This window comes from Perca fluviatilis, chromosome 9 (assembly GCF_010015445.1).
Source record: "Perca fluviatilis chromosome 9, GENO_Pfluv_1.0, whole genome shotgun sequence".
In the NCBI taxonomy this organism is placed as follows: domain Eukaryota; kingdom Metazoa; phylum Chordata; class Actinopteri; order Perciformes; family Percidae; genus Perca; species Perca fluviatilis.
In genome coordinates this window covers 31,069,550-31,357,907 of record NC_053120.1, presented here as the reverse complement: position 1 = coordinate 31,357,907, position 288,358 = coordinate 31,069,550, and the positions used below count along the sequence as shown (strand labels likewise).

The window sequence follows — 288,358 nt, the reverse complement described above, 5'->3', positions numbered from 1 at the left end:
CGCCAATGTGAGACCTAAAGCATTATTTGGGGGGGGCAAACACTGGTGAATATCAAGAGGTTTGATCCACACGGTCTGCGGTACTCTGCCATTGAAAATGTAGTGGTTAAAAGTTAATCTCCATGCATATACAGACTACCTTTAACAATTCTCTACAATAAACAAACTTCTTAACCCCCCTGACCACAGTGGACAGCAGAGAGAAATGAGAGAGTGACTGAGAGGGTGGAGGGAGGTAGGCAGGTGTGGTGATTGAAAGAGCAGGGGAGGTGGTCAGGTTGTTGTAAATGGTGTCATAGGCGCCGATTTATTTTTTCGTCCGTGGGTGCTCACAGGCGCAATCGTTAATTGTTGCATTTCAGAACCTTAGGAAATGGACAGCGACTGACACGAACACACACGCCTATTAACTCGATAATTTAGCCGTAAAGTAGGCTTTCAACTCAGGACAGCGCCACTTTTCACAAATACAGATAGGATTGGAGATGAAAAGATTAACTGGCACGTGACCGCGATCAGCTTAGTGGGAAATTAAGAATCAATGACACCAACATAACCAATCACACTATGACAGACTCTCCACTTAGCACCAACTGCAATGTTTAATTGCACGGTATCAGCACCTATGAATGGTGTTGATTTTGGATTGAAAAAGTGGGAGAAAAGAGTTACATTTGTCCACTCTAAAGGTTGTGGAAACTTTGTCTGGTGGGTTAAGAAGTTTGTTTATTGTAGAAAACCAGGGGAGCATGGACCAGGAGTGTGAGCTGCAAGGTCTGTGATACATTCTCATTGCAAATATTCCATTAACATCAACATAAATGGATTGTATTTATATAACAGGCTAGGACGAGTTCGAAAAAGTTGGTTTTGCGCATTGCGCGATATTGCAAAAAAACTTTTAAGCAGAAATAGGCGTGGCCTATATCAATTAATTCAGGTTGATTCAAGGAACGCGACCATGTAAGAATTTCTAATGTGCAATGTGTATTGTGGGAGTTAATGACAAAAAACATTATAGCGCCACCTAGTGGTCCAAATGTGTAATTTTTGGTAGGTGTGGTCCATGGCCCATTGTCCATCTACCCTGTGAATGTAAAGTTGTTCACATTAGTGTAAGTGGTATATCTAGACTTGGGTCCCATAGGCCACGCCCACTTTGACCCCGCAGTACCCAACTCTAGGGTTGGCCTCAGGATTGGACCTAGATGGTACCCATCAAATTTTGTATAAATCGGATGAGCCGTTCATGAGATATAAACTTTTTGTAATTGTAACGCCCCCTAGTGACCAATTTTCATAAAACACGTGGGGGCCCGCCAGAGGGTCATGTTAAAGAAGAATCTAAAGTTTGGCGTTAATAGCTTTTATTTTGGCCGAGATATGGCAAAGTTGGTGTTTTCATAGTTAGCTACACAAATTAGTTTGTGCTTTATATGTGCAGTTTTTATCATATAAAAATTATTTTTACAACTCTTTGTCATGTCAATCTGGAGATGCTACAGTCCAAGTTTCGTGCATATCAGTTGCACGGTCTAGGAGGAGTTCGAAAAATTTGTATTGATTTTTGATAAATCATGATTTTTCACACATAAAAGTCTAAGCGGAAATGGGCGTGTCCTATATCACGTGATTCAGTTGGATCCAGGGAACACGTAGATGTATGGTTTTTGAATGTTGTGTGTATGGGGTAGGAGTTATAGGGCCAAACGCGTTTTTTCTGCTATAGCGCCACCTAGTGGTTGAAGTGGGTCAATGTTTGCGCCTGAGGTCTTTGCGGAGTTTTGGACCAGTCCTGAAAATGGCAACTCCCCACCATGTACGGTTTAAGCTGTAGTCTTGAGTTTTAGGCGGAGAAGAATAATAATAATCCTTAGAAAAACAATAGGGTTACACAGCTCCACTGGAGATGTGAACTGCGTTGCCTTGCATTACGCGGTTCCCATGCCCCCTCGGGCTTGGACCCCTAAAAAATAAAAACTCTTAGAAAAACAATAGGGTTCCACAGCCCTGCTGTGCGAACGGCGTAGCCTTGCTACCGCCGGTTCTTCCAGACTTGGACCCCTAAATATACTCTAGTTATGCCGAAAGTGTAGCTAACTAGACGCGATCTGTACACATAGGATTGAATGGACACTAGCAGCTAACACAATCCCTCATGTTCACAAAAATGCATTAAATTGAAATCGGGCACAATTGTTAGCTTTATATGACCTTGGGATAGTTGTAATATAAGTGGCATGACAAAATTCTAACTGTAAATATACTCTAGTTATGCCGGCAACTGGCAGCCGGCCAGCTCCACCGAGCTCTGCGGAGCCCCGGTTGTAAGTAACCGAGAAACGGTGACTTTCACTGGGTATCGAGGTTATCGCTTGCTCGTCAGACTGTGTGGAGCTCCTAAAGTCCGACATGTCTTAACAAATTTGCAATTAGCCATACATTTTCGTAAAACGGCCCATATTTGAGCTTTACATGATAATGATGATTTCTCGCATAAAAAGTCTCAAATATAAATAGTAGATACGAAATAGTAGACAAACAATGTATAACTTTGCAGTGTCTGAAATATGAGACCTGCTGTCTCGTCTCCAATGTGTTTCTATGTGGTTTGCTCAAACCAATCAGCGCACAGCTTATCTAAATATTCATGAGCATACCATATTTGGAAGAAAAGCTCTTGTTACAAATAGGGCCATATTCACAGGGTAGTTAAAGATGCAGTAGGTAAGTCTTATAAAACTAACTTTCTGTCATATTTGCTGAAACTGACCCTATGTTCCAGTAGAACTACATTAATTATGTAAAAAAAAAAAAAAAAAAGACAGCTCCTCTGGCACCTCCTACAGCCTGTAGTGCCATTGGCAAAATTCCACCGCTCCCGGTTGATTTTCTCCAATCAGGGCCACAGGGGTGGTCTATCTGCCTGTCAATCACTGCTCAGGCACACGCATATAATAACGTTCTCCCCTCCCCCCTCCCCGCACACGAGCTGCAGAAAGGTTTTCCAAAACTCCGTGAATAATGGAGAGGCTTTTCAGAGGTGGCGTGAGCTGCAGGATTTTAAAGATCTGAAGAACGATGCAGATGTAGCCACATTTCCTCTCAACAGGTAACATAATTACCATGAATGATTTATCTTTCACTTGGTTATTAGTAGTCAAAAGTCCACAAAGCTACGTTGGTAAGGATGATAGTAACGTTTGCACAGTGGTCGGTCTGATATGATGCTGAAATGGCTAACGGTAGCCTGCTAGTTAGCATCGTTTTACTGTTGGTGAGTAAAGTTAACGTTGTGTTGGTGTTTAGTTATTGAACATGTTGTCTGACATGCTGGCAGTTCTGTCAAACTCCCTTGTGTGGGAGGGGCTTAGGAGACGGTTTGGGCTGCAGCAGAAAGGGAGGAGGGACTGAGAAGTTGTCGATGTTCAAATTTGTTGGCAAAGTCCTGGCTCTTCACAATCTTACCTACAGCAGCTTTAAGGGCCCAACCAGTGTTACATACCCTATTAGGAGACCTTAAGGAACAGTGTGAAATACCCTATATAATCATTCTATCACCCCTTTAAAATATATTTTTTAATAAGACATGAGGTGTGAAAGCAAGAAAATAAAACAGACAATAACAAATACATATTTTGTTGAAGCATATTTTGACTACCCATGGTGATGAATCACCGCAAAACTTTTCGGGATGAACATCTTAAGTGAACTATGCTGATGCATCATAATGGTAGCAGATGTTCACACACTGGGCCTAATCGGAGGTGGGCTTGTTGCAGAAGAGGCCTAATCCAGAAACACGTGGGACATTAGATCATATCCTGTCGCCCCTTTTTGGCAGACTACTTTTCCACTTTTTGATTTATTACTGGGATATTTAGGACAACTCATCTGTCATCTCATCATCATTCCCCAAATTAAAATTAGAACATGTCAACAAAAAGAGGCACATATTTTTTTCAGCTCATCATCAATAATCTCCTTTTTGTACATTGGAGAACAAGACTGTTTTAAACTGTTTAATCCAAGATAGGTACGCACCAGATCTATTTGAAGTGATCAGGCCTCCAATCCCAATTTTATGATTATAATCTCACTTCAACTATGTGAGATTGAAAAGTTTTTGTTGAATCTAGAGAAAATGTTTCACAACACAAATGTTTTGCACTAAAACTGTAACTACAACATTGAGAGGAAGAAAATGAATTCTCAGAGAAGAAAAATGAGAAAATAAATTGTTTTTGGCTCCCATTTAGGTCAGAGCTGGTGTTCACTCCCTTCCTTTTACCCTCGCCTGTTCCCCTTCCTTTCTTTCTCTTAACTTTCCCTCTACCACTCCTACTCTCTCTCTCTCTCTCTCTCTCTCTCTCTCACATCTGGATGATATCTGGTGTGGCTGTGTGACTCCTTGCCTGCTATGGGACAGCCTGTGTTTGGACGTCAGACTGCACTGCGTTTCAGCAAATGGTGGTCAGACAGGGTAAAGTAGTAGACCAGAACACTGTTTTTGCAGACATTACTATTGCATATTTTATGGGTGGCTGTTATGTTATGTGGACCTTAGACCGAGCTGTAAGTGTCATCGTCATTCATCCATGCATGACTATATGGCATGTTTATTTTAGACGATCCAGACTAAACAGTGCAGTAAAACCATGTTACGACTCTGCTCAGCTGAGAAAGAGCATGAAAACAAGATGATGACTTTTAAAAAATCTGCATCTCTGCTAATAAATACTATTCTCCATTCAAGCCTCCTAATTATAATGTAACCTGAGAGTGCGGTTGACTTAGTGGAGGCTTTTTTTAACTCCTCTCTGACACCTGGATGCTATGCTGTTTTTATTTACCACATTGTGTGTGAAAGTGCACAGGCTTTTATTTTTAATTTGAGTGGTTGTACAGTATCCATGCTGCTTTGTGTATTTTCTGTGTGTGTGTGTGTCACAGTCGGCAAACAGAAAAAGGTTTGTCTGATGGATGGCTTTTAGACGTTTGCCTTGAGAGCTGCATTGAGTGCCCTATGAACGTTGTCTTATATTGTTGGCCTGGTGCATAAACAATGCAAACCTTCTATCCATTAAATACATTATTTAGAAGTAATGATACTGTTTTTTTTCTGTACACCAGTTGATTGCCCGGCAGGGGTACACCAGTGTTGGAGAATTAAAAAGATTTGAAATGAAATGATGCAGTACATAGTCATACTGTACATAAAATTGTGTTAAGCAGATACATGTGTGTTTTGCTTGTTTTAAAGAGGTACTCCAGTGATTTACTATTTGGTTGGGGCAAATAGAGAGAATGCACAGAGGGAATGATGAAAGAGAGGTAATATATCAAAAATGTTACTCTCTATTATGGGTCAAGTTCCAAAAACCCTGGATCCTAAAGTAGATCCGCCATATGTTGTTCACAATCTACGTTGAGCTGTTGCAGGTGCTGTATAGTAGGAAGTAATCTGGTGCATGCGTGTTACTTTGTAGGCTGGCTGGAAGTGTAGCTCCAGTTGTGAGTAACTGCTGTTCTGTCATGTTGCATCCTCAATGGTCATTAAACCGAGTTTGAAGTAAGACAACTTGGTTTAATTCATTCAAACTTCCAACACCTAAACCTCCCAAAATACCACTTAAAAGTGTCCATCATCACATCCTGCCTGCCCACATCTTTTAAACTCCAACCCTCTAGTTTATAACACAAGCTTTCTGTTATGTGTAAACATTTGTAGGTTTCAATCCCAACCTGAGATTACTCCACTGATGTCATCTGAGTAATTTTACTCAGCTTCTCCTACAGACCCGGGTGATCCATATTATAGAAAAAAATATTGATGTGATAAAGTGTGCGAGCAAATTGCTAATCTGGGGGATCAATAAATTGAGAGCAGGGGTTGATAAATTGTATCTTCAAAAAATATTTGGAGAAGCAGTCATTTAGGTTGCTTTGATAAGAAGGATAAGACTTCTGATATGGATCTGATCTCTGATCTTCAAAATAACAAGAGCCACAATGACGCTATACAAAATGCTAACATGTTGATGTTAAGCAGGTATAATGTTTACCATTTTCACCATGTTTGTTTAGCATGTTAGCATTCTAACATTTGCTAATTAGCAGTAAACAAAAAGTACAGCTGAGGAATGTCATTAGTTTTGCAGGTAGCCTATTTGATAGTAAACCAAAGTTTGGAAAAACTGAAATGTTAACCTGATGATGGCGCTAGAGTAAATGTTAGATGGTCACTAAACTTATTTGGAGGGGAACATGAATGTCTGCACCAAATTTCATAACAATCCATCCAATAATTGAGACATTTCAAGAATCGTCCATTATTTTGTTATTTAAATTCTATCATTTTGAAGCTGCAAAATCAGGAAATGTTCTTTATCAGCAGTAACTTAACATGACTCAAGCAAACATGAATTGTAAAATAAAGCAGAAACCAAACTTCAAACCCCAGAGATTCAGTTAGAAGCTACAAACATACTGAGAGCTGAACACACAACAAGCAGTTTTCCCTAAACAGTTATTTCACCTAGGTCCTAAATTTGCCGCCTTTGTCTTGGTCAAATATTAGCACTAAAACACACAACACAGACTACAGTCGATGGCCAAGTACCACGTATGTTCTGCGCCTGAGTGAGAGGAAATAAGTCTCCATACCAGCAGATGGCGGTAATCTATTTGTCTGGAAACCGGATACCCACAACAAACAGCGTTTGCTCGAATCAGCAGTGGCAGAACAGAACAGAGCCCCTCTGGTCTGGTCAGAGTCCCTCTGCTTCACTACCCGAAGGATGACAGCGGACACTGGGAGATGGTTAACCAGACTTTCTCTCTCCCAGGCTGTTATCCGTTCTCTCGGCAAAGAAGTCTCCCTTCAGTGAGACCGGTGCGGTGGGACTGAGCGGCTTGCTTGCTAGGGGTCTAATTGTTTAGCGGTGCAGAGAGAGAGAGGTCTATAACGGCCTTTATATTAAATTTCACGGTATAGAATATTAGTTTAAAAACGTTAGTTTAATTTGTGTATATGTAGAAATCTTTTAAAAGACATGTATTTGTTAAAATAAATATACCAACACAAGCATGTTATGGACATAATGTGCAAAAATAGATATATAAGGAACATTCAAGTGTCAAGTGTCATTTTGACAGCTCTTATGTGTATTGGATTGATCAGATGAGATGAAAAATGAAAAGAGTCTTGTGTGTGCCTCTCACAGTCATTTGTTTGCTTTCCTCTCTCCCATTTTCAAGCTGAACAGCCAATCAGTTGAATTGCCAAAGTGTGGGACACACCACACAAACTATCGTAAGGTCCTGACACACCAAGGCAACCGTCGGCCGTCAGCAACTGTCGCCTTGGTGTGTCAGGGCGTTATGATACTCTGCAGAACCCTCAGGCTCCCAGGCTTCTGGTAGACGTCAAAGCTTGACCGCCCAGGATGGAGCGAGTGGAGATTTCTTTTTCTTTTTTTAACATACCCTCCTTGTCCTTACATGATGGTTCCTCCCCTCACCCTGCCTCCTCATCACTTAGCAGGTCATCACTTGCGGCCATCTTCCTTATGTACTCCTGGATCTTTGTTGTTTTATCCTAGATAGTTGCTTTGACACTAAATAGGCCTTGGCCACCCTACTTCCGCTTGGTGTATAGTCTCAGCGTGCTGGACTTAGGGTGAAACCTTCCATGGTGAGGAGCGTTCTTGTCTTGATATCAGTAGCCTCTATCTCTTCCTTTGGCCAGGTTATTATACCAGCTGGGTATCTAATGACTGGCAGTACATATGTGTGTTGATGGCTAGGACCTTGTTCTTCCAATTCATTCGACTCCAATCCAATGACTCTTCTCTCCTACCTTACCCTGTGTAGGTACTTGGCTGTGGCTGACTGCCTTGCAGCCTCTTCATGGTTTCCATTTGTGTTCACATTACATCCTCACTACACGTAGCTACATGCTAATTTTGGATCACATTCTGGAACATGTTCGATTGTGTAGTTTTTGGTTTAGAAGCCTTTATTGGTGATTTTTTAACAGTAGAAAGTGCTATTTTATACCCTACTCTGTTATAGTCTACAGTTCTACATGTAGCTACATGCTAACACCAAGGAAAGCTGTAGGCTAATCTTGGCTGCTGATGTTAATTTCTCCACAATTTCTCCATACCTGCTAGAACAAGTTTGGTCTTGTAGTTTTTGGTTTAAAAGCCTTTTATGGGTCATTTTTCATATTAGAAAGTGCTACTATACTCTGTTACAGTTAGTTCCCGGCTGAAATAACAGACAGGACAGGGACGGTAACACCTCAAACCTGAATATTAGCGTAATACGGCCCCTTAAACCTCACATATGGTGACCACTAATGGCACTTTTCTACACAACAATTCTGTTTGTAGTAAAACAAAAATGCAGTTTAAATTGCAGCTTCTGAGGGCACAATAATGTGGTAAAGGTACAATGTGATTTTATTTCAGACAACACAGAAATATGTAAAAAGCATCAGATTCATCTGATTTTTTTGTTTGATGTTTTTAACTCTAGTGTCCATGTGCTTGTGCAACAGGAGAGCTGAGCAGTAACCATGGCCTTTCCCAAGCATTCCATCCTGCAGGCTCTGAGTGTGCTGCTCTTGGCCTGGATGTTTGTGCATTGCCAGGCCCCTTTTAAACCAGAGGAAGAGGAGGAGGAAGAGCCATTAAAGGAGAGCGACACTGGAACAGTGGTGACGAAATCTGAGCCGCTTGAATGTCCGCCAGAGTGCAGCTGTACGGCCGAAGGGGCAGTAGACTGTGCTGGAGTTGACCTCACAGAGTTCCCTGCCGAGCTGTCTGACAAAACTCGCCAGCTCTCTCTTCAGGTCTTTCACACAATTGCACACACACATAAACAGTAATACACATCCACATTGTAATACTGCTCAGAAAATTAGGGAGATACCAGTGCAAACTCTCGTCTGCCATGGTATTTACTCTCTGTGTTTTGTCCCCTGATGCCAGAACAACAAAATCGAGAAGATAACAGTGGAGCACATTTCCCATCTGCACCAGCTTGAGACTCTCAACCTTCAGAATAACTTGCTTACCACAGATGGTAATTACAGCCGTGATGCCGTCAAAGGGTGACCACAGCCAACCCGATACAATTGCTGCCCCCCTACTGCCCCCCCCCTTCTATTTTTGCATATGCATAATATGGAATATGCAAATTAAAGCTGTATATTTGTTTTGTTTTTAAGAAAAAATACAACTAGCCTATTTTAAGAAAAAATAATTGCCTAACATATGAATATACAGATACATGTTACATTAAAGTGCTCATATTATGCTCATTTTCAGGTTTATAATTGTATTTTTTGTTGTTGTTGTACTGCACATTGCTGCAGCTCCTCTTTTCACCCTGTGTGTTGAGCTCTCTGTTTTAGCTACCGAGTGAGGCATCGCACTTCTATTTCATCTTTGTTTGGAGTCGCACATGCGCAGTAGCTAGGTAAGGACTACTACCCAGTCAGAAGCAGAGTATGAGGGCGTGCCACGCTAGCAGCTAGGCATGTGGCACGTGTTACAAAGTGACACACGTTCGTCAAGGAAGTAAAGGCTGGACTACAATAGAGCTGTTTGGAGCAGTTTGTGAACAGTGTTTTCTGTTGGAGAATGTAAGTGCCTTTGGGGTGGACTCACAAAAAAGGTATATAACACAATAAAGGAAAGGGAAAAAGCCAAAAAGCATAATATGAGCACTTTAAAACAGGATTGATTGGAGCTTTAAGAAATTTCATCACAGTTTTTTTTTTAAATGCCTTCAAATTAATTGATAATTATCTCATCAATTATCACATTCACCGACTTGAAGCTGATGCAGGGTTTTTATTTCAGAAATAAGTCTTGCTTTTCTTTTAATACAAAAGGGAGAATGTGCTGCTACTTATGTGATTGACTATGGTGATGTTTTATTTATGCATGCTTCTTCTCAATACCTTTACTCCTTAGTTACTGTACAGCATAGAGCATTGAGGTTCATTACAAATCTTGAGGCCCTCCCTCACCATTGCTGTACGCTTGGGGTGGTTGGCTTGTTTTGTTCATCTGAAGACTTAATCACTGGCATGCATGTGTTTATTTTTTTTAAAGATTGTTTTGGGGCATTTTAGGCTTTTATTTGGCTAGGACAGCTTAGACCCGAAAGGGGCGAGAGAAGGGGAATGACATGCAACAAAGGGCCGCAGGTTGGAGTCAAACCCGCGGCTCCTGCGTCGAGGAGTAAACCTCTATATATGGGGGCCCGCTCTACCAGGTGAGCGCCTGGCATGCATGTGTTTATTTATAAGACAATTCTTAAGTCGCTTCCTTCATATCTATTCATCCATCTGAAAAATGCTGGAAGCTACCGGCTCTGCTCCGTGACATATTCGCAAGACTTACTCCTGCTATCTGTCCCCAAAGTCCATCTTGAAATGGGAAAAAAGGGCTTTTAGGTATGCTGCTCCTGCGGCTTGGATTTTTCACTGCAATCTGTTTTGGGTCTAGGGGAGATGGTCTCTTTAAATGTTTTCAAAATTAGACTGAAGGAGTTGGAGGAAGGTACATCAGGTTGGGGATGCTTTGACTGAGATATTTGCCTCTATGTGATCTAGAATACTCCGGTTAAATACATTCTAAATAATAAAATAAAATAAATAAATAGAATTTTGAGATGATTTTGATGTGTAGCCTGATGAAAACTAAACACAGTGTATACTTGTTTATTGGTTTGTGATGGAAGGTAAATTGATTAATTTTTCTCTTTATAGGCCTTGAAGATGAAGGTTTTGAGATGCTTGAACAGCTGAATTATTTATACTTGGCAAATAACAAGGTGAGTCACACACACCAGACTTTCATATGTTGGTTCTCAATGCTACTTAATCTTTTCTGTATCCATCTCACAATCATTTTACTCTATTCTATTCTGATACACTAACATAATGCCAGCTGGCAGAGAAAGAGGTGGCAGTCTCCTCTCATACACTATGCAAGCTTATGCTTGTAATCACTTCCAGTATGGCAGTGCCATCTAGTAAGAGCTAAAATGTTACTGACCCTTTTAGACACAAAGTGAGACAGAAAGGATGGACACATTTGTTTGTGCCTTCACAGGGATGAATAGGCAAACAGGATACAGGAAGAATAGGGGGTTTTAAGTGCTTAGTAAGCCTCAAAGACACCCATTCTGCTTTAATCCATAAACCATGTTATAAAGGAGAGAGCTCTAAATGAACATGTAATCTCACCAGTGTTTCTCGGATTTGCTATTTGTACAATAGCGCTCATTCTGGTAGGAGTGACAAAAGTGAAGAAAACCTTGCTTATTTTAAGGGGTACACAGCTTTCCATACAGCAGTGCCCACTTCTTTAGGGAGGACAGACTGCATCAAAGCAAATAATTGAAATGTATGAAAATCCAACAAGTTTTCATACTTAAACCATAATATAGGTAGTTTGTCATTGCCTTCTAAAACAACCATATGCCCATCACAAATTCAGATAAGCATTCATATTTGTGTTCTTTCTGCCACCTCTATGGGGCAACTAAAACTACTTGATTAATGTTTTGGGAAGTGTGTGATCATACATGGTTAAAAACAAGATTACTAGTCTACAGCCACCCTACCACGCTATTAGGTTATTCTTTGGCATAGTGGTTCTTTTAGCTAAATGCTAATAATATACTAATAAAATTAACATGCTGACATGCGCACAATGACAATTTTAACATGCTGATGTTTACCAGGGTTACCATCTTATTTTCATGTACTAGCATGCTAATGTTTCCTAATTAGCATTTAACACAGCTCAGCTGAGGATGAGAATGTCGTTAGTTTTGCAGGAATTTGGTCAAAGTTAATTATAAATTGAAAGTTTTACCTGATGTGACTAGATGAAAAGTCAGTGGATCAGTATTTAAAATTAAAAGAGTTTCACTCGATAAGTTACTCTACAAACATTGACCTGCTGGTGGAACAAGATGTAAAGTCACAAAAGTCATTAGAAAATATCATCTGGGCACCATGAATTTCTGCACAAAATTTCTTGGAAATTATCCAATATTGGTTGAGAGAATACACTTAAGACCGATGCGGTAGACTGATCAACCAACCGACTGGTGAACATTGCCATCTCTACAGTAACAATGTCCTGTCTTGTTTCTTTTGTCGTGCTTGCAGCTCACCTCAGCACCAAAAGTCCTACCACCCTCTTTGGTTAGTGCTGATTTTGCTGCCAATAAGCTCACAAGGATTTACCTATATACATTTGGCCATAAACCAAAACTGAGGTAGGAATGTGTGTGTTTGTGTAAATCTACCACTTGTTCCTGAAATCATGTTCATTTACACATGGCAATGTCCCTTGATCATGGCTCCCAGGTCTGTGTATCTCCATAACAACAAGCTGAGTGACGCAGGGCTTCCTGATCATGCGTTCAATGGTTCTGACAACCTGGAGATCCTAACCATGTCCAGCAACTGCTTGGGAGTTGTCCCGAGGAACCTTCCCTCCAGCCTTTATCGTCTTCATCTCAAGGTCCAGCACGTTAAGTTTGCAGTTTGCAGTTAGGTGGATGACAGAGCATGTAAGTGGAGTGGAGCGGGGAGAATATTTGCTCCTTGCTCACAGAGTTATTTGTTCCCTCTGCTCCCCAGGCTGCCCTGCTCAATATGGCTCTGTGCTCAACTCAGATTTCACTCCGCTCCACTAAATTTACTTACTGGTCACTCCAAAAAAAAGAAGAAAATAAAAAAAGTGCGTAGTATTTATCAGATAAACAGCGCCCACCTTTTTATACCTAGAGCTCCGCCATCAGGTCTGGAGTGGGACAGTAATTTTCAGCCCTGGAGTTTCATGCCGTAGACCGGCCCACTTTACTTCACGACTGACTATATTAAAATAATGTAATTAAAACTATAGTATATAAGTCTGCAATAGCGCACTGTTCGCTACAGCCTTGTAGTTCTATTGTTGTAAAATATAATTTCCAAATAAGTGCAAACACAGTAAGTGTTGCTTCACAATGTAGATGTTAACAACATCTTAATAACACAACACAATGATGCTCAACAATATCAGAATCTAATACACATACGTGTTCACAGATATCCAAACCGTAAAAGGAAATAAAAGAATAAATAAAAATACAAAATAAAAAGACAAAGAATAACATAAAATAATAATGAACTTTCTAATGACACCATCATCTATGTTTTTACTTTGTATAAGATTTCATATTACTTTCATCCTGTTCCCTTTCAATCGTGGGCTTATACACTATTATATAGTATATAGTATTTTTACTATCCTACAGTACGTTCGAGGATAAAAGGCATAATGGGTCACTAGTAACATTTGGGCATAGAAAGTGATTATATTGTAACTAATATGATCATGTTTGCTTGTTCCCACACTGTGGTACAAAAGCTTACAGTAGACGTGCGTTCCACACTGTCAGCATATATCCCTTGCACACTACTGACTCTGCTTCTGACACTAAATCAAATTTTAAAAAATTATCATAATTCTCAGCACAAATCTCCCCTTTTTTACAAAGCTTTCTGATAAAGTCAAGTCATATTCATTAATGTAGTGCTGAATCATCTGGCATCATTAATTATCACAGGGAATTTTTTATATAGAGCACCATACTCTTCATTAATGTTAGTTCTAATTCTTTTACTGGACTAGTGGCTGCTGCTGAGGAGCTACAAGAAAAAGTTTGATTCATAGAGATCTTCCGATACCGATACCAGTATTGGAAAATCCTCCAATATGACATGTTTTGCTACTGCGAGCTTGCCGCCTAGGGACCGCATCCATGATATATTTTAACTATGATTTCAACCCAAATCCATGACTGAACAACGCCGGCCATCACAACCAAAAAATACAGACCGGCCCACAGGGAATTCTCCCAGTGCTCCCAATTAGCCAATCCAGGCCTGTCCGCCAGCAAAAAATCAGTCGGAGGTTGTGGAGGGAGGGCAGGCGCCGTCCATCTGCATGGATTGTGCTGCAGTAACATAGGGCTTGGGCATGCTTTGAACTCATGGGGCCCTATTTTAACGATCTGAAACGCAAGTATGAAACGCAAAACGCAAGTAGCTTTGTGGGCGGATCTTGGCCGCTGTTGCTATTTTACCGGCGGGATAAATGACTCTTGCGCCCGACGCAAATCTAAAATGGGTTGGTCTGAAGTAGCTAGGTGTGGTTTGGGCGTAACGTGCAATAAACCAATCAGAGCGTCATCTCACATTCCCTTTAAGAGCAGGGCGCGTTGTTCCATGGCGGATTGCTATTATGACGGCGGATTTGCCTGGCGACGCCAGCGGGAGCTGCCGTGCGAGATGCGGCAAAGTAATAAATGCCCGTCTTGGCCGAGTGGCGATGTTGCTGCGGCCACTCGGGCGGCATCTCCTCAAGTCTGGAGAGGATTGCTGCAGCCATGGAGCGTGGGCCTCCAAACGCACCACCTGCACCTGTTGTGCCCCTTCCTTTCCCCCACTCCATCTCCGTCCACCCGCTCCATCAGGAGCGCATCGCGCATTACTCCCGGACCAGATCCCGCCGTAGTTCAACATCACGTCTCCTTAAGTCCTCTAATATTTCCTCATTTATGTCATCAACACATCCATGATTCATGGAAATGTTGTGTAAAACACAACAAGCCACAAAGAATGCTGCGAAGACCTATCTGACCTATCCAAACACCTGAAGCGCATTTTCAGTAATATTTTCCTTTGTAATTATGTATGGTTTGCAAAAATGGGAACTGCTGCATCCATTTAGATGAGAGAAGTGTATGCGCGTTGTGCACACGCTACATTATGGCCAAGCATGCGCCCCTAAAATAGCATCTGAATAACGCGCTACTGACTTTAGACTAGCGCCACTGACTTTAGACCAGGTTTTTCCTGGTCAGTGGCGGAATTGTTTTCTGAAACTGCAGAATAGCACAAAGTAACGTTTGCGCCGGAACACACCTCCTCTTTTCGCTGAACCGCCCCCAGGAGCGCAAATACATTCCCTAATTTACCGATGTGCGTCTGTGGAGGGAAAAGTCCGCTGTGCGTCGGGTGCAAAATAGGAATGATACATGCGTCGGTGTACAAAGGCAATTGCGCCGAGTGCAAGATAGGGCCCATGGTGTCAGAGGTACTGGAGCAAAATTGGAGCGGGAAATAAGGTGAAGCCACAACATTTTGAAAATTTGCTCTGCCCTCCATCACAAATCCTCGCGCTCCCCTCTTGCTTGCGCTCCGCTGACATGCTCTGGTGAATGATATACATCTTGTTTCTTCATATTCATAATTATGGTAAATTATGATAGCATAAGGATGGGTCTTGTTGTTACAGAGTAACAAGCTGGAGAAAATCCCAGCGGGGGCCTTTGACAACTTACCAAACCTCAGAGAGCTGTATCTCCAGAACAACCTTATCAGCAATGAGGGCATGGACAATGAGACTTTCAGGTGGACAAACCCCTAGGGGTTAACATATTCTAACATATTGATGCTATTGCCAAGTGTTAAAGAAGAAAATCCTTGATTTATGTGTTTTTAAGTGTGTACATGACAAGAGCATCACTTAACAAAGACTATAGGAATTATTGTGGTGCAGCATCAGACAAAAATCAGACAGAACTGATCTGATGACTTTATCTCTTCCCCTGGCAGCCAACTGAGCAGCCTGGAGTGTCTAGACTTGTCAAATAACAACCTGAGCGTCGTACCCAAGGGTCTGCCTCGCAATCTAGTGCTGCTACACCTGGAGAAGAACTCCATCCGTAGCATCCCTGGAGACGCTCTAACTTCTGTCCGAAACCTTGAGTACCTGCTTCTTCACAATAACAAGCTGCGCTCACGTTCCATCCACCCGACTGCCTTCCAGGTATATTTCTTTTAAATTTCATATTATTTTGGGTCTTTTACATGATAGCTGAGTTGTGTAAAAACTTGGACATTTCAGATTGTATTTTAATTAACCATAACTCTTGTAGGAACAGAATGGAAGAGATTATATGTTCTGCATATCATGAACTGCTTTGCTGTCAGCATCTGACAAATTTGACCTTCTACATTTGCATTTTCACTAGGGCTTGAAGAAATTGCACACTCTTCACATGTACAACAACTTGCTAGAGCGGATTCCCAGGGGCTTGCCTAAGCGGGCCAAGACACTAATGATGCTACACAACCTTATTACCGAAATTGGCCGTAATGACCTGGCCCTGCTGTACACCCTGACCGAACTCAACCTCAGCTACAACAAGCTGACAAGCCCCAAGCTGCACCGTGAGGCGTTCAGGAAGCTGCGTGTTCTGGAAACCCTGGATCTTTCAGGGAACAGCCTTCATTTGATGCCCCTTGGCCTTCCACGCAGCCTGCAGGTGCTTGAAATCAAGAACAACCACTTGAACTCCATACCAGAAGGTGCACTGATGGGCATGGAGAAGCTACGAAAGCTCATCTTGAGCGACAACCAGCTGAAATTGAATTCAGCCTACCAGGGAGCCTGGATGGAGCTCAGTGCGCTCACAGTGAGTGGTTGGGGGAGGAAGAAACGATATTACTGCAAGATTTTGTCACTGCAGATTGTGTAACTCTTGTCCAATGCAGGAACTTGCAACCTGGATTGTTGTGATGCTTTACTATGGGGTTCTTCCTTGCACTGTGTTTTACAAATCATTTCAGATATATGTATGCATATATTTTATTGCCAGGAAGTGTAATGTTACCTTTGTATTTACTTGGACCTCTAAATATATCAAATGTTCTTTGAGTATTAGCTGTTTTAGGCCACTTTATAGGCCACAAGAGTAGAGGGCACACTAAAAGAATGTATTGGTATTACGTGGTAGTAAAGTAATTTATGCTTCATTATCCTTCCTCTGTTTCTTTTAGTATGGGCAGAAGTGTATCATGTACAGGAAGTGCCAAATGCAGCGAGTATGTAGTGTAGCTGTATTTACAAGCATCCAAGTCAATTCAGGTCGAGGAGAGTGTACAGGTTTGCAGTGCTAAACAATCTCAGCATATACAGTTACTGCAAGTGAGTCAATTAACCAGCCACACTGCTTTGTCACAAAGTACTGAAGTGAGTTTGTAATACTTGCACCCAAAGCAGACAAAAAACTGTGGAAGCAAAAGCAGAACCTATGGCAATGGTTTAGATTTGTTCCTGCAGTGAAAAAGGATATTAGTTAAACATATAAAGCATTTTTTGTATAAGTCTTCTCAGTTTACAACCATTTATCACATAGATCACTGAAAAAATGTTTCATTGTGGACCTTGTAATTTTAGACGCTGGACCTGTCTGGCAACCAGCTGTCACATATTCCCTCTGACCTGCCTGAGTCTCTGGAGTACCTTTACCTGCAAAGTAACCACATCTCTAGTGTTCCTGCTTCAGCATTTGAAGGCACTCCAAATATCAAAGGCATCTTCCTCAGGTAAGAGACACATAAACCATTTCTTATCAACCAGGAGGTTGTAGATATTAGACTTAATAGTCATGTTACTGGTAATTAGAGGTGTTAGAAAAAAATCGTTTCATGTATAAATTGTGATTTCTATCTTCTTAGATTCTGAATCAATTCACAACTTCCAATAATAAACACCCCCCCCTACAAAACTTATAGATTTTCCCATATATCAGAAATTTTGCCACTGCAATACGTTAAACGTAGACTCACGAAACTTGGTACACTTATGTAGCATGTCAGGATGTACAAAAAACGTCATTGGAGCTGTAACCCATATAGAATATGCTGTCACTAAAGGGTTAACTAGTCGAGTGTCAAATTACATGATGCCAGTAGAGGGCGCGCTAGCGCTGTTTTTACGTTCATCATTAGGAATTTTCCATTTGTAGCGAGTTGCATTAGAAGAAAGCTCTAGTTCATCTGGTGGAAATAAATCGAAAAAACAGTAAGATATCTAGTCAATTCTAATCAGCATTGTGGGGGACGCTTTTCTGTTGTTCTTCACTGTGTTTTCCTGCCGAAACCTCCGGTGAGTTTCTGTTGTCTCAATGTGCACATTAGCTTACCATATTGCTAGCTAACATGAGGGCATGCTATTATTAAAAGAACCAATCGGAGTGACATGAGAGTATTGTAAGATGTTGATATTGCACTTAGCTCAGAATGTGTGAATTTAGTGTTTTACTGAATTGAGCATTCAGCTAAGTACTGTGTTATAAATGTGGTTTACTGACGTAAAATGACGAATGGGGAAATAATGCATTTATTGTTGTTCAATAGTTTAAAAGCATACAGTTCATTATATATTATGATTTAAAAATGCATTAATCCTGTAAGAAACATCATTTATTTAGTAAAAGAAATGCTATTGTTTAATTTTGTACCATGTTTTGACTTTGCCAATGCAAAGTATGGTCTCTAGTCAAACAGACTTGTATGGAGCATAGTCGTAGTGTGATTTGAACAGTTCTCTTATAACCGTAGCTAATAGGTTTAAATGTGTAACTGGTTTATCGAGAAAAAGTAAATAAGGTACCATATATGGAAAAAGAGATAGAAAGAATTATAGCTGTGTTTTTTATCTATTCTGTACTGCTACGTACAGATTGGTTTTATTCTGGATTTAGTTTGGTTCCAAACCACACCGAGTACGATGGCGAGCCTGTCCCAGGGAGTGATATTCCACAGAAGGAACGTTGGACGCAGTGTGGCCAGCTGTGTCGGTAGAGTCTTGTGTGAGGTGTCATTGAACTCAGCACAGAGTTCATTCTTCATTGGTGATGGTTTGGCCCGCCCCTTATGCTTAAGCCACGCCCCTTTCATAACATTTCAACCGTTTAAGCTATACCCTTGTGTGAGGCATCATTGAACTCAGCAGAGAGTTCCTTTTTAATTGGTGATGGTTTGACCCGCCCCCTATGCTTTAGCCACGCCCCTTTTCACAGCTAATGAACTGTATGATGTAGAGTCTTGTGTGAGGTATCGTTGAACTCAGGAGGGAGTTCCCTTTTCATTGTTTTCATTGTTTTTTGTAAATGTCATGAAATGTTTTAATATTGTCTGATTAAATGTTGTTTTGGACCCCAGGAAGACTAACTGGTCGTCTAGGCGTCAGCTTAGGGCTGGGCGATATGGACCAAAAGTCATATCCCGATATATTTTGGCTGAATATCGATATACGATATATATCGCGATATTTCTTCCGCAAAGTGAGAGCAAATGTTCAGTCAAAGTCAAAGGCAGATATGACATGTCACAAGTAGTTTTATTGAAACTGGCTATTTCAGTGAACAGTTGCAAAATCAAATGAATAAATAATAAACAGGTTTCTTCACCTGGTTCATTATTAAATGCTCAGCTGTTCAAATAACAATAAAATGTAAACAAACACTGTATAACGACAGGAGTACCTTTTTTTTTTTTTTAAATCAAAGCTCCACAAGGTGCACATTTAAATAAAAAAAAATATCTTAAATAAAAATAGCCTATAAAATAAAATAGGCCAATCTTTTTCTGAAATAAATATGAGAAAAATATAATATCAAAATGTTTTTAGTTTGACAACTATAAATGGCTTATTAAAATCAAATTACAGATTTTCTTCTCTTTCTTACAAATCCACAGATGGAAATAACTAATATAAAATATGACAAACCCTAGTGAGGGCAGCATTTATATATAAAGACAGAACAAAATAAAGTGCTCAGTTTAAGATTTTTTTTTTTTTAAACATCAGCTTGAGAATAACCTTTTCCTTTTTGTTAACTCAATTTCTTATCTGAACAGTCTCAACCAAGAAACAGACTATCAACTCAATAAAAATTTTCCCCTCTTTTTTTACTTTGATAAACAGTAATGCTGTCTTGAGGTAGACATTAGAAGACAGACAAGCGTGTCCTCCTTCGTTTAAAGATTTTGTGCGAGAAACACCAGCCTGTCAACGGCATCCGGCTTCAGAGATGCTCTGTGGCAGGCCACGATATTGCCACTGCAGCTGAAAACCCTTTCGGAGGGTGAACTGGTAGCTGGTACCAAGAGATACTTTTTTGCCAGATGGCTCAGAGCTGGAAAGACAACTTCATGATCCTTCCACCACTTGAGGGGATCAGTGTCACTCTCCACACTTGCTGACTGCAAGTAACTTGACAGTTCATTTTCAATAGCCCCTCTCATGGTTGGTGCAGTGGTGGTGGCTGTGCGCTGCTTGAAGAAGCTTGCCAGTGTCTTAGCTTTTGGTGCAACTGCTGCTTCTCCATCTGCAGCCTCAGGCACAGTGGGCACATGTAGGTAAGGCGGTTGACAGCTGCTCTGATCAGCCAGTAGCGTCTCCACCTCCAAGACAACTCTGTGCTTCAATGCATCGACTTTTTCACTTGGGATGTAGGTGGCCCTGAACCGTGGATCCACAAATGTAGCCATCTCTAATAGGTCAGTAGCAGCTGGGTCAGAATACTTGCTGTTGAGGTACTCAACAATGCTGGTCTTGATCGATTTGCAAAGCTCGCTATCACCCTCTTCACATGCCAGGAGACTTTCGTTAAAAAGGTGCAGCACAGGTTTCACATATGATAGAGTGACGTACTCCTCACCTGACAAAGCATCGGTAAAGTCCTGGAGAGGTTTCAGGACCTTTTGGACTGCTTCTAGGACCTCTAAGTCCTGCCAGGTAGGGACAAGGTGCCTGGTCTTTTTGTCATTAGACAGGACTTTGGCCAGCGCTCCTTCCTGCTCCAGGACTCTCTCTATCATCTGCTGCCTTGATCCCCAGCGTGTGGCAGACTGGGTTATGAGTTGGTGACTTGGCAGACCCAGCTGAATCTGGACTTCAGCAAGATGTCTCCTTTTCTTCCAGCTGTACGAAAAACAGCTTACAATTCTCTTGCACAGAGAAATGGCCCGGGTGACGCGCTTGTCATTCATGCCATGTCCTGTCCGAATCATAAAAAAAAACTATTAAAACAATGTGCTAATGCGAGAAATTTGACTCTGGTTTCAATTTAACACACTCATACAACTAAGTGCTTTCCAAAATCAAGCTTTAGAAATATTCTACATTGATATTATTTTCTCATTTATTTTTTTTAATCAACACAATTTACTCATGTTTCGTCTTGTTGTTGTTCTTAGTATTTATGCTATTTTTTAATGCTACTTCATATTTCTACTCCACAATGTTTAGGCCTATGTGTCAACATTAGTTTCTAGTTACTTTGCAGTTTGCTCTTTCAATCCAGAGAAAAAACTATAGTCTAGTTAATAGCTAAATATATGTTACCTTGATCATATCAACAGGCTAACCAACATTTGAAAGTCATAATTACCTCACCTTTACCAGCTGTAACATGTAACAAGTGGTAAACACATCAATACATCACTAATTCTGATCCAATAACCTAATAAATATGGTTCTGAAATATACCACTGTATTGTAAGTGATTTTACTTTTAGCACTTTAAGTTTTGTGTTTTATTAATCTATTTAACCTCTATTTAACAATCCATTTTTCAACGGAGACCTGGTCAAGACAACAGCATAAAACACAAAATTGCAGACCGACACAAAGGAAAATAAGGAAAAACTAACATTTTAATGTTTTTGTTTAAAGTAAAATATCTGAATACTCCTTACAACGCTGCACTCACCGATAGCCAAGTGTAGTCTGTGACCGAACGGCACTGCATCCTCAGCCACCCGTTCAGCGCTCAACGCTTTTGCGATGTTCGCTCCGTTGTCGGTTGTTATAGCAACTAGATGCTTTTCTTGGAGTTTCCAGCTTGCAGCTGCGTCCTGCAGGGCCTCGGCTATATGCTCACCGGTGTGATCCTGGGGGAAATAACTTGATTGAAGACACGCTGTTTTCATCTCCCAGTCTTGAATGAAGTGAACTGTCACGCTCATGTAAGGCTCACACGTCCTGCTCGACCACATATCGCTGGTCAACGCAAAATGGGTCACGTTAGCGAGCCGGTCAGCAAGGCCCTGCCTGACTTCAGTGTACATTTGTGGCAGTGCTTCTCGTGCAAAGTAGTTGCGACTGGGAAGCTCATATCTCGGGTCCATAGTTTTAAGTAGCTTTTTGAACCCGACTTGTTCCACAGTTGCAACAGGGACCATATCCTTAGCAATGTGATAGGACACCGCTTTAGTTATAGTACACCACTTGTCACTTTTCTTTTCATAAGGCACACTGCGGGAAAATGAAGTTTGCAGTGAGCTTTGTTTCGGGGCTGGAGCTTTTTTGGGTTGTCGATGGCTTGCGACTGGGGCTTCTGCAGCGCGCAGTTTCACACACTCTTCGTATTGCAGTTTGTGCCGCTGTTTTAGGTGGTGAAAAAGATTTGTAGTGCTTCCACCCCTGGCTGTAACTTGTTTATGGCACAGCTTACATATAACGTGATTTTGTTGCTCATCTGATACTTTGAATCCGAACCACTTCCAAATTACTGAGCCACTGCTTTTTCTTTTACTAACCAATTCCTCCTCCGCACGCTCCGCAGACGTTGTTGCTTCCTCCATGTTTGTTGAAGAGTGGCTGAGTGTCTGTCCCTGCCCCTCCCCCCTCTGTGCAAGAAAGAGGAGGGGCGGAGGAGCAGTGTAGAGAGCACCGGGTCAGCAGCTTGCTTGGAGCAAGGATCACAGCGCAAATTTGAACTATATCGATATATGCGATATGGTCTAATTCCATATCGCATTTAAAAATATATCGATATATTTGTTTATATCGATATATCGCCCAGCCCTACGTCAGCTAATGGGGATCCTTATAATGAATACAAAAAAATACTCTGGTCAGCCTGCAAAGCGCTCACCTGACCAGGGAGACAACAAACCGGTGAAATGAACACATAGCCACCAAGGCTTATGTGACACCCCCAGCACACGCTCAGCAAATGAAGGTGGACCGAGATGACTACATGGCTACTGTACATATAGCAGCGTGGGAGGCTTGTCACCATAAGCCCATGAGGTAGCAACGCCAAGGGTTGAGTGCCCCAGTACCCATGATGGGACAAGCACACCCAAAAATGTATACGCCTGTTCAATAGCGTCAACAACCATGGCTTTGAAAAAGGTACGCCCAGATGACCGGAAGCAGAATTAACCACTGGACAGTCTTCCTGAGGGCCCATGTGCGCTTGATGTATTCCGCCAGGGCCCTGACCGGGTAAAACGTGGACTGGGGCCACTCTACCATCCAAGCCTCTTCAGGAGAGGAGAGTGAGTGGAACACTGATGAAACTTCTCTCAGGAATGCTGGATCAGGGTAAAGGATAAACCGGCCCAATCCTGCAAGAACCTGCAGCCTTAACTGCTATTTTTAAACAAGCAGGTCATGGAGCTTGCCTACTCTTCAGGCAAAAGGTATGCCAGAGTAACCCAGTGTGAAGGGAGAGCCACTTCAGATCAGGAAGGATGCAGAAGTGCTCCAAGGACCATGGTCCAGCCCAAAGAGAGACTAAAGGACTGTACTTATGACTGCCAGCAGAGATAGTAAGAGGCATGTTCTGTCACTTAGGAATGTGGGATTTTGATGGATGACCTTTTGACCTGGGGGGTCAAGAGGTCACGACCTGTCAGAAAGTGATTGATGCCTTCCAGGTGTGTGTGACTGGTCTGTTCTGGAAGCTTCTAGAAGGAAGGCGTGTCCCGGAAATGACGTGCGTTAAGTGATGCAATGAGGGCGTCACAGGAAGTAGAAAAATGTTTCATTTAAATGATCCAATGAGCGTTAGAGATGAAATATCCGGATGTTTTTGAAATGATCCAGTGAGAGAAGAGGGGTGTAGCGCTAATTTTGAGCATAAAAAGGGTTTCTTCCCCGTTTGAAACAGAGAAAGATAGGTTTTTCATTCTACACACAGCATGAATGTAAGTTTGAGTAACACAAATGCGTTTGAAATGAGCCAATGACCAAGAATTAAATCAAGTATCTTTACACTCTTTGGAGCAGAGAGCAGAACGTGTGTAAGGCAGGGTTGTAAAATAGGAATGTGTAAGGCTCCTCTTACAACAGGCCAAGTAAGTGATTGTAATAAGCGTGAATGGGCCTAAGCCCAAAGGTCAATGCATTTCTACCCACACTCCGCACACACTCACACACATCACACACACACACTCAACGCACACACACACACACACACACACAAACAGCCACAGTTCATGTTGTCAGTACATGTTGATCGTATGTCTGTGCATGCTTAGCTCTACTCCATATGTCTGGCCCTCCTGCGTCCTCCGCTGCTCCGTACTCATCTGGCTGTGCCTTCTTCGTTCTGGCCCGGGGATCGGTGTTCACTCCCTTTTCCCAACATACCCCTTTTTCCCACGCCTCTTTTTTCCAATGCCCACAGCAACACTCTACCGGAAATTGCGTTTTCAATTCAAATAAGCGAACCAGTGAGAAGTAGTAAAAAAATAAATAAAAAAAAAACATTTTCAACAGATCACACAAAATCACAAATGGCATTTGAACACATAACATTCATTGTGACTACTTTCTTTGAATTTGAGTGATTTATACAAACAGTCACACTTATTTTTTGTTTACGGTCAAAATGACCGCCATAGAAAAAAAAAAGTATAATATTCATCCATACACACACTCCTACAACTTTCCTGTGCATGTGTGGCATTATACACATGAAACACACGCATACACAAACAGACACAGTTCATGTTGTCAGTACATGTTGTCATGTTGCCGCTGCACGTGAGCCACTAATGTTCGCACAAATATGCATATGAATTTTAATTTGTGAATACATTTGTATCATTTAAATGTAACCACATTGCCTTAAAAGATTGTTTGTGTTTAATGTGGTGAAAGATGCAAACAAAAATTACAAAAATTTAAAAACAAAAGTATGCTTGGAACGTTTTTTGTATTAATACAAAATGCAACCTGAACCAAATGTTTCTTTGTAAAACGCCGGCGTTAAAAGTAAGTAGTTCTAACTTGAAGTTATATGACTTCACCGGATGCACTCATGTTTTAGAGACGTTGCGTTGTAATTCAGAATTAAAACAATGTCGCCAAAATGTAAGTCTTACAGGCAAGATATGGTATGTTCAACATGAATTTGAATTTGTGAATACAAAACTTATTTTGTATAATTTAATGTAACTAGCACATTTGACAAAAAAAAAAAAAAAGTGTTTAATGTGGTGAAAGATGTCAATTTAAAAAAGATCAGTACTTCCTTAAGTATTTACGACCCTCATAAAACTGAATTCAAAGAAAACAAAAAAAAGTTGAATCTGTTAAGATTATGAAGGGGGCATACAAAGGCAAAGTTAGAGGGACGCAAGATAAACCGGCGGGTAAAGATTTACACCGGGTAGAACATGTTAAGGACAACATGCGGGAAGAAGGTCAACATGGCGGCGTCTCAACAACAGGAACGGGGTGCATGGGTTTCGAAGCTATAAGTAAGCAGATTGGCGACTTTAAATCGTAACTAAAGCAAGATCTAAAAATGTTTAAAGAAGAAATTGAACATGACACGAGAGAAGAATTCCACGAGTTCAAGCAAGATGTCAACCAACAGCTAGCGACATACATGCATGCTATAAAGGAGCAAAAACGAGAAACTCAGCAAGATGGAGACCCAGATCGATGACACGGATACGTGGAGTACTGAAGCTAACACCACTCTCCAACAAATGATGAAGGACCAACAGAAGATGGAGGACAAATTGAATGACTTGGTCTCGAGAGCAGGGCAAAGATGGGTCAGTGATAGCGTTTGTTAAAAAACTGTTATGAACCGAACTGAGTGATGAGGTGGATTTGCAGATACAGCGCACCCACAAAGCCCTGGCACCGATACCTGGGTTTTTGTAAAATTAATTTCCAGCAATACAGTACTAAGGAGATGATTATCCTGAAAGCATGGCGACAGAAAATCACAATAGGATGTGGAGGGTCAGAGAAAGCGCTTGGTAGGAAACATCTGATGGAGTGTCTTCACCATGGCAGAACGTGGGGTTGCACACAGGTGGAGACCTTGAGAACAGTGCCAGGCGAGCTAGAGTACGCCTCCAGAAATTTCAGCGCAGAAACCGGGAGGAGCAGTAGTGTTTCAATACAGACGGTAAATACTTGTCCCATAATATACTCTATTGTTAGCCAGACCCACATCAAGATCCTGGGTCTGGGTCCTGGGTCTGGGAACTCACCATTGGCAGGGCTCAATCCGATGGGCGGGATAAACGGAAGTCTGTCAAATTTCCTCTGCACCAATAGGATAGCGCTACAACCAGGCAGAGCAACGCTAGGTGATAGATTAAACTTTTGCCGTATGGGGAAAACTCTGGAACACATCTTCATTTTTTAAGAATGACTTCAGTGCTTAACTCCAAGTTAACAGGTAGCAGCTAATGGGTAGGTGATTTAAAAACTTTTGGCTAAGTTGCTAAATGCATCTTGTTGTCATTTAAGGTCCCTGTTCATGTTGCACAGACATTTTAATTGGTTTTTTGGCTGTTAAGAGGCACAAAGGTATCTTATGCCCCCAAATGCCTGTTTCAGCTAAGTGGAAGCTCTGGGCATTAGCTGCAGCAGCTCCGTGTTGCTACCACTGATTTGGCTCGTATTTATTTTTTTTTGCTATCATCAGTACTCACATTGGTATAGCGATCAAGATTAGTGTAAAAATTGACTTTGAAAAACTGACCCTGGCTGCCGCTAGAGTGCGTCTAGATATCTAGGCTACTATATTGTATTTTATGTGCTGACTCACGGGGCAGTGAGAGGTCAGCTCTGTCTGGGCGCACTGAAGTTCAGAGACTGTTAGTCAAAGTATCATTCCCCCTCACTTAAAAACTTTTTATAGTTTTATTTTGTGTTTGTTATAATGCTTGTTCTAAGCACATTGTTGTGCTCCAGTTATCTTTACTTATGGTTTCAATGTTTAGCCTGTGGGAACATAATGGTGTGAGATATTTTCAGCCCAGCTGTGATGCAGTCTAATGAAGTGAAGTTACTGTCCTTAAATGTGATTGGGTTGGGAAACCCAATTTAAAAGGATCTAAGGTAAAAGGCCAAATTAAAAAAGAGAACGTACATATATATATATTTTTGTTGTTGCAAGAAACTCATCTTTCTCAGCAAGAGCATGACAAATTGAAACGGTTTGGTTTAAAAATACCTATTATAATTAATTGGTGCAAAGTCACGGGAGAGGAATTGCTATTCTTATTGCAAATACACTTAAGTTCATAGTCATTAAGGAAATAAAAGAGAACGAGGGTAGATATATCAATATCGTTAAAGGGAACGATTGAAGAGGATACAGTAACCTTATTAAAATGTTTATGCAACTCCTAATAGTAACAAACTATTTTTCAAATAACTAATGGATGTAACTGCACTGGAAGGGTGTCTGTTTATGTGTAGGTGATTTTAACATAGTATTGAATAGCTACCTGGATACAACTGGTCTAAGAAAAATAGAATTGAGGGTAGCTGATGTCTCTGACCATAGTGCACTATATCTAACAGTTCAACTAGAAGGTAGGATGCGGAAAACGAGGGTTAAATATAGGCTTATTAAATAACAAATCACCTGTATAATAAATTAAATCAGATATAAGAGAATATTTGAAGATTAATGACAACGGAGAGGTGGATCCATCTGGGACTCACTGAAGGCAGTGACTTGCGACAATTGATTGCCTTAACAACGTCAAATAAAACGGAGGGTCTTGGAATATAATAACCTTGTATTAGACCTATCTAATGTGGAGTAGCAACATAAAAATAACAGTGATCCACAACTTTTAGTGCAAATACAACAATTAAAGAATCAGATTAATGATCTATTAGAACAAGATGTTGAGAAGAAAGCTTGTTTTACAACCAGACATATTACGAATCAGGCCGCTAAATTACTTGCTTACGTAAACAAGAAGCGGAGATAGTACCATACATAAGATACGGGACCCAGAAACAAATCAACTAAAATATCATGCCGTAGAAATAGAAGACTTTTTCCTATACTACTACAAAAATATATACCAAAACCTCCAGTACTAAAAGTAGAAGCAATGGAAAAATTTTCTTAACGATCTGGATCTACCTTGTATTGGCAAGAAACAAAATGATTGTATCATTAGCAGATTTTTTCACTGGAAGAGATAAATAATGCAATAGCCAACTTAAAATCAAGTAAAACTCCAGGTAGTGATGGTTTTCCAGTGGTATAGAACCTTTAAAGAAGAGCTAGTTCCGTCCTGCTGAAAGCATTTAATTGGATTAAAGGAGAAGGTAAACTCCCGCCATCATGGAAAGAGGCACTTATTACAGTACTCCCAAAGGAGGGAATATTGGAGTAACTATAATTAGAACACTTTATCAACAACAAAGTCAATGGATCATTGTATCCATTTTTCACATTGGAGAGGGGCACTAGACAAGGTTGTTGTCTCAGTCCCACACTATTTGCGTTTAATATTGAACCCTGGACCTCCTTATCTATACTGATGGAAATCCTAGAGGAGTTTAGTTATTATGCTGGTTATAAAATAAATATTACAAAGACACAACTTTGGTCATTCAACTATACTCCTTCAAAGAAAAATAAGATGTAGATATGATGTAAAATGGGATATGGAATCAATAAAGTACTTACGGGTGCACATAGTTAAAACAAATTATATAGGGTAAACTATAATTTAATTAACCAAAATATTAAAGATATTGAAGATGGTCTACACACCCATTGGATTTTAGTAGTAAGATTAAGGCGTAATTAAGGAACATTTTGCCTAGATTGCTATATCTATTCAGGCCTTGCCAGTAGTGGTCATCAGTTCTTAGCCTGGGATGGAAAGAAGCCTAGAATAAAATATGCAACACTTCAGTGGCCAAACAATAAAGTAGGAATGGCTCCCCAATCTTAAAGCAGCTCAGTTCCCGTTCTTTTCTTTGGTGTAATGACAACTATTTTGCTAGATGGAAGGAAATCGTGACGTACGTTGAAGGTTATCCGATACAGTCAGTGTTAGGAGAAAAAGAAGTTCTGGTTTAACTTTGCGAGGCAGCTAAAACTAAGGAAAGACCAGCGAGTGCTTAGATGGATAGCCTTTGACACCCTGTTTAAGCCAGGAGTTATTCAAGGATTGGTCAGTAAAAGGTATTAAGGCAGTGTGTACGATAATAGACAACAAGGAATGACAGACTTTCCAAACATTAAAAGAAAAATGTTCCCTTCACAATCGGGATTTATTTAGGTATATACAATTTAGAGATTACTACAACAAAGAATTGAAAATGGAGAACTCACAAGAATGTAATCCAGTTATAAGATAAATGATAAATGCTTATAGACCAAATAGTAACTTCTATGTTGTATGAAAGAATTATCGAATGTAGGAGCAACTCAACATTATATTTGAAATCAACGTGATAAAAGGAACTAATAATGGAAAATCCATCAGATGTATGGTACAATATGTGTTAAACCCAACATACTTCCGCAAGTTCACAACAATTGAGTGTGTTTAACTGGAAGAATTTGGTGCGTTTCTTTATTACACCTAAGATTAGCAGTAAAACATCATCACACACACCCACGTTTTTTGGAGTTCTGAAAATAAAGGTCATTTTGGGAGGATGTACATTTAGTTTTGAGTAATGTACTTGGCTATAAGATTCCTTTCTTATGTACTGTCTTGTAATTGGGCCATATTTCACTTGTAACAGTACAGAGGGACAGAAACTGGTATAAACCCGATTGTCCTAAACAGCAACAATAGTTTGAGGTCATACATGAAATAAGGGAAATGGAAAGGTTGAACTAGGTCTGAGAAAAGGTGCCAAAAGATTGCAGAAGTGGACATTTTACTTAAATAAAGCATAAGGACATTGCAGCTTGGACTCATTAGTGGATAAAGCAGTGACTTGAAATGTATACATTTTATTTCTATTTTTGTATCACCGCCTTTCCTCTTGTTTCTCCCTTTTACTTCATTTATTTTATTTTTTATGTTATGTTTATGGTGTTGTTTTTCCATATATCACTCACAAATTGAGGCGAACTGTTCAGTTGTTACAATGTACTGAAAATTCAATAAAAACTTCACCAGATGCATTTATGTTTTAGCAATAGTGCCGTAATTTCCCAATACAGAATTAACACATCGCCAAAATGTAAGTCTTACAGACAAGATATGGTATGATCAACATGAATATGAATTCATGAATACAAAAAATTATTTTGTATAATTTTAATATAACTAACATTCTCTTAAAAGATTGGATGTGTTTAATGTGGTGAAGATATTAAACTTTAAAGAGTAGTAGTAGTAGTAGTAGTAAGTAGTTTAGCTAATTATAATAAATATACAAACATTAAACATTTTTAAACCTTATGTGATCAGTGTTAATAACAAATGTAAGATGAGATTCAAGCGTTGCCCCAAAATTTCTTTCTTTGTAAAGCGTCAACGTTAAAGTAAGTAGTACTACTTTTGCATTTTACTCTGGTCTTATGCTATCTGCATTTCAACCTGAGCTCAGAGCTTACATTACTATGGATTTTACTTATTATTTACAAACATTACCAGTGTTAAAAAAACAAAGTGCTTGTGACATTTTTGTATTAATACAGCTTTTAAAATGATATTGTATTCTCCTTGACGTTACACAATATGTATAAAAATGTAAGATGAGATTCAACTTTGCACCCTGCCCTGTTTTTTTGTTTTGTGTAAAACACACCAACGTTAAAAGTAAGTAGTACTATCTTGAAGTATTTAATAATAAGGTATAAGTAAGTAACCCTGGTCTCATGTTATCTGCATTTCAACCTGAGTGCTAGATTATTTTAATTGTCTTTTTTCTATCTACAACATCTATCAATGTTGGAAGATCTCTCTTAAGAGTAGACTAGTTTCTACCTTTAACAGAGCAAGGGCCTCTAGCTTGCAGTTGTCAGCTAAAGGTCAACCTCTGCTCTGCACCGCTTACACACACACACACACACACACACACACACTCACACACACACACACACACACACACACACACACACACACACACACACACACACTCATTTTATATGTTTTATGAGGACCAACTTTATAACCATCACTTGTGGGGGCCACCCTTTCTAAAGGTGCTAGACGTATGAAAAAGAATTATACTCACCATAGCTTTGTTAGCTTATACCTTCAAACATCTGAATTGATAAAGTAATGACTTCCCCATCCTATATGGGTACTTGTAAAAAACTGAGTTAACATGGTTGGTTGGACCTCATTTGCATGTTATTTACATAATTCACACAAATTCCATCATGATTAGTGGGGACTTTGCAACAAATAAATTAAATAAAGGTTTAATTTACAGATTTAATCCATGTAGAATGAAAATATGCATAAACAGTACTTTAATAACAAAATTTGTAAATTCATCTTAGCTTAATTAGTTTATAGATAGCGTTATATGTGGAGCATGAAGCTTGAAAAGGTGAGTGATTAATCACTTTTGCATATCACACATCTTAACATAGCAAAACATATGATTATACAGTTGAAACCAGATATTTACATACACTTCAGAAAACTTATCAGTAAACTTTTATTTCTTTACTGTCATACATGAAATCAGAGTAAACTTTTTCTGTTTTAGATCTCCATTTGAGTTAATTGGTGGCACGCCAGGGGATGCATATAAAGGCACACCTCTTTCTTTGACATCATGGGAAAATCAAGAGAAATCAACCAAGACATCAGGAAAATGATTGTGGACCTCTACAAGTGTGGCTCATCCTTAGGTACAATTTCCAGATGCCTGAAGGTCCCACGTTCATCTGTTCAGACAATAATACGCAAGTATAAAAAACATGGGAATGTACAACCATCATACCGCTCAGGAAGGAGGGGTTTGAATCCGAACAGAGAGGAACGTTTTTGGTGTGAAATGTTCGAATCAATCCCAGGACAACAGCAAAGACCTTGTGAAGATGCTAGCTGAAACTGGTAAGACATTGTCCACAGTAAAACAAGTCCTGTACCACCATGAGCTAAAAGGTTACTCTGGAAGAAGAAGCCATCACTTCAAAACCACCATAAAAGCCAGACATGTGGACAAAAATCTTAATTTCTGGAGACATGTCCTGTGGATCTACCGAAACAAAGGATTGAACTGTTCGGCCATAATGATAAACGGTATATTTGGAAGAAAAAGGCGAAGGAAGCTTTGAAGCCTCAGAACACCATCCCAACTGTAAAGTATGGTGGTGAGTATATATAATGTTATGGGGCTGCTTTGCTGCAGAAGGGCCTGGTGCACTTCACAAAATAGATGGCCTCATGAGAAAAGAAAATGTTGTGGATATATTGAGTAACATCTGAAGACATCGGCCAGGAAGTTAAAGCTTGGGCACAAATGGGTCTTCAAATGGACAATGACCCCAAAGCATACCTCAAATTAGTTACCAAAGTGGCTTAAGGACAACAAAGTCAAGGTATTGGATTGGCCATCACAAAGCCCTGATCTCAATCCCATAGAACATTTGTGGGGGCACTGAAAAGGTGAGGTCTGGAGCAAGAAGGCCTCAAACCCTGACCCAGTTACACCAGTTCTGTCAAGAGGAGTGGGCCAAAATTCCAGCAAACTATTGTGGAAGGATACCCAAAACGTTTGGCCCAAGTGAAACAGGCAATCCTACCAAATACTAAGAAAGTGTTCAGGCGTTGGAGGTGTAGGTATGATGATGAAAAGGGGGTTTAGGAGAGCGGTTGCCGTCAGTGGGTGCAAATAAATACGGGGGTTTAGCGGCGTTCGAGGGGGACGGAGGCACCACTCCAGATCCTCTGGGAAGAAAAAAACATCACACATTACAATCACAGTAGCAAAAAAAAGCATTTTACTTATTTTGGCAAATAATTAGCACATAAAATTGGACCCACCGTTTTGCTAGTCTTTGTGTCTCACGATTTTAGGTCTATAGAGGCTCCGTGGCAGGGGCCAGAGAACTGTTGGTCAGCATCCCCAAATATCAATCTTTTTCTCATGTTTTCATACGAACTCCTTATTTTGTCTCTTCTGATGAGCCTAGTCAATGGTATCAAACTGTTTCTTCAAAATCTCCCAGTCACACCATTGTATAAAGAAGACGTTTTTAAACCATTTGTTGTATTCCTCGTTAGAAACAGGGTATGGTTTTAACTTCCATTCTTCAGGACCACGGGCTGCAACTAACTTCTCCCTTTCGCTGCACCGCCTAAGGAAAATAAAAATCCTCTGTAGGTCTAGTGAAACGGTCTGCTTCCACCGGATAGACACTGGCTCCAATGCTACTGTCCCATTGACAAACATACACTAGCTCAGGTAAAGCCAGGATTTTTGAAGGTCTGGGCAGACAACCTCCACGAAAAAGGCTCAGTCTTTCACAGAGATTGTACCAGGCTGTTTAGACAATACGTAGCGGGTATGAAAGGGGCATACAAAGGCAAAATTGGGGACATAAAGATAAACCGGCGGGTAAGGTACACCGGGTAGAACATGTTAAGGACAACTTATGCGGGAAGAAGGTCAACATGGCTGGCGTCTCAACAACAGGAGCGAGATTGCATGGGTTTTGAAGCTATAAGTAAGCAGATTGGCGACTTTAAATGCATTAACTAAAGCAAGATCTAAAAATGTTTAAAGAAATTGAACATGACACGAGAGAAAAATTCCACGAGTTCAAGCAAGATGTCAACCAACAGCTAGCGACATACATGCATGCTATAAAAGGAGCAAAGCGAGAAACTCAACTAAGATGGGGCCAAGATGCGATGATACGGATGCGTGGAGTACTGAAGCTAACACCACTCTCCAACAAATGATGAAGGACCAACAGAAGATGGAGACAAATTGAATGACTTGGTCTCGAGAGCAGAGACGAATGGGTCAGTGATGGCGTTTGTTAAAAACTGTTATGAACGAACTGAGTGATGGTGGATTTGCAAATGCAAGCGCCACCCACAAAGCCTGGCACCCGATACCTGGGTTTTGTAAAATTTATTTCAACAATACAGTACTAAGGAGATGATTATCCTGAAAGCATGGCGACAGAAAATCTAATAGGATGTGGAGGGTCAGAGAAAGCTTGGTAGGAAACATCTGATGGAGTGTCTTCACCATGGCAGAAGCGTGGGGTTGCACACAGGTGGAGACGAGAACAGTGCCGAAGCCCGAGCTAGAATACTCCAGAAATTTCAAGCAGAAACCGGGAGGAGGAGCAGTAGTGTTTCAATACAGGCCCATTTAAATACTTGTCCCATAATATACTCTATTGTTAGCCAGACCCACATCAAGATCCTGGGTCTGGGTCCTGGGTCTGGGAACTCACCATTGGCAGGGCTCAATCCGATGGGCGGGATAAACGGAAGTCTGTCAAATTTCCTCTGCACCAATAGGATAGCGCTACAACCAGGCAGAGCAACGCTAGGTGATAGATTAAACTTTTGCCGTATGTGGTCGGCAAAACTCTGAACACATCTTCATTTTTTAAGAATGACTTCAGTGCTTAACTCCAAGTTAACAGGTAGCAGCTAATGGGTAGGTGATTTAAAAAACTTTTGGCTAAGTTGCTAAACGCATCTTGTTGTCATTTAAGGTCCCTGTTCATGTTGCACAGACATTTTAATTGCATTTTTTGGCTGTTAAGAGGCACAAAGGTATCTTATGCCCCCAAAACTGCTGTTTCAGCTAAGTGGAAGCTCTGGGCATTAGCTGCAGCAGCTCCGTGTTGCTACCACTGATTTGGCTCGTATTTATTTTTTTGCTATCATCAGTACTCACATTGGTATAGCGATCAAGATTAGTGTAAAAATTGACTTTGAAAAACTGACCCTGGCTGCCGCTAGAGTGCGTCTAGATATCTAGGCTACTATATTGTATTTTATGTGCTGACTCACGGGAGCAGTGAGAGGTCAGCTCTGTCTACGGGGGCGCACTGAAGTTCAGAGACTGTTAGTCAAAGTATCATTCCCCCTTCACTTAAAACTTTTTTATAGTTTTATTTTGTGTTTGTTATAATGCTTGTTCTAAGCACATTATTGTGCTCCAGTTATCTTTACTTATGGTTTCAATGTTTAGCCTGTGGGAACATAATGGTGTGAGATATTTTCAGCCCAGCTGTGATGCAGTCTAATGAAGTGAAGTTACTGTCCTTAAATGTGATTGGGTTGGGAAACCCAATTTAAAAGGTCTAAGGTAAAGGCCAAATTAAAAAAAGAGAACGTACATATATATATATTTTTGTTGTTGCAAGAAACTCATCTTTCTCAGCAAGAGCATGACAAATTGAAACGGTTTGGTTTTAAAAATACCTATTATAATTAATTGGTGCAAAGTCCGGAGAGGAATTGCTATTCTTATTGCAAATACACTTAAGTTCATAGTCATTAAGGAAATAAAAGAGAACGAGGGTAGATATATCAATATCGTTAAGGGAACGATTGAAGAGGATACAGTAACCTTATTAAATGTTTATGCAACTCCTAATAGTAACAAACTATTTTTCAAATAACTAATGGATGTAACTGCACTGGAAGGGTGTCTGTTTATGTGTAGGTGATTTTAACATAGTATTGAATAGCTACCTGGATACAACTGGTCTAAAGAAAAATAGAATTGAGGTAGCTGATGTCTCTGACCATAGTGCACTATATCTAACAGTTCAACTAGAAGGTAGGATGCGGAATACGGGGTTAAATATAGGCTTATTAAATAACAAATCACCTGTATAATAAATTAAATCAGATATAAGAGAATATTTGAAGATTAATGACAACGGAGAGGTGGATCCATCTGGGACTCACTGAAGGCAGTGACTTGCGACAATTGATTGCCTTAACAACGTCAAATAAAACGGAGGGTCTTGGAATATAATAACCTTGTATTAGACCTATCTAATGTGGAGTAGCAACATAAAAATAACAGTGATCCACAACTTTTAGTGCAAATACAACAATTAAAGAATCAGATTAATGATCTATTAGAACAAGATGTTGAGAAGAAAGCTTGTTTTTACAACCAGACATATTACGAATCAGGCCGCTAAATTACTTGCTTACGTAAACAAGAAGCGGATAGTACCATACATAAGATGCGGGACCCAGAAACAAATCAACTAAAATATCATGCCGTAGAAATAGAAGACATTTTCCTATACTACTACAAAAAACTATATACCAAAACCTCCAGTACTAAAGTAGAAGCAATGGAAAATTTTCTTAACGATCTGGATCTACCTCGTATTGGCAAGAAACAAAATGATTGTATCATTAGCAGATTTTTTCACTGGAAGAGATAAATAATGCAATAGCCAACTTAAAATCAAGTAAAACTCCAGGTAGTGATGGTTTTCCAGTGGTATAGAACCTTTAAAGAAGAGCTAGTTCCCGTCCTGCTGAAAGCATTTAATTGGATTAAAGGAGAAGGTAAACTCCCGCCATCATGGAAAGAGGCACTTATTACAGTACTCCCAAAGGAGGGAATATTGGAGTAACTATAATTAGAACACTTTATCAACAACAAAGTCAATGGATCATTGTATCCATTTTTCACATTGGAGAGGGGCACTAGACAAGGTTGTTGTCTCAGTCCCACACTATTTGCGTTTAATATTGAACCCTGGACCTCCTTATCTATACTGATGGAAATCCTAGAGGAGTTTAGTTATTATGCTGGTTATAAAATAAATATTACAAAGACACAACTTTGGTCATTCAACTATACTCCTTCAAAGAAAAATAAGATGTAGATATGATGTAAAATGGGATATGGAATCAATAAAGTACTTACGGGTGCACATAGTTAAAACAAATTATATGAGGTAAACTATAATTTAATTAACCAAAATATTAAAGATATTGAAAGATGGTCTACACACCCATTGGATTTTAGTAGTAAGATTAGCGTAATTAAGGAACATTTTGCCTAGATTGCTATATCTATTCAGGCCTTGCCAGTAGTGGTCATCAGTTCTTAGCCTGGGATGGAAAGAAGCCTAGAATAAAATATGCAACACTTCAGTGGCCAAACAATAAAGTAGGAATGGCGCTCCCCAATCTTAAAGCAGCTCAGTTCCGCCCCCTATTTCTTTGGTGTAATGACAACTATTTTGCTAGATGGAAGGAAATCGTGACGTACGTTGAAGGTTATCCGATACAGTCAGTGTTAGGAGAAAAAGAAGTTCTGGTTTAACTTTGCGAGGCAGCTAAAACTAAGGAAAGACCAGCGAGTGCTTAGATGGATAGCCTTTGACACCCTGTTTAAGCCAGGAGTTATTCAAGGATTGGTCAGTAAAAGGTATTAAGGCAGTGTGTACGATAATAGACAACAAGGAATGACAGACTTTCCAAACATTAAAAGAAAAATGTTCCCTTCACAATCGGGATTTATTTAGGTATATACAATTTAGAGATTACTACAACAAAGAATTGAAAATGGAGAACTCACAAGAATGTAATCCAGTTATAAGATAAATGATAAATGCTTATAGACCAAATAGTAACTGCAATTCTATGTTGTATGAAAGAATTATCGAATGTAGGAGCAACTCAACATTATATTTGAAATCAACGCTGATAAAAGGAACTAATAATGGAAAATCCATCAGATGTATGGTACAATATGTGTTAAACCCAACATACTCCCGCAAGTTCACAACAATTGAGTGTGTTTAACTGGAAGAATTTGTGCGTTTCTTTATTACACCTAAGATTAGCAGTAAAACATCATCACACACACCCACGTTTTTGGAGTTCTGAAAATAAAGGTCATTTTGGGAGGATGTACATTTAGTTTTGAGTAATGTACTTGGCTATAAGATTCCTTTCTTATGTACTGTCTTGTAATTGGGCCATATTTCACTTGTAACAGTACAGAGGGACAGAAACTGGTATAAACCCGATTGTCCTAAACAGCAACAATAGTTTGAGGTCATACATGAAATAAGGGAAATGGAAAGGTTGAACTAGGTCTGAGAAAAGGTGCCAAAAGATTGCAGAAGTGGACATTTTACTTAAATAAAGCATAAGGACATTGCAGCTTGGACTCATTAGTGGATAAAGCAGTGACTTGAAATGTATACATTTTATTTCTATTTTTGTATCACCGCCTTTCCTCTTGTTTCTCCCCTTTTTTACGATTTATTTTATTTTTATGTTATGTTTATGGTGTTGTTTTTCCATATATCACTCACAAATTGAGGCGACTGTTCAGTTGTTACAATGTACTGAAAATTCAATAAAAACTTCACCAGATGCATTTATGTTTTAGCAATAGTGCGTCGTAATTTCCCAATACAGAATTAACACATCGCCAAAATGTAAGTCTCACAGACAAGATATGGTATGATCAACATGAATATGAATTCATGAATACAAAAATTATTTTGTATAATTTTAATATAACTAACATTCGCTTAAAAGATTGGATGTGTTTAATGTGGTGAAAGATGTCGCTTTAAAAAGAGTAGTAGTAGTAGTAGTAGTAAGTAGTTTAGCTAATTATAATAAATATACAAACATTAAACATTTTTAAACCTTATGTGATCAGTGTTAATAACAAATGTAAGATGAGATTCAACGTTGCCCCAAAATTTCTTTCTTTGTAAAACGTCAACGTTAAAAGTAAGTAGTACTACTTTTGCATTTTACTCTGGTCTTATGCTATCTGCATTTCAACCTGAGCTCAGAGCTTCGTACTATGGATTTTACTTATTATTTACAAACATTACCAGTGTTAAAAAAAACAAAGTGCTTGTGACATTTTTGTATTAATACAGCTTTTAAAATGATATTGTATTCTCCTTGACGTACACAATATGTATAAAAATGTAAGATGAGATTCAACTTTGCACCCTGCCCTGTTTTGTTTTTGTGTAAAACACCAACGTTAAAAGTAAGTAGTACTATCTTGAAGTATTTAATAATAAGTATAAGTAAGTAACCCTGGTCTCATGTTATCTGCATTTCAACCTGAGTGCTAGATTATTTTAATTGTCTTTTTTTCTATCTACAACATCTATCAATGTTGGAAGATCTCTCTTGGAGTAGACTAGTTTCTACCTTTAACAGAGCAAGGGCCTCTAGCTTGCAGTTGTCAGCTAAGGTCAACCTCTGCTCTGCACCGCTTACACACACACACACACACACACACACACTCACACACACACACACACACACACACACACACACACACACACACACACACACACTCATTTATATGTTTTATGAGGACCAACTTTATAACCATCACTTGTGGGGGCCACCCTTTCTAAAGGTGCTAGACGTATGAAAAAAAATCAGTTATACTCACCATAGCTTTGTTAGCTTATACCTTCAAACATCTGAATTGATAAAGTAATGACTTCCCCATCCTATATGGGTACTTGTAAAAAACTGAGTTAACATGGTTGGTTGGACCTCATTTGCATGTTATTTACATAATTCACACAAATTCCATCATGATTAGTGGGGACTTTGCAACAAATAAATTAAATAAAGGTTTAATTTACAGATTTAATCCATGTAGAATGAAAATATGCATAAACAGTACTTTAATAACAAAATTTGTAAATTCATCTTAGCTTAGTCGTTTATAGATAGCGTATATGTGGAGCATGAAGCTTGAAAAGGTGAGTGATTAATCACTTTTGCATATCACACATCTTAACATAGCAAAACATATGATTATACAGTTGAAACCAGATATTTACATACACTTCAGAAAACTTATCAGTAAACTTTTATTTCTTTACTGTCATACATGAAATCAGAGTAAACTTTTTCTGTTTTAGATCTCCATTTGAGTTAATTGGTGGCCGCCAGGATGCATATAAAGGCACACCTCTTTCTTTGACATCATGGGAAAATCAAGAGAAATCAACCAAGACATCAGAAAAATGATTGTGGACCTCTACAAGTGTGGCTCATCCTTAGGTACAATTTCCAGATGCCTGAAGGTCCCACGTTCATCTGTTCAGCAATACGCATAATACAAGTATAAAAAACATGGGAATGTACAACCATCATACCGCTCAGGAAGGAGACGGATTCTGAATCCCAGAGAGGAACGTTTTTTGGTGTGAAATGTTCGAATCAATCCCAGGACAACAGCAAAAGACCTTGTGAAGATGCTAGCTGAAACTGGTAAGACATTGTCCACAGTAAAACAAGTCCTGTACCACCATGAGCTAAAAGGTTACTCTGGGAGAAGAAAGCCATCACTTCAAAACCACCATAAAAAGCCAGACATGTGGACAAAAATCTTAATTTCTGGAGACATGTCCTGTGGTCTGACGAAACAAAGATTGAACTGTTCGGCCATAATGATAAACGGTATATTTGGAAGAAAAAGGGCGAAGCTTTGAAGCCTCAGAACACCATCCCAACTGTGAAGTATGGGGGTGGTAGTATAATGTTATGGGGCTGCTTTGCTGCAGAAGGGCCTGGTGCACTTCACAAAATAGATGGCCTCATGAGAAAAGAAAATGTTGTGGATATATTGAAGTAACATCTGAAGACATCGGCCAGGAAGTTAAAGCTTGGGCACAAATGGGTCTTCCAAATGGACAATGACCCCAAGCATACCTCCAAATTAGTTACAAAGTGGCTTAAGGACAACAAAGTCAAGGTATTGGATTGGCCATCACAAAGCCCTGATCTCAATCCCATAGAACATTTGTGGGCGGCACTGAAAAGGTGAGTGCGAGCAAGAAGGCCTCCAAACCTGACCCAGTTACACCAGTTCTGTCAAGAGGAGTGGGCCAAAATTCCAGCAAACTATTGTGGAAGGATACCCAAAACGTTTGGCCCAAGTGAAACAGGCAATCCTACCAAATACTAAGAAAGTGTTCCGGCGTTGGAGGTGTCGATGATGATGATGAAAAGGGGTTTAGGAGAGCCGGTTGCCGTCAGTGGTGCAAATAAATACGGGGTGTTAAGCGGCGTTCCGGGGGACGGATGACACCACTCCAGATCCTCTGGGAAGAAAAAAAACATCACACATTACAATCACAGTCGCAAAAAAAATTTTTTTTTAACTATTTTGGCAAATAATTAGCACATAAAAATTAGACCCACCGTTTTGCTAGTCTTTGTGTCTCACGATTTTAGGTCTATAGAGGCTCCGTGGCAGGGGCAGAGACTGTTGGTCAGCATCCCCAAATATCAATCTTTTTCTCATGTTTTCATACGAACTCCTTATTTTGTCTCTTCTGATGACATAGTCAATGGTATCAAACTGTTTCTTCAAAATCTCCCAGTCACACCATTGTATAAAGAAGACGTTTTTAAACCATTTGTTGTATTCCTCGTTAGAAACAGGGTATGGTTTTAACTTCCATTCTTCAGGACCACGGGCTGCAACTAATCTTCCCTTTCGCGTCACTACGCTAAGGAAAATAAAATCCTCTGTAGGTCTAGTGAAACGGTCTGCTTCCACACGATAGACACTGGCTCCAATGCTACTGTCCCATTGACAAACATACACTAGCTCAGGTAAGCCAGGATTTTCAAGGTCTGGGCAGACAACCTCACGAAAAAGGCTCCAGTCTTTCACAGAGATTGTACAGGCTGTTTTGGCTTTGCCAGATAGTTCGACAGCAACACTAGTGTAAACAGCTAATGTCACGTATCCTGCACTGTATCGAATTGAATATCTGTATCCATTGACACCGACATATTCTAGATCAGATGTACACGATTCAGTCATGCTTGTAGGAAAGATCTCTGGACGGAATCGCTTCTTTCTGGGAGCCTGGTTCAAACCGCATGTTGTTCCAGTATTAGCATCGCCGTCGTCTGATGCCTCTTTTCGAGGGGCCTGTCGCAAGCCAAATAGTGTTCCAGTCTCTCCACCTCCCCATAACTCTTTTCGGGGGTTAGTGTACAGAGCAAATGTAGTGGGTCCTACTCTAGCTGTCTCACATTCTTCAACATCAGATGATCCTGATTGTTGTCCAAATGTGTGGATAGACATGGCTGAAAAACGATTCCTCTTGTTTTCACCAAAAGAATTAAAAAAGAAAATCCACAGCTGGTTTTGTTGAAGGGTGAGAAAAAAACGAGCTAGTTAAAAACTGCAGGTAAAAAGTGAGCAGCCAGCATGAAACCAAGACTTTTAAATCCTACTACACCACGCCCTGCATGACGATTTAACACCCACAACAATAGCCCTCACATTTACAAGCTAACCATTGGTCTATCAGGCGTTTTTAACACCTTTACAAATGTAAATACATCATCACGTCAGGAGAGGTAACCCACCCTACGCAGTATGGCCGCGACGTCATCACAACTGCGAGATGCGCTCCCAGATTCGGCCGCTAGAGGCACAGCTGCGTGATGCGCACGCGTCTTTGATTTCTCACTGGTTCGCTTATTTGAATTGAAAACGCTATTACTGGTATAGAGTGTTGGAGCATGGGAAAAAGGGGTGTGTTGGGAAAAGGGGAGTGAACACCGGGCCAGAACGAAGCAGGCCACGAGGTTCAGACACCGAGCCTAGCTATGTGCATCTCCAACCTTTGGGCTAAGTCATTTCTCCCAACCTTACACAGCGATGCATGTACGGTTTCCACGTATATGAACGTGTCATGATTTACATGCTCTGTGGATGCTTTTACAAGGTCACTGACACTCGTGACACATTCAGACTTGCTGCTTGGGAGATGCAGGGTCCATATGAATCTTGTCATGGTGTCAGCGTCGAGGTCCCCGAGTGTATGGCACACATTCTCCCTGACATCAGCTGCATTTCCTTGGATAGCGTTGCGATATTCAGCAAAGGTAAAGGGTCGTGGCTGATTTGACGTTTGGCCACCGTCACGGGTGCTGCTAGGGATCCTTTCCACCAGGTCATTACGGTGTATGCGCTTCAGCAGGATGATCAAGACCGCGCGGGCTTTATCGTTGTAGCGCCGGGCGATTGCATCTGCTACCTGGGTTCTATGAGTCAGACGATCCATAACGGCTCGAGCAATGGGGCTTCGACCAAACACTTGTATGTCGCGCAGGAAATACTTGAGTCCCACAAAATCCTCAGTGCCGAGATCGTCCAAGATGGCGAGTATCTCTCCGGACACCTCGGGTGCTGCGGCCGAGCCACAGAAGACGTTGTGGTTGTCGTTGTCCTCCCAGGTTTGCATAAACGTCTTACAAACACCATTGCCCTTCTTCCTTGCATGGTCGATCAAGGCCCTAGCCCTGTCCCGAGTGCCTCTCATAGCCTGGATGTACTCCAACTCTTCACCTGATATCATCTCGTGATGCAACAGAACATCGGCCACGTAGTTCACTCTGGCCATGTTACTGGCCTCTATGTAGCTGAGTCTTTTTCGGGTAAGACTTTCCATGGTAAGATACTCTGTGTGAGGCCACATTCAAGATTGTTAGACGGTGGATGCTTGTTTGGACATGTGTGTCTTTCATAAAGTAAAACGGGAGACCCTCTCTCTCTCTCTCTCTCTCTCTCTCTCCTTTTTTTTTTTTTTTCTGCTCAACTTCTGCCAAATAGTGTAAAGACACTTGATTTAATTCTTACTCAGTCCCTCATTTCAAACGCATCTGTGGCATGTTCTGTCGCTGTCTGCTTCAGTCTTTATACTATTGTAAGGTGGGTGTGGTTAGGAAAATTCTGGAACGGGGCGTAGTTTGGAAACTTCTGGAAAAAAGGTGTGGTATGGAAGCGTTCTGGGCGTGGTAAAAAAACAAAAACACTGTTGTTTTCTTTTCTTGTATGAGGGTGTTAAATACTTAAGGAAGTACTGATCTTTTTTAAATTGACTTCTTTCACCACATTAAACACAAACAATCTTTTAAGTCAAATGTGCTAGTTACATTAAAATTATACAAAATAAGTTTTGTATTCACAAATTCAAATTCATGTTGAACATACCATATCTTGCCTGTAAGACTTACATTTTGGCGACATTGTTTTAATTCTGAATTACAACGCAACGTCTCTAAAACATGAGTGCATCCGGTGAAGTCATATAACTTAAAGTTAGAACTACTTACTTTTAACGCCGGCGTTTTACAAAGAAACATTTGGTTCAGGTTGCATTTTGTATTAATACAAAAAACGTTTCCAAGCATACTTTTGTTTTAAATTTTTGTAATTTTTGTTTGCATCTTTCACCACATTAAACACAAACAATCTTTTAAGTCAATGTGGTTACATTTAAATGATACAAATGTATTCACAAATTAAAATTCATATGCATATTTGTGCGAACATTAGTGGCTCACATGCAGCGGCAACATGACAACATGTACTGACAACATGAACTGTGTCTGTTTGTGTGCGTGTGTTTCATGTGTATAATGCCACACATGCACAGGAAAGTTGTAGGAGTGTGTGTATGGATGAATATTATACTCTTTTTTTTTCTATGGCGGTCATTTTGACCGTAAACAAAAAATAAGTGTGACTAAGTTGTATAAATCACTCAAATTCAAAGAAAGTAGTCACAATGAATGTTATGTGTTCAAATGCCATTTGTGATTTTGTGTGATCTGTTGAAAATGTTTTTTTTAATTTATTTTTTACTACTTCTCACTGGTTTGCTTATTTGAATTTGAAAACGCAATTTCCGGTAGAGTGTTGCTGTGGGCATTGGAAAAAAGAGGCGTGGGAAAAAGGGGTATGTTGGGAAAAGGGAGTGAACACCGATCCCCGGGCCAGAACGAAGAAGGCACAGCCAGATGAGTACGGAGCAGCGGAGGACGCAGGAGGGCCAGACATATGGAGTAGAGCTAAGCATGCACAGACATACGATCAACATGTACTGACAACATGAACTGTGGCTGTTTGTGTGTGTGTGTGTGTGTGTGTGTGTGTGTGTGTGTGTGTGTGTGTGTGTGTGTGTGTGTGTGTGTGTGTGAGTGTGCGTGAGTGTGCGTGAGTGTGGGTAGAAATGCATTGACCTTTGGGCTTAGGCCCATTCACGCTTATTACAATCACTTACTTGGCCTGTTGTAAGAGGAGCCTTACACATTCCTATTTTACAACCCTGCCTTACACACGTTCTGCTCTCTGCTCCAAAGAGTGTAAAGATACTTGATTTAATTCTTGGTCATTGGCTCATTTCAAACGCATTTGTGTTACTCAAACTTACATTCATGCTGTGTGTAGAATGAAAAACCTATCTTTCTCTGTTTCAAACGGGGAAGAAACCCTTTTTATGCTCAAAATTAGCGCTACACCCCTCTTCTCTCACTGGATCATTTCAAAAACATCCGGATATTTCATCTCTAACGCTCATTGGATCATTTAAATGAAACATTTTTCTACTTCCTGTGACGCCCTCATTGCATCACTTAACGCACGTCATTTCCGGGACACGCCTTCCTTCTAGAAGCTTCCAGAACAGATCAGTCACACACACCTGGAAGGCATCAATCACTTTCTGACAGGTCGTGACCTCTTGACCCCCCAGGTCAAAAGGTCATCCATCAAAATCCCATATTCCTAAGTGACAGAACATACCTCTTACTATCTCTGCCAGCCTCAGGAAGCCTCTGAGAAACCAGGAAATCAGGGCGCAGTCATGCTCATGCAGTGTGGAAGCACAAACACACACTGCTTAGAACACTGCCAAAATTCCTTGCAGGATTGCAACCGACTTTCCTGCCTTCAGCTGGGTCAGCAGAAACAACAGGAGGCCATGCTGCTGTCGCAGAGTAGGCAAACACCTGGTGAACTTACACATGTGGCAAGCACCCTCCCAACTGCAAGCCCAAAGCCACACTCAGTGGCCAGGGACCAGCCTGCAACCTGCCAGGAAGGGGCGGAACCTGTTCCCACACAGCAAGATCCTCTGGGTTGGGGGCCCCAAATCACCCTTTGCAAGAGGGGAGGTATAGCCTAAAACCACATCATGGGGGCCAAAGAGGAGCCACTAGTCACACTCCGTCAGCCTGAATTCTCAGAAGAGGCTGGAGGAGAGCGGAACAAGGAGAGGCGGAATGAAGAGAGGCATAAAGCAGACCCTGAGGCCATAGGTGGCAGCATAAGGCCGCAGGAATCAAACCTTGGGCCACTGCGGCAGGGACTGAGCCTTAGTACACAGGGTGCATGCTCAACCAGGTGAGCCACCAGGGCACCTTTCTTCATTTTCATGCCAGAGCGTCCCATTCCTAGGGAGAAGAAGAGTAGACACCGTCTGTCCTCTTGTCCCTACTTGAAGCGACACCCAACGGTGGAGCCTCCACTCCCATGGGTGCGGTCTCCCTCACAACACGATGTCTACTGCTGAGTTAGCAGCCCAGCATATGCACTGCTATGAGCGAGCAGAAGAGGGGATGTGCCTGCAGCTAAAGCCTGGTTGCCAGTTTGCACATTGGCTGCCACCACTGTGTTGTCTATCCTGACAAAGACGATGACCTCTAAGTTCAGGGCAAGATCTGGTGGAGGTGAACAGATCTAGCTCCAGGGCAGAGATATGCTGAGTCACCTAAAGGCTGTACCAATACCAATACCATGACCTTTGTTTCTCATGAATATTTAGATGAGCGAACCACATACAAATACATTGGAGATGAGACAGCAGGTCTCATATTTCAGACACTGCAAAGTTATAAATTTTTTGTCTGCTATTTCGTTATTAAATTCACTTCTGAGACTTTTATGTGAGAAATCAACTATATAAAGCTCAAATATGGGCAGTTTCACAAAAATTGATGGCTAATTGCAAATTTGGTAAGACGTGTCTGATTTTAGGAGCTCCACACAGTCTGACGAGAAAGCGTCAAGCTCCATACCCAGTGAAAGTCACCGGTTCTCGGTTACTGGACTACCAGGGCTCGGGGCTCCATGGCTGCCAGCTGCCAGCAATTCTACAGTATATTTACAGTTTGAATTTCGTCACGCCACTTATATTACAGCTACCACAAGGTCTTATAAAGCTAACAATTGTGTCTGATTTCAATTTAATGCATTTTTGTGAACATGAGGGGTTTCGTTAGCTGCTAGTGTCCCTTCAATCCTAGCTATGTGTACAGATCGCGGCTAGTTAGCTAGCTACACTTTCAGCATAACTACAGTATATTTACAGTTTGAATTTTGTCACATTACTTATATTACAGCTACCCCAAGGTCTTACAAAGCTTAGCTAACACTTTTGTCTGATTTAAATTTAATGCATTTTTGTGAATTTCAGAGGTCTAAGAGGAGGCTAGCTAGCTCTCATTGATAAAGCTTCATCCAGCCACGGGCTCAATCAATGAGACTCGCGGACAATAACTCAACACACATATCCATTATAAGATTAACTGGAACCTGTGGTAAGAGGTTGCAGGCATAACAAGCTCACTGACCGTGCTCTCATTCACATACACCGGCCATTTAGCAGGAAGAGGGGAGCTGCAGGCCCTGGAGCTCTGTCAGGGCAGCGATGTTTGGTAGTCCAGTAACCGAGAAACAGTGACTTTGCGTGGGTATGGAGCACCGTGCGCTGTGACTGAGCTCCATCTATCTCACAGCAGGCCGGGGTCTGTGAAGGAAGACAGCCTGAGCGGCGAGGAAGCAACCCAGGCAGCACCGGCCGTTGAACTCTGACACATAGTCGGACAAAATTTGCAATTAGCCTTCAATTTTCGGAAAACGGCCCATATTTGACCTCTACATAGTTGATTTCTCTGAAAGTCTCTGAAATGAATTTAGTGGTAAAATAGCAGATAAACAATGTATACAATTTCTGAGATCTGTGCGACCTATTCAGAAGACTACCTGATCTCAGATCAGTGGTGTAGCCTATGTAAATGTTGGGGCGTGACAAAGATACAGACTAGAGCCAAATAAGGGGGAGTCACCGAGTTGACGTCAACTTGGTGGCTCGTTGAGATTTGCCCGTTTTCAGAGGCAGTTTCAAATTGTGAGATTTGCAGAGGAAAGAGGTGTCAATGGGATTTTGAGGTTCTATGTATGTCCTATTAACCCACCAAACTGTTGTTATTCATCTATGACTAAGGTATAATCGGTTTTGCATTCTATCACCCTTTTAAAGAGTTCCCCGTACATATGGAATATGTGATGGTGGAGAGATAGTCTCGATACGATAGAGAATTCTTTGTTACGTTGTAACCTTGGTTCCCTGCGGTGTGTTAACTATCTCTTTTGCTCGACTTCTGCTTTTAGCCTCTGAAAGGTCATTAAATGCTGTTGTGACTACATTCCATTCTGCGAAAACTCTGAACAAAGCCTCTCTCGTCTGTTTTAATTGGTATTATTAAAACAGAAATGTATCTGCGTGAACCTTTAACCAATCCTGCTTTCCTATGGAGCCTCTTTTTTATCTTTCTACTCTAACATCATTTAAGTGACTGGAGCAATTGTTAGAAAATGTATATATCCTTATGTTTCTCATTAACCTTTTAAACCTTGCTTCGTGTCACTTTTAGCTCGAAGCTCGTAACTGCCTTCAAAATCAACTCACAGAGGTCAAGCCTAGTAGATGATAGGATACAAACCACGGAACAATCGTGATTGGATTGTTTCATAACAAATTCCTATTTTCATCAACTGTCAAGTAAGGATAAACACGTCACACCTGCTTCTTTTTTTTTACTTTTTCAGGTTTAACCGCCTGTCTGTGGACTCTGTGGACGAGAGCTCTTTAGCGCACCTGTCCAACTTGCAGGTGCTGGACATCGGCACAGGAAACACTGACCTCCCCTTTAAAAGAGAAGAGATGGAGGAGGAACAGGAAACATAAGTTGTGCTAATGCATTGGACTGCATTGTGTCAAGGAAAGAATACGCTTTTAAAAGGGAATGAACCTGTGAATGTCATCTTCCAGGCCCATTATTGTATTGTGCTGAGTGGTAGAGTTACATATTTCTGGTGCAGGATACCAGATGAAGTTACTTTAGTTCCATTTTTGGGCTGGTTAGTATAGCATATCTTTACAGGCTTAATATGTCTTATAATTGTGTTTTTGTGCTTTATTTTAAAAAATACATTCACAGAAGTCAAACTGAATTTTTCCATGTAAATGTTTCAGAACCACAAATTTAAGCAGTGTTGTCGGATCAACAATCCAAAAATCTCATTTCATTTGTGATGATATAGAAAAGAAAAAAATACAAAAAAACAAAACCTCACATTTGAAACGCTTTAAAGTTCAACAATCCTTAAATGGGCTAAATATGACATTCAAAATATTATTATAGCAGCAAACAACTATTTTCTATGTAAAAACATAGTGGATTAATGTCCTGAGCAGTGAATTAAGTCATCCTCCCTCTTTGTGTTGTAATCCGAGCTTCTCTGTTTTTTATTCAATTTTAACCCAAGTTTTAGTAATCAGAGGTGCAGTGCTACATGTTCCTCTGTGCTTCCGTTGGAGCAGACGCCCACTCATAGTCCCATAACCACGGTGTCTGTCCCCCTACTCAGATCGGTTAAATCAAAGGTAAACAAAAGAGGGGCTATACAACTTAATTGGAATTAAAACTACCACTGCAATGATAGAACAGAATAGGAAAATTAGATGTGGACTATTGAATATTAGATCTCTGTCTTCTAAAGCAGTGTTAGTAAAAGATTTGGTATCAGATAATCAAATTGATCTATTCTGTCTTACCGAAACATGTCTGCGCAATGAAGAATATGTTAGTCTAAATGAAGCCACTCCTCCCAGTCATAATAATACTCAAATTCATAGAGGCTCAGGCCGAGGAGGGGGAGTTGCAGCCATATTTGATTCAAGCCTGTTAATTAATCCTAAACCTAAACTAAATTATAACTTGTTTGAAAGCCTTGTTCTTAATCTTCAACATCCAACATGAAAAACATTACAGCCAATTATATTTGTTGTTGTTTACCAAGTTCCAGGTCTGAATTTTTATCGAATTCTCAGAGTTTTTATCATTTGTAGTCCTTAAATCAGACAATTTTAATATCCATGTGGACGTTGACAGCAATAACCTTAGATAAAAGCTTCTACACTAGAGGCCTATCTGAGAGTGCTATAGCTAAATTAAAGGAAGATATTCCATCAGCATTTAACTCAATGTTGTGCTTTAATATAACAGAGGACTCTTATGTTAACTTTAGTCCCTCACAAATTGCTAATTTGTAGACAGTGCTATGGCCTGCCTACGGACAACTTTAGACTGTTGCGCCCCTCAAAAAGAAGATGATGAAGCAAAGGAAACTAGCACCTTGGTATAACTCCCAAACTCGCAAATTAAAACAAATCTTGCGAAAACTTGAAAGTAAATGGCGTTCCACCAAACTGGAAGAATCTCGTTTAGATTGGCAAGACCAATGAAAACCAATAGGAAGGCCTTCAGAAATGCCAGATCAGACTATTACTCATCACTAAGTTACTCTGGATGGTATTGCCCTGGCCTCCAGCATTGCTGTCAGAAATCTAGGAGTTATTTTTGATCAGGATATATCTTTTAACACCCACTTAAAACAAACCTCAAGAACAGCCTTTTTTCATCTTCATAACATTGCCAAAATTAGGCACATCCTGTTTCAAAACGATGCTGAAAAACTAGTCCATGCGTTCAGTACTTCCAGGCTGGACTACTGTAATTCCTTACTATCAGGTTGCTCAAATAAGTCCCTTAAGACTCTCCAGCTGATCCAGAATGCTGCAGCGTGTGTTCTGACAAGAACTAGGAAAAGAGATCATATTTCTCCTGTATTAGCTTCTCTGCATTGGCTTCCTATAAAATCCAGGATTGAATTTAAAATCCTTCTCCTGACCTACAAAGCTCGAAGAGCTCATAGTACCTTATTGTCCCACTAGAGCACTGCGCTCCCAGAATGCAGAGTTACTTGTGGTTCCTAGAGTCTCGAAAAGTAGAATGGGAGCCAGAGCCTTCAGCTATCAGTCTCCTCTCCTGTGGAACCAGCTCCCAGTCTGGGTCTGGGAGGCAGACACCATCACCACATTTAAGAGTAAACTTAAAACTCTCCTCTTCGATAAAGCTTATATTTAGGGAGTGAGGAGTTGCAGCGTTCAGCCAAACCGGCTGGGCAGGGTGTGTGTCTGCAGATGCAGCACCCCTTCTCTTCTCTGCTTCTCTTCATAGTCGTCAGATTAATCTACCATATAATCAATTATATAATCAAAGTAGAGGGAGGCAGGCCAGTACAGCCTGATCCGGCAGGGGAGAGTTCTAACCTGTCTCCCTTAATTATGCTGTTTAGTTTTAGACTGCCGGGGGACTTCCTATGACACACTGAACTTCTCTCTCCTCTCTCTTTCCATCTGTGTGCATCCTAGTCCCAGAAATGCTTCTTAGTAACTTATCTCTGGGCTCTGGCGTATTCCCTGGAGTCCTTATGTTTTTTGTTTCCTTGGCAGGGTGGCACCTAAATCATGGTTGCAGCTGTCCTGGTGGTCCTGCTCCGTGCCCTGCTATGCCCTGTTACACCCTGCTACGCTCTGCAGTGCATTGCTACGTCCTGCTACGCCCTGCTATGTCCTGCTGCGCCCTGCTATGCTCCGCTGTGCCCTGCTACGTCCTGTAACACCCTGCAGTGCCCTGCTATGCCATGAACTACTACAACTACTATTTCTGGTCATTGTTCCATTATCTTTATTGTGACTATTTTTGCCACTGTTCATCACACCCCCAACCGGCACCGTCACACACCACCTACCAAGAGCCAGGGTCTGTCCGAGGTTTCTCCCTAAAATAAGTTTTTCTGATCACCAAGGTTTAAAATTGTTGGGTCTTTGTAAATTATAGTGTGGTCTAGACCTACTCTATCTCTAAAGTGTCCTGAGATAACTCTTGTTATGATTTGATACTATAAATAAAATGTAATTGAATTGAAATAGTAGCCGGGCAGGCCGTGTGTGCTTGTTAGTGCACGTGAGTCACTCCTTTTGTAGTCTTGCATTGTCAGACCTTCCCCACAGCGCTGCAGAGGAGGGTCTGGCATGTCCACACAGCATTCCAGGATGGGAGAAAAACATGCTGTGGTTTATTCGTATTTCTTTAAACCAATCACCAGACGGAGCAATGGTGCCTCTTCAAAACAGCCTCAGGATGGAACTTGTTTGAGTGGAACATGTGTACGTTCAAAGGTTGTTTTAGTTGTGCAAAGAAAACTCCGATTCAACATAGAGTCTAGCTAGCTGTCTCGATTTACTCTGCAGAGATCTAAGGAGCAGTTAACCATAGTCCTCATCAATCGACATGAGTTTAAAATGCCAACACAAAGAAAGTGGAAGGTAACAGACATCTGGCTGAAACCTCCCTTCGTGTTCATGTCCCACTGGCAAGGCACCGCATGCACAGGAGAGTGATGCTCCTACGCTGGTTACCGCTGATAAAGCTGTTCTGACCCACAGTGGCAGGATGACGGCGTCAGGGAAACACACCATTGTAAATATTTTTACAGGACATTGAAAGTACTCAACCTATCACTATATTGCTATGAATGCAGTGTCACTTTCACATACAGCAGTATAGTGTTGTCACATATACAGTCATTAAACACAGCAATAAATTATTTAAAAAGGCTAAAAAAGACTGCGTTTTCTGACATTCGCCAGAACATCAATATTTCAGTCGATTCTCTACACAGGGCAGTGTCACTGCTCATTTCTTATTTGTCTCCAATATGCAGCTAGTGCATACATTATGTCCAATATAATAAATATAAGCCAGTAGAGATGCAAAACACATTTTAGAATACATCGGTTATTTTTCCATGAGAAAAAATGTTGGCAGCCTGTTCCACTCTGAAATCTCTGACTGTTACTGTGCACAGATTTGACCAGATTGAATTGGAGTCTTTTACCACCCAATAACGTAATAATTCCCTGAAAATGTAATGAAATATAAATATATCATATAAATAAATACAATTTTAATAAAACTTGCACTTAACCTGATCGGAAATGTAATAAAACCCAATAATGTAATAACTTGACCAATAATATAATAAAAGGGCCAGACTAATATTGTAAAAAAAAATAAAAAATAGCGACAATATAAAACCCTACATTATTACATTATTGGGAATTTCTTACATATTTGTAGGTCATTTATACTTTTTAGAGTTTAGGTAAACTTTTTTCTTCATTTCAAATTACATTTGAAACCCTTTTTGAATGCATAAAATTACATAAGATCAGGCAAAGGAGACACTTGATTTAACAAGAATCAGTGTTGGCTCACATGAAAAATAACATTTAATGGAGATTGAATCACATTGCTTGTGTAACGTTAGCCATCTTCTGCAGCTTTTATCATCTTCTGATGTCGTCTAATCTAAAATTCACTAAATTAAATGGACGATCCTTGCGCAATGACCAATCAGCATGGGTATGGTTAATTTCCCATTGATAGGGATTTTAGTGTAATGCATCTTTACCTGATAATGGTCATCTGTTGTAAAATTCAAATTCTACATGAAGCCTAAAGATTATATTTCCAAAGATTTGACACTGATTTCATGTGATTTTCAATAGGCTAACATGACACTAACAGCATTATACATTTTGTATACCTGCACATTTTACATTTCCAAGAAAGAAAACCTTTTTTTTACATTTTCTGTCAAAATTATGACATCATCAGTTTTGGAGGAAATAAATGGACCACCTGAAAGGTATTACAATATCAGTAAAACCGTACTACAATATCAGTCAGGACATTTTATTACATTATTTGATCAAAATACTACATTATTGGGTTATATTAAATTACTGATCAGCGAAGTGCAAATTTCATAAAATATTTAGGTGTTATTACATTTTCAGGAAATCATTACATTATTGGGTTAGCACGCAAGGAAACCTTTATATTATGTCTTTAGAGTAAAATGTACCACAAAGAAATTGCACATGTGAAAATTCAGATTTAAAGGATATAGGTTTCAGATTTGTTCACATCTATCTTAATACACAGCCCATCCTCACCCAGTAAACAACCATAGGTAGGTTTCTTGTTGGGTGGCGCCATCTCGTAGTACTAATTATTTTGACAGCAAAGGAAGTAAGATGGCAAAGTATTAGAGCGCCAAATTCCATGTAAGGAGGCAAGTCGGGGTAGTGAATAGGCCAAAAAACACAGGAGACTGGGGTTTGTGTTCTGTGTGAAGCCATTAGTTAACTGTGACTTTTTTAAATTAATCAAGTTTAAAGGACCTTAGTCTGTGAAGCAGTGTCTGTGATGTCACATTACATCTTCATTTTAGTAGTTTTACCTGACAAATTTTAGGCCAATCCCTGATGTTTTACTAACCCTAAGTATTTTTGTTGCCTAAACTTAACTAGTTCCATTTCCCGTGTTTAAAACTGCAACCGTTATGTTAACTAGAATGGTGACATGATTAAAATTTCCACCGCGATCATGTGTTACAGCCACCGTGCTGCAGTAAACAAAAACGGTCATATATATCATTGACAATTGACCTATTCTGTTGTTTAGGTATGAGGATGTTTTAATAACAGTACTTAAATGCAATATTAATTCCTTGTGATGACACTGGCCATAAAGCAAAACTGTAAAAGTGTGCTCAGACAGAACACATGGTGAATTTAGGAATGTATATTTGCACATAATAAGGACGGTAAGGCCATGTTTGAAATTGCTCCCTACTAATAGTACACCAACTTTATTATTGTATTCAATTCCATTTTTTTCAGCCGTACTTCCAATTTCTACAAGTTGCCGCAATTTAATCTATCACTGCTACACTACACCATGTACACATGACACATAATGATGATGATTCATACCTGTCTAAAATTTATAATATCTGCCTACTATAGAGTGAACTAAGGAGTGTCTATTATATGGATGAGCAGTAAATGAACTGACAAATGAGTAGATTTTGTCCCCTTTGTTTTACAATAGAGTTGTATTTACTTCATGGCCAGTATGCGCAGGAGTATTGTCAAAAGATCCAACCTTTAACTGAATGGCTTCAATGCATAACATGGTGAGAAGTTATATTAACTAATACAGGAGTAAGTAAGTAAGTAAGTAAGTAAATGTGTTGTAGAATGTTTAGATCTGGTTTGATGTATTGCAAATAATAGCAACAAAATCCACTCAACCAACAAACAAGGACCACTAGGTTTATGTTGAATAGCCAGTGGAAATGCCAGGGAAGTTTAATTAGATCAAGTGCTCCTAAGGCTGTTCAAACAAATCTATATTTTGGCCATGTACTACAGTTATAACATGACCACAAGGAAAGGTAAAGTTTCTGATCATCTTCTTCAGCCCTCTTTTCCTTGTCATCCCGTCAGCCTAGCACCACCAGCTTTGTTAAGGCAAAATTAATCAATTAGGGCATTTCACTTTGCTTCCTGATCATTTAGCTCAAACCAGACACTTGTAATTCTGTCTTGTCTCTTGTATGACACAAACAGCTGGCTGCTTGCAGTAGTATAAAATATAATAAACTTTTGTCTTATTAACATGTTGCACACAGACAAAAAAAAATAGAACTTATATAAAATGTAGATATCAAATAGAAATCAGTATATCAATGCAAGTACTCACACATGTAATCAGAGTGTGGGAGTTTAGGTGCGAGCTCACGCTGAAGGTTCACACCAAGGATGAGCTGTATCAATAAAATCATACTGTTGTCTTTTTTGGTGTCATAAATTCCACTGTCAGTGTGATACTTGTCCAGTTTTACAGAAAGCATTTCACTGCTACGAGGCTTTTCTCTTAGTTTTCAGGACATCAGGTCACCAATAAGATTTGCCCCCACAATAACATGAGAGATGAAGATGAGCCTGGCCGTGCTGTCCTCCCACTTGACACAGGATCCTATGCTCCAAGGTTCTAATTAGCATATCTAAACAGACAACCCATCACCCTCCAGCAAGAGGCTATACGTTGGTCTCAAGGCCATTCATGTCAATAGAGCAGTGTCCTTTGCTCTTTTTCAGGTGCCTTGGAGGAATCGGTGGCTTTTTCCTCTGTGAAGGCGGCCGGACACCCTCCTCCAGCTGCATCAGCCGTGCCACGTCGGAAGGAATAAGCTCGTGTTTCACCCCTAAAGAAGGGGGGTGGTAGTTGCCGTTGTTGTTGTGACAGTTCATCAGAGGTGGGATGTTCATTAGGGGTTTGCGCTCACAGATCAAAGGCACCTGAGGGCCGACAGGGTACAGGAAGGAAAGAAGGAAGGGAATTAGGAAGTGAAAGAAAAAAATGAAAGAATGTCAGGAAGGCAGGCTTTAGGTAGGAACTATTATAGTATTATATTGTGAAGAAGTGTAGAATTTATTAAGTAAATATAAATAATTTTAAAAAGTAATTACAGACAAAAACATCCTTCCAAAATATGTGCTTTAATGGAGTGTTTTGACATTTAAAGAAACAGAATGATGTCATCAGTGTTGTGCCTGAACGCGTTCATTGAACGATAGTTCATGAACTCGTTCATATTTTGGGCGAATGTGAACTGAACATACTGTATTACTGCCTGATGAACGTTACTGTGAACACGTTCATTCTGGTGTCTGTGAACGGCACGCTCTCTCAGTTTAACTTCGTTCAATAGAGTGCCAGATTTCTATAGAGCCTTCCAGGCGAAAACCCGGCTAAAACACACCATAAACAGGCCTTAATATGTAGCAGAAAAAAACACCCAATCTCGCAACACCAGCCACCAGTGTCGCAGCCTCGCATGCGTCATCAAAACAAAAAGCAGCATGGAGCTAACAGCAGCATGTAGGCGACGAAGCAGCAAGGAGGCTTCGTATGATCATTTAAATGAGTTTTATGACAAGGTCGGTGAGGATGGGAAAAATCTTACATTTCTGTGCAAACTTTGCCTGCCGGCTTTCAAAAAGAAAATCCGCACTTCAGTCACATCCACAGCAAACCTGAAACGGCACATTGAACTGAAGATATTCCATATGAACATATGGAAAAAAAGAACTATAAACTAGTTCATTTTTGGAACTGTGAACTTAATTCAAAATTTTGAAGTATGAACTATGAAAAATAAAATTTGTGTGAACTTTGAACTAGTTCATGTAGAAAGTGAACTTTCCCAACACTGGATGTCATGTTGTTTTATAATTTCAGAAAGTAGTATTGACAGTATTGACAACCTTTTATCGCAACAGCTCAATCAATCAGAACCATTCCTCACTGTTTTGAGTACCCTTTTAATGACAAACTTAGTTTGTGTCACAAATGTGCAAGTCTCATAGTTGTATCACTTTCTGCAGAGAAAATAACTGTTGCCATAATAAAAACTCACCCCATCTCCCTCTTTCATGAAGTCTTTTCTGCAGATGTGTGCCATGATGCCTGTGGCCAAAGCATCCCCCATTACATTTACCATAGTACGGAATCTGTCTCTGTATAAGAGGAAGACATTTGAGAGAATGAATTGAACTTAAACCTGAAATATTTAGGGACATTTTGACCAAATGAAGAGGAGATGAAGAAGATGGGGCTCATTTGTTTTTGCTCTGTTGTGATTAGTTTGGATCTGTTAGGCAAAAGTGATCGAAGTGAACACACATGCTACTTACAATGCCCAATCCACTGCAATGATGAGAGTGATGTCATCAGTTGGCAACCCGACAGATGTTAGCACTATCACCATAGTTACCAGTCCAGCTTGTGGTATCCCTGCTGCACCGATACTGGCTGCAGTGGCTGTAATACTGGAGATTTAGAGAGAAACCTAATGTCAATTAATATATCATAATTAAGAACTGTATACAATGTTGAACTGTGTTTTTGATCATAAGGACATTTTCAGTCCTTGATCTCTCAAAAAGGCATATCTCCACTCCTTTTTTCCAATTGCAATTGTCTCTAGTGGTGGAATGTAACTAAGTACATTTACTCAAGTTCTGTACTTAAGTACAAATTTAAGGTACTTTATTTGAGACTTGTAACAGAGTATTTTTACAGTGAGGTATTATTACTTTTATTTAAAAGGAACACGCCGACTTATTGGGACTTTAGCTTATTCACCATGTCCCCCAGAGTTAGATAAGTCCATACATACCCTTCTCATCTCTGTGTACAATTAAACTTTAGCCTAAGCTTAGTTTCCAGAACCTGGGAACTGGCCTCCATCTACTTACTCTCCAATAAGACGCAACATTTTCCTATTTACATGTTATGTCACAGCGTCACAAGTTCACATAAGACACAGCCATCTTCTAACTGTATACAAACTGGGAACTATATTCTCAGAAGGCGAAGCACTGCTACTTTGGGCGGAGTGATTTGCTCGCAGCACCTGAGAAGCCCCGTAGTGAGGAGCAGAAAGTAACAACGGTGCTTTTCAGGTGTTGTGGTCTGAGAATATAGTTCCCAGTATGTATACTGTACTGTACGTGTTATAAGATGGCTGTGTCTCATGTGACCTTGTTATTTGTACACGCTGTGACTATACAAATGTAAATAGGAAAATGTTGGCGTTATTTTGTCACTTATTGGGAGCAGTAGGCTAAATGGAGCCGATTACCTCCAGGATCTGTTCTAAACTAGGCTAGCGGTGGGTGCGTCAGACAGAGTTACGATACGCTCGGAGATGAGAAGGGTATGTATGTGTATGGACTTATCTAACTCTTGGGGACAAGGTGAATAAGCTTAAGTCTCAATAAGTGTTCCTTTAAGTAAAGGATCTGAATACTTATTTCACCACTATGTGTCCATTTATTTAACTCTTTTATGTAATTATACAGAAAACAAAAGCAAGAACAGCACCACTGAACTAAAGCAGAGGCGCCATGTGCTTTGAATGGAGACAAATCGCAATTCAAAGGTTGTGCTGAGAAGGACTTCAACAAGCAAAGAAAAACCAGAAAGACCGAAAATGACCTGGAACAGAATTATAATAGACAAATGAGCCAAGATAAACTTAACTTACGAGAGAGGCTCAACATGTTACCAAGGATAGGGGACAAAGTAAGTCAATACATTTTTTTAAACTGTAATCCGATATTTCTCTAACCTTAACCTTTAGAACGTGTCCTCTGCTCTGGTAAACCACCTGGCCAAGGAGAAAAACCAATGCCTAGAGTGGTTAAGTTTCTCAGATATAAGGAAAAGTTTGCTGTATTGAAGAAAACAAAGTTCCTTAAAGGCATAAACATCTTCGTTAATGAAGATGTCCTAGAATCTGGTCGAGAGAAACACAAGGATATGATCCCAGCAACAAAAAAAAGAGGCCAGATATGATAAGCTTATCATCTAAGGAATAGCATGAAGAAATCTGATTGGTAGACGACCACTCTACCATCTGAGCCACAGCCTCTCTTTAGCAAAGTGTTAAGCAAAAGAAATAGCCTGTGTTAGGTGCTAGATCTATGTTCCATATGTGGTTACATAAAACGACTTCTGTAATCCACCTATTGCTTGGATTTAGTTCAAATTTGCACTAACAATGCCTTATTATCTGCCCTACTCCTCAAAGTAATATGAATATTAAAATATGTATTTATTATAAAACTAGAGCCTCAGTTGTCACGGACACCTTTTTAAAAGAAAGTGATTTTTACTTAAAGCTATAGAGCCCCCATGATGAATTCTAAGTAATGACAACAATGTTGGCGCGTCAACATGATACAAGCCCTCTGTGATCGCACAGAGCCCCCACCCTCCCCCACGCAGTTGCTAGTAAATTATCATCATTATTATAAAATTATCTTCACTCGAGTTTCTGCGTGCGAAAGTCGTCGGATGACACAATCTTCTGAACATCACCATACTGAGAAATACCAAGCGAGTTGTGTGGGGCTGATGGTCTTAATTAGCTTTGTAGCAACTCATTTGGCAATGGCTTGAATTTAACTGATGTTCATTAATATCAAAAAGTTACGCACTAAAGCTTTAAGGTAATAAATTATGGTTTTGGTAATTTAAGATTTTTTATGTTCTCATCTTCTGTAATTTGAGGGTTTAGACATTGCTAATGTTTCTGCTGAGCTGCTGGCTGGCTGTTTGAATGGGGATTGGGAGCGCGAGTGCTGTTACTGCTTGGTCCCAGTGTTGCAGTTTCTTTCTTTTGCTAGGGGCCAAATCCTCTGTGTCCCCCCAGTAAATTACACCCTTGCACCTCTGTGTGTGCAGGCAGCCAGGATTCTCTAATATCAACTTTCTCTTGGCGATAGGGTCGTGCACCAGGTAGACAGCATTAATTAAAGCTTATCAACCTCCCAGGATCGTACCACTAAGCTGGACCACTGAGATGGGATGAAAGACAATTTTTTTTCACAAACAAAACCATCATCATCATTATCACAATATCATGAAAGATCTAATAATCACGCACAATTCTACACATATTGTCTTTAAGGGGAAATTCTACAAAAAAATTCACATATTGGTCTTTTTTTGGTGTTGAATGTCAACTGCCTGGGATTCTTAATTGGTTTCAAACATAGTTTGACTTTCCTTTAGTATCTGTGTTCTCACAGACTCAGCCAATCTGTTATGGAGCTGCCCTACTTTTTCCCTGGTGGTAGCAGCAGACAGCTGGTATGTTGTTCTGATCAATGCTTGCAGCAGTTACTGATTATGAGAATTTAAAGGGAAAGTTGAGCACATGTGCACAATACACTCTAGATTAATTTACTGAAGTACGTTTTTTCAATTTGTTCTTGGGATGGATTTAAAATACAAGCCTGGCCTTATGAATCAGTCTATGTCTTCATAGCGAGCAACTGTCTAACTGGATACTGATTAAAAGCATCTTCTCTGTATAATGTTAGATGACTTGAGTGCATAACAATAGACACTGTGTAGAAAGTGATCACCATGTTATTGTACATCTGATATCTGGTGCAGATCCAGAGGTTGAGGATAGGATGATCCCACCGCTCATCACAGCTTGATAGTGAGCGATGGAGAGGGGGGGTCAGAGGTCCAGTAGTGGCGTCACTGGAATATGGTGGTTTATCAAGGCCACATGGCTCTTTTCAGATAGAGATAAGTGGATAGTTTCAATCTATAGTTGCTATATGGACGTATATAGGAAAAACATACAGTGACAAACAGGTGAGTTTGACAAGACACAAAATAATTTCCTTTGTTTTCAGTAAGGTGGTGTTGTCAGAGTGATATCAAATATGTATATAACATTACTAATGTATGCCACTGTTCTTTAGCTGTTCTTTAGGTAGCTTGAGAGTCGATTATGACAATTTGGCAGTAAAAGATTTGTTCTTGAATGCACCAAGCATGTCAGAAACCATTAGTAAATTAATGCCAGCTTCAGCTTCATATTCTAGATTCATTCCCTGGTTTTTCAGTATTTCTTACATTCAGGACATCTCCACAATATTTTTGTAATTTGGGACAGGGTGAAACACAATGAGTATCACTGTTTGCCTTACACTTGAAGCACAATGGAGCCTGCCTTTATCTTGTATTGGTTGCAAATTGTAACGCTTGTGTCTGCAGATTATCTTCGGCGATCTGTACAAAATACCCTTGTGTTACTTTTGTTATTATATTTCCATTTCTCTCTTCCAGTAGATCACTCCCAGTTCTTCAGCGTCAGCAGAAGAGAAGTCTCTTTTCCATACATAAGGAATTAAGAAGAAGAAATTAAAGAGATTCTTTATAAATATCTTGATCGTTGTACTATCAGGATAAGAGCCATAAGAAGGCCATTATAGAAGATTAAAACCTAGTCAAGATCTAAGGGTGTTTTCACACCTACTGTATAGTTTGTTTGCTCTGGTCTGTATCAGTTGATGAGTTTGTGAACTTGGAGCGGCTTCCCCTTGGTTCGATTTCAGCAGCTGGGTCACAACCCCGGAGCAATGCATAACAATTACCGTGCTAGAAATGGGCGGGGCTTTACACGCCATATTTAGTGAACATCGTACATACTCCAGTCCAGTTGTACACCACAACAACTAATGTTTTGTAGCTACTTGAAATTGTCATTGTACAGTAGTGAGAGAGAGAAATAAACATTATTTCATGGTTTTTTTTTTCGCAGTGAGTACGTTCTAAAGCACAAATAAATAACCATCAAACACTTCAGATGATTTTGTGCAGACTGATTTCTCCTCTGCTTTTCTTTGCAGCAGCTGGGCAAGGGAGTACGCTACTCTAGTATCAATTTATGAATATTTTAAGACAAGAGGAGAATGTCAGGATGTGACTTTAGGCAGCTTTTCATTTTGTTCACAGCGTTGCATGTTTTGATTAATTAGTTAATTAGTAGTTTTAGCAGTGTGTGTATTTTTCATTTAGTTTCATTTGTAGATGTGTTGCATGTTTTAACAGTTATTATTTGCATGAGTTTGTGGACTTGCTGTGTTTTTCTAATTGTTTGTTGGACTGGGATTGAATTGGAATTGGCTATGCATTTTGCCATTCCCTCCTTGTCCTCACCTGTTCTCTCCTCAACACCTGATCAGTTCTCATTTTCTGAGATCTCACAGAATGATGTGATACAAATATTACATCTGCTAAAAAATTCTCATGCCCGTGATATTTATTATTTATATTTATTATTTTTAAAGATTCATGCTGATAGCCTCATACCTCTCTTTCTGCATTTAACCAATCTTTGTATCAGGCTTATTCACAACTAAATTACATAACAGTGGGTACAAATTAATGTATAAGTCCCAAAAACTAAAAACATAGGTGGGGGCCCATATTCAATAGAAATAGTGGAACAAATATAAATACACATTCCACAAATAATACTAGATGCGCGCCTAGTACATACAACATTACATATACATACAACATACATACCAGTAGTCCAGAAAAATATTTTAAAAGATAAGGTAATAAAATATTTTTTAGTTGTCTTAAAGTTGGAGATAAAGGCAACACCTTGAGGCCATCATCAACCTGTCCAAATCTCATTCTACAAACAACTTACACCACACTATATGTTATTTGGCTAATAACAACTAAATCTATCCTTACAATAAACATAAGCATTATGTAATTACATCATAACCAAGAAATAGATGTGGGAATATCTCTACCAGAGAGACCTATACTTTCTTTCAAAATATAAGTTAAATTAATGTTACACCATATCACATTGCAATAGTTAAGTTCAAGAATTTATACAATGTGAGAAGGCAACACGAAAATACATAACAACTCTACAACACACAAAAATCACAACCCAATATAATATTTATCTTCAATCTATTTACTAAACTATATTCTTGATCACAAACAAAAATGGCCAGCAACACCAGTCATAACAATTCTTCAATACCACACCCCCAAAGTATGCCAGGTTGTAGACCCAAAACCACTGTATCCCTCCCTAACTCAACTGTAAGAATATTTACAATTTCATTTGGTACATAGTAAAAAAAAATGATCAGTGAAATGCTCAACATGCAATGCTTAACTTACACAATCATCTACACGTGTAAGCCCTCACAAAATCTTGGACTGACACTTTCAGGTAATACTACCAAAAATCAAAGTTAACACCCTGGGTAAACTCAAAACAATGACAAAACTCACACTACATAACAAAGGTTATTTGTCTACAAGCGTGCCTTAAATTCAGAATGATGCCCTCCGTCCCCTGGCATTACGATATAAAGCATGTTTTACCCCATCTTCTTTGTCATGTTAAAATCACCAAGGTATATTTTTACAGTTTATCATATCCTACAGTTAAAGGTTCAGAGAGAGTCTGGTGGTGTAACCAATATAGTAATATATCTCACAATTCCTCTAGATAAAGATCACAGTTACTGCTGTTCTTACATAGAACCTCACTATGTACTTAATGTGTTTTACCATGGTTAAGTAAATGCATAAAATCATTAAGCCGGTTACACAACCAAAACAAATGGTAACAATTAAAAAAGCATTTTATAAATCATAAGTACAAAAATGAGTTGAATGACGGCATGAACACTTTCTATCTTTCCTACTGACTGGAAAACAGCACAAATTACTCCAATCTTTAAATCTGATGATCACACTCTTGTTTCAAATTACAGACCTATTGCAATACTTCCAGCAATGTCTAAGTTGCTGGAAAAAGTCTTGCATAACCAGCTAAGTTCCTACCTTGAAACTAATAACTGGCTCAGTGACTGTCAACACGGTTTGCAGACAGTCAAAATTAATCATGTCATATCCCAACCTTTAGTTTGTGACATGGGCATTCCACAAGTCAGCATTCTTGGACCCTTACTTTTTCTTTTATACATCAATGATTTCCCTCAAGTGTGTAAACACTCAAAATGCTTACTGTACGCTGATGATACTGTGATTTTTTTTCTCTGATTCAAATCCTAATGTCATAAATTCAAAACTATCATCTGAACTTCACCTCTTACATGATGGGTTGAAAAAGAACCACCTGACCATCAATGTAAAGAAAACTGAATGTATGTATTTTCATTCACCCAGAAAAAGTCTTTCTTTTCCTGATTTTATTACTTTTGCAAACCAAGATCTTGTTGTCACAAAGACCTACAACTACCTTGGTGTGCTACTTGATTCACACCTTACATATTGAGAACACATTTCTAAATGAACAAAAAAGCTGAATCAGAAACTCTATGTGTATAACAAGATTAGATCATATCTTTCCTTTTCGGTTTCTGAAACCTACCTACATGCCATTGTGTTTTCAACAATGTCCTACTGTCTTCCAATCTGGTCTCTTACCGCTAAGGACATTACTGAACCAATAGCATGACTATACTACCGAGCACTTAAGATCCACAGTAATCTTCCAAAGTGGTCTCATCATTCACTGCATGAAAAGTGAGATTTCCGTCCCCGTAAACGCCCGTAAACACCCGGAAATCCCCCTAATTTTCGGCAGTTAAAGCTGTTGTAGGTTAGATTGTGAAGATCCAGGACTTTGTCAACAAATTTGAACATCATCTCAGTCCCTTCCCCCTTTCTGCTGCAGCCCAAACCGTCTCCTAAGCCCCTCCCACACAAGGGAGATTGACAGAACTGCCGGCATGTCAGACAACATTTTCAATAACTAAACACTAACACAATGTTAACTTTACTCACCAACAGTAAAATGATGCTAACTAGCAGGCTAGCGTTAGCCATTTCAGCATCATATCAGACTGACCACTGTGCAAACATTACTATTATCCTCACCAACCTAGCTTTGTGGACTTTTGATTACTAATAACCAAGTGAAAGATAAATCATTCATGGTAATTATGTTACCTGTTGAGAAGAAATGTGGCTACATCTGCATCGTTCTTAAGATCTTTAAAATCCTGGAGCTCACGCCACCTCTGAAAAGCCACTCCAATATTCACCCGAGTTTTGGGAAACCTTTCTGCAGCTCGTGCGCTGGGAAGGGGGAGGGGAGAATCCTATTATATGCGTGTGCGTGCATGAGCAGTGATTGACAGGCAGATAGACACCCCCTGTGGCCCTGATTGGAGAAAATCAACCGGGAGCGGTGTAATTTTGCCAATGACACTACAGGCTGTAGGTGGTGCCAGAGGAGCTGGATTTTTTTTATATTACATAATTCATGTAGTTCTACTGGAACATAGGGTCATTTTCAGCAAATATGACAGAAAGTTAGTTTTATAAGACTTACCTACTGCATCTTTAACGACAATTTACAGACTGTGAACGTTGCGTTCGTCTGTGCCACATATTGTCGGAAACGAACCATGACGTATGTGGAGAGCTCCCGTGGAGGTGCAAATGGCTCTAATTAGCATATGAATAGCAGCGACGCGTGCCTGGCCAGAGAGTGTCTGGCATGGCTGGAATTTCCTCACTCACTATTGGATGAAACCACTACTTTTAAACAAGAAAAGTCACTCCTGATTGGTTGGCAGGTATGTCATGGGTTAGGCTATTGGTCACCCTGGGCCATTATTATTATAATAATAATAATAATATATATACACACACATACATACATACATACATATATATATATATATATATATATACATATATACACACACACACACACACATACATATTTATTTATTTTTTTCATATATGCTACGTTGCATATTCATGTCATTGTTATCCTACGGAAAATGATTTGCCAGGAATGTGGTGTTTATTCAAAGATAGAGCTTTATTAACACAAACGCAATCAGAAAAAATCTATGTACAAAGCATAGGAGACACACAGTTTGACATAGCACACACAAGAAATATCCTACAGCACCGTCAACCCCTAACCCGCGGCCGCCTCGGAGCTGAGTAGGTAACCGGCAGCATTCTGTCTGAATTCGGTCCATTTTGCAGATGTCTGTGGTACGTTGTCCTGTATTTCGGATCATCAGGTCTATGTGGTGCACTTCCAAATCGTCACCTTCCTAAAATAATTGCCTAAGTCATTTTTAAAAAAAAATTATTTTGTTGCCTAAATCATCTCCTCATGGTGCTGGCCATCTATGGTAAAATTGCCTAAATCCTCAGTTGAACAGGTCATGTGATTCTAAACCTTAAGTATAATTGCCTATGTCAAGCATGTGACTTAGGCAGTTTTATTTTTTGTGTTTTCTGAAAAACCTGAAAAAATGACTTAGGCAATTATTTTAGGAAGGTGACGAAATGTCCACCTCACCCGCAGCCAGCACACTCTGTCTCACTTCCAGCAGCTGTAAAATCAATCAATAAAGACAATCAGTAGGCTACTGTGCGAGGCACACAACACATATGAGCACCTGAAAATAATCACATTGACCAAAAACGGATCTAATCCCCCCCTCTTTTCTTCTCGACAGACTCCGAGCGGAACTCTTCACAGCTTCTGCCCGCGATGCCAGATCTGGTTGTTTCTACCTGAAGCTCCTGCGTGCTGTCTCCTAATATGTCTTACAGGCAGCTGGAAAACAATTAAATGAGAGTGGTATGAAAAAAAAAAAAAAAAAAAAACATAAGTCACAAGGATCCGGATAAAACAGTAAACGTTACTTACACACAATTGCGTCATTATCAGCGTCGTGTAAATCTGGACTTGCAGACATAGCTCCGAGCAAATATAGGTCACGGCCTCGTTATGAGGTTAGTCTGTAAAAAAAATAAAAATGTACGGTTAAGATCGGTATCTATTAACGTATCTATGTCCTTATACAGCAGAATGAATGATATGACCAAAAAATACACTTTTATAAAGCAACTCACCCGCTTAGCTCTGCTAATGAATCACGCTGAAAGCAGCCAGGCACACAGCTGTGCTGCTCGCGTTTAAACTTGCGTGCATGTCGCGGGGTTTAAAACATTACTGCCAAGTTTAAGTAGCCTGTTTAACAGCCAAAGACAGTCATAGGGCCCTATTTTAACGATCTGAAACGCAAGTGTGAAACGCCAAACGCAAGTAGCTTTGTGGGCGTATCTCGGCCGCTGTTGCTATTATACCGGCGGGATAAATGACTCTTGCGCCCGACGCAAATCTTAAATGGGTTGGTCTGAAGTAGCTAGGTGTGGTTTGGGCGTAACGAGAAAATAACCAATCAGAGCGTCATCTCACATTCCCTTTAAGAGCAGGCGTATTGTTCCATGGCGGACTGCTATTATGATGGCGGATTTACCTGGCGCACGCCAGCGGGAGCTGTCCGGGATGCGGCAAAGTAACAAATGCCCGTCTTGGCCGGGTGGCGATGTTGCTGCGGCCTCTCGGGCGCATCTCCTCAAGTCTGGAGAGGATTGCTGCAGCCATGGAGCGTGGGCCTCCAAACGCACCACCTGCTCCTGTTGTGCCCCTTCCTCCTCCCCCCACTCCATCTCCGTCCACCCGCTCCACCAGGAGCACATCGCGCATTACTCCAGATTCACCAGATTCCGCCGGAGTGTCCAATCCCACCGTAGTTCAACATCACGTCTCCTTAAGTCCTCTAATATTTCCTCATTCATGTCATTAACACATCCATGATTCATGGAAATGTTGTGTAAAACACAACAAGCCACAAAGAATGCTGCGACTTTTTGAGGACTGTACTGTAAAGTGCCTCCTGACCTATCCAAACACTTGAAGCGCATTTTCAGTAATATTTTTCTTTGTAATTATGTATGGTTTTCAAAAACGGGAACTGCTGTAGATGAGAGAAGTGTATGCGCGTTGTGCACACACTACATTATGGCCAAGCATGCGCCCCTAAAATAGCATCTGAATAACGCGCTACTGACTTTAGACCAGGTTTTTCCTGGTCAGTGGCGGAATTGTTTTCTGAAACTGCAAAATAGGACTACGTAACGTTTGCGCCTGAACACGCCTCCTCTTTTCGCTGAACCGCCCCCGGGAGCGCAAATACAATCCCTAATTTACCGACGTGCGTCTGTGGAGGGAAAAGTCCACTGTGCGTCGGGTGCAAAATAGGAATGATACATGCGTCGGTGTACAAAGGCAATTGCGCTGAGTGCAAGATAGGGCCCATAGTGTTAATAAACAGTAGGCTACGGACTAGTTCGCCGTTATATTAATAATCATATACTTACATTGTCTTTTCCTTTTCTGTGGGCGCATCTTTACGGAGCCTTGGAGGTGATATGGAGGAGAAAAAAACGCTCCGTATGTCTTGAACAACTCCTGTGTGTTTCCAAACACACAAGTGAAGTTTGAAAGAGTGTACAGACAACTCTTTTACGAGTTGGCCTGAAATACTCCCATACTTTGGAAGTTTTTGCTCTAACTCTCGGACTCATCTCCCGCCGCTATTTTTCAAATCGAAGCAGTGAGGGCGGGGGTAGGGGGCGGGGCAGAGTGATAGAGAGAGACAAAGAGGAGCAGATTAACCAGCAGGGCGTGAACAGCGCACACACTGGTGTGGAGGGGAATTACAGTGAGTTTTAATGGAATGCTGGGAAAGTTTAATAACAATAACAAGTTTAATAACAAGTTTAATTAACAATAATTGAAGTCTAGATTATGAGGCCATTTCAGCAGAGCCAACAACTTCATATGCCATGGACATGTGAATATGGTGCTGAATTTGCCGGTATTTTAAGAAGACAAATGGTTGTGACTTTGTCATTCTATGACAAAGCTGATATGCTTTATGTGAAGCACAGTGTTTTGGTGTCAGCAGAAAGACTTCTCTTAAAAAAACTGTACAGTGGTGCCTCTGTCTCCATTCCACCATATAATAATAATCTTGGATGAGCAAGACCAAAGAAAGGTCACTGTAATCATGCCACTATGCACAGTGGTTGAGCTCTAGGAGACTGTGATGTTGTTTGCATGGAATGCACATTTTACCTTTGTGGCAAAGCCTGATTAAAACTAAGTGTTGAAATAAATTGTTTTGTGTATCTTTTTTTACATAACATTGGTCATTGCTAATGACATACACGGTAATTAATCTAGCATACTTTCATTAAATAAATCAATTCAAGCTAAAATTTAAGAGTCTACAATTAGGCTATACTGAGCCTGATCTATTTTAAGAGATTTTCTTAAAATTAAGTTAATACATTTTAGAAAAATGTCACCTGGGGTAAACCTCCCGCTGCTAACCAGGTTTGCATTTGTGTAGCTCACAGCATTTTCATTTACATGTTAAAGCCTCCCCTACAATGAGTGGGAGGGGGGGTCATGGGGGGACAACTGCCAAGCAAGGCCCACGTCAATTTCCGACAATTCACGGCAGTTTTCGGTGTTGCCTGTAAATTGCCATATAAGTCGTAAACCTGAAGTTCCACGACAATCTACAGTGCCGCATACTGACAAAAATCCCACTTTTCATGTAGTGATTGCAGTGCGCTCACATGCACAAATGCTTTGACTTACCAGAACTACGTAAACAGCCATGCTATTGCATTTCATTTTCAGATTCAAAACAGCTCTTCGCCAGCAGTTACAGTTCTTCTTCCGACACACAATATGACACCAGTACGCTTCACTAGGTCAGTCTCACAGGCACTCATTCCAGTTCCCCCATACAAAAACAACTATGCTATCCTTTTTCTATATTTACACCAAAACAGAACAGGAACCTGCTGTAAACCAGTTTTTAAACTGAGTCAGGCCCGTTTATTGTAACTTAATTGTTGCTTTTAAATTTTCCTGTATAATAAATGAAATGAAACGATTATGAGAAAAAGGAGGACAAAGAAAGAGAATCTCTGATGTGACCTGCCAGAGGAGAGTTGTGTTTTTAAGATTTTTAGTCATTTTTTAGTGCTGTGCAGGAGTAACAGCTTTGCTGTTGGCTTCACGACTCATTTTAAAAAAGAGAGAAAAAAAGAGAGATTTGTGCTACCCAGCAGCTGTACTGATCTGCAGTCTGCAGATGTGTGTCTCGAGTAAGAGAGAAAGAGAGAGAGAAAGCGGCGGTGCTGAAAAAATTAAGCAAAACTTATTTTCATATGTTTATGTTCTTTACTCACGGAGTCAACTTTGAAAACGGGCAGACATCTGGGCACTCACTGTCAGCGGACTGTTGTCATAGGGAATGAATTGAACTGCTCTGCTCTTATTGAAGCTGCCTGTGAAAACCCAGCTTAAATTTTCTCATTTATTGTTATCTCTGCTGAGTCAAAACACATGTAGGCATGATCTACTCCTCCCTCCTCTTTTTTTGATGGAGTAATCTCTTTAAATGTGTGGCACTTATGTGAATGATACAATAATTAATCTTAATTAATGGACTGTAATTTTTCAGATGTGTTTTTAGCTCATGTTCAAAACATTCTGCAAATTCAAAATTGAACTCATCCCATCTATGTTCTCTGGCTTTGGAGGAGTTGTGGTATTTTGAGAAAAATTAAGTTATAATATTACAAGAATAAAGTCACACTATTTCAGGAAATAATCCACCTGCACCATAGTCTGCTGTACATTACAATATTGTTCTGCTGATAAGGTAGATCTCAGACCTTCTGACAGACAAAGAGCCCTGTTTGAGACGCTGGTCTCCGAATTAGACAAAGTTTAGTGAAGTGTCTGAACAATACTACATCGGAGTTGGAAAACCGAAACTAAGGCATAAATACATGAAGCACAAGCACGACACATCTGTCGCAGCATCCCCTCAGCAGAGCACGTCCATTAATTATGATTACCTGAAGCGGCACAGACCTGAAGCAGCGCTGCTTGTCGGATGTGCCAGAATCCTTTAAAGGGGATTTAGTAAGACATTCATCAATATATTGCTCCTCCTGCCTCTACTTTTGAGATGATCAGTATGATCCACTATCCTCTGTATCCATTGCTGAGGCTGGTCAGAGGTTTTCTCCACTTCAGATTCAATTTCTGGTTTCGATGGCTCTTTTTTGAAGTTTTCCAGCTACAATATGCTGATCTGAGGTATTCAAACGGTGTGTGGGTTTACCTGCTCATCAACGACCGCAGACATGTTTACTGTGATTTCTTGGATTGCTTGATGAAGGCAGGAGCTCCCGAGCAATTTCTGGCTCTTCAATACCTAATTGCAGGGTGGGAGAGCTCACCCTGATTTAATACAGTTTTTTGATGGCATATGATAGGAATTACTAAGAAAATATTGATTGATCCTCATATAACAGGGTGTCCAAAACATGGAAGTATCTTAGATCCATGATCGATCTTTATGTCTTTGCTCTGCTTGTGTCAAGTTTAAAACTAGCATTTTCAAACTGGTGACAGACATCTTTCCTACATCTGTGCTGAGGTCAAAAAATCACAGAAAACATTAAAGTGAATATTTTTGAAATTGTTTTATCAAGTGTAAAGGATTTATTGTCATTAATATCATTGCTTTAAAATCCCAATGATATTAATTATTTATGTATATATATATATATAATGAGCTTAGAAGCACAGATGGTATACAGCACGGCCCACTGACCTGATGGTGATGATCTGACCAAAGTCCAGCTCATAATTGTTAACTTGTGCAATGAATATTGCTGCCACAGCCTCATAGAGAGCGGTGCCGTCCATATTGATCGTGGCACCCACAGGGAGCACAAAACGGATGATGCGGCGGTCAATGTGGTTGTTCTCTAAGAGGCACTTGAAGGTTATGGGCAATGTGGCAGAGCTGAGGAAGACAGAGAGCTCAGAACATTCGAAAGTCAGGCAAAAATCATTATATAACCACCTCTTAATTTCTCCTGGGTATGTGTGTAAAGAAGAATTATCTATTTATAGTTTGTTGTGGTGAAAGAAACAGCTGAAACTTTTATGAACAAGAAGATATGCAATAATGTTTTAGCATGCAACAAAAAGCATCTGTTGCATGCTAAATTGTTAGCATGCAACAGATGCTTTTTGTTGATCTAGTAGTACAGAACACACATGTGCTGATGGTGCTACAGCAGGCACTTACTTTGGCCTTGGCTTAGCTAAAAAAACAAATCACCAACACTGCAATCTCAATACACACTGCCTTCTATAGTCAAAAACAAGGATTGATTTCACAAAATGTAACACACAATTACACCAAACTGGTCAAATCAAAAAAGTAATTGTGTGTTTTAAAATCACATATCTGTACATTTCTGACGAGCATTTTACAAAGCATGCTGTTAGATTTCCAGTTTTCCATTCATTTCCTTATGGGTTCAAAATTAAACCAGTCTGGAATCTACTACAGTGAACTAAATGTCTGCTTATGTGAACAAGCTAAACTATGCAAAAACTGATTCAAGTCAGTTTATATAGAGGAGATATATCACAAACTATCAACCACACACACCAGATGTTTTCTGATCTCTCAAAGTCCCTTTGAGGCTTTTCATGATAATGTTCCAGTAAACGGATAGAGAAGGATAAGTGGTATTAGGACTCAGAGATATATAATTTTGAAAATAAAAACACTTATTACCCTGCAGTCATTTTCTTTACCTGGAAGAGGTTGCCAGGGCGATGAGCAGGGCTTGCAGGATTCCCCGTATGTAAACGATGGGGCTCTTTTTTGTGATGAAGAAGTACATGGCAGGAAGGATGAACAAGCCGTGCAATACTAGGCCAAACACCACAGTGATGGCATAGAAACCCAGCTTTTTCCCCATAGCTGACGGATCGCTCATCTCCAGGATCTTACCGGCCACCAGGAACACAATGCCAAACGGGAAGTACCTGTCAGGGCGAGGAGTTAGCTAAAAGTCAGCAACAGTGGCTTTTTATGCTAAAGGATAGATGATAACGTTTCTAATATCCAGAGAGTGGGGGCTTCTACAGCCAACAGCAGGAATTTCATATCAGCTAACTTTACTTTTTTTAAACTAACATTTGTAGATAAAAATACATTAATTTGTAGTAAAGTACGGTGGCCGGGAAGTGCAATGCAACATTACAAAGAATGAAACACTTTTACAAAGCTCAAGACAAATTTACATTTTGGAAAACAAATTTACATTTTAGAAAACAAATTAACATTTTGGAAAACAAAATAACATTTTAGAAAACAAATTTACATTTTGGAAAACAAAATAACATTTTAGAAAACAAATTTACATTTTAGAAAACAAATTTACATTTTAGAAAACAAATTTACATTTTAGAAAACAAATTTACATTTTGGAAAACAAAATAACATTTTAGAAAACAAATTTACATTTTAGAAAACAAATTTATATTTTAGAAAACAAATTTACATTTTGGAAAACAAAATAACATTTTAGAAAACAAATTTACATTTTAGAAAACAAATTTACATTTTGGAAAACAAAATAACATTTTAGAAAACAAATTAACAAGATGCAAAACACTTTTACAAGTCCCGAAACAAATTTACAAATGACAGATTCTTCACGGAAAGGGAATGTACCACATACCGGAAGTGATGAGGTGTTGCGGGTGTTGCTGGTGAGCGCAGTCAATTTGTGTTGTTGTGAGTATATGGCGTGAATGAAGTTTATGGTGACTTTACGTGTGGTCGGTGTTTTGAGTTTTTAAAGGACGCGGACCTGACAGAAACATTGGAAAAACGGGGAACGTATCGACAGCCGCGGCCGGATCGAAGCTACAGCGGGGGGGCAGCTGAGTCCGTCTGCAGCTGCAGGACCTGGAGCTCACTGCCCATTCCTGGGAGCCAAAACGACACCACGCAGCTGGAGACCCAGGCCGTATTGCTGGGCCCGCTGGAGGGAATGGAAGCCCGGGAGAATCAGATCCAGGACTGAGCGGAGCGGACTGTCACAACCTGCTGAAGTTTAAATCACAGGTTTCCTAAAGGGAGTCTGGCGGGACTCGGACTGTGGATGACGAAACATGACTTTAAGTCTCGTTAAATGAATAACTACATGCAGAAATAAATGAATCATTAGTGGGGGAGTGAGCCTGGACATTTCAGTCTGTTTAAACTTCACTTTGAAGCAGAACCTCTTAGTTCAGAAGGGTGAAGTTTCCGTTTGTACTCATATCTGTGAACTGATTATAATAAATATTCTTTGTATTAACACCTTAATTAGTCTCTTTGTCTTTTTGTTTAAAAAAACTACAACATCGCATGAGATTTTGACGATTTATAGTGATTTTATTTCCGTTAGACCTTTGCCTACATTGACGCTGATGCATTAAAGACGGCCCATAGACAGTATATAAGGGAGTGCCTCCCCTGTTCCAAGATGGCGGCTCTATTGACGCATTCGATCCATAACTGCCGTAGTCAAGGCGACATGTATACAACACCTCATCACTTCCGGTTGTGGTGTACATTCCCTTTCCGTGAAGAATCTGTCATTTGTAAATTTGTTTCAGGACTGGTAAAAGTGTTTTGCATCTTGTTAATTTGTTTTCTAAAATGTAAATTTGTTTTCCAAAATGTAAATTTGTTTTCTAAAATGTAAATTTGTTTTCCAAAATGTAAATTTGTTTTCTAAAATGTAAATTTGTTTTCCAAAATGTTATTTTGTTTTCCAAAATGTAAATTTGTTTTCTAAAATGTAAATTTGTTTTCCAAAATGTAAATTTGTTTTCCAAAATGTAAATTTGTTTTCTAAAATGTAAATTTGTTTTCCAAAATGTAAATTTGTTTTCTAAAATGTAAATTTGTTTTCTAAAATGTTATTTTGTTTTCCAAAATGTAAATTTGTTTTCTAAAATGTAAATTTGTTTTCCAAAATGTAAATTTGTTTTCCAAAATGTAAATTTGTCTCAAGCTTTGTAAAAGTGTTTCATTCTTTGTAATGTTGCATTGCACTTCCCGGCCACCGTAGTAAAGAGTACAGAAGCCCCCTTCTTTACTCTTAACCTGTGCTGCCTGTTAATGGTCTGGGACACAGACGTAATTTCTCATTAGTTGCAGAGCAACATTGTGAAGTCTGGGTTAGCGTTATTTTTCACTGTAACTACATGTATCATGTTGCAAAGCCAACAGATGTCTATCAACGTGTAACACGTAATAAAAAAGTGTTGGACATTTGAAAAAGAGTACCACATTCACTCTAAACTGTCATTTTTACTCAGAGACTGAAGAATACTGAAAATGTCCATATATAAGCTATTGTAAGTGTATTAGTATAATTGTGTTATGTAAATAATCCTGTTAACAAAATTGTGCGAAAATAAGTTTTGTATGGTCTTATTCAATTGATATCTGGCATCTTGTTTACACGTATTTAGTGTTTACAGCAAAAGAAAAATGAAAAAAACATATACTGCACTTAATCAAGTGATCACTTGAGGCTGGCTCCAAAAAGAAGTCAAATCACCACAGACCCCCATGTTAAAATGCACAGCAGAATTAAACATGTTTACAGCCTGGTAAAAAATGGTTTGGGTCTTTACAGCTAAGTAAACCCTTCATGAACATTGTGGGGGAGTCGGAGGGGCGGTCTGCATAATTAAGGGCATTGACAAATGGGCTGCCTGCGCAAGAAGTGAGCATAGACTGTAGGCCTCAGCTCCATCACGCCCCACCTCTTTGCACATTTTTTGGACTAGCCAAAGTCAGGCACTGACAAGATGGCGATAGCTGGAGCCACTGGGAGCCACACACTTTGAGCTTCATTTTGGCTCTTCAGAAATCTGGTCAACATCACTACGTCCATATTTTATGCCGTCCATGGTTTATAGTAATGTTCAGTTGATATTTTGGTATCGGGCACACTAGCTAGTTGGCGTTGCTGAGGCAACTGGTAGTTAATAGGGTTTAGAAAAGGTCAACAAGAGAAAAGTGTAATGGCTTGACTGATCAATGTTAAAGTTATGAGGAAAACCTAAAATATGTTGGACTTATTTATGCCTTCTCACACCCTCCTGCTGCATGTGCATCCTTTGTTTGTAAAAGGAAAACCTGTCTATAGCTTCCTAAAGTAAAGTAGAATGTTTAAAGGAATCCTTACCATATAACGATGGCAACTATTCTAAGGACCGCCTCATTCAGGCTCTGGCAGAAGTTCACCAAGGCGCTGCCATTTGGCCCCATTCTTCCTAACATAATACCTGTGAATATATACAGCCCAAATTTGATTTGCAATGATTAATTCTACTTGAGACCACAACAGAATTCAGAGACAAATTATTTTTACCCATGGTGGCTGAAAATATAACAATTCCAAGGACATTCATTCCATCACTTGTTCCCTCCCGAATTCTTATGAGCACATCAGGGGGTGGAGTCAGGTCAAGGGCGAAGTTCTGGATGTCAGTTCCGTTATCGTCCTGAATACCGTAGATGAGTGCTCGCCGCGTGGTGGTCTCTGATTGGGCCTGACTCACTGTTGGCTTGGCTTTCACAATGTACTCACTACTTGTTCGATACTGTTGAAAAAAAAAAAGGAATAGAAACAGAAGCAGAAAAAGACTTCTAAACAAGCTACGCCTTTGTGTTTGAAAGTGATGTGTGTGATATTGAATGTCTCACCTGCTGAAATGTGGCCTGGACCAGATTAGATGGGAACATGTTGCTACAATGCAGAGATTACATACATATTAAACACTGTTGTATAGTTCAAAAAGTTTGAAAAATAAGAAAGCAAGCAAACAATTAGATACTGTATGCTTCTGGGAGGTAAAAAGACCTTTTCCCATCAGTTTAATAATCGGTACGTAACTTCTACATTATTTTTCATATAATTAGATCCTTCTTCACAACAAAGCTGGAAAGAACTCAGATGTTTTTGAGATTCACACTTTGCTAAATAAAATGGCAGACAAAATGCATTTGTGGGATGAGCAGCAGCGCTGAGTATGTGGGCCAATATGTCTTGTTTCTTCAAACTTCAATCATCCAATCCACCAAACACCAAACGAGTCAATGGCAGAATAAGCTGTTTGGCATTTGTTATGGGAGCGGTTGTGTTCTCCCGTCATGTGTGTGTTCTCTCTCTCTCTCTCTCTCTCTCTCTCTCTCTCCCCTTTTCCCTGTCTGTCTGTTTTGCTGGAGCGGCTGAAAGTAGGTCAAGGGGCGTGGCCGGGCAATCTACCTACTTGCATGGCTGCCGGAAATCCTGCAATCACCTTCTGCTCAACTGTTGCGGATTCCCCTGATCACGGCTGCAGTATTTAGACTCGGCTGGAACCTGTCTTCGGCGCCAGATCGTTACAGCTACCAAAGTGGTAACTTGGCTCCCAGTTGCATCGTCATTTTTTCCGTGCTCGTAAGCTTTTGCCTCGTGTTTTTCCTCGTGCTCCACTTACCTGTGTGTTTTCTGTCCTCTGATCCAGACCTACACCACCCGACCTGTTGCCTTTAGACTGCTGTTCCGCCAGCCGTTAGCTTCTCAGACCTTCTATCTCCCTTCTTGGATTCCTGTGAGAGTTTTTTGGACACGCTACACTCTGGCCACGCCCGCTGCAGTCCTGTCTTCCCCATCTGCGCAGCTAACTGTCCCTGGCTGCTTTGTTTTTCCTGTGACGATCATTAAAGACATTCTAAACGTTTTTCTCCGTGTCCGTGTTGTGATACTCTGTGTTCTGGGTCATAGCCACAGCCATAACAGCATTGTCAGAGAAGATTTGGCAAATTTTTCATGAGCGCAACCCACATACTATGCGCTGCTGCTCATCCCACAAATACATGTTCCTTACAAATAGGGCACCATTTGAAAGGGAACTAAACAGGCTTTCCAACGGTATAACATTTATTTACAAACACAAATTTCCTTACTTTTTGTTTTAAGTTTAGATAAAATTGTAACTGACATCACTTAATATAACTTAACATCTTTATAACTCGTTCCTACTTGTGCTACTAAAGTTACTGTACAGTATATAACAGTAATACAACTAGAGACCATTTTGAGATGGGATCACACCAGCTACGATGCCAAATCAGGCCAGAGGCGTAAAGAGGGGGGCCCCTTCCCTATTTCCTACCACCCTACTTCCGGCACCCTTGCTAAGACCACGTGAATATTCAAACTTAATTTTGAACTACACACCTGTAAAGTTTCGTGACTGTATATTGCATGGTTCTTGGGCCAGGGATGTAAAGTTGGTGGCTAAAAGACTACATTTTGATCTCAACTACACACCTGGAAAGTTTTGTGACTGCATTTGCACGGTTGCGAAGATCTCCTGGCAGGGGCGGATCTACAGGGGGGAAGAGGGTGCCCCCCTAACTTTAAAAAAACTGTGCTTGTAAAAACAAACTGCCACTATGTCCACAAGCTTATTAAAACATTGAAACAAACAATTAATTTATATTAATTAATAAATAATAATTGTAGATGTAATCTTAGTCCCCTGCCCCTCAAATACTTATCTACGTCCCTGCATCAAACGTGCAGAGCAGCTGGCACACAGCGAGTCTGCTGCGATGTGGTGGCCCTGCATCCCGGCAAAGACTGGAGCAACTGAGCTGCCCTGAGCCTCTGAAGGTGAAGTCAGTTTCCCCGGGTGAAGTTTAAACACACGTTTGATTTAAAGTTAAATTTGTAATAAATGTAATGTATGCTAAAGGCGAGTCAGCATCAACAACAGCGCGTCTATTACGCCAAAAGTCAAACCGCTCCCTCGTGATTTGTAAGAGCATTCTTCCCTTTGATTAGTTTTGATTTTAGTAAAGACAAGAACAGCATAATACAAAATATTACAACCTGGCATGTTTGAATTCATAACATTTACAGAGGGTCGTGTTTTCGGTGGCATTACGTTACAACACACTACACAGTGCTTGCTGAGACCGATCATTTGTATGTGATTAGTTAACGAGTACTATAAAATCCACTTTGTCCTTCTTAAACCAGGTGACATCATTTACTGTCAAACTGGAAAAACAACAAATACAATGGGATTAAGAAGGCTAGTCTAAACATAACTTGTGTGCATGTAATAAATCTCTTCTAATTTTATGTTTGTTGGGCTACTTATTAGCTACATGGCCCTACAGTGTAATGTAATACAAGATTAACCAGAGCTTTTCACATCTTGACTATTGCAGGCCAGAGTAGCTGGAGATATTAGCTGAAGCGTAAAAGGGGGGATATTGCCAGCCAAGACAATTCTGAGTAGTGTACAGGAGGAAGAGGAATTTTATTGCTGTCAATCTCCCACCTAGATTAGACTGACTAGCAACTTGTCCCACTAACTGTACAAACATAAAATTTTTCCACTTTTGAATACCTAGCTTTTGTTGTTAGAGCCCCTCAAAGAATCCTTGTTCTGTCAATATACAGACCCCAAAACACAACTCCGAGTTCCTCTGGGAATTCTCAGATTTGCTATCCATAGTGCTGGTTAAATATGACACTGTGCTGTTAATGGGTGATTTTAACTTACATATTAATGACAGTTCTGATCTCAGAACTAGGGAATTCATGGACCTAGTTATTAGCCTTGATTTTGTCCAACATGTGAAAGGGGCAACTCATAACTGTGGGAACTCACTAGATTTAGTTTTTACAGTAAATGCTGATCTCCTCTATCAAGCGGACTCCCGTCTCGGATAATTTTTGTATCTTTTTTAATGTCTATTTTAATATCCTAATGTGTCCTGACCCTGGAACTTACACATATCGTAAGAATCGACAGTACTGCCAAATCTATGATGGCCCAGACTCTACCAGACATTCTAAGCTCCTGTTGCGCTGCAGCCTCCATAGATGACTTATCTGACATTGTTAACAGTGCCTTAACCACGGCATTGGATTCTGTGGCTCCCCTAAAAACTCGGAGACGACTAACCCTAACCCCATGTAAATGATTTTTTGAATCTATGTACTTCCCCTTGGCAATATTATGAATGCATTCAACATAAAGTTTCACTGCTATGCAGATGATACTCAACTCTATGTTCCTATTCATGCAAATGACCCCACCAAACTGAACCAACTGAACAAACTAGAGGACTGCCTATCTGAAATTAGGAGATGGATGTGCAGAAACGTCTTACTGTTGAATGCTGATAAAACAGAGTTCCTGGTAGTAAGGCCTCCCAAGTGCAAGAACTCAGAAGAACTTATAGTGCACATAAATGGTTGCGACATCACTGAGAGCAAAACTTTTAAAAACCTTGGTTTTATTTTTGACTCTCAGATAAACTTCCGAGACCACAGTCTGTTACAAAAACTGCTTTCACCCATCTGAGAAATATTACAAAGATTAGATCGATTTTAACAAAGCGCAATACAGAAACTCTGATTCATGCCTTTGTGTCTTCTAGGCTAGACTACTGCAATGCCCTGTTTTCCGGCCTAGCTGCATGTTCACTTAGAAGCCTGCAGCTCATACAAAATGCAGCAGCCAGGGTATTGACAAGGACCAGGAGATATGACCACATAACTCCTGTCTTAACCTCACTCCACTGGCTACCCATACGGGCAAGAGCAGATTTTAAAATCCTCCTTTTAACCTACAAATTGCTGAATGGGATGTGGTGGAACGGGAGCTTTGTGCCCTGGATGTGCGTCCCACAAATCTCCATCAACTGTAAGATGCTGTCCTATCAATATGGGCCAACATTTCTAAAGAATGCTTCCAGTACCTTGTTGAATCAATGCCACAAAGAATTAAGGCAGTTCTGAAGGTGAAAGGGGGTAAAACACGGTCATAGTAGGGTGTTCCTAATAATCCTTTAGGTGAGTGTACATACATACATGTTTTCAAACATCTTTGTCAACCACGTAGTAATATTAGGAAATACCTTAATTAACATCAACTAAGGGTTTACTTAGACACTTTAGTTAGCTTTTATTTACCTAATGTAAAAAAAATATACACCTTAGATAACTGTTATTAACAGTTAGTCAAGGCTTGTTACTGCATTAACTAATGGTAAAATAGACACCTTAGTTAACTGTGATTAACAGTTAGTCAAGGCTTGTTACTGCATTAACTAATGGTTAAATAGACACATTTAACTGTTAGTTAAGGCATTAACAAATGGTAAATAGACTCCCTAGTTAACTGTTACGAACAGTTTGTCCAGGCTTTTTACTATATTAACTAATAGTACCTTACTTAACTGTTATTAACAGTTAGTCAAGGCGTAATATTGCATTTACTAATGATATAATAGACACCTTAAATAACTGTTACTAATAGTTAGTCAAGGCTTATTACTGCATTAACTAATGGTAAATAGACACCTTTAACAGTTAGTTAAGGCATCAAGTAATGGTAAATAATGCACAATTAATACCTTAGTTAACATGAGCATTGTTAATAAATGTTTATTAGACAATTTATTCAGCTGTTAATAACAGTTAATGCTTATTAATGCATTAACTAATGCTAATTAATGTACTTTTATTGTAAAGTGTTACCCGTTTGATAATATGTCCTTTTGTTTACAGTTCCCTCTGCTTCTTTATCAATGATCAGTCTTTTGCTCTCTCCATCACGTTTGCAGTTTTGCTCCCAGCTTTCTCATTTGCGCTTCCAACATCTTTGTTTGCGATTCTGACACAAACCTCTCGCGTGGGCGGGTCTTACAGGGGTGCGTCCTAATTGGCTAATGAGTTTTTTGAGTATTTTTGAGTGACAGCCTGCCTGCCCGCCCGCCCTGACGTTTCAGAGCAGCTAACGTTTTGGAGATTTGGAGATTTTGGAGAACACACAAACAAGTCTAAACAGCAAGATTAATAAAGTGTAAGTATTGATCATATAGTCTGTTATCTACGTTGCAAGCATGGTTACTAGACGTAGTTGTTTTGTTGTGTTAAGTTACTAGCTAGCCAGCAAAGCTGTGTAAATTAGCATTTAACGTTAGCTACCTGCTAAAACAAATGCCAAGCCAAGTCACTTTGGCTTACAGTAGCTACGTTACTGAGCTAATTTGCCATGAGAATTATGTAGGCTTAGTGAGGCCTTACTCAATGGAGCTGTATTAATTATCGTCTTCTCTCTGTAGAACCTGCAGGACCCAAGTAGAGCTACGACCTTCTTTTAATGCTGTCCCCGTTAGGTTAGGAAAAATATAAAAAGGGGCGCTTTTTTTTTTTATAAAAAGTTGGTGTTAAGATTTTCTTTTTTTTTTTTTTTTTGGGGGGGGGGGGGGGGGGGGGGGGGGGGGGGGGGGGGGTTCCATCAGTGAGCTCAGGAGACCAGCTGATCCCAGGCGTCTAGGAGTTGTGTGTGATATTCTTGCACCACCCTCAGAAGTGTTGTTGCAGACACAAGTAAGCAAAGAAATACAGCTTGCCTTAGGTGAAACTGAATATGTGAAATATATACATAATACACAATTACTCAGTATGTTTGTGTATTGTTGGTGATGAAAAACTGATCCTGACCTGTGATATACTGCAAATAATGAGTTCCAGCTTCTTCTACCACCTGGGCCCCAGCAAAATACGTTCAAATAACCATTATGTAAGTGAAGTTTTATATTGGACTAAAAATAAAGCATTAGTCTCAACCTTATTTCATGTATTATATAATGAAACAAACAGACAAGGGTGAATGTAAAAAAAAGTGTTTTAATACATTATATGCATTTTAAAATATAATTACAGTAAAACAATGTACACACAAATTACATTACAGGACAGTAGTAGGATATATCAGCAAAATATGATCAATACATACTCTATTGGTTTATACCCTGGCTGTTAATAATAATAATAATAAATTTAATTTATATAGCGCTTTACATAGACTCAAAGTCGCTTTACAGGGGAGGTAAACAGAACAGAACAAAAAAACAGAACAGAACAAAAAAAACAAAAAAAATAAAAAAAAATAAACAAGATTCAGGCACAGATGAAAAGGGAGGGGGGGCGTGGGGCTAGGGATAGGCAGAGGTGAAGAGATGGGTCTTGAGGCGGGACTGGAAGATGGTGAGGGACTCAGAGGTGCGGATCTCTTGGGGGAGGGAGTTCCAGAGCCTGGGAGCTGCTCTGGAGAAGGCTCTGTCCCCAAAACTGCGGAGTTATGACTTTTGGATGGAGAGGAGACCAGGTGAGGTGGATCTGAGGGACCGTGAGGGTTGGTAGTGAGGTCAGTGAGGTATGAGGGGGCCAGATGGTGGAGGGCTTTGTAGGTGAGGACCAGGATTTTGTAGGTGATCCGGTGGGAGATAGGAAGCCAGTGGAGACTGGAGTGATGTGGTGCCAGGATTTGGAGCGGGTGATGAGGCGGGCGGCTGAGTTGGAGTCGGTTGATGTTGGTAGAGCTGATGCCGAGGAGAAGTGAGTTGCAGTAGTCCAGTCGGGAGGAGATGAAGGCGTGAATGAGTCTTTCAGCAGCGGGGGGTGTGAGAGAGGGTCTGATTTTGGCGATGTTGCGGAGGTGAAAGAAGGAGGTTTTAATGACTTGACGGATGTGAGGCTCAAGGGAGAGGGTGGAATCAAAGATCACGCTAAGGTTGCGGGCCTGGGGAGATGGGGAGACAATGGTGCCGTCGATGGTGAGAGTGGGGTTATTGGTTTTGCTGAGTGTGGATTTGGAGCCGATGAGAAGGAATTCTGTTTTGTTGCCGTTGAGTTTGAGGAAGTTGTGTTGCATCCAGGTTTTAATAGCTGACAGACAGGAGTTGATGTGGGAGAGGGGAGGATTGTGGGGGGATTTGGTGCTGAGGTAGATCTGGGTGTCATCAGCATAGCAGTGGAAGTCCAGGTTGAAGTGGCGGAGTATCTGACCAAGAGGGAGGATGTAGATGATGAAGAGGAGGGGGCCATGTACGGAGCCTTGGGGAACACCTTGAGTGACTGTGGCTGTGGCAGAGGTGTGGTTATGGAGAGAGATGAAGTGGGATCTGTTGAATAGGTAGGAGTGGAGCCAGCTGAGTGCAGTACCTTTAATACCGAGGTCTTTGAGTCTGGTGAGCAGGATGTTATGGCTCACGGTATCGAAGGCTGCACTCAGGTCGAGGAGGATGAGGATGTTGAGGGAACCGGTGTCAGCAGAGGTGAGGAGGTTGTTGCGGACTTTGAGGAGAGCGGTTTCTGTGCTGTGGAGGGGGTGAAAGCCAGATTGGAGAGGTTCGAATTGGTTATTGGCATGAAGATGGGTTTGTAGTTGTGAGGCAACTATGCGTTCCAGGGTTTTAGACAGAAAGGGGAGGTTGGATATTGGGCGGTAGTTGTTGAGAGAGGAGGGATCCAGACCAGGTTTTTTAAGGATAGGGGTGACAGCGGCAGTTTTGAAAGCAGAGGGGACAGTTCCAAGGGACAGTGAGGAGTTGAAGAGGTTAGTGAGGTAGGGGCATAGGACCGGGAGGCAAGACTTCAGGAGTGGAGTAGGGAGGGGGTCAAGGGAGCAGGTAGTGGGTTTGGAAGAGCTGATGAGTTTGGAGATTTCAGGAGGAGTGACCGGGTCAAACTGGGAGAGGAGGCAGTGTGGAGGAAGGGTCGGGAGGTCGGGAGGGATGGGGAGAGGAGGGTCCATGGTAGGTGCTGGAGTAGATACTGGGAGGTCAGATACAGGGGATAGAGATTTGAAAATGAGATTGATTTTGTCAGTGAAAAAGTGGAGGAGTGAGTTGCAGAGATCCGGAGTAGAGGTAGGGAGGCTGTTGGTCCGAGGCTTGATGAGGTTATTTATTGTGGAGAAGAGGGTTCTGGAGTTTTGGAAGGGGTCGGTGAGGATGGTGGAGAGGTAGGCAGATTTGGCAGCAATGAGGGCATCTTTGTAGGCGGTGAGATGGAGTTTATAGGCTTCATGATGGACTGTGAGGGATGATTTCTTTGTCAGACGTTCAAGTTGGCAGCCAGTTTGTTTAATTTTCTGGAGTGCAGGTGTGTACCAGGGTGAAGAGGTGTTAAAAGTGACGTTTTTTGTTTTGAGGGGGGCCAGGGTGTTGAGGGAGGTAGACAAGGTAGAGTTGAGGTGGTTTGTGAGGTCATCAGGTGAGGTGAGAGTTGAGTCCAGGTGGAGAGTGGTGGAGAGTAGGTCAGAGAGATGGTGGGGATTGATAGATTTGAGGTTGTGGAAGGAGATTTCTCTGAGGAGGCGGGGGCGTGGGGTTGGAGAAGGGATGGTGAAACGTATCAGTTTGTGATCAGAGAGGGGAAAGAGGCATGGATGGAGGTCGAGCACCGGTTGGTTAGTGGAGCAGACCAGGTCAAGGATGTGTCCTTTTTCATGGGTGGGGAATGTGACATGTTGGGTGAGAGAGAAGTTATCCAGTAAAATGGTGAATTCTGATGAGAGCTTGCAGGTGGGGGAGTCCATGTGGATGTTTAAGTCACAGAGTAGCAGCAGACGTGGAGAGAGAGATGAGGCTAGTGTGAGGAGTTCAGTAAAATCAGAGAGGAAGGAGGGATTTGGTTTAGGTGGCCGGTAAATGAGGATGACTGTCATGGAGGAAAGAGCTTTGAAGGCGAGATATTCGAAAGATGATACTGAGGGGAGGGTGAGTTCTGTGATCCGGAAGTTCTGATTGAAAATGATGGCGAGGCCACCTCCACGACGGGAGGGGCGGGGTTTGCAGATGTAGTTGTAGCCAGAGGGGGATGCTTGGTTGAGGGAGAAGAAGTCATTGGGTTGTTGCCAGGTTTCAGTGAGCAGAAGGAAGTCCAGAGTGTTGTCGAGGATTAGTTCATGGAGGGAAGGGGCTTTATTGTTGAGCGATCGGGTGTTGAGGAGGGCAAAGTTGGCATGGTGAGAAGGTGGTGGGATGGGGGCAGGCTGGAGACATCTGAGGTTGTCCTGGTTAGCAGTGAGTGTGGTCGGTGGGGTGTGGGGGTATTGCAGTTGAGGGGGGACAGTGAGCCAATTTGCAAATGATTGGAGATTATGATTAAGTGTATGTGAAGTGGGGAAAGCACTGTAGTCCAGTCCGGGTTTTCTGTGCAGCCTGACGGTGTGCTCAGCCCTATGTGAACCAGTGGGTGAAGCATTCTGATGACGTGAGACAGGTGCGACAGAGCGTGCAGGTTTTTCTCTTTCTGCTCTCAACGAAGGCGGTCGCTTTTCTCCCTCTCCCTCCCAGGCCTACCCTGCTTGCTATCTTGTCTCGTGCTGTCTGCTGTTTCTTGTACTTTTAGAGTCTCTCTCTCTGCACTGCTCCTAAACTACGAATTATGGATTTGATTAACTGGTCTCTCACCGCAATTGACACCATATTCTCGACGAGAAGCTCGGGTTCGGGGGAACCTGACTGCCCTGCCGGGACGTTCGCAGCTGGCTACACGATGGACGCGTGGGAGAGGTGGCGGGTCGTGTGTCTGGCGGTTCTTGGCTCAGGCATTGCCCTGGTTTATCGAGAAATTAAAGTGAAGACGGGAACAGAGCAAATTACCAGGCTGCCCGTCATGGTTGAAGCTGTGGGCAGAGCTGTCGGAACTCAAATTGTGACTCTGAACTCCATGAGCCACAAATTGGATACTGTGATTATCATGGGCCCAAAATTGGATGCCATCTTGGAGAGACAGTCAGCTCTGGACAAGCTGGACAACATCTTGGGGAAACTCACAGTTTTGGCAAGGAAATTTGATCGTTACGGAGACCAGTGGGGACATTTCAGAGAAGTCGGGAGTGACTAACTGCCGGCTCCTCGCCCCAAGACAAAACAAATTCCAACCTTATCTTTTCGGCTCCTGAACCAGCGCTGGCCTTGGCCAAGGCCGGTGTTGAATACTCACTCCCCCTGGAGCACTACAGCGAGGCACACTCTTCATTTCCCCACCCGACTCCCACTGACACCTGTTGATTGTTGACTCGTCCTGGGTCCTGTTTCAGGGCTGACTCCATGGCAACCGGCTGTGTATCGCAATGACAATCGTGCGGACTGAGTAAACCAGATTACGGGGGCCAGACGTAGCTTGACTTAACAGGCTTACACATACACGAACTTTGACATACATACAGATTTGCAACCACACCCCAGCCCCCTATCCAACGCCTTCACCGCTTCTTCCCCCAGTCAGGCGGGCAGGTCTAGGGCCAGCGCCTTTGTTTGGCTGCAGGACCAGATGTCTGTTTGCCTGTCCTGGACTACCTCTACTCCATCACCCCCATCCCGATGCACCCAACATCCCACCCCCACTGCGTGTCATGTTATATTGTTATGTTGTGTTATGTGCAGCAGTGCAAATGTACTGTTATGTGGTGTGCAGCAGTGCAAATGTATTGCTTGTGTGCTTATGTGCTGAGGTGTTTTTTCCTGTTCCCACACTGTTCTTATCTTTATGAGGATAGTCTGAGAGCGGCTTTTTTATTTCCCTCTCCTCTCCCAATGTCATGCTGTATCTGTTGCGAGAGTTAGGAGAGAGTTGAGATGGCGCCGCATATGGCGACTCGGTGTGTTTGTGCATGTTGCTTTAATGTTTTATTGTGATTTGCACTTATGATACCAAGACACATCCCTCGTGTGTGTAAACATACTTGGCAATAAAGCTTTTCTGATTCTGATTCTGAGGTGACCAGATGGATGGAATGGATTGTCCGTGGTGGAAGAAAACAAACTTGCGGCAAGAGCTTCTGTGGATGTAACGGGGTCGACGTAGAAGTCCGAGCTGTTTGATGACTGGGATGCAGGATGGAATGGAGTAATTGACGAGTTCGACCAGTTGCAGTGTTGAATATTTTAACATGATGCCGAGCGGAGGGACTGAGAGCTCCGTGATAGCTCCGTGATAGCTCCGTGATAGCGGTTAGCCGTGGGCTAGGAGCACAGAGGTGGATGAATGATGTGAATGCCAAACTAATCCACAGCATGACAGGAGGAGATTAATGTCTAGTCTCGGTCGCAGCTCGCATCTGGTGGAGGTTGCCTGTGAGAAGGAGGTCAGCAATCGGGTTAGCCGCTGTAGCCAGGGGCGCCGCCAGGAATTTTGGGCCCCATGACAAAAAATCTAATTGGGCCCCCTCTGCGCAGCTGTTGTCATCACATCTCTAGGACCTAACTGTCCCATCAAAAGCTTTACATAACTCTAATTAAAGGCTTGCAACTGTCTTGCTGCTTGTAATTCAATACTAGTACTAGCACAATATTTGCTGCTGGTGATTTGTACATGCATGCAAGCAGGGGTTAAATTTGAATTTGTTATGTGGGGGGGGTCCGGGGGTACGCACCCCCGGGAAAAAAAATTGAAAAATAAACCATTAAATGGCACTTTCTGGAGAGTTTTGTGCAAAGAAATGGAGAAATAGAGTCTTACATGATATGTGCAAAACTGCAAGGTTAAGAGTCTATATTTTGCATTGTTGTAGTATCAACAGGTATTAGGGCATTAGGGACAAAATAGACATGCCATTTCAAACATCTTTCATTTATTGTCAGAAATATCATGTTTTCAAAAGCATCACTTTCATCATATTTTTTGTGACATATTTAGACTGCAACATCCGGACACGAGTAGGCTTATGTGCCGGGGCTGAGCCCCGGAGAGCCCCGGCCCAATTTAACCCCTGCATGCAAGTCTAGTATGTATTTCACTATTTGATGCAAGATTGCCATATACTAATAAATAACACTAACACTACAGAAAATTGACCCAAATTACCTAGTTCTGTATCACCACCATTTGATTACATACATTAGATACGATAGATTGTTTTGTGTTTGTGTGTTTGTGTGTGTGTGTGTGTGTGTGTGTGTGTGTGTGTGTGCAAGCTTCTCAAATAACTTGTCCTTCATGATGGGAATAATAAAGTCTGTATCTATAGATGTCATTCCATAATTCAATCTAAATGAACGTATCAAACTGGATTATTTTAATATTGTCTGTATCTTACATGCAGGCTCAGGTAAGCTACTCACTGTTTCCAACTGTCCAGCATCCAGTACAGACAGTAGGTTGTTGTTTTTTTAATTTTATTTCAGAATGATCATTATGTGATAAAATAATTGTTATTAATGTGTTTGAATTTTTGTCATTAACAAATATTTCATTTTCTTTTTTTGTAATGGTAAAAAGAGCAAGAGAGAAATCCCCACAGACTCCCTGCAATGATGCTAACTGGCATGTAATTGAACACAATGTTGCTCACCTTCTTCACTGGGACAGGGAGGGGCACAGTTAGGGGGAGACTGGGGTGCTTCTGACTCATCTGTTGTTAAGTCTGCTAAAAGGGGCAGGGACAATGATTGAATATGGAAATCTTGCTAAACGTTTCCCTGCACTGATTAAATGGTGATTAAATGTAGGCTAACACTAGCCTAGTCTGTAGCTAGATAGCTTATTTCACTATGGACATTAAGCCAACAGGTTAATACCACTCACAGACTACTACCCACCTTTCTTGGTGAAAAACTGGGTTACAGTTTGACACCCTTTCCTTTGTTTTTCCTCTCTTTTCTCTCTTTCCTTTTTTCAAAACCAGATTTTGATATAACGTTACTTGGCAACATTGTGGTCACTGTAGTTCTGGCGCATCTACTGACTGCAACTAAACACCGTCGCTGAGTGCGCTAAGGCAGGACCAAACCATTTCATGCAGATACAGGGAGGTGGTCGGTCAATATGGATGTTTACTTTTTGGTCAGTGGGGATATTTAACTTTTACTGCCAAAAACTAGTAAAACAAAGAGATCATTAATTTTATTATTATATTTGAAATATATATACTTGAATGATGATGGTTTAATAATTTTATATTAGTTTTTACCTATTTTTTGGGGCCCCTGTCAGTCATGGGCCCTTGGAATCGTCCTAACTTTTCCCCCCTATACGGCGCCCCTGGCTGTAGCAGCTAGGATTAGTCGGCACGCATTTGGTGAACGGGGGCAGCCAGCTAGCGGCTAACTGACGAGGCGAGAGTCCGGTCGGGAACCAGCTGAGAGACTGTCCAGAGGTACAGAGGCTGTCCAGAGGTAGGGGGTACAGCGAACACGAACAAACACAAGAGAATAGCAGACGGAGAAGCGGCGAATAACCAGCACCAGCGTCCTCTCACGTCAAACTGAAAAAAGTGACAAAAGTATGTATACAATACACACTATCATTGGTTAGAAGCCTTTGCAAACGTAGTGTTTCCTCCACAGAGAGACTGAAGGCTCCTCTCCCTCTGCTGCGACCACGTCCTCTTGGTTGGACTGCCTGTTGCCTGATGTGAGATGTGATAGAAAATTATAACAAAGTTCCTAACACAAATCAAATGGTAACAAAGTTCTTATTGTTAACTGCAGCTTCTAAGCTTGGGTGATTTACAATTAAAATAACTTGCTTTTATGTAGCCATTAGCAAATGTGTAGGCTTCATGAACACTTTCCTTATGCTGACCTGCTTGTAAATGCAACAGAAGACATGCAATTAGAGTCAGGATAGACAGTCTTTGTCATAACTAGGAAAGTACAGATGAACATTCTGTCACTCTTGTTCTTGTCTTGTAATGTCATCCTCTTGGCTGTAAGTAGCTATCATTACTGAGTTTGTTTTTGTGCTATGCTATAATAAAGCACATACAGATGAACCAGTTAAGCAGTGCTAACACTGCATATGTACTGCATGTGTCAACCTCTAGATAGAATACATTATATTCACAGCTTCTACATTGTACAACTTAACCAATACCCTAGCATTGTGTATTATCAGACCAATAGCAACCACAACAATTTGTAGTTAGCTGGATAATAATTTGTCATAATAGACCATATAGCTACTTTACTGACCTACCTGGACCAGCATTGTAGCTCTGCTCAGGTCCTGCAGGTTCTATAGAGAGAAGATGATAATTAATACAGCTCCATCGAGTGAGGCCTCACTAAAGGCCTTTTTATAGCTGTGCGTCGAATTGACGGCGCAGGGTCCGGCGTAGCCTGACGTGCACCTCTCGAAAAATGTGACTACACGTCGTGGCGACGCACGTCGCTCGGCTGTGGCTTGGTAGCGTTGCATTTCCCCCGTCTCATTTCCTGGTTCTCCTTCTCCATAAACAACGTGAAATCAAGGAGAGAGTTAACTTCTACTGCTCCAGATTTCCCACCATGGTCAGAAAACACAGGGGAGACACTTTGTTTCTCTCACTATGACTCTAGAGTCGCTACTCGCTCCGAAAGCTAATCGCCGGCACTCTCTCACTTCTCCCTCTACCACACACTCCCCCCCCCCACACACACATGCGGCTCGACGCACACACCAGCGCACAAGTATAAACATCAGGCCACTTACATAGGCTACGGCGAGAGCTCTGTGTGGAGCCTCCTCACAACTGTAAAACGGCCTTAAGCCTACATGATTACCTTGGTAAATTAGCTCAGTAACGTAGCTACTGTAAGCCAAAGTTACTTTGCTAGCATTTGTTTTAGCAGTTAGCTAACGCTGAATGCTAATTTACACAGCTTTACGAGCTAGCTAGTAACTTAACACAAAGAAACAACAAACGTCTAGTAACCTTGCTTGCAATGTAGATCACAGACAATATACAGTACAGGCCAAAAGTTTGGACACACCTTCTCATTCAATGCATTTCCTTTATTTTCATGACTATTTCATGACAGTTCCCTCTGCTTCTTTCTCAATGATCAGTCTTTTGCTCTCTCCATCACGTTTGCAGTTTTGCTCCTAGCTTTCTCGTTTGTGCTTCCAAAGTCTTTGTTTGTGATTCTGACACAAACCTCTCGCGTGGGCGGGTCTTACAGGGGTGCTAATGAGTTTTTAGAGTATTTTTGAGTGATAGCTCAGTGCCTGCCTGCCCGCCCTGATGTTTCAGTGCAGCTAACGTTTTTGGAGAACACATAAACAAGTCTAAACAGCAGATTCCTACAAGATTAATAAAGTGTAAGTATTGCTAATATACAGTACAGGCCAAAAGTTTGGACACACCTTCTCATTCAATGCGTTTTTATTTTCACGACTATTTACATTGTAGATTCTCACTGAAGGCATCAAAACTATGAATGAACACATATGGAATTATGTACTTAACAAAAAAGTGTGAAATAACTGAAAACATGTCTTATATTTTAGATTCCTCAAAGTAGCCACCCTTTGCTTTTTTGATAGCGCTGCAAACCCTTTGAACAGTGGGACTGGTTCAAAATGTGTGTCTGAAAATGTAATTATGAAGCTGATGATAAAAAAGCAATTATATTAGTTGTTTGAAGTTCTAATTCTGGAACCATTCTGGAAAAGTTCTCATAACTTCTGGATTCATAGCTATGTCTTTGATCTCTAGTTATGCCAGGATCAGACTACACAATTTTTCAGACTGATCTCATAAAGTGGCGTATGTATGACACGCCAATTCGTATGCCATTTTGTATGCGTGTTATCAAGACGCATAATTGCTTTTTAGCGTGTTTATCAACGCCGTTCGGCCGCCATTGACCTATATTATGTGTGAATTTTCGCCGTAGCAAGTAGTATGAAAGAATGTAAGTCAAAATGGGTAAAACATAGGACTTTCACCCAGGGGAGCCAGGAGAGCCAGGATCGCGTCTCGCGTGTGACGTTTTTTTTTTATTTAAATTTTTTTCCCCCATGTTTCTTTCTTAAACCCAACCTTTTATTGTTTTCCTAAGCGTGTGATGTTGGTCACCGTCGTGTTTTTGTCGTTTTTTTTCGTGTTTTCCTAAACCCAACCTTTTTTTGTAAACGTGGCGACGCCATTTGGTGTGCATGTTTACATCCACTGTATACAGCCTAGACATACACGTGGATAGCTCAAAATGCGTACAGATAACATGTCATTTGGCTTTAGGAAAGTGGCGTGTATGTTTACGCAAAGTCATGATGCCATGTTGCAATTTTTTGTCTTTCACAACAAAAGTGTCACTATGTCAGACTAGACAGACATATTGCCAAAAAATCTTGCTGTGTCTTGGACAGAAGAGTGGCCACACTACAAGTATGACACCGACTGGCCCCTAGACTGATTAGCGCGTGCTTTCATTAAGATCACGCGCAACATCATAGGTCGGCGCTTTTAAACGACCATTGTCGACCTGAAATAAATACAGATTCAGCAACTGCATGGCCTATTTCTTGCTTAAAATGTTTTCAGAAATAAGCTTCGGTGAACTATTTTTGTAAAATAAGAGACAGATTCTGAACAAGCCGACATTATGGCCTGTTAGATTGCTGATCTTAGATTATGTCACACTACAAGTTTACATGTACACGTTTGTTGGTCACAACCCTCATAATCTGGCACAACTTTGAACGTTTGTCTGCGACGTGTGTGTCGGGTCAACATCGGGCTGAATTTGTGTAGTCTGATCCTGGCATTAGGGTTGGGGAAGTATTTGGGCCACTGTAAGAAAAACAATACCAAGTCATAATTTCACAAGAAAAATATCAAATTTTTGTTCTTTTTTCAAAAAGGTTGCAATATGTTAAGGGCATAAAAATCTTAATCTTTTGAGAAAAAAATTGTAATACAGTTGATTAAACGTCTCTGATTTAAATCTCTGTCTCTGGGTGTTCTTACAGTTAATGGTGACATTTTTCATTTCACTCAAAGGGCCCCCAAAAGCATGGTCATTAACTGTGGTCACAAAGAAACACTTCACAAACCAGCTACTCCACTATTTGGTCCAACTTTTCTAACCAATCATGCCTTATATTATTCTTGTGCCATCATGTACAAAGCATAAAATAATTTCCATATTCATTTTTATTTATAGGTAAGAACGTTTCTTGTCATATTCAGCAACATGAAACAGGTAAAACAGAGAAAGAAAGTAGTAGGAAGAATTGCCTGACGTTACTCTGCGGTTGAAAATCATGGATATTTAAGTTGAAAATACAGAAAATATTTTGAAGAAAGAACAACAGTGGCGAAAAGTAAGAACAGGGATTTATTTGCTTGGACTGACAATGAGGTGGAACTGTTACTGAAAGGTAAGTAAGCCTACCTAACTGATAAGAGTGACTGACTTGTATCGTTGTTTCCAAAGGTCGCTGTTTATGCACTACAAAGCAACCCCAGAGTTTTTTAACCAAAACAGGGGCAGCAGTGTTTCCAAATTTCTCAATTTTAGGGGCTCTTAAATGTTGGAGTAGGTCTTACTGAGATGGTGGTTACACAAAACCACTATAGCAGATTGGAATTGCTCAGGATCACACACAATTTAGACTATACAGTACATCCTACTATAAGGATTACATTCCTCCGGAGATCCAACTCTTTCCCAAGCCCAGAGGAATCGCCCCGCCACTACTACTACGCATTAACAACAGCTGGTGTACCGATGCCAGAGTTATTGACACACACTGTTCACCAGCTGTGGAATTTTTGATGTTGAACTGTAGACCTTTTTATCTACAGAGGGAGTTTACATTAGTCATCATAACAGCTGTCTATGTGCCCCCACAAGCTAATGATAGGCTAGCGTTAGAACAGCTACAGGATACCATCAACTGTCAGCTAACAGCACACCCAGACAGTATCGTTATAGCGGTAGGGGATTTTAACCATGCTTATATGAAGTTGGTTCTCCCCAAATTCCACAAAAATGTAAACTTTCCAACGAGGGAGAAGAACACCCGGGATCAGGTCTATACCAACATCCCACAACCCTAGCATATAAACCCATCATCTGCAGACAGAAACCATCTGTTAAAACAGTTCAGACAGACTGAGGAAGCCCAGTCAGCACTGCAAGACTGTTGCTGCTGAGGATACGGATCTGGAGGTTCAGACGTCAGACGTCCTCTCCTATATCAACTTTTTTGTTAATAATGTGATGGAGACAAAGACAATCAGAGTGTTTCCTAAACAGAAACCATGGATGAACAGTGGGGTGCAGACTCTGCTCAGGGCATAGGATTCAGCTTTTAAATCTGGTCAAGCCTACAAGGATGCACTTCGGAAGGTGAGAAGGGGAATCAGCGCAATATAAACAGCCAACGCAGTCTCACGGCAGTTTGTGATGGCATCACGAAAAGTAATCTATTAGATCGTGATACCATCATGATATTTTGAAGGTTTTCGTGGTGGGATCACTTTGTATTTCAATGGGAAGCATCTTTCGTGATCACAGCACGATTCTTTCTGCCAGTTGGGCTGCAGCAGAGAAGCTGTATACAGCTTTGCTATTATTGTTATTTTTAGCCCAATAACCAGTGTTTTAATCAACATTTATTCACAAGATCTTATCATGGTTTATATGTATTTATTTTAATGTTATTATGTTGGTCTTATTGCCACGGAAGCTGGATTGCTTTGTTGTTTATTGATATTTTTAAAACTATAACGCTACATCTATCAACACTTATTTAGATGTTATCATGGTATGCATTTCTTTATTTTAATAATATTATTTCGGTCTGAAATATATAATATATTATAGCATAGGCAGGCTAGGGGAACTCATATTAAATTTTGAAAAACCTCATAAAGGGGCTTTGTCACCAGCAACAACACGTTGCTCAGCTTTGTTCCAGTAAGTTATGCACCGTAATAACGTTTTAAAAAAATCAGCTGAAGACTCCGGAAGTGACGTAGTAATTACCGCTCGGCGGATAGGAAAGATACAAATACATAACATTTGTAATATTGATGTTTTTGTCTAATGTTGTATTTGATGATTCAAACAATGAAGATAACAATAATAATAAAATACAGTTTCATGTATTTGTCTCATGTACTGTTTGCGTGGTCGGCCGGCGGGCGGCGGCAATCTGAAATGGAATGAAGCCCATTCATGGCAGACGGCAGAAACACAGGAGCCGAACAAATCCAGCCAACCACCCCGGAAGAACTACAAGTACGCTAGCTTTGTAACAGGTTCTGGGGCGTGTTTGGAATCTGATATAGGCCACGTTTTAAAAGGTAATGTGAACAGCCAAACAAAAAATCAGATCTGAGCAAAAAAATCGGAATTAGGCATTAAGACTTGCGGTGTGAATGTATCTTAAATGATAACACACACTTTGAACACGGGCCTTCCAGCCAAAGGTGTTCAGGTCCATATGAACACCAAGGTGCCTATAGGAGCAGAGCTGATGAATTGGTTCATCATTTATGACCTCTGATACCCTCTGACTCATGTCACAACCTTTTCTTCAGTTTGTGAAATGGTTGAATGAGATTAGTGGCATTGCACTACTGCACACAGGTCTCTGTTTCAGCAGAATATGCAAAAGTAATTGTGTCTGTGTGCAGTATAGGCTGAGGTAGAAGTGTGCCAAAAATGGCAAAACACATGTTGTATATGTACACATACCTAAACAAAGCTATATACATCTTACTCTGAACAAAAACCATGGCAACAATCTGCTTATCCTTTTAATTTCCTGAAAATGCTTCCTAAAAACTAGTCCCTTCTTAATTTTAAAAAGGTAGTCTCTCGTAAAGACTACAAAGGTTAGGATAGATACAAGCTGTAACCACGGTGATTGATATGAGGATTCTCTGCTGAATATAATAATTAATATGTTAGGCCTACCATAAATTATTATTTCAAAAAAAGAATTTATTTAAAACAACTAATAATGCAGTGTGATGTTAAATCAAACAAACAAAACTTAAATATGCTATTTTTTTCCCTTTAGTCTTTGCTATTAACATTCATCAACTGCAAAATTAGAAAATTGCGTTTTTAAATAACGTTGCAATGGGAAAATTTTTTTTTTAAATGCTTCTCTTTGTAGGCCTAAATAGTTAATTTTTAGTTATTCACAACAGTACAAGTCAAAACAAATGCACATTTGTCAAACAAACCATAGAAAGTCGAAGTCATGCCCCTTCGGAAAAAATATGAACGGTAGTGAATGGGAAGAGGCAAATCATCTTTTGATCCCATTTGAATTGAACCATGGATTTCAAATATGATGTTCGTCAATTTAAAAGAATATTTTTCAACCGAAGAAAGTCTCAGTTAGCTGTAGGTTTGTCATATGACCACTTAGTTTTGAACTACATCTCTCGTCTTACACAATTTACATCACCTAGCTTGATGCTCAACTTGCTCGCTAGCTAGCTAGCTTAGCTCTGTTCCACAACACATGTATCGTTATCTTACCTGATGTGTTTTATCCAGTGAAGTGTTTTCAGCAGATAAGCAAAAGAACAAGCAAGATCCGCTGCTCATTTGAGTAACGTTACATCCCCGGTACGACACACACAGACATCGTAGCTGTGTGGATGTCATCCATGCGACATTGAAGTATGTAGTCTTTCTAATTACGTATTTTCACAGTCTTATACTTCAACAGTTTAACAATAAACTGAGACTTTCTTCGGTTGAAAGATTATCTTTTAACATCATATTTTTAATCCATGGCTCAATTCAAACGGGATCAAAAAATAATTATCATCTCTCCATTAACTCTTGTTCATATTTTTTTGAAAGATAGGTCAAATTGGCCGGAAGTAGAAAGGCGTGACTTCGGCTCTCTATTAGGCTGTATTTCTAAACACTGAACTGTAGTTTTTTATATAGTCCTAGTATTTTTCTGCGACAAGGTTCAATCAAAGTGTTAGCATAAAACACTTTTTTTTAATTATTGGTATTTTTATTGTATAAATTCTCACATAAAACATGCAGCAATCTTTCACAGACGCGGATCGGTAATTACTACGTCACTTCCGCAGTCTTCAGCTGATTTTTTTAAACGTTATTACGGTGCATAACTTACTGGAACAAAGCTGAGCAATGTTTTGTTGCTGGTGACAAAACCACTGATTAAATATGTACATTGAAGCGATACTGGCGTTAAAGACCCGCTGATCGCTGTCAGATTCTCTGATATGAATGCCCGCGTTGCACTGTGGCTAATGGGCTTAGACTGCGCCCCGCTTGGCCTGTGTTCTGTCTTAAAGCATACTATAATATTTCACCGGTAATAAAACCGAAATAATATTAAAATAAAGAAATGCATACCATGATAACATCTAAATAAATGTTGATAGATGTAGCGTTATAGTTTTAAAAATATCAATAAACAACAAAGCAATCCAGCTTCCATGGCAATAAGACTGAAATAATAAAATTAAAAGAAATACATATAAACCATGATAAGATCTTGTAAATAAATGTTAATTAAAACAGTGGTTACTGGGATAAAAATACCAATAATAGCATAGCTATTACGAAAGAATCGTGCTATGATAACAAAAGATGCTTTCCATTGAAATACATTAGTTTAAAAAATGTGATCCCATCATTTTAAATATTTAAAATATTGTGATGGTATCACGATCTAATAGATTTATTTTCGGTTGAAACAGCATATAGAGGAGCACTTCAATAACAACAACTCCCGCTGCATGTGAAAGGGGATTAGGACAATAACAGGTTAAAAGGACAGCTACACAGTCACAAGCCCCAGCAGCAACAACACTCTTCCAAACACACTGAACCAGTTGTTTACTCGCTTTGACCTTCAAAACCAAGATAGCGGCACCCATCCTGCACCAGCTGGGAAGGGCCAGGCCATAAAACTACATCAACATCAGGTCAGATCAACCCTGCGCAAAATTGACATCAACAAAGCGTCTGGACTAGATGGAGTCAAGAGTACTGAGGGTCTGTGCAGACTAACTAACATGTTTAACCTCTCACTAGAGCAGGCTGCAGTCCCCCCGTGCCTGCAGTCAGCTAGGAGCATCCGGTGCCCAAGAAGACAACAGTGACAAATATGAATGACTACAGATCAGTTGCTCTTATCCCCATCATTGAAAAGTGTTTTGAGAGACTGATCCTCCCCCACATAAAGAATGCCATCCCTGCTGATCTTGATAAACATCAGTTTGCATAACGGACCAACGAATCGGCAGATGGTGCCGTTACCACTGTTTTTAAGGTCACTTTTGCAACACTTGTGTTTTGCTATTTAAGTCATATATTTCCTAGTTGACTTTGTCTTTGTCCAGCTTACTTAACTTTGTTCTATTTATTCATTTTTTATGCACACTGCTGAAGAGCTGCTAAACTGATTTCCATTCTATCTATCTATCTATCTATCTATCTATCTATCTATCTATCTATCTATCTATCTATCTATACCGGCATAAATGGAAAACCTTTGGAAATGACAATGCACAGTCTGGTGAAATCACAGGTCTTTCCATTATTTGGATTTATACTTTTTAGGCTGTGGCAGTTGGGGCCGCAGGCAGTTAAGACCATGGATGTATAATAAAACCTAGATACAGCGTTCTAGGCGGCGCCCCCGTTTATTATTGTGAGAGTTGCTCAGTGGCCCATGAATCCAAAAAAGTTTAACTTTCACATATAAAATTACTCAGATGATTGGTGCTGCTTCTGCACTATGGGGCCCATAGAGCAGGCACACTAGAGACCTCTGCCGGCTGAGCCAGCTACTTCCAGTTTAATGCTCTGCTAACTTGAATGGGAATTAAATTATTTAATTTTGCGGCTCTCTAGACTTTCCAGATGCTATCGGACCAAATGGTCATTTTGCAGGGGTTGTGAATCTCAAAATAATGTATTCACTGATTTATAGACGGCTATTTTGCTATGTAAGTCTAGGGGAACAAGTCTTTTTGGGCCCTGTGGCATCACGTGACGGACACAGAAGTTGTAATTCCACTGTTTGGCTGCTATGTCAAATTTCCTGGGGGCCTGGTTGAGACAAATTCCACTTTCACACAGTGGTGAGTTAATTTTCCTATCCTCAATAGGGTCTATGGGTCATATGTTATTATCTTGTCAAAACTAAATACAGCAAAAATTGTAAAACCAACTAAAATAGCATAAATTTAGCATAAATTCACAGAGGCTGGATGGCAGCTTCATACATCCGCGTCCTTCTGTGGCTCTGATGGGACCTGACTAAAGTTTGAAAATACTTATGTCAGTAGTTATATGGACTTAGGCTTGCAGACAGGAAACCTGCATTATACAATAGGGGCATGGAGTTTGAAAGACTTGAGTTTCCTAATAGGAAGTGTAGCATGTTTTTAATCTTGAACCATTCAAAAGGTCAGGATGTCTTGGCCTGTGCTGCTTTGATTTTGACAATTCTTTTTTTAAATGTAGAAGTGCAATGTGCAATAACTGGAGTAACCTTTTAAATATATGATATCCTAATGTGCCAAACTAATTTCACAACAATGAACCCTGTACTTTAGATTCTCCCCAGCCCTGATTTGGAAACATTAGCTGACCCACTGCTCTCACCTGTTTACTCATTTACACAATTCTACATCTGAGTTATTTTGAAAATACCCCAGAATATTACAAGGTATTTCTTATTGGATTACAACTTTATCCTTTCCTTGAAATATATTATAACATTCTGACTTCTCGCTCATGAAATCCTGACTTTATTGTGGCCTCATAAAACTCTTAAAACAGTCACCTTATAATTAAATATATAATGTAAAAATATAAAATAATGTAATGTACACACTCTCACTCTCCTTTGATCTCATTATTTTTTAGTCCAATCCTGTATGTCCCTCTCTTCAGAATTCAGCTCCATACATCACCTTTAAACCCTGACAACACAAAATCCCCGTGCAGCTTTCAGTGGGTGCTGTTTCTGAGGAGGTTAGCTCACTGCAACCCTCCCAAGCCCCCCTGCTTATCATGCTTTCCCTGCCAAAAAGCATGTGCTCCACTTGTACTATTTCAGTACAACTAGCTGTAATTACCATGCATTGAGTGTTGCTCACATACAGTATGTTAAAATAATGAACTCGGAATCAGTTGTGTATAGTGTGTACATGTACCATGTACTGTAGTCAGATGGATGTTATGGTCATACCGGATAAGGTCCAGCAGAGCATCGGCAGAACTCATGATAGGCTTGCTGCTGTCCTCAGAGTCCTCTTTCTGGGCTGCTCCGCCTGGGTGGATGATGGAGACCATGATGATTCCCACTATCACGGCCACAAAGGTGGTCCACAGGTAATAGGAGACTGTGATCAGACCGAGCCGACTGGAACACTTGGCGTCAAGGGCTGCCAGACCCGACATCAAACTGGAAGAGGAAACATCCAAGTTAGACTAATAGTAAGTACTTTATTTTTTATAATAGATGTTGAACCATGTTATAGCAAATGTTTCAATGCAATCCATCAGTAAGCACTTTGACAATCAACTTATATTGACAATCTTGTGAGGTGCAAAATCATTAATTTTGAGAGAACAATCTCACAACAGATTCTTTTTGTAGCTCTTCTGGAATTTTCTATAATTTCACGTGATCTTCATAAACAGATCAAGTTTTTGTCTTTAAATTTCCATTTTTCTGAGACCAGCTGGTTTAGGTGGTGATGTAAGATTGTTTTTCCTAGTTTGTTTCCAATGTCCAATAATGTATCATGTGTCATTTACATGACAACTGAACAAACTTCATCTGAAGAGGATGATCATGTGATATAATCGAAAGCTCCAGAAAAACTACTACTGTGGTGCGGCTATTTCTCAACTGCTGTTTTGAGGCTGTCCTCCCCGAAAAAAACCACCCCATGGAAGCTTCAAGAATCTTATTACAACCCATATTTATCTTTATAGTGGCGGTAACCACTAGTGGTCATAGTAATTCACTCAAAAAGATAAAATTTCACCATTGTTGACTATGTTTTGTTTGTTTTTTTTAGATAAATTTTTTTATTACCATCATTTATCATTCAGACATACAGAATAAATTCCACAATATATGCCAGGTAGTATCAAATGGTGCACAGAACAGAGAAACACAAATTGAACAAGAACAAAAACCCTCTACCGCCCCCCACCCTCTGCGGTCTCGAAGAAAACAAAACAAACAAACAAACTGAATTCACACCTTGCCTAATCACTCTCCTCTAGTTCTTGTGGCGCTGAGGTCATTAGGTCTGATATTTGTGCTGCTGTGCTTTTTCATAGGTTGACAGTTGATGATTTGGCTTTGTTAATCCTTGCTGTAGAGAGCTCAAGCATAACTATGTCTAGGAAATACGCTAACCACTGTTTTATACAAAGCGTTATACAGCGCTGAGCTATCATTTTCTTGGTTGCAGTTGAGCCGGCTAGCCAAATCTTCCTCTGTCTCTCGACAGAGGAAGATTTAAAGTAATTTAAAGGTGTAATTTAAAGTCATCATTAAGTAACAAAACAATCGGGTCAGTAGGAATTAGATATCCTATCACATCAGATAGTATTGATGTTGTTTTATGCCAGAACCTGTTCACACTCCCAGACCATATGCAGGAAAGTTCCAGTTTGTTCAGGTTGACAGAATGTACAATAGGGAGTGGGAATGACTTTAGAGACATATCTTCTGAGGAGTCCAATATGTCCTATGGCATATATTGAAGTGGATATACTGGTGATTTGGGTTCTTGAAACAGTGGAAAATGTTGTCCCAAACTGCCTCCCAATTAACTGTGTTCGCCTCAGGGCTCAGCTCATATTCCCATTTCTTTACTAATGGGAGTTTTCCTGTGGATACTTGCAACAGCTTAGCATAAATCTTCAAAAGGTTTGTTACAAGACATTAAGTGTGTATTGTGCCATATTGGGGTATTCACGTGCCACTTATTGGTGTAGTGCAGGTGATCCTCAACCTGTTTAAAGTTGGCCAATGTGTTGGTGATAATGGGGCCATAGGTTAGCATACACTTTTTTGGACAAACACCTGCAAAGGCAGGGGTCTCATTTATAAAACTGTGCGTAGGATCCTTACTATAAGTGTACATACACCCAAAAGCCCAAAATGGCGTATGCAAAAAAGAGTCAGATTTATAAAACCGTGTGTACGCACACCTGTAAGCAATGTTCCTTTTACAAATCAGAGACTACCTACAAGCATGCGTACGTGGATCAGCCTCTTATCCCGCCCTGTACATGCCCATTTTTAACCATAAATAGTCAATGCAAAGCACCTCGTGAATGCTGATCAGTGTATGAATGACACTGGCAGTTGTTACACCATATCATGATGACTGGCAGAGAAAAAGCTAAAAACTTCTCAGACGTTCAGGAATTGCTGCAAATTGAATTATAATTTTGGCCTGTTCTTGCACAGTGTATGGAACCCTGATCTGTAGACATATATTAATAATACGTCCAAAACGGCAGGCATTACAGCACTCGGGGACAGCTTCGATATACCAGACGTATATAATAAGATTTAACAGAGCTATATATTATATCCAAACAAGCCTTAGTGATAGAAGTTGAAGATTATATATAATCTATTTTTTTTAAACACTTAGCTGTCTGACATTTCCCTCTGGAAACAGCCGGTTTCCCCCAGAGTGGCGAGGACCTGTATTTGACCCGGGATGGCACGGTTCCGGCATGTTGCCCTCTCTACTGGACTCAATTCAGTACATGGATCCAAGAGCTCAGCTTTAGAAAATCTAAATCGGCATATTAGCCAGTCATCGTCATGGTCCCTGAAGTCTCTTTTTCTCCTGATTCTTTTAGCGTAGTCCTCCTGCAGGGCCAGCAGTGCCATCATGCAGCATTTCGCACAGGTTCACTGCAGTATTTATATGTTTACAACAATTTGTGATTGTTAACACCTTGCCAACACAGCATCAACTAGTGGTATCCCCCACCCCGAGATACAATTTGAAGACGAAATAAAGTCTAATAGGCAAACACACTTTTCATCATGCAGATTTTGTCACAAACATTATTAAAGTTCGGACTGATAACGAGGACATTAAGGGTAACGATTGCACAAGAGCTTAACGGCTGTATTTTCAGACTTTGACATTTGATGATATATGCACAGTTTTAAAGACAGCTATTTAGTTATTTACACTGTGTTCTGCAGCTATCTAATGGTAGGGTATTTGATGCTATCCTGTATTCCATGCAGTCGGTCCATCCCCTCCTCCAGCACTCCGTAGCGGACAATGTGACGGCGAGACAGCGCCGATTAAATATTAACAAAAAAAATGTATTTAAGATTTGAGTTGGAAGTGTTTATGGAACAGTTATAACAAGTGCAAATAACACTGCTGGATTTCATCTTCATGGTAAGTGGATGATATGGAGTGAAAGAATGTGCGTGAGGCATCAATACTGGATAATATTAAGAGTAATCTTATCCCCCTTTACTCTCTGCAATCTGACTTCAGTTCACCACCTCACCATCTGTGTCGCCAATTCCTATTTTGTCTCCAAAATGTGCATACGCATGGGTCAGAGTTTGTGTGGAGGACCGCACATTCTCCCGTCAAGTTTTCTTTTTTTAAATCACAACCTTTGCGTGGGAAGTGGCGTACGCACATTTTCAGTCCCATTTTGTGCGTACGCCACGTTTATAAATGAGACCCCTGGTCTTGTAGTCTTAGACTTCCAATGAGGTTTTTGCTCTATTCCTCTCCATGGAATGCTAGATGAGGGGTCCATCCACACTCTGAGGGCCTGTAGCTGAAAGGCCTTGTGATACATTTTAAAGTTGGGGAGGGCCAGGCCTCCAGTGTTTGTGGTACGTTGTAAGGTCGAATATTTTAGCCTAGGTTTTTTATTGTTCCAAATATACTGCCGAATTAAAGTATCAAGTTTCTTCCAGAAATGTATTAGTGGGGGTAAGGTGATAATTGAACTTAAGAAATTCACACGGGACGCTATGTTCATTTTAACAACAGCAATCCTGGACTGTAGTTATGCCGGCAGCACAGACCAATTGGCCAGATCCCTTTGAACATTACATAGTTTCATAGTTGTCCTGGACCACTCATTGTAGTGATGCATGTATGGTGATTCCCAAATATGTAATTTTGCTTTGGGTTGGTATTGTACCACTAATAGCTGATGTCACATGCCTGTGGTTCAATGGAAGAAAATTTGATTTATTCCAATTAATTTTATAGCCGGAGATTGAGCCAAATTAGTTGAAGATCTTAAGAATTTTTAGAATAGAGTCCTCAAGATCAGAGATGTACAACAAAATATCATCAGCGAATAATGATATTGAGCTGCTATTGGATTTAACCTGGACATTACACATTTTATTTTGCCTTATGGCTTGGGCTAACGGTTCAAGAGAGATCACAAATAGCATGGGGGAGAGCAGACATCCCTGTTGAGAGTCCCGCTCAAAGGAAAATGGCTGAGAATGCAAGCCATTGGTTAGCCATGGGATTCGCTTATAAAGTACGCACCATGTCAATAAATTTGGCCCCCAAACCAATCCTCTTCATTACTTGCAACAAGTAGTTCCACTCTAGGCGTCCACTGATAAAACTGCTGCCTGTTGTGGTTAGTGGGGGATAGAGGACCCAAATGCAGGGAGAGGCAGGCAGGCAGGAGATGGTTTGAACTTCAGGATTTAATATAACAAAAAACTGCAGTACAGAGACTGGAAAAACTCACAAAGTCACACAGGGAGAAATCAAAAGCAACGGCAACAGGCGATAACATGCACAAGCTGACGGGCAAAACACAGGCAGAAACAAACACAAAATGATCTGACAAGAGACAAAGGGAACACAGAGGTTAAATACATGAGGTAATGAACAAACGAGGGACAGGTGATACAACAGGTGAAACACATCAGGGCGGGGCAGGACAATCAGACAAGGCAGGAAAACACAGGAAGTAGAACTAGAAGAGACAAGACAGAAAACCAGAATTACACAATAAAACAGGAAACAAAACCGGAATGCACAATACAAACAAGAATACACAGCTAAAACAGGATAAACAGAAACACAATGAACAAGGGAATAAGGAACAGAAATATACACAACAAAGAACAGGAATATAAAAAACCAGAGAACAATATACAAAACAGGAAACCTACAAAATAACGACAGGCAACAGAAATGTCCAAAACAGGCAACAGAAATGTCCAAAACCACAACACTGCCATTGTTGGGAGGTTTTTGGCTTCTTCTATTACATGAAATAGTCTGCACACATTGTCTGCAGCATGACGCTTTGCTATAAAACCTGATTGGAGGCTGATGGTCCTGAAATTTGAGCAATCCGTAAGATCTTTGTCCTTTTTGGGTATAACAGAAATTAGCGCAGTGTTGGTTTGCTGGTGGAAAGTACCCATCTCTATGGCTGAAGTTAGAGCTTGTAAAATGGTAGGTCCTAATATGTCAAAATACTGTAGAAGTTCTGATGGAATTGCATCCAACCCTGGCATTTTCCCTCAAGGAGAGGCAGATTTAGTTCTCTTAGAAACTCCTGGCACTGCGTTGGATCTGGATTGCAGGAGGACTCATACAACTTTGAATAGAAGGATTGAAAAGTGGCGCTTATATCCTTAGGATTTGTTGAGATACCTCGGTCTGTGCGGATGCTGTTGATAGTAGCTCTGGATTCGCTTTGTTTTAATTTCAGAGCAAGCAATTTGCTTGGTTTACAGCCATTAAAATAATAATATTGCCTCACTCTGTGCATTATGAATTTAGCTCTTCTTCTTAGCAGATCATTTAGCTCTGTTCGACTTGTGACTCGAAGAGTATGTGTAGATTTAGAAAAACAAGTCTTAAGAGACTGCTCTAAAGATTTACAGCGTTCTTCCAACTCCGCAATTCTTGCCTCTCTTTTCCTCTTCAAGTTGACCACGAAGGAAGATGTGAAATCTCTAATAAATCCTTGAGTTGCCTGCCAGGTAAATGCAGGGTCAGAAACGGTCGGTGTTGATTGATATAAACTCAGCCAGTTTAGCTCTAAATTCTGCATCAAAAGCTGTGTTCTAGAGAAGGGAGTTATTAAATTGCCACCTCCTAGATCTTTCTCCTAATATATCACAATGGAATGTGGTTATCAGCGCATTGTGATCAGACAGAATTGCTGGTTCTTTTGATATTGTGTGGAATATTGCCATAAGCTCACTGGAGCACAAAATATAATCAATGCGGGAGTGGGTGAGGTGACGTGTGGAAAAGAAGGTGTAATCCTTGCTAGTAGGGTTGTGCATCCTCCATATATCTGTAAAATGGTGGGATTCTACAACTGCTTTAAACATGTCGGATATATGTTTTGGGACTTTCGTGTGATTGACCCCTGATCTATCCTGATTTAAATCTAGTACCGCATTCATGTCTCCCCTTATAATTATGGCATTATATATGTGTCACATTCCTGAGCGAGTAATTGTATGTTTTGAGCACAGAGTACTATATTTTGCAAGCACTTTATATTGCATTTTGAACAGAAATTAACACTCGCAAAAAATAATTTAGTTTGAGTAAACAAAAACCTATTTCCTGCACAATAAATTTATTTGCATGTATTTCTCTGCTCGCAGGTAGGGTTGGGCGATGTCCCCTAAATTGGCAGTTGACGATGGTTACAGTAAAACATTGTGATGGACGAAGATATCGTCGTCGGGCCCGGGGTGGGGGGGTAGCGGTAGCTTTACGTAAATATTTTTTCCTACTACTATGGGCCAACAGTTAACATAGAAACGATTAGAGATACATTTAAATGCCCTCTGTAAATGGTGCCCTGCTGGTAGGTTTTACAACATGACCTACTTTCACTTAACTACGGTGCAGTAAAATCAATCAGATGTCCGTGATCTGCGTAACGACAGTACAGTGGGACGTCTGCCTTCAACAGAGCGACAGTAATAACCTAACATACCATCATTACTGAGTTTAAACTACATTCACGGTTATGTTTGCACTGAATAACGCATTCAATAAACAGAAACATAACTCTTGCAGCGCACATGAACAGATGCGCAATATTAGCTCACACATAAAATAGCACCCTCGTGAATTAGCCTGTTGCTAACGTACATTCATAAATCCTGCATAACATCGTCCCGTACCTACAGGACCTCAGACTTACTTATTGATGCACGCACACAGACAGTAGTGTCGGCAAACTCGGTCCAATGAGGGGAGAAAGGAAAGTGTGATAGCGCTCCACTTTTAACGCTTTTTTCTCTCTCACTCGAGACCGCTGTGTCCAACGTTAGAAGGTAGAGCGAGCTACAGCTGACAGGGAGAGAGAGAGAATGTATCACTACAGCCAATCTTGTCTTTGTGTCTTTGCTAGTTTAAGACCGACGCACTTGTCAATTTCCCGTCCAGCGCCCGCGATTAGGATTAGTGTGTTTGACCGGGGGGGGGGGAAGACACATCACGATGGTTGCTCTCCATCGTGATGTCGGGCAGCCATCACGATGGACAATGATATCGTCCATCGGCACAACCCTACTCGCAGGTAGACGCTGCTATGCTCCGGTCATGTCTCCCTCGCTCTCAACCTCTTCTCTCTGCACGCTCAACTCTAGATACACTCGCTCAGATTTTCACAGCGTTACAAGTGTGCCACAAAACCAACCAATCACAGAATCAAAAGGTCAATTCTGATTGGCTATTCGTCTTCAATTAGATCGCAAGTAGCCGGAAACACCTATCTACAGGGAAACAGTCTTTGACACAACACCTGCAGTGATTCACCAGCAAGGGGTATCTCTGCTGTAGCCAGTGGGTACTTGGAAAGACTGTGGAGCATCTTAACTAATCCAAATAATAATTGAATTATGATTGATTTAAAACACTATGGGCCCTATCTTGCACTCAGCGCAATTGCCTTTGTACACCGACGCATGTATCATTCCTATTTTGCACATGACGCACAGCGGACTTTTCCTCCACAGACGCACGTCGGTAAATTAGGGAATGTATTTGCGCTCCCGGGGGCGGTTCACCAAAAAGAGGAGGCGTGTTCAGGCGCAAATGTTACGTAGTCCTATTTTGCAGTTTCAGAAAACAATTCCGCCACTGACCAGGAAAAACCTGGTCTAAAGTCAGTGGCGCTAGTCTAAAGTCAGTAGCGCGTTATTCAGATGCTATTTTAGGGACGAATGCTTGGCCATAATGTAGTGTGTGCACAACGCGCATACACTTCTCTCATCTACAGTTCCCATTTTTGAAAACCATACATAATTACAAAGAAAAATATTACTGAAAATGCGCTTCAGGTGTTTGGATAGGTCAGGAGGCACTTTACAGTACAGTCCTCAAAAAGTCGCAGCATTCTTTGTGGCTTGTTGTGTTTTACACAACATTTCCATGAATCATGGATGTGTTGATGACATAAATGAGGAAATATTAGAGGACTTAAGGAGACGTGATGTTGAACTACGGTGGGATTGGACACTCCGCGGAATCTGGTGAATCTGGTAGTGTCGCGATGCGCTCCTGGTGGAGCGGGTGGACGGAGATAGAGTGGGGGGAGGAGGAAGGGGCACAACAGGTGCAGGTGGTGCGTTTGGAGGCCCATGCTCCATGGCTGCAGCAATCCTCTCCAGACTTGAGGAGATGCGCCCGAGAGGCCGCAGCAACATCGCCACCTGGCCAAGACGGGCATTTGTTACTTTGCCGCATCCCGGACAGCTCCCGCTGGTGTGCGCCAGGCAAATCCGCCGTCATAATAGCAATCCGCCACGGAACAATACGCCTGCTCTTAAAGGGAATGTGAGATGATGCTCTGATTGGTTATTTTCACGTTACGCCCAAACCACACCTAGCTACTTCAGACCAATCCATTTAAGATTTGTGTCGGGCGCAAGAGTCATTTATCCCGCCGGTATAATAGCAACAGCGCCAGAGATCCGCCCACAAAGCTACTTGCGTTTGGTGTTTCACACTTGCGTTTCAGATCGTTAAAATAGGGCCCTATATCAACTAAAACAGCTTAACACATATGTTTAAACATACAGCGAAGTAATCAATGGTAGAAATAAATAGCTAAAAGTGGCCTACTGACTTAGCTAACAGTTGAAATGATTAGCTAATGGATGACTTTTGAAACATTAACCACACTTCAAGTAAAAGGCCTAGCTAGTAGAATTTCTGACCAAATCAACCTAAATGTTTACAGTTCAATTGCATGGAAATGTAAGAATATTCACTTTAATTTGATAAATAGCGTGAACACATTGGGAATTGATAGGGCGGGGTATGTGAGTTTATATGACAGGGCTGTGGGGGCACTGATCTACAGTATTTTATATTATTGACGACCGGTATATCACAGACATGACTTAATAGTTGTGTTAATCACAATACCGTTATTTGAATTACATATCTCCGTGTGTGACTAACGTCATCCTTCACAAGCAATCTAACATTAGCCCAGCATGGACAAAGTCTATGCATCCAACATATTAATCCGAACACAACTAAAATGTCACAATACAGCCACTTGTAAGAAGTTTGTAATACTGGTCACATAGTTATCGTGTTTTATTAACCTTAATTCTGTTTGCCAAGGCTATATTTTAGTGGCTTGCAAAGCTATCCGTTGCTAACGCTAACGTTATCTAGCTAATTTATGTCAAAAAGCAGTAGCTAGCTAACTAACGTTACTGCCAAGATATGGTTTCATTTGAAGACAGTGTAAACACATGACAACACTTGACGAGTCTTAGAACACCTCTCTGGTCTCTAGTGAAACCATATCTTGGCAGTAGTTAGCTAACATTTCTGCTTTTTTAGATAAATTAGCGTTATCAACGGATAGCTCCTTCGCAAGCTAATATACTGTAGCAACATAATTCAGGTTAATAAAATACGGTAATTTAACCAAAGTATTAAAAACTACTTACATGTGACTAGTGTGACAGGCGTACTGCTGTTCAGTCTCGCCTTGCAAGACCTAACTTAACTACAGTGCTGCGAGGCCTGTTCAGATGACATGTCGGCTGCTGTGTGTGAGCTAGATTGCTTGTGAAGGATAATAGTCACACAAGGAGATATGAGTCAAACAATACGGCATTACACTAAAAAAAGGAGAATGGCCAACTCTTGGATTTATGTAAGCATCTTGGGTGTATTTAACACAATTGGCTCATGTTTTAAAGTTAAACGTAAGTATATAGTGTAGAAACTACATCGTATGCAGAGAGGGTACATGAATTTGTTCAAATCATGTTGGGATGAAGTGAGTCAATAAAGTAGCAATGTTAATTATCGTGATACCGCACGCGATCTCGTCTTGCGCGCACATTGTTGGTAGAAGAAGAAGGCAAGCAACCGTCATGTCCAAGGGCTCGCAGGCTATGCTCGCAGAACGGTACGCCACGTCACTATTCGGTCAGTAAGTCTGGATTTTCTAATTAAATATTGTTGAAATCTCAGCCAAATGTAGTTTAATGTCTTGAGAGTCACTACAAAACGTTAACGTTAAATAAGTGCCGTTGATCAGGATATATCCTTTAATGCCAATCTAAAACAAACCTCAAGAACAGCCTTTTTTCATCTTCGTAACATTGTCAAAATTAGGAATATCCTGTCTCAAACGCGCGTGAAAAACTAGTCCATGCATTTGTTACGTCCAGGCTGGACTATTGTAATTCCCTACTGTCAGGTTGCTCAAATAAGTCCCTTAAGACTCTCCAGCTGATCCAGAATGCTGCAGCGCGTGTTCTCACAAGAACTAAGAGAAGAGATCATATTTCACCTGTATTAGCTTCTCTGCACTGGCTTCCTGTTGAATCCAGGATTGAGTTTAAAATCCTTCTCTTGACCTACAAAGCTCTAAATGGTCTAGCACCATCATATCTAGAAGAGCTCCTAATACCCTATTGTCCCACTAGAGCACTGCGCTCCCAGAATGCAGAGTTACTGGTGGTACCTAGAGTCTCTAAAAGTAGAATGGGAGCCAGAGCCTTCAGTTATCAGGCTCCTCTCCTATGGAACCAGCTCCCGATCTGGGTTCGGGGGGCAGAAACTGTAATCGCTTTCAAGAATGAACTTAAAACTCTTCTATTTGATAAAGCTTATAGTTAGGGAGTGAGGAGTTGCAGTGCTCACCTAACTGGCCCACCTGCTTCTCTTCATAATTGTTAGATTAATATTACATAACAAAGTAGAGGGAGGCAGGCCAGCCAAGCCCGATCCGGCAGGGGGTGAGTCCTAAGCCCGAAAAAGCTACCTCTCCTTATGACCTGTCTCTCTTAGTTACGCTGTTATAGTTACGCTGTTATAGTTCTAGACATAGATATAGAACAATAGATATGACATGTAATTCTGACTTGCCATTCCAGGATGGAAGCACTTGGCAGCCATCTTACCAGGGTTAAGTTTTAGAATTGCTTCCATTGGAATCAATGGGGAAAGAGACTCATGTTGTCTTTATTATCCTTATATTTTTCTACCAATACATCAATAGTGGTTTTAATTCAAAGTAATGACTGTAAGACAACTGTGCCTTTCTAGAAAGAAACAAAAAATAGAGATTTGGGTGGAATTTTGATTGATATAGCTCCAAGAGAACAAGTAATTCGTTCAATTATGAAGATAATCTCATAATTTTGCATTTATATTGCAGCTAATAATTTATTTTTTTCAATTTTGCATGAACTTAATATGTAAAAACTGTCTTTGGTATTCTGAATGGCTAATATACATTAAACAATATTTTTTAATGTCAATCTCAACTATAAGACCACATTTCCCATCAACCCCGCTACTTCCTGTTTAGCGTTTGTTTTCTTACTGTCAGCTGGCCGGCGTGGAGTTTGTTTTGACGATGAGCGGAGTAGTTGAAGAGCCTCGCTAGCTTCAATGAGTCTTTGTTGATAAAGACTATAATGACTTCACCAGAACTGCTGATGGACTTGTCGCAATTTTCATTGCGCTAACGTTATGGAAATTACATTTACGATAGTAATGCGGAGACTTGCTGCTGAAGTAGGAAGTCTTTCTGGACGTTACTTTACCTCGTCAAGACATGGATTATTAAGTTTTAATTTGCTTTACTGAAAGGAAAATCGTGTAAAGGCATGAGGTAAACTGATAACAATAGATGTTAATATATGATGACTGACAGCAGGATTCAACATGGCTAATGTTTGGGGAGCTAACGTTAGCTGGTGAAAATGTAACGTTAAGTGCGGCTGGTCTGTTAGGCTCCGTGTTGCTGGATGTGGCTATGTTGATTTGTGTAACGTAACTTTACTCTATGTGTAACGTTACAGTACTTGTCGTTAAATTTAATTTAACTGAAAACTTAACACAGATTGAGTGAAATCAGCCGCAGCAGTCTATGTATGTATGTCAATATTAACGACGTGTTAAAAAAACTGTTATAACGTTAACGTTACTAAATGTCTTATTTGAGGTAAAAAATCAATCTGTTTGCTGTTCATAAATGATGTTAAGAGCTAGCTAGCAATCACCATTAACTGACATCTCAGCCGGTCTGTTAACAGTTGCTAGGCAACGTAACTAGCTAGCTAGCTAGTTCACCAACTTTTCTGTATTTATAGTTAAAAAAAGAAGAGAAAAAATACTCTATCTTCTCCTACTGACGTGTGGAAAGTGATGGCAGCCTCCTGGTCTCTTTGGTCCTTCTGGTAAAGCAGTTAGGTGCTGCACAGCTGATAACCATACTTGCTGCCATAGGTGACAATTGTAAACAGTACCCTAGTAAGATGGCGGACAGTTATGCCATAAGTTATGACGTCATGTCATATCTATTGTTCTATTCTATTGTGCTTGTTACTAATCCTAGCTTCTGGGGAGTTTACTCCCCGGAGTCCTTATGTTTTTCCCCCCAGCGTATTTCCTTGGAGAACGTTGGCACCAAGATCCTGGTTCCAACTGTCGCCGTGGTCCTGCTGCACTCCCTGCTGAGCTCAGCGGTGCACTGCAATGTCATGCTGCGTCCTGCTGAACCCTGCTGCTTCCGGCGGAACCCTGCAGCTTCCCGCTACATCCATCCATGCTGTGCTGGGCCACGCTACATCCTGTAACGCCCTGCAGCGCCCTGATATGACATGAACTATTACAACTACCATTGAAGTCACTGTTCCATTATTAATGTGACTACTATTGCCACTGTTCATCACACCCCCAACCGGCTCGTCAGACACCGCCTACCAAGAGCCTGGGTCTGTCCGAGGTTTCTTCCCAAGAGGGAGTTTTTCCTCGCCACTGTCGCACTGCTTGCTCTTGAGGGACTTATTGTAATTGTTGGGGCTTTGTAAATTATAGAGTGTGGTCTAGACCTACTCTATCTGTAAAGTGTCTCGAGATAACCTATGTTATGATTTGATACTATAAATAAAATTGAATTGAATTGAATTGAATTGACTGTTCAGTTTACATTGTGTGTTAACTGCACCGTGAACATTGCGTTAGTGAGATTTGGCCATCGAGCAGCCTCTGCTAATGTTATCAGCTGCATTAAGTTAGTGACGCCGCCCCCAACACCGGGTAATGAGACCATGAGCAGACTTAGAGGAAATTCAAACAAAAACGGACACGTTAACTGGTGTCTGCTCTGTCTGAAGCACTGGTAGCAATAATCACGTAGCTAGCTAGCTAGCTACATAATGGAAACTCTCTTTTTTTTTGGGACACAAGCTGCTGGCTTTGCATAGCCCAGTGTTTGAACATGGAACAGTCTCTGTTCTCATCAGAGAAGTCACATTCATTATTTGATATTTTACAATGGTTTATGCAGTGTACCTAAATAAAGTTGCCAGTGAGTGTACATCTAATGTATGTTTATTGAAATACAGCTTTGTAATGCCTAGATTATTTTTTCCTGTTTTGCTGCAGAGTGACAGACAAACTCAAGTCCGCATATGGAGTCAGCTGATGCATCGTGGGCTCAAGTTTTTGTGGTGAGACCAGGACGTTGTATTTGCTCTTATAGTTACCGTAATTATAATGCATTACAGATTTTAATGAATTGCTCAGCACTTGCATACACACACTGGCCACCTCATTTATACATCTGTGCAATCTAATACAACAACTCTGTCATAGGTTAAACTTTTACCTGTGTATATTGTCAGACAGGTGATTCGTGTAATTAGCTTAGCTAGCTGGTATGGTCTACTTGAGTGGACTATTTTGTGTTTCTGAGCGTTTCAGATATTTTGCCCCAGTCATGTATGGAAACAGATTGGACAAAATATTAGAAAAATGTTCAATAGAGTACACTCTATCACACTGTTATTAATTCTAAGTATAGCTATCATTTATCTAACCTTTTGCAATCAGTGTCGTAGTTAATGTGTTCATGTGTAAAAGTAATGCTCAACTTCATTAAGATGTGTTTCCAAATATTCCATAGCAGAGCGGAGATGATTAACCATGCACAGTGCACTCCATGATATGGCGGGCAGGTGTAGATTTGATGTTAGAAATGTCTTCTAAAATCTGTGGGCTGTGCCGTTATTTAAAATAATTTCATGTTGTTTCAGATAAACGCGGCGTTTAAGTGCATCACAACCATGCCTCTACAATCAAGGTTTCTGTCGCAGCTTGACCTTCTCTCTGAAAGATTGCTGAGTGTTTGCAAAGCGACCGGGGGAGCAGAGCAAAAAGCTGAAAGACATAGCTGCCATGATGACTGTAAGAACTTTTTAACTCTAAATTGTTTAACTATAAAGTGGATATGCATTGCATTAGGTCAGTAAAAGATTTATATGCATCCATTGCAAAGCTCAAATCCCTTTACCTGTGAGTACTGATTCCACAGAAAGGACCCAGTCATTTTTATCATGCATTCACTGTCCCACTGTGAGAAATGTATCTTTTTGGATACAGGGATGACATTGATGCCAACACTTCAAATTTGTGAATCTAGCGAAATCTTCCTACACTGCACTGACCCTCATCTGACAAGGGCAGAATTGGGACTGTGATACAGCCCTGGAATAAATCCAGTTTAATGATAAAAATCATCCAGGAACATGAAAACAACTTCCAGAAAAAAATGAGGATGAGAATTCAATCTTTACCTTTGTTTGTAAAGCTTGAAGGCTCCTCTTCATTTGATCTGGAATAATTTTTTCTTTTCTTCAGAAAATGACCATGAATGGCAGCATGGCAGGGCATTCTTTGGCTGTAGTAATACGCTATGCTGCTTACATGGGTTTAAATAAACTATAGCATTAGAATTGCTGCATTCAGAAGCGCTCAGTTTTTTTAGTTTTTTTTTTTTATAAGAAATGTTTTATCTTTAACCATGACATGACTGAGGCCACTGCACTGAGTGCCATTGAGAAAACAACAGTGGGAATCTACGTCACCAGAGAGACGCCAGGCAATGACTTTTCTGATGTTGGCATCATCATCGAGGGTGTGGTGGGTCTTCTTCAAGATCTGGATAATGTGGCCCTTGCAACAGCCTTGCTGTTTGGACTTTTTTACTCTTTGAACATGAGGTATCCGTCATAGCTCCGCTACACTTTCGAAGTGATTCAAAAGGTGTTAATGGAGTTGGATGTGACTCAGCCCAAAGCTTAAAAACAAAACTGCTCCAGTAAGGAGAGCTCACTGTTGTTGTGCACGTGAGGCTTGAGGTTGAATTTCCAGATGAACAATCAGCAACCCACAACAAATCACAGCATCCATTGTTAAGTCCACCAACAAAAAAGAAAGTGTTAATCGGTTTATACTTCACCAAGTGTTTATTCCTTAAAGGTGCTCTAAGTGATGTGACGCATTTTTTAGGCAACAACATTTTTTGTCACATACAGCAAACATCTCCTCACTATCTGCTAGCTGCTTGTCCCCTGAACACACTGTAAAAAAACACGGTCTCTGAAGACAGCCCAAGCTCCACAAACTGCAACAAAAATAAACTGCGCCAACCTGCACCACGAACCATAACAAACAATTTTCCAGCCAATAACCGACAAGAAAGAGCTGGTTGAGTCATGAATACGCATTGTGGAAGTAGCCTATGTGCTAACGCTACTGCAGTGATGGCTCAACCAGCTCCTTCTTGTCGGTTATTGGCTGGAACACTGTTTGTTATGGTTCGTGGTGCAGGTTGGCGCAGTTTGGTTTTGTTGCCGTTTGTGGATGGGCTGTCTACAGAGACAGTGTTTTACAGTGTGTTCAGGGGACAGGCAGCTAGCAGATAGTGAGGAGATGTTTTTTACAGTGTGTTCAGGGGACAGGCAGCTAGCAGATAGTGAGGAGATGTTTTTTTACAGTGTGTTCAGGGGACAGGCAGCTAGCGGATAGTGAGGAGATGTTTTTTTTTACAGTGTGTTCAGGGGACAGGCAGATAGCAGATAGTGAGAAGATGTTTGCTGTATGTGACGAAAAATGTTGTAGCCTAAAAAATGTTCCACATCACTTAGAGCACCTTTAACTGCCATGTGGACAGTGCCAGTTTTTTCCCTCTTCCTCTCCTCTACAAGTTCTCTGATTGGCAGCATTCTTCAATCTTAAGTTTCTATTTCTCTTTACAAGTGAAGAGATGGAGAACTGTGCACAGTCTAAATAGTCCCACCATGGCCGTGTGAAATGGGATGTTTCAGTTGTAGTAAAGAATTTTCACTACTTCTAAGAATACTGTTTTGAACCAAGATGTCACAATGAGGTCTGTGTTGGAATTTTTGACACTCACTGTATTACCATTTATCCTATGGCTCTTGAATAAAGGTTTTGACATGCAACTGGTAAAAATGGGTAATGTTAATGATTAAGAGATAAAGGGCTGATAGAATGATTATATAGGGTATTTCACACTGTTCCTTATGGTGTCCTAATGGGGTATGTAGCATTGGTTGGGCTGAAAATGGTCTGGTTGATATTTTATGGGCCCTTATGCATCCCTGTGTTTTGGCCCTATTTGTAACAAGAGCTTTTCTTCCAAATATGGTATTCTCGTGAATATTTAGATGAGCTGCACGCTGATTGGTTGAGCGAATTGCCATACACACACATTGGAGACTCGCGCTGATTGGTTGAGCGAATCCCCAATACACACGCATTAGAAACGCGACAGAATCTCATATTCCAGACACTGCAATGTTTACTTACCAAATAACTATAATATATTTACGGTTTGAATTTCATCACGCCACTTATATAACAGCATTCCCCAATGTCTTATAAAGCTAACCGTTGTGTCCCATTTGATTTTAAGGCATTTTTATGAACGCAAGGCGTCTTTGTAGGACGAGCAGCTGCTAGCTATATGTCCCATTCATTACAATGGAGAAATATCGCAGCTAGATAGCTACACTTTCGGCATTACTAAAGTATATTTACAGTTTGAATTTCGTCACGCCATGAATATTACAGGTTCCTCAAGGTCTTACAAAGCTTAGCTAACACTTGTCCGATTTCGGATTTCAATTGAATGTATTTTTGTGAATGTCAGAGCCAGAGGTCTCCTTAGGAGGAGGCTAGCTAGCTCTCATTGATGGACTCCAGCTCACCGCGGCGGACAAGAGGCGTTTATTTCCCAGATTGTTTGTTTAAATAACTCAACACACATATCCATTATAAGTTTAACTGGAACCTGCAGGCTGCGGTAAGAGATTGCGGGCGTAACAAGCTCGCTTACCGCACTCTCAGTCACTCACCGGCCAACTGGTAGCAGGAAGAGGGGAGGGAGAACAGCGAGCTGCAGGCCCTGGAGCTCTGTCGGGGCAGCGGCGTGTGGTAGTTCCAGTCACCCAGGAAAGGGTGAGTTTGCGCTGCCGGCCGAGCTCAATCGAGCTCACAGCAGGCCGGGGTCTGTGACGGAGGACAGGCAGGGTGGCGATGTAGCAACCCAGGCAGCACCGGTGCTTAACTCCGACACACAGTCGGACAAAATTTGCAATTAGACATTCATTTTCGTAAAATGGCCCATATTTGAGCTTTACATGGTTGATTGTTCGCATAAAAAAGTTTTAGAAGTGAATTTTGTAATGGAATAGCAAAGATCTGCGTGACCTTGATTCAGAAGACTACCTGATCTCAGGTCAGTTGTGTAGCCTATGTAAATGTTGGGGCGTGACTGTTCTCTTAATACACCCACGGCTGTGACAAAGGTTCCGGATTTTGAGATGCTTACGTAAGCAACTAGCTTTGTTGAGATTCGCCGGTTTTCAGCGGCAGTTTCAAAATATGAGATTTTCATAGTTAAGGGGTGTCAATGGGATTTTGAGCTTCTACGTATGTCCTATTTACCAACTGAACTTATAAAGCTAACTGTGACAGGGTAAAATAGAAAGGTATTACACATTAAAATAAATGATTGCTGGAATGGCAATGGTAACTAACGTTTTTGTATTTCAAATCAGTTCTATAGTTAGAATTGTTTAATTACAATTGTTAGTTAATTTAATCTTGATAATAGAGACCTTGAACATAATGTTTGTGTTCTCTTCGAAGATGGTTGCCTGTAACCTTTTACAAAAGAAAAGGTCTAATTTCCATTCTGTGACTGAGTCGGAAAAACTGAAATTACTTGTTCACTGTTGATTTGTTTAACAGTAGAACAGTATGTCAGTTAAATTATTTACCTGCTGTCACTGCAGTGAAATTAGGCATTTTATTTTGAAAGGTTACTAGTGGTTACAGGCAACCATCTTCAGAGAAAAATACAATCTGTTTTAAGGCCTAAAAAAAATTAAATTGTAATTGACACTAGAATATAATACTAACATGTAATATGAAAATAATGTGTAGTATTTAAGTGACCAAATAGTATTGAAGTAAAATTTATTGAATAGTGTTGAAATAAAGTGATAAAATTGTCAAGGATTAAAATGTTCCAAGAGCTCAAATTACTTTATCAAAACATGTTTTAATCACACTGTATCAACACAAAATACACAGGTTTATTGAACATGAATAACTTGTGTTAATATAACTCAATTGTTTAAGTTGCAAAACATTTGTGTGCAACCAATGTCCACTATTGAATTAAGTTAATCCAACATGTTCTTTTTTTCAGTGTATAGTACACACAAATATTAAGACATTTCTGTGATATAAGTCAATAATACAAATTACTGACCGAAATGTGTTTTAATCCAGTAACATTAGTCGAACAGCTCCACTGTAGTCAGTATTTGCTGTACCAACAGGTGTTGACTGAAAAAGACTTTTCCTCCTAGATTTTTGTTTCCTGCTACTTGCAATATAATTGGAGACGAACAGCCAATCAGAATTCACCTTTTGATTCTGCGATTGATTGGTTTTGTGGCACAATTGTAACGCTGTGAAAATCTGAGCGAGTGTGTCAAGAGTCGAGTGCGCAGAGAGAAGAGGCTGAGAGCGAGGGAGACATGACCGGAGCGTAGCAGCGTCTACCTGCGAGCAGATAAAGACATGCAAATACCTGTGAGAAGATAAAGACATGCAAATGCATTTATTGTGCACGAAATAGGTTTTTGTTTACTCAAACTAAATAATTTTTTGTGTGTGTAAATCTGTGTTCAAAATGCAATGTAATGTGCTTGCAAAATATAGTTCTCTGTGCTCAAAACATACAATTACTTGCTCAGGAATGTGACACATATATAACGCCATATATAATTAGTGAATATTCACTGAGAGAAAGCAATTCATTGGTTAGGCGCAGGGAAAAACTTTCATAATATGTAGACGGTGCATATACTGAAACAAAAGCTATTTTCCTACTCCTTATCATGGTACATATATAAGACATCCTGCCTGATAGGACTTTTGTCTATGCTATCGCATTTCCGCGACAGCAACACAATGGAGCCCTTGGTTTTGGTGTCGTCACTAGATGAGGCAGCAACCTTGAAGTATTTGTTTTGTAGACGATTTACGTCCAGAAATTTTGCTCGTTTGATTGGCCCGTTTAGCCCCCTGATGTTAACTGAAAGGATTGAAAGCTCAGCCATCTTCAAAATGTACACGTTTTATACATTATAAAAAATAAAATAAATCCCCTAACCCTCTGAGACTGCAGAACCCCTCCCCTATCTGCAAGATATGTGGCTGCATCAAACGCAGCTCACGCAAAACTCCAGCTCAAAACTGCTCCTCCTGTCAAAGTCACAGGTCTAGCGAACTCTTATGTTAAACATGAACAATGTTACAAAAACCTTAGAACTAGGTCTCAACATCTATTAAGTTCTGGAATAGGCTATGCGAAAAAGATGAGAATTACCCCCGCCGTCCTCTCGTATGGATGTCGCATCATCCTCCATATCCATCTCCCGACAGAAAATGTCCGCATCCTTGGCTGTAGTGAAGGTGAGCACTCTCCCTCCATGGGTCACTCTCAGGGTGGCCGAATAAATAAGGAAGTTTGAGCATGTAACTTATGCTGTGCTCCTATAAATTCTTGGCGCAGTTGGACAGTGAATGCACTATAGTCAGGCTTAAAGTGCAGCGTTGCTTTGGAATCACGAATCAGGCCTTTCTGCTGTACTTGTCTCGCCCCCTGAAGGACTGCTTGGCGGTCCTGATATCTCAAACACCTGAAAATCAGAGTACGTATCGTTGTACCCTTGCCGTAGATTCTGTGTGCTCTGTCAATTTCGATGATAGCCCTGTTCTTTAAGGCGGGGATCCACACTGGTAGCTGATTTTGCAGGAACCCAACTGGGTCATCTTTTTCGCTGCCCTCTTTTAGTCCAATGATGCGTACATTGTTGCGTTGGGATCTGTCTTCCATTTCGGCTAGCTCATACTCAAATTTCTTCTGGTCATCAACACAGGCATTCACCATTTTTCTTTTTCAGTTATCTCCCTGCATCCTGTCCAGTCCAATGATTGACATCGAAGAAGGAATAGACCTGGTTTTTCAATGAAAATACAGAGTTGAGTGAGGAGCTCTAGTCTTGAGCAAGCATTGCGATCGCTGGGGTAACACTTTACAATAAGGTACACAAAAAAATAGGTAGTTAATGATTAGTTACTGTTTTTGAAAGGGTACGTTACCCTTCTGAAAAAGGGTAACTACCCTTCTGAAAAAGGGTAACTACCCTTTTGAAAAAGGGTAACTACCCTTTCACGTGGTAAAACACAGGAAAATATTGGAGATGCATTTAAAAGATGGAGACAGCTTAGAGCCCAAAAGACCACGAGCTGTTATTTCCTCCTGACCAGGTAAGCATTGCGCTTTAGGCTAATTTATCATGGCTAACGTTACCAGTAGGGATGTGCATTGTCAGTAATTTCAACATGTGTGTGATTGCATTAAATTATACAGAGTACTCAAGTTAGTTATTTGCAAAAAAATTGAGACACAGCCGCTGAAGTGATCCCAACTGGTGCAGACTAACGCCGTCATACTAACACACTAACTTTCTACGTTACCAGCAAGCACTGCTTTGATGCACGGGATTATGGGGCCTAAGGCCAGGGGCCTATGAAGACAAGAGGGTATCATGAGCCAATAAAGAAATCACATGTATTTGTAATTTGTGGAATTTCCTGTCCATCACTTAAGGCCAGTGACAGCAAGGGGAAAGAATGGCTCAGCCCACCCAAACGTGCGTCTTGCCCACCCAATTAAAAGTGAATGAAATGAAAATGTGTTCAGCCAATGGAAAAAATATCACAAAAATACGAGGGCCGTTTCTAACTTCTGATTGGGTGGGCACCCTAAAGCCAGCCTCCAAAGTTGCACGCTTCCCACTGCCCAATCTTCTTGTCGTGTTCATGCTTGTTTATGTGGTTCATGCACAAACACACACAGCTCTGACAGACCAGTCCATCACTATGTGTCCTGTCTGTAAAAATAGAGACGAGCAGTGCAGCATCTTTAGTCCATGTAGCTGCTTCTGTTGATTATAATGGAGGCGCTCTGCTGTGCATGTTGCGGCAGAAGTGTTGCGATGCGTCCGTGCTTCAAGTATTTCTGCCCTAGTTTCAGATTTCTACCTCCGATGAAGAGCAGCGTGTGTTCTTTAAACCAATCACAATCGTCTTGAGCAATGGCGGCTCTGCAAAATAGCCTCAGGAAGGAACTTGTTTGGGTGGACCGTGTACGTTAAAAAATTGTATTAGACGTGCAACAGAAAACTTAGATTTGACATTTGGGGCCCTATTTTAACGATCTGAAACGCAAGTATGAAACGCCAAACGCAAGTAGCTTTGTGGGCGGATCTCGGGTGCTGTTGCTATTATACCGGCGGGATAAATGACTCTTGCGCCCGACGCAAATCTAAAATGGGTTGGTCTGAAGTAGCTAGGTGTGGTTTGGGCGTAACGTGAAAATAACCAATCAAAGCGTCATCTCTCATTCCCTTTAAGAGCAGGCGCGCTTGTTCCATGGCGGACTGCTATTATGATGGCGGATTTGCCTGGCGCACGCCAGCGGGAGCTGTCCGGCATGTGGCAGAGTAATAAATGCCCGTCTTAGCCGGGTGGCGATGTTGCTGCGGCCTCTCGGGCGTATCTCCTCAAGTCTGGAGAGGATTCTGCAGCCATGGAACGTGGGCCTCCAAATGCACCACCTGCTCCTGTTGTGCCCCTTCCTCCTCCCCCCACTCCATCTCCGTCCACCCGCTCCACCAGGACCGCATCGCGCATTACTCCCGGACCAGATTCCACCGGACTCTCCAATCCCACCGTAGTACAACATCACGTCTCCTTAAGTCCTCTAATATTTCCTCATTTATGTCATCAACACATCCATGATTCATGGAAATGTGTAAAACACAACAAGCCACAAAGAATGCTGCGACTTTTTGAGGACTGTACTGTAAAATGCCTCCTGATCTATCCAAACACCTGAAGCGCATTTTCAGTAATATTTTCCTTTGTAATTATGTATGGTTTTCAAAAATGGGAACTGCTGTAGATGAGAGAAGTGTATGCGCGTTGTGCACACGCTACATTATGGCCAAGCATGCGCCATAAAATAGCATCTGAATAACGCGCTACTGACTTTAGACTAGCGCCACTGACTTTAGACCAGGTTTTTCCTGGTCAGTGGCGGAATTGTTTTCTGGAACTGCAAAATAGGACCACATAACGTTTGCGCCGGAACACGCCTCCTCTTTTCGCTGAACCGCCCCCTGGAGCGCAAATAAATTCCCTAATTTACCGACGTGCGTCTGTGGAGGGAAAAGTCCGCTGTGCGTCGGGTGCAAAATAGGAATGATACATGCGTCGGTGTACAAAGGCAATTGCGCTGAGTGCAAGATAGGGCCCATAGTCTAGCTAGCTGTTTAAATTTACCCTGCAGAGATCTGAGGAGCAGGTAACAATAGTCCTCACAAATCGACCGGAGTTTAAAATGCCAACACAAAGAAAGCGGGAGGTGACGTACATCCGGCCAAAATGAAAGACATCTGGCGGAATTTCCGGCAGCACCTAAACAATCCCGGAAGAGGAACGTCGTGGATATAAACTGTCTGACAGTCAATACAACACTTTATCCACTTCCGTTTTTCCCATCACAATAAAAGCTCTATGGTTTACTGTATTCCTCTTAAACTTCAACTGAGAGGTAACACAACAATTTTGTTGGGAGGTATGTATTTACCATACATACCTCCCCTCCGTTTCTAAATAGCAACAGCCAGAATATAAAGAACAAAGACAAACGGCAGTAAAATGCTATAACCATAGAAAAAAAAGTTAAATCCCATCTGTGACAACAGTATGTAAATCACAGTCACCTCAAATGTAGTGTCAACATCAACAATTATTAATGATAGGTAACAATGTCCATTAAACAAACAGGTGGTCTCACAGTACATCCAAAGCGAGACACATTCTGTCGTGGCTCACTGGGGCTCGTATTCCTGATCAGTCTCTGCACCACCAGTGCCCAGTGGCTCCTCAGGTCTGCAGTCCCCATTCTGCGACCCCTCGACCAACAGTAAGGGCATGAAGAGGAGAAGAAGCCAGGAGGTCGAGAGAAGAAGCCGGGAGGTTGAGAGACGAAGCAGCAGGCCTAGTCCCACAGTGTAGGGTTTGAGTTTATCATAATGAACAACCTGCTCTCGTTTATTGGGGCTTAAAGGACTGCCAATCGTTGGCGTTGGCACCACACTGCCTGGCACTGCCAAAGGCTGTCTCTAGCCTTTCCACCAGAGAAGTCAGAAAGTCAGCATGAGAGGAATGAAAATCCGAGCATCCTGTCAGAGACGGCACCAAAACATCCACCGGAACACGAGCCTCCCACCCATGAGTTAATGTAGTTAGTGCAGGCGTCAGGCGTGTAAAACTTCTCACCTTTCGGCGAAATTCGTTTTGAAAGCAAAATGGGTCACCTACGTGATTTGTGCAGATCCAATGAGAAAATGTTTGCAAGAGGGGGGTCTGGCCATATGGCCATAGTTTTATAATGAACCGACATTTATTTACATCTCTCGTGTGTATTTTGTGCCAATGCTTCCTACGCCGCCCTAAACACCAACGAAGAAGAAGCCCCCACCGTGCTATACGCATGCACGCTCACACAGACATGGAGACATGCACTTGAAAGTTTACGGCTCCCTCCAGCACAAATTATTATTATACATCCATGTCCGTGATAGAGTGGCAACATTGTGTGTGGTAAGTAACGTTAACTAACATCACAGTATCCACTGCAGTTATCCACAAGTCAAGACACTTTTAACATGATCAATGTACAACAGCAAACGGATAGCGTCACTGCAGAAGTTATCATTGATAATTAATGGGATAATTAATGTTAGCTCAGTGACGTGTTAGCTAAAAACATTAGCTGTCAGCCTCTTCTCCCCGCTTGTGTTGACTGACATATCTGGTTGCTTGTCATGAAAAAAAATGTATTACGTTTGTAATGTTATATTAGTTAGCTTATCTAACATTAAAAGGAAGCTATGCCGATTTTCAAAAGGTGTTTGTGTCATTGTAGTGTGGGACAAATGGTGTTTTGCTTCCCCTCATTGCACTTAACGTTAATGTTAACTACATGACAGACTACATAATCTTTTTAATGAAAATATGACTACTGACAGTGCTCCAAATGCACCTTTTATTTTAATTAATTTAGCTAACTGTATTTACGTTATTTTCAGGTAAAATTAGAACTTAAAAGCTGGCTGCCTGCCTGAGGATCTCCATCAATGGGTCGAGCTCAGAAGAATTTAACTTCAAGAGGGCGTCACAATTGTTCTTCTCAAAGCCCAGGAAAATTAAATGTCAAAATTCAGGTTGCAGTTTGTCAAAAGGGAGGACAAGTTGTTTGTTCAACTTCAGACAGTGAGCGGGATTATTTTTTTTCCTGCATGTAGTGTAAGTGTATTTGTAATTTATTTTTACCATATTACCTGTCCAGTAGACACCCTTTTAATTCAATAGCTGTTAATTTTGTTGATCTGCTGCACTCTGGATCAATGGACTGAGACTAAAACTGATGTCTAATGGATGGATGTTTGTTAGGTTTAAGTGATGCTTTTGACTTAAGCTACAGATCATCTTGCCTTTGCTGTCTCACAGAACTCCTAAAGGCTTTCCTTCAGAATGAGATTTTCATCCTCACCTGTCTCATGACCCAAATGTATTCTATACAAACAATGTGTTTATGGTTAGATCTCTTAAAGTGCACCGGATTGATGCATTTAATGCATGGAACGCACTGTTCACACCACTCTTAAATGTCTTTGAACATGGAAGGCCAGTAACAGGTTTGCCTCGCCCGCTCCCACACTTGTTCAGCAGAAAAAAGTGCTGCAGCAGGACCCCACTTCAGGGATGAGCGGGGGAGGCACAACCACTTAACAGTGAGCACACCCTGTGAGGGATGAAGTCACAGTTTGGCAGAGCAGTCCATTTACAACTGACAAGCGGGGATATTCAGTCTCAAGTGCACCTGAGGTGCTCGAGCCCTCCCATTGGCAATCCAGTCCAACACTGTTCCAATATCTGGGTCAGCCCGTTGTAGTTCTCTAATGCCAATCCCATCACGTGATAGAGCATGCATAAAAGACAGGTCATCTGCGTCACCGTCCATTCCTATAGGCTGCTCCCCTGATTAGAGGGAACCAGGACAGTTGAGGGAGGCTGATTGCTTAGCCTGTGGTGTTGCTGCTTGTAGATGGTAAGCGTATTGTCACTTCCGGTGTTCCCGTGTTTGGTTCCAAACGCTAGTTTGCTGCTCCTGCAAAAACTTACTCAACTCTGCTTTATTGTTTAAATTAGCGGCTATTTGCCTGGATTGCATTTGAATTACAGTTGTTCTACTCAAGCACTTATACTTCGCTTCCCTTACAGCGACTGCCTCGCTGATCTTACAGTTGTTAAAACGCTGTTAGCTAGTTTAGCTTAGCCATTTAGAAATGGCTAATTCTTCTCCCTCTCCTGCTCTCTCTTGCTCTGTGTGTCAAATGTTTAGCTACTCCTCTGCCTCCTTTAGTGATAACGATACATGTAATAAATGTAGTATATTTGCTGCTCTGGAGGCAAGGCTTAGTGAGTTTGAGGCACGGCTACGCATCATGGAATCAGAATCATATGCTTCCGTAGCTAGCCAGCGCCACGTAGCTGAAGCAGGCCAACATACTGTAGCTTCTGTAGCTTCTGCTAGCTGTCCCCCGGTAGGCCCTGAGCAGCCGGGCGAGTGGGTGACTATCCGAGGGAAGCGTAGCGTTAGATCTAAACCAGGGAGTGCACATGATGATGGTCGCTCTAAACCGAATCATCTTCGCCTCTCTAACAGTTTCTCCCTACTCAGTGATACAACCGCTGAGAAGCCAATTCTGGTTATTGGGAGCTCTATACTGCGACATGTGAAGCCGCCGGCCCCAGCGGCTGCGGTCATATGTGTCCCCGGGGCTACAGCGGGCGATATAGAATCCCATCTAAAACTGCTGGCTAAAAAGAACCGTAAATACAGTAAGATCATACTTCACGTAGGAGGTAATGGTCGTAAATCAGAGATCACTAAAATTAATGTTGAGTCACTTTGTGCATACGCAAAGACAATGTCGGACTCTGTAGTGTTCTCTGGACCCCTGCCAAACCTGACCAGTGATGAAATGTACACCCGTACTTCATCCTTCCACCGCTGGTTGTCGGGGTGGTGCCCAGCTAATGATGTGGGCTATGTGAATAACTGGAGGGCGTTCTGGGGAAAGCCTGGTCTGATTAGGAGAGACGGCATTCATCCCACCTGGGACGGAGCTGCTCTCATATCCAAAAATCTGACTGAGTCTATTATCGGTCAGAAACCATGACAACCCAAGTTTGATATTAGTAATCAGAGGTGCAGTGCTACGCGCCCCTCTGTGCTTCCGTTGGAGCAGTCGCCCACTCATAGTCTAATAAGCACGGTGTCTGTCCCCCGACTCAGATCGGTTAAATCAAAGGTAAACAAAAGATGCGCTATACTTAACAACCTAATTACAATTAAAACGACTGCAACGATAGAACAAAATAGGAAAATTTGTTGTGGACTATTAAATATTAGATCTCTGTCTTCTAAAGCAGTATTGGTAAACGATTTGATATCAGATAATAAAATTGATTTATTTTGTCTTACTGAAACCTGGCTGGGCCATGAAGAATATGTTAGTCTAAATGAAGCCACTCCTCCCAGTCATATTAATACTCAAATTCCTAGAGGCTCAGGCCGAGGAGGGGGAGTTGCAGCCATCTTTGATTCAAGCCTGTTAATTAATCCTAAACCTAAACTAAATTATAACTCGTTTGAGAGTCTTATTCTTAATCTTCAACATCCAAAATGGAAAACATTACAGCCAATTATATTCGTTGTTATTTACAGGGCTCCAGGTCCGTATTCTGAATTTTTATCTGAATTCTCAGAGTTTTTATCATGTTTAGTCCTTAAATCAGACAAAGTACTTATTGTAGGTGATTTTAATATCCATGTGGACGTTGACAATGATAGCCTTAGCACTGCTTTCAACTCATTATTGGATTCAATCGGTTTCAGTCAGAGTGTGCACAAGGCGACGCACTGTTTTAACCACACTCTCGACCTTGTGCTGGCATACGGTATTGAAATTGAGGATTTAATAATATTTCCGCAGAATTCGGTATTATCAGATCATTCTTTAATTACTTTCGAATTCTTACTACCTGACTATACTAAATTAGATAAAAGCTTCTACACTAGATGCCTATCTGACAGTGCTATAGCTAAATTTAAGGAAGAGATTCCAACAGCATTTGACTCTTTGTCATGCCTTAACAGAACAGAGGACCTTTATGTTAACCTCAGTCCCTCTCAAATTGATACATTTGTAGAGCGGGTGCGCCGACCTGCCTACGGACGACTTTAGACTCCGTTGCTGCCCCCCTAAAAAGAAGATGATTAAGCAAAGGAAACTAGCACCTTGATATAACTCCCAAACTCGCAAATTAAAACAAATCTCGCGAAACATCGAAAGTAAATGGCGTTCCACCAAAGTGGAAGAATCTCGTTTGGATTGGCAAGAAAGTCTCAAAACCTATAGGAAGGCCCTAAGAAAGGCCAGATCAGACTATTACTCATCACTAATAGAAGAAAATAAGAACAACACAAGGTTTATTTTCAGCATCGTAGCCAGGCTGACAGATAGTCACAGCTCTACTGAGCCATCTATTCCTCTAGCTCTGAGTAGTGATGACTTCATGAGCTTCTTTAATGATAAAATTATAACAATTAGAGATAAAATCTATCACCTTTTGCCCTCAACTTCTAACGGTTCACCTTTAAACGCAGGACCGCTAGAAAGAACGACTAGACCTGACATATACTTAGACTGCTTTTATCCTATAGACCTTCAACAATTAATGTTAAAGATATCCTCAGCTAAGCCATCTACCTGTTTCTTAGACCCCATCCCAACGAGACTACTGAAAGAAGCGTTACCCGTGGTTAACACTTCATTACTAGATATGATCAATATGTCCTTATTAACAGGTTATGTACCACAGTCATTTAAAATAGCTGTGATAAAACCTCTTCTGAAAAAACCCACCCTCGATCCTGAGGTCTTAGCAAACTATAGACCTATATCTAACCTTCCCTTTCTATCCAAGATCCTTGAGAAGGTAGTTGCTAAACAGTTATGTGATTTTCTACATAGCAATAATTTATTTGATGACTTTCAATCAGGATTTAGAAAGAATCATAGCACAGAGACGGCACTGGTGAAAATTACTAACGACCTTCTTAACTGCTGCAGACAAAGGACTTGTCTCCATTCTTGTTTTACTAGATCTTAGTGCTGCATTTGACACTATTGACCATACCATCCTGTTACAGAGACTGGAACACTTAGTTGGCATTAAAGGAATCGCACTCAGCTGGTTTAAGTCCTATTTCTCTGAGCGATCCCAATTTGTTAACATTAACGATAAACCCTCCAAGCAAGCTAAAGTTAGCCATGGCGTTCCTCAAGGCTCAGTGCTTGGACCAATTCTATTTTCCTTATATATGCTTCCTCTAGGTAATATTATTAGGAAACACTCAACTTTCACTGTTACGCAGACGACACCCAATTATATCTGTCAATTAAGCCAGACGAAAGTGGGCAGTTAGCTAAACTTCAAGCGTGTATTAAAGATATAAAATCCTGGATGACCCACAATTTCCTGATGTTAAACTCAAACAAAACTGAAGTTATTGTGATGGGACCAACGCACCTCCGAACTTCATTATCTAAAGATATTAGCCTGGTTGACACCAGACCCTTCTCAGTGGTAACTGAGAGTGGGTCTGGGGAAGGTTCATTGACAGTTCATTTCCAAAGGGGTGTCACCAACGGACGCCACTCAAATGCCTCTGGGTGCATTGGATAGTCCTTCAACCAATCAGGACCAAAGATCCAGGTGACGCTTTTCACATCCAATATCCAACTAAAAAAATGTGATTTTGGTTTTTGGTAGCCGTCTTTTTTTTTTTTTTTTTTTTTTTCACACTTTTTTTTTTTTTTTTTTATTTTTCACGCTCTACTTTTTTTTTTGGGGTTTGGTGTTTTGGGATTTTTTTTTTTTTTGAAGAATGTCCAAACAGCTGACATGTTTCAGGTTAATTCACGAGGTTCCGTACATGTGCAAGAATAGCGCGGACACGTGCTTCACACCGCGAGCAGGTACGCGCCACACACGGCGGAAAAGTTGAGCGAAAGGAAAAAGAGACTGTCTCTATCCGTGTGTGCGTGCGTCCTTGAGAACTGTAACTAGTATAACTTCTGTTGTCAGTTAATTGTAGCGTTGACCTCCGTGAAATCGCCCTCTGTCAGACTGACCTGCAGCTCGCCGGTCCGGCCGAAGACGTGAAGCACGGGCTTCGGTAGCGCCATGTTGAATGTAAACAAAAAGCTGCCTCGCCATTGCTGCGCTATTCTCTTCGCGTAAAGCCCGCCTCAACGGTCGTGATTGGTGTAAAGCCCGCCTCTCAGCGGTTGTGATTGGTGCCTCAATTTTGAGAACATTGGAAATGGGTTTGAATGGGCTCTTCGCCAGACTGACCTGCAGAGCAAATCTCAAATTTGCTGGAAGTTTGTCAGGGTTTACCCAGGCTATAAAGATATAGCTACTCTGGATGGAATTGCCCTGGCCTCCAGCACTACTGTCAGAAATTTAGGAGTTATTTTTGATCAGGATAAATCCTTCAACGCCCACTTAAAACAAGTCTTCGTAACATTGCCAAAATTAGGAATATCCTGTCTCAAATCGATGCTGAAAACCTAGTCCATGCATTCGTTACTTCTAGACTAGACTACTGCAATTCCTTACTATCAGGTTGCTCAAATAAGTCCCTTAAGACTCTCCAGCGGATCCAGAATGCTGCAGCACGTGTTCTGAAGAGAACTAAGAGAAGAGATCATATTTCTCCTGTATTGGCTTCTCTGCACTGGCTTCCTGTAAAATCTAGGATCGAATTTAAAATCCTCCTCCTGACCTACAAAGCTCTAAATGGTCAAGCACCATCATACCTAGAAGAGCTCCTAGTACCTTATTGTCCTAGTAGAGCACTACGCTCCCAGAATGCAGAACTACTTGTGGTTCCTAGAGTCTCTAAAAGTAGACTGGGGGCCAGAGCCTTCAGCTATCAGGCTCCTCTCCTGTGGAACCAGCTCCCAGTCTGGGTTCGAGGGGCAGACACCGTCACCACATTTAAGAGTAAACTGAAAACCCTCCTCTTTGATAAAGCTTATAGTTAAGGAGTGAGGAGTTGCAGCGTCCGCCTAACCGGACCACCTGCTTCTCTTCGTAGTCATCAGTTTTATTTATCATATAATCAATAATATAGCGAGAGTAGAGGGAGGCAGGCCAGTACAGCCCAATCCGGTTGGGGAGAGTTCTAGCCCGACCAGGCACCTCTCTTTAACCTGCCTCTCTTAGTTATGCTATTATAATTCTAGACTGCCAGGGAAGTTCCTTCCTTCCTGTGACACACTGAGCTGCTCTCTCATCTCTACTTGTTTCCTTTTGTATGCTTCCTGTCCCTGAAATGCTTGTTACTAACCTAGCTCTGGGGAGTTTACTCCACGGAGTCCTTATGTTTCTTCTTCGCAGACCTAAGCTCTGCGATTCTCTGCAATTCCAGGCTGCATCCTGCTGCGTCCTGCTGCGTCCTGCTGCGTCCGCCGCATCCGACATGACATGAACTTCCACGATGAACTTCGAAGTCACTGTTCCATTATCTTTAATGTGACTATTATGTGCCACTGTTCATCACACCCCCAACTGGCCCATCAGACACCGCCTACCAAGAGTCTGGGTCTGCTCAGTTACTAGGATTTTCATGCACAACCATTTCTAGGGTTTACAAAGAATGGTCTGAAAAAGGAAAAACATCCAGTGTGCAGCAGTCCTCTGGGCGAAAATGCCTTGTTGATGCTAGAGGTCAGAGGAGAATGGGCCGAAGATCAACTTTGACTCAAATAACCACTCGTTACAACCGAGGTATGCAGCAAAGCTTTTGTGAAGCCACAACACGAACATCCTTGAGGCGGATAGGCTACACCAGCAGAAGACCCCACCAGGTACCACTCATCTCCACTAAAAATAGGAAAAAGAGACCAAAATTGGACAGTTGAAGACTGTAAAAATGTTGCCTGGTCTGATGAGTCTCGATTTCTGTTGAAACATTCAGATGGTAGAGTCAGAATTTGGCGTAAACAGAGAGAACATGGATCCGCCATGCCTTGTTACCATTGTGCAGGCTGTTGGTGGTGTAATCGTGTGGGGGATGTTTTCTTGGCACACTTTAGGCCCCTTACTACCAATTGGGCATTGTTTAAATGCCACAGCCTACCTGAGCATTGTTTCTGACCATGTCCATCCTTTTATGACCACCATGTACCCATCCTCTGATGGCTACTTCCAGCAGGATAATGCACCATGTCACAAAGCTTGAATTATTTCAAATAATGAGGACAATGAGTTCACTGTACTAAAATGGCCCCCACAGTCACCAGATCTCAACCCAATAGAACATCTTTGGGATATGGTGGAATGGGAGCTTCGTGCCCTGGATGTGCATCCCACAAATTTCCATCAACTGCAAGATGATATCCTAAATATGGGCCAACATTTCTAAAGAATGCTTCCAGCACCTTGTTGAATCAATGCCACGAAGAATTAAGGCAGTTCTGAAGGCGAAAGGGGGTCAAACACGGTCTTAGTATGGTGTTCTTAATAATCCTTTAGGTGAGTATCCTTGACATCTATCCAAACTTGAGTATAGCTCTCAGACTTCTACTCACTTTCCCTGTGAAAGCAACTTCAGGTGAGAGAAGTTTCTCATCACTGAAACTAATTAAAACATACCTCAGGTCAACTATGTGCCAGGACAGGCTGTCTGCACTTCTGCTGTTCTCTCAATCGAGCATGAAGTCAGGAAATAACTGGATATGGAATCAGTGATAGCAAGATTTGCTGAGGCCAAACCTCGCAAGGTCTGACTTCAGTGTGTCTAAACTATGCCTCCCAGCCACAATGAAGATAAAACAGGGACAAAGAAGGAGAAGAAGAGATAGACATGAAAATTAAAACATTCAAGAGAGTGAAAGAGAAAATGGGGAAGAAGAGGAGGAGAGAAAGAGAAAACCGGGACAAAGAGGAGAGGAAAAGAAATAAATGACAATAAAAACATTCAAAGGAGAGAAATAGAAAACAATGATGAAGAGGAGGAGAGAAATAGAAAACGGGGATGAAATGGAGAGTAAGACAAAAATGAAAACATTAGGAGAGAAAGAGAAAACAGGTATGTAGAGGAGGAAAGAGAAAACAGGGATGAAGAGGAGTAGAGACAGAGAAAAAACAGGGGTGAAGAGGAGAGGAAAAGAAAGGAAAGCACAAAGAGAAATGGTAATCATTTTAACAGTATACAGTGCCTTGCGAAAGTATTCGGCCCCCTTGAATGTTTCGACCTTTTGCCACATTTCAGGCCTCAAACATAAAGATATAAAACTGTAATTTTTTGTGAAGAATCAACAACAAGTGGGTCCCAATTATGAAGTGGAACGAAATTCATTGGCTATTTCAAACTTTTTTAACAAATAAAAAACTGAAAAAGTGGGCGTGCAAAATTATTCAGCCCCTTTACTTTCAGTGCAGCAAACTCTCTCCAGAAGTTCAGTGAGGATCTCTGAATGATCCAATGTTGACCTAAATGACTAATGATGATAAATAGAATCCAGCTGTGTGTAATCAAGTCTCCGTATAAATGCACCTGCTCTGTGATAGTCTCAGAGGTCCGTGTAAAGCACAGAGAGCATCATGAAGAACAAGGAACACACCAGGCAGGTCCGAGATACTGTTGTGGAGAAGTTTAAAGCCGGATTTGGATACAAAAAGATTTCCCAAGCTTTAAACATCCCAAGGAGCACTGTGCAAGCGATAATATTGAAATGGAAGGAGTATCAGACCACTACAAATCCGAAGACCCGGCCGTCCCTCTAAACTTTCAGCTCATACAATGAGAAGACTGATCAGAGATGCAGCCAAGAGGCCCATGATCACTCTGGATGAACTGCAGAGATCTACAGCTGAGGTGGGAGACTCTGTCCATAGGACAACAATCAGTCGTATACTGCACAGGTGACGCCCTTTATGGAAGAGTGGCAAGAAGAAAGCCATTTCTTAAAGATATCCATAAAAGTGTCGTTTAAAGTTTGCCAAAAGCCACCTGGGAGACACACCAAACATGTGGAAGAATGTGCTGTGGTCAGATGAAACCAAAATCGAACTTTTGGCAACAATGCAAAACGTTATGTTTGGGCGTAAAAGCAACACAGCTCATCACCCTGAACACACCATCCCCACTGTCAAACATGGTGGTGGCAGCATCATGGTTTGGGCCTGCTTTTCTTCAGCAGGGACAGGGAAGATGGTTAAAATTGATGGGAAGATGGATGGAGCCAAATACAGGACCATTCTGGAAGAAAACCTGATGGAGTCTCGCAAAAGACCTGAGACTGGGATGGAGATTTGTCTTCCAACAAGACAATGATCCAAAACATAAAGCAAAAATCTACAATGGACTGGTTCACAAATAAACATATCCAGGTGTTAGAATGGCCAAGTCAAAGTCCAGACCTGAATCCAATCGAGAATCTGTGGAAAGAACTGAAAACTGCTGTTCACAAACGCTCTCCATCCAACCTCACTGAGCTCGAGCTGTTTTGCAAGGAGGAATGGGCAAAAATGTCAGTCTCTCGATGTGCAAAACTGATAGAGACATACCCCAAGTGACTTACAGCTGTAATCGCAGCAGAAGGTGGCGCTACAAAGTATTAACTGAAGGGGGCTGAATAATTTTGCACGCCCAATATTTCAGTTTTTTATTTGTTTAAAAGGTTTGAAATATCCAATAAATTTCGTTCCACTTCATGATTGTGTCCCACTTGTTGTTGATTCTTCACAAAAAATTACAGTTTTATATCTTTATGTTTGAGGCCTGAAATGTGGCAAAAGGTCGAAAAGTTGAAGGGGGCCGAATACTTTCGCAAGGCACTGTATATCTGTAACTCCATAATTGACCTCCTATTGTGTGTTATCTTCTAAATTTAGTAAAACAAGATAGAAGACAGAGGCCCATTATCAGCTGATAATAGATATCCTGCTTGAAAACCAAGGTAATTGACAACAACCAATGAAAGCACTTTCATGTTAATGGGCAATGAAGTTCTTTTTTGTACAGAAATCATATCAATCATATTGTTTATGAAAATAAGATTTTATAGTGAGGGCATTTGTTAAACTATTAATATGTTCTGTTGTTTACAGATGCAGATCCAGATATCAACATCAGCATTGGGTGGCTGTGGATCTGATGTAGAGCAGGTCTGCCCCTCAACCACAAGATAGGTGGTCCGATCCCAGGCTCCCCCAACCACATGTCAAAGTGTCCTTGAGCAAGACACTGAACCATAAGTTGCTGCCCGGATGCTGTATGCAGCTGTCCACTGCTCCAAATGCTTTGGATGGGTTAAATGCAAATTTGAATTTCATTTCATTGTACTTTACGGTTGTATGTGACAAATAATAGTTTCTTCATCTTCTTCTTCATAATTTTTGTGTCTAAAGAAGGCGTTACAAGTAGGAATTTCTTAGATAAATAAGGATTCAAAAAAGGTGGAGAACAACAGATGGGGAAGGCCCCATGCCTGTGTTCGCCTTGGGCCACCAGATTGCTAAATCCGCCACTGGCCCTTTGAGCACTAGCTCCATCATGCGCTGGAACATAGCGGGTGAGTTGGTGAGGCCCACAGGCATTGATTGCCACTGATATAGGCCCCTGCCTGTCGTGAAGGCCGTCTTCTCCCTGTCCTCTTCAGCGACCTCAACCTGCCAGTAGCCATTAGTAAAATCTAAAGTGTTAAACCAGAGGGAGCCCGCTTACGGCGCTAGGGTATAATCCACTCTGGGGAGGGGATAAGAGTCTTTATACTGTTCAAGTGACGTTAGATGCAAAACCTCCACTCACTATCTTTCTTCTTTACTAGGACAACTGGCAAGGCCTAGGGGCTGCAGCTCTCCTCAATCACCCGGTCAGCTAACATGGCAGTCACCTGACTTTCTTTTTCATCCCTCGTTTTGTCTGAGGTCCAGTAGGCACACTGTCGCATAGGAGGCTGATCATTCGTTTTGATGTGGCGTTTGATAAGCGTGCACTTGCCAATCACTACCTTGGATGTGCTGAATATCTACAGTACATATGCTCTTCCAGCAATGCATTCAGCTGCACTTTCTGCTACTGACTGGCAGAAGACTCCTGCAGCGACAGAAGAGGCACAGTGGCTGATATGGCAGAGACTGTCTCAGCTGGTGTTTGTGGGAGTGACACAAGCTCTGACTCATCCACAGAATAAAACTCTTCCAGGTGCATGCCCTCTCTCAATATGATGTCCTGATTAGTTGGGTTCAACACACGAGCTGTAGTAAACCCGGTCCTTATTGATGTCACTGTATGGGCCGCAACACATTCACTTCTATTCTGGGGATTAGGCTAGGTAGCCCACAAAGTCAGGGGGTTGGCCTGGGCCACTTGAGGAGACATTTACAGGCACCAGCATGAGTCGCTGAGAGGGGCATTGTCATGGCAGTGGCAATGGAAACATTACAACATTCGGGGATCAAGTTTTGCTGCTTAACAGTGGAATGGTAGTTTCCCATAACAGCAGCCTGCCTTGAGCAAAGTCCAAAAGTGCATGGTTGGCTATGAGAAACCAGGCCCAACAGTGCTGCTTGTGTAGACCCCCTAAGTACATGGAAAACATGCCAGGATTAATTACCTAGGTGTAGAGTGGCTGTTATGGTGCTCAACGTGTCCAGCATCCGGCCATTCACAGCACTTGCAGCAATAAAATCAGCATTGAGAGGTCGCTTGCGAAGAGCTGGAACGGACATATGAAAGTCAGCACTGACATAGAATCTGTTGATCCTCAATCCACCAGTATGTTATTTCAGTCCCATCAATGTTGCCCCTCACATATGAGGTAAGCTGCAGCCCTGGTGTGTCCTGTGTGTTTAATAGGTACATAACATGTGGAGGGGATGAGTATTTTTTCTGCAACATCAGCTACAATTCTTTTCACTGACTGGCTGGCTAGGTATTCTCTCTTGGGGGAGAGGAAACGCACTTCACGCCTCCTCTGTGTTTCATCGTTAAATGGGGGCCTGGCAGGTCTCAGGCTGCAGCCATTTGAAGAGGGGTCTCGGTTATCACAGGACACCTGACTGGAAAACACCCTCCTGCTTTTGGTTCGTGGCGTGGCAGTGTTGGCAGTCATGGTTTATATTTATTTCTTTAATGTTATTATTTCGGTCTAATTACCAGGGAAGCAGGATTGCTTTGTTGTTTATTGATATTTTTAAAACTATAACGCTACATCTATCAACATTTATTTAGATGTTACCATGGTATTCATTTACTTGTTTTAATTATATTATTTCGGTCTTGTTACCGGTGAAATATTACAGTACGTTGTAAGACAGAACACTACGGTATCAGCCGAACAGGGTGCATTCAAAGCCCATATCCCACAATGTCATTCATATCAGTGAATCGGACAGCGATGAGCGGCTCTTTAACATCCGTATCGCTTCAATGTACATATTGAAGGATCCCGGGGATTTGGTAAACGTTATTACGGTACATAACTTACTGGAACAAAGCCGAGCAACGTGTACCATGGCTGCTGGTGACAAAACCACTGATTAACGGGATAAACGTGTCTGTGAACGTGAATCAGTGGATTCAATTATGTGACTATTTTACGAACTACCGTGAGACTGGGTTAGAGAGGATGAGAAGGGTCTCAGATCCTATGTTGCGAGCTCAAGTTAACACGGGTATTGTCACATTTAGGGTGACCAGATGAGAATGGGTAAAATTCGGGACGGGGGGGATTTTATACGTGGCTATATGTAGCCTAGTTTGCTGCTAGCATGGAGCCTGAAGTCCGACCCCCCCCCCGTGTGAAACACCAAACTCCTTCCTACATACATTGCAAAATGCTTTGTTTGCATCGCGGAAAACTGCAGTAATCCAGCGGTATTTCCCTACACAGTCCTCCCCGTACCTGCAGAGACGTTTTTGCTTTTTAGCTACGTGTTGATCTTGATCAGGTCCCGGGACACCAGCCTGAGTCTCCATTTCAAAAATGTATGAATGAAAATTCGCGTTGCAACTTGCAGCCAATGAGCAGCTGATGGTAGCTGGCTGCAGGATGACTCAATCACCATGAACAGTTTTTAATGTTCATTTTAAAAATCCATAGACTGTTAATATTAACAGTCTATGGTTCTATCAGACTAGAACTACTCGAGAGTAAAAAAAAAAAAAAATACTCGAGAGTCTGCTTTTGAGACTTTGCTCTAATTTTCGGGACAATTAGGGCAGGATTCGGGATTCGGGACACCTGCTTCGATTTCGGGACTGTCCCGAATTTTTCGGGACGTCTGGTCACCCTAGTCACATTAGAATAATTGTTGCTAGATTAAAGGGGTGATAGAATGCAAAACCGATTTTACCCTGTCATAGTTGAATAACGACAGTTCGGTGGGTAAATAGGACATACATAGAAGCTCAAAATCCCTATGAAAATCTCATATTTTGAAACTGCCACTGAAAACGTGCAAATCTCAACAAAGCTAGTTGCTTGCGTAAGCATGTAAAGCTCAAATATGGGCCGTTTTACGAAAATGGATGGCTAATTGCAAATTTTGTCCGACTGTGGGTCGGAATTAAGCGGCCGGTGCTGCCTGTGTTGTTGCCTCGCCGCCCGGCCTGCCTTCCTTCACAGACCCCGGCCTACTGTGAGGACCTTGGAGCTCCGTCACGACTGGCAGCCCACAGCACTTCATACCCGCGCAGAGTCACCGGTAACACCGCTAATGGACTACTAAACGCCGCTGCTCTGACAGAGCTTCAGGGCCTGCAGCTCCCCTCTTCCTGCTAGCTAAATGCCCGGTGTGTGTGAGTGAGAGCGCGTTCAGCGAGCTTGTTACACCAGCAATCTGTTACCACAGGTTCCAGTTAATCTTTTAATGTGTGTAATTATGTGTTGAGTTATTTAAACAAACGATTGGGGAAATAAACGCTGCTTGTCCGCGAGTCTCATTGATAGAGCCTGCGGCTGGATGGAGCTCTATCAATGAGAGCTAGCTAGCTAGCCTCCTTTAGAATTCCTCTGAAATTCACAAATATTCATTAACTTGAAATCGGACACAGTTGTTAGCTTTATAAGACATTTAGTTAGATGTTGTGTAAGTGGCGTGACGAAATTCAAACTGTAATTAAAGCTGCGAGCAGCGATGGGCCCGACCTCCGCGCCCTCCGCGGCGTCGGGCGGATACCGGCCCTGTGCGACCGTGCATTCCGCACTCGGACGCAAATCGTCACCAATTAAAAGGGAACTCCCCGCCGAGTTCAACGATACCTCACACAAGACTCTACGTCATACGGTTCATTAGCTGTGAAAAGGGGCGTGGCTAAAGCATAGGGGGCGGGTCAAACCATCACCAATTAAAAAGGAAGTCTCTGCTGAGTTCATTGATACCTCACACAAGGGTCTATCTTAAAAAGTTCAAATTTTATGAAAGGGGGCGGGGCTTAAGCATAGGGGGCGGGTCAAACCATAACCAATTAAAAAGGAAGTCTCTGCTGAGTTCAATGACACCTCACACGAGTCTCTACCTTAAACGGTTCAAATGTTATGAAAGGTGGCGTGGCCTGAGTAAGTGGGCGTGGTCATATTATAGGGGGCGGCTCAGTATCACATGTAGACCACACATTCTAAGTTTCATGTAAATCGGATGATGTTTGTCATATAAGGCAGATTTCCTGTGGCCAGGGGGGGGCGCTATGACCAAAAGTCAATTTTGGCCTGTAGGTGTCCTCAGGCCCGGACCCTTGTCCATCGTGACAAATTTCGGGCAGATACGACAACGTACACTCAAGTTACAACAACTTCTTTGGTCATCGCTAAACACTCAAAATGGCCGCCACGCCCACACCGTCTGACGAAAAGTTTTTCTTTTAATAACTTTTCATCGTTAAGGTGTTGGGATGGTACAGACCAAGTTTGAAGTCCATCGGATGAAATCTCTAGGAGGAGTTCGTTAAAGTATAGCACCTTGACTTTTAGGCCTACTTCCTGTTGCCACTAGGGGCGCTATGACTTTAAGTAAATATTGGCCTTTATTTGTCCTCAGGGTTGGACTCTTATGAATCCTGAAAAGTTTCGAGGTAATCGGAAAGCAGTACACTCGAGTTACACCCACTTCCTGTTTCGGGCGCGCACCAAAATGGGTTACGCCCTACGGCCATGCCCTATGGGCGAAAGTTTTTCTTTTAACAACTTTTCATCTTTAACATCTTAAGATGGCACAGACCGAGTTTGAAGTTGATCGGATGAAATCTCTAGGAGGAGTTCGTTAAAGTACGACATGTGGAAATGGCCAAAATCGCACTAATTTCGAACTTTGAGATCAAAATGGCGGACTTCCTGTTGGGTTTAGGGTATGGCTGTAATGACGTTTTCTGTACATCTTGACATGTTACATATGTGTACCAAGTTTCGTGAGTCTACGTTAAACGCACTGCAGGGGCTCAATTTTCTTAACTTTCTAGGGGGCGCTAGCGAGCCATTTTTGTGCGCCTATTCCCGAAACCCTTAAAATACGTAAATTTTCACCAGACTTGATGCGACCGCCAAATTTGGTGAGTTTTTGAATATATTAAGCCCCTCAAAAAGGCAATTCATTTGACGGGAAAATAATAGAAGAAACAATAATAATTCCTTCAGTTTCAATAGGGCCTTCGCCACTGTCGGCGCTCGGGCCCTAAATATACTCGAATTAAGGCGAAAAGGAAGGTAATTATCCGTGATTTGTAGCTAGGATTGAAGGGACAGTCGCAGCTAACGAAACACTTTGTCTTCACAAATATTCATTAACTTGAAATCGGACACCGTTGTTAGGTTTATAAGACATTTAGTTAGATGTTGTATAAGTGGCGTGACATGTGTGTAACATGTGGTAAGAGATTGCTGGTGTAACAAGCTCGCTGACCGCGCTCTCACTCTCACACAACGGGCCATTTAGCTAGCAGGAAGAGGGGAGTTGAAGGCCCTGGAGCACTGTCAGGGCAGCAGCGTTTGGTAGTCCATGCTGTGGGCTGCCAGCCGTGACGGAGCTCCAAGTACCTCATAGCAGGCCGGGGTCTGTGAAGGAAGGCAGGCCGGGCGGCGAGGCAGCACCGGCGGGCCGCGAGGCAGCACCGGCGGGCCGCGAGGCAGCACCGGCGGGCCGCGAGGCAGCACCGGCGGGCCGCGAGGCAGCACCAGCGGCTGAACTCTGACACACAGTCTTACCAAACTTGCAATTAGCCATCAATTTTCATAAAACGGCCCATATTTGAGCTTTATATAGTTGATTTCTCGCTTAAAAAAGTCTCAGAAGTGAATTTTATAACGAAATAGCCCGACAAACAATGTATAACTTCGCAGTGTCTGAAATATGATGCCTGCTGCGGGGTCTCCCATGTGTTTCTATGTAGTTTGCTCAAACCAATCAGCGCGTAGCTCATTCTGAATGTTCATTAGCATACCATATTTGGAAGAAAAGCTCTTGTTCCAAATAGAGCCATATTCACAGGGTAGTTAAGGGCCTAATAAAATAGCATTCGGGCAATTTTCAGCCCAACCAATGTTACATACCCCATTAGGAGACCTTAAGGAACAGTGTAAAATACACTATATAATCATTCTATCACCCCTTTAAACGTACAATTGGGGGTGTCCCCGACTAAGGATTTACACATTCGAATCAGAATTGTCGAATCTTTCTATAGTCGACTGATAGTCGAATCATCTATGTGTGTGTGTGAATGGGTTGGGAGGGGCACAACACTAGTCAGCAGGAGAGTAAAACAATTTTATGGACACGTATTTCGCATCCACCACATGCATAACCGTCTCTCTTTTGGGAACTGTGTATCCTGTGTGCGCAATAATTCTTTATAACCTTCACCATCCACAACATTCACTGGCCTCATGTCGAGCGCAATAAACTCTGCAATTTTGTCCGTGATTTCTCTTTTCCTTTTCTCAGACAATAGCGGTCTCAAATCTAGCTTTCTTTGAGTTAGTTTTGGCGCAGCTCCGGTACTACTACTAGATGAACTGCTGTCGTCAGTCTGAAGTCCCAACATATGATATTGCTATTCGTAAATTAAAAGCGCCATTATATCTTTATTGGTAATAAACTTACCCGTTTTAAGTGGAAAGCCATGTTTGTTGTTGACGAGTGGTAGGACATGAGCTGTTGGCACAACTTGCATATAACTTTTTTTGGATCATCTTTTACCATTTCAAAGTGCATCCACACTTTAGATTTTCTTTCCAGACATTGTTAAGTAACGTTAATCCTTGCCGCCAAGATGCTCCTCGTCTGTCACGGATCAGGGAAAGTGAAACTTAAATCTGTCACAAGGGTGGTTGGATTTACACACACACGTAAAAAATATTTATTGATATATATATATCATATAATATTATTGCTTTTTTCTTTTCACGTTTTTTTTTTTTTTTTACAGCATTATTATAATTAAAGGTTGTATATAACTTAATATAACCGTACAAAACCAGTAGTTCTGTGTGAAATTAGACATTGAGCACCCCCATATTGCCAAAATGGTATGATCCTCGTTTCATAATAACACCCGCGAAGATTCGACTGTGAGATTGGTGGTCGAATCATGCTCCGCATATCGATGCATCGAATCTTCGACTATTCGGGGTCACCCCTATGTACAATATGTACTTTTCTGCCGGTAGGGGTCTCTCAATCAAATCAATGGATGTAAACAGGGACTTTTGATGATGTCGTGAAGTGGCATTATGGGAGTTGTAGTTTTCATTGTTTAACACAATTGCCGATTAAAATATATCTGTTCACGGATTGGTTTATCCATTACAGTTTTCCACATTGCGTTTAGTAACGTTTATTCATGTAATTCTGATAAAATAATGTATCTCCTGTGCTGAGCCGCTGCCCCGGAGATATCGGCAGTTGCTTTCGGACTCTCACCACCTTCATCTTTTGTCCACCAGACAGTCACCATTTGTAAAAAAAACGTAACTGTAAAGAAGACCGTTAAACGTGGAAGCATAACATTTCTGTTACTGCTGTTAGCATCATTATCACCTGGTGCTGGAGTTTGTGCTGGCGACGATAGCCGATAGTTTGGATTGCTGTAAGTTAATAATAGTGGCTACCTGCTGACTAACTCTGTCCCTGGGGCTGTTGTCCGCTCTCACTTTCTTTAAATGTATACATCGATAACCAGTTACCACCAGAGGATCCACCAGTAACCACATAGTCAGCATTTTAATTACAGCCAAGCTGCCATCTCATCAGTGTTAGTGGTGTTTGTTGGATTTCTTTTGTGAATATTAAGGTTGCTTAATCCCCTACTGCTTTCATTCAGGGACAGAATGCAACACACACACACACACACGCACAAACACGCACACAGTGATGGACAGATACTTAATGCAACTGTGCTGTGTAAATGAGAGCTGTTAAAATGTGTCTGTGTTGTCTTTAATAAGAAGGTTATCTGAAGTGAACCCACGACACAACATTATTGGCGACGAGGACAACTTTAGATTGCCTGTTAGTTCAAAAGTTTCCGCTACGGTAAGCATGGTGCTAAAACAGTCTCATAAGTATTTGCAACTTGTAAAACACAATGCACAAATGAATGCAGAGTGATTTGTATCTGTAAATCTGTGTTGTATCTGTGCCTCTAATTTGTGACTTTTGATACACAATGCACAAATGAAAGCACAGCGATTTGTATCCGCAAACACAATTCACAAATGAATACAGAGCGATTTGTATCCGCAAACACAATTCACAAATGAATACAGAGCGATTTGTATCCACAAACACAATTCACAAATGAATACAGAGCGATTTGTATCCGCAAATGCGTATCTGTGTCCGTACGTCTAAACTGTAACTCGTATTTCATAATTTGTAAATGAACTTACTATTTTTCAACGTAAATATATTTGTAAATCTCCTTCTTTATGTATGGGTACTTTTGAGACTGCTTTTCCGCGCCGTTGTTGTCACAAAGCAGTTCGTGTCTCAAGTGACGATCTCAGCGTCTCCAGTAGATGGCGGTAATGCAACACTACAAATCGCTCTGCATTCATTTGTGAATTGTGTTTGCAGTTACAAATCGCTCTGCATTCATTTGTGCATTGTTTCACAAGTCACAAATTAGAAGCACAGATACAACACAGATTTCCGAATACAGATCACTCTGTTCATTTGTGAATTGTGTTTTACAAGTTGCAAATACTTATGAGACTGTTTTAGTACCATACTATTGACTGTGAGTGGAAGAAGAAAAAGACGTTTTTGGCACAGTGGGAAGTGTGGCTAATGGAGGCTAGTGAGCTCAACTAAAAGGAGAACGATGAGGAAATGGCTGGATACAGATACATCGGGCATACCTCTGCTTTCGACGAGTCAGTGGAGCATAGGTAACCTACGTGGAAAGGTTTGAACATTTTGTAACAGGGAATGAGATTGAGGAAGACAAAAAGTCAGCCGTTCCTCTCAGTGTAGTGGGCGCTGCTACCTATGGACTATTGCGTAGCCTCGTAGCTCCTGACAAGCCAGGGCTAAAGTCATACGACGATATTGTGAGTGTTTAGCAGTTGTATTTTTCTCTGAAACCGATTGTCATTGCCGAGACATTTGATTTCCATAAACAAAATCAACAAGAGGGAGTATCAGTGAAGCAATACATTGCAGTAATTAAACAGTTAGCAGAACACTGCGACTTTGGCACGCATTTGCATGATTCACTGAGAGACAGGCTTGTATGTGGACTCATGGAGGCGATACAGAAAAGATTGCTAACCGAGCCTGCACTCACTTTTCAAAAGGCTATGCAAGTAGCCGTAGCAATGTAGACGATAGCAAAAGAAACGCACCAGCTAAGTAATGCATTAAAAGTACTGTCACTGACTAGTCAGCAACGGTACAAATGTGTGCGCTGTGGAAAAACAAATCACAAAGAGGCTGAATGCTATTACAAGGAACAAACATGCCACAGCTGTGGTAAGAAAGCCAGGCAAGAGTTGTTCCCTATGCTCTTAGGCCAAAAGTTGAAGCTGAGATTGACCGACTGAGTCAGGGCATCATATCCCCTGTCAAGTTCAGCAACTTGGCAACACCCATTGTCCCAGTTGTGAAGAAGAATGGAGATGTTAGGATTTACGGTTATTTTAAAGTGACAATCAACCAATCAATCAGGTCGAGAAATATCCGATTCCACATATTGAGGATTTATTCGCATCACTGTCAGGGGGGCAGCATTTCAGTAAGCTGGACTAATCTCAATCATATCTGCAAATGCCTGTTGAAGAAGAATCTTGCAAATATCTCACTTGCCTTTGGAATCACGTCAGCCCCAGCAATTTTTCAGCGGGCCATGGACCAGGTGCTCCAGAGTCTTCCAAACGTCCACTGCTACTTGGACGACATTTTGGTGACTGGCCAAGACCGCCTTCAGCACCTGAAGAACTTTGACGCTGCCCAGGGACGCCTTGAAGAATTTTGCTTATGTGTCCAAAAGGAAAAATAGGAATACTGGGCCTTGTTATCGACGTCCATGCCCTGCACAAGTCACCTGAGAAAGTAAGGGCATGGAAGCTCCTGCACCGACGAATGTGAGCCAGCTTTAATCCTTTCTTGGGCTAATTAATTACTACAGCAGGTTCATTCCAAACCTGTCATCCATCCTTAGCCCACTCAATACACTCTTGTGCAAAGGCAAACAGTGGCGATGGACTTCACAATGGCATTTAAGTAGGCCAAAGAACAGTTGTTACAGCAAAGTGTGCTAACTCATTACGATCCACAACTGCCCATCCGGCTGGCCTGTGACTCTTCACCCTATGGGGTAGGTAGTGTGATTTCGTACAACCTTCCAGATGGACAAGAGAGGCCCATAGCCATTGCGTCAAGACCCTTGAATAAAGCAGAACAAAAGTATGCACAGATTGAGCATGAAGCTCTTGGCATTGTATTTGGTGTTTGGAAATTCCATCACTATCGATATGGTAGTAAGTTTACGCTCCTCATGAACTGTCGCCCTCTGACCACAATTCTGAGTCCCAGCAAAGGAATACCATCTATGGCAGCCGCCAGAATGCAGCGGTGAGCTCTCCTGCTGGCTGCTCATGATTACAGCATCCAGTACAGAGAAGCAGCACGTCACGGCAATTCTGATGGGTTGTCTCGCCTGCCACTTGCCACGTCAGCTAAGGAGAAAACCAACACACCAACAACCTCTTATAAAATGCTTGAAATTCCATGCTTTTTGGTCTAAACGTCATACCCAAATTAATAGTCGTACAGCTCCCATATACACTCACCTTAAAGATTATTAGGAACACCTGTAAGATTTCTCGTTAATGCGATTATCTAATTGCAGCTGCTTCAATGCATTTAGGGGTGTCGTCCAGGTCTAGACAATCTCCTGAACTCCAAACTGAATGTCAGAATGGGAAAGAAAGGTGATCTAAGCAACTTTGAGCGTGGCATGGTTGTTGGTGCCAGATGGGCTGGTGAGAGCATTTCACAATCTGCTCAGTTGCTGGGATTTTCACACACAACCATTTCTAGGGTTTACAAAGAATGGTCTGAAAAAGGAAAAACATCCAGGATGCTGCAGTCCTGGCGGGCAAAAATGCCTTGTTGATGCTAGAGGTCAGAGGAGAATGGGCAGACTGATTCCAGCTGATAGAAGATCAACTTTGTCTCAAATAACCACTCATTACAAACAAGGTATACTGTAAAGCATTTGTGAAGTCACAACACAAACAACCTTGAGGCGGATGGGCTACACCAGCAGAAGACCCCAACGGGTACCACTCATCTCTACTAAAAATAGGAAAAAGGGGCTACAATTTGCACAAGCTCACCAAAATTGTACAGTTGAAGACTGGAAAAATGTTGCCTGGTCTGATGAGTCTCGATTTCTGTTGATGGTAGACGTAAACATGGATCTGTCATGCCTTGTTACCACTGGGCAGGCTGCTAGTGGTGGTGTAATGGTGTGGGTGATGTTTTCTTGGCACACTTTAGGCCCCTTAGCACCAATTGGGCATCGTTTAAGTGCCACAGATGTGATTGGTTGCCTACCTGAGCATTGTTTCTTACCATGTCTATCCCTTTATGACCACCATGTACCCATCGTCTGATGGCTACTTCCAGCAGGATAATGCACCATGTCACAAAGCTTGAATCATTTCAAATTGGTTTCTTGAACATGACAATGAGTTCACTGTACTAAAATGGCCCCCACAAGTCACCAGATTTCAACCCAATAGAACATCTTTGGGATGTGGTGGAACGGGAGCTTTGTGACCTGGATGTGCATCCCACAAATCTCCATCAACTGCAAGATGCTATCCTCTCAATATGGGCCAACATGTCTAAAGAATGCTTCCAGCACCTTGTTGAATCAATGCCATGAATAATTAAGGCAGTTCTGAAGGCAAAAGGGGGTCAAACACGGCATTAGTAGGGTGTTCCTAATAATCCTTTGGGTTAGGAGTGTACTTTGACACTCTGGGGTGTGATATCATTGGAAAGGAAACACTCAAGTTTTTGTTACAAGTGTCAGGGTGGTTCTAGGCCTTACTGACACAGAGTTACAGAAGCTAGAATGGAGGTTTGTTATTTCTGTCCAAGTCATTCATCTATAAAATGATTAGAATACACTGCTGTAAACACATCTGGTGAGATATAGACAACACAAGGTCATAGCCACATGTTTCAGCTTACTAGATCCAGAAGCCAAAAGACTAAACATTTTTTGATTAGCTTAAAAATTCTACAAATATGTCTTTTCTTTACAAAAACTTTTCTTATTTCAATTTGAAAAGTACAAAGAAAAAAGCCAATAAAGTACAATAAAAACACTTCTAAAATAGACAAACACACCCACATCGCTTCCCATATCACAGGCAAAACTGGACGGATTGGCTTATACCATAGATATATGGAAACCTTAGACCTCAGAGAATACAGTGACGCCCACTTCGAGCATGTAGGAGCCTTGGCAGAGAAGTGAGCTGCGATAGAAGTGCGTAAATGAAAAACAGTTTAGCGATTTTCCGTTGAAATTCGGCCAGAAACTTCAAGATTATGAGAACAGCTCGTTTTGGATATAATGGCTTGGATATTCCATTTCCTTGGACACTTGGGGATTTAAGAAACCCATAGACCCATAGTGCAATCCGAGCTACTCACTGGACACCCTGGTGTTATCAAAATGAAAGTCGTCACCTGCAGTTAGATGTGGTGACCAGGAATTGACACCCAAATCGAACAAGTGTCGAAGACCTGCCAATCCTGTCAACTCACACAAAAAGCACCTGGACCATCACCTCTCCATCCTTGGGCATGGCCGGGAGCTCCATGGCAGTGGATCCATGTTGATTTTGCCGGTCCTTTCCAAGGCCATATGTTCATGGTGGTCGTGGACGCCCACTCCAAATGACCTGATGAGTTCTACCATGGGTTCCAATACCATACAGGTACTGAGAGGGCTATTCAGTTGTTACAGCCTTCCTGAGGTCTTACTGAGTGATAACGGAACATTTTTTGAAAACATTCAAGTATCATTGAAGTGCTCCAAAGGAACAGTTTCAATCCAACACCAACCGGATGCATTCTTACTGATGTATTGCAACACTCCGCACTCCACCACAAAGGAATCCCCATCCATGCTGTGCATGCATCTCAAGCTGCGATCTCGACTCGACCTGCTGAAGCCTAGCATTGCAGCAGAAGTGGAGAAAGCACAAGAGGATCAGTGTGCTCGTTGACAGACACATGCTAAAGCTAGGTCATTCAAAGTGGGTGACATGGTTTTGGTTCATGAGAGAGGAAAGAAGTGGACACTGGGCGTGGTTTCAGCCCGAAACTGGTCCTGTGTCATACACAGTCAACGTTGGATCTTCGGAACACTGGAGATGGCATGCTGACCAGATGCTGGCTCGACATGCAGAGTCTTCAGAGTCTTCAGAGTCTACTCACATTCCAGCAGACCTGCCTGTGTTGGAGAACACAGTTTCTGAACCAGCTATTCCATCTCCAGTGAGTGTACAGCAATATCCGGTAACATCAGAGGTAGTCAACACACCACATCAAGAGACCAGTGGTTCTCAAGCATGACAAAAGCTTGGACGCCACTCTTTGCGACCGTGCATTTGCATGGCACTCAGACACTGCAAATAGTCACCAATGAAAAGGGAACTCCCTGCTGAGTTCAATGATACCTCACACAAGACTCTACATCATACAGTTCATTAGCTGTGAAAGGGGGTGTGGCTAAAGCATGGGGCATTTTGCCAGCATTTTAGGCAGTATCGGAGCCGATACCGATACTGGTATTGGTATCGGAACATCTCTAGTTACAGCCACTTTCTCATTCATCGCTAAACACTCAAAATGGCTGCCACGCCATGCCCACACCGTCTGACGAAAAGTTTTTCTTTCAATACATTTTCATCTTTAAGGTGTTGAGATGGTACAGACCAAATTTGAAGTCCATCGGATGAAATCTCTAGGAGGAGTTCGTATAAATGTAAGTATAGAACCTTGACTTTTAGCGGGATCTCCGATCGTAAGCAGTCCTTCACTGACCAATTAGCATTCATTAGCAGAATGACAGCGTGTTATGGGCAACAACGAAGAAATTACTCAACCTGTAAGAAATCGAAAGGACATAAGTACTCGTTCATTCAACTTTCGACCTATAATCCATGTTGAACTTGCAAAAACTACAATCCCATCTGAGATTTCTCAACAACAATCAGGCCAAAGAGACAAATTTAGCAGTCTAGCTCCGTAGAGTCCCATTCATTTTGCACTGGACCACGATCACCCCCAGTGGAACTCTGGTGGAACTGCAACCAAATTCGGTACAATGGAGCTGAATAGGGAGTGGAAAGGCTTTCCGTAGACCGGCTTTGGTATGGCTCTAATGAGCTTTTTTGTACGTCTTGACATGCTACATATGTGTACCAATTGTCATGAGTCTACGATAAACGTATTGCAGGGTCTACATTTTTTAAGTTTTGTAGGGGGTGCTAGCGAGCCATTTTTGTGCGCCTATTCCCAAAACCCTTAAAATACGTAAATATTGCCCAGAATTGATGCGACCGCCAATTTTGGTGAGTTTTTGAGTATGATAAGCCCCTAAAAAAGGCGATTCTTTTGCAGAAAATGATAATTCCTTCAGTTTCAATTGGGCCTTTGCCGCTGTCGGCACTCGGGCCCTAATAATAGATTAATAGATTAATTACATACTGTATGAATTTGGTACCTTTTATTTATAATATTCAGTGCATAATTTGTATATTGGTCCTGGAACACAGAAAGGGGTCTGAAGGCAGGTCAGGGGGGAAAGAAAAACTCATAAAGCTAATCAAAAATCCACATTGCCTGGAGCACATTGGACAATGGCTAGGTGCTAGCTGTTAAAACAAAACAAACATAAAAAACAATCATTACTAACAAATCATTTAATTACACACAATAATCACTCAATTTCACTCATTCTCAATCTTACTCAATAATCCTTAGCTAACCATTCGTTACTCATTCATTTAACAGTAGCTACCATTCTATTTACCAGTAACTAATCATTAGTGCTTGCATCAGTCAATCAGTAACTAATCATTACCTAACCATTCATTAATCATTCATTTAACAGTAGCTACCATTCTGTTTACCAGTAAGTAATCATTAATGCTTGAATCAGTCAATTAGTAACTAATCCACCATTAAATACTTTTAAAAACCTTTTAAAGTCAACTCTGACAGAAAAGTGTAATTGCTTTTGACTAGGCGCCCTTTAAGTTGTATGTCTGTATTAGCTTAAGTTAAGTGAAATGTCTTGTTTGTGTTCTAGTATGTATAGTGTATGTACAGAGATTTGTGGTTTAGTATGTAACCTTTGTCCTGTCTTTTATGTATTTTGAAACTTTTTGCCACCAGTCTTGGCCAGGACTCCCTGGGAGAAGAGTTACTGTAACTCAGTGGGACTTTTCCTGGTTAAATAAAGGTTGAGAAAAAAAAATCATTAGCTAACCATTCATTACTCATTCATTTAACAGTTGCTACCATTCTGTTTTAGCCTAGAAATCTAGACACACCCTTGCAGCCATTGCTGAAGCTGAATCACTTGAGGCTGCAGTTGATCAGTCCCTCCAGGATTTCGCAGCCTTTTTTTGAGATTGTTGCGGCCGAAAATGCCTGATTTTGCGGGAGCTTTTGTAAAATATTGCGACAAAAGTTGCCATGTCTTTTGTATGTTTGTTGCAATCAAGTTGCGGGAGACAGTTAAAGTTGCAAAAAAAGTTGCGATTTAAAAAAAAATTTTTAATAGTTTTTTAAAAATAAAAAGGAAACTTGTTTCAGGGAGAATAAAACTATCCTGGGCTGAGTAAAACTTCCTAGTAAACTTACCAAAAAGGCTCAGGCTGCTGCAAATGTAGGTATAATATGAAAATGGCTGGTGGATTTAAATCAAAAAATAATAATTCATTGAATGAATCAACTTTGAACATATGTGTCAGTGGCTTGTTGATCTTTAACCTACATTGTTAGTTAATTTCCTATCCTGGCCTGGGACTCACATTCATACGGTTTGATAAAGTACTTATTGGACTTTAACTTATCATTGCACTTGTAATAACGAGCGTAGCTGTCCTCAATTTAGGTCATTGTGTCGTCTCATCTCCGGTTTTTCCTGCATCTACCGTGTGTGATTGTGTGTCCGCATCAGTAGCGGGGGGAACTGTATGAGCAGCAGCCCTGTCCCCGCCCGCTGCAGAGAGCAAACAGGATTGAAACAGCAGCGACTTGAGTGAAAAAACATTACAGCGTACATTGATGTTAAAATGTATACAGGTTGGCAGGATGGTCTGAAATGTTTTGCATGGTCTTTCGCTGTACGTTTTGTTGGTAAATGTGAGATGTTCGAGTCTCGTCTTCATATCGGAAACAAGCTCTCTCTCACTCCCGCTTGGTCAGTGGCACTCAGTCACATTATACTGATGTAAAGTCTGGCATGTGGGACTGCCGGGATTGGTTGCGGGAAACTCCGGTTATTGGTCAAATTTGTGGAAAAGTTGCAGTGATTGGTCAAAATTGCGAGTCACACCAAAGTCACGGTGATTGGTTGAATTGGCGCGAATTGGCGTGATCCCGACATCACGAAATCCTGGAGGGACTGGTTGATGTGAATGGTGAGAAACGCAGTTGTGAGCTGAACATAGACTCACCTCACCTTCACAACGCACAGCACATTTTTTTACTTCTCACTTCATAGAAAGAACATCAGAACTGCAGTTATGTGATGACAGCAACATCATGGCAAAGTTAGCGTCAAGCCCTAGCTAAAACATCCCACCTCCATGTCTAAAACCTGATGCCAGTCCTTTTCTTCCACATCAAAATAATACTGCTCTACTTCATGTTACCTCACAGCAGGCCTGCATCTATGCTGATCAGGATGTTCATGAGCCACTCGCCAGGCATGTTGAAGGTGTGGGTGTGCAACACATCGGGTTCAACGACGAGCATACCCCTCCTGTGCACCACTTCAGACACAGTTACAATGGCCAAACTTCTCCCTGTCGCTGTCCTGTTTCACCAAACCCCAGTAATGGCAGCTCACACATAAATTACTTTGTAAGATATCTAGCACGTCGTGAGCTTGTGGCTACAGGCTTACTCCAATTCAATCCAGATAATGGATGAAAGACTGCGAAAAGACTCAAGCAGCAGTTGAGTGGCACCGTTACCTTTCAAGATTCCACGGCAGCGGCTCCCTGACAACAGGCCACAAGCGCTGAGGCATTTAAAGCTGCAGTAGGTAAGATTGTGAAGATCCAGGACTTCGCCAACAAATTTGAACATTGACAACTTCTCAGTCCCTCCCCCCTTTCTGCTGCAGCCCAAACCGTCTCCTAAGCCCCTCCCACACAACGGAGTTTGACAGAACTGCTGGCCAGCATGTCAGACAACATGTTCAATAACTAAACACTAACACAACGTTAACTTTACTCACCAACAGTAAAACGATGCTAACTAGCAGGCTACCGTTAGCCATTTCAGCATCATATCAGACCGACCACTGTGCAAACGTTACTATTATCCTCACCAACATAGCTTTGTGGACTTTTGACTACTAATAACCAAGTGAAAGATAAATCATTCATCGTAATTATGTTACCTATTGAGAGGAAATGTGGCTACATCTGCATCGTTCTTCAGATCTTTAAAATCCCACAGCTCACGCCACCTCTGAAAAGCCTCTCCAATATTCACCGGAGTTTTGGGAAACCTTTCTGCAGCTCGTGCGCGGGGAGGGGGGAGGGGAGAACGCTCTTATATGCGTGTACGTGCCTGAGCAGTGATTGACAGGCAGATAGACACCCCCTGTGGCCCTGATTGGAGAAAATCAACCGGGAGCAGTGTAATTTTGCCAATGGCACTACAGGCTGTAGGAGGTGCCAGAGGAGTTGTTTTTTTTATTTTACATAATTCATGTAGTTCTACTGGAACATAGGGTCAGTTTCAGCAAATATGACTGAAAGTTAGTTTTATAAGACTTACCTACTGCATCTTTAATGTGTCTCAAGCGTAATTTTGACAAGAAGCCTGAAATGAAAGAGCACTTTATCAGTTTCATGGACAAGATGTTTAAGAATGGCTATGCTGAGTTAGAACCTCCTCTCAGTGAGGAAGAAGAACGATGGTACCTACTGACATTCGGAGTGTATCATCCAAAGAAACCAAAGAAAATCCATGTGGTGCTTGATTCCAGTGCCCAATACAATGGCATGTCTCTCAATGATATGCTGTTAACTGGACCTGACCTGAACAACACGCTACTTGGAGTTCTTATCCGCTTCAGAAGAGAAGCCATCACGTTTACAGCAGACATAGAACAGATGTTCTACTGTTTCCTGGTAAGAGAAGAAGACAGGAACTTTCTATGCTTTCTGTGGTTCCATGACAACAACCTCTCCAAAGCCGCTGTGGATTACCGTATGAGGGTCCATGTCTTTGGTAACAGCCCATCACCTGCAGTGGCTATTCATGGCCTGCACCAGGTCTGTTCAAGTCAGCGAGTTCCACATCGACCCAGACGTAAGGCACTTTGTGATGCACGACTTCTATCTAGATTACTGCCTGAAGTCCCTGCCTACAGCTGAAGCTGCTATAGATCTGTTAAAAAAGACACAGGATGTTCTCTCAAGGTTGAATCTGAGACTGTACAAGATCGCAGCAAACAACAAAGAGGTCATGGACGCATTTCCATCCAGCGATCATGCAAGTGACCTCAAAGACCTGGACCTTGATGCAGACATGCCACCAATGCAACGCAGCCTCGGACTCAATTGGAACCTCCACACAGACTGTTTCCTCTTTGATGTCTTCAATGAGATGAACTTGCACCCGGCGTGGTGTCTTGTCGACGATCAATAGGTTCTATGACCCGCTTGGATTTGTTGCGCCAGTCACAATCCAAGGCAAGGCTATCCTGCGAGAGCTTACTGCTGAGAATCGTGACTGGGATGCTCCATTGTCTCAAGAAATGGAGGCTGCCTGGACTTCATGGAGAGCCTCCTTGTCCGAGCTGTCTGAGCTTTCCATCCTCAGACGCTACACAGCAGCTTCACCATCAGCAGCCAGCAGAAGAGAATGATGTGTCTTTTGCGACACGTCAGTGAAAGCCATCGCTGCTGTGTCCTACTTTAAAGTCACAGATGCTGGTGGGAACAACCAGGTTGGATTTGTAATGGGGAAAGCCAAGCTGGCACCTCGCCCTGAGCACACAGTGCCAAGACTGGAACTCTGCGCAGCAGTGCTCGCAGCAGTGCTTGCTGTCGAGTTAGCAAAACTGATCTCAGCCGAACTAGACCTTCAGCTCGATGCCGTAACCTACTACTCAGACAGCAAAGTGGTCCTGGGCTATATCTGCAACGAGACCAGGTGCTTTTATGTTAATGTCAGCAAGTGAATGTTACGCATTCGAAGATCATGTTGTCCAGATCAGTGTGTACCAGCAGATCAGAACCCTGCAGATCACGCAACACGCTCCATTCCCGCTGCCCACCTGAAAAACAGCAACTGGCTGAGTGGACCCAATTCCTGTCCAGACCAGAGCCCAGCACCTTTGAAGGCGCTTACAACCTCACTGATCCAAGCTCAGATCCAGACATCCGGTCTCTAGTGTCCACCTTCAGCACTACAGCCTCACACAAGCAGCTTGGTTCTCAACGCTTTGCCAAGTTTTTGACTTGGAAGTCCCTGTGTCGTGCATTGACTCGTCTTGTTCACATAGTTCGTATTTGCCAGACAACCCAGAGAGAAAACGGCACATGTAAGAGCCGGCATTACTGCAAAGGAGAATTTTCTGTTGAGGAATCCAGTCAAGCTTCAGCCATAATCATCCAAGCTGTACAACAGGAAGTTTATGGCCAAGAGATAAAATGTATCCAAAAACAAGAGAGGATACCAAAAACCAGTCCTCTGAAAAATCGGGATCCCTTCATTGACACTGATGGCCTTCTAAGAGTCGGAGGTCGTCTTCACCACTCAAGCCTTGATCAGAGTGAAAAGACTCCTTTGATTATCCCTGGCCAGCTTCACATTGCAGTTTTGTTCATCAGATACCACCATGAGCAGATCCACCACCAAGGCCGTCACTTTACAAAAGGGTCTGTCCGTTCAGTTGGCTTCTGGATCATTGGTGGGAAGAAAAGAGTGAGCAACATTATCCACCAATGTGTAACCTGCAGGCACCACCACCTGCTCTTCTCACGCAAAAGGTGAACATTGTTCCTGCTCCTGCTGGCGAGTTTGGAGTAGCGGACCTCTACAAGTCCCAGTGGCGACAGGTCCAACACCTGTCCAACACCTTTTCGGACTGCTGGAGGAAGCAATTCCTCCCAACACTGCAGGCCTGCAAAAAGTGGCAGGCCACCCATCCAAACATCCAGCCAGGATGTGTTGTTCTCCTCAGGAACAGCCAAGTACCAAGAAATGAATGGCCTCTTGGACTGATAACTCAGACTTTCTCTAGTAAAGATGGGAAAGTGCGACAGGTTGAGGTGAAGGTTATTAAACCAGGAAGGACTGTCACTGAAATAGTGCTTCTCCTACCTCCAGATGTTTAAGTAAATGGACTGTGCTTAGATTGTTGGGTGACGTGTATTCACATCAGGTGGGGAGTGTTTTGTTATCAATAAGCTCTTAAAAGTAAGAAGTTAATTTGCCTCAAATCTTAATAAGTTCTCTATTTACGTTGCTGTCACTTTAACACTCTCAGTTGGTAACCGCTATGAGTCGTAGTTAGGAAGTAAACGAACGCTACAAACAAACGGTTCAGTGATTTATGGTTGTAGTGTAGCAAGCCATCTACAGCTACATTTGCCTACATTTATGCCTAGAGTAGCATCCTTGGTATGTATTTATTCACTGTTTTAAATGATAAATGATGACATTTCAAAGATCATTAGTTTGCTGTCAGTGTTGTTTTGTGTTAAGTTTATATTAGAAATGTCCACAATCAAACACGATAGTGCTATGACTAATGTTACATGGTTGCTAGTTAATTATAAGTCACAGGACAGGCTACACTCGTATGAATGAACGTAATATTGTTTACATGTAAAAATGTCTTTGTACAGCATAAACACTATCACAATCACTATCAGTTTAATAGTCATGAATTATATTGTGTAACAGTAGAAAGGAAATATTTGAATTGATGAAATTACATTCTAAACATTCTGTAGGCTATATGTTAAAAGCTAGCATAGAATTGATTAGTCTGTTGTATGTTACAGTTTCACACTTTCCTTGTAACGTCATTAAACCTGTGGACGTGGGAATGATGTCTTCAGAGTCTTGATGTTAGGAGAGAGTTTAGCTGGCTGTTTAGTGTATAGAGCAATAACGAAGACAGCATACTTGGAGTTAAGCTTTTCTTTGAGAAAAGAACAAAGAACACCAATGAAGTCATTTTTAAAAGAGGAAGATGTGTTCGGAGTTATGCCGACCGGATATGGCAAAAGTTTAATCTATCAACTAGCGTTGCTCTGGTTTTGTTGTAGCGCTATCCAAATGCGTGCAGAGGGAATTTGAAAGACAACCGTTTGCCCCTCGGATTGAGCCCTGCCAATGGTTTTGATGTGGGTCTGGCTTGTCAGGCTAATTCTGTTTACCAGTAACTAATCATTAGTGCTTGAATCACAATCAATCAGAGACTAATTATTAACTAACCATTCGTTACTCATTCATTCCTCATGCGTTCCTCAGTAACTACCTACATTTTTGTGTACCTTATTGTAAAGTGTTACCAATAGATGTATAAAGGAAAAAAAAACAGACATTTCACTCCAAATGGAGCTTTCTCTCCTACAAACAGCACTTTTTCTCAACTGTCTAAAAAACAACTGTTTGAAATTCCTCAATTGATGATGTAATTGATTGAGAATGCCAGCCCAGTTTTTTTTTCAGGGGAATTGCCGATCCTGCTTCTGATTTCAATAGTCAACATCAAAAGCGCATTTGTATCAATTTTTGGTTTAAAATCAAAATCGTGACATCCCTAGCTAGGGCCCATGATAGAGGTCCCAGAGAATGAGGCAAACCTATCGCTCATGCCTCGTTTTCGATTTTGGGCCACCAGAACCATGTGGCCAAACAGATTTGCCTTCAGAACTACTTCCTTGCCTGGCCATTTGGTGCACAGTTCCTTTTGGATCTCTAGGAATGTTAATAACTTCTTCTTTGTCATGGCTTGTGTAGTGTTGGTGGAGTTGTTTCAAGAAATTCATGCTTGAAGGCTTTATATGATTGCTCTCCTATCTCCAGGGCATCAAGCAGGCCATTGGCCACACCTGGCGGGACAACCGTTGCAGTTGACCATCTGACAAACTAATATTGGTCTGAGTGGTACATATTGTTGAAGTGAAGTCATAGTCACCGACCCTATATTTTATTATTTCATACTTGCTTATGATGAGCTTAATGTGGATTTTTAATGAGAAAGTAAATATATGTAAAGTTAAAGAATTCTGTAAAAAATAATTAAGGGGAAACACAAAAACACAATTTTTTTGGACTATTTTGCATACATAACTTTCAAACTTTACTGCACTTTGTTTATTTTTGTCTGTAGATTTCTCCTGCATTAACCAAAAGTAAGCATAATTTGAATATTTAAACAATATCAGTTATAACTTTCAATACTTTATGGAAGTCATCAACTGGGAAAGTTTCATGTAATTTAAAAAGTGGAAATCTCCACTTCAGTAGCACTTATGGGGCTTACCCACTGCTAGTACCAGCTCTACTCGACAGATTTAGTACCGCCTCATGCGTGAGACGAGCATGGCTGGTTGTCATTGCGACGGCGCAGGAAACTGCCGTGACCTACACACACAGAACGTCGAAGGTGTGTGGTTTTTGATTCTCGGTATATGGCTGTTGGCACAGCCAGAAGAAAAATTTTGTTTCAAAAGATGCTAGAGGCAGCAAAAGAACACAGTTGGCTAAACTATTTAAAAATGGTGGGTTTGTTCAGGACACCCCCGTCTGTCGCTGGCAATGATGACACAGTGATTAGTGATGATTCTTTCCAACCAGTCAGCAGTCTGCAGGTTTTCACGTCACCTTTTGCTATCGCCTCAGCTCGCTTGAAACCTCAACGGAGGTGATAAAAAAAAAGTACCTGTTGGCAGGTAGTGTTGCTTTCGTCAACAAAAATTATGACGAAATATCGTCGTCAACGAACCGTTATCACATCTTGTGACAATGACTATAATTAAATGTATAATGCAATATTGTTGACGAATAAAAACTTAATGTGGTTTACAAAATAAAAACTATGCTAAAATGTCTCATTGACCAAAACGAGACGAGACGAAATGTTATTATGTTATTTTGTCTCATTATTTTGCAGTATTTCTGTTTCCTGTGTCTCGCTTCAGGGACTGCATCAGTGCACTGCGGAGACGCAGGCAACGTTACTTCTTCAAGCCCCACTTGTGGGATTATTTAGAAGATGCAGCTGCGATGAGTTAGCTAGCGTAAACAACAGCAAACTAAATTAAGTCTGACACAGAGAAAGGGACCAATGGCCGGCCAGCCGGCGTTCGTCTTTGCGAGAAAAAGAAGAAACGACATTTCGAAAGAAAGAAATTGAGGTAAGGCAAGACATTAACGTAACATTATTTTCTATTTTAGAAAGCTCATGCCAACTCATGAGGCTGTGGTTAATGTGTCTCATTTTAACGTTAGCTTTAAACGTTAGCCACTGGAGCTGAAAACGACTGAGACAAACATCTGAACTGAATTTGGCATAAACAACATGACTTTGAATACTTTATTCTAGACCAATACATACATTTAAACAAATGGTATTGGCATTAACATGCCTCCCAAGACTACTGCTTAGACTACTTCTGTTTTGATTATGTAGAACTTTTTTTTTTTAAAGTAAGTGCTGTAGTATAACTAGCAGGAGACAAGTTATAATTGAGGTAAGTTTGGAGACATTACCTTATTTAATCATTAAATTAATAAATATTTTTGTTGTATCTCTTTTCGGTGCTGTAATTTGTAGACGTCCCTAAGCAACAGCACAACAGCAGAGAGCAGAAGCCAACAGGCAAGTGTTATTTACATAAACTTCTGGTGTACTTACAAACTTTCCAAACCATCATTTTATGAGTGCATAACCTATTTATACTCGTGTAGAAGTTTGGTATCATTTGGGGTATTTTTAGTGGGGTAACTTACAAGATACAAACCTGGATCCATTAGCCCCTGCGCTAAGCTATTCAGCTGATAATGCTAACTCTCCCAATGTTCGACCCAGGTGAAAAAAGCTTCTGGGGGGTTGTTTGGCTCAAGGTCATGGTGCAAAGGACCCTATGGTGAAATTACTCCGAACCATCACTTTAATATTTATAACAGTTAGATTTTCCAGAGGCTGCATCTGTCCTGACATTGTATCTATGGCACCAGTGAAGCAAGTCCCACCCAAGAAGATGGAAAAGCCAACTAGTGCTCAGGATTTCTTTGCCACAAGGAGGTACAACTTGAATGTATACATTTTTTTCTGGCATTTTCATGTGATGCTATTTCATTTATTTTATTTAAATGTATGTGTGTGTACTTCTAACATGTTTGGTTGGTAAAATAAATATGTTGTAAATTCAAATCAGAGCGTCCTGCGTGTCTGGAATGGATGTATTCTTGAATCTATATGGTAACAATAAGATATATATAATAGAATAAGATAAACTTGTTTGAAATGGTGTTTTGGCTAAAAGAAAATTTTGGTTTTGTCTATACTACTAGGTATGTACACTATGCTGACTGGGTTAAATAGAACTGCATTACTAAAAATGTTCATTGACTAAAACTAGACTAAATGTCGTCAGTTTTCGTCGACTAAAACTAGACAAAAACAGTCATGGATAATTCGGACTAAAATAAGACTAAAATGCTCAGACTTTTAGTCCACTGAAACTTGACTGGACTAAAAAGAGTATGAACGTGACTAAAACTAATAAAAATTAAAGTGACAGCTTGACACAAAGACTAGACTAAAACTAAAATTAAAACAGGCCGCCAACAACAACACTAGCTTTTTACAGTTCACATATCATTCATAGCCTAAATTATACAACATTATATACCTAAAAACATGATGATAACAGTTTATATTGATTTCTTGAGTGATATAAAGAGATATCCTAAATTCTCTCTGTAAAAACGTTTGTCAACAAAATGAAACAAGAATTTTGAACCTGGCATTATCCAATGCTCACATTTCCTTTCTGGATATGGAGCACATATTTAACAAGTGTATGCCTCATTTGCATATTTAAACATAATATTTCTGAAAACTTGTTATACAAAAAGATATTGTTTTATTGTAAGTAATCAACTGGGGAAGTTTCATGATGATAGATCAGTTAAAAATGTTGCCCATTCACCTGCAGTGACCTAGGCTACTTTACCAGTATTCACGTAGGTCTACTTTAACAGCATTTCTTCATTTAAAAACAAAAACAACAAAACGTACATGCAGATTCAAACACATTGCTTTTTTAAAAACAAACAACCTTTATAAGTGTTTTAGTTGCCTTAGGTTTAAGATTGCGCTAGTTTATCATGGCTACTAGTGGGGATGGGCATTTTCAGTAATTTCAACATTTGAGCTTTAAATTAAACTCAAGTTAGTTACTCGCAAAAGGTGACGGTGGCTCTATAAATGGCCCAAAAAGTAAAAGCTTTAATAGGCCACGCCCCTCACACTGTGAGGTGAGCTTTTTTATTGCACTTTCTTATCCCTAAGCATACTATTTCCACTCCAGCCTGCTGTGAACCTACAGTATATGAATATACACTTAAAGTATCATAACTCACAGAAAACTGAAAACTGTAATGTCAATCTTGAGCCAAAGGGTTGAAGATGTGAGGATTTTAATTAGGGGTGGGGGAAAAAATCGATACAGCATAGTATCGCGATATTTTTCGTGGCAATACTGTATCGATACACAGACGCCAAGTATCGATCTTTTATGATATATGTGTTGGTCAGTCTGTCTGCTGACAATCCCCATTTTGCAGCAATACAATTGAAGTGAGATGAACAAACAGAGAAATTTATCTTTTTAGATAAAACAAATGTTGACAAAATTGTCCTTTGGGGACATCATTTGAAACTGGGAAAAATTTGAAGTTGGAAAAAAGGTAATAAATTGCAATATATCGCAGAATATTGCAATATGTTTAAAATCGCAATAATATTGTATCGTGACATAAGTATCGTGATGATATCGTATCGTGAGGCCTCTGGTGATTCCCACCCCTAATTTTAATGAAGCAAAGGAGACATCAGTACCTGGACACGACGAGCGGGAGAATCAGCATCTTCAGCATCCTCATCAGCAGCTCTCCAGGAAACTGGAAGTACTTCACCTCCTGTCAGAATGAGAAGAAGAATAAGAAATTGTAGTCACAGGTAATTTTAGGACGAGCATCAGATAGCTAGTGAAAAGGAAACTGATGTTATTCCAAAATAATGAACAGGAACAACACATTGTTAGGATGTCTGGAGCACTGCCAGAGCTAAAAATGAGCTCTCTCACTGCAGCGTTCTAAAGAGGAAAGGAAGAGTGAAGAATACTTTTTTTTTATCAACAAATTAATGATTAAAAATTACCTGTGACTTAATGAAATGAGGATGGATATATCATGTCTTAAATAAGCTACTGGACTATTTTCCTTTATCTTTTGGCCATTAAAATGACAGGCTTTATGTGTATATTTGTGAGATTTGTCTTGTGAATAAGGATTAATGCTTCTACTCCTTTCACTCAGGGACAATACACACATACTGTACAGCTACTGAGTTCTATCTCACACATGCTCAGCCCTCCACAGTATATAAGGCAGCACACCGCCTATTGCTCACTGATCTTTTTCCTCCAAGGATGGGGTCGACGCTTCAAGAACCTCATCAGTGTTTACTTCTACGCATGTACCGACGAGAGTGGAAGCCTTTTTCAGTAGCTACCCTTCTGGTATGTGTCTTTTTAGTCTTTTATAACTTTTTTTCCTTTGCAAACTTTTTATCTTTTTTACGCTTCGCATGGATATTTGTATATCCTATGGATATGGCTATTACTAGTCCGCAACACAGCAATAAGAACCTAATTTACTCGAGGGAAGAACTGCTTAAACTGAGGACAATGGGACACGGCGGACATGCTGGCACATTTCAACCGATCCCGGAGGAACTAAGGCGACAATACCGAGGATGCAGAGCTGGAGCTAAAGTCAAGGCTAGGCTCATAGAGAAGCGATGGAGGTTCCAGCTGTCCATTCCTTCGTTTGTGATGGGGAATGTGAACTCATTGGCTAACAAGACTGACGAGCTGGCTGCCCTGGTGAAGAACATGAAGTTATACAGGGAGTGCAGCCTACTATGACCTGATACAGCTGCTTACGTCCTCACGTAGTCTGAGATCAACAGGTCAGAGATTTTTAGTTGCCCCCCATACACATTTTAAAACTAGAGGTCACCGTTCGTTTCAAGCTTTGGCACCTAGGCTGTGGAACGCATTGCCTCCTTCTGTACACTGCTTGGATTCAGTGACAAATTTTAAAACTCAGTTGAAAACTCTTCTTTTTAAAGAGGCGTTTAACTAGACCATAGGGTGGTTAGGCCGGATTTATGTGTCTTAACTGTATTTCTGTTTATTATGATTTTGATTATGTACTGTAATGTATAAATGTTGTGTATCCGTTCCATTTGTTGTGAAGCACTTTGTGATTTTTATCTGTGAAATGTGCTATACAAATACATTTTACTTACTTACTTACTATGCTTCACAGAGACATGACTCACAAGCAACATCCCGGACACTAATGTGGAGCTAACCGGCTTTTGAACTGTGAGGGCGGACAGAGACCCTAAACAAAGTGGCAAAAACAAAGGTGGGGGGCTTGCACTCTTTGTCAACACTAAATGGTGACAGGACATGTGACGGTGAAGGAAACTATCTGCTGCCCAGACATTGTTAGTGGTGAGTCTCCGTCCGTATTACATGCCTAGGGAGCTATCACACACCATTGTTGTTTGTGTTTACATCCCTCCACGGGATCTGGCTGAAACCACATGTGACGTCATCCACTCAACTGTCGCGAGGCTTCTGGCTCAGCACCCTGAAGCCTTCATTGCGATTTCAGGGGTCTTAAATCATGTTACACTGGACTCAACCCTTTTTGCCTTCTATCAGTTTGTTAATTGCCCTACACAGAATAACAGAACAATCAACATCATGTATGCGAATGTCAGAGATGCATACACTACCACTCCACTGTCACCGCTGGGGAGATCAGAAAACAACCTGGTCTTCCTACAACCACAGTACATTCCACTTGTCCGCAGATAACCTACCACAACACGCTACTTCAGGAAATGGTCTCTTGAGGCAGAGGAGGCCTGAGGGACTGCTTCGAGTCGACAGACTGGAATGTACTGCAGGAATCATATGGTGATGATATTGAGGGAGTCACACACTGCACTAATGACTATCTGATTTTCTATAGACATTGTTCCCACAAGAACTGTACGCTGCTTTCCAAACAATAAACCTTGGATCACCAGCGATGTCAAGGACCTCCTCAATAAAAAGAAGAGGGCGTTTAAAGAGGGGGACCAGGCGAAGCTGAGATGCGTACAGGGGGAACTCAAGGTCAAGCTGAAAGAGGCAAAAGAGGAATACAGAAAGAAGGTAGAGCAGAAGCTGCAGGAGAACAGCATGAAGGAGGTCTGGGAGGGCATGAAAACTATCACAGGCTGCAAGAAGAAATGTAGCATAGTGGAGGGGGATGTGGTGAGGGCAAACCAGCTCAACCAGTTCTACAACAGGTTTGATTGCCCTGCTCCTGCTGGAATGGCCTGTCCAACCCCTACACCGCACCCGCCACCTACTTCAATCTATTCACAGCATGCCCCCCCAGCCTCTCGCTCACCTCCACAATCAACTGTACCCCTCCCCCATGCTGCTTCCATAGACAGTGTGATTTCATGCACTTCAGACCAGCCACCATTCACTGATGCACCCCTCCCTCCAATTCTCAACAAAGGGACCCCCCTTCCTCCCATCATAATGGCGTAGCAGGTCAGAGGAGAGCTGAATAGACTTCGCCCAGGGAAAGCAGACGGCCCAGACCGAGTGTGTCCCAGACTGCTCAAAGCCTGTGCAGTGGAAGTGGGGGAGCCTCTGCAGCATGTGTTCAACCTGAGCCTCCGACTGGGGAAGGTACCAGCACTGTGGAAGACATCATATATCATCCCAGCCAAAGAAAGCTGGCTCTGTTGTCGGCATTGAGCTGGAGTCACTTACAGCAACTCCAGAGAAATGGAACATGAGTAGGATGCTGGCGATCATGGACAATGACCGCCACCCACTACACAGCACTTTCATCAAACAGAGGAGCATGTTCAGTGGCAGACTTCTGTCAATGTCATGTTCTACAGACAGGTTGAGGAAGTCCTTTGTCCCCAGGGCCATCCAACTCTTCAATACCACACAAAGGGGGAGTGGAGAAATGGACGTTTCAGCATGAGCCTGTCTATCTCAGCCCCTACCATTATATCACTTTGTCTACTGTACAACTGTCTTATAGGCTATATTAGCCCTCCTACACAATCTGGACTGTGGTCATAACATCTACTTCTTATAATTTATTCCCTGTTATATATTGTTCTTATTCATAACCAGTTAATATTTCAAAGTCATAGTTCATATTTAATAATAATCTATTGCATTTTCAATCCCTGCACTGTTCACTTTTGCACTACCACCATTGCACACACTCTACCATAGCACTAGTAGTCATATTCATTGCATTTCTATTTTATTTTTACTCTTATGTATGTGTGATATATGTGTATATGTTTGTTGTGTTATGGTTGTCTAAGCTACTGGATGCCTAAAATTATTCCTTTGGGATGAATAAAGTATCTATCTATCTATCTATCTATCTATCTACTGCTTTGAGTGCCTCAGTGCAGACCATGTGGATAGCGATGTGCAGCAGCCACCGGCCTGCGAGATTGGCAGAGAGCTGCCCATGTTCAGACGCTAACAGCGGCCAAATCACTTCCAAAGCTTCAACGTGATGCTTTACTGTGTTGTGAGGTGGTGTCGAGTCCAAGATCGGCGTCGAGACCGTCGCTCCAGCCGAGGACACCCCAGAGCTGCCTGTGGTCCTCACCACCGAGTCAGCGGCTTTGTTTGCAGATGAGGATGATGATGATGACAGCATCTCATCAGTGTCCAGCATCCTGCAGGAGTTCACTGCCGGCTTTTGTCTGCAGGACCTTTGCGGCAGTGATGACGATCACGGCAGGCCATGTTGGGCTATTACTGCCCCTGCTGCTTCCACCAAAGCAAGTGAGCGGTCTCCACAGCGGTTTCTATGGCCCGGCTCGCCCACTGCAATCGGCCTCTCCCAGACTTCTGGTCGTGTGTTGAGGCATCCTAGCAGCAGCCACTGAAGACGAGAACCACAGTTGCAGATCTGAGGGGTTTTCTCATGGTGCAGGGTTTTTCTGCCCCGTCCTGTTGATGTTGCTGGTGTAGATTTTCATGATTCAAATGTAAATAAGGTTTTGATTAAAACAATTATATTTCTCAAAGAGCAAATAAACATCCCCCTCTCCTCCCAACCTCCACATTTGATTTTATATACTGTGCTGTCCACACGTATTCAGGTAGACACAGGTTGGCTATGTTAATGCAAAATTTAGTGGGTGAATGCGTACTCGGGATTGGAGGAGAGTATTACCCATAGAGTCCAGTAGAGGGCTCTGCCTGTGCTTAAAGAACTAGGGTTACAAAATCGTAACTGTCGTTTCAAAGCTTAAGTTAAGGCAACTATTCTGTTAATATTTCAACATGTTGTTGATATAGTAATTTTTATGTGAAATTTCAGTTCTGTAAGCAGTGTATATATATTTTCTTCTTTATGAAGTCGATATATAGCTCATGTGTTAACAGTTGCCTATTTACACATCCAGTAGACACAGAGAAACATTAGTATTTATTTGGAGTCATGTTTCTAGCCACCTGACTTCACTATGTTCGCCAGCAAGTCTCGCATCTCCACAGAGCTGTGACGTAAGGTCTGGCTACATCACAGATACATTCTAGGATAGGAGGGATAAACATTATGGGTTGTTTGCATTTCTTTAAACCAATTGCAGTCATCTTGGGTGGCGCTAAGTTCCGGAGGCTGCAATGGTGGCTGTGCAAAATATTCTCAGGAAGGAACATGTTTGCACCCCGCTAAGAAAACGCCATATTAAATATTTAATGAAATCTGTTCTCATAATAGGCAGACAACCGCCCACCAAGAGCCTGGGTCTGTCCGAGGTTTCTCCCTAAAAGGAAGTTTTACTCACCACTCAAGGTTTCTGCCTAAAAGGGAGTTTTTCCACGCCACTGTCGTACTAAATGCTTGCTCATGTGGGAATTACAGGAAGTGATGGGTCTTTGGAAATTATAGCATGGGGTCTAGACCTACTCTATCTGTAAAGTTTCTTGAGATAACTCTTGTTATGATTTGATACTATAAATAAAATTGAATTGAATTTAACACGGCATGTACACTCATGAGTTTGTCGTAGGAAGCGTTTCACAAAGTTTAAGGTGTCGCCCTAACTCAAAAAATCGCAAAACGGCTTGATTTTAAAGAAAGTCTGTGCACTTTTTCGCCAGGATCATACCTCTTTTACTGTTTAGGCTACTGTTGAAATTTTACGTCTTTTTCATAGACTAAATGTAATACAATGATGACATCAGTTGAAACAGACAGTGTGAAACTAATTAGTGCTAGAACAATAAATTAAAAATTTAATTAAATTAAAAAATTGGTGAGAGAGAAAGAGAGAGAGAGAGAGAGAGAGAGAGAGGTGAATGCGCACACAGACCACACAATCCTGATGGTCTGATCAGGAGAGACGGCATTCATCCCACTTTGGACAGAGCCGCTCTCGTATCTAGAAATTTGACCGAGTCTATGAGCGTTCCTAAATCATGACAACCTAGAGTTGAAACCAGAAGTCAGAGGTGGGGTGCTGCACGCTTCTCTGCGCTTCCGTTGGAGCAGTTACAAATTCATATTTCCTTAACCACAGTGTCTGTCCCCCAACTCAAATCAATTAAAACAAAAGTAAACAAAAGAAGAGTTAAACACAAAAACCTAATAAAAATGAAAACCAACACTGCAATAGTAGCCGGCGAGCAAGCGATCCCAGCTGGCTGTCACGTCAGACTGGAGCTTCTCAAGTCCGACAACATTGGCGCAAATGTGCAATTGGCCATGCATTTTTTGTAAAACTGCCCATATTCAAACTCTACACAGTTGATTTCTCGCATAAAAAAGTCTCAGAAGTGAATTTAGTGGTGAAATAGCAGATTAAAATTGTAAAAAGTTTCCAGTTGTTGGCTGCTGCTACTACAGCAAACTCCCGTCCTAGATTCTAGAATCAATTGCTTTTTTACAATTTTCGTAAAATTGTTTCGGCCAGTGATGCTCACAGACCCCCTGTCAGCTGGATGTCTCTCAATAGAATCATGTACAAGTTTATTTCCTGAAATATGGCTTGTTTTCCATTTGAACACAATGTCATCAATATTATACCGGAATATTAATCGGAAATCAAATGAACAAAAAGTACACGGGCCCAATTACAGTAACTACATGAAAACTTCACTGTTGCATGAAATGTCGTTTGTGTTTAGCCTACATCATCAGTTTCTATCATCTAATGTGAAACAAGAGGCTATAAGTCAGCTTCGCTACCAGGCTGGCTTGATGTCAAGCCCCGCCTTCCCGCGGGCTGTAGTGAGATGCTCCTCAACTCAGTGTGCTTCCCAGCAGTCAGCTCCCCTTGCTGTCCATAAGGTGCCACTGCACCCCTTTCGTTTCAGACCCTCCCACCAGCCTTTGGGCCACACCTCCTCATTTACATACGCTTTTGACATCTGTCAAGTCCAAATTGAAAAGCCAAATGTTACATCGAAATGGAAAAGGGCAATTGCCAAATGTTAAATTCAAAAGATAAAATTGTGCAAAGGCTAAAATAAAATAATTTCTTTTTTCCATTTAAGCTTTTCCATTTCATATTTGATGTTTCTCTTTTCTTCTACCAATCCTGTTTGTAACATTTATGGACAGGATATCGAGGCGTAGTCGGGGTGGGGAGGGGTTCTGTTTCGATGGGCTGGGGATCTCATCGCTGCTCTTTGCAGATGATGTGGTCCTGATGGCATCATCGGCCTGCGACCTTCAGCACTCACTGGATCGGTTCGCAGCCGAGAGTGAAGCTGTTGGGATGAGGATCAGCACCTCTAAATCAGGAAACCGATGGAGTGCCTACTCCAGTCCTTACCCCAAGTGAAGGAGTTCAAGTACCTTGGGGTTTTGTTTGCGAGTGAGGGGACAATGGAGCGGGAGATTGGTCGGAGAATCGGCGCAGCGGGTGCGGTATTACATTCAATCTATCGCACCGTTGTGACGAAAAGAGAGCTGAGCCAGAAGGCAAAGCTCTCGACGCATCGGGTTTCGTTCCTACCCTCACCTATGGTCATGAAGGCTGGGTCATGACCGAAAGAACGAGATCCAGGGTACAAGCGGCCAAAATGGGTTTCCTCAGGAGGGTGGCTGGCGTCTCCCTTAGAGATAGGGTGAGAAGCTCAGTCATCCGTGAGGAGCTCGGAGTAGAGCCGCTGCTCCTTCGCGTGGAAAGGAGCCAGTTGAGGTGGTTCGGGCATCTGGTAAGGATGCCCCCTAGGCGCCTCACTAGGGAGGTGTTCCAGGCACGTCCAACTGGGAGGAGGCCTCGGGGAAGACTCAGGACTAGGTGGAGGGATTATATCTCCAACCTGGCCTGGGAACGCCTTGGGATCCCCCAGTCGGAGCTGGTTAATGTTGCTCGGGAAAGGGAAGTTTGGGGTCCCCTGCTGGAGCTGCTCCCCCCGCGACCCGACACCGGATAAGCGGACGAAGATGGATATCTTTTCTTCTTTCCATTGCGATTTTCAATCAATAAAAGATTTCAAAGATTTCAGTTTAAGCATTTATATTTAAGCTTTACATTTTCAAATTATCATTTTTCATTTCAACTTTGCTTTTTCAGTTTCCTTTTTCTTTTTTAAATTCAATTATCGCATGATTTTTCCTAGTAGCATAACAAAATAATATTTTTAATTTAATCTCACTTCGTTTTCTCTTTCGACTTTCAATTTGAATTATGAATAAATACGTATATCCTCCATACAGAGACGGCACTGGTGAAAATTACAAAAACCTTCTAACTGATTCAGACAAAGGACCTGTCTAGCTCTTAGTTATGCTGTTATAGGTCTACACTGCCGGGGGACTTCCTTTGACACACTGAGCTCCCCTCCCCTCTCTCTTTCCACTGTGTGCATTCATGGAAAACAAAACACTTTCACCCAAGAAACGTGTGTTCATTTCCAAGGAGTGTTCCAAGTGTTCCAAGTGTAATCCAAACCACAATCTTTTTCCTTTTTTAACAATTCTTTTTGGTGGTTAAATTTAACTGTCGTTATTGCACGCTCACGGACTCCTGAAAGGATGATCATCTTGCGGTGTCCTGTAGCCGGCTCCCAGTAACCTTTTGTCGGCTAAACGCAACTAGACCGGCTGCTGATATAACCGACTGCTCACGGTGATCTGTAGCTGCCTCCCAGTAACTTATTGTTGGCTAAACTCAACTAGAAACAGCCGCTGATACAACTGACAGCTGACAGAGCTCTGTAGCCGACTACAAGTAACCTATTGTCAGCTAAACTCAACTACTAACTCCTGCTGATACGCGCTGATGCGACCAACAGCTCACAAAGCTCTGTACCCGGCATCACATGACCAGCCAGCGGTTACCTGATTTCGTAAGATATCATACAAATTGGTGTGAAATTACGAACCTGTTCATGAGAATGTGTTTAACTGCATGACAGCCTGGTACAACACCCCAATTCACATCACTACTTTTGCTGCTGCTTTCTGCCAATGTTTTGCACACACCTTAGTTGTGTTTAATTCATTATTATTTAATAATATTATATTATTTTTTAATTATTGTATTACGTTATGTTGTACTTATATTGCTTAATTTCTGTTCTTTTTATTGCTATTTATTATCTCGTATCTTATTTGTGCCTTTTATTCTTTGAAAATATGTGTGAAATTATTAATACATTGCACCATTTGAGGCTGACTCAATTGCAATTTTGTTATGCTTGCATAATGACAATAACATTTTTGAATCTTGAATCTTTCTAGGAGTTAGTTAACACGACCACTATTTCTTTAAATAATTATTACCCCAGATTATACATATTGTAATGTGGCTGTAATCAGTAATTGTATATTAACAATGGATTGCCTGCATTACTTAGCCTCTGTCCTGATTGACATGTCGGCGTGTAGCCACGCCCTAAAGCATCCCCTGCCTCATCAATTTTAAAATAAATGGTCACATAGTTAACTAAATAAAGATCCTGCTGTATTAAAGAAGACTTAAAACTAGAGATTGAGACCATAAACTGTAATGAAAATTACTGAGGTAATAAATTAAGTTAGAAGTAGGGTCATTTTCCCGTAGACTTCTATAGAAACTGACTTCTTTTTCCAACGAGCGGAGTCGCCTCCTGCTGGAAATGAGAGAGAAACGAGGTTTAAGGCATTCCCGCATTGGTTTCACTTTTCAGACCCCAAAGAACAATATATATATATATATATATATATATATATATATATATATATATATATATATATATATATATATATATATAACATGGGTGTAAGGGGGTTGTGTAAGGGCTGGGAGATGGCTCATAGGAAAGGTTACTGTGTTCCACCTGCAGCCAAATTTAAGTTGCTCTTCAAGACAAAATCTTGAATCTTGTCTTCAAGACAAAATCCAAGAGCAACTACTGCAGTGCACAGTTTCATAGATAACTTGGGGATCCAAGAGAAAACAGATGTTCTAACAGGTCAGGGAATCCACAAACAGCAAAATGTCAGTGTCAGTGTCCCTGCCAATGTCCAAACTTATTTCCAATGAAAATTTGTAGGATGATATGAGGCTGACACTTAACAGGAAGAACCCATCCAAGTAAGCAAATTTAAAGGAATACATACTTTTGCTGACCTTACACCAAATTACTTTTTAAGCGATTCCATTGCTACAGACAAACTTTCGATATCAACATGAAATCATGAGAATCTTGCTAAAGTTGGGGAGTGCTCCCGTCATCTCAATCGTTTAATGTAAGGTTGTCATAAAACGGAGTCTTTTTCCCGTATTGACGTTCTGACTAAATCAGACGTGTTTGATATTAACGTAAGTTCTGGTAGTGTAACGTAAGTGATATTGGTATATCACGTTAACATTGCCAACAACCAACGGGTGTGCTCCCTCAAGCACCAAACAAAGAGCAGCAAACCGAGTAAGCTAGTGTTGTTTATGGTTGCAATCAGCTAAACATTAAAGAGGGAAAGTTGTCAATTTTTAACCCTTCTCAAGCAAGTCATCCAGCGAGATTTAACTGCCGCCATTCATCTGCATGTATGGCAGAACAGAAAAGCGGCAAACTTGCCCTGAAGTTACCAGCTAACGCTAGCAGTAGCTTGGTTACAATTTTCAAAACGAACGTAGTTCTGACCCTGCAAGATCTCCAGTCTTTGAATATTATGACAGATACTCTTTAGATGTGCGATTGTGTCAGACTTTAGTCTTTTCAAAGTCTTTTTCGTGTGTGGTAGGCCTTAAAGATATAAAATATCTTTCATACATGGTTACATGGTCTTTGCAGTTCTGTAGTAGCAGGGTAGAAACAACTGCTAGTCATATGTAAATCTCAAGTCCCAAGTCAAAAAAAGAGTCCAAAGGCAAGTCCAAGTCCTAAAGCAATGTTAGGCTACTATACAATGCTAGCATTAGCTGGTAACTTAAGGGAAAGTTCTCAGATTTTCTGTTCTGCTGTACATGCTGATGAATGGCGGCAGTACCGAAGTTCCGCGTTTATCCGCCAGTAAAACTCCCGTTGGATGACCCGCTTCAGAAGGGTTGAAAATCGGCAACTTTCCCTCTTTAGCGCTTTGTGTGGCACCATAGCAACCATAAACAACACTGTCTCTAGCCGTTTGCTGCTTCCTGTTCGGTGCTGTAGGAAGCGCGCCTGTTAGTGCTGTCATCTTTAGGTCAGGAATACCGGCTTTAGCGTGTTTTACAGTAACCGCAGCCCAGCTGGCACGTGCATATGTGACGTCATGAAATCGCCATTTCATTTACTATTTATACCTGCGCTGGTGGTCACTAGTTGCAGTCTTCTCCCGAACAGCGGTGGCGCTAATGAGCAAAGGCTACCGACGTTGCTCTTTCTACGGACTAGAAGAAGAAGAAAAAGGTAAACAACGGCACAACTGGCAGCAGCATTGCCGTCAATGCTTCGATTTGATTCAATGACCTACTTCGTCGGATCATGCCTTTCATTCACCAAACAAGAACTCATCTTAACCCAGTAAGTTTACTAGAGAGACTTTCAGTCACTCTGAGAGTCTTGGTATCCGGTTGTCGGCGAACTCATTCAGGCCTCCTGTTCCCACTTTGTCGCGCCGGCAGGATATTACGTCATTTTGACGTCACGATGGCGTGCGCCACCTTGGATGCGGCTAGTATAATTCACCTTTTACTTAACAGAGGAATAAACACACATGCTTATCGTTGCTGCTTCAACCAGAACGGGGAGTTACTTTTATTTATCTCTTGTTGTACATAACTTAACATACTTAACATAACTTGTGTGTATAACTTTTTTGTCCTTTCTGTATGCATAGCAAACAGATCCAAATTATTTCATCTTTGAAAGAACAGGCTTTCTCCCAGTAAACATGTAGTGTGGAGTCTGTCCTACACGCTTATCGTAGCACCTGTTGCGAATTACTGCAGCAGTCATTACAGCATATGTCCACAATCTTTGGTAGGTTGCTCTCAAGTAGCATGCATCTTGCCATTTCAAACAGTGTTCTCCAATTTCTCACAGCAGTCCCATTTTGATGGGGTAAGGGGCTGAAGTCTCATGTCTTACGGCATTCTTACTGATTAGTGACTGGAACTCTTTTGCTGTGAACTCTGTGCCATTATCTGACCTGGCACACTTTTCCCATAAGGGGCCACATCGGCAATAGACTCCTCAGTAGCTTTTACAGTATCACTCTTTGCTTTCAGGAAATACACAAAAACTGCCCCTGAATAATCATCAGTAAATGCTAGACTGAATCTGAACCCATCTTTTGCCTCTGGCTTAATAGGGCCAGCCAAATCAGTGTGCACAAGCTCAAGTGCCGCTTTTGCCTTTTCATCAGGCTCTCGGTTTCTGCTCTGCGTGAATTCCCTGTGTGCAGATTTTCACAGTTTAGGTTACATTTGTCAATCTTACCTGTGATTTTCATTCCCTCTGTCACATTTTCTAACTTTGACACACCTTCAAAATTACAGTGACCAATAATTTTGTGCATGAATATCATAGCAACCATGACATCCATCATCATTTTCATCACTTACAGTGTTAAGATAGTAAAGTCTATCGTACTCCTCGATGTCAAAAGTAGTACTGTTCTTGTGGATGAGCTGGTTACACCCCTGTCGAAAGTTGACTGAAGCTCCGCTGGCTGTCGCTGCTTTAAAGGAGAAATTGTCCTGTGGAAACAACGCCGACAGCACCTTCATCAGTTGTTTTGTGGCGTTGCTCCCATATCAACCATCAGCCCTTTCTGTTTCAGTCCACAAACCTGACAGTCACTTATTTTGAATGCAAATGTGTGGCCTTCAGCATCTGTTGCTTGTTTCATACTGTCTCTTCTTTTTTGTCTGCAATTTGCATCTTTATGAGTGGAGCTCTTGCAAAAATTACACAACTGTCTCTGTTTTCTGCATTCGCCAGTAACAGTACATTCCTGGGACATGTTCCCTTTCTGGCTGCAGTTGTAGCAGGTTATCTGAGACTCTTTATATCTTCCTCTTGGCCAGCTAATGTTAAAATGGCGCTAAACTTCTCGGTGCTTTTGTAGCTCCTCAACTTGGTTTTAAACTCGCCAAAAGTTGCCTGTTCGTCACTCTGCATTATGTGGATGGCAAACGGCTTAAATGATTTGGGCAAACCTTTCAGAATCATTGCAATCAACAGCCCCTCACTTAATGTCTCATCAGCATTCCTCAGTGCTGTAATACCTGTCTCAGCACGAATTATATAGTCCGTAACACTTTCGTTAGTGGCTTTCTGAAGAGATGTTAGCTCTCTGTAGAACCTAATCACACGTGGCTTCACTTTACCTGCATAATGTTCCCTTCAACGCTTTTCTCCCATCATCTGCTGCTTCTCTCATTATCAGGGAAATACTTTTATTGTCCAAAATATGTACCAGTTTTTCTCTTCGTCTTCTTCATCTTCATCCACGCTCAATGTGGCGGCCTTTAGCCCTAGCAAACACAAGTGCCCCAAAAACTTTGTCTCCCATAACTTGTAATTTCTCTCATCTCCGTCGAAACATAATCAATAAAATTGGCTTCCATGTTCCCTTCTGGTTGGTGCTGTCATCTTTAGGGCAGGAATACCGGCTTACTTAACGGAGGAATAAACACACATGCTCATTGTTGCTGCTTCAACCAGAATGGGGAGTTACTTTTATTTATTTCTGCACATGCACAGTTGTACATCTATCACAGGGCATGACTGTACCAGTGTAAGAACACATTTCAACAATGTTTTGTCTATATGTTAACATTAACATTTACCCATTGGTTGTTGACAATGTTCACATGATTTAACTTCACTAACAAGACTTAAACCTTACAATAATATCAAACATGTTTGATTTTGTTGGAACATCAAGAAGGGAAAAAGACTAGTACTTAGTTTTATGACCACAACTCTAGCAAGACTCTCATGATATTGGAAATTAGTCTGCGATGGTGGAATCACTTGAAAAGTCGTTTGGTGTAAGGTCGGCATAACTCTCATCCATTCTTTTTTTAGTCATCACAACTTAGTCTTTATTTCTAAATGTAATAATCTGGGGTATCATCTTTTGTCTGGCTTTTGTCTGGCTTGGAACTGTCACAAACACTGTAGTAATATTATACTGTGATATTATAGCAATCTTATATCTTATTATTATAAAAGCTTGGATTAAGTAAGATTTGGCTGTCTAAACCTACAGTAGGAAATATTTGTCATTTACTACTACTGAGGTGGGATGAGCACCTACCATGGCTATTAGGTGGCCACCCCAGTACAGTATTGATCGGATGATTAATAAACATCTAAAAGTTGTGTATTGTATCGATCCAATGGAAGTGAGTGTGAGGTTATGGATGTCAAGGGAGATTGGAGGATGGTGAATTGAAGGGCTGCAGGGTTAGGCGGGTTCATAATGACAGCTAAAGAGCTTTTCTGTTGGGCATTAAGCAGAGAGAGCTTAGTTTGCTGTATAAGAGCAGGATCAGCACTCACATACAGCCCGCAGAGAAGTTTTGTCTCTGCTCTGCTCATCTTGCACTCATGCTTATGAGTCGGTGTATATTTGCCTGAATGTGTGTGTTGTTTGTGGTACATGAGGTAAGCTATTCAAAGGACCAGTGAACAGAGCAGCCACATTTAGACAGGTTTTACCAGTCAAGTGTGACACAAAATGAGGCCTCATAATGTAATAAACCAGAATCACTGGGACAAAATATACAAGTTTTACTCTTAATATTAATTATACACCCATCTATCCATAATAATCAAGAATAAAAAGCATATTCTTCCTTGTACAGATAGAAATTAGAATTATAAACAAGAAAACTGACCTTGCAACTGACCTCAATTAAATACAAACAGGGGTTTTGCTGCTACAGCCTTACATGTTTTGGTATGACCGCTATCATATGATGGTAAATGTTAGTTTTTCACGCATTGCCAGATCTACCTCCACAGCGCTCCAAAGGAGGGTCTGGCTAGTCCACCCAACATTCTGGAATGGGAGAAAAACGTGATCTGGTTTATTGGTACTTCTTTAAACCAATCACAATCGTCTTGGGTGGCGATAAGCGCAGGGAACAATGACAGTGCAACAGAACGAAAATGAGGGATATTTGGCGGACTTTCCGGCGGCACCTGAACAATCTTGGAAATAAAACGTTATACAATATAAACTAAATGTTAGCTAATGTTAACAAACTTTACATAGATAGGCATTATTGAGTAAGATAGTGTGAGGCGCTGCCGCTACAGGTGTGGTTACGCGCACGGTAGCCGGGCACGCTGCTGATAACGGCATAAGGGAGCGTCAAACTCAGCTGGAGGGTAATGTTTGTTGGACACTGATTACCTGGCAGCGTGGAGCAGTTTCTTCCTCTTGGGTACTCAGGTTTTATCAATGGTATGTGAAAATCCTGTTATGTGCATGATGTTATTTATATGCTATTTATACTGTGGTGCTATCTGAATTGTGAACGTTTGTTTGTATTGTATAGTGTGAAGGTGCGCGGATGTGGTGAGGCTCGTCTATCTTTTAGAGTGGCTGATTTTAGACCAGTACGCTTCTTTGTTTATGAAGGTTATGGGTGTGTTGTTTGTTTTATGGCATTTGTTGTATTTCTAAATGTGTTATTGTTTTCTTGTGTTAAAGGGGCACAGTGTTAAGACTCATGCCACTGTTTTGAGGTGATTACAAGTTCTCACCTGTATCGCCAACTAGGACAACTTATTGTGAATTGAATAAAATCCTCGCTTACTGTTGAAACGGTTTGTGGGCATTTATCTTTATATAACCTGCACACGCATTACATTTGGCGCTGTGAGCAGGGTCTTCAATTGTTGGCTGGTGGGATACAGTGTTGGGTGGTATTTGTAGAAACAGTGGCATAGGGGAAGGCATTGGCCAGATCAGCGCGGGACGCTTGCTGTCGGCTTTCCTTGGTGGGCTCGCCATGTCGCGGCAGGATTTGGAGGACGAGGTTCAGGCGTTAAAGGAAAGGCTGTCAAGTGAAAAGGCAGAGATGGACAGATTGCGTACGCAGAATGAACATTTGGCTGCACAGTTGCATGAGACTATAAAACCTGATATGCAAACCAGTGATTCACCTGTTGAAGCGTCTGCTGCACCATCCTCCTTCTCTGTACCCTCCCCATCTTCTTTGGAGATTGTGTATTTGCCAAAGGAGAGAAGAATTGTGATGTTTTCGGGCAAGCCTGGTTCATTAGCTTTTAGTGATTGGATTGATGAGCTAGAGAACTCGGTTAGTTATCATAGGTATAAAGGCAAAGAGAAAGCGGCTTATATTTATGATCATTTGGAAGGAGAGGCTCAGCAGGAGATCAAGCATTCTGTAACAGAGGTGAGGAGAAATCCCGAGTTAATGTTAGCGGTGCTGGAGGAGGCCTATGGTCGCCCACCTTCTTTGGTTAGAGCACAAAAACGTTTCTTTGACAGGAAACAGAGGGAGGGGGAGGGGTTGAGAGAGTATTCCCATTCTTTACTCGCCCTTGCGGCAGAGGTGAGCCGCTGTAAGGGGGGTGATCAATTGTGTGGAGAGGAGTCCATTAAACATCATTTGCAGAAAATGTGAGAGATGTAACGTTACAGAGAGCTTAAAAGTTGCTTCGCGGATTCCTCCCTTAGCATGAAGAAATTATGTGGGGAGGCTATCCTGTTGGCGGATGATGATGTTAGGGGGAGAGCTGCATATACCTGTGAGGCGTCAGCAGAGTGTTCAGCTGTAGGGGCTGTGGCTCGGCCGGACCCCATAGTACTGGAGCTGAGGGAGGCTATGAGGAGACAGGATGAAAAAATGGAGGCTCTAGCCAAAGAGGTAGCACAGCTTCAGGTACAGATGGGGGAGGCCTCGGCGACAAGACAGGACCCAGGTTTGGCGCGCGCGGTAGACCTATTTGTTTTCGATGCCAGGGTGTGGGGCATCTAGCTAGGATGTGTAGGGGGATGCCAGCACCAATAGTTAGCGCTGAGGGTAGGGTGGCTGTTAGTGCAGCAGCAGTAGGAGGAGAGGTTAACCAGGGACAGCAGGGAAACTTTCTCCCTCTGTAGTGGAGAGCCAAACTACGGAAGGGAGGCAAATGGGCTCAGAGGAGGTACTGGGTGATCATGCCGAGTTAGCCGAGGCACTGGTGGGTCCGGTTCCTGTAATACAGGCTGTGGTGGGTGGGGTACCATTAGCCTGTTTGTGGGATACGGGGTCTAATGTGTCAGTGCTCACTGAAAGTTTCTTTCAGCAACATTTCTCGGAGATGGATGAGGCTGCTCTGAAGGCTTGTGGGTGGCTTAGTTTGAAAGGGGCTCATGGGACACCGTTACCATATGTGGGGTATTTGAGACTCAATGTGGAAATTGCAGGGGTGGTGTACCCCCAGTGTGGGCTCCTGGTAGTGAAAGACTCCCCTGATGAGGTCACACGGGAAAGAAGGAGAATGGTGCCGGGCATAATTGGGATGAATATAATAAAGAAATGCAAAGAGTGTTCTTCCTGTCCCCCTGGTCTTTCATGTACTCCACCTTCATCTGTTACTACGGGGGTTTGCTAAAGTGTTAGCCTCTTCAACTGTTGTAGTACCTGCCGGGTCTATGTGCCTTGTTTCAGCCTCGGGATTTCAGGGTAATTGCCCCCACGGTCAATCAGTAGTAGTAGAAGCATTAGAAGTTGAGGAAGGGTTGCTACCCCATAACTTGCTGGTGTCTACCTCATATGTGTGGATGCAGGGAGGAGAGCTGATAGTCCCTGTTGTTAATGTCGGCCATACAGATGTATGCTTAGAACCACGCACCCGCCTGGCCCGTATAAGTGTAGCAGATGTAGTGGCTGGGGGTGTAAGTCCAGTGACTTTTCAGGAGGTAGGGCCGTAGGAGGTGGAAGTGTCTGTCCATATGCAAGAGGCCACCTTGGTGCAGCCTTCGGCAGAGTCACCTAGGTTTCCTTTTGAATTCAGTAGTGCTTATTTGGATGAACATCAGTTAGCCCAGGTGAGGGAGTTGCTGGAGGAGAATGCTGATGTATTTGCTAGAAGTGATAGTGAGTTGGGCTGCACCGAGGTTATACAGCATGAGATTCCACTGTTAGATAACGCCCCAGTTAAACAGCGCTATCGCAGACTTCCCCCAAGTCAGTATGAGGAGGTTAAGGCACATATAATGCAGCTTTTACAGCAGGGAGTGATTAGGGAGAGTTGCAGCCCTTACTCCTCGCCTCTGGTAATTGTGCGGAAGAAGGACGGGACTTTGAGGATGTGTGTAGACTACCAGCAACTCAACACCAAGACCCGGAAGGATGCGTACCCTCTGCCCAGGATTGAAGAGTCATTGGATGCACTGGGAGGTGCCCAGTGGTTTTCAACGCTGGACTTGGCGAGCGGTTACAACCAGGTGGTGGTAGCAGAGAATGACCAGCAGAAGACTGCATTTTGCACACCATTCGGCTTGTTTGAATTTAATCGAATGCCGTTTGGTCTTTGCAATGCACCTGGGACTTTTCAGCGACTCATGGAGCGGATATTTGGTGACGAGCATTTCCAGTCTTTGTTGCTGTACCTGGATGACGTGGTGGTGTTTTCCACATCGTTTAGTCAGCACCTGACTCGCCTGCGGATGGTGCTCTCCAGGTTTCGGGAGCACGGCCTGAAGGTGAAGTGGAGCAAATGTTCGCTGTTCCAACCTGAAGTGCCATTTTTGGGCCATGTTATCTCGGCCGAGGGTGTAGCAACCGATCAAGAGAAAATTCGGGCTGTGGCCGAGTGGAGGTGCCCTGCTAATTTTGCAGAGCTTCTGTCTTTCCTGGGCTTTGCGGGATATTACCGGAGGTTTGTGGAAAACTTTTCGCGTATTGCCGCCCCTCTCCACGCTCTCTCGGCTATGGGTTCCCACAAGGGCCTGGGCGCCAGGTCTAGTGGGGTCCCCTTTAAGCAGTTGTGGAGTTTGGAATGTGAGAGTGCGTTCCATGTACTAAAAAGGCGGCTCACCTCAGCTCCGGTGCTGGCCTATGCGGATTTCACGAAGCCTTTCTATGTGGAGATTGACGCTAGCCATCAAGGGTTGGGGGCGGTTTTGTCGCAGGATGGGGGGGGGGGGCCGGAGGCCGGTGGCCTATGCAAGCCGAGGGTTGCGGCGCTCTGAGAGGAATATGGATAACTACAATGCTATGAAATTGGAGCTACTGGCCCTTAAGTGGGCCGTTACAGATAAGTTCCATGACTATCTGCTGGGACGGCGATTCACTGTTTTCACGGACAATAATCCACTGAGTCATCTGGCGACCGCCAGGTTGGGAGCCGTGGAGCAAAGGTGGGTGGCGGAGCTAACTCAGTTTGATTTTGAGCTGCGCTACCGGCCTGGGAAGCAGAATGCAAACGCTGATGGGTTGTCAAGGCAGTATGTGAAGGACGATGGCCCAGGGGTTTGTCAAACCATCGAGCAGGTGAAAACTACCTTGGCAGCCGGGGTAGGAGGCCAGTTCACAGCTGCAATGAATACTATGGGGGCCTCATCAAGCTTCCCAATGTATTCTAGTGACTTTTTGGCTTCCAGACAGCAGGCTGATGCAGTGTTCGTGGCGTTTCTGAAATATTGGAGGCGAGGGCAGAAACCCACCCGGGCAGAAAGTGTAACGGAGGGCAGGAAAACATTGGAGCTCCTGCGGCAGTGGGAGACTATTACGGAGGAGGCTGGGGTACTGTATCGAGAGCTACTGGACTCGAGAAGGGGACGTCTGAAACAGCTGTTGCTGCCCCACAGTTTGCGTGCTGAAGACCTGCGCCATATGCACGATAGTCATGGACATCAAGGCGTTGAGGGGACATTCCAGCTGGTTCGTGCCAGATGCTACTGGCCAGGGATGCACGCGGAGATTGAGGAGTACTGTCGGAGATGCGAGCGCTGTATTGTGGCTAAGGCCCCACTGCCGAAAGTGGTGACGGAATGGGGAAGTTTGCTGGCCGCTCGGCCATTGGAGGTGCTGGCTATGGATTTTACAGTATTAGAGCCATCTAGCGCGGTCGTGAAAATGTAATTCTGTTCACCGATGTATTCTCCAAGTTCACAGTGGCCGTGCCCAACCCGAGATCAGAAGGCTGTGACGGTGGCAAGGGTCTTGGTGAGGGAGTGGATTCAGAAGTACGGAGTTCCTCAAAGAATTCACTTGCGATCAAGGCGCGTGTTTTGAAGCAGAAATGATAAAGAATCTGTGCAAGGTGTATGGAATGAGCCGGAGCCGCACCACCCCATATCACCCCCAGGGGAATGGTCAGTGCGAGCGTTTTAATCGCACCCTTCACGATCTATTGAGGACGCTGCCCCCAGAAAAAAAGAGGAGATGGGTGGAGCACTTGCCGGAGGTGGTTTTCGCTTACAACACCTCAGAACATGCCAGTACTGGCTACACCCCATATTTCCTGATGTTTGGCAGGTCCCCCAACCTGCCAGTGGATGTTTTATTGGGAGTAGGAGAAGAGGAGTTTGAAGGGACGACCGATGATTGGATCCATATACACCAGCAGCAACTAAAGACCGCTCACAATCATGCGCGGAGGCAAATGACCCTGCATGCGGATGCACGTAGACAAAGCCATGGGCCCTCATCTCGGCAGAGTGCTTTGCAGGAGGGTCAGCTAGTCTATAGGCGGAATCGTACCTTTAAGGGTCGGCATAAGATTCAGGACGTATGGCTGCCAGTTCCCTACCAAGTGCTGTCTCGGCCGAACCCCAAGGGGGGGGTGTACACTGTGGCTCCAGTGGATGGGTCCTTGGCCCCCAGTAATGTACATCGGATGGAGCTCAGGCCCTGTGGTAAGGCTGGGTCTGTGGAACCACCTCTGGGACAGAGTGTGAGAGATGGCATGCAGCAGAACGAGGTTTCGGCAGGTGAGGAGTCAGAAGAGGACATGGGGGTGCTGCTCAAGAAGGTTTCTCCAGAAGTGGGGTTCGATTGGGGTGTCTGCAATGACGCCCCGGGAATGGACAGCAATCCGGAGGAGGCGGAGGTGAGCATGCAGGTGGGCCCTGAAGGATAAGGAGAGAGTGAGATGGGGGAGCAGCTGTTGCACAACAGGTGTCGGACCCAGAGTCGTCAGAGGAGGAACGAGACCCGTCTCCAGTGGGGTTGCGACGGTCGGCTAGGAGCACGGCAGGAGTGCATTCCAATCCCTTTCATCTACCACGGTCTGCAGTGCCAAGGCGAGGGGGACGGGCTGGAGCTCAGGTAGTGGCCCATCTTAACAATTTATGGTTAGGTACCTTAAAAGAGATTCTGTCCACCGTTATGGATAACTTAAGTAAATCTTCCATGCTGTGAGGTATCGGACCCGGCAGGTACCTAAGGGTTGGTTCTTAGCCCTATCATCGGGGCGATGATTTGTGTTCTGGGGGGGTGAATGTGAGGCGCTGCCGCTACAGGTGTGGTTACGCGCACGGTAGCCGGGCACGCTGCTGATGACGGCATAAGGGAGCGTCAAACTCAGCTGGAGGGTAATGTTTGTTGGACACTGATTACCTGGCAGCGTGGAGCAGTTTCTTCCTCTTGGGTACTCAGGTTTTATCAATGGTATGTGAAAATCCTGTTATGTGCATGATGTTATTTATATGCTATTTATACTGTGGTGCTATCTGAATTGTGAACGTTTGTTTGTATTGTATAGTGTGAAGGTGCGCGGATGTGGTGAGGCTCGTCTATCTTTTAGAGTGGCTGATTTTAGACCGGTACGCATCTTTGTTTATGAAGGTTATGGGTGTGTTGTTTGTTTTATGGCATTTGTTGTATTTCTAAATGTGTTATTGTTTTCTTGTGTTAAAGGGGCACAGTGTTAAGACTCATGCCACTGTTTTGAGGTGATTACAAGTTCTCACCTGTATCGCCAACTAGGACAACTTATTGTGAATTGAATAAAATCCTCGCTTACTGTTGAAACGGTTTGTGGGCATTTTTTCTTTATATAACCTGCACACGCATTACAATAGTATTACTCTTCTTTACTTGTGCTTCTATGTTTTGGCTATCTCCATTTTTAATTGTCACTGATCGTCACAGTGACCACAGGCTCACTTTAAACATATTAGAAAATATGAACAGAAAAAGGGAGTGTGACATTTTCTTTTCTTTGGATTTAGGGAGCATTCTGCAATTGGTTATTGTTTAAAGCTGAAAATTTCACACATGCCCCTTAAAATGAGCCTGCACCTTTTGCTGAATAGCAGCCATTGTGTAAAGTACATAGATATTTAAACATCATTAATTATAATCCAATAATATAACACCGACATGGCCCATTTGCCTAATGAATACTTTTATTTTTTATATTTTATGTACATTTTGTTGCTAATACTTACTTATACTATACTTTGACTTGGTACAAATTTGAATACAGGATTTTTACTTGTAATTAATATTTTAAAAGTGTGTTATTGCTGATTTTACTAAAGTAAATGATTTGTATAGTACTTACAATAGTAAGACAGTGGGAGGCTAGGTTAAGTCAAACCACTAATACTGCTGCTGCTTATGTAATCAGTGTTATAAATCTCTGACAGACTTATAAAGCCCATGCAGCACCACAAAGAGAGATGAATGATTGAGGTATTCATTTACATTTGACTTTTGGTCAATACAACTTTCAGGAACAATCACCATTGTGTTTCAGGCAGAGCTACACTCACAAAATAACCACACAGCTATACTAGATGCTTTCTATACAAAAGTGCTTTGACAATAGCTTTTTTCTGACCTTAATATCCTTTTGCTAATGAGAACTACTGCAGCTAGCAACAATACTGCAACCCTCTATTGTACAATTTGCAATTCTAATTTATTTCCAACCATTTGACAAAATAATGTTTAAAAGCCCATAGGATTTTCCTTGTTGGGGCATAATTATTGTTTGGTGGGGTTATGGAATATGTAGTAAATATATGAATCAACAAGGATAGAAGCAAATGTGTGGCACTTGAAATGAAATTTCAAGTACCATACTGTTGATTTAAAAGTACTGCACACTAACAAAAACTTTAACTAGTTCACTAGTTAAAAAATAATTATTATTGAGCATTCTGATAGGAAGGACCCAATCACAGAGGGCACAAAAATACTCAACAGTCAACTTTTGTCCCACATTTTTAGAGGAGCTACTGTAACCAATTACAGTTGGTCTTTACTCTGCATCCACTTTCTTATTTTTTATATTTTCTTGCTCTTTGTGCTTGATCAAGAAACGATACATTTTATAATCCTGCTACAATACAATAGCATAAAAGGTTGCATTGGAATTATTGGTGCCCTTGGACCAGATCAGCTGAAGAATGAGAGAAATACCAGCTGAATAAAGAAAATCAGAAAGCCTCCTGGGTTAATTGTTTGTTTATTTCTTGTTGGGGCTACGGTGAAGCTATTGTCATTTTTTGTGGGACTGTAAGCCCATCTAGCCCCACCCTAGCATTGCCTATGAAGTAAACTGAATCCACTGATGAAAAGTGTAAGATGCTGATTAAGAAAAGCCAGTAAGTGGACCTTGAGTCAAAATGATTTCCAAAGTCACATAAGGATCACAATAACAATGAGCATATTTGACAGGAAAAAGTTATGATGATATGTGGGAGTAGAGACAGCCAGAGTTGAACTACTTTAACAGTAAAATACCAATGCAGCCAAAGGACAGCCTGCAGGTAGAGGCCCCCTATTAGTTTACAATAACTGATATCTCTTGTGAGTAAGTCTTTCAAGTTACTCCACAGTTTATAGCAGAATCATTGTTGCACAAAGGTTCAGCTGTTGGGAGACAGGATATCATCAGAAGCACCAAGTTTCAGGCTCCCATGACAGAAACACATATGGTCAAAGTCTGATCTTAAGGCGAGACACTACAGGTGAATAGGGTAAAATGTTTAACTAGCAGATATCACCATGAAACTCTCCCAGTTGATTAATTACATTAAAGGTGCTCTATGTGATATGACGCGTTTTTTAGGCTACAACATTTTTTGTCACATACAGCAAACATCTCCTCACTATCCGATAGCTGCCTGTCCCCTGAACACACTGTAAAAAAACGTGGTCTCTGTAGACAGCTCAGGCTCCACAAACGGCAACAAAAACAAACTGCGCCAACCTGCCCCACCAAACATAACAAACAGTGTTCCAGCCAATAACCGACAAGAAGGAGTTGGTTGAGTCATGAATATGCATTATGGGAGTAGCCTACATGCTAATGCTGCTGGAGTTTGTTTTTGTTGCCGTTTGTGGAGCCTGAGCTGTCTACAGAGACCGCGTTTTTAAGTATTGGATAAAGCCAGGTAAAAAAAATGTTTTCATTGTGTTCACATATTAGATGGGAAAAAAATTACAGAGGGATTTATGGATATCTAGTTTTGTTATGCTGTAAATCAGAATATACTGTCAATAGCCTTAAAAAAATCGATTTTCGCCATGTTTTTAGGAATAAAATGTTTTATAAATCAGGCTAGGAATAATATATTTACAAATCCCTCTGTACATTTCTTCATAATGTAACTAGGTACAAGACGGGACAGTTTGGTGCATATAGGTGCTACTGAAGTGGAGACTTCGGACTTGGAGTATGAGCGAAAAGTCATTTTGAGAAAATGGGCTTAAAGATTTTTCTGGCAAAATTCCACTAATTTCTATTGAAAGCCATGAATTACAGACAAATATGCCTTTAGGTCCAAGTAAGATCCATGTATCACACTGTTTAACATCCAAAATTCATCATTATTATTATCAGTCATCCATCACTGATCATAACATCCAAAACAACACATAAACATGGCCTTCAACTGAAGACTATTACATCACAAACTTCGAACTGACAGAATACGATTACACAGCCTAGTTCCCCCAAGTAAATTTACAGTCTACATATTCATGCCAGTACCATATGTAGGGCCCTCCTCCATCTCCTGCTGGTGTCTTTTCACTTTTTTGGCTGTGCTTACACTTTTACTGCTCCGCTTTGCACTGGCAGAATGGAAGCTATTGGCTTTTGAGATCCTAACCATGTCGTCATCCTTCATTACATTGACAGTCTGTGCTCTGAAGCCACAATTTCTCCATCACAGCCAGCATGGAAGAGGAAATAGCCATACTGGCTGCAGTCTCAACCCTGCTTTTCCCCACAAAGACTGTTTTTGGACATTGGGCCCATATAACAAAGTTGAGGTATGCGTTGCCATTCTGAGTTCCTCCATGCTGCACTGTCACTGGACATCCGGTGATACACAGGGATGAGCTTCTTATGAATCATTCAAAAGACCAATATTTACAACATTGGAGAAAGCAAACAAAGTAGACTAAATTGTTATTTGACAGATTATCTTCACACTGTCATTGATACGAAGAAGAGATGGATCCTGACTAAACACAGGCTCAGTGACCACCAACTGGGTCAGACAGAGATGCACTTCCTCCTCCACTGGGAAAAACTATCTTCTTGCCAAGGTGTAACTATCTTTACACCTTGGCAAAATAGCCAAAAAAATAAAACTTCCCAAAGTTAACACCATAGAAGAAGCCAGAAGTTCTCCTAGGAGAGGGGACAGCAGCTCCACTGACAGCTAAATATGGATCTGCCTGCCACAGCATGAGGGATCCCAAAGGTACAGATTTGTTTAGTATTATATAGTAATTATATTAGAATAGTATATATGTGACATCTACATATTTAATGTAGGACATGTAGGCTATGAATTTCTGTAAACTGCATGGAGAGAGAGAGAGAGAGATAGTAGATAGTCAGTCTGATTACCTCCGCTGTCTGAAAACTCCTGTTTTCCAAATGACAGTTTACACATCAACGTACTATGTGATGGCATTTCATCATCTGCTGTCTTAGTTTGTAATCCTGTCTTCTTGCAAATGACAACTGTTTTTGTCTTCTCTGATTTTCGACCGTTTTTGACACATTTCTTTCGACATTCTGAACTACAGAGGAAATGTCAGAGCACGTCACATGACGATTCTGAACGAATCACGTCAGAAATTGGCATCAGCCAATGAGATTGCTCATTTAGAGTTAAATCCCCCCTTTTACTTTCACGATTGGTTGCTGATAAAAAGGAAATGACCACATTTGGATCCAATAGCATTGTACAGGAGAGAGAGAGCTTTCAAACGGTGTGATGACAGGGTGCAGACAGCGATCGCGGAGCAGCGGGATGATTTAGAACGCCAACTTTTGTTGAATTTAGGAGAAATCTACAGACGCAAACAGACAAAGTGTAGTAAAATAAAAACCTAAATGTGTATTCTTCAATTTCTTTCACTACAAGTCTGAAAGAATATATCTTATTGAAGACAAATAGCCCAAAATCTCAAAATTGACCAATGTCAATGTTTTTGTCTGCCGTGTCTTGCCTTAAGCAAATTACATTTTGTCATCTGCCTTGAAAAATGCTGAGACAGGTTGAGAGAAATCCAAAGCATTGGCTTTATTTAATAGTATTGTAATGGGAAAATTACACAATCACACGATAGACAGGTTGTATTAGATGCTATACAACATCTCAAACAAACACAACTCATGGAAAGCATGTCAACCTATTCTATGTACATGTCTAAAAAGCTGCCTACCACAGTGTTGATTGTGCAAGGAAGGGAAATTGAGTTTTTAGTAGATTCAGGGGCTACTAATTCTGTATTGAAAAAAAATCTTTGTTTCCAAGTCAAAAACTTTCTGGCAGGCTAGTTTTTTCTAGAAGTGCTAGTGGAATGATTGTCCCAGAAAAATTCACCACCCCTATGACATGTGTGCACACTGACCCAAATGATCCAGAACCAGATAGGAAAGCAAAGTGTTTATTTCTGCTTTCTCCTGTGTGCCCTGTAAATTGGTTAGGCAGAGACCTTATGTGTCAGTTTGGCATAGGTGTAGTACCTACCCCTACCGGTCTGAAAGTCATGCATCTTGATAATGACTGCTGTATGCCTGACATATTCCTGTCGCAGTCTACACACACATCTTTGTTCATATTTCAGTGGTGGATTTCTCTTTGTCAGGCTTTAAATCTCTTGACTAAAGCACAAGGCTTCGTGCCATCTACAGCTGAGTTCATGAACCTGTAACAGCTGCTTTTAAAGAAGTTTGCTACTTTAAATAAATCTAGATTCCCGGGCCACACCAACACAGCGAGAAATGACCAGACACTAAATAAATAAATAAATAAATAAATAAAAAAATAGTAATTTATTGCTATTAAAAGTTAAGTTTAAAACATTAAAATAACATCTCAAGGAAAAACCCAGGAGACAATTAAACCCAAGGAATGATTCAATGTTCTGTCCCAGGGTAAAAGACTATCCAAGTTCAGTCCAGACTGGGGTTAGCTCCGGGTTTTCCTCTGCCGCCGGCACAGAATGTCTCGCTCCCACGGTGCTTCCAATAGTCCGTTCCGAATCCAGAAGTCCGGTACCAGGAATTCCGGGGTGCCGCTCTGCTTCTGTCAGTAAGGAAATTATAAAATCAATTCGCAGCCCGATCCTAGTCCGGCAACTTTAAAACAGTGTCAGGTGATTAGAGTGACGACTTTCCTTTTATACACTTCATGTAGGCCCATCAACAATATTGCGGCTCTGCTGCTCTGCCGTCAGCTGCTGGATCTGGCACCTTCACAGAAATGAACATCTACTATCAACGGCTCGAGCTCAAATGCCAAAAAAAAGCTAGACATGTATCAGTGCGGGATAACAAGGACCACTTCCCTTCAGTAGGAGTTTTGCGAGCGTTGACATTGCAGAGTCTAGGGATCGGCTCCAGCAGGGCACAGGAGATCCAGCCAGCAATGACACCGAGAGAACAGAAGCTCAGCAATCCAATCTGCTGCTACTACGTACAGCACACAGCACATCCATCTGTCCAGCGCATCTCTCTGGTAAGAGATCTAGCCTCCTTTTATTGGGAGTGGTCTGATCAGCTGGCAAATCAGAGCTGATGTGAACAGGGTTCTACAGGTGTGTAAATTAGTGTTTGTTGTTGCAGTTCGTGAGAGAGAGGAAAGATAAATGGTCCACAGCAACATATAATAATGTAAAACCACAGCAAACAATATAAGAAAATCACAGCAAACAATATATGAAAATCACAGCAAACAATATAAGAAAATCACAGCAAACAATATAAGAAAATCACAGCAAACAATATCAGAGTTTTAAAGCAAAAATAAATAACAAGTATACAAAATAAACTAAGCTCATCAATCACACTGCTCCACTTATTTTATATTATATGACAAACCCACAACATTTGCATTGTACTTCCTTTGTTTCACCAGATCCAGCTGAAGAGTACGCTGAACAGTTTTTTGAAGAATTGAATGATGACCTTGAGTGTTATTATGTCTACTGGCATGATAACAAGTGTTCAGTATCTGTAACCTTGACTGATGGATAAAGCATGTTTTTCAGAATTCCTCACTCACATGCTCATATCTCTTTGTCTAAATCTCCTACAGATCATTGGAGAGACTTAGGACCATTTGTCCTAGCCTGTGACAGACTGACTGACAGGATTGACACTCCTGACAAGGATGTTTCCTTTTCCCCCTCAACTGGCTGTTAAAGAAAAGCCTTGCTAATGTTTTTGTCATGCGTGCGCAGCGTTTATCTGTTGGAGGAACTGGCATCCACAACCTATACTACTCTAAATGGTAAAAAAGATGTTTTGCCCACTGATATCTCGCACCTGCTGTCTCAGGTACCGCCTCATCTCTGGGCAGCGCACAAGTATGACGTGGGTTTGTTTAGACACTGTCAACCTGTAGTCATCACGCCGCGTTCGGAGTACAGGGCCCAAAAACACCAGTACCCACTGAAACAGGAAGCCATTGATGGAATTAGATCTATTTTTAACTCCTTATTGGAGTTATTGTTCCGTTTCCAGATTCTCCTGTGCGCACACCAATTTTCTCTGTCAAGAAAATTAGAAACAAAGGTCAAGCTACTGAATAGCAGTGGTCCATGCTCGAGCACCTTATGTACCAAACGCATACACCATTTTGCAGGGCATTCCTGGTGATGCCAAATGGTTTTCTGTTGTTGATTTGTCCAACGCATTTTTTTAGTGTCCCAGTGGACAAAAACAGTCAGTATTGGTTTGCTTTCCTTTTTGATGGTAAGCCCTATACACACGTACCTTCACACGTCTTTGCCAGGGGTACACTGAGTCTCCAACCATCTACAATGATGCTCTGAGAGAGAGCCTTGAGAGTTTAACCCTCTCTCAGGCTCTGCTCTCCTGCAATATGTCAATGACCTCGCTTTCTGTTCATCGCGGAGGATCCGCCGAACAACTAAGTGTACTGCATATCCAAAAGTAAGAGTAATAGTGTTATGGGCAGATTAGAACAGGATGTGTATTATTAATGAGTAATGTGCTATTGTTGCTATTTGTGTTACCATTAACTCTTCTTAACTCTAATGTTTTTGGTTGAACAAGCCCTCGACTTATTCTATTGACTGGATGACCAGGATGCTGTTAACATTTCATCGTCGGATTCAGAAAGTGGCGACGATGAGATTGACGACTCGGCTTTTGTGATTCACAACAAGAGGTGAGACAAACTTTTTGTGAACATTTATTGCTTTCTTTTAGCTTTTTGTATATGTATATGTATGTGTGTGTGTGTGTGTGTGTCTGTCTGTCTCTGTGTGTATATATATGTGTCTGTGTCTCTGTGTGTGTGTGTATATATATACAGTGCCTTGCGAAAGTATTCGGCCCCTTGAACTTTTCGACCTTTTGCCACATTTCAGGCCTCAAACATAAAGATATAAAACTGTAATTGTTTGTGAAGAATCAACAACAAGTGGGACACAATCATGAAGTGGAACGAAATTTATTGGATATTTCAAACCTTTTAAACAAATAAAAAACTGAAATATTGGGCGTGCAAAATTATTCAGCCCCCTTAAGTTAATACTTTGTAGCGCCACCTTTTGCTGCGATTACAGCTGTAAGTCGCTTGGGGTATGTCTCTATCAGTTTTGCACATCGAGAGACTGACATTTTTGCCCATTCCTCCTTGCAAAACAGCTCGAGCTCAGTGAGGTTGGATGGAGAGCGTTTGTGAACAGCAGTTTTCAGTTCTTTCCACAGATTCTCGATTGGATTCAGGTCTGGACTTTGACTTGGCCATTCTAACACCTGGATAGGTTTATTTGTGAACCATTCCATTGTAGATTTTGCTTTATGTTTTGGATCATTGTCTTGTTGGAAGACAAATCTCCGTTCCAGTCTCAGGTCTTTTGCAGACTCCATCAGGTTTTCTTCCAGAATGGTCCTGTATTTGGCTCCATCCATCTTCCCATCAATTTTAACCATCTTCCCTGTCCCTGCTGAAGAAAAGCAGGCCCAAACCATGATGCTGCCACCACCATGTTTGACAGTGGGGATGGTGTGTTCAGGGTGATGAGCTGTGTTGCTTTTACGCCAAACATAACGTTTTGCATTGTTGCCAAAAAGTTCGATTGTGGTTTCATCTGACCACAGCACCTTCTTCCACATGTTTGGTGTGTCTCCCAGGTGGCTTTTGGCAAACTTTAAATGACACTTTTATGGATATCTTTAAGAAATGGCTTTCTTCCGCCACTCTTCCATAAAGGCCAGATTTGTGCAGTATACGACTGATTGTTGTCCTATGGACAGAGTCTCCCGCCTCAGCTGTAGATCTCTGCAGTTCATCCAGAGTGATCATGGGCCTCTTGGCTGCATCTCTGATCAGTCTTCTCATTGTATGAGCTGAAAGTTTAGAGACGGGGTTCGCTCGTAGATTTGTAGTGGTCTGATACTCCTTCCATTTCAATATTATCGCTTGCACAGTGCTCCTTGGGATGTTTAAAGCTTGAGAAATCTTTTTGTATCCAAATCCGGCTTTAAACTTCTCCACAACAGTATCTCGGACCTGCCTGGTGTGTTCCTTGTTCTTCATGATGCTCTCTGCGCTTTACACGGACCTCTGAGACTATCACAGAGCAGGTGCATTTATACGGAGACTTGATTACACACAGCTGGATTCTATTTATCATCATTAGTCATTTAGGTCAACATTGGATCATTCAGAGATCCTCACTGAACTTCTGGAGAGAGTTTGCTGCACTGAAAGTAAAGGGGCTGAATAATTTTGCACGCCCACTTTTTCAGTTTTTTATTTGTTAAAAAAGTTTGAAATAGCCAATGAATTTCGTTCCACTTCATAATTGGGACCCACTTGTTGTTGATTCTTCACAAAAAATTACAGTTTTATATCTTTATGTTTGAGGCCTGAAATGTGGCAAAAGGTCGAAACGTTCAAGGGGGCCGAATACTTTCGCAAGGCACTGTATATATATATATGTGTGTGTGTATATATGTGTATGTGTGTGTATATATATATATATATATATATATATGTGTGTGTGTATATATGTGTATGTGTATGTGTGTGTATATATATATATATATATATATATATATATACACACATACACATATATATATATATATATAATATATATATATATATATATATATATATATGTCTCTGTGTGTGTGTGTGTATGTGTCTCTTTGTGTATATATGTGTCTCTGTGTGTATATATGTGTCTGTGTCTCTGTCTGTCTGTCTCTCTGTGTGTATATATATATATGTGTGTGTGTGTGTGTGTCTGTGTATATTTGTGTGTGTGTGTGGGGGGGGGGTGTGTGAACAACAATTTCATTGCCAATGACTGCTTCACTGTAATTGTTGTGCATATGTGCCAATGAACATCTTTAACTTTTGATGTACAATATGTATTGACATGTACAGAGATGATGAGCAGCCTGGGCCATCTACAACCCTGACAACAAGCAGACAGGCCTACACAGAGAGGGGCTGGAATGAAGAGTCAAACCAGGTCAAGATCTCCAGCCAAGTCAGGACAGCCACACCACAGCTCTGAGCCCTGGAAAACAGAGAGTGATCCTGATACTGCCCCACAATCCAGTAGGTTCATGCCCTGCAGAACACCTGAAGCCTAGGTGAATATGCATTCAGTACACTCACCAATGGACCTGTTCCAGCTGTACTTTGCCATGGATACCATGAGGACACTCTGCAAAAACAGTTTCTAAGCAAAAAAGAAAAGAAAAAACGCCTATTGCCACACCTGCTTTTTGCTGTATATAGATTAATTTTATCTCAATTTTACCTTTTTCTATGTTGTATTTGCACTATTTGGGAACCCTCATACTCTGAGAATGCAAGGCATTTAATGTAGCTCTCTGTATAATTGTGTGCTTTGATTATTAATCTGTTTGGCTGTGAATGTATCTTTGATCAGGGTTGATGAGGTGTTGAATAATGTAGCTTAGGTAAACTGTAAATGCTACATTGCTAGCTCCTTCCACGGAGCTTAGTTACTGTTATGAGCGAGATAGTAAAACTCCCGTTAGTTAGTCGACCCAACGGTACCGTGGCGTGACGGGACAGTCATGGCGTGGACCCCTGTAGGCAACAAAACCACTAAAAACGGCGCTGAAAAGGCAAAAATTAAATAAAGGAAAGCTCTAGAAATTGATGCGGCCAGATGATCTAAACTGAGGAACTTTTGAAATGCCAAATGAAGACGATGAGACGAGTAAGCTAAGCTAGAGCAGTGCAGGATGCTAACTGTCGGGCAAACATAATATAACGTTGCCTGCAAACCACCGTTCATGTTTATGAATCAAACTTTTCCTTGTAGCTCCTCAGCAGCAGCCACTAGTCCAGTTTGCTGCTAACAATGAAAGAGCCAGTATACCAAGCACCAGCCATGAGCTTATAACTCCAGAGTTGGCAAGTAGGATTTCTCATTGAATGAATATTATCCATCCATCCATCTTCGTCCGCTTATCCGGTGTCGGGTCGTGGGGGGAGCAGCTCCAGCAGGGGAGCCCAAACTTCCCTTTTGCGAGCCACATTAACCAGCTCCAACTGGGGGATCCTGAGTCGTTCCCAGGCCAGGTTGAAGATGTTATCCCTCCACCTAGTCCTGGGTCTTCCCCGAGGCCTCCTCCCAGCTGGACATGCCTGGAAAAGCTCCCTAGGGAGGAGCCCAGGGGGCATCCTTACCAGATGCCCGAACCACCTCAACTGGCTCCTTTTGACGCGAAGGAGCAGCGGCTCTACTCCGAGCTCCTCAAGGATGACTGTGCTTCTCACCCTATCTTTAAGGGAGCCACCCTCCTGAGGAAACCCATTTTGTCCGCTTGTACCCTGGATCTCGTTCTTTCGGTCATGACCCAGCCTTCATGACCATAGGTGAGGGTAGGAACGAAAATTGACCGGTAGATCGAGAGCTTTGCTTTCTGGCTCAGCTCTCTTTTCATCACAACGGTGCGATAAATTGAATGTACTGTATGTAATGTGTAATACTGCACCCGCTGCGCCGATTCTCCGACCAATCTCCTGCTCCAATGTCCCCTCACTCACGAACAAGACCCCAAGGTATTTAAATTCCTTCACTTGGGGTAAAGACTCATTCCCTACCTGGAAAAGGCACCCAATCGGTTTCCTGCTGAGAACCATGGCCTCAGATTTAGAAGTGCTGATCCTCATCCCAGCTGCTTCACACTCGGCTGCGAACCGAGTCAGTGAGTGGTCACAGGCCGATGATGCCATCAGGACCACATCATCTGCAAAAAGCAGCGATGAGATCCCTAGCCCACCGAACTGCAACCCCTCCCCACCCCGACTACGCCTCAATATCCTGTCCATAAATACTACAAACAGGATTGGTGACAAAGCGCAGCCCTGGTGGACGCCAACCCTCACCTGAAACGAGTCCGACTTACTGACGACTTACTTACTGACACAGCTCTCGCTTTGGTCATACAGAAATTGGATGGCCCTTAGAATGGACCCCCTCACCCCACACTCCCGCAGCACCTCCCACAGTATCTCCCGGAGGACCTGGTTATACGCCTTCTCCAGATCCACAAAACACATGTAAACCGGGTGGGCATACTCCCAGGCTCTCTCCAGGATCCTTGCGAGAGCGAAGATCTGATCCGTTGTTCCACAACCAGGATGGAATCCGCATTGTTCCTCTTCAACCCGAGGTTCGACTATCGGCCGAACCCTCCTTTTCAGCACATTGGAATAGACTTTACCAGGGAGGCTGAGAAGTGTGATACCCCTGTAATTGGCACACACCCACTGGTCCCCCTTTTTGAACAGGGGAACCACCACCCCAGTCGGCCACTCCTTAGGCACCGCCCCAGACTTCCATGCAATGTTGAAGAGGCGTGTCAACCAAGACAGCTCCTCCACAACCAGAGCTTTTAGCATTTCTGGATGGATCTCAATCCCTGGGACTTTGCCACTGTGGAGTTGTTTAACTACCTCAGCGACTTCCACCAGGGAAATTGACGATCCCCCATCATCCTCCAGCTCTGCCTCTACCATAGAGGGCGTATTAGCTGGATTTAGGAGTTCCTCAAAGTGCTCCTTCCACCACCCTATTACCTCCTCAGTTGAGGTCAACAGTGTCCCATCCTTACTGTACACAGCTTGGATGGTTCCCCGCTTCCCCTTCCTGAGGTGGCGAACGGTTTTCTAGAAGCACCTTGGTGCCAACTGAAAGTCCTTCTCCATGTCTTCTCCGAACTTCTCCCACCCCCCCTGCTTTGCCTCTTTCATGGCAGAGGCTGCGGCCCTTCGGTACCTTGCGACTGCCTCTGGAGTCCTCTGGGATAACATATCCCGGAAAGACTCCTTCTTCAGTCAGACGGCTTCCCTGACCACGGGTGTCCACCACGGTGTTCGTGGGTTACCGCCCCTTTAGGCACCTAAGACCCTAAGACCACAGCTCCCCGCCGCAGCTTCAGCAATGGAAACTTTGAACATTGTTCACTCAGGTTCAATGGCCCCAGCCTCCACAGGGATGCACGAAAAGCTCCGCCGGAGGTATGAGTTGCAAGTCTGTCGGACAGCGGCCTCCTCCAGAGGTTCCAAATTTACCCACACTACCTGTTTGCGCTTACCAGGTCTGTCCAGAGTCTTCCCCCACCCCCTGACCCAATTCACCACCAGATGGTGATCGGTTGACAGCTCCGCCCCTCTCTTCACCCGAGTGTCCAAAACATACAGCCTCAGATCAGATGAAACGATTCTAAAAGGGATCATTGACCTTCGGTCTAGGGTGCTTTGGTACCAAGAACACTTATGAGCATCCCTATGTTCGAACATGGTGTTTGTTATAGTTATATGACTAGCACAGAAGTCCAACAACAGACAACCACTCTGGTTTAGATCAGGGAGGCCGTTCCTCCCAGTCATGCCTCTCCATGTATCTCCATCATTGCCCACGTGCACGTTGAGTGAATATTATAATAATTAATATTAATGAATAGTGTGATGGTTGGAGCCCGGCTGGCCATGAGTTTCTTTTTTTTCCTTTTTTTTCTCTTATGCTTTGTTGTCAGTTTGTTTGCTCTGTCTTTCTCTGTGTTCCCCTCGCCCCTCCTGCTCGTGCCAGCCAGCTGATTGCACACACCTGCTCGCCTCCTCACTACCACTCCTCCCGCTGTACACACCTGCCGGTCATCAACTACAATCAAGCCCAGTATTTAAACCCCGGATTGACTCACCATCTTCGCTTGATCATTGTTCCTGTCTCCTCTGTGACATATGACACAAGCTCCTGCAAATTGTCTTGTATGTTTTCCTGTCTGCCTTCTTTGTAATCCGTTTTCTGTTTTCTTCTCATTCCAGTCGCTACCTTCTCCATCGCTCTACCTCCGGTCAGCTGGCTTCGCCATCCAGTCCCTCCTCCTGCTCCCTGGCTCAGCCCACGTTGCACGTGCTTCAGCGCCTCGCCTGCGGATCTCCCAACCCCGGTCTTCCCGTGCCCTCGGAGCTCTCCCCTTCGGTTCCTCGTTCCAGTCTCTGCGCCTACGCCTTCTCCCCTGGCATCCACCTTCCCACTTCCCCGTTTATCCCCCCACTTTTCCCTAATAAACTTACTGTCGTTGAGCTTTGCATTTGGGTCTGTTTTGTCCTAACCATAACAGAATAGTATGGTGTAGACCTGCTCTATATGAAAAATGCCCAGAGACAATAAATGATGCCAGAAGATTTGGCAATGCATAAATGAAACTGACTTGATTTGATCAGAAAGCTTTGTAAAAAGGAGAGATTTGTGCTGAGAATTATGAAATTATGAAAATTTATGAAATGGGATTATAGTTTCAGAAGCAGAGCCAGTTGTGTGCATAACGGATAGCTGCAGTCAGTGTGGAAGGCCCAATTGTTACTTGTGACCCTTATGCCTTTTATCATCGAAAGTAGGATAGGAAATATACAAAGCCCACTATTATAAGGGAATACGATAAAAGTAATATGGTAACACTTTACAATAAGGGTACATTAATTAGCATTAGTTAATGCATTAATAAGCATTAACTAACCGTTATTAAGGGTTGAATAAATTGTCTAATAAACATTTATTAACAATGCTCATGTTAACTAAGGTATTAATTGATGCATTATTTACCATTAGTTGATGCCTTAACTAACTGTTAATCGCAGTCAACTAAGGTGTCTATTTTACTATTAGTTAATGCAGTAATACGTTTTTGCCCTGCTTGTTGACGTGCTGACGAGTAAGGTAAGCGTATTGTGTCTCTTCCGGTGTTCCCGTGTTACAAACGCTAGTTTGCTGCTCCAGCAAAAACTTACTCAACTCTGCTTTATTGTTTAAATTAGTGTCTATTTGCCTGGATTGGATTTGAATTACAATTGTTCTACTTAAGCACTTATACTTAGCTTCTCTTACAGCGACTGCCTCGCTGATCTTACAATTGTTAAAATGCTGTTAGCTACTTTAGCTTAGCCATTAGCAATGGCTAATTCCTCTCCCTCTCCTGCTCTTTCTTGCTCTGTGTGTCAAATGTTTAGCTAGTCCTCTGCCTCCTTTAGTGATAACGATACATGTAATAAATGTAGTATATTCGCTGCTTTGGAGGCAAGGCTTAGTGAGTTTGAGGCATGGCTCCGCACCATGGAATCAGAATCGTATGCTTCCGTAGCTAGCCAGCACCACGTAGCTCGTGCGGGCCAACATACTGTAGCTTCTGTAGTTTCTGCTAGCTGTCCCACGGCAGACCCCGAGCAGCTGGGCGAGTGGGTGACTGTCCGAGGGAAGCGTAGCGTTAGATCTAACCCAGGGAGTGCACATGATGATGGTCGCTCTAAACCGGAGCATCTTCGCCTCTCTAACAGTTTCTCCCTACTCAGTGATACACCCGCTGAGAAGCTAATTCTGGTTATTGGGAGCTCTATACTGCGACATGTGAAGCCGGCGGCCCCAGTGGCTGGAGTCATATGTGTCCCCGGGGCTAGAGCAGGCAATATAAAATCCCATCTAAAGCTGCTGGCTAAAAAGAACCGTAAATACAGTAAGATCATACTTCACGTAGGGGGTAATGGTCGTAAATCGGAGATCACTAAAATTAATGTTGAGTCACTTTGTGCATACGCAAAGACAATGTCGGACTCAGTAGTTTTCTCTGGACCCCTGCCAAACCTGACCAATGATGAAATGTACAGCCGTACGTCATCCTTCCACTGCTGGTTGTCGGGGTGGTACCCAGCTAATGATGTGGGCTATGTGAATAACTGGAGGGCGTTCTGGGAAAAGCCTGGTCTGATTATTACAACCCTAGTTTGATATTAGTAATCAGAGGTGCAGTGCAATGTGCCCCTCTGTGCTTCCGTTGGAGCAGTCGCCCACTCATAGTCTAATAAGCACGGTGTCTGTCCCCCGGCTCAGATCGGTTAAATCAAAGGTAAACAAAAGATGCGCTATACTTAACAACCTAATTGGAATTAAAACGACTGCAACGATAGAACAAAATAGGAAAATTAGATGTGGACTATTAAATATTAGATCTCTGTCTTCTAAAGCAGTATTGGTAAACAATTTGATTTCAGATAATAACATTTATTTATTTAGTCTTACTGAAACATGGCTGGGCCATGAAGAATATGTCAGTCTAAATAAAGCCACTCCTCCCAGTCATATTAATACTCAAATTCCTAGAGGCTCAGGCCGAGGAGGGGGAGTTGCAGCCATCTTTGATTCAAGCCTGTTTATTAATCCTAAACCTAAACTAAATTATAACTCGTTTGAGAGTCTTGTTCTTAATCTTCAACATCCTAAATGGAAAACATTACAGCCAATTATATTCGTTGTTATATACAGGGCTCCAGGTCCGTATTCTGAATTTTTATCTGAATTCTCAGAGTTTTTATCATGTTTAGTCCTTAAATCATACAAAGTACTTATTGTAGGTGATTTTAATATCCATGTGGACGTTGACAATGATAGCCTTAGTACTGCTTTCAACTCATTATTAGATTCAATCGGTTTCAGTCAGAGTGTGCACAAGGCGACGCACTGTTTTAACCACACCCTCGACCTTGTGCTGGCATATGGTATTGAAAATGAGGATTTAATAACATTTCTGCAGAATTCTGTATTATCAGATCATTCTTTAATTACTTTTGAATTCTTACTACCTGACTATACTAAATTAGATAACAGGAATAGATAATAGATAAATTTAAGGAAGATATTCCAACAGCATTTGACTCTATGTCATGCCTTAACTTAACAGAGGACCTTTACGTTAACCTCAGTCCCTCTCAAATTGATACATTTGTAGACGATGCTACGACCTGCCGACAGACGACTTTAGACTCTGTTGCTTATGGAGTTATATTACTATCATAAGTCAAGAGCGCATTATTTCAATTTGAGAGCATTTCTCACTGATATTACGTTCAGATTTCTTGCTCTCACACTCAAATAGTCACTGCTCGTGCTTGGATTTACTCTGCTTGTGCTCAAACTTTCTGCTTGGACTCAGATATGTTGTTGTTTGGACAGATTTCCTGCTCTCAGCTTTGAACCTTCTCCTCGCACTCAGGCTGATTCTGCTCACTTGCAAAGTTTCTGCTCTCGGATTTCTCCTGCGCGCTTGGATTTTTTTGTGCTATAACCCTGTCAAAAGTCAACAACCAATAGAAAGCCAGCTGTAGTGTTGACCAATGAAATGATCCCAAACCCCGTTGAGGGTACGTTCGCTTTACTTTAGAACGTCTGTTGAGGGCGGCTGCACTGTAACCTGACTGTAATTAAGTTTATATATCCCCGCGCCGTTTATAGCTTTATTATAAGTATATGTCAACAATGTGCACAGAATGGTTGACTGCACCCCTCAGGAAATGGGAGAAAGCTTTGAAGTGGGACGTATGAAGTTATGTCCACAACTACGAGGGTGAGTAACATAACTTAAGCACCTAGCTAGCTAGCTAGCTAGCATATGGCGCTAGCAAATAGCCTAGCTTGATGTCCAGAAACAAATAGATGTTCTTTATTGTATAGCTAGCTAGATTGAACGACATATGACGGACAGTATGTGTATATGTGATGACCCCACTTTGTATTTTTTCCTCGTTTGGTTAACCATGTTCCTGGGATTTGGCTAATTTCATGTTAGAGCCAGTAGTAAAACCTAAACTGTAATATAACTGAAATATCACAAGAAACTGGATTGTTTGTGTCAGTTTTTGCATCACTGTTGTGTGTTGTTCATTCCTTCATATAACATTAGTTTGAAAATGGATTCATAGCAGTCTGTATAAAACATTGTAATGTTAAGTTCAATTGTATCACTATAATAAAAACAGATCTAGAAATGATATGGTTTCTTATTTGCTCCTTAAATAGCAGTTATTTGTTTAATTAATACAAAGCAAACTGAACTGAAAAAACAAGTATTTTGTTTTACTTTCTTTTCATCCAGGTGGGGCTGAGGGGCTTGACCCCTGTTGATCTGTGTGTGTCATATCACCAACCCATGATAGCTAGAATTCACCCTGCTACTCCAGATCTACCTACTGTATGACTGGCTACAGATTACAACCATCTGCTCCAGATCTACCTACTGTATGGCTGGCTACAGACTACAACCATCTGCTCCAGATCTACCTACTGTATGGCTGGCTACAGACTACAACCATCTGCTCCAGATCTACCTACTGTATGGCTGACTACAGACTACAACCATCTGCAAGTTTTGTTTGTAGTGAACATCATCAACAGCTGCACTTAAAGTCTCTTGGGTTCATATGGGACTTGGTTGTTCTCCATACTGCATCAGACACTATATTATTTTTTCATGTTGTTATATTTGTACAGACAACAGTAAGTATCATTACTTAATCACAGTATATATTATTCTGGTGTACACTGTTGACTTGACTCCCTGCTATTGACTATACTTTAGCTTGCCACCTCACAACTTTACCTTAATTGCTCTAGTTAATTTATCTTTTACTAGTTGTATATACCTCCTATTTAATTGAATTATTCTTAATTTGTGTTGCCATACCTGAATCATCCCTCGTGTGAACACTAGGCTTATCTTATCTTTATTCAATTTATTCATAACCCTGCTCACAAACTCACCTGAACCTGGGTCATCTGTTTGCCAATATCAATGTTCCTGCTACAGTAAATCCTATAGGCAAATTGTACTGCTTCACCGTAGTATGAACCATACACTTTTAAGGTTTTGTGTCAAATATTGTGCAATTTGTTATGAATTACTCATTGTTTTGACAAGGTAAATTAAAGCTATGTACCAAGTGTCAGCTCTGGTAAATTTAATTGTACTGGGTTTTTTTTTATAAATGTTATGGAACATGAAAAAACAATTTGCCTTGATCAGGGTTTTAATTTGTTGCAAATGTGAACATGGTTTTAATAATCTGTATCTTATTGCTCTGAAAAACTATGTGGTGGCAAAATTTTATTTTAACCATTATTGATTAATGATTTTAACCATTTGCTTAAAGATTGTTTTAAACCTCCACAAAATGCTGTTCCTTCCTCTTAGACTCTTAAAGACCAGAGAGGGACAGCTGCAGTCATGAACTCTAGCTTCTCATTTTGTTTAACTTTTTAGCAGACAAAGTCGAGAAGGCCACAAACCGTGTCTCCTTCTGCCTCCTGAGATAAACTATTGTTTAGGCTAATGTTGGGAACAGAGGCAGAGGGGAAGGTGAGGATGGTTTGACTTTTCATGATGTCCTCTTTTCAACTATGGCCAGGCTAAAAGATAAAGTTAGAGGGGTGGCTTGAGAGAGGTTTTGACTATATGATGATGTGATGTTTAGATTTTAGGTTAGTAATGCTCATTCAGTTGTACTGCATGTACCTTTGAATCTGTATTCTCATATTTTGCAAAATATAATAAATGCTCAAAGACCAGACTTTGGTTTAATTCTCAAACAGTCTTTATTCGTTTTCATTTTTATCATTGATATTTACTAAACTCTGCTGCTGCAAGAACAATTCCACCACATTTTGGCGTTGTGCGAGCAGGACGGTTGCGAACAGCGGCACGGAGGACTCCGTGGGCCTGGAGTCTTGCAAACCAGGAGATCAACGATCAGCCTGCCTCTAAACCTCGAAATAAAAAAAATTTTCAGAGAGAAGGAGGCCAGGACCGCGGAGGACTCCAAGCTGTTTTTCCACTCTGTTAAAACGAACAGGAAGAGATTTCTGGCAGCACGGGTAAGATCCAAATTAAACAATTCAATTGGATTGTAAAATCAATATCTGGTCAATTATATCAAAATGAATAATTGCAAAAATCATTAGTATTGTGTTAACAAACAAATGAAACTTATTCTGACTTTTCAGACTGAGTATTTTGATATGTGTTGTGGGTCATTTTGGGTAACAAAAACATAACTGAGGTTATGAATGACATCTTTTGGCAGACACAGACATATTTATGATTGAATTCTCATATGGTGATAAGACAATTGATTGACGGACAAGACCAGTAAGAGAACTGGCAGAACAGTAGGCAAGGCCTAAAGAATTAATCTACGAAACTCATAGCATGTTTCCTGATTAAAGAGGCGGACTGCAGAGTAAATAAAATAGTTAACTATTTAAGAGATTTTGACTGCAGGGTCGCACCGGGTTTTTCATACAAGTTTCCCGAGCAAAAACAAATAGTCTGTACTCTAAATGAGTGCTGGACCCTTTAAGGACAACCTGCAGGACGGTCTGGGTTGTAACGAGACTCTAAACAAGTTCTGGACCCTTTAAGGACAATCTGCAGGACGGTCTGGGTTGTAACGTTACTCTAAAAAGAGCCTCTTGATTATTTAGAGACAGACTGCAACAAGGCAAAACATATTAAATAAGTCAAGTTATTTGACTATTAAGTTGATTTCGTCCGCAGGGCTGTACACAGGTTTTCACGCAAGTTTCCCGAACAAATAACCTCGCGGTGTGGTGACGATCATATCGAGCAAGACATAGTATACTATAGAGTCCAAGAATCAATTATGGGAAACGAAATTTCCCGTTCCAGTGATGCAACTGGACCCATAGTGGGTGAAATGACTCATAAATATGTGGGCTGCTCCCTGACATTCGAGCTGAAGTGGACAAGACTGCCCGACTCAGCTCTGACGGAGATTGTTAGACATGCTAGACATGCTGAGAAAATCCTGACCAGCACAAGAGACAAGACGTAGGGTGCACCTTTAACACTGGCATCTGGCTAGGGCCAGATTCTAAACCATGTCTCCCAAAACACTTTTTCCCACATTTTGCTAAGTTGACACATGGGTTAGACCATATCTCCAAAAGGGGAATGGTGGTAGCTATCACGCAGACATGGTTTACAAAGGGGTTCACTACATTTGCAGAACATTTTTGTAAAGCTTGCATAATATGCGCACAACACAACATTGGCAGAGGAGTGAATGTAACACGACAGGCAGCACACCAACCACCAACACGACCATTTGAACATTTGATGATGGATTTTGTTGAGCTAACACCGTCAGAGGGGAAAAAAACATTGCCTCGTTATGGTTGATATGTTCTCTAAATGGGTGGAGGTTTTTCCGGCCAAAAGACAGACTTCAGTGGTGGCAAAAGCTCTAATGACAGAAATCATTCCCAGATGGGGAATACCGAGCCTTGTGTCTAGCGACAATGGAGCTCATTTTGTAAACTCAGCGATAACACAAATAAGCTTGTTTATCGGCATGAACATCACAACGCATTGCGTTTATCATCCCCAGTCCGCAGGATCAATAGAACGAGAAAATGGGACGTTAAAGACGAAACTAGCTAAATGCTTTGCAGACACAGGCCTCCCTTGGACAAAGGGCGCCAACCTTTGGTCCTAATGTACATGCGAATGCGCATCGATCTCGTCCAATCTCAGTCCGTATGAGATTCTGTTTGCCAGGCCTCCTTATGTAAGGACAGAAATGCAAAGGCGGATTTCCCCTCAACAGCTCTAGGTGAACATGACATGTTGAAATACTGCACCCAACTTTCTTCTGCTCTTTCTGACATAAGAAAACAGGTTTCAGCAGGTCTGCCTAAACCAGCTAAGGGACCACTGCATAAGCTCCGGCCTGGGGACTTTGTGGTGATCAAAAGCTTCAGGAGGAAGAACTGGCAGTCCAGACGGTGGAAAGGACCCTTCCAGATCCTCCACTCGGTCACACAAGTAGCAACGTTTGGCTGAACAATCCACGCGGGGTGCAAGCGACACACTGCAAACAGGTTCCGGACCCAGGAGAGGTGCCAGGTTCGCTAACACATGCAACAAGTGACGAGCAAGTTCCCTGCTGAGTCACCTACGAGGGAAATCCATTCAGAGACCAGCCTGACAGACGGCATTTCTGTGAGATTCGGGGGGTCCAAATTTGTACTGAGTTTATTCTTCATTACTGCATTTTTGATTTTTGCATTCGTAATGTTAGAAAGATATGATAAACCGCTGACTGAAGTAACCATTTTTTCCAACACCACTTCTCCCAATGACACAGACACACCCAGACACACTAGGAACACCAGTGAGGAACATGGGAGGGGAAAGCGAGTGACGCGTTCCACAGTTTCTGCGTCTAGGAGTAGATGGCGTTCAGAGTACAACAGGTACCACAGAGCTAATGTTACTATCATGGTCAACACTACATCCACTCTTATGCTTTCAGCCCTGTGACTTTGTGTGGTGCGGGGAGCATGGAGCATCAATAGGAGAGAGAGAGGTATATGTATGTTACATTACAGTGATAATGGATTTAGGATACTACAGAGAAGGAGGACCCATATGTTCCTCATGGAAACAAGCTGTTTGGTATACAGGTAATGCAGATTGGGGCTATGAAGTTCCTAAAGACCACACAAACCTAACCAATAGATTATCAATAAAGAAAGTAAACTATTCCTCAACAAGCATCTTGTTAACATTGACCAATGCTCAGTATTCGGACCAAGGTTACTTTGTTGTGTGTATTATGACCTTAGGGAGGCTTCCCTGCGGATCTTTCTACCTTGAAGTAATCTCACCTCCCACATCCGACACAGAATCACCACATTTGACGCAGACTTTTGAAAGTTTATCTAACAGATGGGGATCTTCTGAGGATAATGATGCATTCTCCACTAATGCATGGCTTGGCCTAGTTAAGAAGTTCATACGTGATGTAGGGTATAATGACTCTTGTTATGTTTGTTGTTGGGGACCAAGAAGCTGGTTAAACAGTGATTTGGCTCAGACTGAGCTGACTGCAGAGACAAAGGATCTTGGCCTACATGTAAATCCCAAAGCCAGTTCACCAAACTCCTACAGGCTGCTATTTGGAAGCAACACGTGGAGGGCACGGCAGACTGGTGGTGAGACAAAGAACTGCTTCACACCTGTGAGAAGGTTGCGCTTTCCCATTGGCTGTCGGGTCTTTGAATGCACCACCCCGCCACTAGGAGGCGGAGGTAGGATAAAAGCTGTGTTTTCTTCGCTTTTTCCACGGTGACTAAGGTCACTACAGGAAGCACTCTAGTCCGGACTAGCTAGCTAGCCAGCATCACCTCGCTGGTCGAGTTGAACTGGGACAAAATTTATATCGGTCTGATATACAAAGGGGATCCGAGGAAATACTGACCGGGTATTTCCTCTATCTGCAGCGGGTTTAATCAGCCTGGATTCAAGAAAAGGACAACGTTCTGTTTCTTGCTTGTCGACATGGATTACGGCTCGTCCACTGCTCTGGAACGAAACGGATCGTTAAGCTCTGGCGAGAGTGTTAACTGACGAACAACGCACCGTAAGGCTTTACACAGTTCTGGGCAGATATTAGAACTAGTGCGTTTTGTTTTGTTATTAATGAGCAAAGGGTTCGCTACCATTGTTGCCATTAATGTCATCTGATTTAATCATGTACTGGTCCATATATGATTATTAATTTGTTCTGTGAATGTATAATAGATCAATTATACCGTTGATTTATGTTGTGTTAAGTAGCTGGGTTAAAACCGTAAACGCTATCTGCGAAAACGCTCCTTTCACGGAGTTTAGTTACTGTCCGCGAGATAATCGCAGTGAATCAGCTGTTAGTCACTAGAGTGGTTATAGTGGCCATTTCCCTCGGTAAATCAAAAGTCTCAGTCTGTCCTAAACTACACGCTAGCCCAGACCTGAGGGGCTGAAGGGAACTGGGTCATTATCTATAACTTAGATCAGAGTGTTTCTTTTCCTTTCCTCCTTTATTCTGTTCCTTTTACTAACCCACACACGGACATATAAGCTAACCACGCAGCTCCCGAGCTAACTCTGCTAATTTAACCACGTGGGTTTTGTATAGAGCTTATAGGGGATTTAGCATATGGTATAAAGGTGCGCGTTGCCTAGCAAACCCCACCTTAGCTTCTTCCCCTCCGTGCACTCAGCACCACTACCGCCCTCTTAAGGCTAAATGGTTTTGGGCAGCTCACAGGAGTAGCCATTTTTGGAGTTTGTTTTGGAGTTACATTTCAACACCGCCCCTCCCCTTTTACTCACTTTCTCTCACACACACTCACACACTCACACACGCACACACACACACACACACACATACACACAGACACAGACGTGTCTACAAGACATGCTGCTTTTGTTTTTGCTTTGTTTGGTTGTGATATTGTAAAATGTGTATACGTTTTATTATTGAAGGATAATTGATTGGCTATTGATAATTGTGACGTTAATAAATTCGATTATACTTAATTAGCAGTTGCTGGATTTTTACAGAAATGAGACTGTTCCACAGTTGATTATTGGTCCCTGACTAGCAGGGTGGTGCCCCGTTTTGATGGTTTGTCGATTTGATAAAGTTATTAATAACCATATTCATAACTTTAATAATATTGATAAAACATCTTTGATAATTTGCCAATGATCAAATCTGTACCCTACCAGAATCCTACATTGTTCACTATTTCCCCACTCTCAGAAGCAGGCTACCCCAGTGAAACCACACACATTGAATCTCACAGAAGTTGTCTGTGCTCTAACAGCACTCAAGGATGTTAGACAGGAGGGGGGTCAGTTCTATTCGGCTTTTATTCAACCTCCACCTTGTGGAGGTTTTGCGAATCGCACTGTGCGTGCTCCGAATGGTACTATCTTTACAACTAAAAATGGAAAAGCATCTGATAGTATAGGACAGTTTCACCATAGCCTTATGAAGAATTTGACGCATGCCCTATGCATTGAACGACCTCGTCGCATGGGTTCTCAGTATTTGGGGGTAACCACGAGTTGTCAGCGGACTTTGAATTGTACGTGCGCAACAGGAGATTTAAATATTAGTGCATGCTTACACTCCACACCAGGGTATCTTAGTGCTTCAGTACTGATACCATCTTTGACTCACACCATGCGTTGGCCTGATGATTCTGGCGCAGGGTCTCTAGTGGATTATGTTTGGCTCTGTGGAGACCATTGGTATCAGATTTTGACTCCACGATGGGCAGGAAGATGTAGTATGATATGTATCTATTTTTGCCTTGCCCACAGCCTCAAACATAAAGATATAAAAGAATTTTTGTGAAGAATCACAACAAGTGGGACACAATCATGAAGTGAACAAATTTATTGATATTTCAAACCTTTTAAACAAATAAAAACTGAAATATTGGAGTGCAAAATTAAGCCCCTTAAGTTAATACTTTGTAAGCCACCTTTTGCGCGATTACAGTGTAAGTGCTGGGGTGTGTCTCTACACGAGGACGACATTTTGCCCATTCCTCCTTGCAAAACAGCTCGAGCTCAGTGAGGTTGGATGGAGACGTTTGTGAACAGCAGTTCAGTCTCCACAATTCCGATGATTCAGGTCTGACTTTACTTGGCATTCTAACACTGGATATGTTTATTTGTGAACCATTCCATTGTAGATTTGTTTATTTTTGGATCATTGTCTTGTTGGAAGACAAATCTCCGTCCAGTCTCAGGTCTTTGCAGACTCTATCAGGTTTTCCAGAATGGTCCTGTATTTGGCTCCATCCTCTTCCCATCAATTTTAACCATCTTCCCTGTCCCTGCTGAAGAAAAGCAGGCCCAAACCATGACTGCACCACCATGTTTGACAGTGGGGTGGTGTGTTCAGGGTGATGAGCTGTGTTGCTTTCAGACACATAACGTTTTGCATTGTGCCAAAAGTTGATTTTGGTCATCTGACCACAGACCTTCCACAGTTTGGTGTGTCTCCCAGGTGGCTTTTGGCAACTTTAAACGACTTTTATGGATATCTTTAAGAATGGCTTTCTTCTTGCCACTCTTCCATAAAGGCCAGATTTGTGCAGTATACGACTGATTGTTGTCTATGGACAGAGTCCACCTCAGCTGTAGATCTCTGCAGTTCATCCAGAGTGATCATGGGCCTCTTGGCTGCATCTCTGATCAGTCTTCTCATTGTATGAGCTGAAAGTTTAGAGGGACGGCGGGTCTTCCGAGATTTGTAGTGGTCTGATACTCCTTCCATTTCAATATTATCGCTTGCACAGTGCTCCTTGGGATGTTAAAGCTTGGGAAATCTTTTTGTATCCAACCGGCTTTAAACTTCTCACAACAGTATCTCGGACCTGCCTGGTGTGTTCCTTGTTCTTCATGATGCTCTCTGCGCTTTACACGGACCTCTAAGACTATCACAGAGCAGGTGCATTTATACGGAGACTTGATTACACACAGCTGGATTCTATTTACATCATTAGTCATTTAGGTCAACATTGGATCATCAGAGATCCTCACTGAACCTGGAGAGTTTGCTGACTGAAAGTAAAGGGCTGAATAAACATTTTTTTTTTAAAAAGTTTGAAATAGCCAATGAATTTCGTTCCACTTCATAATTGGGACCCACTTGTTGTTGATTCTTTACAAAAAATTACAGTTTTATATCTTTATGTTTGAGGCCTGAAATGTGGCAAAAGGTCGAAACGTTCAAGGGGGCCGAATACTTTCGCAAGGCACTGTATATTTGACACCTTCCATTACAGTTATGACTTCCCTTGTGCATACAACTCACCACTATCCCATGTACGTGCCCACATCTGATGTTTCTGCTAGAGATGAGCGAGAGGTTACCAGCCCAGGAACTAAATTTGCAGCAGGATTCTTTCCTTGGTATGGAACAGTAAACAATGCACATAATATTGATCGGGTTCAGGAAAGTCTTGAGAATTTGACTGCTATGATGATTTCAGGGTTTGGAGAATTTCCTCCTGTTATGCGAGCTATGAGAAACATGCTAATGCAACATCAGATGGGATTGGACCTATTGCTAGCAGCACAGGGGGGACTTTGTCACATCATAGGCACACACTGCTGCACATTCATCCCAGACATTTCAGGAAACATCACTGACACCATTCACCACTTGAACCTACTTTTGACTAATCTCAAAGCACAGGACGTCCCAGAATACTATGCAGGATGGGACTGGTGGGCCTGGGTTTTTCAATGGGGATGGAAGGCTTGGTTAGCTAGATTTGTTGCACCACTAATAACTTTGATGTTTGGTTTCCTGATCTGTGTATGCTGCATAATCCCACTAGTCAAGAAAATGGTCTCCTCCATCTTCATGGTAAATATGATACAGTATCAGGCACTTCAGAATACTGAGTCCTCTGACTTGTTTCGTCTGTCCAGGTATGATGATGAGGTCCTGGACACCGTTTCTGATACTGTGTGAGACTGATTAAAATTTTTGTTTTATTATTTTTACTTAGACGTGAACGCTTGCTATTATTAAAAAGGTTTTTTTTTTGTACCTCTTTCAAAAACAGCATTTCAGCAATAGACAATTATATCCATAAGTTTGAATCTTAAGAAGTAAAGGTTGATTATGTGATTAATTCTAAGATATGTTTGATGTTTGAATCTTAAGAAGTAAAGTTTGATTATGTGATCAATTTTATAATAAGGTTTGAATCTTTAAAAGTAAAATTTATTTTGTGTGATTATTTTGTAATCAAAAGGGTGGACTGTGGTGGCAAAATTTTATTTTAACCATTATTGATTAATGATTGTTTTAAACCTCCACAAAATGCTGTTCCTTCCTCTTAGACTCTTAAAGACCAGAGAGGGACAGCTGCAGTCATGAACTTTAGCTTCTCATTTTGTTTAACTTTTTAGCAGACAAAGTCGAGAAGGCCACAAACCGTGTCTCTTTCTGCCTCCTGAGATAAACTATTGTTTAGGCTAATGTTGGGAACAGAGGCAGAGGGGAAGGTGAGGATGGTATGACTTTTCATGATGTCCTCTTTTCAACTATGGCCAGGCTAAAAGATAAAGTTAGAGGGTTGGCTTGAGAGAGGCTTTGACTATATGATGATGTGATGTTTAGATTTTAGGTTAGTAATGCTCATTCAGTTGTACTGCATGTACCTTTGAATCTGTATTCTCATATTTTGCAAAATATAATAAATGCTCAAAGACCAGACTTTGGTTTAATTCTCAGTCTTTATTCGTTTTCATTTTTATCATTGATATTTACTAAACTCTGCTGCTGCAAGAAAAATTCCACCACAACTACAATGATTTAAGAAATATCAGTGATACTTATCAACATTTATTGAATTGATTGAATATATGGGCAGACATTACAGGCACCTATTCATGTCAACAGTGAAAACAATAATTTGTTCTCTCTTTTATCACTTTCATCTGATGGTGCAGAAAAGGGTGAAGTCCTTGTAGATCTCTGGCACTTTGAGGACAGACCGATCCAGGAACTCTCCACTGTTGTCTTTGTATAGTATGCTCCTATTAAAGACAGATTCATAGACATCAACACGTAATATATTAGGTGTACATAGCTTGCTTTAACATCATTACTATCTTACCTTACCTTCTCTGATTTGGTTTTGTGGACATCAGTAATTTTCTCTCCCAGGCCTGGTTGTGCACCCTGTGAATTTAAGCAAGAAACATAAATGATAAGTGTATGTAACATGATTTTACTATTATATTATTATTATTTTTACAATTACATTATTATAAGACTTGCCAACCTTCTTGGTTTGTGCTACTGCTGCCTGTCCTCTGCACACAGGTGAGTAATGTGCTGACTGGCATAGGTCCATGCACATAGTGCAGCTGTGATGCAGCTCAACAGGGGTACTTCAGTCACACCTGGAAGAAGAGAAACAAACAAACAAAATACTTGTTCTTTCTTCTCAGTTTGCTTTGTATTAATTAAAAAAATAATATCATTTCTAGATCTGTTTTATTAGTGGTGAAATTGTACTTAACAGACTGGGTCCGTGTACTTTTTCGTTCATTCGATTTTCATTTCATAAACAGATATTAAAAAACAAATGGTTATTTGATTTTTGTTTTAAATCATGAGGATCAGACCTCCGGTGCTGGGTCTAATATTCTAATATTAGCTGCTGCAGCTAGCTAGCAGCTAGCTACCAGCCCTGTGAGCTTGGTCCCCGCGGTTCGCTCCCCAGTGCTGACTGACTCTGGTTCGTCTGCAGAGCTGCGTTACCCGCTCTAGCTGACCTGGGAATCTACCGCGCTCGTGATTTATTCATATTTTTTTTTCTTTGCAGTGATATGCTATGCACTGATGTCAGGCAGGCTTGCTGCTGCTTTTAGTCTGAGCATGTGAGATAACTAAACTTCCTTTGAATATAACGTGCATATAAATAGACGGAATAAATAAAAGTCCCCAGAAATAAATATAAGTAAAACATATGTATTTAGGCTATTGAACTATAATGACTAATGCCTATATATGTATTGCCTCATTTATGTATTTCATGTTCTATTTCATAGCCATATTTATTATGTAAAGGGGGCAAAAACGGACGATCAGTCGCTCAGGAAGTTATAGACTACAGTTTCCCTCAACAGCAGCCGGGACACTCTAACGCTTAACGTGAAAAAGCTTAACATGAAAAAGCTTAACGTGGTAAATTAATGTACCTAAACAATGATCAATCAGATATCAGTTATCAGTCACATAACGTCCATAATAATTGGACTTTGGGTTAGATTTTTTTGACAGTTTTCAGTGGTTATGAGGAGCAATATGAGAGAGAAATTTGGTAATCATTGATCATTGTTTAGGTACATTAAACCACGTTAAGCTTTTTCACGTTAAGCGTTAGAATGTCCCGGCTGCAGTTGAGGGAAACTGCATGTAGTCTATAACTTCCTGAGCGACATTTTCTACAATAAAGAACATCTATTTGTTTCTGGACATCAAGCTAGGCCATATGCTAGCTAGCTAGCTAGGTGCTTAAGTTATGTTACTCACCCTCGTAGTTGTGGACATAACTTCATACGTCCCACTTCAAAGCTTTCTCCCGTTTCCTGATGGGTGCAGTCGACCATTCTGTGCACATTGTTGACATACAGTAAACTTATAATAAAGCTATAAACGACGCAGGGATATATAAACTTGGTTACAGTGCAGCCGCCCTCAACAGACGTTCTAAAGTAAAGTGAACGCACCCTCAAAGGGGTTTGGGATCATTTCATTGGTCAACACTACAGCTGCCATTCTATTGGTTGTTGACTTTTGACAGGGTTATAACACAAAAAAATCCAAGCGAGAAACTCCGAGAGCAGAAACTTTGCAAGTGAGCAGAATCAGCCTGAGTGCGAGGAGAAGGTTCAAAGCTGAGAGCAGGAAATCTGTCCAAACAACAACATATCTGAGTCCAAGCAGAAAGTTTGAGCGCAAGCAGAGCAAATCCAAGCACGAGCAGTGAATATTTGAGTGTGAGAGCAAGAAATCTGGACGTAATATCAGTGAGAAATGCTCTCAAATTGAAATAATGCGCTCTTGACTTATGATAGTAATATTACTCCATAGTTGCTTCCCTCAAAAAGAAGACGATGAAGCAAAGGAAACTAGCACCTTGGTATAACTCCCAAACTAATTAAAGCAAATTAAAACAAATCTTGCGAAACCTCAAAAGTAAATGGCGGATATAGGAAGGCCCTAAGAAAGGCCAGATCAGACTATTACTCATCACTAATGGAAGAAAATAAGAACAACCCAATGTTTCTTTTCAGCACTGTAGCCAGGCTGACAGAGAGTCACAGCTCTACTGAGCCATCTATTCCTCTAGCTCTGAGTAGTGATGACTTCATGAGCGTCTTTAACGATAAAATTACAACAATTAGAGATAAAATCTATCACCTTTTGCCCTCAACTTCTAACGGTTCACCTTTAAACGCAGGACCGCTAGAAAGAACGACTATTCCCGACATATACTTGTTGCAAACTGTCTACAGTTCTCTCAAGCAACTCCTTTTGTACAGTTAACACTCCTTTCACATCTGTTAAAGTCACATTTGACGACGCATACATCTGGGCCACAAAAGAGGCTGCACAGTCACCAAGATCAGACCGTTTCCTTGACTCTGATGCTACAGCATCAGTGGACATCTCCAAAACATCTGAAATAGGATTATCAGTTTCAACTAAATTGTTCAACGCTCCTCCTCCTCCTAAATGGGTTGAACTGAGACAGCGTTTGTTGATGTTTTGTTAGAAAACTTGAGGTTAACCCTTGAAACTGACCTTTCTTTGACCAGTACCTTATTTGTGTCTCACAGTGTTGATGTGTATGGCCAGGCTCATAGAACTGGTTCTATACTGCCACTGAGAACAGAACATAGAGAAGAACGTTTGTTCGGGGAAGTCATTCATATTTTGCCACAGGCAGTAAATGAGTCGATTCTTATGTTTGTGAGGATCCTAAAAGTCAAGTACTTTGATGATCATTTTTATGCCTATGCAGTGCAAAGAACAAAAGAATATGAACTGATTACATTGGCTGAAACTTCAGATTTTCAGCCTTAATATATTATGACAAGCTTTGACAGCAGTGAGCTGTATTTGAACCCAAGGTACAAAATTGTATAGCTTGGATGTTGTGTTCACTACACTGTAAATATGTTTTGCCCTTTGGTTGCAACTTTCCAATTGTTTAATGTTGAAAGCACTAAGATTACAAATGCTGCCTATTACCTGTTTTTCAATGCCTTTTATTCTGTCTCAACATGATTATATCAGAATATACATGGTAAATGTTAGGGGTGGGAATCACCAGAGGCCTCACAATACGATATCATCCCGATACTTATGTCACGATACGATATTATTGCAATTTTAAACATATTGCAATATTCTGCGATATATGGCAATGTATTACCGGTACCTTATTTCCAAATTCAGATTTTTCCCAATTTCAAATGATGTCCTGAAAGGACAATTTTGTCAACATCGGTTTTATCTAAAAAGATACATTTCTCTGTTTGTTCATCTCACTTCAATTTTATTGGTGCAAAATGTGATTGTCAAGCAGACAAACAGACCAACACATATATCATAAAAGATTGATACTTGGCGTCTGTGTATCGATACAGTATTGCCACGAAAAATATCGCGATACTATGCTGTATCGATTTTTTTCCCCACCCCTAGTAAATGTAAGTGCATTGTTTTTATGGTTGTGGAGTTAGTTAGGCACAAGCTATTTTATGATATGGATGAGAGTCCCTAAAACAAAAATTGTCTTCACATGGGAATTAAGTAATTCAAATAAATGATTGGTTTAAGTGTAATGTATTACCTATTACAGAAACATTTAAGTACATGATTTTTTTATGTGAAAGTCTAAATTGCAATCTGTAATAAACTTACATGAACAAATGTACGTGTTTCTTTCTTTATTGCACAAATGTAAATTGTCTAAACAAAATGTTTTTAATCATAAATTTGTAATTCCACATTAATCCTCAAAACACGAGTAAACATTTTTGTGTAAAAATAACACATCTTTGTGTAAAAATAACACATCTTTGTGTTAAAATAACACATCTTTGTGTTGAGCTTTTTGACACAACAGATGTGTTAAAAAAAACTGACATGGGTTGTGTCAAATCTGACACAACATGTGTTGTCCCTGAGCTAATTCAGCACGTGTTAAAATATAACACATTATGTGTTGTTTTTAAGAGTGTAGACTGCTTTTATCCTATAGACCTTCAACAATTAATGTTAAAGATATCCTCAGCTAAGCCATCTACCTGTCTCTTAGACCCCATCCCAACGAGACTACTCAAAGAAGCGTTACCTGTGGTTAACACTTCATTACTAGATATGATCAATATGTCCTTATTAACAGGTTATGTACCGCAGTTATTTAAAATAGCTGTGATAAAACCTCTTCTGAAAAAACCCACGCTCGATCCTGAGGTCTTAGCAAACTATAGACCTATATCTAACCTTCCCTTTCTATCCAAGATCCTTGAGAAGGTAGTTGCTAATCAGTTATGTGATTTTCTACATAGCAATAGTTTATTTGATGACTTTCAATCAGGATTTAGAAAGAATCAGCACAGAGACGGCACTGGTGAAAATTACTAATGACCTTCTAACTGCTGCAGACAAAGGACTTGTCTCCATTCTTGTTTCACTAGATCTTAGTGCTGCATTTGACACTATTGACCATACCATCCTGTTACAGAGATTGGAACATTTAGTTGGCATTAAAGGGGTGATAGAATGATTATATAGGGTATTTTACACTGTTCCTTAAGGTCTCCTAATGGGGTATGTAACATTGGTTGGGCTGAAAATTGCTCGAATGCTATTTTATTAGGCCCTTAACTACCCTGTTAATATGGCTCTATTTGGAACAAGAGCTTTTCTTCCAAATATGTGCTGCCTCGCCGCCCGCCGGTGCTGCCTCGCCGCCCGCCGGTGCTGCCTCGCCGCCCGGCCTGCCTTCCTTCACAGACCCCGGCCTGCTATGAGGTACTTGGAGCTCCGTCACGGCTGGCAGCCTACAGCATGGACTACCAAACGCTGCTGCCCTGACAGTGCTCCAGGGCCTTCAACTCCCCTCTTCCTGCTAGCTAAATGGCCATTTGTGTGTGAGTGAGAGTGAGAGCGCGTTCAGCGAGCTTGTTACACCAACAATCTCTTACCACATGTTACACACATGTCACGCCACTTATACAACATCTAACTAAATGTCTTATAAACCTAACAACGGTGTCCGATTTCAAGTTAATGAATATTTGTGAAGACAAAGTGTTTCGTTAGCTGTGACTGTCCCTTCAATCCTAGCTACAAATCACGGATAATTAGCTTCCTTTTCGCCTTAATTCGAGTATATTTACAGTTTGAATTTCGTCACGCCACTTACACAACATCTAACTATATGTCTTATAAACCTAACAACGGTGTCCGATTTCAAGTTAATTAATATTTGTGAAGACTAGGTGTTTCGTTAGCTGTGACTGTCCCTTCAATCCTAGCTACAAATCACGGATAGTTAGCTTCCTTTTCGCCTTAATTCGAGTATATTTACAGTTTGAATTTCATCACGCCACTTACACACCATCTAACTATATGTCTTATCAGAGATGGGAGTAAGTCACACATGGGCAAGTCACAAGCAAGTCTCAAGTCTTATCCTTCAAGTCTCAAGCAAGTCCAAGTCATTTTTTGTGACAATCAAGCAAGTCAAGTCAAGTCATAGCTTTGGTCAAGCAAGTCACAAGTCAAGTCATACCAAAGTTTCCATTTTTAAACAAGCTAAAGACAGTGGTTATGAACTAATGGAGTTTTATTTGCGTTTCTTCCTACTCAATATTCAAAAGACATTGCGTCCAAGCCACAGTTTAAATGTATACAGATAAAAAAAACGCAGCCTAAAACTAATAACAATAAATCAACATACATATTTGTTCAACATGCCTCAAACATGACATCAAATCATGAAATTCATTCAAGTATAATGGTTCCTAAGTCAAATAATATTCTTCAAACATGCCTCACTTTTATGTGACAGAAACACATCCTTTAACCTTTCCTTCTTAAAGAAGAAAAAAAAAAAGCTGAATCCCACCACCTTTGTAATTTGGAGGGATTGACTGTGTGTATTTATCACATGGAATGGATAGTATGTTAATATTTGTCAGTGTATTTGTGAGTGAATGTGTGAGAGTGAAAAGTTATTATTGGTTGGTGAATGTGTGTAAACGCATGTGCGTGTGTGTGAGTGCAGTTTTTTGTGTGTGCATCTGTGTGCCTAGTTTTATTTGCAAACATACTTAAGTCTGGAGAGAGAGAGAGAGAGAGAGAGAGAGACCATGCATGTCCATCCCCTCATATCTATTTAGGTTATGTGTTAGGTTTCTCACTTTAACCTTCACTACAGTGAAAAAGTGAAGGTGAAAAATCAAAAGCCACTTACAATGCATTGCATTTGCAAAAAATTAAATTTGATAGAACTTTGTCACTCAATTGTGAGCGATGGGGTCTCATTATCACCCCGCCATGGCTGAATACACGTTCAACAGGTGCACTTGATGCAGGGATAGCCATAACTCTTACCGCCACCTTGAACAAAGAGGGGAGGGTGTGCTTATTCATGGCCCAAAACTGAAGGGAGTTCTGTCCATCACAAACGTCCAAATAGTGGTTCAGCTGAATATGGGGACTGGAACCCAAATTTCTCTTCTGTTTCTTCTTGCGGTATGCTGAGAACAGTCCAGACTGATGCTCTGGGTCTGCCGCTGTAGTTAGGTCACCGTCCTCCTGCTCGTGGGGGTGTGTTGCTGGGGTGGCCTTGTCTGCCTCTTTGAGAATCAAGTCTGAAATGCACAAGCAAAAACAGTGATCACAAAATGCATTCAGGTTTGAAATATAGAGTAACAGACAAAACCGTCATAATAACACAGGTAGGTAAGGCAACCACATAATTACATTTTATTTGGAAGCCTAGTTGACATTAGCCTAAATTGTATTTACTATCAAAAATATAACATACCTTTGATCATCATAGACACAGACTCCTTGATATCTTCAGGTACCAAAACGTCATGGGTCAACCACATGTTGCCAAATGAAGGATCCAGCAGAGCAGCTTTCAGGTAAAGAGGGTCAGAGAAAGGCTCTGATGGCCCATCATCCTGTCCATCGGCCATCCTCACATTCACGAAGATCCCTCTGAATCTTCTTTTAAGGGATCTTTGCAAGCTACAGATCAAGCCACCCAAGTAGCACATTTCCTGTTTCTGATTCTCTAGGTGGTGATTTAGAGAAAGCACACAAGGCACCACAGCACCTATGGTCACATTTGTTTCTCCTTGTGTGAGATCTGTGGCTTCTGCAAAAGGCTGAAGGACATTTACAAGTTCCTGTATCTGATTCCACTCTCTAGCTGTGAATACTGTCTCCTTGTGTCCCACATTTGCAAGAAGTGTAGAAAGTTTTAGGTGGTCACAGCAGAGCACCGCTTTCAGTTGTCTCAGTGTAGAATTCCAGCGCGTGGTAACAGAGGCAGGGATTCCGCGCTGTCCAAACTCATTCTCAGAGTTCTCCTTGAAAGAGGTGCTTGTGTGGAGCAGGGTGCTCAACCTGGAGGCTGGAGGCTGCACTAAGTAATTTGGTCTCTTTGAGGCCATCTCCTACAACCAGTTGAAGCGTGTGTGCAAAACATTGGAGTCTTGTCTGGGATTTGGAACAGAGTGATTTTTCAACCCTCTCTTGCTCTTCAACGGTCAGTTCACTCCAAATGTCAGAATCATCAAGGTCATCTTCTTCCTCTTCTTGACCTGGAAAACATGTACTGAATGCTTTTTTCATGTTTGCGGCATTATCGCAGATGATGTGTTCAACCTTTCTCTTGATCTGGAAGTCTTCACATATTTGCTCAAACTCTTCACAAATTCTCTCTCCTGTATGGGAACCTTTAAAGCGGTTGCACGAAAGCAACTGGGATTTCAATTGCAGACTGTGATCTTCACTACTGAGCCAGTGAGCTGTGACTCCTAGAAATCCTCTCATCCTACGGTCTGACCATATGTCTACAGTCACTGACACGTTGTCTACCTTGGCCAAGTCACTTTTTAACTTTGTCCGCCTTTCTTCCACTACATCGTCTAGCTTTGACGTAATCGTTCTTCGACTTACAGGGGAGTACTTGCTGTCCATTATTGATAAAAAATGATGGAAGCTTTTGTGCTCAATGATCGACAATGGCATGTTGCAATTGATAATGAGGTCTGAAAGTATTGAGTTTGTAATGGCTCTTTGCATGGGGTGGTTGGTGTTGTAGAGTGGGACAGTCCTGGATTCAATAAATTGGGAGATTGGAGGCTGATCCGAGTCAAAGGTTGCCTTGGTGTGGACATACATTTCGTATCTAAAAAGTAAACAACAAGGAAGAGAAGCAAAAATAGATTTAGACCATATATTCATTGCATAGTTTAGCAATAAATAGTTGTCATTTTAAATAATTTTTTTTGTCATTTAACAGTTTCAAACTCTTATTCAATTCTATATGAGTAGTATTTATTTTCGCACTAACAATATCTTAGTAGCACTGTACCTTTATTGTTGCAAGTCACTTTGGATAAGTGTCAACTAAATTACTTGAAATGTAATGTTTAGGCCTAGCTTTCATGCATCAGAGTTGTGCTGGAAGGCAGTTTTCATCATTCCTAGCCTCCTTTAATGGTTGGGTAGATCTCACACAATAACTTGACTAATACACTAAGACACAGTAGGCCAATGCAGTGATATAATACAGAGAAATTACACAATTTTCTTTGAGTAAGTACGCAAACAACCAGATAACATTACTTAATTGTGTTTAATGTCATCACATGGTGAATATGTGGTGGGTGAAAGACAGCCACCCGCCACTGGACGGACAGCCTGAGTTGGCAACCCTATATCGGCCCAAATTGGGAAAAAATAGCTAATCAATCAGATGAGGCTACAGTCGAAACCAGAACTACATTGAGCTAGCTACTACGTTACGGTTTTAGGACTCTCAATGAGATATATACAGTGTTGTATAAAGTACTACAAAGCAATACTTGAGTAAAAATACAAGTACCGTACTAGAAAAAGACTTTGGTAGAAGTGAAAGTTACCTTTTAGAATATTACTTAAGTAAAAGTCTAAAAGTATCTGATATATTCTGTACTGAAGTATCAAAAGTAATTTTCTGATATTTAATGTACTTAAGTATTTGAAGTAAAAGTTGTTTTTTTTTAAGTTTTTTTTTTAAAAGCAAGCGGTTAGAACTTTTATTGTGTCTTTCTTATAGTAAAGCATAAAGCATATTCAGGGTTCCCATATCTTCTTAATCTCATACATCAAATCAAAATCACATTCTTTTCTAGGACTTTTCAGGCGCAATTCGTTTAAGTTCAAAGAACAAACAGCATATTTTTAGAGCTGACATCAATGTACAGAAACATTTCTTGCAACACGGGTGTATGACGTTATCTTCACCACTACCCTGTTCACCGAGTTCACCACTATCGTCGGGGTATAAAAAAAAAATCCCCACTGGCCCCCGGGGCCAGTAGATCAGAGTTTTGCTGGCCCCTTCTACATTTTTACTGGCCCTGAAAGAAATATCATAGGTGTGATTGGAAAAGGACAAAAAGCGGAATAAAATACCGCACCTATGCTTTAGAAAATGGTTCTAACCCAGCTAGCCACTGCCACTGGATGTTGTGCCATTAGCAGCAAAGCTAGACCAGGGGTCATCAACTACATTTTTCCAAGGGCCAGAATTTTTTTAAGCAGACACTCCAGGGGCTGGCCTTTCAAATAAAGAAAATAAAATGATACCTAATACCATCATCTTGTTTGATATTTTCACTTTCTTACTAAATTAATGCTATATATTTTGCTATTTTTTACATTAGTAAGCAAACCCCTAAAAACATGGAAAATCCATAATGATTACTAGATAGGCTACTTAACTAATAATAATAATAATAAATTGAATTTATATAGCGCTTTTCATGGACTCAAAGTCGCTTTACAGGGCAGGGTAGATTATAAAAACATAACAAAACAAAACGAGCAAATAAAACAAGTAGAACAAAACAAGATACAGATGAAAAAGGGAGGGGGGCAGGTGGACTATGGGTAGGCTGAGGTGAAGAGATGGGTCTTGAGGCGGGACTGGAAGATGGTGAGGGACTCAGAGGTGCGCGGATCTCTTGGGGAGGGAGTTCCAGAGCCTGGGAGCTGCTCTGGAGAAGGCTCTGTCCCCAAAACAGCGCAGGTTGGACTTTTGGATGGAGAGGAGACCGGCTGAGGTGGATCTGAGGGACCGTGAGGGTTGGTAAGGGGAGAGGAGGTCAGTGAGGTATGAGGGGGCCAGATGGTGGAGGGCTTTATAGGTGAGGACCAGGATTTTGTAGGTGATCCGGTGGGAAATGGGAAGCCAGTGGAGTTGTTTTAGGACTGGAGTGATGTGGTGCCAGGATTTGGAGCAGGTAATGAGGCGGGCGGCTGAGGTCTGGACCAGTTGGAGTCGGTTGATGTTGGTAGAGCTGATGCCGGGAGAAGTGAGTTGCAGTAGTCCAGCCGGGAGGAGATGAAGGCGTGAATGAGTCTTTCAGCAGCGGGGGGTGTGAGAGAGGGTCTGATTTTGGCGATTTGTGTGGGGAGGTGAAAGAAGGAGGTTTTAATGACTTGACGGATGTGAGGCTCAAGGGAGAGGGTGGAATCAAAGATAACGCGCAAGGTTGCGGGCCTGGGGGAGATGGGGAGACAATGGTGCCGTCGATGGTGAGAGTGGGGTTATTGGTTTTGCTGAGTGTGGATTTGGAGCCGATCAGAAGGAATTCTGTTTTGTCGCTGTTGAGTTTGAGGAAGAAGTTGTTGCCACCAGGTTTTAATAGCTGACAGACAGGAGTTGTATGGGAGAGGGGAGGATTGTGGGGGATTTGGTGCTGAGGTAGATCTGGGTGGTCAGCATAGCAGTAGCGGAAGTCCAGGTTGAAGTGGCGGAGTATCTGACCAAGAGGGAGGATGTAGATGATGAAGAGGAGGGGGCCAAGTACGGAGCCTTGGGGAACACCTTGAGTGACTGTGGCTGTGGCAGAGGTGTGGTTGTGGAGAGAGATGAAATGGGATCTGTTGGAAAGGTAGGGATGGAGCCAGCTGAGTGCAGTACCGTCGATACCGAGGTCTTTGAGTCTGGTGAGCAGGATGTTATGGCTCACAGTATCGAAGGCTGCACTCAGGTCGAGGGAGGATGAGGATGTTGAGGGGAACCGGTGTCAGCAAAGGTGAGGAGGTCGTTGAGGACTTTGAGGAGAGCGGTTTCTGTGCTGTGTAGGGGGCGAAACCAGATTGGAGAGGTTCGAATAGGTTATTGGCAAGAAGATGGGTTTGTAGTTGTGAGGCGACTATGCGCGTCCAGGGTTTTAGACAGAAAGGGGAGGTTGGATATTGGGCGGTAGTTGTTGAGAGAGGAGGGATCCAGACCAGGTTTTTAAGGATTGGGGTGACAGCGGCAGTTTTGAAAGCAGAGGGGACAGTTCCAAGGGACAGTGAGGAGTTGAAGAGGTTAGTGAGGTAGGGGCATAGGACCGGGAGGCAGGACTTTCAGAAGTGGAGTAGGGAGGGGTCGAAGGAGCAGGTAGTGGGTTTGGAAGAGCTGATGAGTTTGGAGATTTCAGGAGGAGTGACTGGGTTAAACTGGGAGAGGAGGAAGTGTGGAGGAGGGGTCGGGAGGTCTGGAGGGATGGAGAGAGGAGGGTCCAAGGTAGGTGCTGGAGTAGATCCTGGAAGGTCAGATACAGGGGATAGGGATTTGTAAATGAATGACTAGAGAATGATCTCAGATTAATCCTGTATGCCTAATTTGAAATAAGACAATTATGTTGCTAAATAATACAACCGGCAACATCGACAAGAATGAAGAACGCGTCATTCACGTGCATATTAAGTAGCCACATGTATTTGTTTTGGTCTTAAAATACATCCATAGGTTTACCGCTCTAGCGGAGAGGATGGCTCGTTTAGACAGCAGCTACGTTTACAAGAGTTTGTCCAAAGTTCAACATTGGTTGCAAATTAAGACAAACAGTTAGACTACAAACTGACATCTTTCACTTTAGCTCGTTTGTAAAGTCGCTATTTGCAGAGTAGAGCTGTGTTTGCACACGCCGGTGGACCGAGTGTGGACAGCGCAGACTGTAATATCGGTTTCTACCGTTTCTGCCTGTAGAACAGGTAGCGGGGTTATTGATAAGTATTGACTCTTTAATCATGGAGGTTTTATTGTAGGCTACCTACTTACAGTAAGAAGTGTAGCGTTAGTTCATCTGTGCCATCGGCGGTAAATAATCCTCGGTAACGTTTCCAGTCAGTACAGGTGCTGCGTGAAGTAACGCACACACCAGTGACTGTGGCTGCAACCAGCCCGACATACGTTTTTACTGGCCCCGGGCCATCGGGCCATTGTTTATGTCGAGCCTGGTCGTCTACGATAACGGGAGGTCCTCCAGTATGTGCTCATGCTTCCATGGCGGTTTCAGTTGTGGTGTTTTTCGTTTTCCTCCTCCTTTTAGCAACAAACAAGCGCTGAAATAGAGCCCTGTACGCGGAGCGTGCGTAATGCAATCTAGGAGCAGTGATTCGCCAAACCTCCCTTATTGCAGTTGCACACATTTCTTCTAATTTTATTTTTTAGTAACGAGTAACGAAGATGCTTAGTGGAAATATAACGGAGTAAAAGTATACATTTTATCTAGTAAATGTAGTGGAGTAAAAGTGAAAGTTGACATAAATTTAAATAGCGAAGTAAAGTACAGATACGTGAAATTTCTACTTAAGTACAGTAACGAAGTATTTGTACTCCGTTACATTACAACACTGGATACATATATATATATATATATATATATATGTATATATATATATATATATATATATACACACACAGAGGTGTCAAAAGTATTCCCATTCATTACTCAAGTAGAAGTATAGATACTATGGTTTGAAAAGACTTCTGTAGAAGTTGAAGTATCAACTCAAGCTTTTCACTCAAGTAAAAGTGTAAAAGTACTGGTTTCAAAACTACTAAAAGTATAAAAGTAAAAGTAATGCAAGGGAGAAAAAAATGCCATTAAAGGGATACTTCACCGATTTAGCATTCAGCTTTGTATCAGTAGAAACCCGATAGTTTACGGATCCTGCTTGCAAGTGTCCGCTCATTTAGACCAAAAACTGGACTACATCCAACTTCAACGACACTCCCAACGTGAGTTCAGAGACTTTGTGTTTTTGTTGTGGAAACATGCCTGAATAGTGTAACGGACTGTCCAGCTACCAGGCCTGCTAGCCCTCCGAGCTAGAGATGCTCTGTCGCCGGGTAAAAGAGGTGGGCTGTGTTAACACCGAGTGGTGCAGAAATGTGGTGATTTGTATCCATTTAACTGCTAACTGCTGGTGGAGTTTGTGACTGTTAAATGCCGACCATTCTACATTACACACTAATTCACGGCTGTGTTTATGCTCTGTGTTTACAGCCCACCAAGCGCTAATGCTAGTATGCGTTAGCTGAACTTTACGGAGCCTATAAAGTGTGTGTACTAAATGTAGCCTGTTTCGTATGTCGTTTTTATATAATGTCGTTTTTATATATGTTAAATGTGTAACACCACTTGAGTCACGATGAAACGTTGTTTCGTGTATATGGTTGAAATGACAATAAAACACGCTTGAGTTGAGTTGAATGCCTCTGTCGGTCTGTCAAGCGGTAGGCGTGGCTTGGGAGTGGACTCAAAGCAACGAAGCAGCTGCATTCTGGGATTTGGTGTTTTTCATCCATATAAGACCAAAACACATTTTCTGGCTTTTCTCGGCCTAGAAGGCACCAATTTCAATTTTTTTTTCACATTTCTACTACATAAGTGACCCAATTTAAAGATATATTCAGCTTTCCAGCGGTGAAATATTCCTTTAAGGACAAAAGCTAGGTTGCCCCACAGGGGCCTACAGTGCACTACCCCACCTCCACAAAAAAAAAGGAGCACCTTATTCCATTGTATTTGTCTGTTCTGTATGTTCAAAAATATAACAATAAAACGTTGATCTAAAAAATTAATAAAAAGGAGCACAAGGCGACATTAAAAAATGGCTTGTGTAATGCTAAGGCCACAGGGTCAAAGTTAATGATTTATTAAAACTGTATTAACAATAACTTATAACAATAACTTATTTCTGGCTGAGTCTGTGTTTTTCAGACAACGGCAGCTACAGTCTGGTGTTACAATCCTCTCCAGTGAAATACAGACACACTTTTACACCGTTTAGCTCTCAGCATTTTAACCGTGTTTACTCCAGCTGCTAGCTAACTGCGGCTAACGTTACCTGCTGTCGAGTGTAGCTAGTGTTAACTAGCGTCCCGTGCGGCGATGATTCAGTTCCCTCTAACGTCTGTTTTCGGAGCATCAGCGAGAAGCGCAGGCATTTAAGTGGCACCTAAATAAGGCCGGAATGAAAACAAGCCAAACTGAAATAGGAGTAACGGCTATTTTTAGGAGTAGAAAGTACAGATAACTGCGTGAAAATGTAAGGAGTAGAAGTAAAAAGTCTGCTGTAAAATAATTACTCCAGTAAAGTATAGATACCCCAAATTTCTACTTAAGGTAACGAAGTATTTGTACTTCGTTACTTGACACCTTTGTATATATATTAATTATACTTCAGTCTATTATATGAAGCTAAAACTGTCTGGATTGCTAACTGTTTACTTACTGGCCATTAACTAGCTACTACTATAACTTATGGGGACGTGTTTCAGAGGGAAAGAGAGAGAGCGGCTTACTTTACATTGCCAACGTTTTTGCTAGCGTATAAATCAGGATAATATTTAGACAACAACATGTTTCACGTTGCCATTTAACGTATTTTAGTTAGATTGCCTGATAACTAAAAAGTATAATCGTCACTATCAGACTTAACGTTACTTCTGACTAGCTAGCCATTATGGAAGCGTTAGCTAAAAAGATTAGGCTGACTTCATTACTTACCTTTCCTTGTGGGATTTGAAGTGTCTGATGAAATTCGACGTGGTGGTGGTTTTGTCGGAAATCTTTGCATTGCAGACCTTGCAAACTGCCGTTCGTTTCTTCTTTGCCTGGTCAGATTCGTAATCCTTATAGCCAAACTTTATTATTTTCGGTGCAGAAGGATCCATGACGTTAGTTACAAGCCTTAGCGACGTTTTGTTTACTGCAGGTGTCTGTCGCGTTACTTGGTAATCAACGGGTTCCCGCGCATGCAACAGCACCCAATCAGATTTTCTCATCTGTATATGGATTTTCTAAAATCGTAAAGTTAACTCCCCCTCAATATCAGAAATAAACAGAAAGTCAAGTCATTTGAAGTCATTTGACTCAAGTCTAAGTCAAGTCTCAAGTCAGGAATATCAAGTCAAAGTCAAGTCGAGTCTTTTATGAATGTTAATCAAGCAAGTCTCAAGTCCTAAAATTTGCGACTCGAGTCTAACTCGAGTCAAGTCATGTGACTCGAGTCCCCCATGTCTGTGTCTTATAAACCTAACAACGATGTCCGATTTCAAGTTAATATTTGTGAAGACTAGCTAGCTGTTTCGTTAGCTGTGACTGTCCCTTCAATCCTAGCTACAAACCACGGATAGTTAGCTTCCTTTTTGCCTTAATTCGAGTATATTTACAGTTTGAATTTCATCACGCCACTTACACAACATCTAACTATATGTCTTATAAACCTAACAACGATGTCCGATTTCAAGTTAATATTTGTGAAGACTAGCTAGCTGTTTCGTTAGCTGTGACTGTCCCTTCAATCCTAGCTACAAATCACGGATAGTTAGCTTCCTTTTTGCCTTAATTCGAGTATATTTACAGTTTGAATTTCGTCACGCCACTTACACAACATCTAACTAAATGTCTTATAAACCTAACAACGGTGTCCGATTTCAAGTTAATGAATTTTTGTGAATTCCAGAGGAATTCTAAGAGGAGGCTAGCTAGCTAGCTCTCATTGATAGAGCTCCATCCAGCCGCAGGCTCTATCAATGAGACTCGCAGACAAGCGGCGTTTATTTCCCCAATCGTTTGTTTAAATAACTCAACACATTATAATTACACACATTAAAATAGTAACTGGAACCTGTGGTAAGAGAATGCTGGCGTAACAAGCTCGCTGACCGCGCTTTCACTCACATACACCGGGCATTTAGCTAGCAGGAAGATGGGAGTTGGAGGCCCTGGAGCTCTGTCAGAGCAGCGGCGTTTCGTAGCCCAAAACGGTGACTTTGCACGGGTATGGAGTGCTGTGGGTTGCCAGCCGTGACTGAGCTCCATCTACCTCACAGCAGGCCGAGGTCTGTGAAGGAAGGCAGGCCAGGCGGCGAGGCAGCTACACAGGCAGCACCAGCCTCTGAACTCCGACACACAGTCGGACAAAATTTGCAATTAGACATCAATTTTCGTAAAACGGCCCATATTTGACCTCTACATAGTTGATTTATCGCATAAAAAAGTCTCAGAAGTGAATTTAATGGTAAAATAGCATATGAACAATGTATACAATTTCTGAGATCTGCACGACCTAGATTCAGAAGACTAACTGATCTCAGGTCAGTTGTGTAACCTATGCAAATGTTGGGGCGTGACAAAGAGAGAGACTAGAGCCAAATGAGGAGGAGCCGCAATAGTTGACATCAACTATGAGGCTTATTGAGATTCGCCCGTTTTCAGAGGCAGTTTCAAAAAGTGAGATTTGCAGAGAAAAGAGGTGTCAATGGGATTTAGAGGTTCTATGTATGTCCTAGTTACCCACTAAACTGTCATTATTCAACTATGACAAGGTAAAATCAGTTTTGCATTCTATCACCCCTTTAAAGGAATCGCTCTAAGCTGGTTTAAGTCCAATTTCTCTGATCAATCTCAATTTGTTACTATTAATGATAAATCCTCCAAGTACGCTAAAGTTAGCCATGGCGTTCCACAAGGCTCAGTGCTTGGACCAATTCTATTCTCCTTATATATGCTTCCTCTTGGTAATATTATTAAGAAACACTCAATTAACTTTCACTGTTATGCGGATGACACCCAATTATACTTGTCAATCAAACCAGACGAAACCAGTCAGCTAGCTAAACTTCAAGCGTGCATTAAAGATATAAAATCCTGGATGACCGATAATTTTCTGATGTTAAACTCTAACAAAACTGAAGTTATTGTGCTGGGCCCTAAACACCTCCGAACCTCATTATCTAAAGACATAGCTACTCTGGATGGTATTGCCCTGGCCTCCAGCACTACTGTCAGAAATCTAGGGGTTATTTTTGATCAGGATATATCCTTTAACGCCCATCTAAAACAAACAGCCTTTTTTCATCTTCGTAACATTGCCAAAATTAGGAATATCCGGTCTCAAAACGACGCTGAAAAACTAGTCCATGCATTCGTTACTTCCAGGCTGGACTATTGTAATTCCCTACTGTCAGGTTGCTCAAATAAGTCCCTTAAGTCTCTCCAGCTGTCTCCAGAATGCTGCAGCGCGTGTTCTCACAAGAACTAAGAAAAGAGATCATATTTCTCCTGTATGAGCTTCTCTGTATTGGCTTCCTGTAAAATCCAGGATTTAATTTAAAGGGATACTTCACCGATTTAGCATTCAGCTTTGTATCAGTAGAAACACGGTAGTATTTGTGAATGACCGAGACGAGAGATCTCTGCATTGGGGGTCTGGAAAAAATCTTCCGATGACGTAAAATGACGATTTTTGCATCATCGGAAGATTTTTTGGCCAGAGGCAAAGGACTACAGCCAGTAGTAGGAGCTACTTCCGCATGTTTTAAACCCGCCCACAGGGGGTTGGACTGCCGAGTCTGGCCGAGGTATTCCAAATGAAAACGACTGTCAGCCATCTTGAAGCTTCGCTAAACAGGCTCTCTGTTTTCAGCAGCAAACATTTACAACAATTATGTGCATTCAAACTACAGTGTGTACCACTGGGATACATTGGTACAGATCGGAGAATATGCAGGAAACGTTATTACAGACGGAATACTCGGCACACTACGCGAGCTTCGCCTGCACGGAGACCAGCAGTGTCGCTCGCTGCCGCTAGCCGGCTAGGGGACATCCTCATCGGCTAGGTGGAAAGCTAACGCTAGCCGGCCACCTGTCCCATCAATCCTGCTTGCAAGTGTCCGCTCATTAAACAACAAACTGGACTACATCCACCTTCAACGAAACTCCCGCGAGTTCAGAGACTGCTGTTTTTGTTGTTGTGGAAACATGCTGAATAGTGTACCGGACTGTCCAGCTACCAGGCCTGCTAGCTCTCCGAGCTAGAGATGCTCTGTCGCCGGGTAAAAGAGGTGGGCTGTGTTAACACGGAGTGGTGCAGAAATGTGGTGATTTGTATCCATTTAACTGCTAACTGCTGGTGGAGTTTGACTGTTAAATGCCGACCATTCTACATTCCACGCTAATTCACGGCTGTGTTATACTCAGTGTTTATAGCCCACCAAGCGCTAATGCTAGTATGCGTTAGCTGAACTTCACGGAGCATATAATGTGTGTGCACTAAATGTAGCCTGTTTTGTATGTCGTTTTTATATAATGTCGTTTTTATATATTTTAAATGTGTAACACCACTTCAGTCACGATGAAACGTTGTTTTGTGTATATGGTTGAAATGACAATAAAACACGCTTGAGTTGAGTTGAATGCCTCTGTCTGTCTGTCAAGCTGTAGGCGTGGCTTGGGAGTGGACTCAAAGCAGCGAAGCAGGTGCATTCTGGGATTTGGTGTCTTTCATCCATATAAGCCAAAAACACATTTTATGGCTTTTCTCGGCCTAGAAGGCACCAATTTCAATTTTTTTTCTTCACATTTCTACTACATAAGTGACCCAATTTAAAGATATATTCAGCTTTCCAGCGGTGAAATATTCCTTTATAATTCTTCTCCTGACCTACAAAGCTCTAAATGGTCAAGCACCATCATATCTAGAAGAGCTCCTAATACCTTATTGTCCCACTAGAACACTGCGCTCCCAGAATGCAGAGTTACTTGTGGTACATAGAGTTTCTAAAAGCAGAATGGGAGCCAGAGCCTTCAGTTATCAGGCTCCTCTCCTATGGAACCAGCTCCCAATCTGGGTTCGGGGGGCAGAAACTGTCACCACATTTAAGAATGAACTTAAAACTCTCCTATTTGATAAAGCTTATAGTTAGGGAGTGAGGAGTTGCAGCGTCCGCCTAACCCGGCCCACCTGCTTCTCTTCATAGTCGTCAGATTAATAATATCACAAAAGTGTGGGAGGCAGGCCAGCACAGCCCGATCCGGCAGGGGAGAGTTCCAAGCCCGAACAGGCTACCTCTCCTTTTGAACTGCCTCTCTTAGTTACGCTGTTATAGTTCTAGACTGCCGGGGGAATTCCTTCCTTTGACACACTGAGCTTCTCTCTCCTCTCCCTTTATATTACCATTTGTGTGCATCCCGTCCCAGAAATGCTTGATAGTAATCCTAGCTTCTGGGGAGTCTACTCAGCACCCTGATATGACATGAACTACTACGACTACCATTTGAAGTCACTGTTCCATTATTAATGTGACTATTATTGCCACTGTTCATCACATCCCCAACCGGCACCGTCAGACACCGCCTACCAAGAGCCTGGGTCTGTCCGAGGTTTCTTCCCAAGAGGTAGTTTTTCCTCGCCACTGTCGCACTGCTTGCTCTTGAGGGAATTACTGTAATTGTTGGGGCTTTGTAAATTATAGAGTGTGGTCTAGACCTACTCTATCTGTAAAGTTTCTCGAGATAACTCGTGTTATGATTTGATACCATAAATAAAATTGAATTGAATTGAATTGAATTAAGCCCTGACTATTAAAAACAGTTAATTAAGGTGTCTATTATATCATTAGTAAATGCAATAATAAGCCTTGACTAACTGTTAATAACAGTTAAATAATGTGTCTATTTAACCATAGTTAATGCAGTAACAAGCCTTGACTAACTGTTTATAAAAGTTAACGTCCAGGAACCTGATGCCATTTTTACAATTCCTTTTCTGTCTGGTTTTATTTTCTAAAAAAACTTGTAAAAAACAGCAACCCTGTTGTCTATAGTCAATCAATGTACATCAGGAAAAATTGGGCTATTAGAATATTTGAGCTGTAGTGAGGTCAATTGAATGTAAAAAAAGGTTGTATGACCTTAAAAACAAATAAATAAATAAAACGGAAAATGAATCTCACAGATATTTATTGATATCATACACACAACAATAAATGCTAAGCCAATCTCCTGTCTAAATCAGTTCCCATATGTCTTGGGTGTCAAACTGTGAAGAAATAAATATTATAACTTATACAGTTGACAAAATATATAATTGTTTTCAAAAAAAGTCCAGACGCTTTTGCCAATAATCAAAATAATAATGTCAAATGTATTGATATCACACACACAGCAAGCATTTGTGTTGTCTGAAACAGTTATCCTATATATCTGGAGTCATCCAGTGCAAAAATAAACATAATGAACATTATAACTCATATAAATGACAAACTATTTACTAACCATTTCTTCAAAAAAAGGCCCAAATGTATCCCAAATATCTAAACAGTGAAGACAACGAAGACAACAAAGACACCCCCATGATGGCTAACTCGTTAGCTTTTCGCTGGAAAAAACGGTAAGAAGATCGATAAAAGTTTCATTGAATAATCTAAATATTAATCGGAGGTGCTGTGTGACGTCGTGGACGATCCTGTAGGGCTCTGAGGGTTTTAACTAAGGTGTCTATTGTACTATTAGCTAATGCAGTAACAATCCTCGACTAACTTTTAATCACAGTTAACTAAGGTGTATATTTTAACATTAGGAAATGTACTAAAAAGCCTAAACTGGAAATAAAAGCTAACTAAAGTGTCTAAGTAAACCCTTAGTTGATGTTGATGAAGGTATTTCCTAATATTACAGGTGGTTGATAAAGATGTTTGATAGCATGTATGTCTTAAGGTTCATGGCCAAGCCATGTCATTATGAGAAAACTTTTTTTATTGTTTATTTACGGGTTATGGTTGTCCACATACCTTTGTCCACTATATTTGTCCATCCTCCAACATATGACTTACTTTTGATAGAGGGTGAGATCAGGGAAAAGAGGTTTACTTCTTCCTTTGTCTTCATGTAGACATTAAAACCCAACCTATATAAATTATTGTGCATGCTATATAAGCATTACTTAACCTTAAATGTTCACTTAATTCATGTGTAACAATACTGAATAAGCCTTACTAAACCATAACTAAACAGTTGTTAATGCTCTTTGGTAGACTTATTGTAAAGTAGAGAACATATGCACCTTAATAACACTTAACTAATGTGTAACAATACTGAATAAGCCTTACTAAACCATCACTAAACAGTTATTAATGCTCTTTGGTAGACTTATTGTAAAGTAGAGAACATATGCACCTTAACTAACACCTAATTAATGTGTAACAATACTGAATAAGCCTTACTAAACCATCACTAAACAGTTATTAATGCTCTTTGGTAGACTTATTGTAAAGTAGAGAACATATGCACCTTAACTAACACTTAATTAATGTGTAACAATACTGAATAAGCCTTACTAAACCATCACTTAACTATTGTAAAGTTGTGAACATATGCAACTTAATTAACACTTAATTTAGTATTTAACAATACTGAACAAGCCTTACTAAACCATAAATAAACAGTTATTAATGCTCTTCGGTAGACTTATTGTAAAGTAGAGAACATATGCACCTTAACTAACATTTAATTAAGTATTTAACAATACTGAATAAACCTTACTAAACCAAAACTAAACAGTTATTAATGCTCTTTGGTAGACTTATTGTAAAGTAGAGAACATATGTGTGATGGTTGGGGTCGGCTGGCTGTGAGTTTTTGTTCATTTTCTCTAGCTGTTAGTGTTTTTTTTGTTGGCTCTGTCTCTCTCTTCCTGTGTCTCTTTTGCTTTCCCTCCTCCCCTCCTGTCTACTGCTTGCCAGCTGACAACACACACCTGCTGCCAATCCACCATCACCGCTCTCCAACCACGCACACCTGCCAGCCATCTACAATCAAGCTCAGTACTTCAACCCCGGCTCAACAGACCATCTCCGCTGAATTGTTGTCTCAGCTTCACCGGTGACACTCGCTACTAACCAGAAAGATACTTTGCACTTGCCTGTCCCTGTGTGTTTCCTTGTCTTACCCTTCTTTGTGTTTGTTTCTGCAGTGTTCATCTCCAAGCCTTCCATATACAGTAAGCTGGCCTCACCATTCAGTCCTCCTCCCATGGCACCCTGCTCCACCCTGCCTCTGTCTCCGCATCCAGCCAGCCCTTCCTCGGCTCCTCTGCTTGCCTACTCCAGTGTCTCCTCCTCGGGTCTTCGGCCCTGGATTCCCTGCGTTTACCCGAGCTCGCTTAACTAACACTTAAGTATTTAACAATACTGAACAAGCCTGACTAAACCATAACTAAACAGTTAGTAATGCTCTTTGGTAGACTTATTGTAAAGTTAAGTACATATGCACCTTAACTTACACTTGATAAATGCATAAGAGTGCTGAATAAGCATTACTAAACAATGATTCATAGTTTATTAATACTCTTTGACTTAAACATTCACACACCTTTTAAAAATTAGTGAAACATTGTCAATGTGAAATCAAATCTTCATGACTACCTTCTGTTATGCACACATATTCAAAATGTAAACAAGGTTTTCATTTGATTCTGAGTTTTTAACTAAGTCAGTTCTTATCTTTCTTTCCACTGAGACTCCGAGTATAACAGTTTAAGTCCTGTATGAAGATTACACTGGAAATTGTCCCGCTCTCGTCATTTTCACTGTCCTGTCTACTGGATAGTTTTCCTCTCTTGAAACCTAACAAACCAAGTGGGATATATTAATTTCTTTTAAATGCATGCAAAAGCTACGGATGCAAGAATTGTCGTTCACTAGATCAACATCAAATCTTTACACATATTGTACAAATGATAACAAAACATGATGGAGCAGCCTTAATGGTACACGCTCTACCTAGTGAGTGGTGAGCTACCTTGACGATCATGATTATCCATTATCTAGATACTGTCCAGAATATTAATGCATTGATGCATCTGACAGCCAGCAATCACAGCATTCAAATGTTTTGTTTGTATAGATCACAGTATACTATGGACCATAAATAATCATTATCATAGTGTAGCCTCCCTAGCTAAAAAGATGGTCTTCATGGTTGGATAGTTAATTCACTTTCTATGCAGAAATCAACCTAAATTAAAAGCCTAATACAATATTAAAATGATTCTCCTTTGAACCTACTGTCACATCCAACATACCGTAGTAATTGCATTTCTATCTCTCAAGTTACACCGTTTCATGTAACTAAACAGGGTCATTAGCCTGGTAATTAACTGCAGGCTAAAATATGTTGACATGCTAGCCTTACTTGCACATACTCATCTCCAAGTCCATAAAACTCTTAAACGGCATATCAAGTGACTGACAATACAAACGATAGAGTAAACACTGACAAACCTTATTCCTTTATCAACCAGATGATAAACAAGATAAGCATACACAAACCAGTAAGCACACGTTCTTTAGAACCGTTAGATTAAAAACAAAAAAAAGAGCCGTTAGATCAGGCTAACCTCGCACTAGCTGCCCTTTTTCACATTAATTTAAAATTAAAATATCTGTGCTCTAGCTAGTTATATGTACTAATCTGACTGAATCTGAATGTAAAGTTAACGTTAGCTATGTCAGTTGCAGTACAGGCCAGTAACGTTAGCTAACGTTAGGCTGCTAGATTGCTAGGCACTATCCTGCCCCAAATACGAGATAGATTCGGATTACAGGTGTGTAATTTGCATCATGCAACAAACTAATATGACAATAACATACCTGACTCTTTTCACTTGTTGATCAGGCTTATACACACAACTATTATTGTGGTATGATGTCCTTCATCTGTGCATTGCCTTCTCTCCCACCTCCTGCCCACGTTTTCTGATCTTTCACTATACATCATACCAACATAAAAACAGAAACACTATGTGAAAGCTACTATAAAAAAAATACTGCTCTTTTGTGAGGATGCAGTATTTTTAGTATTGCAAACTATCAGTGAGGTATGTTATTGTCATATTAGTTTGTTGCATGATGCAAATTACACACCTGTAATCCGAATCTATCTAGTATTTGGGGCAGGCGCAGTGCCACTCATGATTCTTATGTGTTGGCTCTATTTTTCAACCGCCTGTGTGGTCAAGGGTTCCTAGACTTTCTCTATCTATTACATTGTACTTGAATTATTAATTACCTCCTGTATATTAATCTCTTTCAGATAACAGGAAAGAGTTTGAAAACTGATTTGACGACCACTGCTGAATTGGCCTACTCAGAGGAAGAGGCACTAATGATTCCAGAAGAGGAAGCCAAAGAAGAACACCTACACAGACTTTGAAATGGGTAGGTAATAAACTATTATTAAATCATATCCATCTATTAACATTAATATTTTAACCCTTTGGAAGTTGTACTTAGGTTACATTTTGTATTCACATGTAACCCTAACGTGCAGTGAAGGAGAGACACCACATGTCCTTCCTGCTGCTGTCAGACTTTATAATCAACACTGCTCCAAGTAGACCACACGCACCCTATCTGACAATTTACTCATGTGCAACATCAGTGTACACGTTATTATGCAATATCAATAACTCCTCTGTGCAATACTGTGAATACCGTGTTATTAAACTTTCTGTCTGTATATTTAACTGTTTTAACTGCTTTATTCTTGCAATTTTTATTGATACATTTGTCATTGCGCTTGCAGTATCACTGAAAATGTCCTCCACTGTGGGATTAATTAAGGATCTTATCTTATTTAAAATTTTTATGTTTGTATTTTTCAGATCTCTCAATTGCCATGATGACCAAGATATTCAACGGGGAAATGTGGAAAATGTGGAAAGTCATTACTTTGCCAAATCATCTGTGGTAAGTTTACAAAAATCGTAATTGAAAATGGGAGTAGGAAGTAAAGGGAGGGCAGCATAAAATGACACCTTTGGTATCAAAAGTAAATACTTTTTAAATAATTGTGATTACTATGAAACCTTGATGTTAGCCCTTTTTAGAGAGAAAGTTATGGCATATTTTATGGGACGATGTTTAACATGCTATTTTAAGCTTTATTTAAAGATTTACAAAGTGATCTAAATACATATTGTCAGAATGGCACTTTAACAGCGGTTGAGGATAGATGGGATACAGCTACGGTGACGACAGTTAAGTTTAGGCACCAAAACGACTAGTTAAGTTCAGCGAAACAGATTTGAAGTAAGGTTTGAATTAAAACTCTAAAGGAACAAAACACCTGGGTGACTGTATAACAAATATATTAGTCTAGATTTTGCTGGATTTTTGTGTAACTTTTGGCCGTAGCTGAAGCCCTTCTACCGTAAACGGCTCACCTGTTGTGGACAGGGGCGCCGCCAGGAATTTTGGGCCCCATGACAAAAAATCTAATTGGGCCCCCTCTGCGCAGCTGTTGTCACCACATCTCTAGGACCTAACTGTCCCATCAAAAGCTTTACATAACTCTAATTAAAGGCTTGCAATTGTCTTGCTTCTTGTAGTTCAATACTAGTACTATCACAATATATTGCTGCTGGTGATTTGTACATGCATGCAAGCAGGGGTTAAATTGGAATAGGCTAGGCTCTCCCTAGGGGGGTCCGGGGGTATGCACCCCCGGGAAAAAAAATTTAAAAATAAACCGTTAAATGGCACTTTCTGGAGAGTTTTGTGCAAAGAAATAGAAATAGTCTTACATGATATGTGCAAAACTGCAAGGTTAAGAGTCTATATTTTGCGTTGTTGTAGTATCAACAGGTATTAGGGCATTAGGGACAAAATAGACATGCCATTTCAAACATCTTTCATTTATTGTCAGAAATATCATGTTTTCAAAAGCATCACTTTCATCATATTTTTTGTGACATATTTAGACTGCAAGCAGGCACATCCGGACACGAGTAGGCTTATGTGCTGGGGCTGAGCCCCGGCCCAATTTAACCCCTGCATGCAAGTCTAGTATGTATTTCACTATTTGATGCAAGATTGCCATATACTAATAAATAACACTACAGAACATTGACACAAATTACCTAGTTCTGTATCACCACCATTTGATTACATACATTAGAGGTGTGTGTGTGTGTGTGTGTGTGTGTGTGTGTGTGTGTGTGTGTGTGTGTGTGTGTGTGTGTGTGTGTGTGTGTGTGTGTGTGTGTGTGTGTGTGTGTGTGTGTGTGTGTGTGTGTGTGTGATAACTTGTCCTTCATGATGGGAATAATAAAGTCTGTATCTATAGATGTCATTCCATAACTCAATCTACATGAACGTATCAAACTGGATTATTTTAATATTGTCTGTATCTTACATGCAGGCTCAGGTAAGCTACTCACTGTTTACAACTGTCCAGCATCCAGTACAGACAGTAGGTTTTTTATTTTATTTCATAATGATCATTATGTGATAAAATAATTGTTATTTATGTGTTTGAATTTTTGTCCTTAACAAATATTTCATTTTCTTTTTTTGTAATGGTAAAAAGAGCAAGAGAGACAGAAATCCCCACAGACTCCCTGCAGTGATGCTAACTGGCATGTCGTTAAACACAACGTTGCTCACCTTCTTCACTGGGACAGGGAGGGGCACAGTTAGTGGGAGACTGGGGTGCTGCTGACACATCTGTTGTTAAGTCTGCTAAAAGGGGCAGGGACAATGATTGAATATGAATATCTTGCAAAACGTTTCCCTGCACTGATTAAATGTAGGCTAACACTAGTCTGTAGCTAGCTAGCTTATTTCACTATGGACATTAAGCCAACAGGTTAATACCACTCACAGACTAGAGGATACCCACCTTTCTTGGTGAAAAACTGGGTTACAGTTTGACACCCTTTCCTTTGTTTTTCCTCTCTTTTTCTCTTTCCTTTTTTGAAAACCAGATTTTGATATAACGTTACTTGGCAACATTGTGGTCACTGTAGTTCTAGCGCATCTACTGACTGTAACTAAACACCGTCGCTGAGTGCGCTAAGGCAGGACCAAACCATTTCATGCAGATACAGGGGGGTGGTCTGTCAATATGGATGTTTACTTTTTGGTCAATGGGGATATTTAACTTTTACTGCCAAAAACAAGTAAAACAAAGATCATTAGTTGTATTATTATATTTGAAATATATATACTTGAATGATGGTTTAATAATTTTATATTAGTTTTGACCTATTTTTTGGGGCCCCTGTCAGTCATGGGCCTTTGGAATTGTCCTAACTTTTCCCCCCTATACGGCGCCCCTGGTTGTGGATCTTGAACTTCATCCAAAATTAAACTGCACAGACTGCAGCCCCGCTCCTACTGACCAAATGGCCTTACTTCTGAGGAAAATTTAATGGAGAATTTAACTATGTTAATGACATTTGGCTTGCCATAGTCTACTTAATTAAACCGTTCTTCTATTCACATCTGCAAAAAAAATAACTCAACCACTTCTTTAAAAACAAAGGGAGAAGAAACAAAAAATAAAATAAAAAATCTTCCATGCATTAAAAGAGACTTCTTCGAATAACGCACAAAACCCAAATCTTTTGTTCTTGTCACAGCAGCAGCACCGAGGGATCCTACTTTCCTGAGTACGAAGCCGGCCATCAAGGACTTCCCCGACTGGCAACAGACTGGAGCAGAGGCTGTAGCAGGGACAGCATTTTTTTTTTTTTTTTTTTTTTTTTTTTTGCTACTGAAATAATTGACATTATGATAGACAGTGGACAATATAGTGTGACAATTAGTTTTTGTTCTCAAACATGTACACATACAGCTCACAAATGTGTAGTCAAAAGAGAGAAATACAGTATATTTCCTACAGATTAAGAAAAATAATGAATTCTCTAAATAAATGCATGTTATTCTTGGCTCAATTGTTCAGTGTCTTTGGGTTCAAATAACATTACCATGATCCCATAGGCATAACATTTTTTAGAAAGTGACGTTTTTTAAAACATCCTGTTGTGTGCACAAGCGCCTTTTTATTACCACGGGTTTACAGACACATCTCTAATAATTGGGTATCACCTGGAACACAGCCAATAATCGAGAAACACACCCACCAAAGAGAGAAAACATAACTTAAGCCGTTGCACAACGTTCCCAGGAAACGTGCGTGTCCCAGCTCTTTGTCTGAGGGGAAGCCCACATTCTCAGACTTTAAAAAACACTGATTTAAGCTTTTAATAGTGTTTTTGTACATTAGCCCTTAGTATAGACCACAGTAGGATGATTATTCCAAAAACAGATGTCAGGAAGATGTGCCTGAGACTGCATCTGTAAGATGTATAGCAGATGTTGGGACGATGTATATGAGCCTGCGTCTTTACGATGTATGACATACGTTAGAACGATGTATATGAGTGCATCTGTACGACGTATAACATACGTTAGAACAATGTATATGAGTGCATCTGGACGACGTATAACATACGTTAGAACGACGTATAGGAGTGCATCTGTACGATGTATGAAATACGTTGGAACGATGTGTGTGTGTGTGTGTGTATATATATATATATATATATATATATATATATATATATATATATATATTATACATACATACATACATACATCGCGGAGAGAGCGGCTACATGTAGCTGAAACGTAGAGCAGCGACGTCCCGGGGACGTCGTGCCAGTGAGCAAACGAGCAATCTACTACGTATCCCCGCCGTATTTTGATTACATCACCAATACATCGTGGCGACGTATGTGTGCTTACTGGGGATGCTTTCTTTGGCAGTATCAGCAGCACGTTGCCCGCAGCATCAGCCCGCTTATAATACTTCCGGTTTCGATCTTTTCAAAATGAAAGCGCTAGCTAGCAAGTTAGCTAGCTTTAGGTAACCAAAATGACCCTGTTCTCTGGCAGATTTTTCTGCGATTAACTTATGTTAGAGCTAACATAACAGCCAAGCTAGCTCTAAGTGACCCACATATTATTTCGTTTCACTCATTTAATAATCTATAGCAGTTTTTATTTTGAAAAGATCGAAACCGGAAGTATATATTTGTTCCCACAAGCGGGAAAATATTAGCAATAACCCGGTCGCGCACGGCCATGTAAACACCGGCAAAAACCCGAATATGCTCATATTCGGGTTTTTAAAAATCGAATATGCTACCTGTGTTACCCCTTTTCTAACCCGAAAGTTTGGTCATGTAAACGCGTATTGGCATATCCCCATCAAAAGGAACATTGATTTGTGTTCTGCGCATGTTCTATTCGCAAGGAATCTTGGTCTTTTGAGTAGAGGAACTTCTTGTATGCGCCAGAAAACATAGTTATAATAATAATTATATACTATAATAATATAGTTATATATATGTCAATGCAGAAAACCTGCGCCCAGTATACCGGAAGTAAACAAGAAGTAGATGTAAACATGGCGAGACGCAGCACAGCACCACACTTTTGGAGCGAGGAGGAAACCAATTTCTTTATTAGTGTGGTGAAAACCATGAATATAATGTCTTTTGTTGACGGCAGAAAGTACCGAGATAGTGAGATTTATAAGAAGGTGACCGAAAAGTTATTGCGTCTTAAGGTTGTCCGTAGGCTACGTCCAGACGCTAACCGTGCGTCACCGTTTACGTCGGGATATTGCCAATTGATTACAAATTCCATGTAGGAGTAACTCTCTCTGCTCACGCATGTAAACGGGTTATTCCGAATGTTTCAGAAACCCGAATAGTGACCTTAACCCAAAAATTGACAGCTTGTAAACGTAGTCATTGTAGCAGCTGAGAACTGGGAACACAGCACGAGCACATATGGACAAAACAAACATGCTAAATAAACATTTGTTTATTTTTTAAAGCAGATTTGAGATTACATTGTAACAATTTAACCAATCCAATCGCGGCACGGCTGTGTTGGAGCACAATAGACAGATGGTGGCGGAATTCCCCGACACTTAAATTCAACTAAAATGTAACAGTGAACAATCAGTGTTGGACCTAAAGTCTGTTGAGATGCCTCTCCAAACGCAGAAACCAAGCGCAATCACACCATAAAATGTTAAGACACGTTAAGAAAAAAGATCAGTATTTTGCCGTAATCCAATGACATGAAAATAAGTAACCCACAGCGATCAGTAGATCCACAAACAGTCACGGTGTATCCAGCAAGGCCTATACTATGTGCATCACATTCACCAGTCAGCTCCAAACAGGTGAACGAGGTGAACTTCGCCATTTAAACAAAGTGGAATAAAACGTATAAAAGTCCAAATCTACACAAAACGCGCAATCAATTAGTAAGCTGACAGCAAATTTATATAAATGACATTTAGGTAACCTTTATTGCAACATGGGCACGGTAAAATGTCCAGACTAGTGCAACACTAATTAACGTTTTTTTGCGTCCTGCATATGCGTTGACAATAGTCTCAGGTGAGAGCCAGAGCCCTGAAAAAATATTATTTTTACTAAAGCAGTATATGAAATCAGATGTATTACCTATTACCATTTAGTTGTTTTGTGTTATTTAAAGTATTTATAAAATATCTGGTTATGCCAGAAGTAATTATTCCACTCATTTTTTAAACAATGCAATTACCTGTTTCAGCTACCAGGGGGCCCCCCACAAACTCTGCGCATGCCTGGTTGATAAGGGGATAAGGTTGGTCATTGTTTCCTCTAATATTGTTTGTATTTTGAGTCACTTTATGATATGCTGTTTAAGAGTTTTACGGACTTGGAGATGAGTAAGTAAAGCTAGCATGTCAACATATTAGCCTGCAGTTAATATTACCAGGTTAATGATCCTGTTTACATAAAAGGGTGTAACTTCAGAGATTAATTACTACATTACTACAGTATATTGGATGTGACAGAAGGTTCAAAGGAGAACCATTTTATATTTAATTTAATATTTCATTATAACTAAGGTTGATTTCTGAAAAACAAGTGAATAAGAATGGGAAGTAACACTAAATTTAAGCACTCAAAGGGTTATTTAAAAAATATATGCGTAAAAGGGGTTAAAATAAAAAGATGGATATATTTAAACTAAAAATATTTAGTTTTCTTTGTTTTCTCAGCTCTTACAGTGGCTAGATGCCGTGTGTTCAAGGCATGTTTGAAACTGCAAAGGAAAAATGAAGTCTTGGTGAACCATTAGTTAAAGAGAGCCAGACCATCTTTCAGCCGGGGAGGCTACACTATGATAATGATTATTTATGATTCATAATATACTGTGATTTATATAAACAAACATGCGAATGCTGTGATTGCTGGCTGTCAAATGCATCAATGCGTTCATATTCTGGACACAATCTAGATAATGGATAATCATGATCGTCAAGGTAGCTCACCACTCACTAGGTAGAGTGTGTACCATTAAGGCTGCCCTATCAAGTTTTGTTGTCATTTGAGTGTACAATATGTGTAAAGATTTGACGGTGATATAGTTAACGATCAATCCTTGCATCCGTAGCTTTTGCATGCATTTAAGAAAAAATTATATATCCCACTTGGTTTGTTAGGTTTCAAGAGAGGAAAACTATCCAGAAGACATGACAGTGAAGATGACAAGAGCGGGAACATATCCAGTGTAATCTCCATACAGGACTCAAACTGTTATAGCACTGAGTCTTCAGTGGAAAGAAAGATGAGAACTGACTGAGTCAAACTCAGAATCAAATGAAAACCTTGTTTACATTTTGAATATGTGTGCATAACAGAAGGTTGTCATGAAGATTTGATTTCACATTGACAATGTTTCACTAATGTTTAAAAGCTGTGTTAATGTTTAAGTCAAAGAGTACTAATAAACTGTGAATCATTGTTTAGTAATGTTTATTCAGCACTGTTATGCATTTATCAAGTGTAAGTTAAGGTGCATATGTTCTTAACTTTACAATAAGTCTATCAAAGAGCATTCATAACTGTTTACTTATGGTTTAGTAATGGTTATTCAGTATTGTTACACATTAATTAAGTGTTAGTAAAGGTGCATATGTTCTCAACTTTACAATAAGTCTACCAAAGAGCATTAATGACTGTTTAGTGATGTTTAGTAAGACTTATTCAGTATTGTTATACATTAGTTAAGTGTTAGTTAAGGTGCATATGTTCTCTACTTTACAATAAGTCTACCAAAGAGTATTAACAACTGTTTAGTTATGGTTTAGTAACGCTTATTCAGTATTGTTACACATGAATTAAGTGACCATTTAAGGTTAAGTAATGCTTATATAGCATGCACAATAATTGATATAGGTTGGGCTTTAAAGTGATGGTTCGGAGTAATTCACCCTAGGGTCCTTTGCACCATGACCTCGAGCCAAACACCCCCCTAGAAGCTTTTTTCACCTGGGTCGAACATTGGGAGAGTTAGCTAGAGTAGCGTTATCAGCTGAATAGCTTAGCGCAGGGGCTAACGGACCCACGTTTGTATCTTGTAAGTTACCCCACTAATAATGCCCGAAATGATACCAAACGTCTACAAGTAGTACAAATAGGTTATGCTCTCATTAAACGATGGATTGGAAAGTTCTGTTGCTGTTGCTGCTACCTGCAGTTAGACGAGTGCTTAGGGCCGTCTACAAATTACTACACCGAAAAGAGTTACAACAAAAATATTTATTAATTCAATGATTAAATAAGGTAATGTCTCCAAACTTACCTCAATTATTACTTGTCTCCTGATAGTTATACTACAGCACTTACTTTAAAAAAAAAAAAGTTAAATTAATAAATATTTTTGTTGCATCTTTTTTCGGTGATGTAATTTGTAGACGGCCCTAAGCACTCGTCTTACAGCAGCAACAACAACAGCAGAGAGCAGAAGCCAGCAGTCAAGTGTTTTTTACATAAACTTCTGATGTACTTACAAACTTTCCAATCCATCGTTTTATGAGAGCATAACCTAATTGTACTACTTGTAGACGTTTGGTATCATTTCGTGCATTATTAGTGGGGTAATTTACGAGATACAAACGTGGGTCCGTTAGCCCCTGCGCTAAGCTATTCAGCTGATAACGCTACTCTACGCTAACTCTCCCAATGTTAGACCCAGGTGAAAAAAGCTTCTGGGGGGGTGTTTGTCTCGAGGTCATGGTGCAAAGGACCCTAGGGTGAACCATCACTTTAAGTTAATGTCTACATGAAGACAAAGGAAAGTAAACCTCTGCATGGAGACTATGTTCTCTTCCCCGATCTCTCCCTCTATCAAAAGTAAGTCATATGTTGGAGGATGGACAAACATAGTGGACAAAGGTATGTGGACAACCATAACCCGTAAATAAACAATAAAAAAAGTTTTCTCATAATGACGTGGCTTGGCCGTGAATCTTAAGACATACATGCTATCAAACATCTTTATCAACCACCTGTAATATTAGGAAATACCTTCATCAACATCAACTAAGGGTTTACTTAGACACTTTAGTTAGCTTTTATTTCCAGTTTAGGCTTTTTAGTACATTACCTAATGTTAAAATATACACCTTAGTTAACTGTTATTAACCGTTAGTCAAGGCTTGCTATTGCATTGACTAATGGTAAAATAGACACCTTAGTTAACTGTGATTAAAAGTTAGTCAAGGTTTGTTACTGCATTAGCTAATAGTAAAATACACACCTTAGTTAACTGTGATTAAAAGTTAGTCAAGGCTCGTTACTGCATTAGCTAATAGTAAAATAGACATTATTTAACTGTTATTAACAATTAGTCAAGGCTTATTATTGCATTAACTAATGATATAATAGACACCTTAATTAACTGTTTTTAATAGTCAGGGCTTATTACTGCTAACCTGACTCCGCCAGATGGATTGCTTCGCATTTGCTCGGCATATCCATCTGGGAACTTTCCGTTGGAGAACTTTTGGGAAGGGGCAAAAATACTGGTTAGCTGATTGGATAAACCATCTGTCTATCACCTATGTTGGGCCAAATCAACCAATCAGATGAACGAAGCGTATGAAAATATAACCACAAGCCCCTGCTGCTGCAGGCAAAGCATAGCTCGTTAGCTCAGCAAGCAAGCAACATGTCGGTAAAGGATATTTGCCGTTTGTGTAACGAGAATTTACGAATAAAAGGCACCCTTTCAGGTTCCCGGTCCATATTCCAAAAGAAGGATCCAAGAGAAAAAAGCATTAGCGAGCAGCTAACAGAATTAGGGCTACCGCTGGCTGAAAATACTGGTTAGCTGATTGGATAAACCATCTGTCTATCACCACCTAAACCCGCCTCAAAACCAATGCTGATTGGCCCGGTCGTTTGGCTCCAAATTTTCTCCATCTCAAGATGCCAGACCGATCTGCGAGTGGAAAACTGGAGTTCGCGAGATTAGGACGGTCTCACGAGGCTATATTACTGCATTAACTAATGGTAAAATAGACACCTTAGTTAACTGTGATTAACAGTTAGTTAAGGCATCAACTAATGGTAAATAATGCATCAGTTAATACCTTAGTTTTGTGTGTGTGTGTGTGCGCGTATGTGCGCGTGTGCGCGTATGTGCGCGTGTGGATGCATATGGAAACACAACAAACCTATATCAAGCCATTAAAATACTTTGTTATTTTGTCTAGTATCTGTTTGGGATATATTTTCTTCCACTTTTAGAAGCTATTGCTGGCTATGAAGGGCTGGGCGATATATCGATATAAACAAATATATCGATATATTTTTAAATGCGATATGGAATTAGACCATATCGCATATATCGATATAGTTCAAATTTGCGCTGTGATCCTTGCTCCAAGCAAGCTGCTGACCCGGTGCTCTCTACACTGCTCCTCCGCCCCTCCTCTTTCTTGCACAGAGGGGGGAGGGGCAGGGACAGACACTCAGCCACTCTTCAACAAACATGGAGGAAGCAACAACGTCTGCGGAGCGTGCGGAGGAGTAATTGGTTAGTAAAAGAAAAAGCAGTGGCTCAGTAATTTGGAAGTGGTTCGGATTCAAAGTATCAGATGAGCAACAAAATCACGTTATATGTAAGCTGTGCCATAAACAAGTTACAGCCAGGGGTGGAAGCACTACAAATCTTTTTCACCACCTAAAACAGCGGCACAAACTGAAATACGAAGAGTGTGTGACGCGCTACTGCGCTGCAGAGCGAGCCCCAGTCGCAGCACACAACCCAAAAAGCTCCAGCCCCGAAACAAAGCTCACTGCAAACTTCAATTTTCCCGCAGTGTGCCTTATGAAAAGAAAAGTGACAAGTGGTGTACTATAACTAAAGCGGTGTCCTATCACATTGCTAAGGATATGGTACCTGTTGCAACTATGGAAAAAGTCTGGTTCAAAAAGCTTTTACTTAAAACTATACCCCAAAAAACCCCCCCCCCCCACCCCCCCGAAGCACTGCCACAAATGTACACTGAAGTCAGGCAGGGCCTTGCTGACCGGCTTCGCTAACGTGACCCATTTTGCGTTGACCAGCGATATGTGGTCGAAGCAGGAACGGTGAGCTTTATACCCCATGAGCGCGTGACAGTTCACTTCATTCAAGACTGGGAGATGAAAACAGCGTGTCTTCAATCAAGTTATTTCCCCAGGATCACACCGGTGAGCATATAGCCGAGGCTGCCCGGACGGCAGCTGCAAGCTGGAAACTCCAAGAAAAGCATCTAGTTGCTATAACAACCGACAACGGGAGCAACATCGTCAAAGCGGTTGAGCTGAACGGGTGGCTGAGGATGCAGTGCTTCGGTCACAGACTACACTTGGCTATCGGTGAGTGCAGCGTTGTAAGGAGTATTCAGATATTTTACTTTAAACAAAAACATTAAAATGTTAGTTTTTCCTTATTTTCCTTTGTGTCGGTCTGCAATTTTGTGTTTTATGCTGTTGTCTTGACCAGGTCTCCGTTGAAAAATGGATTGTTAAATAGAGGTTAAATAGATTAATAAAAACCCAAAACTTAAAGTGCTAAAAGTAAAATCACTTACAATACAGTGGTATATTTCAGAACCATATTTATTAGGTTATTGGATCAGAATTAGTGATGTATTGATGTGTTTACCACTTTAATGTTACAGCTGGTAAAGGTGAGGTAATTATGACTTTCAAATGTTGGTTAGCCTGTTGATATGATCAAGGTAACATATATTTAGCTATTAACTAGACTATAGTTTTTTCTCTGGATTGAAAGAGCAAACTGCAAAGTAACTAGAAACTAATGTTGACACATAGGCCTAAACATTGTGGAGTAGAAATATGAAGTAGCATTAAAAAATAGCATAAATACTAAGAACAACAACAAGACGAAACATGAGTAAATTGTGTTGATTAAAAAATAAAATGAGAAAATAATATCAATGTAGAATATTTCTAAAGCTTGATTTTGGAAAGCACTTAGTTGTAGAGTGTGTTAAATTGAAACCAGAGTCAAATTTCTCGCATTAGCACATTGTTTTAATAGTTTTTTTATGATTTGAAAAAAAAAACCCCCCAGGGCCATTGCATCTAGTGACAAGAGAATTACGCTGTTTCAAACAGCATTTGGAAGAAAAGGAGACATCTTGCTGAAGTCCAGATTCAGCTGGGTCTGCCAAGTCACCAACTCATAACCCAGTCTGCCACACGCTGGGGATCAAGGCAGCAGATGATAGAGAGAGTCCTGGAGCAGGAAGGAGCGCTGGCCAAAGTCCTGTCTAATGACAAAAAGACCAGGCACCTTGTCCCTACCTGGCAGGACTTAGAGGTCCTAGAAGCAGTCCAAAAGGTCCTGAAACCTCTCCAGGACTTTACCGATGCTTTGTCAGGTGAGGAGTACGTCACTCTATCATATGTGAAACCTGTGCTGCACCTTTTTAACGAAAGTCTCCTGGCATGTGAAGAGGGTGATAGCGTGCTGCAAATCGATCAAGACCAGCATTGTTGAGTACCTCAACAGCAAGTATTCTGACCCAGCTGCTACTGACCTATTAGAGATGGCTACATTTGTGGATCCACGGTTCAGGGCCACCTACATCCCAAGTGAAAAAGTCGATGCATTGAAGCACAGAGTTGTCTTGGAGGTGGAGACGCTACTGGCTGATCAGAGCAGCTGTCAACCGCCTTACCTACATGTGCCCACTGTGCCTGAGGCTGCAGATGGAGAAGCAGCAGTTGCACCAAAAGCTAAGACACTGGCAAGCTTCTTCAAGCAGCGCACAGCCACCACCACTGCACCAACCATGAGAGGGGCTATTGAAAATGAACTGTCAAGTTACTTGCAGTCAGCAAGTGTGGAGAGTGACACTGATCCCCTCAAGTGGTGGAAGGATCATGAAGTTGTCTTTCCAGCTCTGAGCCATCTGGCAAAAAAGTATCTCTTGGTACCAGCTACCAGTTCACCCTCCGAAAGGGTTTTCAGCTGCAGTGGCAATATCGTGGCCTGCCACAGAGCATCTCTGAAGCCGGATGCCGTTGACAGGCTGGTGTTTCTTGCACAAAATCTTTAAACGAAGGAGGACACGCTTGTCTGTCTTCTAATGTCTACCTCAAGACAGCATTACTGTTTATCAAAGTAAAAAAAGAGGGGGAAAATTTTTATTGAGTTGATAGTCTGTTTCTTGGTTGAGACTGTTCAGATAAGAAATTGAGTTAACAAAAAGGAAAAGGTTATTCTCAAGCTGATGTTTAAAAAAAAAAAAATCTTAAACTGAGCACTTTATTTTGTTCTGTCTTTATATATAAATGCTGCCCTCACTAGGGTTTGTCATATTTTATATTAGTTATTTCCATCTGTGGATTTGTAAGAAAGAGAAGAAAATCTGTAATTTGATTTTAATAAGCCATTTATAGTTGTCAAACTAAAAACATTTTGATATTGTATTTTTCTCATATTTATTTCAGAAAAAGATTGGCCTATTTTATTTTATAGGCTATTTTTATTTAAGATATTTTTTTTTATTTAAATGTGCACCTTGTGGAGCTTTGATTTAAAAAAAAAAAAAAAAAGGTACTCCTGTCGTTATACAGTGTTTGTTTACATTTTATTGTTATTTGAACAGCTGAGCATTTAATAATGAACCAGGTGAAGAAACCTGTTTATTATTTATTCATTTGATTTTGCAACTGTTCACTGAAATAGCCAGTTTCAATAAAACTACTTGTGACATGTCATATCTGCCTTTGACTTTGACTGAACATTTGCTCTCACTTTGCGGAAAAAATATCGCGATATATATCGTATATCGATATTCAGCCAAAATATATCGGGATATGACTTTTGGTCCATATCGCCCAGCCCTAGCTATGAAAGTGAGCTTTTCCATTTCTAATACTTGTTCTATTGTGTTATACCATAGATATAATTCTGGTGCTTTCAATTGTTTCCATGTCCTTGTCAGTTGTTTCAGTGCAGTAAGACGTAGCATATTAAAAATATTTCAATCCTTCGCTTTTATCTTACATTGTGTGTTGATACCTAAACGATTTTCTAATGTCAGGGATTCATTAATATCAATAATTTCTTTCATGGCTTTCTCTACCTCTTCCCAAAAGCTCTTTATTACTGGACATGTAAAGAATATATGCGTATGATTTGCTTTACTTTCCCCGCATTCTCTCAAGCAACCAGCTCCTGCTGCTGGAGACATTTTTCCCATAATATGAGGTGTAATAAAAAATCTCTGACTTATTTTATAAGTGTGATTTTGGCCATTTCCACATAATTTAACGAACTTCTCCTAGAGATTTCATCCAATCAACTTCAAATTTGGTCTGTACCATCTTAAGACATTAAAGATGAAAAGTTGTTTAAAGAAAAATGTTTTGTCATAGGGCATGGCCGTTGCAGGGCGGCCATTTTGTGCGTTTCGACATCAAAACAGGAAGTGTGTGTAATTTGAGTGTACATTGTCCAATTGGCTCGAAACTTTTCAGTATTCATAAGACTCTAACTCTGAGAACATTTACTGTACAAAATTGACTCAAAGTCATAGCGCCCCCTAGTGGCAACAGGAAGTAGTCCTAAAAGTCAAGGTGCTATACTTTAACGAACTCCTTCTAGAGATTTCATCCTATGGACTTCAAACTTGGTCTGTACCATCTCAACAACTTAAAGATGAAAAGTTATTAAAAGAAAAACTTGTCGTCAAACGGTGTGGGCATGGCATGGCGGCCATTTTGAGTGTTTAGCGTTGAACGAGAAAGTGGCTATAAATACAGTGTACATTGTCATATCTGCTTGAAATTGCAAAGAATCAACAAGGGTCCAGGCCTGAGGACATATACAGGCCAAATTTGACTTTTGGTCATAGAGCCCCCCGCTGGCAACAGGAAACCTGCCTTATATGACAAACATCATCCATTTTAAATGAAACTTAGAATGTGTGGTCTACATGTGATACTGAGTCGGCCCCTATAATATAACCACGCCCACTTACTCAGGCCACGCCCCCTTTCATAACATTTGAACCGTTTAAAGTAAAGTCTTGTGTGTGGTGTCATTGAACTCAGCATAGAGTTCCTTCTTCATTGGTGATGGTTTGGCCCGCCCCCCTATGCTTAAGCCATGCCCCCTTTCATAACATTTTAACCATTTAAGGTAGACCCTTGTGTAAGGTATCATTGAACTCAGCAGAGAGTTTATTTTTGATGGGTGATGGTTTGACCCGCCCCCCTATGCTTTAGCCACGCCCCCTTTTTCATAACTTATGACCTGTTTTATGTATACCCTTGTGTGAGTTATCATTGAACTCAGTAGAGTTCCTTATTCATTGGTGATTGTTTGGCCACGCCCCCTTTCACAGCTAATGAATTGTATGACGTAGAGTCTTGTGTGAGGAATCATTGAACTCAGCGGGGAGTTCCCTTTTCATTGGTGACGATTTGCAGTGTATGAGTGCAAGGAGTGGCGAACGCCAGTAACCCCGATGTGCGCATAGGTGCGAGGGCCCGTCCATCGCTGCTTGGAGCTTTAATTTTATTTGTTGTCTTTTTATTTTATATTTTTATTCATTCTTTTATTTCATGTTAAGGTTTGGAAATCTGTAAACAGTTACTTGCACAAAAAATAGATTTTGATATTGTTGAAGATCATTGTGTTGGAAAGATGTTAACTGTTTACATTGTGAAGCAACCCTTACTGTGTTTGCACTAAATTGGAAATACATTGGATATTTTACAACAATACACTGAATTACAAGGCTGTAGAGAACAGTGTTCTATTACAGACTTATGTACTAAGGTTTTAACTACGTTATTTTAATATAGTCAGTCGTGAAGTAAAGAGGGCCGGTCTAAAGCATGAAACTCCAGGGATGAAAATTAGTCCCACTCCAGCCCTAGTATGGACTACTACCCTTATTTGGACTCTTTTTCAATAATCACTACATGTAAGCCTGGCTTTTCTGTTGTTTAAATAAATACTATAAACTGTATCAGCTTCTGTTAGTGTCTTGCATTTGGAACCAGAATTCTACCTTTTCCTGCCTCGTCCCTCGGCCAATCCTGACAGTAGGACACAAACACAAAAATTCACCCAGCAGACACAAACAAACTGTGTGACCTAGTTTATGATCTGGTGGAGCTTAAAGCCATGTGGAGAAGAGCTGTCATAAAAAGGCAGTTTTGTCACTGGCTCATAAAAGGGTATCTAGAATCTGTACCAGAGTGGGCTATACATTTCATACTCCTCTTAGGTCCTCCACCTTCCGGGCAATTTGTTTTACAGCCAGCAGAGAATAAAAGCAGTTCATAGACAGCAGTTCATACAAAAGATAACATACAGATGTACTAATACTAATATTCATATTTATACGGGACAAATTACATCAAGCTATTAATGAAACCAATGAAAACAGGGACAGCTCTTAAATCTCTTAGTCTTAAACCTTGGTACAATGTGCCTGCAACCAGATGGCAGCAGCCTCAATTCATAAGACAAGGGATGACTCGGGTCAGGAAGGATAGAAGCATTTTGGTCTGCACCATTGATAACGTCCCTTGAAAACTTTATCTGAGACTATGCCAGGCTAATGTAATTCAGTACAACACCTTTAACTCTAAACTCAGTATTAAACATATAGTTGCATTTTCACATTCTCAACTATGTCAACAAAAAATGAAAATGATAAACTTTGTAAAGGTAGAATTTATGGCAGAGCTATTGTATTGAATTGTAAAAGATTGTAAAGGTATGGAAACATGTCACATAAAGGTGTATGTGAGATTTTTCCCTCCCACAGCCAACTAAATCAATTAGTGTCCTCTTTTTGTGTGTAGGCAGCAACACTGTTTAATAATGACACCTGATATGAGCTGTTTCTGTTTTCAGCTGCTATAATTTACTCTCAAATGGACCTCTGGGCCTCCTCACTGCTTAAACAGCCAGAACTTCGCTGTGAAAACAATTGTTCTATTCAATCTTGCAGGGCATCTGCAGTAAAACACAATACAGATAAATGCATTAACCATGTTAAGTCTAGTTTTACGTAGACAAAATAATGTCAAAATAATGCAAACACATTAAAGTGTCTCAAGATAACTCGTGTTATGATTTGATAAATAAAATTGAATTGAATTGAATTACATTCCAGTATTCAATCATACTGTTATCAGTTAAATATTGCCTTAAACTGATATTGTCACGGTTTTCTTTCTTACTGGGAAATTGCAGCTGATGGTGTGATTCTGCAGACCCTCATAATACTATAGTCCAGATTTATAGCATAGATTCATCCATACCTTTCTACTCAGTGTGTTCTGTTTGGAAATTGTTCAGAAAGTTGACATAGGTTGCATAGTTGCATATATATATATATATATATATATATATATATATATATATAAAAAAAAAAAAAATTTTTTTTTATTTGGGCTAATGCTATTACATTTTGACCATAAACAGTGTACTTTCTCCTCAGAAATAAATTGTGTTTTATCTTATTCCACTTTACTAATACCAGGCATGCGCACACACACACACATGCACACACACACTTCCCTCTCCGCTCTCCTCTTTCCTCGCATAAAGGGATCAGGCCTCTATAAATTGTCTGAAAACATAAAGGTCTGTGCCTCCTGTGTGTGTCATCACACAAAACAGGCACTCTTATTTGATGTACAATTAGAGAATGCATTTGATTGATTGGATTGTAATCCCTTATTGTGAGAGTACAGGAGCCACATGCTATTTTTAGGCCGATTTGAGAATATGACAGAGCTTTAGTCACAAGGTGATGGGAAAGAAAAGGCTGCATTGTTTTTATGGAGCACCTACATACAGGTGTATTTAGAGCAATGTGCTGATGCTGTGACGTGTAATAACTTTAGTGTATTTACAGTAAACTTGTGGATTCGTTTTTTGCTTGGATTTGTTCAGTGATTTTTTTCAAACACTTCACTGCATGAAACACCAGTTGGAGCCAATATCAGCTTGTGTATTCCTGTTTAGTTCAAAGGTCAGAGGTAGAGTGAAACTGGTAATACGGCTTAACATTTGCTGCAACTTAAAAAGTTTTGCTAACATGTTAGAGTTGTGCCTACTAAATGTAGCCACTAAGCCAATAAGAGAAAACATTTGGAGGTTTTTCATTTGACACTTTTAAACATTTCAGAAAAGTCAGTCAGACAATCACAATACATGGACAATGGACAGTTTAAAACAAAAGTCAGGTGCCCATATGTACATTGAAACAGTTTTTGCTTGCTGCAATCATTCCTCTTGTTTACATTGGCCAATATCATTCAATTTTTATTTGTCACATGAAGTTGTACAAGGTACAAATCCAGTGAAATATCCCATCAGCTCCTTCAACTTGTGCTTGATTTATCATAAAGCAGAATGTGGCTGTCAGATCGGCACACAGAAAAAGAGTCATTACTTAACATTTAATTTAGCTGACGCTTTTATCCAAAGTAACTTCCAATAAATACATTCAACCATGAAAGTATAAACTCCAAACAGCAAGAATCGAGTACAAGTATTAGCTGCAACATGTGAGAGGTGGATGTTTGTTGTTTTATATTAAAGATCAAATATCATGTAAAGAGATTCAATATTTGGTTGAGAATTACATGGAATGTACTTCTTTAAACATAACACTGTCACCGCAAATGTGTTTTATTCTCATTGGTGTATACAGACCAACCTCTGCAAAATCTATACTCTTTAAAAAATGAAATGCTATACTAAGAGAATGCAGCTCAGAGAAGTATGTTATTATAATGGGTGATTTTAATTAATGCTTGCTCTTGGGGAATTACTGGAATTGTTGCGTCTTTGTAAATTATAGTGTGGTCTAGACCTACTCTATCTGTAAAGTGTCCTGAGATAACTCTTGTTATGATTTGATACTATAAATAAAATTGAATTGAATTAAATGATATATCAGCTTAAACGGCACTGAAACAAATCACAAATAAATTTGATCTCAGGCAGTTAGGGAAGGGACCGACAAGGATAACTCCATCATCCAGAACACAAATTGATTTAATTTCCAACAACAAACCAGAGTAATTAAATCCTTCATCATGATCACAGGTCTGTCAGATCATAATCTAAGCCTCTTAATCTTCCCTCATACTCTGCGCACGTCAGGGGTGCCGGCGGCTCCCAGTCGATGCAGACACGTATTTCCGTAACTGTTGGATATTGCACGCAACATTTAAAATGAATTCCCTCCATATAGTTCATAACGTTAGAAATGATATATTTCTAATTGTGCACCACCTTCTGTGTCGTTGCGCTAGAGAACACTATTTATACGTCATATTGCTGTATCATGTTTAAACCACATCATGTAAATTTCAGCTAAATCAATGGATTTTGTCAGGTCATACTTCCTGTTGCAAGTAGGTGGCGCTATGACTAAAAATCATTACTGACTTAAAGATTCCCTAAGGCCTATTCTTTAACTAAACATAACAAATTTGAACCGGATTAGACAATGTACACTGGAGTAACAAACAACTACCTGTTTTGCGGTGTTATATGGTAATTTGACACCTAGCCATGCCACTGTTGGAGGCAAGTGCAAAAGCTTTGCATTTTAGCTTTGTCAAGGTCTTTAGGCCTGCAAATGGTCAAAGTCATCCATAATTTGCACATTAACATTAATGTAGCTGACACGCTGTTGGGTTTAGGGTATAGCTTCAGGAGACTTTTTTGTAAGTTTGGACAAGATACATATGCATACCATCTCATACGTCTCGGTGAAACGCACTGCAGGGGCTACTTCTTTAAAAAAAATTGTAGGTGGCGCTATTGAGCCAATTTACCATAATCAAGCGTGAGACCCATGTGGATCACTTCAAGCCTGGACTAACATCATGTATGGAAGATTTTAGGGCAGCTCAGACAATGTATGTTCAAGTTACAACAGCTTTTTGTTTCGTGACGCCCTTCAACAAAAACTCACACTGTTCTAAATGAAGCATCATTAAGGTCTTAAGGCTTTCCTGAACACATTTGAGGTGGATCTGGTAGACACATTAGGTATATGACATCAAAGTGTGTACTGTGACTTCCTGTTGCCATTAGGGGGCACTATGATTATATCTCAATATTGACATGTACTGTAGATGTCTTCAGGCCAGGACTGTTATACAGCCTGAGCAGTTTGGACCAGATTGGACAATGTACAGTCTAGTTACTGACCCCTTCCTGTTTCATGGCGAAGCCTGAAAAATCAAAGCCATGCCCTACCCACAAATTTTGGCGTGTACTAAAAAGCTTCGAAATTTGTCTTTGCCAAGGTCACACTCACCGATTTTGAAGTCAAACGGGTTAAATCTCTTGGAAGAGTTTGTTAAAGTACAAACCCTGAAAATGTACAAAATCATCCATAATTTATATGTATAGCGGACCTCCTGTTGGGTTTAGGGGGTGGCTCCAATAAGCTTTTTTGTAAGTCTGGACATGATACATATGCCTACCAAATGTCATGTCTCTACATGAAAGTTAAAGGAGGGGGCTTTAACTTTGAAAACTGATAGGGGCGCTATCGAACCAATTTGCCATGCCCCATGAAAAAAGTGTGGGCAAATTGGACAATGTACACTCGAGTTACAAACAACTTTTTGGCAGCGTTATATGGTAATTTGACACATGCAGGGGCTACTTCTTTGAAATTTCTTAGGAGGCGCTATTGCTAATGTTTTTCATGCACTAAAATGCTTCGCAATTTAGCTCGCCAAGGTCAAATCATTTTCAAAACAAGGGAACTTCTTGTTGGGTTTAGGGGGTGGGTCCAAGAGGCTTTTTTGTATGTCTGGATAAGCTACATATGCCAAATAAATTGCATGCCTCTACGTCAAAGTTGACCAATTTTGAAGTCAATCAGGTTAAATCTGTAGGAGGAGTTTGCTAAAGTACAACCTCTGAAAATGGTCCAAATCGTCCATCATTTGAACATTAATTTCAATATAGTGGACTGTCTGTTGGGTTTAGGCAGTGGCTCCAAGAGACTTTTTTAATGCTCAAGCCCGAGACCCATATCAGATCGCAATTTTCACCAGGTCTGACATGCGTATACATTTTCATATGTTTTTGAGTAGCCCAAGCACCTAATTTCTCTGCTCAAATGCATAGAATAAAAATAATTAGAAGAAAGAAGAAAAAACATTTAAAGAGCAATAGTGCCTTCGCCAACCGACGTCGGTGCTTTGGCTCTAATAATAGAAAGAAGAAGAAAAGAAGAAGAAGAAGAAGAAGAAGAAGAAGAAGAAGAAGAAGAAACATTTGAATTTCAATAGGGCTTTCGCCTGCCAACAATGTCGGTGCATGGGCCCTAATAATAGAAAGAAGAAGAAGAAACATTTGAATTTCAATAGGGCCTCCGCCTACTGACGTTGTCGGTGCTCAGGCCCGAATTAAATAACCTGAGTAAAACAAACCAAAGCTAGGCTGTTTCTTAACTTTTTTTCACCATCTGGCCGGAACCATCACGAAATTCAATCTAGGCCTTCCTGATTTGAAACTAGAGTTGAATCAGTCACAACAAAAACAAAGGCCAAGTTGGCAACAACAGTTCTGTCCATTTACAGTACATTGTGTCCCAGTTTTCTCTGACTGTCTTTTAATTTCTTTAATTTAAAGTGGCTATTTGTAACTTTCAGTTTGTGTTGATTCTAGCAGCCCCTTTGGACAAAAGCGGTAGTGTTTTTAACACATGCTGTCGTAAAGAATTTACAATAAAATAAGTTACAGATGCATCATTGCATTGCAAGTGTTGCATACAGTAGGTAACTAAGCCTACTTTGGATGTATCATGAAATAAACCGGGTAACGTTATCCCTGTCACTGTGTCACAAGCCAAAGCATTAAGAGGTTGTTGTAGCAACCAATGTAATAATAACTTTAAATTATTATTAAACCCAAGAACGCTTTACACAACTACAGGGGGACAAGGGAAAAGAAAATAGTAGGCCAACACAAACAGGGACAAAAAGGAATAAAATATCCGTGCTAAATGGAAGTTGGACGTTAATGTCAGCTATGGACGTACAACCACATCGCGCAATCTAAAGTTATTTAATGAATGAAATGGAAATCTTACATACCTGAAGGCCAATTCGTGGTCGGTTTTGAATAATTTACAATCTCGTAATTGTCTCCATCTGTTGAAAGCCCGACCGAGCTGTGACTCTGGTTTTCACACATCGTGTTTCACTTTCCTGTTTAGTTTTTAGTTGTTGTTCATTTAATTTCCTATTTTTCCTGTGATGGCCCTGCCCCAGTATTAGCCATAACTACAGCAGATTATTTCTAAAATAAAATAAAAATATGATTAGGCCTATATAAAGAAATCTCCTGCCACCCATTGCCTGGCTGGATACACTAACACAGGCTTTACTGGTGTTACAATGAAGACTGTGACCCATCAGAATGTGTGCTCTGTAGCATCGTCTAACTGCTGACAACATTTTGTGACTTTGCGGGTAAAATCAGACCCTGGCAGAGGCATTAATAAAAACTATATAAAAAAAGTTAGTCTCGTTTGCTGTTGCAGGTCATTTGTGATCATCAGATAAAAAATTACAAACTTTCAGAAACATTCAAAAATTACATTATGTAACATAGTTACTTTCAATGTAGTAACACAATGTTTTTCTCTGAAGGAGAAGTACACAGTAAGTCAGTAGTATATGGTTGAGTTGCATATTAAGTGCTTGGAGGGCCTTCTGTGTTATTTTGTTTCTGTGACTCTTCATGGTTTTCCAATCGTTTTCTGAAATGTCCTCTGTGTTTCAAGTTTGGTTATCAATTTTTTTCTCTACAGCCAGATGCAAGCCAGTTATATATGAATGAAATCAAGCCCCTCCCATTGCAATTGTTTGTGATAATTTCTTCAAAAGGATGAGAGTGCAGGAACCCAGACGGATTGGTTTTGCATAGAAGAAATTAAATTCCTCACTTGCAGATGTTTAAAAAAAAAAGCTTTCTTGGAATGCCATCTTTTAGAGAAATAAAGGTCATTAGAGTCCCTTTTTATTCAAAGAGGTTACCTATTTACTTATTCCTTTCTAGAATCCTGATCCACCTTGCATGATTAAAATGAAACATTGCCCCAGACTGGACTGAATTGTGACAAGGAGTCCAATATGTTCATATATTATTTTACCTCATACCATTAGAATTATTGGGTGATCAGTATTTAAGTACTTTAGCTTGGCTGAACACAGGCACAATCTCTATCTCCAGAAGACAAAAAGAACCTTATAGGTAATTGTGCCACTAAATGGTACCAATACTACAATAGATATATATACTGCAATAATACTTATAATATTAATATCACCATATTACCATTACCCAGATATACTTATGGTTAGCATCAAGCCATTACCTAGTTATTACTTTGGTAATTACATGTTAATACATCTTTTACCTGAACTTGGTTCGGACGCTGCTCTGGGCTTAAAATAAACCAATGTCCAGTGCGCTGTGTAACTTTGGATTCAGCGATCCATTCATTCACAGTTCTGTAAACACATGCTTTTTTTTTTACGAAACGGAGAAGAGAGTAAAGTTCTCGCATTACCGGTTTATTAAACTACTTAAACAGTGCCATAAAGTACATTATCAATATTATTAGATGGGTTAAAATGTCTCACAGTTTCACATGCACTTTTTGATTTATACCCTCCTGTTTTTACCTCTTAGGAGTTTCTCCTAATATCAGCAATTGATTTTTAATTTAAAGTACAGGATTACGGCTGCCAGCACTACTGCGCACCTTAATGTTTTGAATATGAATGGCCAAATGATGATGCATTGCTTTATTTGTTTTTTTCTTTCACAGAACCTAAAAACAAATTACATTGAAGGAAAAACTAAAATACATGTGAGGGTGTGGTAGAAACCTGTAACGGCTTGTATAAAAACCACAACCAAAGTACATCCACTAATGGACGTTCAAAATCAAACACATACATACATTATCTCCTTTCCTTTCATCAAGGATGATGGATATACTATGATAAAGAAGATGATAAAAGAAGCATTTAATCACCTTTCCTTATCACTTAGACAATTCAAATGGCTCTAATCATGGCAGCAACCTAACTACTTCTGGGTCATTTAACTCTGTCAGGAAGCAAAACTGACTCTTCGCCTTATACTCTAACTCAAAGACTTTGAGATTTGACTTGGACTCTAGCTCAGAGACTTGTGAGCATCTCCGCAACTTGGATCTTATTGTTCTAGTTTTGGCCCCATTTCTATCTTTTACTTAGCAAAGTAATTGCTGTGATCTGGTTAAAAACAGTGACAAAAAAACTGGTGTAAAAATTGGCACTTGAGTGTGCTTTTTCCACAGACTTGAAAAATGTTGACCTATGCTTAAAGTTTTTATAAAATAACCTTGTTTACCACTGTGTGACACTATAATTTAAAACTTAAAACTCTCCTCTTTTATAAAGCTTATAGTTAGGGAGTAAGGAGTTTCAGTATTCGCCTAGGGAGGGTGGAGGGTGTATAGCTTCAATAAAGCAAGAGAATGCATCTGGTTAAGCACTTAGTGTAATGCTCCACAGGTATTAGAGGCACAAGGGAAAATAATTCTGTATGAATGACATCACACTGGGTCAATAGAAGGAGACAGACTAACCTGCTCAGTGAGGCGCCGTGTCCTCAGGAAGAATCCCAAAAGACATCCGATGACCACAGCCAGCACCGACATGATGAGGAGCCCATTTTGTTTGCAGACATTCTTCACCCTTACCCACACTGCGTCCAAAGCCACGGCCATCGTGAGTCAGCTGTCCTGTGTCTTATCAGCAAACCATAAATGTACCTAACCCAAAGCCTAAAATCCAGGTGTGATGTTAAAAACACAAGCAAAAAAGAGCAGATGAAAATAACCTCCAGGACTGGGTGAGATGCTATGTGAGATATCCAATCCCCTGTGATGCTTTAAAGCGGATTTGGGCTCAGCATCCCTCTCGTTCTCTCGCTGTAGCAATCTGCACTAAGCTACGAAGATCCTCTCACTTTCCAGGCATCCCCTCCCACCCTGCTCCACCCATGCGGCCCTGTGTGAGCTGACCCAACGCCAGGGGGGCGGAACATCTGGCAACCATGTCCCGGGGGGTTAACATCACCAGTTGTGTTAGTACACTACTGTATTAAACAGGTCTGAGGCTGGATTAAAGATCCATGAACAAATTGACAAAGGTTAGAGTGGAGCCACCTCACAGGCCTTCAATGTCTAAAAAAGTAAAATCCAGGACATAATGGTTAATTAACTAATCGATAAATCAGCAGAGCACTTTGTTCATCATTTGCTGCATTCTACAGCCATATGACATCCAACTAGATGTAATAATCTTACTAATGCTAAGGTGTCATTGTCATTGTTTGTTTACTTGGATTCACATCTTTACAAATGTTTATGACTGTGGTTGTTTTAGCAGCAAGTAGCCTAAAGCTAACGTTATCTGTCTAAAACTCCTTAAATCCTCTCAGTGCTGTAATTACTGTGATCAAACTGGTCTTATAACTTTTATGACATTTTATGACAAGTCCAAATGGTTCCACTTTACTTGAGGTCAAGGGAATTATTCATTTTATTTTTTATTTATTTAACCAGGAAATAATGCCATTGAGATCCAGAATCTCTTTTACAAGGGATTCTGGCCAAGGCAGCAGCATCAAAGTCTCAACATATAGTAACAAACAGCAAACAACAGAATTAATACAAAACAGAAAAATTACATTAAACACTAAGAAAATCTGAATTCTGTAACAGGACGTGCATTCAATATTTAGAAAGTCCTTTATCCTATTTTATAAAATCTTCCATGCTAATAAAATAATCTAGATTAAGGTGACTTTATAGCTCACACCAAGACAAAAACTTTCACCAAACACAGTACGGGTTCGAGGAATGACGTACATCATTAGTCCATGGGACCGAAGGGTGCAGCTACCGATAGCTTTAGAGCTTTGAGTTTGATAATTAGACCTGCTATTAGGCTAAATAGTTATGATTATGAAGTTAAGTTTTGTTGTAAATATATGTTTATTATTCATAGCAGAATATTACTATATGTATTAAAATGTTTGGAAAGGATCTTTAAGTTTTCATTACTAGCATGGCAGATTTAACTTTCAGTGAAAGTTATTGAAATTATTAAATTAGCTAAAGCTAACCAGCAACAGTTTGTTGGAAACACTGTCTCCATCAGTTTCCAGCTGACTGATATTAAATATGTCCACAATGTGTTATGGTTTTGGTCTTGTCTTATTTTGGTAGTCTGTTTTCTGTGTTGTCTTTTGCTCAGTTTCCTGTTTTATTTTGAAGTCTCTGGTTTTCTGTCTTGTCTTGTTCGATCTACTTCCTGTCTTGTGTTTCCCTCCTTTTTTGATTGCTTTGCCCAGCCTAATGTGTTTCACCTGTTTTCCAGCCCTTGTGTCACCTGTCTTGTGTTTTCTCGTTAGTCTGTGTATTTAGTCTGTGTGTTTCCCCTTGTCCTTTGTCAGGTCATTTTGTGTGTTTGTTTGTTTGTACCCTACCGTGTTCAGTCCGGTCTCCTCGTCTGTGAGTTTTTGTCTTTCGTTTCTGTTACTGGAATTTTGGACTCCTTTTTTGTTGTTTGGACTCCTGCCTTTAATAAATCCTCCACTGCAAACGTCCTCCTGCCTGCCTGCCTGCTCTCTCCGCATTTTGGGTCCGCCATTCCCTACTCCTCCCTGCTACACCTGACATAATGACCTGACCATCATGGACCCAGCGGAGAAACTTCTTTTCACCAAGAAGGTGTTGGAATTTGGCTGGACTGTGCAGTGTTTGCTCTGCTCTGAGCTAGACCGGCACCCTCCTCTCCTGGAGAAGCTCGCCATTCAGCGACAGTGGTTGGCAGAGAGGCCTTGGGTGAGTCACTTTGTTCCCCAGCTGGAGGAATTCAAGCTCGTGCTAGAGCGTTTTCTACAAGCCACCCCCAGGGACTCACCCACCACCAGCCTGCCTCCTCCCCAGTCGGCCAACACCGTAGCCGTCGGTGTGTGCTTTGTCAGCCCGCCTGCCACTTTGCCAGCTTCCCCAGAACTCTTGGGAGACTGCTCAGACGCTACCCGGTCAGCGTATGCCCCCAACCACCAGCAGTCCTATGACGGAACCCGCCTGGCCGTCTTCACGGGGACCCGTGGAGGCCGTGGACGGAGGAAGGGACGTCATGGCTCTCAGCGCCATGTCCCCAATCACGCCTGCAGCCACGCCTGCAGCCACGCCTGCAGCCCAGTCGCCCGACGCCAAGCCTGCAGCCCAGTCGCCCGACGCCAAGCCTGCAGCCCGGTCGCCCGACGCCACGCCTGCAGCCCAGTCGCCCGACGCCAAGCCTGCAGCCCAGTCGCCCGACGCCAAGCCTGCAGCCCGGTCGCCCGACGCCATGCCTGCAGCCCGGTCGCCCGATGCCCAGTCGCCCGACGCCACGCCTGCAGCCCGGTCGCCCGATGCCCAGTCGCCCGACGCCACGCCTGCAGCCGCCCAGATCGGCCGCTGACGTGCAGCCGCCGCCCTGCTTCGCCGCTGACGTGCAGCCACCGCCCTGCTTCGCCGCTGACGTGCAGCCGCCCGGGGTCGCCGCTGACGTGCGGCACTCCTGACCCTGAGCTGACGTGCAGCTCTCTGGACTCTGGGCTGACGTGCAGCTCTCCTGACTCTGAGCTGACGTGCAGCTCTTCTGACTCTGAGCTGACGTGCAGCTCTCCTGACTCGGAGCTGACGTGCAGCTCTCCTGACTCTGAGCTGACGTGCAGCTCTCCTGACCCTGGGCTGGCGTGCAGCTCTCCTGACCCTGGGCTGGCGTGCACCTCTCCTGCCCTCGGGCTGACGGGCGGCCTCTCCCCAGCCTCCCGGCCTGCTAGCGGCCTCTCCCCAGCCTCCCGGCCTGCTAGCGGCCTCTCCCCAGCCTCCTGGCCTGCTAGCGGCCTCTTCCCAGACTCCCGGCCTGCTAGCGGCCTCTTTGACTCTCAGCTAGCTAGCCACCTTCCTGATTCCCCGCCAGTTAGTGATCTCTCTGAGCCTCAGCTAGCTAGCAACTTCCCTGAAGCTGCAGGCGTGGCGTCGGGCGACCGGGCTGCAGACTTGGCGTCGGGCGACTGGGCTGCAGGCTTGGCGTCGGGCGACTGGGCTGCAGGCGTGGCGTCGGGCGACCGGGCTGCAGGCTTGGCGTCGGGCGACTGGGCTGCAGGCTTGGCGTCGGGCGACTGGGCTGCAGGCGTGGCTGCAGCGTGTGTGGCGGCGACTGGGCGCTCCGGGCGGGCGGCGTGGCGTCGAGCTGGGCTGCAGGCGTGGCGTCGAGGCGACTGGGCGTGGAGGCGACCGGGCTGCAGGCTTGGCGTCGGGCGACTGGGCTGCAGGCGTGGCGTCGGCGACCGGGCTGCAGGCTTGGCGTCGGGCGACTGGGCTGCAGGCGTGGCGTCGGGCGACTGGGCATCAGGCGACTGGGCTGCAGGCTTGGCGTCGGGCGACTGGGCTGCAGGCGTAGCTGCAGGCGTGGCTGCAGGCATGGTGTCGGGCGACTGGGCATCGGGCGACCGGGCTGCTGCGCGTTGGCGTCGGCGACTGGGCATCGGGCGACCGGGCTGCAGGTGGCGTCGGGCGACTGGGCTGCAGGCTTGGCGTCGGGCGACTGGGCTGCAGGCGTGGCTGGCGGGGCGTGGGCGACTGGGCTGCAGGCGTCGCGGCGACTGGGCTGCAGGCGTAGCTGCAGGCGTGGCTGCAGGCATGGTGTCGGGCGACTGGGCATCGGGCGCCGGGCTGCAGGTGTGGCGTCGGGCGACTGGGCTGCAGGCTTGGCGTCGGGCGACTGGGCTGCAGGCGTGGCTGCAGGCGTGGCGTCGGGCGACTGGGCGTCGGGCGACCGGGCTGCAGGCGTGGCGTCGGGCGACTGGGCTGCAGGCTTGGCGTCGGGCGACTGGGCGTCGGGCGACCGGGCTGCAGGCTTGGCGTCGGGCGACTGGGCTGCAGGCGTGGCGTCGGGCGACTGGGCATCGGGCGCCCGGGCTGCAGGTGTGGCGTCGGGGCCTGGGCTGCGGCTTGGCGTCGGGCGACAAGGGCTGCAGGCGTGGCTGCAGGCGTGGCGTCGGGCGACTGGGCGTCGGGCGACCGGGCTGCAGGCGTGGGGTCGGGCGACTGGACTGCCGGCGTGGCTGAGGGCACACAGGTCGGCTCAGGCTCAGGTCCACTGTGAGGCTGATTGGGGACATGGCGCTGAGAGCCACGACGTCCTAGCAGCCCTCTTGAATCTAGGCTAGCTAGCCGCCTCCCTGATCCCCAGCTGGCTAGCGGCCTCCCTAATTTCTCGCTAGCCAGCAGGCCCCTTGAATCCAGGCCAGCTAGCATCTCCCCTGAGTCCAGGCCAGCTAGCATCTCCCCTGAGTCCAGGCCAGCTAGCAACCACCCTGATTCCCCGCTAGCCAGCAGGCCCCCTGCCTCTAGGGTAGCTAACTGCCTCTCAGAGCCCCAGCTAGCTAGCAACCTCCCTGAGTCCCAGCTAGCTAGCAGTTCCCCGGAATCCAGGCTAGCTAGCAACCTCCCTGACTCCCCGCTAGCTAGCAGCTCCCCCGACTCACAGCTAGCTATCAGCTCCCCCGACTCGCAGCTAGCTATCAGCTCCCCCGACTCGCAGCTAGCTAGCAGCTCCCCCGACTCGCAGCTAGCTAGCAGCTCCCCCGACTCGCAGCTAGCTAGCAGCTCCCCTGACTCCCATCTAGCTCGCAGCTCCCCTGACTCGCAGCGAGCTAGCAGCTCCCCTGACTCCCAGCGAGCTAGCAGCTCCCCAGGATTCCAGCTAGCTGGCAGCCCCTTTAGTGTCCTTGTGCGCTCTAGTGTCCTTAGTGTCCCTGAGCTCTCTAGTGTCCCAGAGCCACCCAGTGTTCCAGCGCTGTCCAGCGCCCCAGATCCCCGGCTGGCCAGCAGCCCTCCTGTTCCTCGGCGGGCTGGCTGCCCCCCTGAATCCCTCTGAGACTTTGCTGGCCTCCGGTGCCCCGGAGACCGCCTCTGGGACCATCCCTGTCACTGTCCCTGTCTTCATCCCTGTCACTGTCCCTGTCTTCATCCCTGTCACTGTCCCTGTCTTCATCCCTGTTACTGTCCCTGTCTTCGTCACTGTCCCTGTCTCCGTCCCTGTCACTGTCTCTGTCTCCATCCCTGTCACCATGCCCATCCTTGTCCCCGTCACCGTGCCCATCCTCGTCCCTGTCACCGTGCCCGTCTCTGTCCCTTTCACTATCCGTGTCCGTCTGTGTCTGTGTCTGTCCCGTCTGTGTCCGTCCCGTCTGAGTCTGTCCTGTCCGAGCCTGTTCTGTCCATGTCTGTTTTGTCTGAGTCATTTCTGTCACAGTCTGCCCAGTTCTGCGTTCCCTCAGTCCCCAGTCCCAAAGCTCCCTGTCCCTAGTGGTCTCTCTCTGTCTCCCCCTGTCCCTAGTGTTCCCTCTGTGCCCCCGGGTCCCTCTGTTTCCTGTGCCCCGGGACTCTCTGTTCCCTGTGCCCCCGGGCCCCTCTGTTCCCAGGGCCCCTCTGTTCCCTGTGCCCCGGGGCTCTCTGTTCCTGGTGCCCCGGTGACTGTTTCCCGCCTGTGGACCCTCCTCCGGACTCCCTCGCCCTACGTGGGTTGTTTTTTGTGTGTTTGGGTCGTCCCTCCTCCGGGCCCCCTCCGCCCTCCCTGGGTTGGTTTTTTGCTCCTTGGTTGGTTTGTTTTGTTGTTTTATGGACATCTGGGATCTGTCCCTTGGGGGGGGGGGTACTGTTATGGTTTTGGTCTTGTCTTATTTTGGTAGTCTGTTTTCTGTGTTGTCTTTTGCTCAGTTTCCTGTTTTATTTTGAAGTCTCTGGTTTTCTGTCTTGTCTTGTTCGATCTACTTCCTGTCTTGTGTTTCCCTCCTTTTTTGATTGCTTTGCCCATCCTAATGTGTTTCACCTGTTTTCCAGCCCTTGTGTCACCTGTCTTGTGTTTTCTCGTTAGTCTGTGTATTTAGTCTGTGTGTTTCCCCTTGTCCTTTGTCAGGTCGTTTTGTGTGTTTGTTTGTTTGTTTGTACCCTACCGTGTTCAGTCCGGTCTCCTCGTCTGTGAGTTTTTGTCTTTCGTTTCTGTTACTGGAATTTTGGACTCCTTTTTTGTTGTTTGGACTCCTGCCTTTAATAAATCCTCCACTGCAAACGTCCTCCTGCCTGCCTGCCTGCTCTCTCCGCATTTTGGGTCCGCCATTCCCTACTCCTCCCTGCTACACCTGACACAATGTATTGGTTAATTAGCTACTTTAGTACACATAGGCCATTTGACCTTTGCTTGTCTTTCTTTATCCCTACTGGCACATTCAATTTAACATTCAGCCATGTTAAATTCAGTCAAATGAGTAAATCTCAAACACTGAGGGCCCTATTTTAACGATCTGAAACGCAAGTATGAAACGCAAAACGGTTTATTATACCGGCGGGATAAATGACTCCTGCGCCCGACGCAAATCTAAAATGGGTTGGTCTGAAGTAGCTAGGTGTGGTTTGGGGGTAACGTGCAATAAACCAATCAGAGCGTCATCTCACATTCCCTTTAAGAGCAGGCGCGCTTGTTCCATGGCGGATTGCTATTATGACGGCGGATTTGCCTGGCGCACGCCAGCGGGAGCTGCCGATGCGAGATGCGGCAAAGTAATTGGCCGGGTGGCGATGTTGCTGCGGCCCCTCGGGCGCATCTCCTCAAGTCTGGAGAGGATTGCTGCAGCCATGGAGCGTAGGCCTCCAAACACACCACCTGCACCTGTTGTGCCCCTTCCTCTATCCCCCCACTCCATCTCCGTCCACCCGCTCCATCAGGAGCACATCGCGCATTACTCCCAGACCAGATCCTGCCGTAGTTCAACATCACGTCTCCTTAAGTCCTCTAATATTTCCTCATTTATGTCATCAACACATCCATGATTCATGGAAATGTTGTGTAAATCACAACAAGCCACAAAGAACCTGCGACTTTTTGAGGATTGTACTGTAAAGTGCCTCCTGACCTATCCAAACACCTGAAGCGCATTTTCAGTAATATTTTCCTTTGTAATTATGTATGGTTTGCAAAAATGGGAACTGCTGCATCCATTAAGATGAGATAAGTGTATTCGCGTTGTGCACACGCTACATTATGGCCAAGCATGCGCCCCTAAAATAGTATCTGAATAACGCGCTACTGACTTTAGACTAGCGCCACTGACTTTAGACCAGGTTTTTCCTGGTCAGTGGCGGTGGTGTTTTCTGAAACTGCAGAATAGCACCAAGTAACGTTTGCGCCGGAACACGCCTTCTCTTTTCGCTGAACCGCCCCCAGGAGCGCAAATACATTCCCTAATTTACCGACGTGCGTCTGTGGAGGGAAAAGTCCGCTGTGCGTCGGGTGCAAAATAGGAATGATACATGTGTCGGTGTACAAAGGCAATTGCGCTGAGTGCAAGATAGGACTGTAAGTATCTTTAACAAATTATTCGATACTCAGAAACATAATTGCTCGTAGAAATGTACAAATTAAATTTGAATAAGGTAAATTAACTTTTAACTGCGTCAAAATTATTTGACTCATTTTAATTTGTAGTTAGTGAAAGTTCAATCATTAATGATAGTTACGTATTGTAACTCCAGATTCTATGAGTATATGCATAGCCCCCAAGAGCTGTTGCTATTGGGTCTATCCCTCGCGCACAAGCAGTCATGAAGATTTTGGCATATTCGGGAAACCCCCGGACCCTCTCGTCCGGGGTTCCCCTGGGGAGAGTGACGTCACATATAACAGTGTACACGGACGAGTCTCTCACCGGCTGGGGGAGCATGTGCAAATCACAGGTTGTGGGAGGGAGATGGCCAGACTGTCATCCGACTGTAGAGAAGGAGTGATGATCAGCATGCGCCTCCTGTGCCGAATCAGTTTGAGGTGCAGGCGACCGAACCATCTCTGAATTTTTCTCATGTGGTGGAGACCCAGAGGAACCACCACGTGACCCGAAGACATCAAGCCCAGCAGACGGATCACTGACAGTGCCGACACTGTTGTGTGAGGCGTGATGCGTGACAGCAGAGAGCTTAGTGCATCCAGCCTTGGCGCTGACAGTTTGGCTCTCATAGTGAGTTTATGTCCATGCCCAGATAAACTATTGTCTGTGATGGGACAAGCAAGCTTTGGGCTTTTGGGGACAATAGAGATGGGGAAATATGCATCTCTCAGATCTACGGAGGTGAAAATACTCACAGGGATGTACACATTCCAACATGTGTCTGATATTCAGCATGTGGAATGGGTGCCTCATAATGCACCAGTTGAATTGAGACAGGTCCAAAATGGGTCTCAACCCGCCCGTCTTTTCCGGTGTGGAAAAAAAACGAGAGTAGAAAACGTTCTCTTGTCCTGGAGGGACGCGGGAAATAGCCTCCTTTTTGCCAGCAGCTCTGCCAGCTCTGACGTCAGAGCATCTATCTCCACCTGAGATGACACGGTTGTTATCAACACACCAGCAAAACTAGGTGGAGGGCTGGCAAACTGGGGCGTATAGCCGTTTGTGATAAGTTTTGACATCAATGCATTCATGGGTAGCAAGTTTTCCCACACTGCGCCCCCCTCCGAGAGCGGGTGCTCGCACATCCGTGTGTTGTCTGTTGCCATAGCAACAGAAAGCGCGCCACTATGCTGGGGATGCATGGCGGGGCAGTCATCAAGTCAGAGCTCTTCCCATTCCACTCGGACGGACGGGGGTGAGGAGTGACTGTCTAGCACCGCACATCTCAGTGGGCGCTCGCTCCCGCTGTTTACACAGTGCGGGAGTAACCGGGCTCCGCCTACGGCACCACATGTGTGCAAGGCATCAGAGACGTTATCTGAACTTGAGATAGCATCATAGTTTTTACCACGCCGGAAAGAACCGGGGGAGGGCAGGCAAATTGAAGCGTATAGTCGTTTGTATGCTTCTCCACACAGCACAGCGTCTCAAAAGGGGGCGCGGGCACATCTGTGTGTTGTCTGTTGCCATAGCAACAGAGAGCGCTGAGCCCTTCCCACATTGTGAGAAGCGAGTGCCCGGTCATTACAGCCCGTAACCAGGGCGTAACCGAGCTCTCCCCATCCGCTCAGATGGCTAGAGGGGGGGGGGGGGGCTTCTCCACACAGCACAGCGTCCCGAGAATGGGCACGCGCATGCCTGTTTGTCAGCTGTTTACATAACAGTGAGTATTGTGCCCTCCCGTCGCTGTGAAAAGCGGTAGTTCGATTCTCACAAACCATTCACTCAGCACTCTCACCACTCCGCGTAATCAGCTGGGAGGTGGAAAAAAACCGAGGAGGCTATAAACACACACTCTGATGGGTGTTTTCGCCTGTTAATTCTGGCACAGTGTGACTGGGCTTTGCCTGCATAGCCTACTGCACATGGGCATGGCGATCTGCCTGTCTGCGTGTGTGAGGGAAACGTGTGTCTCAGTAGCCGCAAGATGCTCAGACGAGACAAATGCGGACTGACTGAGAGGGAAAAACTGCTCTTTAGGGGAAAAGTGTGTGGCCCTTAAAGCGCCGTTATGTTTCCAACTCTAGCTGGAGTGAGGCACGCGCTCCCGGTGCCCGTCACTTTGACTGCCGCCGCCGTTTGCGAATCGGCCAGGCAGGGAACAGCCAAAGCTTAGCGGTCATGGTGGAGACAGCAGAGCAATGTGCGCCACTCACTGGTATGCACGGTCAGTGAAACGAGCATGGACCTGGTTCGGGGAGATAGCGGTGTGGGCTTCCGTCGGCCATCGGAGGCAGGATGGAGGCCAAGCTCTACCGCAGGACCGCCTTGAGCCCGGTGAGAACGGTGCATAGCGAGACATCGGACCCGCCTGTCTCCTGGGTTCAGGGAATGCTACTCAACATTCACACAGGTAGAGAACAAAACACTCAGCAGTGGGCAGGGAGCCGGCCGGCTGCGGAGGAGAAAAGCCGCTGGTGCGGTGCTCCCCTTCTGGAAACGGAGAAGAGGGAGAGCCGGCAAGAGAACCGTCTTCAGGGGGAATGAGTCAGTAGACTCGTGCCCACCAAAGAGGTCCCCTCCTGGGATGTCCGGATGTCGCCGCTGGTGGTATCCTTACCCGACTGTCCAAGTGTCCAACGAACCAAAAACAACCCAAGGAGGGCGAGAGTCCGGAGGAGGTAGAGAGTCCATGGGGTGGAAAAGTCACTGGAAACGGGGAACCGAGGGCACTAGAGACTGGGGGCCCTGGGCAATGGGGCACGGGGAACAGGGAGCACTGGGGCACAGGGAACAGAGAGGGCACTCAGGGAGTACAGAGGGCCAGAGAGGCCCGGGGAAAACAGAGGGCCAGAGAGGCCTGGGGGAAACAGAGGGCCACTAGAGACAGGGAACAGAGAGGGGCCACTCGGGATAGGGAGGCCCTGGGACAGGGAGGCCCCGGGACAGGGAACAGGGAGGCCCCAGGACATGGAGACCCCGGGACAGGGAACAGGGAGGCCCCAGGACAGGGACGCCTCGGCAACAGGGGGCTGCAGTGAAGGCGAAACCCTTCTGGGGGCCCGGCGACGACGGTAGAAGCCCTCAGGCGCCCGGCCTGGATATTGAGGGCTCTTGGACAGCCGTTGCCGAAGGCGAATCCCTTCTGGCGAATCCCTTCTGGCGAATCCCTTCTGGCGAATCCCTTCTGGCGGCCGGGCAGGACATCGAGGGCAGCGCCCCTCCGGGGGCCGAGCAGGCGACCTCAGGGTGGTCTCAGGGGTGCCAGAGACCGGCAAAGTCTCAGGGGGAATGGTTATAGCCAGTTCAGGGGGGCTGGACACCAGCTGGGATTCAGGGGGGCAGCAAGCCAGCTGGGTTTCAGTGGAGCTGCTAATCAGTCGGGGTTCAGTGGGGCTGCTAGTTAGCCGGTGTTCAGTGGGGCCGCTAGCCAGCTGGGGATCAGGAGAGCTGCTAGCCAGGCGGGGATCAGGAGAGCTGCTAGCCAGCCAGGGATCAGGAGAGCTGCTAGCCAGCCGGGGATCAAGAAGGCTGCTAGCCAGCCGGAGATCATGAGGGCTGCTAGCCATCCGGGGATCAGGAGGGCTGCTAGCCAGCCAGGGATCAGGAAGGCTGCTAGCCAGCCGGAGATAATGAGGGCTGCTAGCCATCCGGGGATCAGGAGGGCTGCTAGTCATCCGGGGATCAGGAGGGCTGCTAGCAAGCCAGGGATCAGGAAGGCTGCTAGCCAGCCGGAGATAATGAGGGCTGCTAGCCATCCGGGGATCAGGAGGGCTGCTAGCCAGCCGCTGATCTGGGGGGCTGCTAGCCAGCCAGGGATCTAGGACACAGGACAACCTGGGAACACTAGGAAACTCGGGAACGCTAGGAAACTCGGGAACGCTAGGAAACTCAGGGACACTAGGAAACTCTGGGACACTAGGAAACTCGAGGACACTGGGAAACTCGGGGACACTAGAAAACTCGGGGACACTAGAAAACTCAGGGACACTGGGCAGTGCTGGAACACTGGGGAGCTCGGGGACACTGGGCAGTTCTGGGACACTAGGGAGCTCGGGGACACTAGGGAGCTCGGGAACACTAAGAAGCTCGGGGACACTAGGAAGCTCAGGAAAGCTGCGCAGTGCGGGGACACTGGGCAGCTCGGGGACACTGGAGAGCCAGGGGACACTAGGAAGCTCGGGGACACTAGAGAGCTCGGGGACACTAGAGAGCTCCGGAACACTAGAGAGCTCAAGGACACTAGAAAACTCGGGGACACTAGAGAGCTCGGGGACACTAGAGAGCTGCTCTGGGACACTAGGGAGGCTGCTAACTAGCCAGGGCTCAGAGAGGCTGCTAGCTAGCCGGGACTCGGGGAGGTTTCTAGCTAGCCAGGGCTCAGAGACAGGGTAATCAACAAAGGCGGGAAAACACTAAAACTAGACATGTCAATACAGAGAAAAGACTATCAAAATAAAACAGGAAACAGAACATGAACAGGGAAATGCACAACAGGGAACAGAAAAATACAGAATCAATATACAGAAACAGGAAACATACAGAAAACTACAAACAGGCAACAGAAATGGAACAAAAGACAAAGCAAAATACTGAAACCATAACAGCCTCTGCACTCAATTGGATAGAGCAACGGAGACAGACTTCACAGAAGCTGCAAGTCAAAGGCAGGCTTTGACAGAGCAAAGGCAGAGGTAGCAGTTTCCGTGTCGTGCGGACGGGTGTGGCAATGTGTATACGTATATGTATAATGTATATGTGATTGCGGTTCTCTGTTCCTCTTTTAAAATTAATGTGCTGTCGATATCTTCTATAACAGATTGAACTACAATCTACACATCTCAATTCTCCAGCGGCAGCCATCTTTGTTGTAAATGAATTCAACCTTAGTGCTCTTTGGTGACGTGGTTGATTACGTTACTGTTAATCATCTGTCCATCATCGTATAAAGTCTGCCTTGACAATTTGATGGGTCCAAACAGCTCTGGTTCGAGCATAGTTGCTCCACAACGGATCAAGTCCAGACCGAACTTCCCGACCTCAAATGTTGTGGGCAGTACATTCGGCTGGCATCCAGGCTATCCAGAAAGTACAGCTGTGTCCAATGATGATAAACCACTGTATCCAATGACAATCTGTATTTAAAGCATCACCTTCCTCTGCTGCGTGGTAGGGAAGTGGTGTGCATGACAGCTTTACTGGTCAAATGGGTTTCATTCAGTAATGTATGTATTAATGCCTTTTTGAGAATAGCCAGGGGATTAGCAGAAATGCATTTGACTGGACTTTCATATGTGCAGTTGCTGTCAGTTTATAGAGTCCTGGCTTGTTGACACAGCTGTCATCCACTTTTAGTCAGTGGCAGAATACAGTTTTGGATTTTAGATTAAATTCAAAGTGGGGTTTTTCCCAACTCTCAGTCACTCTGTTTTTGCATTCTAACAGGCCAAGGACATTAATTTCAGTCAATATTTGTGCCTCTGCTGCTATAATTATTATAGTTAGGTATTATTGTAGTTGCTGTGCACCTCCCTCCCTCCCCTCTTTCTTCTCTCTTTCTTTCCCTCCCCCTTTCTATCATGCCCCCAATAGATCAAGGCAGATGGCCGTCCACCTAGAGCTACGTAGATTCTGTTTCTGTCTGGTTTTTACTTGCCACAAATGCAACCTCTGTATTTCTGTGTCAATTGTTGGGTCTCTGTATAGAGCAGTGTTTCTCAAATGGGGGTACACGTACCCCTAGGGGTTCTTTGGAGTACTGCAGTTGGTATGTGAGATTTTTGCAAAATGCTAATTTAACAATATGTCATCATAATAATTGTTAAAATAATTATACTATAATAATGAATGAATTAGGGGATATATTCTAAACATTTGAAATGCAGGATTTAAATGTTTTTCAGTTACAAGGTTTTTGTTTAGTAAATCTATTGCTGTCTTTGTATAGACTTTTTTCACGCTGTTCAGGGGGTACTTGGTTTTAAAAAATCGGTAACTTTCTATTTATTATAAACACTTAATATTATTTAATTAATATTAAAATTAATATTTTGTCTTTCAATTCAATTTAACATTATTTTTATGTTTGAGTTTTAAATTTATTTTTATTTTTCAAGTAATCATTTTTTCATTAAAAATACTGTTAAATTTAAATATTGGTCATTAAAAGCTCAACTAAGAAATATCCATTTTGACAAATGGACAATTTCAAGGTTACACACAGGCCAGTGCATGCGCATTAAACAAACTCGACCAGATGAACCACTCTTAAAGCTTACGGTCAGTGGATCACTTTCCTACACCAGAAAGAAACAGGTTGCATAGCGGATAAACTCTAGTAAGTGAAACAAGTATTTCATTATGATGCTGTGTTTAGTATCCTGTTAATTCCCCGGAAAATATTGAGCATTAAAGACTTAATTTCCTGCATTCTGGTGAATTTTCATGCACCTATTTCTAACTTTTTCTGCATCAATTCATGCTGGAAATGTCTTTATTTATGTAAAAGGAAAACACAAGGGACAATTGAAAATATATAAACATACTGGAATATAATTAAGTAAGGCTCTAAGGCATTCTGTATTTTTCAAATATTTATTCTCCTGTAGATTAACTTTTCTCATTTAATGTTATCTCTGCTGAGTCAAGACAAATAGGCCTAGGCATGGTTTACTCCTCCCTCATCTTTTGCATAATTTTTTGATGAAGTAACCTCTTTAAATGTGCATGTGGCACTTATTCACATGAATGATACATTAATTAATTTTAATTCATTAATGGACTGTAATAGCTCAGATGTGTTTCAGCAAGATTTCTGCTCATGTTCAGAATGTAACTCATGCCATCCTATTTTGAGAAAAAGAGTAATATTTCAAGAAAAAATTCACGTGCCCTATTGTCTGCTGTGCTCTGCTCATATGACAATATCTCATCCACACCGTCTGACAGACACAGAGATCCCCGCTAGGGTCTGTGGATGAGACAAAGTTTAGGGAAGCAGCTGAACGCTGCCCTACATCGTAGGTGGAAAACCGAAACTACGACAAAAGCACGGATGCAGCACGATATGTCTGCAGCAGACGTAGCTGCTACACTGACTGCGGAAGCTGCGCTGCTCATCTCTATTTTTACAGAGAGTGGACACAAAGCGACGGACAGGTCTCCTTCAGAGCAAAATAATGATAAGAAGAGTGGGCAGTGGGCGACTTTGGAGGTGGGCTTTAGGCTGCCCACCCAATCAGAAGTTAGAAATGGTACTGGTATTTTCTGAGCTATTTTTTCCATTGCACTGGTGCAGGCGTGTAGTCAGTAATGGGCCAGGGCGGCACTGGCCTGCCCACTTTACTCACTGGCCCGTCAAGTTTGATCAAAATATGTTTTGTTATGAAAAATTTATGTAAAAAAAGAAATAGTAACACAACTAGTTGTGTGTGTTTAATGTGTATTTTCTTCTGATTAAAAGGAAACTGTTTAAACCATATAAGGATCAAACAATTTGGACGCTTTCGTATTTGGTTGCTATGGTAACAACAGGCAGACTCTCGGGGATGCCTTCAGCAGCTAACGTTAGCTAGCTGGCTTTTTAGACAATGTACCATGGATGTGTTAAGCAATGTACTGTTAAAAGTTACCGCGACAAATAAACTTATTTATACAGCAAGTAAGTACATTTTATTTATACAGCGCTTTTCACAGACAAGGTCACAAAGTGCTTTACAATGTAAAGTGGTATGGACAGTTTTCTTGGATGGAATACAGTGTAAATAAGGACAATTTTTTCTGCAGCATGTGCAGACATTTCCCCTGTCTGGGGAAGGTTCATTCACAGCCCATTTCCAAAGGGCCGTCACCAACGGATGCCGCTCAAATGCCTCTGGGAGCAATTGGATCCAATCAGACCAACGATCCAGGTGACATAGCAGCGACAGCAGCATCAATGGGTTGCTGTGCTTCAGTGGCCATCAATTTTAATATAAACAAAAAGCTGCTTGCTGTCGCTACGCTATCGTCATCGTCTAAAGCCCGCCTCAACGGTTGTGATTGGTGCCTCGATTTGTAAAAATTGGAAATGGGTTTGAATGGGCTTTCGGCCAGACTGACTTGAAAAGCAAATCTCAAATTTGCCGGAAGTTTGTCAGGGTTGTCCCAGTCTAAGTAACCTTCCTATTTAGTAATAAATTGGGGAACACTGATGATTGCTTCTAGCTGAAACGCGTTTTTGTTTTGCCCACATTAATTAAGACGATAAGGTATCTGTGAGTGACGTAGTTTTTAGTTTTCTTTGATCCTAACACTTCCATGGACATCAATACACTGTCTAAGATTTGGCGCCTTGCAGGCCACTTTTCATTATATCTTTCATAATTCAAAAAATGCTTGGTTGGAAGTTTTCATTCTTTGAATTTCTTTTACTGCTGGTAGCGCATTTGCTGCTCATGATCTGACCATAGTCCTGAAGCAACAATGCTGTTATGAATGCACAAAGGATATGTTACATGTGCGATTTCTGTCTGATGTAGGCTATTCTATGTAAACGCCTTCTCTGCTGTGCAGAGACAATGCTGCTGGTTCTGCCGCTGCAAATATATTTTCGCCTGAATAGGTTAAAACCTACTGGTTTTTGTCTATATTGTTGTGTACAAACATTTAAAGGCCCGGACACACAGAGCCGATAATTGGCCGTTGGACAGTCTGGCGAGGTCAGTGACTCAAGTCTGTTCGGTGTTATGTGCCGTCGTCCGTCCGAGAGGCCATCATGACGCGTTCGTCCAATCAGCTGCCAGTTTTCATTTTTGGGTGACAATACAGATTAGCGCCGCCTGCTGTTATGGAGATGTATTACGTCTCGTCGCTTTGGTGTGTTCCGACGCACTTTTTTGACCAATTTGGGGAGACTGATCAGCCCAACTGCCTTTTCTGCCGACGTTTGGCCATTGGCTTTGTGTGTCTGGGCCTTTAGACTTAGCTTTGTTGGTTGAGCATTTTCTAAACAGTACTGCTATTGCAATGTAGTATGTTGAAGGTAAAATTGTTGCCGTTTTTTCAGTTTTTCCTTTTTGCTACTTCTACATCTTTTTGAACATGGCCCACTCACTTTTGTACTGGCCCGCCCAAAATACTATTCCTGCTTACGCCACTGCCCTGGTGTATGTATAGAAGTATTGCTGTATGGGCGCAATCGGGTGAAGTTGGTTGTTTTTCAAAATAGTTTAGTACTAGTCAGAGGACACCGGGGGGTATAAAGCCAACCTTGACACCAACAGCATGCTGCTATTGTGTAGGAGCTAAGTTACGTTAGTTTTTTTCAGTCTCTCGAACTACGCACATGCTACCAGTCACTTCTTAAATAGTGACTGGTAAAAATAGTAAAATTCATTGTAATTAAGATGATAATGAATATAATGTTAAATGCTTAATGTTTTAACAGTGTCTGTAAATGTAGTTTTGTACTTAAACGTCCAATATGTAATATATTTACTGTAATAAATCCAAAAATGACCCCAATGCGCCATCAGATATTAAGGAAGCATGCTAAGTTGAAATACTATCTTCTCTGACAACAATGCTAATGCCAATATTTTCTCCTTTTGAAATTTCCGTTCTGTGACAAATTTCTGTTTGTGATTTGGTCTGTGTGTTGTTATCAACTGCCCAGTTTGACAGCCAGGCCGGGTTGCCAGATATACCTGTAAAAACGTAAACCCAGCACGCTACAGCCGTAACGTTAGTACAGCCATGAAAGCAGCAAACAAATGAACAGGATTGTAATGAAGGTCCTCTTAATCACTAATATTTTGCAGCATTAGTACATTGTAGTTCATTATGTTACGGGTAAATAAACTGAGGCACAACAGTTTTGAAGGTTTAATGGAAAATATTAACAATCTGTTTTGTGAAGGTTGCAGCTGGTGTTGATTGGAGGCCAGCCCTGTCAAGAGAAACACATGTACTCAGTTTCCTAGTTTGGTTACCTACACATGTGCAGTATGGTATAGTCTTTGCCTGATTAATTGAATGCAGGTTAACAGTTGCTGTTTGTACAATAGTAAAGTTTGTGTTCAAGTAACTCACCTCTGTTGTGTCTCCGCTCCAGAGTGTTCAGGCTAAAAGAGTACCCAGCCTATCGAGCCCCATTTTAAAGGTTCTGGGAGATACCATGTTTCATGTAGCGAAGGGGTGTTGGAGTACTTTAATTGACTGTACTTGCTAAACTATGTTTGATTGTATTAGGTAACATAATGCAAGTAAATTGAGATAACAGTAGAGAAGTAGAAATGTATTTGATGTGGTGGCTGTATTTTGTAGTTCCATCTAGCGCTGCTGCTGTCTGGACCACAGGCTGCCTGTGATGTTCAGTTTGCTGGTTGCAATCATGACGTCCATGTTTGTGTTAATTGTTGGTGAAATAAACACCTGCTGATCTGCACCGTACCTCTGCTTCAAGCCTCCTGCTGTAATTATCCAACCGCTATGCGGCCATTCTAACAAAGATCAATGGAGATAGATTCTACCCGAACTAAAAAAAACCCGGCTTATTTCTAACGTGATTTTCTGTGTGACCAGAGACGTAACAAACCCCAGGTAAATATTGGAGATGTATTTGAAAGATGGAGACAGCTTAGAGCCCAAAAGGACGCCAAGTTGGCTAATTTCCTCCTGAACAGGTAACTAAGCATTAGCTTCAGGCTAATTTATCACGGCTACAAGGGACAGGTATGTCATTTCAACATTCGTATACTCACATTGAATTATATAGCTATCCATCCATCTTCATCCGCTTATCCGGTGTCGGGTCGCGGGGGGAGCAGCTCCAGCAGGGGACCCCAAACTTCCCTTTCCCGAGCCACATTAACCAGCTCCGACTGGGGGATCCCTTGGCGTTCCCAGGCCAGGTTGGAGATATAATCCCTCCACCTAGTCCTGGGTCTTCCCCAAGGCCCTCCCAGCTGGACGTGCCTGGAACACCTCCCTAGGGAGGCGCCCAGTGGGCATCCTTACCAGATGCCCGAACCACCTCAACTGGCTCCTTCTGACGCGAAGGAGCAGCGGCTCTACTCCGAGCTCCTCACGGATGACTGAGCTTCTCACCCTATCTCTAAGGGAGACGCCAGCCACCCTCCTGAGGAAACCCATTTCGGCCGCTTGTACCCTGGATCTCGTTCTTTCGGTCATGACCCAGCCTTCATGACCATAGGTCAGGGTAGGAACAAAAACTGACCGGTAGATAGAGAGCTTTGCCTTCTGGCTCAGCTCTCTTTTCGTCACAACGGTGCGATAAATTGAATGTAATACTGCACCCGCTGCTCCGATGCTCCGACCAATCTCCCGCTCCATTGTCCCCTCACTCGCGAACAAAACCCCAAGGTACTTAAACTCCTTCACTTGGGGTAAGGACTCATTCCCTACCTGGAGTAGGCACTCCATCGGTTTCCTGCTGAGAACCATGGCCTCAGATTTAGAGGTGCTGATCCTCATCCCAACTGCTTCACACTCGGCTGCGAACCGATCCAGTGAGTGCTGAAGGTCACAGGCCGATGATGCTATCAGGACCACATCATCTGCAAAGAGCAGCGATGAGATCCCCAACCCACCGAACTGCAACCCCTCCCCACCCCAACTACGCCTTGATATCCTGTCCATATATATTACAAACAGGATTGGTGACAAAGCACATCCCTGGTGGAGGCCAACCCTCACCTGAAACGAGTCCGACTTACTGCCGAGAACCCAGACACAGCTCTCGCTTTGGTCGTACAGAGATTGGATGGCCCTGAGAAGAGACCCCCTCACCCCATACTCCCGCAGCACCCCCCACAGTATCTCCCGGGGGACCTGGTCATACGCCTTTTCCAGATCCACAAAACACATGTAGACCGGTTGGGCATACTCCCAGGCTCCTTCCAGGATCCTTGCGAGAGTGAAGAGCTGGTCCGTTGTTCCATGACCAGGACGGAATCCGCATTGTTCCTCTTCAATCTGAGGTTTGACTATCGGCCGAACCCTCCTTTCCAGCACCTTGGAGTAGACTTTACCAGGGAGGCTGAGAAGTGGTATACCCCTGTAATTGGCACACACCCTCAGGTCCCCGTTTTTAAAAAGGGGAACAACCACCCCGGTCTGCCACTCCTTTGGCACTGTCCCAGACTTCCACGCAATGTTGAAGAGGCGTGTCAACCAGGACAGCCCGTCCACACCCAGAGCCTTGAGCATTTCTGGACGGATCTCATCAATCCCAGGGGCTTTGCCACTGTGGAGTTGTTTGACTACATCAGTGACTTCCGCCTGGGAAATTGACAACAATCCCCCACCATCCTCCAGCTCTGCCTCTAACATAGAGGGTGTATTAGTCGGATTCAGGAGTTCCTCAAAGTGCTCCTTCCACTGCCCTATTACCTCCTCAGTTGAGGTCAACAGTGTGCCATCCTTACTATACACAGCTTGGATCGTTCCCCGCTTCCCCCTCCTGAGGTGACGAACAGTTTTCCAGAAGCACCATGGTGCCGACCGAAAGTCCTTCTCCATGTCTTCTCCAAACTTCTCCCACACCCGCTGCTTAGCCTCTTTCACGGCAGAGGCTGCAGCCCTTTGGGCCCTTCGGTACCCTGCAACTGCCTCCGGAGTCCTCTGGGATAACATATCCCGGAAAGACTCCTTCTTCAGTCGGACGGCTTCCCTGACCACCGGTGTCCACCATGGTGTTCGTGGGTTACCGCCCCTTGAGGCACCTAAGACCCTAAGACCACAGCTCCTCGCTGCAGCTTCAGCAATGGAAACTTTGAACATTGTCCACTTGGGTTCAATGCCCCCAGCCTCCACAGGAATACACGAAAAGCTCCACCGGAGGTGTGAGTTGAAAGTCTGTCTGACAGAGGCCTCCTCCAGACGTTCCCAATTTACCCACACTACCCGTTTGGGCTTACCAGGTCTGTCCAGAGTCTTCCCCCACCCCCTGACCCAACTCACCACCAGATGGTGATCGGTTGACAGCTCCGCCCCTCTCTTCACCCGAGTGTCCAAAACATACGGCCTCAGATCAGATGAAACGATTATAAAATCGATCATTGACCTTTGGCCTAGGGTGCTCTGTTACCACGTACACTCATGAGCATCCCTATGTTCGAACATGGTGTTTGTTATAGACAATCCATGACTAGCACAGAAGTCCAACAACAAACAACCACTCTGGTTTAGATCAGGGAGGCCGTTCCTCCCAATCACGCCTCTCCATGTATCTCCATCATTGCCCACGTGCGCGTTGAAGTCCCCCAGCAAAACAATGGAGTCTCCCACTGGAGCCCCATGCAGGACTCCACTCAAGGTCTCCAAGAAGGCCGAATACTCCGAACTCTTGTTTGGTGCATATGCACAAACAACAGTCAGAGTTTCCCCCCCCACAACTGGCAGGCGTAGGGAGGCGACCCTCTCGTCCACCGGGATAAATTCCAACGTAGCGGTGCTCAGCCGGCGCCTCACACCATGGGCAACTCCAGAGAAGAAAAGAGTCCAACCCCTATCCAGGAGTATGGTTCCAGAACCGAGACTGTGCGTAGAGGTAAGCCCCACCAGATCTAACCGGTAGCGCTCCACCTCCCGCACCAGTTCCGGCTCCTTCCCCCACAGAGAGGTGACGTTCCACGTCCCCAGAGCCAGCGTCTGCTGCCCGGGTCTGGTCCATCGAAGCCCCTGACCTTCACTGCCACCCATGTGGCAGCGCACCCGACCCCAGCGGTTCCTCCCACAGGTGGTGGGCCCATGGGCTGTATATATAGCTAGAGTACCCAAATTGGTCACTTGCAAAAACAATTGAGTAAAGTGATCCCGACTGGTCCTGGCTAACGCTACCATACTAACCCTGCTAACGTTACCGGAGGACCAGGCAAGCAGGCTACGGCTGTTTACAATGTGTAGCCTGTTCAGTGGCTGTAGCCAACAACGGTGAGTTATTTTAAGCCAATAGAGGGGGGCTGTAAATCGGGAAGCGATTGTTGCCGTAATTATAAGCCAATAAATTGTGTTTAGTCGGGTGGAGAGGATTACAAGGAAGTGATATTTTTAGCAGTTCCTGCCGTAATTCTAAGCCGAGGAAGTGTGGGTCTGTCCGTTGGATGGAGAGGACAGCGAGGTTGTTGTGTTTTTAGTGGTTCCAACCTTGGGGGATAGAATTACACTCAATATTTTGAATTTGTACTGCAGTAACTATTTTAAACACTAGCTGTCAGTATTACATATTGAACCTTTAAGTGACACAACACTAATGTTATGCTGAGATGAAAATGTATGGCCCTTGCCTGCAGTAAAGTTAATGGTGCTGGGAGACCACATGTCTAATGGTAGACAATTTACGCAAAGATTAGAATAAGTTTCTGCTCCCGTTCCTTACTCTATGGAGGGAATTAAGGACCATAACTAAATAAATAAATAAATATATATAAATGTATAATTATATAATGTCTAAATGTGTATATATTTATTTATACTTGTATTTATACTTGTATAATTTCACTTATACTTTCAGTTATACATTTATACTTTTATTCATAATTTTATACTTTTATTCATATATTTATTTATACATTTACTTTTAACTTTTATTTATACTTTCATACATTTATATTAGATTTTATAGTTTTATACTTTTATTTATCCAAAGTGTAACTTGCTACAGGGACAAAATATATCTGTCAACTACAGTCATCAAATTTCAGGGGGCAGGCTCTGCCTTGTGATTGGTGGTTGAACTTATATAGTTCCTTATATAAGTTAATGTACTGCTTTTGCCTAATTCAAGATAGGCCTGGCAAACCCAGTTCCTTTTAAGGATTTGGGTTATTCTGAGTCACTCACTAAACTGAACCGGGTTGTGCAAGTCACTTGAATCACTTTATTCAGTATTGCTAAATCGCCAAGGAAACTCCGTCCTACTGCGCTTGCCACTTGCCACCTCATGCAGCTGCTCACAGGAGAGACATTTAGTCACAGAAAAGAAAGCATTTTGAGCCAGACTGTTTATTTATTGTCTTAACTTAGTGTATCCTAAGCAATATATAGGCTTTCAATGTAGACATAGAAACAGGAACGGAGAAATGCATGCCGTAGTGAATACATTATTATTATTTTTTTAAATCGACTGTGTGCTCAACCTAATTGCATTTCAACATATTACATTTATACACCAAACCTACAGTATGCCTAACTAGGCTATGTGCAGAACATTGTATATTATTTCAGAAGTGAAAGAATGGCTTTTGTTGTTAATTTGTTTTACCCTGAGCTCGAGGAGAGACTTCACTCGTTTGTCTGAATCAGATCCACTCATGACAACGTAGCTGGCTGAATCGCGGAATTGACTTACTCGCGCGAGCATCGACAACTCACGAGTCATCGAGGGCTCGTGAGTTCTCGAGTGAATCCCGTGGTCTGCGAGCTTCCGGCTCTGAGTCTGCAGGTCAGATAACCTGTCTCAGACTGTCTCTCTGCTCACTCAGTCGCTTGAGTTGACTTGTGGAGTTGTTGTTGTCTACTAAATTGTAAGTTATAAAGCTTTTTGCAGCTAAGATGGCTAGGACTAGTAGTAGCTAATGTTGCAAGAGGTTTGTGTGTGGCGCTGTTATCATTTTAGATTGAATTGTAGTAGGACTCAACTGATCCGAGTTAATGATACTAGAGACTCGCGATTCGTGAGTCAATTAAAGACTCTGGTTAAAGATCCGACTGAATCACGACTCAAACAGGTTTAATTCAAGATGGTAGCGCACACACCAGCACCTGAAACCTGGTTGCAAGCACCAATCAAATGATAAGGTGTCGTGGAATTTTTCCTATGAAGCAGCAGCGTTTAGTGATATCCATGATAAAATCTAAACGAATAACGACTGTTTGAGAATTAAACCAAAGTTTGGTCTTTGAGTATTTATTTACATTTGCAAATGGAGAAAATACAGTTTCACAAGTACCGCAGCACATCTGAAAAAGTCTTCTAACCTAAAGTCTAAACATCCACACATCATATAGTGAAAACCTCTGTTAAGCCACCCCTCTAAATGTATCTTCTAGCATGCTCATAGTTGAAAAGAGGACATCATTAACAGACACACCATTGTCTCACCTTCCCCTCTGCTCCTGTTCTTTTCAGCGTTCTGTCAGCGAAATGAAAAACACAGGGGTTGTCAATGCCTTTAAATAACGTTATCTAACTATTAGCAACTGTATAATATAGTTTCATGTAGGTTAAACTGCAATAAGCCTAACCATAATGGAATGATAATGTTAATACTGTTGCTAACTGCTGGTGTATTTTGCAAGCGAGCAGATCAGCAGATGGAAATAAGCTAATTTAACTAAGTTAACATTACACCACAGAACAATTGACTGTTATTAATTTAGGTGTATTGAAGTACAGTTCGTTATGCCAGTATGCGTAAATAAACTATGAGGGGCTCAAATGGTTAGGAGTCATTCTTTCTCTTTCAGAAAAAGTTATTGAGATTGCCTGCATGTGCACCCACACACGGCCCGAGAAGTAATAGTTTCTTTTCTATTACTATTTAATGTAAAACATAAACATTTTAACTTTTTTCGAGTGGTGTACTGTGTGTGCGCCTGCTCATTCCTGGCTTCCTCGCTTCCTTGCCTGCATGCTTTTGGGGCTTCTTGTTTGGCTAACTCCCGCTGGCGCAATGTGTCAGGACAGAGCAGAGCAGGGCCCTCAACAAGCTCGTGTCTGATCGGCCCTAACAGTAGGATAGGCCAGTTCGGAGCGCAGACGAGAAGTGGCTGGGGAAAACACATTGTTTTCTCAAAGGCATCCATCAATCTGAAACCGAGGAAGAAACCATGCTACCGAAAAAGAACCCAGTATAAGGCGAGAAGGTTGACGATATAAAGCAGTCGCTTGATATGCTGACGGAGGAGGTTTCCGCTGTTAGATAACAGGAGAAGGCCATCATGAGCTTGGTGGAGGAAGTGAAGGCTTTAAGACTACAAAACATCGACAAGGAAAAGAGGATTATGCAACTGGAAAATCAGGTGGAGGATCTGGAACCATACACCAGAATAAATAACATCATAGTCACCAGTTTAGAGATCAAACACCGATCATATGCCCGGGCGGCGACAACGCTGAATAGTGGGGAAATGAGCGAGCAGGATGCTACATCAGTGGAGCAACAGGTGACGGCATTCCTCCACTATAAAGGGATAGAGTTGGACAGGGGCTACATTGAGGCCTGTCACACTTTCCCCCGAAGAAACAAGACAGACATACCAGCGACAGTCATTCATTTCACCAACAGGAAACATAAAACTGAACTATGAAACCGGGAAGATGGCTGAAGGGCACGGATATGTACTTAAATGAACACTTGACCAAGAAAAGTGCTGACATTGCCAGAAAGGCCCGACTCCTCAGATGGAACAAGACAATACAATCCAAATGGACTGCAAACTGCAAAATATTCATCAAGCTGAATGGAACACCAGAGCAAGCTAAAGTTCTAGTCATTAGGGACCTGGAGGAGCTGGATAAATACCAATGAGACAAATGATAATAAGGTAATGGCTTTTACACCCAGTAGTAAGAAAAAAAGAAAGAAAAAAAAAAAGTCACATTCTGATAAGAATTTATCTGCATCCAGACTAGATACCTTTTCATACACAGAGTATAAAATACAGGACATAGAAAATAATATTGATCCAGAAAATAATTTACTAAGCAATATCAATACCAGCTGCAGTTATTATACAGAGATGAAATTTAATAAAACTTTCCAACTAGAACACAATATATCAATTATCCACTTTAACAGCAGAAGCCTATATTCCAACTTCCATAGCATCAAAACATATTTAAGCCAATTCAACATCATAGCAATATCAGAGACCTGGATCAAAACTGAGAAAGGTGTGGACTTTGAAATTGATGGCTACGAACTGAATTATAAAATCAGAGCAAATAGAAGTGGAGGAGGTGTGGCAATATACGTAGATAAAAGATTGAATTATAAGGTGGTGGAGAGTATGACAGCAGCTGTTGATGATTTGCTGTAATGTATTACAGTAGAAATTTGTATGGAAAGGACAAAAAAAATATTGTTGTGAGCTGTATATACGGAACTCCTGGATCAAATATTGAGGTATTTAAAAAGTGGACGGAAAATAATTTTACAAAAACATTGCAAAAGATCATGTTCTTATATGGAGATTATAACATTGACATTGATATTATGAGGATATGCAAGAAAGAATACTATAATGAAATATTAGATGATAATAAAAATAACATGAAAGGTTTATGGAATATTCTAAATAGTATCATTAGAAATGGAACTAACAATGGGAAGGCAAGTTACCCAGAATTTCATATTGTAAATGACAAGAAAATAGAAAACATGGAAGATCTGGTTAGTGGTTTTAACATTTTTTTTGTAAATATGGGACCTTGGTCGACCATGGTCCTTAGAGCAGTGAAAAGAAATGAAATTAAAGCTGCAAGCAGCGTTGGACGGGCCCTCACACCTCTGTGCGTGTCGGGGTTACTGGCGGATGCTACTCCTTGCGACAGTGCATTTGCGCGGCACTCAGACACCGCAAATAGTCACCAATGAAAAGGGAACTCCCTGCTGAGTTCAATGATACCTCACACAAGACTCTACGTCATACAGTTCATTAGTTATAAAAAGGGGCGTGTCTTAAGCATAGAGGGCGGGCCAAACAATCACCAATGAAGAATGAACTCTCTGCTGAGTTCAATGACACCTCACACAAGACTCTACCTTAAACGGTTCAAATGTTATGAAAGGGGGCGTGGCCTGAG

The 288,358-nt window shown here is 41.8% G+C and overlaps 2 protein-coding genes and 1 long non-coding RNA gene across 7 annotated transcripts; 2 read left to right on the top strand and 1 right to left on the bottom strand.

Moving 5' to 3' along the window:
- The first annotated feature begins 4,369 nt into the window (after nucleotides 1–4,369).
- podn (podocan) lies at nucleotides 4,370–49,278 on the top strand. 4 transcript variants are annotated; one of them, XM_039812383.1, is made up of 11 exons: nucleotides 4,370–4,483; nucleotides 8,567–8,860; nucleotides 9,000–9,093; nucleotides 10,790–10,854; nucleotides 12,203–12,312; nucleotides 12,404–12,560; nucleotides 15,384–15,499; nucleotides 15,704–15,917; nucleotides 16,123–16,566; nucleotides 17,331–17,479; nucleotides 48,597–49,278. In XM_039812383.1, exons 2-11 carry the CDS (start codon nucleotides 8,585–8,587, stop codon nucleotides 48,733–48,735), a joined length of 1,764 nt encoding a protein of 587 aa, XP_039668317.1. In that variant the 5' UTR covers nucleotides 4,370–4,483; nucleotides 8,567–8,584; the 3' UTR covers nucleotides 48,736–49,278. The 4 variants fall into 4 exon arrangements, with proteins under 4 accessions (XP_039668317.1, XP_039668318.1, XP_039668316.1 ...); XM_039812384.1 differs by having other exon boundaries at nucleotides 8,545–8,860; XM_039812382.1 differs by having other exon boundaries at nucleotides 4,370–4,575.
- A 5,802-nt stretch (nucleotides 49,279–55,080) lies between these two features.
- slc1a7b (solute carrier family 1 member 7b) lies at nucleotides 55,081–262,027 on the bottom strand. The gene is made up of 11 exons (XM_039812363.1): nucleotides 261,686–262,027; nucleotides 162,580–162,659; nucleotides 100,769–100,984; nucleotides 76,684–76,726; nucleotides 76,349–76,580; nucleotides 76,163–76,262; nucleotides 72,720–72,953; nucleotides 71,719–71,913; nucleotides 57,508–57,642; nucleotides 57,231–57,330; nucleotides 55,081–56,109 (listed from the first exon to the last, which is right to left on the bottom strand). The coding sequence occupies exons 1-11, from the start codon at nucleotides 261,824–261,826 to the stop codon at nucleotides 55,849–55,851; spliced, it is 1,737 nt and encodes a 578-aa protein (XP_039668297.1). The 5' UTR covers nucleotides 261,827–262,027; the 3' UTR covers nucleotides 55,081–55,848.
- Nucleotides 234,885–240,362, top strand: LOC120566115. Of its 2 annotated transcripts, XR_005640336.1 has the most exons (4): nucleotides 234,885–234,986; nucleotides 236,903–237,027; nucleotides 237,474–237,558; nucleotides 240,234–240,362. It is a non-coding gene; the product is annotated as an uncharacterized LOC120566115 (long non-coding RNA). The 2 variants fall into 2 exon arrangements; XR_005640335.1 differs by having other exon boundaries at nucleotides 234,911–237,027.
- Nucleotides 262,028–288,358: the final 26,331 nt, after the last annotated feature.

Bases quoted from the DNA above. Each gene is read 5' to 3' on its own strand.
- slc1a7b (XM_039812363.1), bottom strand. From the start codon at position 261,826: ATGGCCGTGGCTTTGGACGCAGTGTGGGTAAGGGTGAAGAATGTCTGC. The intron at 76,727-100,768 runs GTATGACCATAA...TCTGCATTGTAG, and splicing joins GCTCTGCTGGACCTTATCCG to CAACATGTTCCCATCTAATC. The intron at 71,914-72,719 runs GTAAAGAAAATG...TGTCTTCCTCAG, and splicing joins GCCCTGGCAACCTCTTCCAG to CTCTGCCACATTGCCCATAA.
- podn (XM_039812383.1), top strand. From the start codon at position 8,585: ATGGCCTTTCCCAAGCATTCCATCCTGCAGGCTCTGAGTGTGCTGCTC. The intron at 10,855-12,202 runs GTGAGTCACACA...TCGTGCTTGCAG, and splicing joins TATACTTGGCAAATAACAAG to CTCACCTCAGCACCAAAAGT. The intron at 15,918-16,122 runs GTATATTTCTTT...CATTTTCACTAG, and splicing joins TCCACCCGACTGCCTTCCAG to GGCTTGAAGAAATTGCACAC.